Source organism: Alosa pseudoharengus, unplaced genomic scaffold, assembly GCF_046254945.1.
Source record: "Alosa pseudoharengus isolate Yale_2024_CS ecotype anadromous, Long Island Sound unplaced genomic scaffold, YU_APseudo_1.1 YU_APseudo_1.1_scf_9, whole genome shotgun sequence".
Lineage (NCBI taxonomy): Eukaryota > Metazoa > Chordata > Actinopteri > Clupeiformes > Clupeidae > Alosa > Alosa pseudoharengus.
This window is the reverse complement of record NW_027468881.1, coordinates 1,541,488-1,781,578: the sequence shown is the minus strand read 5'-3', so window position 1 is coordinate 1,781,578 and position 240,091 is coordinate 1,541,488. Positions and strand designations below refer to the sequence as shown.

Genomic DNA, 240,091 nt, shown 5'->3' with positions numbered 1-240,091 from the left:
TTAATGCCTATTGTAGGCTACTTTATTTTTTGCAAAAAGAAAGAAATCCTTGATAAAATAACAAGTCATTCACATTATAGGCTACTTTACACACTGTTATGTCAGGTTGACTGACAAGCCTGTTCTGAAGACTCCCATTCATTTTGAAAATCTTTTTCAGACAGACATTGCAATTCATTTTATAGCCTAGCAGGCCATCGGACAAATATGACGCCTCGATATTAAAGAAACTCCGACTCCATTCATTCTGAAAGTCCACTGCACAACAATGCAACGTGCATGTTCACATTTTTAGTAACAACCGCCAAACTTGCTTGCTTGCCTTACACATCTAAGTTTTCCGACTATTTTTCTTACCTTCTTTTTCCGCTGTGGATGTTAGTGAGTTTGTAGAAGTTTTAGCTCTTACGTTCTGAACATCTCGCACTGCCATCGCCCGATGTCATTTCTTAGTCATATCACTCTCTGTCTCTCTTTTAAATGCCTATTCCCTGAATGGTAGGCTACAATTATGTGTTTTATATATAGGCTAATATCTAAGCAAAATAACCCAGGCAGTCTCATCTAGGATATAACACAGGTTGAAGTTGGTTCTATTTAGGGAGGTGAACATCTGTAGATGACTCAGAAATGACATCGGAAGACAAGGAGTGAATATGGCAAGAGGCAAGCCGAAGTCTGCTGACAAGGGCCCGACGGTAATTGTAAAGCAATTTACAAAAGATTCACTGAACAAAAATGCTGATGTGGTACATGAAAATGTAGCTAAAAATGTGGAGAATGCAATGCAATCAAGCATTTTGGACGATATATTGTCACAAGCTGGCAGAATAGGCAACAGGCCGATGTGCGTTTTATTTGGAGACTGTTTTGCGCGACAGAGACTGAGTTTGCTGCTGATATTCTGGGGCCAATGTACGACTTTTGCCTTTTAATATATTTGCTGCATTAGATCAGTCTTTCTAGAACAGGCAAGGGCTTTCTAGCCTCACGTCAGCAGCGCTGCATCACCCATATAGCCTACATTAAAACAACCAGCGGATGGCGGGTGCAGTTTTGAAAATTGGTCAACAAACTTTAGTGCTGATGGATGGCTGATGGATGATAAGTTTTGCTATGCAGTTATGGTTGAAATAATAGCCCATCAGCGCATCTCTAGTGTGTGTGCCTCTCTCGCTCAGAGGGGAGGGAGAGGCTGAGGGTCGATCCAGCATGGATTCTAAACTCTGTGGTGGATAGGATCTACAATTAGGTGTTAATAATATTACCACGCTAGGTCGAAGTACTCCCAAGTGCTATTGCGCCACACATTGTAGTTCTCATGTTTATTCGCTTGGAAAATCGTCACGTTTCATGTTGTGTGCCCTAACATTTTTCATCAACTACTCGTGCAACTGTATTTAAGTAGGTAAAACGTGGAGGTGTTTGAATACTGCTATGTGCCTCTCTCTACGGCCACGGCAGAGCCCGCTAGCATAGCAACATGCTAACACATTCGCGCCGCGCGACAGAGCGTTTGAGTGCACCTACCGACGCGGGAGAGGTACGACTCAACTCGTGAAAGTTACGGTAAGAACATATATCACTACTGATTTTGGGTGGCGTGTTCCTTTAACAAATACTGTGTTTTAGGCAGAGGTGGAAAGTAACGAAATACATTTACTCACGTTACTGTATTGAGTAGTTTTTCTGTGTATTTTGTATTTTTTAAAGCGATGGTTCGGAGTAATTTTACCCTAGGGTTCTTTGCACCATGACCCCGAGCCAAACACCCTCCCAGAACCTTTTTTCCCTTGGTCGAGCCCTGGTCGAGTAGCGCCGTCAGAAACGAATGACGTTCTGCAGTCATGATGGAACCAACTTTTATCTCGTAAATTACCCCACTAATAATGCCCTGAATGGTACGAAACTTCTGCAGTAGTACAACTACGACATTTAGTCCAATAACGAGGCATTAGAAAGTTTGTAAGTGCACCAGGAGTTTATTTAAATAAGACTTCAGGGTGTCCGGGCGGGTGGTAAAAGGTAGTAAATAGAATCTACCAAAATTAAGGCCCTTGAAAGGTAGTAAAAGGTAATAAATGCAATTTGACTTGGTAGTAAATTTTTCATCACCACCTCAATATATAATGAGTTTACATTTTTTGCTTAATATTTGTGTCTACATGTTTTAACTTCATCTTGCCTAATTAAAAAATATATACGTGCTAACAGGACCTGAGTGAGTCGGAGTCGATAGCAGTGACATAGAAGTAAACTGTGTAGAGTTCCGTGGTTGACAGCCTATCAGCGACGCCAACAAACAACATTTTCGCCTTTTTCAGTTGTTTTACAGGGATACAAACAACGCGCTTTTCGGTGTCTCCTTCAAGTTGCTTTGGGCGACTTATATGAATCGTGCAGATCCGAAGAGTTTTTTAGGGGCCGGGGATGCAGGGATGCTTTTCGGGGACTCTCGCGTTTTCACGTCATCTAGGCCCTACTGCAGGCTACCAGAGCAGCGTTTATCATATGGGCCTGCTTGTTGTCCGGTGCTTCTGTCACTCATCTGATAATATTTGTTCATGTAGCAAAGGACCGGTAGATGTAGGCCTAGGCTAGCCTATCACTCTGATAGCAGCTAAGAAAATATAGGCTACACTCTCTCAGTTTACACTAGGCTACTTCAGCTGTTTTAACAACTGTGGACTTGACTATAGTGTAAGCTTTCGTTCAGCTGACGGTAGCGCTGCCATCTGACTGTGATCATCCAGAACCGTGCAATAAAATTCCACCTAGCCCATCAGTAACAAAGTTCGAACTAGTCACTGACATAGTAACCGACAACATTTTTTTAACGTAACCTAGACCTAGTATCTAATGTTACGGAATTGCAAGAAAACGAGTGAAAACAATTCCTTACTTTTAACCACGCAAGTGCGCGTGTCATTTATTAAAACGGTAGAAAACTGAATCAAAGACGGCACTGTCCATCAACAAAAACAGCATGCAGTTTAAAAGTCCCGTTATTTAAAGAGACAGCGATCACTCAAGACAGACCTACACAACTGAGCGATGAACGTGACATTCTTTGAATAGCCTATAAAACACTGCATTTAGATGACAACTGCGTGAAGAACCACGCTAATCTAGTTAATGGCGAATTAAGTTTATGGCATTCACATTTAAATCATGCAATAGCCTATGAAAACTTGATCAGTTAAATTGTTCTCTAAAAGGAACAGCAGGCCTACAAAATATTCCAAATAGGCTAGTTTTATTGCAGTGACAGAAAACTCTAACATATGAGTTTTAAAACCATGTTAAATTTGAAAGCATCTAGCTAGTGACAGGAGGGTTTAGGGGGGGAAAGAAACTCTGTAACCTACTTGATTCCACAGTCAATGTTCAGTATTTGGCCTATAATTTAGCCTATAATATTGGCATTTGAATCCATGAAAACTAGCCAAAATCTATAATTTCCTATCGACAACAGACCCCAGTAACGCATCGAATCGCATTGCTACACATTTTGAAGTATTGAAAAGAATCAAATCATTGGCTTAAAGAATCTATATTGTATCAAATTGTGATTAAACTTGATTTACACTCCTAAATGGCATCCTTACCTACCTACCTAACTGTTGTTTTGGGAAGTATTTATCATGCAAGCATCGTGCATCCATGCTGAGTAATGCAATGAAATCATAGTTTTCAATTTTGCATTAGTAAAGCAGTCCACTGATGTGCATGTTTTCACGGACTGCTTTAGTGTCAAATGTGCAACAACAATACCATACCAATAATAATGGCTTTATCCATAGAAATAGATTTCTGGGCCTATCCTTAGACTGGAGTTTTTTTTGGGGGGTGGTGTTTGTTCTTCATTTTTCACCACACATGTTTGGTGTTTTAGCGTAATTTGTGCCAAGGTTATCATTCTCGCTAAGGGCTGGTTAGGATAACTCAAGGGCTAGGGTTAAGGTAAGGACAACTGAAACCGAACTCGACACTACAAAAAAACATTGTCATTGACAATCACCATACTTAATGATCACAATCAGAAATGATTAGTGTACCTAATAATAGCATAAGTATATATGATTTATACCTTATAGCAAGTAGTAAGTCGTGCTTTGCATACCCCCCCCCCCCCCCCCCCCAAAAAAAAAAAAGGGCTGCTGCTTGATGTCGTGTTGGTAGTAAAAAATATTGTGGAGGTAGTAAAAAAGGTAGTAAATTCAACTCTATGATTCCTGCATATACCCTGGACTTGCCTGATTATCTGCTACTATACCGCTGAGTCAACGTTTCTTCCGTGATTTGGGAAAAGCCTGTAAAAGTCCTTAAAAGTTGGTTCCATCACGACTGCAGAACGTCATTAGTTTTTGATAGCGCTACTCGACCAGGGTTCGACCAAGGGAAAAAAGGTTCTGGGAGGGTGTTTGGCTCGGGGTCATGGTGCAAAGGACCCTAGGGTGAAATTACTCCGAACCATCGCTTTAAATAAATGCAAATGGTAGGCCTAGGCTAAACATAACCGTGCTTGACACTAATTTGTATAATTTCTATGTAGTCAAAAACTCCCAAATTGTCCTGCTTGCCTATGCAAAATGCATATGACCACAGAAGTTCGTTTTCAAATCATTTCAAAATCATTAGTCTATTTACAGGCTGCAGCCAACTTAAAACACGTCCAGATAAATCTAACCGTTGAACTTAATTTGTGCAATGATATGTTATAATGGAAAACAATTTGCTTGAGTTATAAATTAGCTGTAGTCCTATTATTTAGGCCTATACTCATCTACTGTAAATCCTCAAATTATGACGGGCTCTTTTATTTACTTATAGGCTGTGTAAGCACATGCTTTTATTTAATTAAGAATTATTTACTTTTTATTAAATTCGTAGGCTGCGTCGCGGCAACAATTGTGCAAATGTGTACGACTGCTTCAGCCTCTCGCAAGCTCAAAAGAGGGCAGCAAGCGACTGAGCTTGAGAGCAACATGAGACCCGTGGTGTAAATATTAACTTTCAGTGTTTTACGATGTCTTTGTAAATTAGGCCTACGTTTAATTAAAAAGTGTTTCTTGCGTGCGTTCATTATCTCATTCCCTCTCCAAAATGTTCCTGTTCTAGGTGCATGCACCCAGCATCAGTGCGCGCGTCACATGAATCTCAGTTGAGACAATAGATTGACCATATTGTACAACTGCAAAGCCTTATCAAAGACATGTTACATTCATGACATGAAAAGTGGAACTTATAGAACGAAAATGTCAAATTACGCAATCGGCTAAACGATAAATTGAAGCAACAGGACCATTGGACAATCCTACCACAAAACCTTTCCATATGCATGCAACGTTTATGACATAAAAAGTGGAATATGAACGCATTTCATCACACCTGACAATTAAACGGAGCTGTGGCTGTTCGCGATTTGACTGATTCTTGAGTTTCAGCGCAGTGTTGACTTGCGTGTCTTTTTAAGCGTAGTTTGAATTACAGGGGGTACTGGGGGGTACTATACCCCCCAAAGAGACAGAAATATCAGTTTTGGGGGGGGGTCAGATACGTTTTCTGATATTGTGAAAAAATATCATTACATTTGGCTACAATACAAGTCAACTCCTATTTTCACTAGGAACAATTTAATGTAAAGCAATTTCAGAAACCCCTATAATGGACTGTACCATTTATAACCACCGTGGCGCTAGAAGCACCGGAGATAGAGACTTATTTTACTGTCTATGGATAGAGAACGACTTCAACTTCTCAACCAAGTGTCAACTTTGAATGACAAAACGCTAGTTAGATTCCTCCAGTAGCCTAGCCTAAATTCGGTTTGCTGCTGACGTGCATGGGTAAAATGTAAGTTGCTAGCAGACGTCTAGCTTGTTGAAAATGTGCTATTTTACAACCTTCATGTATTAACGTGTTTTGTTCTTTCATAGCTCATGTCACGTCTTCATACATTTAATTACCGGCTGCTTACCTGCTACTTAGGCCTACCCACTGAGGCTAGTAAAGTGGACCTTGGTTAGTTACCAAGGTTAGTTAGCAAGAATTAAGCAAGAAGCAAGAATTACATTGTAGTGAGGTAAAATCGATTGTCATTTCCAAGGAGATGAACTCCAGTCCATAGCCTAGGTGTCCATTCTGATTTTATCTTGAATAAATTATTGTGCCCTTTTGAAATTAGTTTGGCACAGATCCTGTTTTGTTTTTATATTATGCACAAGAGGGTCTGATGTAGCTAAGCCTAAATAACATCAGTGAAACCTGTGGAAACATAAAAAGAGCCAAGTAGATTTACATTAAAGATTGCTCAGGTTTCACATATCTCTAGACAATTGTGTTGATTTGACACTGACTACCATAGACTATAATTGGTTTCTGTTTATACAGTAGGCCTAGAGAGGGTTGGATCTTACCTCCAGGTCTTATGAAATCTAAAAATTAACCAAATCAATGTCATGAAATAGGCAATAGACTTCTTGTAAGGTATTACTTTTACTAATTAGAATGGTATTTCAGTGCACTTAACTTCTAACTTTTGAGAGTTGATCAAAACAGTTCTCTTTTGGATATATAATAACAATGAGATATTCTGTAGCCTACTGATTATCAGTTTGTCGCATGTTTAGACCTTGTATGTGTGTTGCACAACACATGTTGCACTTGGCGGTCACGATGGGGATTGATATGGTAGTGGATGATGGTCATAGAAGAAGTGAAGGAGCAGTACACCCCAATTATGGTGGGGTAATTCGCACTCTGTTTTTAAGATGGTGAGCGTAGGCCCAGAGGTGGGCGAAGTAGGCTACTCAATTTCAGTACTTAAGTCAAAGTACAGATCTACAGAAACATCTGTAGATGACTCAGAAATGACATCGGAAGACAAGGAGTGAATAGTGGCAAGAGGCAAGCCGAAGGCTGCTGACAAGGGCCCGACGCTATTGTAAAGCAATTTACAAAATATTCACTGAACAAAAATGCTGATGTGGTACATGAAAATTTAGCTAAAAATGTGGAGAATCCAATGCAATCAAGCATTTTCGACGATATATTGTCACAAGCTGGCAGAATAGGCAACAGGCCGATGTGCGTTTTATTTGGAGACTGTTTTGCGAGACAGAGACTGAGTTTGCTGCTGATATTCTGGGGATAGGCTACAACATAGCCAATGTACGACTTTAGCCTTTTAATATATTTGCTGCATTAGATCAGTCTTTCTAGAACAGGCAAGGGCTTTCTAGCCTCACGTCAGCAGCGCTGCATCACCCATATAGCCTACATTAAAACAACCAGCGGATGGTGGGTGCGGTTTTGAAAATTGGTCAAAAAACTTTGGTGCTGATGGATGGCTGATGGATGATAAGTTTTGCTATGCAGTTATGGTTGAAATAATAGCCCATCAGCGCATCTCTAGTGTGTGTGCCTCTCTCTCGCTCAAAGGGGAGGGAGAGGCTGAGGGTCGATCCAGCATGGATTCTAAACTCTGTGGTGGATAGGATCTACAATTAGGTGTTAACAATACTACTACGCTAGGTCGAAGTACTCCCAAGTGCTATTGCACCACACATTGTAGTTCTCCGGTTTATTCGTTTGGAAAATCACCACGTTTCATGTTGCGTGGCCGTAGCATTTCTATCAACTACTCGTGCAACTGTATTTAAGTCGGGAAAACGTGGATGTTTTTAATTACTTCTACGCTTAGTCCCCGTCAAAGCCCGCTAGCATAGCAACATGCTAACACAGTCCAGCCGCGCACCAGAGCGTTTGAGTGCACGTACCGACACGGGAGAGGTATGACTCAACTCGAGAAAGTTAAGGTAAGAACATATATTACTACTGACATTAGGTGGCGTGTTCCTTTAACAGAAATGTAGTGAAGTTAAAAGTACGATTTTTGTCATTCAGATGTAGTGAAGTGAAAGTGAAAGTATTTTTAAAAAAATTAACTCAAGTGAAGTACAAATACTCAAAATCTGTACTTAAGTAAATGTACTTCGTTACTGCCCACCTCTGCGTAGGCCTAAACGAAGGAAAGCCCCTCTAATCGGATGGGCAAGACTGACAAGTAGACGGGCCTAGACCCGTCCAGGCCCACCCGAGGCTACGCGTAGGCCTATCTCAAACAGGTGCTTTCTCTTCGACCTCCACAAATTAAGCTACAGTTAATTCCTTAGCCGTTTAAATAAATTTGCGATTGACCTCGCGACTGACAACGTTGTGATAAATAGGCTATAATACTAACTTTGCAAAGTCAACTTGAATGCATCAATTTTGAACAAAGTTGTGTAGGCTACACAGTGCCAGTTGAAGTCTGCATGAAAAGTTATTGCACAAGCCATCGTTTTGATTTGCTTAGGGGAGATGCAGGCTGAACCCGTTTGAGGGAGAGAGGTGCAGGGAGAGAATGCGTGCTCTACACTACGGATATCTCTGAAATAATGTAGCCTAGGCTATCAAGGTTAATCCATATTTTAAATAAGCAATCATGGAGACAATAAGTTAATAGGCTAGACAGATATTGTGAGTAGCCTAGACCTAATGCTGGAATGGACGTTACAGTTATTCAGTAACTGTAACGAATTACTGAAATTTAAATTTACCTTTAGACTACTTCGTTTCCCAATAAAGTTGAACAAAACGAAATTACAGTAACGCATTATCTCAGACACTGGCTATAGGCCCATTGAACTTAGTTTTGGTGGATGATGGACAGATGTCAGTGCCCTAGCCTAATTTACACTCGGAAATAATTTGACATTGTCTTTATACAATATATTTAACTGGTCTAGACATGGTGTGGTCTATTGGGTTTCTCGTAATTTCAACATACAGCTTTACAGAACAAAATATTGTTAACATTTTAGGATCAGCGCCATAGGATTCCCACGGTAGCCAGCGTCTGTGACGACACCTGAGCTTACTAAAATGGCGCCCATAGAGTCATAGAACGTACTTCAACCAAAGATCCTTGATTACTAGCAAGATAGAGCAACGTAATTCGTTACTATGGGAGCAAAACGGGACAGTTCCGGTCTGCATAAGTGGGAGTGTCACCTTACGTCACTAAATAAACTTTCTCTCTAAATAAGCAATAAGAACAGATAAACATAATTGTGTTCACAGTATTATTGTCTATAATCATGTATGATACCAATGAATCATTCTTTAGGACATGATATGAATAATTTAATTAGTCATGTGAACCGAGCTAGCTATGTAAAATGCTATCCACCTTATTCCTGGGGCCGCTACCGTAGCAACGGAAAGGGGTGGAACTTCTGGTTCAGCTGTTAGCGTAAACAAACGCAGCAACTTTGCAGCAGTCTGTGTGCGTCCGATTTGGCGAAACTGCTCGAAACCCAGTGTTGTTTAAACTTGTTAAAACGTGAATGGCATTATGGAGCTCAGGAACAAGTTGTTCCGTTCGTGGCTGTACAAATAACCAAACGAAGCTGCGTTTCTGGCTCGATCAACAATGTTTTGATCATGCACCCAAAACGAAGAGGGACTGCAGCTGTCCTCCAAGATACTGTTTTCATCGATTGGCAAAAGACGACGAATCAAAAAGAAACTGGCTCAAGAACTTAAAATTGAAGAACCCACCCAAATCATTGTTTGTTTGTTCATGCCACTTTGTTGACAAAAAGCCAACAGAGGTTAACCCATATCCGACTTTATGGTTGGGCTACGATCGACCACCGGAGAAAAGACGTCGGATCCTCACCCGGATTGACAACACTTCAGGTAAGGCAATGGTAATTAGACCAATTCGTTTTATATAACACCAAAATACAACCTAACAGGTTGATTTTGGTTAAAGTAACGTGTTTGTATCTTGGGAAGACAGAAATGTAACTTTCAGAGGGACAGGGCAAGGCTAGGCTACTACAAGCTTATGCTACTCAGGACTCAGGAGTAGGCTAACGCATTACAGTAATGTTAGCTTCTCTTTAAAGAAACCACCGTTTCAGTTACACTGTTCTTTTTTGTGAGTCTAGATGAGGGTGGGGGATATACAACGAAGCGAAGTTACTGGCTAAGCAGATGACTTCAGGTATAAAGTGCTGATCTCCAAACAACATGAATTGACATTAGACGTGATGGCAGTCTGCGCAGCCCCCAACACATGTCCCCACCCCACCACACGCACACCATTTCCCTGACATTGCACAGTTCTCATCAAAAAGTCTAGTCGTCATTAAATTACTTTACATTCATTACAGCATTTATGTCTTCCTCAACATATGGCAACAGGAATCAGTGTACTTTTGCTGTAGTCATATTGCACAGACCCCTAAGACACAATACACAAAACAATCCTGCTGTATTGGTGTATTATTACACAGTTGCCCTATTAACATATTGCACCCCCCTCTAAATTGTACGCATCTTGCAAAAAATATATATAATTAAACACTCCACATTAACACACTGGCCACCCATAGGCGAAGGAACTGAAATTCATTGCATTCTTTACATTAGTAATCATATACATGTGACAAATAAACTTCTTTGTATTCCTTGTATATTGCTGTTAAATTATGCACTGTTTTTTCACCATTAGATAACTCCAATGACTGCATGGCTGAGCCATCAAATAGCACCAGTGATGCTCAAACCCAGTGGTCAGACCCTGCGCTGGAGGACCACACCTATTCAAAACCACCAGGGATGTGTGCAGTCAGTCAGTACACCATTACCTGAACTGACACCAACACCTGAACATCAATCAGTTGCAAGTAGCATTTTGAAGTCTGATGCCGATTCTCTGTTGTATACAGGGATTCCACTTTTAGAATTTCATACCCTTGTATCCTGCCTTCATCCATTTTGTTCTACATCATTATTGGTGCCTGTGGATCAGATTCTTATAACATTAATGAAATTAAGGCAAAACTTTGTTATGGCAGACTTAGCGCGACGATTTAAAATGTCACAAGGCCGAATAAGCAAAATCATCACAATGTGGATTGACATCATGGCAGAGCACACAAAAGACCTTGTTCCATGGTTACCCTGCGACACCATAAAGGCAACCTTGCCACAAGCTTTTAAAGACCACTTCCCAAACACAACTTGTGTAATTGACTGTTCAGAGACAATCTTACAGAAGCCAAAAAATCTAGACTGTAGAAGTGAGTCATACAGTCACTATTATGCCAACAACACTGTGAAATATTTGGTTGCCATTTCTCCCTCTGGAATTATTATGTTTATCTCAGATGCTTATGGTGGTAAACAGTGTTGGGAGTAATGCGTTACAAAAGTAATGTAATTACTGTAATGTATTGCTGTTTGCGGTAACGCGGTAATGTAAGGCATTACAAAAAAAAAATTGGGTAATATTTACTCGGTACAAACTTCAGTAATGCGCATTACAATGCATTTTAACCCAAAATTAAGCGCTTGTTTTGTTTTGATACATATTCGCAAACACCACCGCGAGAACAACAGACGAGAAAAAATCCGCGCAAAATAGTAGAACGTATCTCCTGATACTGGTTGAAGATGACTGTGGCTGCAGCAGACTCAAAGTCGGACTCTATTTGCGGGATGGACATAAGCCTACGCTCATTATTTTTAGCTTGTCAGAGACAAGGATATGAAGAACATAATAGTTAGTGCACTTTGTGTGCGAAACCAAAAGATCGATCTCACTATGCCTCGCGAAATAGCACAAGTCATTTAATGAAACATCTAAAGTGGTGCCACGCTAATCTTTTTTATTCTTGATAAAAAACAAACTATGTTCTTCTAGTGCATGACAGCTTTGAGCTGTGAACTTGAATTAAAGAGAATAAAGGGATAGAAATGCAGAAAAAGATTGTGTAGCCTGGCAGTGCCACCGCTCCCATCACGCGCATCACGCACTTTGCGTAGGGCACCAAAGGACAGAGGGGGCACCCAAATGTAACCAATGAATAGTAGCTTTACTGCAAACTGCGTTTCACTCTTCATCAATAACGTTTACAATGTCAGAACATGGTACATGGAAGTTTGATACTTTTTGGGTTCTCTCAATCTCCACCACGTAGTACTAGTAGAATGGAATTGGTGGGTCTTCAATAATTCGTTTCCCAAGCATTTAGGCTACATGAAGCACATGATATGCCAAGTCGACAAAAAATCCATTCAGATAGCTAGGTGGATACCAGGCTCATAATTCACTTTTATTTGCAAAACGAAATGTGAAGCAATGAAGGCTGCTTAAAACAACTTAACATTGTGCATATTATTGTTAATATTGTGCTATCAATGTAACTCAACAAACAAGGCTTGTAAACAAGAGCTGGCAAAAGGGCATTATGAGAACGTAAAGATCAATGCTCTTAAAGTGACCGTGCACCATTTATAAGAAAACAGCATTTCTTCAGAAATGAATGTTAAAAAACACACAGTAATGGTCTGTATAATAGGACTTTTATTTTACTTTAGGTGTTTGAGTTACCATTTAAATGTCACTCACTCAAAGCCACTCACTTAGGGCACCGAAATGGCCAGTAGGCCACCATCTTGACATGTCTTTATTAAGCTTTGATTTACAATAGGCTCTCTATTGAGCAGGCCTTAAAGTTACAGTATGTATATCACAATTTACCAGACTTTGACCTTTTGTCGGTTTTTAACAAAATTCTGACTATGATTGTTCCTTGTTTTGCATCATGAGCACTGCGCCTATTGCATTCTTACTGTATGTTGTTAGCCTTAAGCCTAGCTCAGTCATTATGCTATACCACATCTCCCTCCATTGGAAGAGCAATGAGCTGCATTGAGCGTAATAAACTGCATTTAGAATGGCAAATCCATATTTCTAGATATTTTGGTGAAAGTAACTTAAAAGTAATGCAATAGTAGTGTAATGCCTTACAATTCAGAGACAGTAATATTATAATGTAACAAATTACTTTGAAATGACATTAATAAGTAATGCATAGTACATTACGATTTTGAAGTAACTTGCCCAACACTGGTGGTAAATGTAGTGACCGCTTCATTACTCAGAATTCTGGGTTTTTAGACTACTTGCGTGCTGGGGATGAAGTGATGGGTGACCGAGGCTTCACAGTGAGAGACTTACTGGAGGAGCGTAGAGTGAACTTAACAATACCATCATTTACCCACAAGGGAAGCCAGCTCACCAATGAGCGGGTCACTCACACCCGGCGCATTGCTCATGCCCGCATACATGTAGAGCGAGCTATTAGGAGACTGAAGGTGTACAGGGTGCTCTCAAAAGGTTCCAATCAATTTGGCCCCAAAGCTAGACAAAATCCTAAAAATTTGTGCTGGCCTTGTAGTAGGCCTATTGTAAATACTGTCAATTTAATATCAAAATGTAATATTTACACTGTCAATGTTGTAAAGTAGGCTATGCAATTGTTTTTAAAAATAACTTTGTAAATACAAATATTTGCTGTAAATACAAACAAATAAGTAATTAAAAATGTAAATGTACATATGTATGATAAATATGTATAATAAATATTAAAAGCAATTTGCTTCTGTGTATAATTTCTTGGCACTAAAACATATTTGCTCCTTGTACATTTACAAGATCAACATAGCTTTTGCAGAGTTTCAATGTTTTTGTCAGAAAATCATCTGCTAATCTCGGGAGCATGTGCGTAAAGTAAAAGTTTTTGAGGTGGCACATTTGTGTCTTGGTGTACTCTTCATCATATGGGACCTCCAGCTCCAGGTGCTCAGTTGATGTCCAGATCACAAGCTTGCAGCTCTGCAGTCCTGTGCACATCATTGTCAGCTGAACCTAGAAAAGATATGTTAAAAGGTTTACTTTGCTGTGGAGGTACACACGTACAAGTTCACAATCATGTTCATTTAAATCTAGCCAAATCAAGTCAGGGTAACCCCCACCTGTAGATAGTATCCATTTTGCCCATTGGGGTGAATGCGGTATTGTCCATCGCTCATGCATTGAATGTCACAGTTAGGTCGACCAAGAAACTCTCTTATCGACATCTTTAGAGGACACTTAATTTCAAGGACCTGTGTGTTGTCTAAAATTCCATCCGGGCTGGCTCCAAACCATGGTTGGTCAGAACAGACAACCAAGCCCCTCCTCTCTACTCTGTATCCTTGAGCCTCCAAGTGCTGTATTGCTATTTCCTCATTATCTCTACTATGTTTCGTTGCTGTATTGCCTGTAAATGTTGGATACAAGTGACCAGCCAGAAATTTCTGAGGGTTTGTGGAGCTTCTTTTAGGCACTCTTTTAGCTATACTGGCTGTCAGGCGCAGCTTCCTTGCATCATGCCACAGCTGAGATTCCCCCTGTAACTTTGTCTCTTCTGTCAACCTGTCAATTTGTGCTGGGCTTAGTTTGACAAAGGAGTCATAAAAAGGACAACACTTCTGACATGTCAGTGTTGTGCCATGCTCTGTGTGTGGCATCTGGATCTGAGTATCATGATTGTCACTATTTTCTAAATGTAAATTGTAACAGCGCTGAAGAAGGCCATTTGACTGAAGCTGAAACAGCTGTGCCATCGGTGATGAACCGATGTAAGACTTGAATTCTGCGTGATTTTTGAAGATTTGGGGGGAACTTATTGCATGATCTGATATTGTTCTTGAGGAATCTGCACACATGATATTATCAGGTTTGTAGTGCTTGAAATGTATGTCCTTAATCCTCTTCTGCTCTATATTTCTCTTCGTGCCTGAATTCCACTTTCTCTGGACGTCTGTACATGCTACCCCTGTCTTGCCCTGTCTGACTGCATTCTCAACCTAAAAAAATCAGATATAGACTAGGTTATAGGCTTATGGCATGGCTAGCGTCTAGGTTATAAGCTAAATTGCACTGCTAGCGTCAATAGTCTTGATAACTTACCTTCCACAGTACCGCAGCTGCGTGACTGCAAGACCGCCCCGGTCCAGCGATACAGGAGCACCCGGCCGTTTGTATCTCTCCGGATGAAGCGGAAACCAAAACCCATGCCCGGTGATGTGGTGATTTGCAGCTCTGGCTGGGTTCAACGTCAGCTTTTAAATAAACCATACCATTTGCCACCTCCTTCAGGAGAACGGGTCCAGTCTTGTGACTATGTAGATATTGATATGCCTATGCCTCTGAGCTTTTGATGTTATTCATTGCTTCACCGTCCGTTGCAACGGACTGGATGACATATCTAAATATTTCGCCATACGTTATCCGAGGCCACTTTTTCATATCATCTTCCCAATCCGCAAGCATAGACGGCAGTGGTATGATAACGTTTTCCCTTGGCCCTTGTTCGCACATATTTAGGATCAGCTGAGCTTTGTTTTTGTTTTTAAAAATGCCGGCTCGGAGGCGTAACTAAGCGGAAGTCACACCCCTTTTTCGCGCAAGGTATCATGGGAGCTAGGAATAAGGTGGATAGCCTACAAGTGGATGGGAGTTGCTATGGCAATACAGCTATGCACTAACAAGTGACTAGTAGTTGAAGGACTTCGCTTAAACTTAATATACTGTTGCAAATTCACTTGAGTATAAACTATCCACTTTAACTAATGTCAGTAATGTTATTCAGCTAGTTGTCATTTCAAAGAAATTACACTTCTCCGTTTAAAATGTTACCTTAGCTAAGAGGCTAGCTAGCATGCTAACAACCGGACAGTAACTGGCAGCAGCATGGTCTGATATTAAGTTATTTTATTACAAATCCGAACGCTAAAAAATTACACTTTTAGGCTTGAAATGATCCCAAACACTTACAGATTATGACAACATTTTCCAAAAAACCCTCAACAAATCCAGAAAGACATAATGACCAATTTATTGGTAAAATTCCACAAGTCTCCATTGACATTAGTGCAGCGAGGGTTTACTCTGGTCTGCATAAAGGGGGATTTTCCCCCCTCCCCCTTGCAATAATCGAACGCGGAAATTGTCGAACGTTTGCGCCTCTCGCTCCGCTTTAACCCTCTCTGCTTCAACATATCCAATGTATTCTCCTGCCAGTAATCCATCTTGCTCTGTTCTAGAATCTTTGGTTCTGTCTGGCCTGCTAACTATCTAATATTTTTAAGTAGTTGGGTTTTATAACTGCAACTCAAAACAGTTGGGTGTCATGGATAATTGTCTGGCCACTCGCTGTAGAACTAAACCTATATTATAGGCTATATTCTCATTCTGAATGCAGTATGTGGCCATACCTTTGAACACCGTTGCCTTCTCGTTTTTGCGCTGTCCAAAGATGCTATTAAATCCACCAAGGAAGACACCAGGGTTAGCTAACTTATCTTCTAATTTCAACCTCTGAAATTTTTTTGTTTTTTTTTGTTTAACAGAAACTCAACACGGTTAACAGGTGCAACACTAGGCCTACTCACCATTTCTGCATCTTGAAATGAAATGATAGGCCTACTGGCGGAATAATTTGAGCAGTTCTAGAATATGACCATGGGGAAGACTACTTTACGGTCATACAGGCGTCTTTTAGCACGGATTGCAATCCTTATTTGTATTTGTTATTTTTTAAATGTATTTGTCATGTCTTGATGTCATGGGCACGCTGGCGACTACGCCGCTCCATCCGGCATCGTTTGTCTTGTTATGTGTCTTTGTTGGAGCGCTTTGGGTTGCACTATGTGCATGTTAAATGCGCTTTAAAAATAAAACTGACTTGACTTGACTTATTGAAGCCGCCAGGATTATGTGATAAATGAATGAGGAACGCGTGTTCCTCAGTGTTCACTGCAGTGTTCTTATTTTGTGACTGATCATAACTATGTTGGATGTACACAAGACACATTTAACGACTGCTATCAGCTCCTTTGTAACAAATCATACTTTCTAAGTTGCCTCAGAAATTACAGAAAGTGGTCCATTTTAATCAAACATTTCTTTATTGAATAATTGTATTTGTTTTAAAATCAAGGAACAACACAGAAGGCACATAGGCTATGGGTAAACAATAAATAATGTATCATTGTTATTATTATAATTACACAATAAATGTCCACTGCAGTTATCATAAGGACATACACACAGTTCATCATTCCAACTGTCTACTTCAATATTATTAATCTCCAGAAAGTTACAGATATTCCAATATTTTTCAAAATGAGTAAAGTTTTTTTTATATAATTTATCTTATCTAAAGCAAAATAAAAAGCAATTTCTCTCAACCATTGGATAGCCTACTCATGAAACAACTCAAGCCTTCATGAGTAGGCTATCCATTGTTTTCCAAACAGCAGATATTGAGCAAAGATCTTAAATTTTTAGAGGTCACTAACTTATCTACAATGTAAATATTCAAATATTTTAGGGTTAACACTTTGAATGCCGCGCTGTTTTCTGAAGCTTTGGCCCGGAGTGCCAGCAATCTAGATCATTGTTGACGATGTAGAGCCACAGCGTATTCTATGTTATAGCTATGGACACATACTATGGCTCATTTGAAAGGTGAGACTTTAAGCCGTCAGTGGGTACAACCCGTTTATTTCTACATGCCTCTGTTCCTGAGAAATCCCAAGCTAAACCGTGGCTAGTTTTAATCAAAATCCCTGTTTTTTTTTCTAGAAATGGAGATATAGCGTTCAACTTTTTCATTTCCCCCTTCAGCACCTGAGAAGTGTTGCCTGTAAAGTTTCCAGGAAGTGACCTGGCGAGACTGCTACCTAGTAGCCTGACAAGCCAGACCCACATTAAAATGTAGGGTCTGGGCACTCACCGTTCGCAGTGCTCAGTCCGAGGGGCGGGATAATCAGTTGTCTTTCAAATTCCCTCTGCACGCAATAGGACAGCGGCAGCGCTATGAGTCCCATGCCTTTCCCACCAGCGGAGCTAGTTGGCTAGTTTGCCAACTTAATAAAAGCTTAACTCGTGTCACACTGTTCGCCAACAGCAACATCCATCTTATTTGTTTTCAAGTGGCAGGGAATTCAAGCCAAACCGTTGCAACTCTGCCATCAATCATTATGTTAAGCCCACCTAACGACTCTATACATGATTTCATTGGCCTGATTAAGTTTCGATTTCTGGAGCTCACAAGCCAACGGAGAGTTGCTAGACTAGCCCTGGCGCTAGGGGCGCATCTAGATTTCTAGGCTAGCTACCTAGTGATAAACCCACAAAAATAAATGGCCTGGTTTTGACCTGACTTGCATGCGTCACTGATTCGACCCAAAATGGCAACCATCAAAGGCCGAGTTATGATAAAATGACGAGATTGTGCGTTTTCAAGAGTTTTCTATCGTCATCTATTTCAGTTCCATTTCATCATAGAGTTCCCAAAATCGCACATAAGGTGTGCTAGAGTGTCTATTTTCGTAATTTAAAAAAAAGCTAAAAACGCAATATTGCGTTTTGCCACTCCATGCATGGGAACAAAAAACAGAATATTGAGTTTTTGGCACTCAAAGTGTTAAGAGGCACATCTTTACTAATGATCTGACTGGGCATATTTAGCACTTTCTTCTAAAACGTGTTGGGAACAAACATGGCTTCATTTTACAGTACAGTTTCATGTTACCTAATCAGAAAATGGTCATGTTTAACTGTTAGTAATGTTGCAGAACATACCCTGTAAACGTTTGTATTGATTGCATGGGAAAATAAATTCTCTTAAAAATGATATGACAAAACCAAGGTAAAACCCATAGAAACAAAGATGTTTTTATTTTACAGTAGTTTCTGCATCTGCTTTTCATCAACACACCTGCGAGTGTGAAAGGCTCACACAGCATGATTGTCTAATGGAATAATGAGAATTGTGCTGACCTAAACAACAAAATAACCAAAAACATCATACACTTAAAGTGAACTATTTAATATAAAATTGACCAACCATATAACCAGTTTTGTTTGAACAACAGACAGTGTAATTTGAATATTGTGGAAACGTTTTTTTCCCATAATTTATTTCAAAAACTGAAACTTTCATATATTCCGGATTCAATGCGCATAAAGTGAAATAATCTTGATGATTGGCTCACAGCTCATGGAAAGGAAAAAATCCAGGATCTCAATATTACAATGAACAATTTATAATGCAGAAATATTGGTTTCCTGAGCCTTTAAAGGAGAACTCCATTTTTAACATACAGTAGAACCCTGCTTGAGGTCAGTGAGTACTGTCAGTAAGAAAAAAAATGAAAAGAATCTGTACTACCTAATGCGAGTAAGCCTGCTAGCGGACAGTGCAGCCAAGTGGCTAAAGCTATGGGGGAATCACTTAAACTGTGCCTTTATGCCTGTAAACAGACTCAAAATGTCATTACATGTGCTGTGTAACATAAACAGGGTCCTTACATGACAACACTAAGCATTTTCAACTAATTGTGAAGAAACAGTATAAATCCCTATGGCTTAAAATCCATACCAAAGTCGAACTCATACCTAGACCAAAACGTGAAGTTTGTTTACAATGATGATTGGGCATTTCAATGGTTATATATTGACTATGTAACAACATGGAAATGGTCCAAATGAGAGCTGCAGTTGGCACAGCACTAATGTTACTGAATGGAGGATGGAGGCCAAAGATGACTTTAGGATAAATTAATAAATGCAGAAATAAATTATAGTTTATAAATAAATAAATGGATCTATAGTTTTGTCTACAAAGAACATGGAATAATGAAAGCACCCACTGTGAAATTAGTGCAGTCTGAGCAACAAAGACTCTGGACTGCAATACTGTACCAAATGTTTTGCAGTGATACCATCTCTTTCTACACTGCAAAAAATAAAATCTAACCAAGTGTTATTCATCTTACTGTATATTAAGATCAAACAATCTATTTGGAATTGTTTTCAGTAGAGACTTACGTAGCATTCTGTCAAAAGATCATTTTGACCTAATTTAGTAAGACTTTGACTTATTTTAATGAGTTTTCTCAAGACAAATTTACTTAATGTGCTTGTTTTCAGGACAAATTTGCTTAACGCACTGCCAGGCAAATTTGCTTGTTTTCAAGATGAGACGTCTTGAAATAAGTCCAACTCTTCTTAAATTAAGTCAAATTATTTCATGAGAAAGCGCTAGGTAAGTCTCTTTATACCGAAAACAATATTAACTAGATTTTTTGATCTTGATATACGATTAATAACACTTGGTTAGATTTGATTAGATAAGCAGTTTTTTGCAGCATGTGACATAACATGCTATGTAAACTGAGTTCATATGATCAAAACTATATAAAAATGCAAAATAGACTGACATGGTCCTTTCCATTAATTGCAAACTGTGACACTGGTATGTCACATTGTATGAGTAAGGATATCCAAACATTTCAATCAACACTCTCTGTAAATATAGGTGTCAACAATAGTGATCCTGCTCCCCCTTCACACATATGTTCCTCTGTACATTCTGTATGTTCCTTACCCTTGTTTTTTTTCCCTGTGCTTTTGACTGGCATGTTTCTGATGATGCTGTGAACATCTTTACTGTCGAAGATTTCTTGTAGTTTTTTGTGTTGTCTGTGATTTTCTGTCACTAAATTCACCATCTCAGTTTGACCTTCAGTCTTCCAACTTGGGACCAACGTCCTTTTGTTGAGACTCCTGTCTTTAAGTTTTTCATCTGAATTATTTTTAGTCAGAAAAGGGCAATTGTGGTCACTGAAGTACTTCTGTCTTGTAAATCCTTTATTGCATGTAGAGCAACGGAAGCGGTAATTGTCATTGTGTGAACATTGGTGCTCAATCAGGTGGGCTCGGCGGCTGAAGGACTTCTGACAGAAATGACATTTAAAGGGCTTAATCCCTAGAAAAGATGAGATATTTGAATAAAAACCAAGGAACCTGAAGCTGTGAAATGACACTAGACTTTACAATAACATTACAATTCATTTTTGATTCTGGTACCTTAATGGTGGAATAAGATATGCAATTCCATCTTATCAGAAGAAACCGTTGCTTCAAAAAATGTATGGTAGAATAATCTACTAATAATTAGTATTCATTATACCACTAATAGGAATAATAATAATAAGAGAAGCGATGTGACTAAGCATATCAGCTGGGTGTAGTCATCCTGACTCCTGAGAATGTAATTGACCTGTCGCTAAGCCCCGCCCCCCATTGTTACCGTGTGAAAACTCGGACAAACAAACCAGACTTGAATAGAAATACATTGTGGACAATGGCAGCTGACAGTATATGAAAGCAGGCTTTGAGGACGTTTTGGTCGATAAACGGATTTACTTTCCTCCAGAAGCTATCAAAAGGAACAATTATGCTATGGAGGGGTGTTATCAAAACTTTAGAATACATAAAACTGTTAATGAAAATATACCCCGTTTTCTAGCCTCTCGGGGTACCGGCTATCAGTATTACACGTCCCCCATGCAAAACGTTTGACCATGGTTATCCGTCTGGGTTTTATGAGTTAATAAACTCCATAAATAACCATTAATTTGCCATTTTATGCCTGCTCCCTGTTGTTTCCTATGGAGTTGTCCGAGCTGATGTCCGAGTCCTGTTGAGGCTGGACTGTCATTGGCTCATCAGCGTTCTAAGGGTGGCGCTTAGCGACAGGTCAATAGAGTCCCGAAGTCTGACGTAGCGTTTCCATGACGGCAGAATCACTGGATCTAGACAAACTTTCGAAGTGGCATAAATAGCATTGAATGTAGACATGTGGCATCATTTCTAGCTAATAAAAATAAATATATCCATTTAAACGTGTTTTACCTGCTAGGCAGCAGCTTAGCCACATAACACGGATTCCCTGGCAGGTGTAATAGAAAGAAACAAAATGCCAGTGGATATTTCGTCTTCTCAAAGACTGGCAGCTGTTAAGAGTGACGTTTTTTGCTTAAAAAATAAAGCCAAAATACGTGAGTGAATTTAAGGATTTTAACCGCATGCTGTGAAGTTACATGGAGGTCTCTTTTACGGAGGAAACCCATGCTAAAATAAAACTCTGTAGTCACGAATTTGATCGTGTTGGTAGCCTATGAATATATGTTGTAGTATGTGATTATGTGAAAAAATATACTAACATCTTAGAAACGTTGTAAAATTATTGAAATAGATTAAGAAAGCCACCGCTAATGGTGATTTCAATGGTTAGATTGATTTGTTTAGATCCAGTGAAATTGCTGCCTTGGCAACGCTACGTCATGGCTTCGGTACTCTATTATGGTCACTGGAAGTTAATTAGTCATTACATGCTGAATTACATTACATTGGAATCTTTCAAAGATTCTGATTCTATATGTGACATTCTGAATTCTGGGCCAGTAGCTGTGGGCAATAAAATGTCATTGGCAGTGTTTCTTTACCAGAGTGAGACAATATATGAGCCTTCAGCTTGTCGGCTCTATTGAACTCTTTACTGCAGCCAACATGATTCCTGGCAGGGAACAAGATGAAAACAGGTTAAGCTCATTACAGGTTAATTCCTACCACAGCAAATCTGAATATAAAAGAAGGCAAGTACGTGTTACAATAATAAATCATTTCAATATCCACAATATACTCAACGTCCAAAATTATATCTAATGATGAGCAGCTGTCAGTAATTGGCAACAACTAAGATGTCAAGAGCTGTGCAGTCAACCTCAACAGAGATGGATCGAAGAGTAAGTATAAGAGTAAAAAAACAAAGAGATGCCAATTACCGTATTTTCCGGACTATAAGTCGCACTGTTTTTCATAGTTTGGCTGGTCCTGCGACTTATAGTCAGGTGCGACTTATATATGAAAAAAATTATATAATTGAACATGCATACTTAAATCCTCAAATTACTGCCGGGATTCTATTTATAGCTGGGCCTCAGATTCGGACAAATAAAAGCCAGTATAATTTTGTTTCAATTTAACTCATAAAATAGCTCTTCTTAATAATTTATATTGTTGGTTGGTTTAATATTGTTGCCAACAAAGTCATTGTCCTACACCATGAGTCTCCAACACATTGCTCTCAAGCTACCAGTAGCACGCAGCCCCAGGTTAACCTACATTTAAACACAATTGTTTCTGCCAGGCATCAGCCTACAAATTTTATAAAAAAGTAAATCATGCATAATTTAAAAAATCTTAGACCTCTTTGGCTATACGGAATAAGGTTTCCCTTGCAGCACAGCACACGTTCCATGAATGAATGAATGAATGAAAGCGGATGCCTTATCTCGCAATAAGCGGATGGACATCCCGACACTCTTTCATACATGAAACTTAATAGTGACCCAATGCCATTGATAGCCTACCGTTATGCTGCTCCAAACGAAAAGTATAGGCCTATGTCTCACAGTAAAACGCAAGAAATGAAGGCCTATAGCTGACTCGAATAGGCTACAAGCCATGGTCCAAATAAAGGTGCTGTGCTTTGCCCAGCCATAAATTCAGGATTCACGATAGTCTGTCCCCTAAACATTCCTCACCCGTTATCTGGACATGCATGAAAACATTTAAAAACAAAACTCACTGCCATGTAATATTTGATCGCTGTTTTGCTACTAGGCCTAATTATCTTTCACGTGAATACGCACAGAAAGTGAAAGTAGGCCTACTATGCGCTCCGTGTCTGTAGCTGTCTGTTCACGTCCGCAATCGATTATAACGTTCCTCAAATGGAGAACACATCCATGTTCTCTCGCGTTATATTATAGGCTGTCATGCTTCTGTGTTTGCGGTTCCTGATCGCTAAATGTTTGTTTTCCTTTCCTGTCGATAGCGGTTGATGTAGAAGCACGTAATAGGCTATAATAATTTGACTTTAGCGGTGACAAATCCTGCTGAGAGAGAGAGAGAGAGAGCAAAGAGAGAGAGGCACCCCCAAAGTGGTCCTGCGCGCGCGTGTGTGTGTCTCTGCATGGCGTTAAATTGAAGTCAGAGTTGGTCCGCTTTCAGGCCTCTCCATTATTAGATTAACATCAGACAGCGCTGTAAAATGTGTGGGAATTTATCGCATTATGATGGCTAGCGTTGCGGGACTTTTATTAGTAAGCTCAATACTTAGTAATAATTTATGCGCAATCCCGTGCTGAAATTTAGGCCCTGGTTTTAAATGCGCATCTTTTTTTCTCTCGCTCTCTCGGCGAGCATTTGTTCTGCTGCCAGCTTGTGCCAATACGCTATATCGTCCAAAATGCTTGATTGCATTGCATTCTCCACATTTTTAGCTAAAATTTCATGTACCACATTAGCATTTTTGTTCAGTGAATCTTTTGTAAATTGCTTTACAATAGCGTCGGGCACTTGTCAGCAGCCTTCGGCTTGCCTCTTGCCACTATTCACTCCTTCGTCTTCAAGATTCCCTGTAGAATTCTCAATATTTTTGGCCTCAATGTGTTCAGTTGCATAGTCTGTCTGTTCTTAGTCGTGGATTTTGTGAAATAAATTTCTAAATATCACCTGCTTGCTGCAGCTTCGGTCTGCACGTCCTTTTAAAACCGCATATTTTTCTCTCTCGAGCATTTAATCTGCTGCCGGCTTGTCTCTCCACATCGTCCAAAATGCTTGATTGCATTGCATTCTCCACATTTTTAGCTAAATTTTCATGTACCATATAAGCATTTTTGTTCAGTGATTCTTTTGTAAATTGCTTTACAATTACCGTCGGGCCTATATGCCTATTGCCTGGCTTGCCTCAGCTTCGGTCACGTCCTTTTCTCTATCGTGAGCATTTAATCTGCTGCCAGCTTGTGACTCCACATCGCCCAAAATGCTTGATTGCATTGCATTCTCCACATTTTTAGCAAAATTTTCATGTATCATATCAGCATTTTTGTTCAGTGAATCTTTTGTAAATTGCTTTACAATTACAGTCGGGCCTATAGGCCTATCGCCTGGCTTGCTTCAGTCACGTCTAAAACTGCATCTTTTTTTCTCTTGTGAGCATTTAATCTGCTGCCAGCCTGTGACTCCACATTGCCCAAAATGCTTGATTGCATTGTATTCTCCACATTTTAGATACATTTTGGTGTACCACATGGCATTTTCTTTCAGTGAATCTTTTGCTTTGCAATGACCTTCCTGCCCTCCTCTTGGCTGCCTTCACTCCTTCGTCTTCATTAACATTAATCTTTTTGGCCTCAATAATCCAGTTACATAGTCTCTGTTTTTGGTTTTGGATTTTGTGAAATAGGCCTACATTTCTAAATGAATGCGACTTATAGTCCGGTGCGACTTATATATGTTTTTTTCCTGTTCATGACGCATTTTTTGACAAATGCGACTTATACTCAGGAGTGACTTATAGTCTGGAAAATACGGTATATTACAACATGCATACGCTACCAGTCAGAAGTTTGGACACACCAAATTTATGTTTTTTTTCCTTTATCTTTATTTATCTGAGTAGGTGGTTATTATTATGAAATAGCCCACATGGATTAATTTTGTAAGCAAACTAAAAGTCTAAATAAAGCTACATTTTCAATATTTTTAATTCTTCAAGGTACAGACCTTTTGCTCAGTCTCTCAACCAACTTTATATAGCAGCTGGAATGGATTTCCAACAGCCTTGATGGATTTCACTGATTTTATTGAATAGAATGAAGTTGGCTTTAATAATATCAATTATCGGCAAAGTTGTCATAGAGGTAAACAGTGAAGAATATGAAATGTGGCGCATGGAAATAATATATTTCTAGAGATCTTTGTCTTCTGTCATACTTTGGATGTTGTAGGTATTGTTGTACAATGTAATAAAAAAATGAATAAAATAAAAAACTATGAATAAGTGTGTGTGTGTGTGTCCAAACTTTTGACTCGTAGTGTACATACAATGTCTGAATGTGTGCTTGTGTGTCTGACAGGGAAACAGAAATAGAGATTAGACTAACAAAGCATTACATCAAGGATAGCCTATGGATACATTATCTATGAATCACCTGAAGAGCATTAATAAGGACCTGCTATCTGACTTCACTATTTCCCACTTGCCTTTTCCTGAAATCTTTTGAATGCTCTTCTGTCTTCTCCCTCCTATTCTGACATGATATAAACTGCATGTTTCTTTCTCTCTAGTTTTGGCTGTTGAATTGTTAAAAGTCCATTGGTGTTATTTGATAACCTCCTTCCATCATATGGAGATATAGCTTATGATGTGAGCCAAAATAGTATAATTTCTCACATTTTTGCTCTTTGCAAAACTGCACAGATTGCGGTTGCAATGCGGTTGCAATGTGATCAATTGTACAATGACGTCAATAAAGAATTTCAATCAATCACCTATTTTAGGAATGTTACCAGGATACAACCAATGATAATTTTTGATACGCTGTTGGGTGGCTATTTATTTTTTGATTTTTTGATGGCTTGTGAGTGGTTAGATACTTATGAACCCTGCCGGAAATCCACTCATATTCCTGTCCATTATATGATATGCGGACACCTTGGTATCCTTAGTAATTTCTCTCTGAGAAATATAAAGCGTGGAGTGTGAACCTTTGAACTGGTTGAAATGTGTGTGTCTCATGCCCAATGCGTGAGACTTGAGAATCCTGCTAATTAACTAGTGAGCAGTTTTGCCTTGACTAGTTATCATTTAAGCTGTACACTGAAGACACTGACTGATCCCTAGCCCTGCCCATCGTACGCAAATAAGGGACTGTTAATTTTTTATTTAAGGGGCTACCGGAGGAGTTTTGGGACCTTTAATCAAAATAGACTTGACCCTCCTTCACCAGCAATAAATTATTCCATGACCCTCCAAAATAATTGGGAAAAGAGGCATGACCCTCCCCAACATTTTATTTATGCCTTCTGTACTGGTTTGTCTTTGGCAAAGATATTCAGATAACCACTGTTTTTCAATCATGACATACATGACTTAACCTCTGCTTTCTCATCTTACACATCACACTTCACCAAGATGGTAGCCATTTCAGTAGATTTACTCACTAACATTGTTGTGGAAACACAATAAGCATGGAAACTAAATGCACACTTCCTGCATTACTTCAAATACTAAGTTACTTCTCTATTCACATGAAATGAAACAATAAAACATTAAGACCATTCAACAAAGCACACTGGGTAATAACAAATTCAACACATGAACTGGTTGCTATGGACTCGTCACTAGGCTTCCTCAGTCATCATTGTGTATTTTAGCATATAGGTAAAGCTGCCAAAGCTGAACATTATCCAAAACTCCATTTCTCAGAGCGTCAATTTGGGAGCTTGCATTTTGGAAATTCTGACTGCTAAACAAACCATTTTAACAGTTTTTAGAGGAACAGAAATAGCAACAGAGAAAGCAGCACCCGTCTACTGTCTGACGGGAACATTGTGAACATTGTCTATCACTTCACTGATTGACACTAGCCTACCCCACATGGAGATATATAGCACGTTAAAGGAACACGCCACCCAATGTCAGTAGTAATATATGTTCTTACCTTAACTTTCACGAGTTGAGTCATACCTCTCCCGTGTCGGTACGTGCACTCTAACGCTCTGGTGCGCGGCTGGACTGAGTTAGCATGTTGCTATGCTAGCGGGCTTTGCCGTAACTAAGCGTAGAAGTAATCAAAAACATCCACGTTTTCCCGACTTAAATACAGTTGCACGAGTAGTTGATAGAAATGCTACGGCCACGCAACATGAAACGTGGCGATTTTCCAAGCGAATAAACAGGAGAACTACAATGTGTGGCGCAATAGCACTTGGAAGTACTTCGACCTAGCGTAGTAGTATTGTTAACACCTAATTGTAGATCCTATCCACCACAGAGTTTAGAATCCATGCTGGATCGACCCTCAGACTCTCCCTCCCCTCTGAGCGAGAGAGAGGCACACACACTAGAGATGCGCTGATGGGCTATTATTTCAACCATAACTGCATAGCAAAACTTATCATCCATCAGCCATCCATCAGCACCAAAGTTTTTTGACCAATTTTCAAAACCGCACCCGCCCACCATCCGCTGGTTGTTTTAATGTAGGCTATATGGGTGATGCAGCGCTGCTGACGTGAGGCTAGAAAGCCCTTGCCTGTTCTAGAAAGACTGATCCAATGCAGCAAATTTATTAAAAGGCTAAAGTCGTACATTGGCTATGTTGTAGCCTATCCCCAGAATATCAGCAGCAAACTCAATCTCTGTCTCGCAAAACAGTCTCCAAATAAAACGCACATCGGCCTGTTGCCTATTCTGCCAGCTTGTGACAATATATCGTCCAAAATGCTTGATTGCATTGCATTCTCCACATTTTTAGCTAAATTTTCATGTACCACATCAGCATTTTTGTTCAGTGAATCTTTTGTAAATTGCTTTAAAATGAATTGCGCTGTCTGTCTGAAAAAGACGCGCTCGTGCAGTCAAAATGAATGGGAGTCTTCAGAACAGGCTTGTCAGTCACCCTGACATAACAGTGTGTAAAGTAGTCTATAATGTGAATGACTTGTTATTTTATCAAGGATTTCTTTCTTTTTGCAAAAAATAAAGTACAATAGGCATTAATTAGTAGGCCAGGAGCATGTTGAAATTATGTGGCAAATTGCATTTTTTATTACAATGATAAAATTGTAAAAGGACGTGACCGAAGCTGAGGCAAGCCAGGCAATAGGCCTATAGGCCCGACGGTAATTGTAAAGCAATTTACAAAAGGGTCATTCCGTGTGAAATCACCCATTTCAGCACAATTTGGCAGGTGACCCTCTCCGAAAAAATCACAGGTGTTTGTAGACCAAATCCATGCATAGATCTTAAATAGTATATCTGGATAACTAATCGTTACAAAACTACAGCCCTTTGAAACTTCAAGTCATTTTAAGCATTGTGGTGAACAATCCTTTTTGTTCAACTTCCAGCATTATTGGCTCTTTTGGTATTTCACACACATTAGTGAAACTATGTGAATAGAAGTACATTTTCCTGTTGAATTAAAAAATCCAATCGGATCAGACGTATCTTGTGTACTTTCCCCTCTGCAAAGCTCTGAAAATGGCTATAAATTCATAATGTGAAAAGACATCATCACTTTTGAGGGCTTCTCATTCAGAAAGTATGTGACACAAATTCATCAGATTTTTTTCCTACACATATATGTATTATAAGGTCCTGTCCATGCATTAACTTTGGTTGTTATCATTTTCATATTTTCAGAGCATTTTTTTAAAATTGGGCCTGATTTTCAAAAAGCCTGTTTTCATCTTCTCATTTCACCACGTGGACAGTTAACAGGATTTTTTTTAAATTTACCATATATCATTCTGTATGTGAGGATCATCTGCCCAAAATTTGGGCTTGTTGCTGAGTTTCTTCATTGAGATAAGATTTTTTTTTAAATATTGTCTATAAATCCACTGAATTTGTACTGGATCTGCAGTACCACTTTACACCACATGTGGTGCTCTTTTAATACAATGGAAGTCAATGGAAGAGTAAGAGAGTCACTTGTTTGCTGCACATATCCAATCTAAACACACAGTTTATGGTTCATAATTGAATTGGTCCAAATAATTATTGCAACATGAACAACATATTACTCATACATAAATCTTATTTAGAGAAAATAAACTGATCAAGTAAATTATACACACATAAGACTGACTGGTCATCATACATGCAGCAAGAGGATTTAGCATAATTGCCATCTTTGTAATGAGTTTTCTACACCAGCTTTAACCTATCAGTGCCTATGTGAGTACTTTAATAATTACTAGCCAACTGGTTAGGCAAAGTCTATATCCATCGTCATATGCATGGGATGCAGTCCTCTGTGATACATAGACAAAGAGCATCAAGATGGAGATCAGTGCTTTGTCTCCATGTGATCTGGGAAAGAAGTTGGAAAATGAATGTCATAAAGGAACATATTCAAGAAACAATGGGTTTCTAAAATTCAGTTCATCAAGGTATTTCACTTGATGAAGATGACCATGTGTGTTTTCATCACAAGTATTCATAACAAAGTTTGAGGACTCGTGGATCCAAGAGGCATTTGTAAAAAGATGATAAATCGTTAGTATTGATTTTTATGCATCTGACAATGCACTGAATTTTAGAAACCCCTTTTTACTTGAACCATATGAACCATAAACTGTGTGTTTAGATTGGATATGTGCAGCAAACAAGTGACTCTCTTACTCTTCCATTGACTTCCATTGTATTAAAAGAGCACCACATGTGGTGCAAAGTGGTACTGCAGATAAAGTACAAATTCAGTGGATTTATAGACAATATTTGTAAAAAATCTTATCTCAATGAAGAAACTCAGCAACAAGCCCAAATTTTGGGCAGATGATCCTCACATACAGAATGATATATGGTAAAATTTAAAAAAATCCTGTTAACTGTCCACGTGGTGAAATGAGAAGATGAAAACAGGCTTTTTAATAAATCAAGCCCAATTTAATAAAAATGCTCTGACAATGTGATAATGTTAACAACCAAAGTTAATGCATGGACATGACCTTATAATCCATACATGAGTGGGAAAAAAATCTGATGAATTTGTGTCACATACTTTTTGAATGAGAAGCCCTCAAAGGTGGTGATGTTTTTTCACATAATGAATTTATAGCCATTTTCAGAGCTTTCCAGAGGGGGAATCACACAAGATACACCTGATTTGATTGGATTGTTAAATTCAACAGGAAAATGTACTTCTATTCACATAGTTTCACTAATGTGTGTGAAATACCAAAAGAGCCAATAATGTTGGAAGTTGAACAAAAAGGATTGTTCACCACGATGCTTAAAATGACTTGAAACTTCAAAGGGCTGTAGTTTTGGAACCAATAGTTATACAGATATACTATTTAAGATTTATGCATAGGTTTTGTCTACAAACACCTGTAAGTTTTTTCAGATTTTTTGGGAGAGGGTGACCTGCCAGCCACTGGGTGATTTGACACGGAATGACCCAAAAGATTCACTGAACAAAAATGCTGATGTGGTAGTGTAGTTAAGGTAAGAACATATATTACTACTGACATTGGGTGGCGTGTTCCTTTAAAGGTGCCCTGCCACACAAAAACGTTTTTACTTTTTTTTTAAATATGTTAGGTCCATATGTGTTTTTATGTTATGTTGTGAATGTGATAATGAACTGCTACCTCCTCTGTCAGCTCTAGCAACTGAAAATAAATAAGCGGAGAAATCAGGCCAATTACAAAAGCTGCGCAGTTTGATGTGTAATTGAATGAGGTCATTACTATTCATGAGCTCGCCCAGTTGAGACCGCGTCCACAGAATTCATCTAGCTCAGTGACAGTTTTCGTATGCAAGGATGGCTTAATGTCAACGGGCTTGTGCACTATGCACGAATAGAACTTCAACAATGCATGTTGCCCAAGAACCAAGAGTTGAGGATCAAATGGCTTCAGTTTATTTTTTGGAACAATGCTAAAGCTGGAGCAGTAGGCTACCATCATGGCAGTCTATGACTAAGGCTAAGGTTCATGCCATGAAGCTAAAATTAGTTTATAACAGCTGTCATGTTATTGACGAAACCGACTAGCTGTTGGCCAATCAGAGTCAAGCAGCTTAGCTTGTTGAATATTAATGAGAACTGGTGTAAATCGAGCTGAGTCTTCCTGCAGGCTTTCTACCACACTAGAATGGCTTGAAACAAGGTAACCAAGGCATTTTTTCCATGGTAGAACTTCAGACATTACCACAAAGTAATGAAATATGTGTGGCAGGGCACCTTTAACAATGGACAGAACCTTTCAGAAATTATTTATTGTGTGAATGGGTTAGCAAAACCATAGCTTTTGGTGAACGGAGATGCAGATCATCCCCCTAACAGCCCATGTTCTGCGTTCACTCCAGCGAGAGTGAAATTAAAACCTGTATCATCACCATATTTACGATCATGATACATCACAATATTTACCTTACAGGTTGTGACTTGCATCATAGCACCGAGGACAAAGAGTATAGAAGTAACAAGAGGCGAAACTCTGTTGCAGTTTTGACAACAATCGCTAGTTGGCGCTGCTGTCGCGCTTTCGCCATTTTGGACTGATCATGCCACTATGGCCGTTGACTTCAATCAGAACATGCCAACGTAAACCAGCAAGATTGGTCACTATATTGTGCTCAATTTCGAACCACTAGTTCACTTACTTAGAACACTACAGGTCATATGTATAAGAAAAAAAATATTTGAATATCACACCGCTCAAATTAAACGGCAATAATATTATGTAGGGCTACATACAATACATGGGCTACAGATCATGTATATTCACTGGGCAGATCTACAACAAGTTTGACAGAAAGACTTTACAATGGATTTTTAATCTACAACATAACAGAAAGTTTACTTTCCATCACTGTTCCCTCCGGACTGTAAGTCTACTTGAAAATACAGTAGGCCTATGTTTAAACTGGAAACAAAATAGACGGCCATCACTTAGCTCAAGCTACGTTAGCCAGCCTGTCAACTGGAATGACTAGAGAAGCTAACTAACTAGCATACATGGCTATCAGCAAGCGGCAAAACGATAATTCAATTATTTCACGACGAGGGACATAGGCTACGTTGGATGAAAAGGTCAATAGGCTAATTTTACATAGCCTACCAAATTCATTTCTCTTAGAAATCGATCCATTTTCTTAACAGTAGGCTACTTTACAATCAGTGCCCCTGATCAGCTTCGTAAATCAAAGCACCAATTACCACCCCTTTCGATCGAAAATAATTATATAATACCTCAAAATAACATTTGATAAATGAACCTTACATTTTTCAGTAGCCATAGGTGTGTAGATTTGAACCAAATCTGGTTTGGTTCTTACCGGGGCTTTTACTGCCTGAAATATCCGATTTTGTTTACCACGCTCGGAGTTTAGTGCTGGGCTGGTGGGTGCCTATTTCCATCTGTCAAATCTGTTGGAAGCTAAATTATTATGAATAAATTAGGGCTGTCAAAATAACTGATTAATTTCGATTAATTAATTTGAGAAAAAATAACTGATTAAAAAAAATAACTCAGATTAATCGATTCTGTATGACCTTTGACCCCGAGCTGTTGTAGTCAGTAACCATTAGACTGTAAAATGAAGGAGAGAGAAGAAAATGTGCTGCCTAGATCATTGATTGGAACATTTCATTTTCAAAAACGGCTTGATGGTATTGGTAAAAATAAAGTGTTGATTAAAATAAAGTCCTCTGCAATGTATGTGATAAAAAACCTTCTTCCCGAAGCACTTTTGAATTTATTTCTTCAGCATATTAGGTCATATTATGGCCATTATTAAAATAATAATAAAAGAGTTTTTGAACTTTAATGTCACTAATGCTGATTATTCAATGATTGATTTGAATTTAAATATTTAAAATACTTTCACAGCAAAAATCATATATGCGATTAATTTAGATTAATTAATCACAGAGTATGTAATTAATTAGATTAATTTTTTTAATCGATTGACAGCCCTAAAATAAATGTATAGCCTTACTCATCATATTTTGCATTTCTCAACACGATTTATGACAGTTGGGGAATTCAGGGTATGAGAAAAGGTTAGATTTTTTTTTTATATATACTGTAAGAAACGTTTTAATCTGGAACGATATCATTAAGTTCTATGACCGTTGTGTTGCGTTCAGTCCAAGATGGCGGAGCTGCAGCTCGGTTATGGGTGCGTTTGTTGCAATGGGACGTTCTATTAAGTTTCACCTCTTGTTACTTCTATACTCTTTGCCGAGGATGGCTGCTTTGTTTTGCGCTCCTCATCTATTTTGCTGATTTTTAATAGTTTTACTATTTACATACTTTACATACTTACATCTTTTATACCAAAAGTATCTGGTTATCTTCGGTATGACAGAGACACATTACTGGGCATAAAAGACTCACTGACCACTCGTGTAGAGCCAGAGTTTCTTCACTGGGATCCCTCGATATGCATCATGCACAGTGTTGCCATGGAGGAGACGCCGCCGGCGAAGAAGGGGTAGGAGAGCCGGTGTGCTAGTGAGATTGAGACGGCGTACTAACCGACCACAGCTTTCAACCATACTTGCCAACGTCCAATCTTTGGATAATAAGTTGTGCAAGTTACATGCAAGAATCTCCTTTCAGAGGGAAATGAGAGACTGTAACATCATCTCTCATGGAAACTTGGCTGTCGGAAGATACACCAGACCATGCCATCATACCCACTGGGTTCTCTGTGTTTCGGGCTGACAGATCAAAAGAATTATCGGGAAAAACCAAAGGAGGAGGCGTGTGCTTCATGATGAAGCTAAGTCTCGTTGGAAAGCCCCACTTCTCCTCTGTCACGCAATAAAGGTTTCATCTCGCTGCGATGAACAGTTGCGGAGCAATGTAACAGTGAAGAGAGGGTGTGTTTTTTGACGCACTTTGTGTCAATCTGGTTCTAAGGGTTAAAGAACAGAAATGCAAGATCCAAATCTCTCATCCTTCACTCCCAGAGGATATGAGCTAAATCACTTCTATTTCTGCTTTGAGGTTACCACTGACCCTCCAGAAAGAACCCCCTCCATTACTGTTCTCTCCCTTGATCCAGGCCTAATGGTCACACACCATTGTCACCAGTAAGCAAGCTCAGGAGTCTTGGTATACACACCAGTCTATGCAGCTGGACCCTGGACTTTGTCACGACGCCAGGTGGTGAGAATGGGCTCCATCTTTTTATCCTCCTTGACCATCAACACAGGTGCCCCCCAGGGTTGTGTCCTGAGCCCACTCCTTTACTTCCTGTATACTCATGACTGTGTGGCTATGCATAGTTCTAATATGGTTATTAAGTTTGCTGATGACACCACTGTAATTGGTCTGATCATGAACAACGATGAAACAGCCTACAGAGAGAAGTTAACAACTTAACACAGTGGTGTCAAGAGAACAACCTATCTCTCAATGTGGCGAAGACCAAAGAGCTAATTGTAAACTTCAGGAGGAAAGAAGATCAATTTAATGGCATTACCATCAACGGCGATGCTTTGGAAAGGGTCAAAAACTTCAAGTTGCTTGGTGTTAATATCACAGAAGACCTTACCTGGGATGGTCACACTGACCAGATTGTAAAAAAAGCCCAACAGCGTCTCTTCCACCTCAGACGAATAAGGAAGTTTGGTATGCAATCCAAGACCCTGAAGGCCTTTTACAGAGGCACTACAGAGAGCATCCTGACTGGAGGCATCAATGCATGGTTTGGAAGCTGCTCTGCAACCAAACGAAAAGAACTGCAAAGAGTTGTGCCTACAGCATCTGTGGATGTGATCTACCTTCCATCCAGGACTTATACAACAGGAGATGCATCAGAAAGGCCAAAAGAATCATTATGGACCCCAGCCATCCTAGTCATGGGCTGTTTCAGCTGCTACGTATTTGTTTGATGATGGTAAATGCCAGACATGGGGGACTCGAGTCACATGACTTGACTCGAGTCAGACTCGAGTAGCAAATTTTAGGACTTGGGACTTGCTTGATAAACATTCAAAAAAGACTCGACTTGACTTTGACTTGATAGTCATGACTTGAGACTTGACTTAGACTTGAGTCAAATGACTTGAAATGACTTGACTTTCTGTTTAATAAATATATAATTTCCCCCTCTGATATTGAATAGTAGCCTAGAAATCTAGGAAGGTGGCTATGGCGAACGAAGAGCGGTTGTTTGAATCGGCGTTGGCGTCAACTTTGGAGGAGTTGGACTTGTGCTTTTCTTTGAAAGTTGAGCAACACAATGCACTTAAGTCATTCCTTTCGAAGAAGGATGTATTTGCCGTTTTGCCGACCGGATACGGATATGGTCGTAGCGCTGGCCTATTGCATGCCTAGGCAGTTTGAAAGACAATTCTCTGCCCGCCCCTTGGATTAAGCGAGGTGAATGGCTCGATTCCAGACTACACATTTCAATGATATAGGATGGCCCCCCAGGCTAATTGAATAGTTAACTTAACGAATTTAGAAAATCCGTATAGCCTACAGATGAGAATCTGATTAGGTGATTGGGTGATGTTGCATGTGCGGGAAACCGTGATAATATTATCAAGTGACGCAGCAGACCTGCAGCCTTAACGAAACTGGCTAGTTTAGTCATCATGGATCCTTCCTCTACACCGAAAATAATAAAGTTTGGCTGTAAGGATTACACATCTGACCAGGCAAAGAAGAAACGAACGGCAGTTTGCAAGGAATGCAACAACCACCACCACGTCGAACTTCATTAGACACTTCAAATCCCACAAGGAAAGGTAGCTGCTAAGTTATGAAGTCAGCCTAATCCTTTTAGCTAACGCTACCACAGTGGCTGGTCAGAAGTCTGATAGAGACCTAACTTCAAGTTTGAGGAGTGTTAAGAATTGGCTTTGAATCGATTATACTTTTTAGTTAACAGGAAATTGCAACGTGAAACATGTTCCTGTCTAAGTATTATCCTGATTTCTATGCTAGCAAAAACGTTTTCAATGGCAACTGCAATGTAAAGTAAGCCGCTCTCTCTTTTTCCCTCCTTCCCTCTGAAACACGTACCTATCCCATAAGTTAGGCTACAGTAGTAGAAACAACGGTCAGTAAGTAAACTTTCAATACAGACAGGACATTTTTAGCTTCATATGAGACTAAAGTATACTTAGAATATTGCATTGAGAGTCCTAAAACCCTAATGTAGTAGCTCTAGTAGCTCTGGTATTCATGGGTTTCATCAGGTCCCTTTCCACAGGTGTATAAAATCAAGCACCTTAATTATCAATGCAGACTGCATGGTGCTTGATTAATACACCTGTGGAAAGGGACCTGATGAAACCCACGAATTCTGTCGTCGGGCATATCAAAATTTTGACTAGCCTTTTCTGATTGATTAGCCTTTTCAATTTGGGCTGGTATAGGGTTTGCCAACTCAGGCTGGGCTCAATTGAGATGACAGGTGGCTGTCTTTCACCCACCACATATTCACCATATAGGCTAGCATGTAGAGATGGCTCAATAGAAGAGGTACTAGGGTACCCACCTCAACATTTAGGGAGAGAAAATAATATGTGATGACATTAAACACAATTAAGTATCATTATCTGATTATTTGCATACTTACTTAAAATTGTGTAATTTCTCTATATTATCACTGCATTGGCCTACTGTATCTTAGTGTATTACTCAAGGTTATTGTGAGATTTACTAACTATCAAATGAGGCAAGGAATGATATAAACTGCCTTCCAGCACAGCTCTGGTGAGTGAAAGCTAGGCCTTAACATTACATTTCAAGTAATTTAGTTGACACTTATCCAAAGAGACTTACAACAATAAAGGTGGAGTGCTACTAAGATATTTTTAGTGCAAAAATAAATACTACTCACAGAATTGAATAACAGTTTGAAACTGTTAAATATCAAAATGTTTTATTTAAAATGACAACTATTTATTGCTAAACTATGCAATGAATGTATGGTCTGAATCTATTTGTGCTTCTCTTCCCTCTGTTTACTGTTTAGATATGAAATGTATGTCCACACCAAGGCAACTTTTGAAACAGATCAGCCTCCAATGTAAGACCCTGTAAGTCGACGAACGATTACCTCAAAACTAGACGATGTAGTGGAAGAAAGGCGGAGAAAGTTAAAAAGTGACTTGGCCAAGGTAGACAACATGTCAGTGACGGTAGACATACAGTATGGTCAGACCGTAGGATAAGAGGATTTCTAGGGGTCACAGCTCACTGGCTCAGTAGGGAAGATGACGGTCTGCAATTGAAATCCCAGTTGCTTGCGTGCAACCGCTTTAAAGGTTCCCATACAGGAGAGAGAATTTGTGAAGAGTTTGAGCAAATATGTGAAGACTTCCAGATCAAGAGAAAGGTTGAACACATAATCTGCGATAATGCAGCGAGCATGAAAAAAGCATTCAGTACATGTTTTCCAGGTCAAGAAGAGGTAGAAGATGACCTTGATGATTCTGACATTTGGAACGACCTGACAGTTGATGAGCAAGAGAGGGTTGAAGCATCACTCTGTTCCAAATCCCAGACAAGACTTTGCTTTGCACACACACTTCAATTGGTTGTAGGAGATGGCCTCAAAGAGACCAAAGTAGTTAGTGCAGCCCTTGCCAAAGCCTCCAGGTTGAGCACCCTGCTCCACACAAGCACCTCTTTCAAGGAGAACTTTGAGAATGAGTTTGGACAGCGTGGAATCCCTGCCTCTGTTACCACGCGCTGGAATTCTACACTGAGGCAACTGAAAGCGGCGCTTAGCTGTGACCACTTAGAACTTTCTACACTTCTTGCAAATGTGGGACACAAGGAGACAGTATTCACAGCTAGAGAGTGGAATCAGAACTTGTATATGTCCTTCAGCCTTTTGCAGAAAACACAGATCTCACACAAGGAGAAAGAAATGTGACCACAAGTGCTGTGGTGTGCTGTGGTGCCCTGTGTCCTTTCTTTAAATCACCACCTAGAGAATCAAAAACAGGAAGTGTGCTACTTAGCTGGCTTGATCTGTAGCTTGCAAAGGTCCCTTAAAAGAAGATTCAGAGGGATCTTTGTGAACGTGAGGATGGAAGATGGACAGGATGATGGGCCATTAGAGCCTTTCTCTGACCCTCTTTATCTAAAAGCTGCTCTGATGGATCCTTCATTTGGCAACATGTGGTTGACCCGTGACGTTTTGGTCCCTGAAGATATCAAGGAGTCTGTGTCTTTGATGATCAAAGGTATGTTATATTTTTGATAGTAAATACAATTTAGGCTAATGTCAACTAGGCTTAAAAAGAACATTTCAGTACATGATACAGATTGTCATTACATGTTTGCCTAACCTAGCTGTGTGTTATTATGACTGTTTTGTCTGTTACTCTACCTGCATGCTTTTTGTGATCACTGTTTTTGCTTGTGCATTTCAGACTTGATTCTCAAAGAGGCATACAAGGCCACCCCAACAACACACCCCCATGAGCAAGAGGACCCAATAACAATGGCAGACCCAGAGCATCAGTCCGGACTGTTCTCAGCATACCGCAAGAAACAGAAGAGAGCTTCGGGTTCCAGTCCCCATATTCAGCTGAACCACTATTTGGACGTTTGTGATGGACAGAACTCCCTTCAGTTTTGGGCCATAAATAAGCACACCCTCCCCTCTTTGTTCAAGGTGGTGGTAAGAGTTATGGCTATCCCTGCATCAAGTGCACCTGTTGAACGTGTATTCAGCCATGGCGGGGTGATAATGAGACCCCATCGCTCACAACTGAGTGACAAAGTTCTATCAAATTTAATTTTTTGCAAATGCAATGCACTGTAAGTAGTACAGCGGCTAAGCAGTAAAGTAGTGAAGTGGCTTTTGACCTTTCACCTTCTTTTCACCTTCACTGTTGTTTATAGTGAGAATTGTTACTAGCTTTCTGTTATTGGACTTACCTTGTGCATGGCTTGTTTATGCCTTGTTTACAGTGTCTAGTAATTGGCTTTCAAGTTTAATGTAAAAGGTTAAAGTGAGACACATAATCAAATAGATATGTGGGGATAGACATGCATGGATTCTCTCTCTCTCTCTCTTTCTCTCTGTCCTGTCTCTCTCTCTCTCACACACACACACACACACACACACATGCAGACGTAAGTATGTGAATAAAGCTAGGCACACACACACACACACGCAGACTTAAGTATGTTTGCGAATAAAACTATGCACACACATACATACACACACAACACAAACTGCACTCTCTGTCTCTCTCTCTCTCTCTCATACACACACACACGCGCAGACATAAGTATGTGAACCCGAAAGCTAGGCACACACACAACACACTCTGCACTCTCACATACACACATTCACTCACAAATATTAATAACTTTTCACTCACTCTCTCTCTCGCACACACACACATTCACTCACAAATACACTAACAAATATTAAAGGTCCAGTATGTAGGAAATAATGGAAAATAAACTGTAACCATTCCAAAAATGATCACCATATGTTGTCAGAGAGTAAGGAAACACAATGAATTGAAGTAATGGCTTATTTGACAACATTACTCTAACCTGTAAAACCCCGTAAAACCCATGAAAAAAAATGAGTTACGGGGCGGAATCTCTTGGAATTTTCGTTTATGTTTTGAACGATTAATTCTAGAATAGCATATTAATAATGGGCTAGCGCGTCCTCCTATTTGGGTTGCCAAATTAGCAAAGGCCAACTGTCAACAGCTGTCAGTTGTAGTCATGAACGCCTACGAGAGGCAGGCAAATTTCCAAAATTAAAACAAGAAACAAATTAAGTGGACATCGGAGGAGCTTCCTGAGATGGTGACGTCTTCGTCAAACGAAGAATATCAAGTCTGACGCAGAGCTGGCCATATTTCTCCACAACAGGTAGCCTAGGCTAAACTTCATCTGCATCGCTAACTTCAGCTAAATATGTTAAGTTGGTTAGAGAGGTATTTTTTGTTTTCACTGTTTCCGTAATGTGTAGCTGGGTCGTGGTTGGAGAAACGTTAAAGCAGATGCAGGTCAACTAACGTTAGCCAAGTCTTCATTACATCTGGCAACCCAGAAGAGGCTCGCGTCTGGTAGTCTTGAGAACGTTCACCAGTGTTTTGATTTTGGCCTACAGAACGTTCGGTAACAATCCTACAAATCGCACCTTTAACATAATATCCTTTCCATGTGATAAATACACTCCAATCCCTCCAAATCAAGCAAAGGGGGTGGGATTCAGCTACTCTTAAAGAATAAGTTTTTTTTTTCCTTTAATAGAAGGAAAGGTTAAAGGATGTGTTTCTGTCCCATAAAAGTGAGGCATGTTTGAAGAATATTATTTGACTTAGAAACCATTATACTTGAATTGATTCACGAATTTCATGATTTGATGTCAGGTTTGAGGCATATTGAACAAATATGTATGTTGATTTATTGTTGGCCTAATATAAGTTTTAGGCTGTGTTTTGTTTTATCTGTATAAATTTAAACTGTTCATATGGATGTGGCTTGGACACAATGTCTTTTGAATATTGAGTAGGAAAAAATGCAAATAAAACTCCAGCAGTTAATAACCACTGTCTTTAGCTTGTTTAAAAAATGGAAACTTTTGTATGACTTGACTTGACTTGCTTGACCCAAGCTATGACTTGACTTGACTTGCTTGATTGTCACAAAAAATGACTTGGACTTGCTTGAAACTTGAAGGTTAAGACTTGAGACTTGCTTGTGACTTGCCCATGTGTGACTTTGGACATCTCTGGTAAACGCACACCTTGTGAGGTGCTCACGATGGTAAATAAGACTTGAATTTAGAAGATGTTTCAGCTGCTACCATCTGGCAAGCGATATCAAAGTCTTAAGGCTCGGACCACCAGACTCCAAAACAGTTTTTTCCACCAAGCAATTAGGCTTATGAACATCGAAACAAAAACAGCCTGAGCCTGTGCTTGTCAGTCTTTGCACTACAACACTTTTCTGTTTTTTATTTTTCTCCCCGCACGTGCACACACACACACTATTTATTTATTATTTACTTTTTGAGGAGCAACAAAAACACAAGAATTTGACTCTCTTATACCCGTATAATGAGATGTAATAAAGACAATCTTGAATCTTGAATCTTATGCCCATTAAACTGTTAACTTAGGCTACAACAGCCTAATTTCGAGTAGGCTAGCCTAGGTGAGACGAGACCCATATCTGCATCACTGGGTTATTAATCCATGATAGGCCTACTCGCTATCTATTTTGTATGGAAATGTAAAAGACATAGTTTAGGCTAATGACAAAACGGTCATATGCTCAAATTTAAAATAAACTTTTGAAGCCTACCTCATAAAGCTTTTTTTTGCAAAGGTAATTGTGTTGCATAGGCTATACCAGGGGTTCCCAAAGTGGGGGGTCGCGGGACGGCGAGGGGTGGGTCGCGAAATGATTTCCATAAATCAAATAAATTTGGAAAAAATAAAATTCTGAAAAATTATGACTGGATAAGATCACCATTCACTGTAACCACCGCAAGTCATCTGTCAGCCGGCATGGAGGACGCACTGGTTGAGCTGTCATGTGACCGCACTTTAAAGACAGATTTTAATTCCAAGACGCTTGCTGAGTTCTGGATTTCAGTCGAGAGGGAATATCCACAGCTATCCAAGGCCGCGATGGACATACTGACGCCGTTCTTTGCACTGACATATATTAAAAACAAATACAGATCGCGTCTAAATGTGGAGGATGATCTCCGTGTGGCCGTCTCCACAATTAAACCAAGAATGGACTTGCTGTGTTCCGCGCATATCGCGCATCCATCTCATTAGATGAGATTAACGCTGAAACGTAGTTGCCAAAATGTAAATTTGCGCAGCAACAATGTACATATGTTTACAACAGTTTGTGGATATTACCCTGACTGAGATATTCTTCTGTTAAAGCAACACCAAAGAATTTTTGTACATTAAAATATTGTTTCCAAAATCATCAACTCGTAACAGGGTGAACGGCTCTTCTGCATTCTCTTCGCGACCCTCTATCGGCTATAACCGCACTATGCAAGTTTGCCAGATCGGGTAGCGGATCTGTAGTTCGATGGAATGAGACATAAGAAACTACAAATTTGACTTGCTTCTGATGTCGCAATACATTATACTTTCATAAAATCATGCAACGTACTCTACCTTGTCTGTAGACATCGTTATTTCCAAAGCCAGTGCTGGATAAACAAGCGTGCGTGCGACAGGAAAAGTGCTTTGGTGTTGCTTTAAAATGGAAATTAAAGTATGTTTCAAAGTTAAGTTTGCACATGACAGCAATAATGTGCACTCATGGATATTATTTTTTGACTAAGGTATTCTGCTTTTATCATATAGTAAAGTTCTATATGTAAAATCATATGCCTAGTGCGTACACTGCAAAAACTGCTTATCTAACAAAATCTCACCAAGTGTTATTAATCTTATATCAAGATAAAAAAACTAGTTGGTATTGTTTTCAGTATAAAGAGACTTACCTAGCGCTTCCTTGTGAAAACATTTGACTTAATTTAAAAAAAGTTTGACTTATTTTAAGACATCTCATCCTGAAAACAAGCAAATTTGGCTGCCAGTGCGTTGAGCAAATTTGTCTTGATAAGACTCCTTAAAATAAGTCAAATTCTTCTTAAATTAAGTCAAAATGTTCTTTTGAGAGGGCGCTAGGTAAGTCTTTTCATACTAAAAACAATACCAAATAGATTTTTTAATCTTAATATAAGATTAATAACACTTGGTTAGATTTCATTTTTTGCAGTGTATGGCCGGTGCGCACATTTTATTTTATTTTTTGAGTCACATCCAGGGATAGTGGGGGTCGCCAGTCTCTGGCACGGTTATTTTGGGGGTCGCGGGTTGAAAAGTTTGGGAACCCCTGGGCTATACCATCTTAACTACAAGGATTAAAGTTCTCCGTCATAGGACGGATTTCCGACAATTTGATTTTAGAAATGTCATATTTGAGATCGATGCAGATCCGATGAGAAAAAAAATAGGAGGGGGGGGGGACTGTCACCTTTGCTTTTCCTTTTTTTAAGGCAACTACAAATATTAGGTAAATGTTTAAAGACCTAATAGTGTTCTTGAGAACTTTCTGTGTCTCAATCAGTGACCGCTCAAGAAGATAGCCTAGCCTACGTCAGCCATGAGTTTCGCTTTGTTTATGTTGTAGCTACACACTTTTCTCGGGCGTTTGCTTAAAAAAAAGAACACGTATGGAGGACTATAACGGTCTAAAAGTTGGATTATAGTGACACAATCGAGACCGCTGATGAGGTTGGCCAATCCGTTTAACTTTTTTGGATATGATATTGTGAGCTCTATGTGCGAATTCGGAGAAGAAGAGGCTGTGTTCTTTCCGTGCATCAATGTAGACAATTTCTTACTATCGCGAACTCTTGTCAGGGGAGGTCATTCATTTTGGGTGTCACCTATGACTTGAACAGATAGCCTGCTATGCCACCCGATGTAGGCTACTATTATTGTTACAGTTTTTAATCAATGCAACTAACATTATGTGTAAAGCGACGCAATATAAACCGTAGCCTATGCAATTTATTATCCCGTCTGTTATGACATGTACAACAATGTTTTTCACAATTTGCGACGGAAGGTTACTGAGCGTGTCGAGTAAGGGGGTCAGTCGTGTTTGTGACGCACAGACAGCCTTGTAGCCTATTTTGCTTAGGCCTCACTTTTAAAGACAGTAGGTTGTGAGTGTATGTTGACAAAACATGGGCAGCTGTTGGAAACGGGGGAGAACTAACAAGCCATGGTGTAAAGAAATTAAAGTGCCAGGGGTTTGCTTTTGCGCGGTTCGCTGCAAGAAAATTGTTTATGGATGCAATAGGAAAACGTTTTAGCACGCCACCAATCAGAAGACCGCCATAAGGTTAACGTTTGTGCACTTCAGGACATCTTCCCTACCTGGTGCAACTAGCCACCACGGAAGAGGTAGGCTACGTTTATCTATGGCTGACCGTTTTTACGTTTAGAAAGTAGGCTACGCATGTTCTTTCATAGCGCAACACAACCTGTCCTTCACCATATCGCAACCTCTTGTCAACCTTATACAATCTGTTGCTGAAGTGAGACAAAAGCGCCAAATTGTCGTTATCAAATGCGCAGACCTCCTGCATGAGCACACACAGTATTGCTGCTCATTGGAAAACTGAGTTGTCTGTAAAACTCAAACTTACCATGTTTTCATTAAATGCGGATGAGGCAACAAATGGAAATATGAACAATATCTAGAATGTTCTGATTTGTTACTTTGATGAGGAAATGGGAAGTCTTGCAAACTTGATTTTATAGATTTTACTTGGTGTTGAATTGCATATTAACAAGAAAAAAAATCTCCCCTTTAAACACTTTTGGCCTGAAGTAATTAAATAAGAGTGTGTTAAAGCCTTTCTACAATATTGCTGCAGTAGAAAAGAACAGCAATGGCTAATCAGCAATGGTCAGGGATGGTACTAAAATATATTTTTGTTCATCAGGAAAACTCAATCTCAATCAAGAACACTCAATTCGCCTTATTCACATGGCGGCCATTGGCGGCTAAAACGAGGCTACAGGGTACACAAACCATAGGATTGTTATATTCTATGCATTCACCTGTAGGTGGCATTAATTATATAGTAAGTGTACCCTGTAGCCTCGTTTTGGTTTAAACAATGGCCGGCGTGTGAATAAGGCGAATACTCCCTTTTTCCTGTGCGGTTTGCATCTTTTTGTACATTAAAAACCAATAGGTCGCGACCGCAAAAGGGGTGCTATCTCTATAGGTAGATATGAACAACGTATGACTTATGGCCTGAAAAAAGTTCAGTCAAACGATTTCTTTTCACTTTAATCCCTGTAACTAGTGTCAATTCAAAGACCTGTTATTTCCATTTTTGGAATAGACTAGCCAGTCTCTGTTTTCATGGACAGCAAGAATTCGCTTTGTTCGTTGTTTTAAGTAGCCTAATGGCGTTTTACAAACGGAAGTTCGGGAGGAGCGTGACGGAATTTGCCACGCCTCCTTCTTCAATCAGTCAGGTTATTTATTCGCAGTCTACCTGCCGAAGTCTTTGTCAAAAGCTAAGCAGTCATGCCCTTGGTCAATTACTGGATGGGAGACCACATGAAGTCACGATAAAGAGAATCTTATTGCTGCCACTAGTGTTCTCTAAATCACTTTCTTCTTATAAAAACTCTCGATTTTTGACCATTCTGAGAGTTTAGTTGACTTCATCATTAACTGTGTGGTTAATGTTGAAGTAAGAAAACATACAGATACGATCTGAAACAATAGGCTACCTTACAAATCAAACGGGGATCGAACCACATTTAAGCAGCCTGGGCTACAGTGCAAAAAACACCCTCACTAACCACTACACCATCATGGTTATTGCTTAAGATAAGTCTACACTGTTAATTGAACACGCGGGCACGCCTGCCGACACCAGTGAAATGCACCGAGGTTCACTTAACTTTGGTCACATGACATGGGGATTTTGAACGATGTTTCGAAGCTGTGGTCACATGACATGGCGGTTTTGAACCACGTTTCGAAGCAGTGTTTCGAAACACTTGTTCGTCGAAGCCTCGACACTGATTCGAGACGTCGGTTTCGAAAGTCACACCCCTAGGAGGTAGTTCTTATCTTGTTGCTTTGTATTAGAGCTGTTTGTAAAGCCCACTCGTATGGCAAGCGATTTTAACATTTTCCCGCTAGACTGGATATGTATTGCAGATATCTGTAATTCAGTTTTGCCTAGTCAAAACGAACATTGTAGATATCCGCAATTGAATTCTTCCTATCCATAATTGTAATTTCAGATATCCACAAAGACATTCTTCCTAGGACAAATGACGCCACATTTGCCATTCATTTCTATGGGTTTATCATTACGGATATCTACAATTCAGTTGCAGATATCCACTATGTGAATTACGGATATCTGCAATTGAATTGTAGATATCTGTAATTCCAGTTAGAGATATCTACAATTTGATTCTGACTAGTCATAACTCCAGTTGAAGATATCTTTAATAAACCTCAATTCAAGATATCTACATGTTCCTTTTCAGATATCTTGAATTAAGTTTTGACTAGGCGAAATGACATTGTAGATATCTGTAAATGGAATTATGACTAGTCAAAATGACGTTGTAGATATCTATTAGCAAGTTATAGATATCTTGAATGAGTTTTGATTAGAGATATCTGAAATTGGAGATATCTATAACGTTCATTCTGCCTAGTCAAAATGTAATTATAGATATCTTGAATTAGAGTTTTGACTAGGCGAAATGACGTTAGAGATATCTATATTGCTATGCAAATTAGGCCCGCATCCCACTTTAGGCGGGAGCAGAGCGTGTTGTTGTTCAAATCATCAAATCACATAGCACCTGTTTGTAATTAGCACTATGTCAGAGCAGCCAGAGGGCGAGTTTTTAATTGTATTTTTAATGCTGCAGCCTATGCAAGACAGGAGCTGGCAGCAATAATTGATTATTCAATATTGCTTTGATTTTTTCGATTACAGCCAACACCATTATGATGTATGGAGTTTCCTGTAGATGGTGCTGGTGCATTTAGTAGCCTAGCCTAGCCTAGGCCTACTAATTTATGTAGGCTACGAAACAGAGATCAAGCCAGTTGATAACGTGAGAGTCTAATAAACCACACGGTGTCCCTGAGTTTTAGTTATTTTAGATGTCAACAAGACATTACAGCCATGACTGCTTCTTCTTCTTCCATTCATAGAAATAAGGAAATAAGCCCACTTCTTCTTCGATTAGCCTATGTTGGGGAGGGGAAATTAGCCTACGGCCAGAGAATGTCTAATAAGTAGACGGGCTCTGCTACGGATCTAAAGAGCAACGTCTTGCACAATAATTTGCACTAGTCATAATGACGTTTGAGATATCTTCACCTTTCATTCTGCCTAGTCAAAACTGAATTAAAGATATCTGCAATTGCCATTTAAGATGTGTGACGAGTTGAATGTTGTTTTCAATGACATGATGACAGATATCTGTAATTCAGTTTTGCCTAGTCAAAACTAAATTACAGATATCTCTATCTGACGTTTCGACTAGTCACAATTACGTTACAGATATCTTGAATGACAATTCCAACTATCCAAAATGTAATTGCGACTAGTCAGAAAGACGTTGTTGATATCTACAATGTTAATTCCAGATAGTCAAACTTAGCAGGTAAATGATAAAATCGCTTGCCATACACTCGTTCCTGCTGAATGTTGAGATACATGTCACAAACATGTATAGCCTACTAGATGAAGGCACTTGTTTTGCTATTTGCCTGTTTTTAGCTAACAACTTTTCGGTCACATTGGCTGTGTTAATAGTTACAGGCTCACGGAGTAGCCACTACTGCTTGTCTGGAGGCATAGGGTGAACTGAAGTCAGTGTAGGCTAAATATCCCGTGAATCACACTTGAACATTGCAAGCGGCCATGTTATATAGACGTGACATTTCTGATAAATCAGGCTTCCAGTCCTTCGTGGTTCTTTGGTAAAGTTTGCTTGGAATTGTGTTAACCAACGTGTTGTCTATCCTAAGTTGTTTGTCACTCAAACTTGTTTCAGTAGCCAATGTGCCTTTATTCCGTGATTTGCGTGGGTCCCAGCTTGTAACTTCTAACATGTTACAAAGTGTTGGCCTTTATTTGAAATTGTTTAAGAATGTATGTTTCATTTTAGCCAACACCTATCAAGCAATTCAAAATGAGCAAATTACATTTAGCCACAAAGTACAATGGAGACAATAGTAGTCTAGTAGTTGTAGGCTGTTGCTTACAACATGCTTTGATGATACAGGCCTAACACCCCAGGATAGTGCACACATGCTTTGTCAACCCAGCAAGTTATGGGTGCCCGTGTGCAGCCCTCTACCTTGCCTTCCACTACTGCGGTCTCTTTTCTCTATTCCAGCTAATCAAGCCTCTTCTCTTTGCAGACCCAGGGTGCTGTGCAACCTCCTCCCCCTCCCCTGTAGCGACCGCGTCGCTACCTTTTCCCTTTCCCCATCATCTCCCACCAGCGTGAACCGCGTTCGTGCCCGTGTCTCTTCCCCAGCCAGGGACCGCGTACCTGGTTCTCCCTCACCCCTCTTTCCCTGGATTGGTGCCACCACCCATGGGGTCACCCAGTGTTTCCCATACATTGACTTATTTGTAGCGGCCTACCACAATATCAACATTGACCACCACACAATGATTTTCCAGGTTGTATTAAATTGTGCTTAAATCTGGTTAGCATCATAACCACGCTGTGCTAATTTGATAAAAACTGTTCCATTCAAGTTAATTCTGCAAACCAACCACCACAATTGGAATTCAATTCTGTGGGAAACACTGGTCACCGCATCCTTCTAACAATGTTTTCCAGATCACACCCAGGTCAATCTTCTCTTTCCGCTCTTCGTGTTTTGCTCTTTACAAACCCTTTTGCTTCATTTTTTAAGGTGCCTTAGTTGCCCTCATCTTTGGGCTGTATACACGGATCCTGCTGACTCCTGCCTGCACAGTGACTCCTGCACGATCCCCCCAGAGCAATTTAGACTCTGCCAAGCATGGGTTTCTTAACATCCATTGGTAACGCTTTAGAATAACATGTGCTTATTAGGTATTAACAGTGCATAATAAGCAGTTAACAATTCATTACTAACAGTTAGTTAACTGTTGTTATCCTTTAATAACATTAACTAACTGTTAACATGCAGCTTGTAAGTGTTAATAAGCAGCCTTATAAGTTACTTACAAGCATATTTGTTAACAGTTGTAAGTGTTAACAAGCAGCTTGTTAATGGTGTATAAGACAAAGAGGTGGATAACTAATACGCTTATAAGACCTTTCTTACCTATTTGTAGTAAATTTTGCAGCCCCCCAATCTAAAGCGAGGACCATGTAGCCTATAGTTCCACAAGCCCAACCTTCTATCTCTCTATATACTGTATCTCTCCATCTAGCTTGGTTTAGCTGTGAGAAATGCACCTTCAAAATTGTTGCTGTGAGCAGGAATCGAACCCCGGTCTCCTGCATCAGAGAGTGCATCGCTACTTCTTGAGCTACACTACTTTTCTTATACAGCTGATGAAATTGTTTATGTTGATTCTATATTCCGAAGTGCTATGCTTTTTACAAATATGTTTCTGATGGAAAAGTGGTGTTTAATTAATGCAGAAACAGACCACGAATGTTCGTCTCTGTTCAAGGCAAACTGAAACATGTTTCAAATCGATCACGAACGTTCGCCTATGTTTGCAACTTTGAACCAGAGCTTTGAATGCACCCACTTATCGTCTTTAAGCCTCGGTTGCTAGGTAACCAAACTATATACAAAGCTGGCATATCTTTAGACTGCTGACAAACTGACAAACTGTTTTATGTGTTCACTGAACAAAGATTAAGGAAATGAAACACCACTTTTCCATCAGAAACATATTTGTAAAAAGCATAGCTAGTATGATATAGAACATCGGAATATAGAATCAAAATAAACATTTTCATCAGCCAATTAGGAACAATAGTGTAGCTCAAGAAGTAGCGATGCACTCTCTGATGCAGGAGACCGGGGTTCGATTCCTGCTCACAGCAACAATTTTGAAGGTGCATTTCTCACAGCTAAACCAAGCTAGATAGATAGATACATTATATAGAGAGATAGGAGGTTGGGCTTGTGGAACTATAGGCTACATGGTCCTCGCTTTAGATTGGGGGGCTGCAAAATGTACTACAAATAGGTAAGAAAGGTCTTATAAGTTTATTAGTTATCCACCTCTTTGTCTTATAAACCATTAACAAGCATTAACAAGATGCTTGTTAACACTTAACAAATATGCTTGTAAGTAACTTAAAAGGCTGCTTATTAACACTTACAAGCTGCATGTTAACAGTTAGTTAATGTTATTAAAGGATAACAACAGTTAACTAACTGTTAGTAATGAATTGTTAACTGCTTATTATGCACTGTTAATACCTAATAAGCACATGTTATTCTAAAGCGTTACCCATCCATTAATCAGTTTTAGCTTCAAGATGGCTCTTCAGGCTCTTCACTTGTACTAATCTTCATGTCAATGCCTAACCTACTCCAGCCTAGCCCCTTGCTTTCATTCTCTAAATTCCTTCTCATGCTCTTGAATGCAAACTGCCTCTATTAAAGTGTTTGCTACAGGTTCATATTTATTCTCTAGATCGGCTACCATAATGCTAGGTAGCTCAGTGTTCTCTACAAACTTAATACAGCAAAGTAGAAACCTGTAACACCCATTTATCACCTTTCAGTAACTATCCTTATATTCAGACCATGTGTACGCTATATAATGTCTAAGTTCCCCTTATAGCATATATTTGACATTTTTTGCACATGTAACCCTCATTGGTTTTAAGGGCAACTCGGATATCTACCAACACATATTGGTATTGGCACAGACCGTTTAGGTTTCATTCAGGCAAATAACGGTCTACCACTTGCTCAAATACTCCAGGGGCCTTAGATACCTTTCATGTCACCTTATCTATAGCCTACATGGTCCTAGCCAGGGTCTTTTCAATTGGGTTGCATTTTTTGGGGTGATCACATGGATCCTGCTTGATTACTGCCAGTGCAGTACACTCCTGCAAGATCCCTGCAAAGCACTCCATGACCCTGGCTAGGGATCTTGCCAAACAGCAGAATTGTAGATCGTGATTTGGAATGTTAACTTTATGAATCACTCATATCTTCAAATCACATGCCATGAGCATCAGCAACTACATCAGTCCTCTATTCCCACTGCACTGATCCCAAGCTCTGCTACTGCAAGCTCTACTCCCCTGCACTGATCCCAAGCTCTGCAACTGCAAGCTGTCCTCCCCTACACTGACCCCGAGCTCTGCAACTGCAAGCTGTACTCCCCTGCACTGACCCCGAGCTCTGCAACGGCAAGCTGTACTCCCCTGCACTGACCCCGAGCTCTGCAACTGCAAGCTCATTGCCCTGCATGTCATGATAAGTGCATGTTATGTGTGCAAGTGCATGCATGTTAAGTTAGCTCTCAAGCTTCCCATTATTTCAGGATTGGTACAGCCCAGAGTTTCCGCTAGAAAAAAATGGTGCCGGTCAAAGTGACCGGCAGAGGTTTCGTTTTCCGGACATTTTGATGATATGCCCGTCAAATATATTATCACTTCTTAATTAGTCAAATTGAGGAAAACTGGAGACAGGCTATGTAGCTTAAAGAATGACATAATCAAACTGTATAGAATGCAACATGTTCATTAGCCTAACCTAAATATGCCCTAACAAGATCTAGCCAGTATCTTTTCATGGACAGCAATAGTCCGCTTCGTTTGTTGTTTTAAAAAGGCTACGTTGTTTGTTGCTGCTGCCCACGTTATCTCCAGTGGTGACTGTTTAACTTACACAGATGCGCAAACACAAGAATGAGCGCTCACACCACTACCCCCTAATGCTATACCTCTTTATTTGATAACAATAAATTAAGAAATGTTTCCTATTCTGGGAAATGTTTAGTTTGTTTTTCTTTCGGCCGCGGTTCAATGATACCGTTTAATTGTGTCAGAAATTATCCGCGGACCAGTAATCTCCTCGTCGAGGAGGCCCTAACCCTTCAGATCATAGACAGAGAACGCAAAGGCCTACTGTATGCTTTGGGTAAAGAACACTTTGCATGTCCAGTGTACACGGAGAATGACAGTGTCTTGGATCGGCCGCATCCCCCGCAACTCCACTTCCAATGTCACTGATTCCGACAGATATGCCCGACACTTCTGCTTTTTATCTGGTGGTGGTGGAGTTGACCGGACATCTGAGGCTTCAGACGTTACCAATTTATCATCATCCATCGCGTCTGGCCTCTGAAAAAACTTTTAAGGCTAGTCTGCCTGGGCCTGGCCATGTTTGAACTGCCTCACTCATTTGTTCGTTGTTTAACATGGACGTTTTAAGCGTGCGCTTCCTATTTGAAATGCAGCATAGGCTATGCGTGTTGTTTAATAGCTTACTTTTCAAACTGTAGAGCCTGTTCATTTAAAAACATAGCCAGAGGACGTATAATATAGGCTTACGTATTAAGGCTTATTCTCAAATTCAGATTGCGTTAGGGGACAGGATTATTAGCCAATTTCAATCGGACAATTTGACCGGAGAGATTTAATTTTGTCGGACATTTCATTTTTTTTCCGGCCAATGGCCGGTAATTACCGGACAACGGAAACCCTGGTACAGCCACCACCGCGGCTGGTGGTCTGACCAATCTGCTAAGCACTTCTTCACCCTAGTTAGGGATCTTGCCAAACAAGTTTGCTGTTTTGAATGTCAACTCATAGATTGGCATTTGCATCATCATTAGATCTTAATTCAAGTCGTTCCTCTATCGCATCCCCATTAGATCCCCCCCTTTGCTACAGACGACGGACGCTCCGTCACTTGCTTCTGGTTTCAAATGCAGCTCAAAGCTGTTCTAACGTAAGTCGGAATCCCAGCAGACCTTTACTCAACTCATTCTTTTAGGATTGGTGCGGCCACCACTGCGGCAAATAACGGTCTGTCCGATCAAGCCCTCATAACTCTCGGCAGGTGGTCCTCCGACGCCTATCACTCATATATCAGATCAAATCTCTGATCTGAGGAAAGCGCACCTCGCGATTTGCAATTTTTGGGGTGTATGGCGGAATCCTGCCCGACTCCTGCCTGCGCAGTCGACTCCGGCACGATTCCGCGAAGCCCTTCAGGACCATGGCCAGAGACCTCGCCAAACATGCTTTTCTATTATGCTTTTATGTATTATGCTTTTATGTCTTTATGCAAATTCAGGAATGTGAACTAGTGAAATGGCGTTTTACAAATGGAAGTTCGGGAGGAGCGTGACGGAATTTGCCATGCCTCCTTCTTCAATCAGTCAGGTTATTTATTCGCAGTCTACCTGCCGAAGTTGCAGCATCGGTGTTACTCCGCTCGCAACCCACCACCTCCGCTTACGCCTCCCGCCTTCCATAGTTAAAGAATAAGGGGGTGTATGGCGGAATCCTGCCCGACTCCTGCCTGTGCAGTCGACTCCGGCACGAATCCGCGAAGCCCTTCGGGACCATGGCCAGAGACCTCGCCAAACATGCTTTTCTATTATGCTTTTATGTATTATGCTTTTTATGCCTTTATGCAAATTCAGGAATGTGAACTAGTGAACTGTTGTTTGTTGCTTCTACCGACATTATCTCCAGTGGTTCAACAGTTTCACTTGCGCAGATGAGCACACACATTGAATGAGCACTCACACCACTACCCCCTAATGCTATGCCTCTTTATTTGCTAAAAGCAGAAATATTCTAATCTGGAGAATGTTTATTTTATTTTTCTTTTGATCTGCAGCCTACCATTCAATTGTGCGGCAAATTATCTGCAGACCAAAAAACTTCTCGCTAAGGAGGCCCTAACCCTGCAGATCATAGACAGAGAAAGCATGCTCTTGGAACAGAACACAGTTGCATGTCCAGTGTAGCCATGAGTCTGTCTACGTGGAAAATGACAAGTGTCTTGGTGTGGTGCGGTACAGTTCGGCACTGAAGATGTCGGAATACATGCTCAATCGGCTTGCCATACACAAGGCAAATCTAGAGTGCACTAACTAGATTCCAAAAACATAACTGGCCCAAGTTGTAGAGCACCAATATTCTCTATCACAACACCAACAGAAATAAAGAACCTGTTGCAGATTTGAGATAAAGGATTTTAAATTACATAATAAATTGCAAAAACTTTAGGTGTGATCTGCTTTGCAGGTGAAAGGTTAATATAAGCAAACTTTACTGAATATTCTAATTGGACCTCTACTATTTATATCTAAAAATTACAAAAATAAATCACACACAATAAATACTCACACATTAAACTGTACCCTTGCCATTTTCTTGAGTACCATCTATTGTTGAACATCTACATAAATCTAAATTACATATTAAAATTGCATAATACCTTACAACATACAAAGTAGGCCATATAAAACATGTATTCATATGTTTCTGTATAAGGGGCTGTTATTTCTGCTATATAAAAAGGAAATTAACATAACTTTAACTTTTCCCACAGGAAACAAACTCACCTGAATGGGCATTTGTATTTCTTATGGGGCTCGTGAATGAGCATGTGCCTCTTCACTTTGTCCTTCCTGTTAAAGGTGGCCTCACAGACTGAACATTTATATGGTTTTTCTCCTGTTGGGAAATTGACAGTCACACTCATTTACTTGCATTCAGAGAACATGCAGTTTGATGTTTGAGTTGATCCCATCAAGCACTATCAAAGCACTGAATGTATCTACATTTACATTTACATTTAGTCATGCAGCTGACGCTTTAACTCATTGAGTGCCAAAAACATAATATTACGTTTTTCCTTCCCATGCGTTGAGTGCCAAAAACGTAATATTACGTTTTTAGCTTTTTTTTTAATTACGAAGCTAGACACTCTTAACACACCTTATATGTGATTTTGGGAACTCTGTGATGAATGGAAATGAAATATATGACGATCGAAAACTCATGAAAACGCAAGATCTGAACATTTTATCTGGACGTTTGATCTTAACTCGGCTTTTGTTGGTTGCCGCTTTGTTTCGAATCAGTCACCGATTAGCCTATCAGTGACATGCACGCCAGGTCAAAATCAGGTCATTTATTTTCGTGGGTTTATCACTAGGTGGCAGGTCTCGTTAGATCTCTTCCCAGAAACTTTGCAGGCAACACTTCTCAGGTGCTAAAGGGAGAAATGAAAAAGTCGAAGAAAAAGATTTTGAACAGGGAACAGGGATTTTGATGAAAACTAGCCACTGTTTAGCTTGGGATTTCTCAGGAACAGAGGTGTGTAGAAATACATGGTTTGTACCCACTGAGAGCTTGAAAGTCTCACCTTTCAAACGAGCCATTGTATGTGTTCATAGCTATAACACAGAATATGCTGTGGCTGTACAAAAATCATCAACAATGGTCTAGATTGCTGGCACTCTAGGACAAAGCTTCCGAAAACAGCTTGGCATTCAATGAGTTAATCCACGTACGAAATAGGGAAATATCAAGGTACAGGGCATTATAGGGCATGTTAGTGCAGCAATAAGTACTATACACATTTAATAGAATGACAGTTCAAGCAAAGTTAAGAAGAGGGATAGTCAAGACAGAAAAGAAGGTTGTGGTCAGTGAGATAAAACAAGTCCAGTTGTTAGTAGTGCTAGGAGAGGAGGTACTCTTTGAAAAGTTGGGTCTTCAGGAGGTTTTTAGAGAGAGAAGGGCAAAGTGCTTAGCAGTTAACTAGTTAAAGCTGTTTCTGACCTCACCAGTTAACTAGTGAAGCACATGTTCACTAGTGAAGACAGAAATGCACACTAGTTAAACACTTTTTGTGCCTTGGTAGATAACTAGTGATGTACAAAATTGTTTATTAGCTGACTAGTCAAGTCAAATCAAATCCCTATTATTTATATAGCGCATTTTTCTATAGAGTGCAACCCATAGCTCTGTGAATGTGAATGCCAAATACCCACTACTTAGCTAGCTGGAGTCTGAGCAATTCCATCGAAAAGAATCAAACCAAATTAGGTAGAAAAATGGTTAATTATACAAAATTACACTGAAAAAAACAGTTAATGAAAAAATGCAATATCAGACCAGTGACAGTGTAAGTGACAATGATAGGATAGGATATGTTTTTGTTCAAAACATCTTGTAATTGTGTTTACAAGATACATTACATTGACACATTATATATAGAGAGAAAGAAAGTAAAGAAAAATATTGCAAAATTTGCAACTCTACCTGAGTGAATTAGAGAGTGTAGTTTGAGGTAGTGTTCTGTTCTGAAGTATTTTCTACAGGTTTTACACTTGAACGTCCCACCAATTCCATGCGTAGAAAGATGCCTTCGGAAGTACCTTTCAGAGGGGAACACCTACAGTAATAAAATTAGGTTGAGTTTTACTGGCATTTGGACATTTTGATGAATTTGACATGTGATCGCCCACCAGTAATATAAAAAATATCTATACATGTAGTAATAACACACATACTATATATGATCTTATAGCTAAACAGTCACCAGCCTAAGGTTCTTTTCAGCACTTTAAAATCCTTAATCAGTCCCAAGGAAACTGCAAACACTGCTCCTTCTTTGAACTGTGGTAATTTCCTTGATTTCTTTGTTAACAAAATGTATAATATACGTGACCAAGTATCTACGTTTGATGCATATGTATATCTAGAAACTCCTCCAGTGCTCACGGCCTCCTTACTTAGCTTTGTACCCATTTCCTTGTCACACCTGAAACAAGTTGTATTTAATCTAAAACCCTCCTCTTATCCACGGTGAAAGAGGCATTTGAGAGTGTGGGTCCCTCCATCCTCTCTATTATCCATTCATCACTTATCTCTGGCGAAGTACCAACTCATTTTAAACATGCAATAGTGCAGCCCCTGCTTAAAAAGCCAGAGCTTGATGACACTGACCTAAACAATTATAGACCCATCTCAAAATTGCCCGTTCTTTCTAAAATCCTAGAAAAGGTTGTCTTTCAACAACTCCAATCCTTTCTATCAGAGAATGAGATGTTAGACATCTTCCAGTCTGGATTCCGACCTAAACACAGCACGGAATCTGCTTTAATTAAAGTCACTAACGACTTGTTACTATCTGTGGGTGCAAAGAACTGTGCATTACTTATGCTGCTAGATCTTAGCTTAGACATTGTAGATCACTGCATTCTTTTAGAGCGCCTTGAGCACTGGGTTGGAATTTCAGGTACTGCACTGAAATGGTTTGCCTCCTTCTTAGAGGGAAGAACCTTTTCAGTTTCTTTCAATGATACTTCATCTTCATCTGCCCCCTTATCTTATGGTGTTCCACAGGGATCAGTGCTTAGTTGTAATTTTATTCTTACTGTACATGTTGCCACTCAGTCAAATTATGAAAAAGCATGGTATATCCTATCATTGCTATGCGGATGATACACAACTGTATCTCCCATTTAAATGTGGTTCCTCTGGTGCTCTAAACCCATTGCTTGATTGCCTAAAAGAGATTAAACAATGGATGTCGACCAATTTTTTTAAACGGAATGAATCCAAAAAAGAAATTCTATTTTTTGGTTCACATGAAGCTGCAAATAATGCAATTAGTGAACTAGGGTCTTTTGCCAGATATGTAAAACATTATGCAAGAAATCCTGGCTTTCTACTTGACCCTGATTTTAAATTTGAGAAACAGATTAATGCTGTTGTCAAGTAATCTTTTTACCACCTTAGAATCTTAAGTAAAGCCAAAACTATGTTTTCTTTCAAAGAATTTGAGATATTGATTCATGCCTTTATTTCATCCCGCCTGGACTACTTTAACTCCCTTTATTTTGGTGTCACTCAGTCCACTCTATCCCGACTTCAGATGGTGCAAAATGCAGCTGCAAGGCTGCTCACCAAGTCTAAAAAGACAACATATTTCTCCAGTTTTGAAATCTCTGCAATGGTTACCAGTGAAATTTAGAGTAGATTACAAAATTCTTCTTTTTGTCTTTAAAGCTTTAAATGGACAAGCTCCCCAATACCTAAGTGAGCTTGTACACTTTCACTGCCCTCCCAGAACTTTGAGGTCATCAGATAAACTACTGCTCAGAGTCGTCTAAAAAATAAAGGTGACCGTGCTTTTTCAGTACACTGCAAAAAATGAAATCTAACCAAGTGTTAATAATCTTCTATTAAGATCAAAGAATTGTTTTTGGTATTGTTTTTAGTATGAAAATACTTACCTAGTGCTCTCCCGTAAGATCATTTTGACTTAATTTAAGAAGACCTTGACGTATTTTAAGGAGTCTTATCAAGACAAATTTACTTGCACTGGCAGACAAATTTGCTTGTTTTTAGGACAAATTTGCTTAACGCACTGGCAGACAAATTTGCTTGTTTTCAGTATGAGATGTCTTAAAATAAGTCAAACTTTTCTTAAATTAAGTAAAATGATTTCATGAGAAAGCGCTAGGTAAGTCTCTTTATACTGAAAACAATACCAACTAGTTTTTTTTTATCTTGATATAAGATTAATAACACTTGGTTAGATTGTGTTAGATAAGCAGTTTTTGCAGTATAGCTGCACTGCAAAAACTGACTTATTTTAAGACATCTCATTCTGAAAACAAGCAAATTTGTCTGCCACTTAAATTAAGTCAAAATGATCTTACGGGAGAGCACTAGGTAAGTATTTTCATACTAAAAACAATGCCAAATAGATTCTTTGATCTTAATAGAAGATTATTAACACTTGGTTAGATTTCATTTTTTGCAGTGTGGGCCCAAGTTGTGGAACAACCTGCCTTTTCACATTAGATCTACATCAACTATTGGTGCTTTTAAAGCCAAGTTAAAAGAACATATGCTATTAATGGCTTTTAAATGAATTGTGGAATGTAATTTTATAGGCTATATATATATGAACATATTATTTTAGTTTTATTTTCCTGTTGTGCTTTTTTTGTGTCTTTATTCATTTTGTCTTCTATTATCTATTTATTTATTTTTGAGCACTTTGGTCAACCACAGGTTGTTTTAAATTGTGCTATATAAATAAACTTGACTATGACTATGTTGCATCAATGAGCAAACATAGTACCATCCCAACAAACACGGGCCCGGACTTTAAGTGGACATTGACGACGTCCCGATTAGTCCCCAACATCGCGTTCTCTAGTGGATGTCACGTAAAGTTATTGGGATCTGGAGCAAGTTCCTCTTTTGGTCCTTGTGTGATGTCCGGTATCGGGGGACGTCCCCGTTAAATCCATCGGTTTCGTCCACATTTGGTCATTTCACAAACATCCCAAGGACGTCCTTGTGTGGGCCCGACAATAACGTTATACCGGGGACATTAAGGGGACTTTTGTTTGCTAAGTGCACCTGAGTTCAGCTACAGCACTTGGAAAAAGTACACCACAGGTGACCACCGATGTAAGTAACATGTCTGGCTGTGTATGTAGCCGATAAAGTTTTCAATAACTGAATGAAACGTTGTGGGTTTAAGTACTATACGTAGTCGGAAACAGGTAATGTTAATTAAAACTAACTTGCATTTTTCATGGTTGAAGTTGTCAAATGTTAATGTATAACATAACAGTCAAACTATGCTAGCTCACCTTGATTGCAACAACTAGTAATGTTAGAACAACTACAACACCACACCAGATCGAGCTAGACCGGAAACTAAACAATACACACTGACGAATGGAATGGAACGTTGTATGTGCTGCACATACACGCTACACACCCCTTTTAGGGGAAAGGTGCTGTTTGGATAGGAAACCTATGCTGCATCGAAGTGGGCAAGCTTAACTTTACATGTCATAACATCTATGGAGTTACATTTGTTCCACTTTTATGAGCGAGAAAAGAAGGAACATTGGAGCATGCCACACGAAATACATCTTTGGTAAGTATTTATCGGGTATTGTTGGATTTACAACACGGTTACAACGTCGACTTAAAGGGAAACTTGGCAGGATTTCCCCCTCTGCTGGAGAAATTGTGCATTATGCTATTTCAAACTGTGGGAAAAGGTAACGATAAAGCACATGGATTTGTTTACAAGCTAGCGAACGGTTAGCATAAGTTTGGTAGAACTATGTGGATGTTACAAGGTAAGAAACACGATTTAAAACATGTTTTTAAAACTTCTCTTTCTGGGACGGTAGTCTCAATGTTGCAAGGTTGGTTTTCCGCTTGGGGACGCTAGGCGCAGCAGGGAAAGTCACCATTTTCACCGGAACAGGTCATTTAACCATCCAAATGATTTCTAAACGGGTTTATTACGTTGAAATAGTTGCCAAGTTCCCCTTTAACTTTATGCGTTGAAACTAAGACCAGCATTATTAACCTTGCCCGATTCCCACTGACACTAGTAAATGATGCTAGGCGTTGTGGACTTCATCAGCCAATGAGAATTGGACTTCAGACCCTGAATTTTCTGATTGGTTGATGAATTGTGGAACAAACGTAACGTTGTCAACAGTTTTGAGCGAGCACACAGACGAAGTTGAGCGAGCGCGACAGAGATCTCCTAAGCTAGCGGAGGAACAGTTTATGTGAGCACGTACACTGCAAAAAATGAATTCTAACCAAGTGTTATTGATCTTATATTAAGATTAAAAAATCTAATTTTAAATCTAAAATCTAGTTTTTAGTATGAAAAGACTTACCTAGAGCCCTCTCAAAAGATCATTTTGACTTAATTTAAGAAGACTTTAACTTATTTTAAGGAGTCTTATCAAGACAAATTTGCTCAACGCACTGGCAGACAAATTTGCTTGTTTTTAGGACAAATTTGCTTAACGCACTGGCAGACAAATTTGCTTGTTTTCAAGATAAGATGTCTTAAAATAAGTTAATTATTTTTTAAATTAAGTCAAATGATTTCACAAGAAAGCGCTGGGTAAGTCTTATACTGAAAACAATACCAACTAGTTTTTCTTATCTTGATATAAGATTAATAACACTTGGTTAGATTTTGTTAGATAAGCAGTTTTTGCAGTGTACAGTGAAACTGAAAGAAAGGGGGCTGATGTTGCACATACATATTGATATTAGCAAACAGCTACAGCTTGGTGAGATAATTGGCTATGTTATACTGAAGTTCCACAGTTAGCTAGCTAGCAAGCTAACCGTTTTACATGGAATATTATGGTAAATGTAGCTACGTGCTAAATTTGTCCTCAACATTGCAAACGAATTAGGTTGGTAATGCACATAGTTTCGACATGAGTAAGTTACATACACATAATTCTTCATAACTGCCATGTTAGTAAAATGATTGAATGTCCTGTGAATCAATAACTAGATGTAACTTCAAGGTGTGACTACTAGCTGTCTTTCCCATTGGAATCAATGCTATAATGTTAACTTGTTTTCAGCTAAAATGGGGCGTGATGCAGATTAAGGGTGTGTTCGAAACGGGAGACAGCTGCCTACTGCCTCCCTCCCTACATAGAGAGCTGTCTCACTAGACATGACTTTGGATTAAATGCATCTTTTAAAAATGAGCGTAGCACTCTAGAATCTTTGGTTAACACTACGGTATGACGTTAGCAAAGGCCTGACGTTAAACTAAATTAGCTTACGTAAGCTAGCAGGCTAACGGTATAAATTAGTTTTACCAGATATATCAGACCAGACGCTATTAATGGTTACAACAATGGCATAATCAGATAGTAAGTTGTTTATTTTTCATCTCTTATCTACAAATCTAAGCAAAATAAGGTCACACAAATGACATTTTAAACAGATTCAGCAGCCATTACCGATGTCATCCGCCATGTTTGTTTACCTTTCACAGCTGTTTCAGACGTTGCCGCAAGGGATTATGGGTAGGAGGGAGCATGAAGTGTGCATCGATGCTGCCTTCAAAAATGACCGTTATTTGGGAATTCTAAGATATCTTAAAAGGCAGCAGAATTAGTTTTTTCGGTTTCGAACCGCACTTGCTGCCTTGCTCCCCAGTTAGATATCTTAAAAGGCAGCAACTTTACCCGTTTCGAACACACCCTAAATGTATCCTTATGATGATGCGCCGTAAATAGGCTACGTAAAGGCATGCTGCACACACCTGTTTGGGCTTACGAACCGGCCAAAGAGCAGTAGCCTAGGCTGACGCATTAATCGTGTGCCGCCAAAGATTTTTTCACCGTCACTTGTTCTGTTATCAACAATCCTGTTTGGCTGCTACTATTTTGACTCTTTGACTTTGATGCACCGTGTCACTCCCCGATGTGAGTGTAAATCACGATTCAGTTATATTTGATCGACGCCGCTCCATAAAATCCATTGTTCATCCAGTGTTTGCCTGTTAAAAACTTCGCCGCTGATGTGTGTGGCAAGTGACAGTGCACCATAGACTGTAGGCCTATAAAATGGCAGCACTCATCTCGAAAAGTTCCTTATTTTCAACTGAACTCAAAGATAATGAATATAGTATTATATATATAGTATTCTGTTTGTTATGCCCTTTATAATGTGTGTAGGCCTACATTTTGTGCATGCACTTCTGCGGTAGCATTTATTTCAGTTTAGGCTATATCAGCTATATTTCTGAAGAATATATTGTGTTGCCTCAGGTCTGCTGCACATCTTTTGAAATTTGATTTGAAATAATCAAATAGACCTACGTCTTAAAGTTAAGTTAATAAAGTAACTTGCTTTGCTTTCATTTTAATCCCAATCAAGATACACAATAATTGCTTTATATTGTTAATATGGACTCCTGGAAAGTTCAGAAATGCAAAATAATAGAATTTTAATCATGTGATAAAATATGTGATTAATCGTAATTAACTATAGGAATTCAGTGATTAATCGTGATTAAAAATGTTAATCGTTTGACAGCACTAAAATAAATGTAACCACCTTCAACTGGCTCTTAAATTCCAATTCAATTCTTGAATTTCTCTTGCATTTCAATTGAGGTAGCAAACAGGAAGCAGAATTGCAATTCGAATTGTGCACAACCCTGATGTTAAGCAAATGATTCATTGTACATATCAATTCATAAGAGGGCTAACTATGGAAAAAACATTTCTATAGAACTCCATAGAGTAACTATCAGGTTCTGGGGATTGTCCACACTGAATTGAGGCAATAGCAGTACTGAATTATTCTATAGACTATAGAGGTTGTTCCAATTTACAGCCCCCTCATTCATCATTGTAGAGAGGTGTAGTAGTCCTTAAAATGATTGTCAATTTGTTTCAGGTCTGTTATCATGCCTAGAGGAGTGGAAATTAACCTGACAGGGTGGAGATTTTGTGCACACACCTATGTGCAAAATACATTGATCCACCCTGTCATCAAGATATTATTTTCAATTCAATCATACTATGAAATATCTGTATGTAAAATCGAATGGGGGGGCGGGATGTATGAACACATACTGTACAGTTCATGTGTGTGAACTGTATGAGTTTCTTATAAACACACGGTTTATGTAAAATGTTTAATTTACTTAAAGTTAAAGCAAATATATAATCCTTTTTTAGAAAGGGACTACATATCTTTCAAAATAATTTTCACCTTCCTATTCAATGACAACATATATTTACGGTAATGTATGTCCATGACAGGGTGGACGTAATTATGCCATATCCTCTGAATGTCCCATTATTATCTGAAAATAGGTGTGGGAGCTCAGCTAATCAATATTTCTACAACTTGAGGATCTGCTATTTATGATAATACATAAAAAGAATAGAAAATTGCGACCAAAATGTCTGGTAATTGTGAGGTGATATTCACCCACAATGTATAATACAGAGTGTAATATTCACATTCATACTATATTATTATGAAAATAGTTAATTCTTGCTATATTACTATCTGCTTGCCAAAAAAGATGTTAACAGAAAAATACACAATAATTGAATTTTAACAGTTTCATTTCATTGACTTGAGGTTGCTTTCTAATGAAAAAAGTATTTAAGTCTTAGCCCTTTAATGCAGTTTCAAACCTACCTTATGGCAATGTGGACAGGGGAAATTATGGCAGGCCGTTAAAAGATGCTGCTCCAGTGACTCCTGTGTTGAATATTTACTCTGGCATTTAATACACCTATTACACACAAACCAAAAAAAGCAAGTAGGTTAGGTTTAGGTATACTGCAGTGTTAATTTTGACAGCAAATTCTGATTTAGTCTTAGCCTTTTGAATAACACAACATTTAGTTTTAGTCATCTGAAATCTTATAGTCTTAGTCTAGTTTTAGTCGACTAAATATCATAAGAGTTTTAGTCTTAGTCTAGTCTTAAGTCTTTTATATTAGCAGATTTTAGTCGACTAAATCTACACTGGACTTAGTTGACTAAATGTTTCTCCAGAATTTCTGGTCATTGGAAGTATCCATCAGTCTGTTATGGAGTGGTATTACGGTTTTAATATGCAATACAGACACAGATTTAACGGTTGTACTACAAAACATGTATTTTATTTTATTTTTAATGTCAAAAACACTGACCGTGGCTTTTTCACAAAATAATCTAACACAAAATAAGCATAAGGCCTGCTCTCCCTGAAAAATATACATTCTCCCTGAAAAGGATATACATTCTCCCTGAATGATATGCAATGCATATGACATTCTTTCAAGATGAAGTGCATTATTATTGAATTTAGGGCTGTCACACTCTAAGAAAAAAAGGTTCCACATGGAACCTAAAAAGGTTCCATCCTTTGATACAAATAAGGCACCCTAAATGGTTCCAAATGGAACCTTTTAAAAAGGTTCTATAAGATGAACCATCAGGGATGCCATTATGTAAGGCATAATGGACGACACGGTGGTCTGTTCACAGAAGTTAATGCACGGTCGAGGTTGTAAAACGGCCCCGACGCGAAGCGGAGTGCATTAACTTCTGTGAACAGACCACCGTGGAGTCCATTATCCCGCTTATTCCACTGTTGCCCCTTGCGTTGTGTTCATTTCCTGTTACAATTTAAACGTTTTAATCGCTAAAACTGTTTTGTTTGTAGAACTAATTTCTTCCGACACATATCAACTAATTTCTCAACTCACAGGACAAACTGCCGTTACTAGTTCTAAATGGATGGTTGCTACGGCCAAAGGCCAGTCGTTAGTTCTATCTCTCCCGTTGTCAAGCGGGCATATCCCAAGATTCTGATGAACTTTAGCTTTGAAACATCGCTATTTTACTTAGCCTGCTGTCATCCATCTAGCTAAAAGCCACCTCCGTCATATGCTACAATGTTGCAATGTTCTGAACGTCTGCATTTTACAGCTCGGATGCAACGTGACCGTTCATTTAAACTTCACAACGAGTTCGGCGAATTAATATACAAGTGTGATACGGCCAAAAAAATGGATCTACTTCATAGGTGTGCAGATAACATACGGTTAATGGTTGTTCTAAATTACGTAGGACAATGGGAAATTCAACCAAGCAGTGGAATAATTTACATTCTAATGGTTCTAAATGGAACCATAACTACCAGGTGTGTTTTATTACTACTAGGCCTACTACTACTTATTATTACTATTATTATTATTATTATTATTAGTAGTAGTAGTAGTAGTATTACTTTTATTAATTCATTATTATTCATATTCATTCATTGTGCTAATTAATGAGAAGTAGCGTATAATGTGTACGAAATGTTAAATACAAATAGACAACATCAATCAAAAATATCAGTCAAATATCATTCAAATACTGTATTCAGTATTTCTACATTCATTTACATATTCATTGCTTTAGCATATCTTTTATATTACTCGCAAAAAAATGTGTCATAAGACACTCAAAACAAAAAGAGATACATATTTACATGAATTTACATATTCATTGCTTTAACATATCTTCTATATTACTTTGTGTCATAAATACGCTCAAAACAGCAATAGTTACATTTTTACAAATTAATAAATTTCAAATGATTATAAAACACACTTTCTGATAACATTTTTTCGCAACACTGGAGTGGGGGGCTTAGACATAGACAGGTTAAGGCGTCTTTCAAAGAATAGTAATGTGTGGTGGGCCTCTTTTGGGTACTGAACATCAAAAAGAAAATATAAACAAAAAATACAGACAAGGCCTAAGGAGGCATCAATGTCAGTGGAGGGGCCAATGACAAATTCGCATTAGAGGGCATGTGGCACATCCATCTCTCCACTTGCTATTGTGATGCCATCCATCTTTATGGATGCTCTCCTGGCAAGGAGGGGAGTATCGCCACCCTGGAAGATGATGGTTGGAAACACGCTCAGTGGTTCCTATGCAAATGAGAAATGTACAAGGTAAGAGTCTATGATGTGAATTGACAACATAAAGCAATGTTAATTGTAATGTTAAAAACATCAAATACCTCGTCTAAACAATACAGAAACTTGGCATCCTCCTTAAAAAGGGCAGGCAAAATTAGGACAGCAGGCACTTTTTTGAAGGTCTGAAATGTCAAAAGAAACAAAGAATGATTTCATTAAAACATGGTTTAATGATATTTTTATTATTAAATAATTGAAGGGTGCAAGGGAAAAGAAGAAGCTGGTGACTTACCATCTGTGTTAGTATTTCGTAGGCTTGACAGCCTCTCCCTCAGACTCCCACTGTCAGCCACTCTGATGACGTTAGGGGTCAATATACTGAGGGTGTTATGCAGGCTTAGCTTTAAGTCCAGTCCAAACCGCAACTTCATTTCATGATGCATCTACAAATGAACAAACAAAACAAAACAGAGGAAATTGTAGTTACCAATAAATGGTTATAGAACTTACTACTGAACAGCACTGAACTCACATTATAGTAATACTACTATAAGACTGCTACTCACCAGCTCTGGCACCCAAAGAAATTGGAACATCTCCATCACCTCCTCAGTTGCTTTCCCATTTGCTCTACCCTCTTATAGACAGTTTGCCTCATCCTGTCCATTATATGACTAATATCTGGCTGACGACGGCACAACTAATTGTTTATGGTGTTTATATGCTCTTGAAAGCTGTGGTAGTCCTCCCCAACTGCTTCAAGGTCCAACATAATCTAAAAAAAAAAGACATGCAGAGAATGCAAAACGTATGTGAGCAATGATAATATACATTTTCTCAAGACAGATAGTCTTTCATTCAATCAGAAATAAATAAATAATGTAGCCGGACCTAACTGCTGTATGATTCAACATTTCATTCACAAACATATTACAAACCTCTTGTGTTGGCTCGTAATCAATAGACATCTGGACCCCCACTCTGTACTTATTTGCTCTCTGAAATTAGCATATAGAAATGTGTAATATTAAGATATCTGTACTGACAAACAGTGGCTACTGTGACTAGCTAGCATATAGACATACAGACAAGAAAAAAACGGGCTAAAGACAAGCAAGAATGTAAAAATGGCACCTGATGTCCAGGTGGGTCCTCCAGAGGCACATGGTCCACAATTCTTTGTCTTCTGACACCAAACTTTCTCTTAATCTCCTGCACCGTCGTCAGGTTTATCAAAGGAGACCTTTCCTTTTTGAACTTATTCCTAAAACATTCCAGCAGGGTCTCCTTTGAGTAAAGACATGAATTATGAGACTCAGACAGAGTCAGAGTAGTATAGGAATTCAATTGAGGAATGATGTTTTCCATAACAAAATGTAAAAAAATAACATACATAACCAGATTAGCTGTGGTCATTAAGAAATGGATATCTAGTGATCAGACACCACAGGACATCAGTGTATTTTTTATGGTTTGGGTAGCTGAAAGAACAATCATTGGAATTAGAATTTTCCTACTCGTGGTTTTAGTAGCAGAGGAGATGCTGAGCGTTATTAAACAATAGGCAGGAAAAAAATAACAAAAGTCTATAGGCAGAAAAAAAATAACATATGGTCCTAAAAAACATATGGTCCTAAAAAAATCTCTTTACCAAATCGCTTTACCAGGAGAAATTAATGAAGTATACTCACTGAACCAACGATGATTTGCATAACTTTTCCACCTCTCAAAAACAAGACTGGGTAACACTTTATTTTAATGTGTCGCTGTTACAGTGTACCTACCTAATTAGGTACAGTGGTACAACCTGTGTAACAACATGTACTATCAGGTACTATCATTGTACTTGCATTATGTATTTGTGGGTACCTACATATAGTTGTTACCAGGGCCTGAAGTTAACTTTTTTGGCCACCAGCCACTGTGGCAGGTGAATTTTGAAATCCACATGCCACAGTGTTTTTTTACCAGCCAAAATTATTTTGTGCCCAAAATAAAGGTGAACGACTCAGAAAATGCATAAGAATGGTTCTTGAACTTGTACAGAATACACATTACAGTACTCAAGTAAAAGTAAAAAAGTACTTTGTTAATAAATTACTCAAGTAGGTCTAACAAGTTACTTTGTTGTAGGCCTACATTTTTATATTTTTGATGGACCTTTAAAGGGATACAAAAGTATCCTTTATGCCTATTTGCTTTTCTCCTCTGTAGGCTAATCATCAAACATATTTTAAAAGCCCAATTCAAATATATTTTATGTAATACTTTGTCATAGCCAGAATAAGCATTACGTGGCTATGGATTGAAAAGCAGTCTTCCAATACATTGCAGCTGATTCTTCTGCTTTGCATTGCTAGAAGTCTGTTATAACTCCACCATACAGACAATGTAACATAAAAAACAATGGCTATATTATGGGTAGACCTATATTTAGGCTATAATAGCCTAGGCATATCCACTCCGGCAGAGCGACAGAGCAGGCTATCTGTTTTCTCAGCCACCGTCTCATGTCATGTCCTGCAACATAAATGAATGCTAGGCTTTTTCTAACTTGTATGCTCGATTTCCAGTGCATTTGATTTGCTTGTAAATTAAGTTGTAGGCCTACTTTCCTTTGATTGTTGAACGATGCTGGCCAGAAATGAATATACGTGAAAGTTTCCGTGTCATGTCATAGCCTACCTCTAGTCTCGTTGCTACTCTGGCAGCCTCGCCAGAAGATGCAGCAACTGTACGTCATTGTGTTAACTGAGCTGTTAGCTAGGCCAGGCATTACTTTTATAATCGTGGGCTAACGCATTCTGAAGCCCTGTTTCTTTTCTCCTGGGAGAGGTGCGCTTTTCCCTCTTCGAGATACTTTCTCCAATAATAAACTTGTACTCGTAATGTAAGGCAATTGAAATGTAGCGGAGTAAAAGAGTAGATTATTGGCTCAAAAATGTACTTGAGTAAGAGTAGAAGTAGGCTACCGTTTTGAAAAAGGAAAGTAATTTGCCGTTCCTCGAAAAAAAAATGTAACGCGTTAGGCTACTACCCACCCCTGCAAATGGGTTTGATCTCGCTTTCTCCGAGCCTACAAACGGCAATCTGGACAGTGCATCTCCTTCCTCAGTGTTGTGTTGTCATTGGCTACCCGCCAACGTGGCAGGTACATTGACAGTTTCACCCGCCAATCACAAAAGTTACCCGCATTTGGCGTGTGGGCGGGTGCCAATTTCATGCCCTGGTTGTTACATTGTAATACTGAGTGCTTTTACAAAACTTTGCCAATTTGCCTAAATTTTCATCAGAGGCAAAGAGCTGACCTGAGACCTGCTGGATGGGGTAAATAGGCCTCATTGTCTTCAGTGTACATGTAACAGCTGTGCTGCTACAACCTTGTTACTCTTTGATACAGTGGAATAAACCTATTAAGTGTACCAGTTAATTACTTACATGTACATATGACATGCATGTTGTGTCTTCGATGTCTTGGAACAGGTCTACTAATTCACATGTACTGTGTGGTGTAACAGCAGACACGTTTCAACCAAGGGAGCAGGCGAGTTCCCGGAAGTAGAAGAATCGACGTAGGCTGGAGGGACCACCTCTCTGCTAACTCCCATAGAAGCCCATTCATTCTAGGATTTTTTTGAAATACCATAACTTCATATAACATATATCCTGTGCCGATATTGTAGCTTCTGTGTAATCCACATAAACACTACAAAGGCAAAACAGACTCCACTACCTCGTCCGTAACGTTGGTTACCCGTAAGAAGCTTGGTTAGCTTGTTCGGTTGGAGGGAAGCTAGCTTTGACGTAATCTCTCTTTCGCGCCGTAGGGAGATAACCGTATTGTTTGGATAAGAAGCTCAGTCCACCTTACTGTCTATGACGGTAACTCATAAGCAAAACCTAGCATACACGACCGTATGTTAAGGTAAAGCATTACACAGAGGCAACCAGAGGTGGAAAAAGTACGAAAATATTGTACTCAAGTAAAAGTACCAATACGTTGATGAAATATTACTCAAGTACAAGTTAAAATACCGATCTGAAAATGTACTCAAGTAAAAGTAAAAAGTAGTTAATTTAAAATGTACTTTAAGTAAAAGTTACTTAGTTACTTTTTTTTTTTGGGGGGGCGGGGGGGGGGGCAAAACAACCAGTTTTACCACAGACTTTCTAATGAGGAGATACAGCACTCAAAAAATCCTCCATAGTAATGCATGGGGTTAGTTTGTAACGCCAATATGGCAGTTGTCTACACATATCACAACCCTTCCGCGGCAAAACATCGACATGTGAATACATTGAGCCAATCATGTGGTGTGTTGTGAAAACATCGTGCCAATCATCTGTTGTGATCTCGCTGCTGGAGCAAGATTGGTGTCATGAAGCCTTACGCACGCATTTCTGCAGAAATAGATGCTCGATAAGTGCCCAAAAAGCATTGCAATATGGCCGCCGAGTGGAGGTACTTGCCTAAAAGGACTTTGGTCCTAGCTCGAGTTGCTGCAGCCAGCAGCTAAGGCAGCCATGTTCATGCTCCCAGTGTGTAGCGCTGTAGCTGCAGCAACTCGAGCTAGGTAAAACCGATTGTTTCAGTTTTGTTCATACTGACAATAGGCTACTTGGTGACGTTGAGAAATGTCAAAAATGTGAAAAATCTCCGGAGTTCTCCTTTCTCAAGTTTGAGCAGTAGTTGATTTTCAAAGTTAGTTGCACTCATCCTTGGTCGCTTTGCATTGAACGGTAATCCAGCACAACTGAAAAGCCCCTCACAGGCAGCTGAGGCAGGCAGGCCAATGTTGAGTTGCAGAGAGTTTTTTTTATATTTGGAAACGATCAGAAGGTTCAGCAGATTAAAGGTAATCGAACTGGGGGGGGGAGTGGGAAGTATAGGGCCCCAATGGAGGAGAGGGCCCTTGAAAAGTGGAATACGGGGGGCACAACATTTTTTTACCAGGCATTAGTAATAACGCAGGTCAGTGGCGTAACGAGCCAACACCGGGCCCATATGCAGGATTATCAAGGCGGGCCCCCCTTCTACACCACGTGATAACGCAATGTCCATGAGTAGGCTACCATGAATAGGACAGGATAGGATCCTTGAGACACAGCATATAAGAGATGAGATGACTGACAAAATCAGGAGTACGTGCACCACAAAAACAAAAATACTGGTGAAGGCGCACAACACATGAAAAAACACTGCTGGTGACGGCGCACTATAGCCTAACACATGAAAAAACACTGCTGGTTAGGCTACTTTATGAAATTGCATTAATGATAAGTCATTATGTTATGCTAAATCGTTCATTTAGCCACAAACATAGCACTAATGCATAATAGAACTGCCCGTCTGCCCTCTTTGACTGAGCTGCCCCCCTTACAAAAAAAAAAATAAAAATATATATATAACGTAATTTTGATATTCTTAGAAAGCGAAAGTAGGCTATGTGTGAGCGCAGATAGGTGCGTCCGATGTATCAGCTGGAATAGTGATGTGAGTCGCCGAGCAGAGGTGATGGATGTCACAGAGCTACATGAAACTTTGAGAATTCAAATTCAAATTATGTTGGAAAAAACGGTGAGTATCCTAGTGTAGCAAGAAGCATATTTTTTCAATGTCATTAACGTGAACAATAGCCTATTAGACAGCGTATGTTGCATTTTTGCACGCGGAAATGTATAACGAGTCTATTTGATGGAGAATACTTTAAACCATTAAGATGGGCAATAGGTGAATAGGCAGACATCATTAGTCTATTAACCTAAAGGCTAATGAATAACTTTAGACAAGGTGCATTGCTCCTAAACTCAAACAAGTTTATTTATTACCTGGTTTGGTCCAACAAAGATAATCTTAACATGGACTATGCTGGGCTGTGTTAATCTCTGAACAATGTCCGTTTTACAGTGAAAGGCCCGGTCGCGAGTGACGATTATTGCGATAGGGGGCCCGGCCGTCAATCATGTATTTCCAGTGTGATGCGGGCCCCTGATTGGTCCGGGCCCGTAAGCAACCGCGTACCCTGCTTACCGATAGTTACGCCCCTGACGCAGGTAATCTACACATAAAAAATCCAAACAACTCCATAAGTAGAATAATGAAGTGGAATAACACAGGGAAAAAGTATTGAACACGCTAAGAAAAAGCACTAAGGCAAGGAAAGGGAAGGAACGAGCTGGAATCTGTAAGGAGTTAGACAGTAGTTTTCCTTTCTATCTGTGCAAATTAATATAAGCTTGGTTATTAGCCTACATATTGATGGGCTATAAAAAGGTTTTTCATTACCAAGGTGTCACACAAGAGACATTTCATGATGGAGCCATTATCTGCAAGTGGAAGGAATCATCAACCGGCCATATTTCTGACCAGGGAGTCAGAAGGATAGTCAATTCCAAGAGCCAAGGACCACTTGGAAAAAGCTCCAGAAAGACTTGAAGGCAGCCAATTCAATTAAATTCAATTAAACAGTTCTGGAAGTAACTAAGGATCAGGATTCACAAGAGGGACCCCTGGAATCTGTTTAGAACAATGGGCCAAAATCACACCTGATACTGTGACTAATAAGTTTTGTCATACAGGAAATGTCTTGAAGCTGTCATTACAAACAAAGGCTTTTCCACAAAGTATTGAAGAAATTTCAGTAGGCACGTTCAATACTTTTTTCCTGTGTCATTCCACTTTATTACACATAACTCTTATGTTTGGATTTTTTATATGTGTGTTAATATACGTGAACATTTTGAATAGACTCACTGGAAGTTAAGGCTAATTACTGAAAAAACATTTAAGCATTCAATACTTATTTACACCATATATTTATTTTACCTGAATATTTTAACTTCCTTCCTTACTTTCAATGTCAAAATGAATGTCAGACGAAATTTAAAGTTTGACTGACTGTGATTTTGTACCTATACAACATAGTAAAAACGGTCTCACTCTCCCTCGCTAAAGAGCTAAATGGTTTAGTCCGCCTGCACGATTCATAAGTCTATCTTTTGTTTATTTAGTTGAGCATCGCTAGTAGGCCTAGTGGACCGCTAATTGTTGTGCTGCTGGTGCCCATGTAATCTGCATCTTGTGATCCAGCTCCATCTCCATCACTTTCAGAAAGATTGCATGGCGCCAGCTTGATTGATGTCCTGTTGTAGGCTAGCCTACATGCCATTATCACTAGGCTAGTGGTTTCAGTGTTGCCAACTATTTCAAATGAAAAGTAGCTAAAGCCAGCTCCAAAAGTCGCTAAATGTCGCTAGATGACGTCACGCGCTAATTTGCATATTATTTACGTCAGCACGCCCCCCCCCCCCCCCCAAAAAAAAAAAAAAAAACGGTGATGGCCCTTTAATTCCCTTTTACTCCTGTTTGCTTTTCTCCTACCCATATAGGCAACTTTAAGAGCCTAGTTTAAATATATTTGATTTAGTATACTTGTATATTTATTGATAGGCTACACTTCACTTTCTGTATCGTCTAGACTACACTAGAGCAGGTGGCTGAAAAGCAGTCATTTCCAACCTATTTACTGCTGCATCTGCTTTGCACTGCTTGAAGTCTGATTATAACGTGACCATAGGGTAGCCTACACGCAATGTACCCTTACGGCATGGCTATATTTTGGATATATTTAGGCTACATAATAGGCAATAGGCTTAAATGTCACTCGGACAGACCGATAGAATTCTTTTTTTTTTCCTCAGCCGACAGTCCTTCATCCACTTGCATTGACAACATTGAAGCTAGGCCTACATAGCCTAAACGAATGCTATAGGTTTTTTCTAACATGTATGTTCGATTAACTATCTGCTTTGCTTGTGAATGAAGTTGTAGCCTACTTCCTTTGTTCAACTGTTGAACGATGCTGGCAAGCGTGTCCCTGTTTCCCTGTCATCATGTCATTGCTCTCGTCTCGTTGACTCTCTTGTTGTAATTTCACCCGAAGTTGCTGCACCTTCCAATGAGCGTTGTCTGAGCTTAGATCTACAGAACATCTACTTCCTTGTAATAAAATGGGCTGATACTATAGGCCAGTCATTCCTTTTATAATCATGGGGCAACGCTTTGGGCAAATTCGCGATGTAATTCACTAACGAAACAGGCATGAGAGGGGAGATTTTCTGACGTTTCAACAACGAAACAGAGTTTGCCATCTTTGCGAGAAGATTTTTCTCACGCTTTGAGCTGCTGCTGCAGTCAGCCTGGGCAAATCGAAGGATAACGCAAAGAGAAAACAAAAGTCGCCAGACACACGAAAAAGTCGCCAGATTTGTTGTCAGTCGCTAGATACACTTTTCAGTCGCCAGAGACGTCCAAAAGTCGCTAAATCTAGCGACAAAGTCGCTAAATTGGCAACACTGAGTGGTTTAGGGCGCGATTTTTTTCTCTCCCTTTCTGTTTTCGTTAGTCTTAACTTTTTTTTTTACTCAAGTAACGGATGGGATTTTTGATGTAGCGAAGTACAATACTTCACTCAAAATGTAATCAAGTAAAATTTAAAATACCGATTTTATAACCTACTTAAAATACAAAATACACAGAAAAACTACTCAATACAGTAATATAAGTAAATGTATTTCGTTACTTTCTACCTCTGGAGGCAACCTAATAATAATAAAAAAGTAAACCTAATTTTTAAAAAAAAACGGCACTAATCATTTCAGAGGTTTTCGATGGATTGACCGTAGGTCGGAAAAGTGGAAAGAAGATTAGCTTCAAGGCTATAACTTTTTTGTTTTGTTTTAGCATGACTGTTTTTGAAGATGATCATGTATGGTAGCTTGAACATTAACACGACTTGGTGAGGATGATATTAATAATAATACATAAATAAATGTTTAACTTTGATGACTTTGAAGGCGAAGGAAGTGTGAGAAGAATTTCTGTGTATCTATCATATGAGTTACAAGATTCAGTTCGATTGGCTAACGTCACAAAGTTAAGTGTGAGTCTGCGCAGTACTGGGGGGACCAACTGAAAAATCGTTCTATTTGACTCAGAGTCTGTTCGTCCATTTCTTTTACTGTCTATGGTTTCAACACATCAATTACAGGATCCATGACATCATTGACAGGATGTATATAATATGTACATGTAAGTACTTAACTGGTACACTTTATTTAATGGGTTTATTCAACTTGGTACACTTAATAGGTTTATTCCACTGTATCAAAGAGTAACAAGGTTGTAGCAGCACAGCTGTTACATGTACACTGAAGACAATGAGGCCTTGACTGGAGATAAGAATGGTTTGTATATCAAATCTATCATGACCAGATTTACCCCATCCAGCAGGTCTCAGGTCAGCTCTTTGCCTCTGATGAAAATTTAGGCAAATTGACAAAGTTTTGTAAAAGCACTCAGTATTACAATGTAACAACTATATGTAGGTACCCACGAATACATAATGCAAGTACAATGATAGTACATGATAGTACATGTTGTTACACAGGTTGTACCACTGTACCTAATTAGGTAGGTACACTGTAACAGTGACACATTAAAATAAAGTGTTACCCAAGACTGTGTTTCATCAGAGGAAACAGTTGTTCAACCATCCTCTCTGTCAACCCCAGCAGTCTCCCCATCAATTTGCTGTTCTGTTAATGCAAGTATGACAATAGATTTTCATTACATTAAATATAATGCAAACAATGCAGAAATCAGGAAGATGCTGATGAAGTAGCTGTAGATGTTGCAAATATTTGGGAAGGTAAAACTTTACATCACAAATTGGACACTTAACCCTCTAACCGCCCATGTCGCAATATTGCGACAAGCGTCATTACTGAATAAAACAGACGATAGACGCGAGTACAGTGTAAAATCTCATTTGTACTCTTGACCACTAGTTGGCAGACACCCAGAGCTTCGATTCAAGCTCAACCTTTTTTTTCAAAGTTTTCAGGAAGCATGCGAAAACACGCGAGAAACACACGAAGAAGACGTCCATTTCCTCCATAACGCGGAAGCGATGCGGGCCATAGTTTTGCACAAATTGAAGCAGAAATACACCAAAAATTCACGTGTGATGAAGTCTTGGATCTGTTATTCACCTATTATGATTCTGAAGGAGAATATCTGCCTTTTGGAGAATATGATCGATCGTCTATTGACTGATAGTCACGGTGCGTCTGTGAATGGAGGTACGTCTTTGCGACAGTGTCCACTAAGCATACCATGCTTATTTCGACCGATTTCGACCCTCTGCCCAACATAGCTGGAGGTGCCAGTGGCAATAGTGATGATAGTGTCCGTAATGGACGTGGTATAGACAGCAGGGGTTGTAAAAATAGGGCTCTGAAGAACTACAAAGTCACCCGCGATATGGAACTGATTTGACCAGGCTACTTTATTGTATAGTAGCATAGGGTTTGTGATGATAGTAATAGTTAACTATTGTTGGTTTACATGTGACTGTATTCCTGTTCATTTGTTATGTCGGTGAAATTACAAAAAAAGAAAGAAAAACTGCTCAAATATGTTCAACATCTAGTATTTACTGAAATGTACATAATTCACGGTGGTTACCATCCAGTGACGTCATAATATGCAAATTAGATGAGTAAATTTACCCCCTTCATAAACTTCTGTTCATACTAAATGATTTTCACATTTACAGTAGGACTTTATCTCTGACCACTTGCAAGCCATGGCCTTTTGAAATTTTTATGTACAAATCCAATTTATTCTTTTTAAACCCTGGTGGCTAAAGGGTTAAAGATAGTCAGAGGTAATGGATACTATCTTTTTACCATCAATTAAATTGATGGACTGAAGCCATTGACAGACATCTTCATCTAAAATGAAAAATAAGACATAGAGACATTAAGTACATATTGTAGTGAGTTAGTGAGTTCCATCCTCTTTTAGATGCCTGTATTGTCTTACAGACACCAGAGCCGTAGTGTTAGCCAGAGCCGTATATAGAGAGAGTTCCGACAACTGTGTTTAGAACGTGTTTTATGGACACCATGTTTAAGACATAACCAGGCTCTGGACACAACATTAATCAATTAGTCTTCATTATCGTTATCAACAAGTCAAGTGCGACAACTTACAAGAGAGGAATATATATCTTTGATTTCATTACTTTTCGAAAGAAAATACCGTGTTGTGCTGCCTATGGTTGCTCTGTACAGCCCGGACGTGGTTTGCATTATATCCCTCGGGACCCTACTAGGAGGAAATTGTGGGAACAGAGGGTAGAAGGATGAAAGCCGAATAATTTTTCCTTGTCGTGTGAGGTAAGAACATTTCTATCATGGACTTTTGTAAAGAAAACACATTTGGAAAATATTGTTGTACCCCTTGTTTTGTTGTTCTACACACACACACATGAGGACCTTGACTCAGACTGCATTACTGTAGGCCTGCCACTCTTCCATGTCACCTCTGAAGTAGTAACAAGAATGTATTCAGAATGTATTATACCAGTATGCTATAAGAGTGTCTTATACAAATTGAAAAAAAAAAAAAAAACTTTTACCATAATATTCGGAATCTGTTTTAATTGCTCTTCCCTGATTTCACTGTTGTAATTTGAATATGATTTTTCCTGTTGGAGGATCTTCCAGAGAGTCTGTTGTTTAAATGTTGTACAAATGATTGTGTTATGCTAGGATTTGAATGCAAACATTCATAATGTATATGCTATAGTGTAAGAAGTAACCAAAGATATTAATAGATTGTTTAATACAACATATACTTTTACCTCATATTCAAGATCCAGATTATTGCTTTCACTTGCACATTTGCATATTATTTAATTAAGTTATTTTTATATTGCTATTGTCTGATTTGTTTTTATGAAAGAGAAAACAACTTTTGAATTGATAAACAAAATCTGTGTGTCTTTTTTCCCTTGGGCATACTGTTCAGTGACAATTAAGTCTTGAATCATTAGCCTCATCAGTCAGACATTTAACAATAGACACAGTCTTATCATGACACCAAGTAGCTACGAGAAGGGTTAATTTGATATTTAGGAGAAATATTAGATTAAAACAACCAAGAAGTTGTAATTTTTATTTGTAGCCAATGTCTCAATAAGTAGCCTAATCGTAGGCTACGGTGACAGCTATCGGAAAAGGTAAGGTAGGCTAAACGCGGCTCCACTGATTAGGCGATGTAGGCATACTTTTCTGTCTTGAAACGTTAAACTTCACATTTGTAAAAGTGTGTATATTTTAGCAATATACAAGAAACCTTTTAACATTCACAAACAGTTTATGATAATCAGCGATTTGTTGCAACACCTCAATTCGGTCCATTGGCAGACGTAATAGAACGCTGTGCAGTGATCTGACTTATGTCTTAAAGATGGCGCCCATGATTTCAGTTGTCAGAACTCTCTATATACGGCTCTGGTGTTAGCTATACAGATGTACTAAATACAAAGATTGTTAAGGCGGAGCAAGATATTTCATCAGGAGCCACTTCTGGGAACCCGGATCGCACGAGGGGGGGTCATAATCCCCCTTTATGCAGAGCAGAGGCAGCGACTGCTCCATTGAAGTCTATGGACATAGCTCAGAATTTTACCACATATGCTAAGGTCTTGGTTCTATAGAGTTAGGAATGTGAATTTCGGGCACGTTTTCATGATCCTCAAACCCTTCTGAACATTTCAGGTACATTTTTAGCATTTTTGAGCATTCCAGTCTGGAGAAAATCGACTTTATATCAGGTGTGCGCGGGTTATTTATGCCGCTGCTGTTGGCCGGATGCAACGTACGCTCATCAAAACGTCATAGACACGCCTCTTTATGCAGACAGGATTCCCCATTTCGCGCCCATTGACATGAACTATAACGAAGTATCTTGCTCCGCCTTAACAATCTTTGCTAAATACATTGTAATTTGCAATGAGCCCAGCATGATACATGAATGAGGTTCAACTGGTAGTTAGCTATCTGTATGTGTTTCAGAAGTCTGTTATAGCACTATTGGCTACTGTTAGCTATCCTAACTTGTTGGCTGGGTTCCCTGTAATTTAACTAAACAGTCTGCTAATGAAGTATTAGTTATTGCCAAATCATTTGCATCGTATGTTAGCTGACGTTAGTAGCTGATTACTCTGCTTTGCTTCTATGTTCACCAGCTAGCGCTAGCAGGCTAGCAGCTAGCTGTAGATAGCTTTAACTTAATCGGGGAGAGGGAGGATATTGAACAGTAGTGTCGTTCTACACAAGCTCGAAATCATATAATCGATAGATGATTTTATTGCCAGGCTGACAAGAAAGTACAAAACTTATCTTAATGATGGATCCAGTAACGTTAGGGTGAATCAATGTCTATGATAGCTAGAAGCTAGCTGCTGCTAACATTATTCAACGAACCTCTAACGTTACAATTTACTACTTCTGACAGCTGACCGTCATGTGTTAACGCCCACCGACGTTTACGGGAAAACGCCCCTTGCTTTTGCTTAAAGAAGTATCACTTAATGTTTCGATTTGCAGGCCGCACGGGCAATGATTATGAATGGGGAAAAAGCAGAAAAAACTTTGTGCCACTTACCGTTAAATTCACTGCAGCAGAGTGAGCTTCTCCGGGAAAGGGTTCCATAAACGGTCGTTTAAGTTCAAATAATCCTCGCGAGTAAGAAATAGCACCCTTTTCAGGCAAAAGGTTCTATTTCCTTGGCAAAGAACCCCCATGGTTCTATTTAGCACCCACAAGAACCCTTTTTTCTAAGAGTGCAATCGCTTAAAAAAAAAAATCTAATTAATTATATACACTGATTAATTATGCATGCATCCATTTTTGCTATGAACATCTTAAAAACAGGCAGATAAATGAATCAATGAAGAGCCAAACCAACATTACAGACTAAAGTTCAACGTCTCTCCCTTTTATTATAATTTTCCCTTTGGCTCAGGCATCAACATAGTGCCTGATGTCAGATTTTTAGCATGATAAATGAAAATGACTGAAGTTACCAGTAGGTTCAGAAGTTAGGGTAGGCTCAGCAAAACGTTAGCAAAGTTAACTTTGACAAGGCTGGCGGCTAGCATTATTATCATCAATAGGGGTGTGCTAACTCCTATGAAAGTTGAAAAAAATAAAAAGTAACTAACTTCAGGAGCTTGAATTGACAGGTGTTTCAAATGCTACAAGACTAAAATTTGAAAACGATACAGATAAGATACTAAGGGAGAACATTAAGACATGGACCCCCATATGATGACTTTGACCCCATGACCTTGGGTACCTAATAGCTGATGTTCAATGGTTATGGAAATTATGGTGGGTAGTTTGCTATGTTACAGTTGATTCCACTGTTGCAAAGTCTGCTTCTTGTCCGTTTAATCATCGTTTACATTTATATGGGACGCTGATTACATTTTTTTTTTACCAGATCTACTTATAGGAGCCTCAGTGTACAGAATTAATAGCTTAACAGTAATAATAATTATTATTAATAATTAAGTATACTTCATTAGAGTGCATGAAAATGCACTCTACTGTTCTTCCTAGGCTTCTTCTTCTTCTTATTATTATTATTATTCTTCTTCTTCTAACGCAGTTAATGCAGCTTCAACCGTTTAACGTAAACGAAACTTCATTCAAACTGCGTTGCGTAGGTCTTACTTATGACATGTGGGCTTTGTATTTTTCATCTTTGTAACTTTTATACTTTTTAAACTATTAATTAAAAACTGCTCAAAATTCCCCCATAGACTTAACATGGGCTGATGACATCACAATGGACTAATTAACTTGATTTGCACCTGGTATCATCTTCCAGCTGCTCATCTAGGCCCCATCAAAGAATCAGTTCAACTGATTGCACCTGTATCAACTGCTTTCTACTGAACTAGACCAACTCTCTCTGTCTCTCCATTCTACAAGGATATAAGACACATTTCCTCCAACTTTCTATCCATTCATCCTCTTCAAACCATTCACTCATCCACCCATTAAACTATCCATCAACATCCATTAAACAATCTGCCTATCAACATCCATTCAACTTTCTGTCTATCAACATCCATTACACTATCTACATTTAACTTTTAAACTATATACTCTGTCTCAGGCTTTAAGCATACAATATGGCTCTATTAAGACTGCCGTTAAGCAATTAGAATCCTATGGCAGGTGTTCGGGCCAGCTGCATCAACTGCCAGTCTCAGGCTTTAAGCATACAAACTGGCCCTATTAAGACTACACATCCTGTCCTACTACTTCCTCTGCCAAAAACTGTTTCAAAATAAAAGTCCTCACTACAATATTTCACTGTTAAACAATTTAACCCTTTAAACTACTGAACTTTTTAACTGTTCAGCCATTGTAACTGTTACTTGCCATCAACTATGACTTCTACCCACTGTAGCTAGTTAGCATGGTTAGCATAGTTAGCATGTTAGCATGTTAACATGCTAGTTAGCATTTTTTGTAAAACTGCTAAAAATGATTAGCTAAGTCACATGGTTAGCATAGTTAGCATGCTAACATGTTAGCATGCTAGTTAGCATTTTTTGTAAAACTACTAAAAATGATTAGCTAAGTCACATGGTTAGCATAGTTAGCATGCTAACATGTTAGCATGCTAGTTAGCATTTTTTGTAAAACTGCTAAACATGATTAGCTAAGTTAGCTAAGTCACATGGTTAACATAGTTAGCATGCTAGCATGTTAACATGCTAATTAGCAAAACTGCTAAAAATGATTAGCTAGGTTAGCTAAGTCACATGGTTAACATAGTTAGCATGTTAGCATTGCTAACATGCTAGTTAGCATAACTACTAAAAATGAAAACATTAGCTAAGTTAACTAAGTTAAGTATTATCCACCTATTTAACTGTTTAATCATTCCAACTATATTAAACCTTATCTACCAAGCAAATCATTTAACCATATAAACTATCCACCTATTTAACTGTTCAGTCACTCCAACTATATTAAACCTCATCTACCTAGCAACCAATATAGTTTGTTTTTACTCTGTATGATATTTTACATAATATTTTTTGCATTTTCATGCACTGTATTTCCTTCAGGAAATGCTTTTCTAGTTCTTATTATTCGTCTTCTTCTAACGCAGTTAATGCAGCTTCAACCGTTTAACGTAGAAACTTCATTCAAACTATGTTGCGTAGGTCTTACTTAGGACATGTGGGCTATGTATTTTTCAGCTTTGTAACTTTTATACTTTTTAAACTATTAATTAAAAACTACTCAAAATTTCCCCATAGACTTAACATGGGCTGATGACATCACAATGGACTAATTAACTTGATTTGCACCTGGTATCATCTTCCAGCTGCTCATCTAGGCCCCATCAAAGAATCAGTTCAACTGATTGCACCTGTATCAACTGCTTTCTACTGAACTAGACCAACTCTCTCTGTGTGTCTCCATTCTACAAGGATATAAGACACATTTCATCCAACTTTCTATCCATTCATCCTCTTCAAACCATTCACTCATCCACCCATTGAACTATCCATCAACATCCATTAAACAATCTGCCTATCAACATCCATTCAACTTTCTGTCTATCAACATCCATTACACTATCTACATTTAACTTTTAAACTATATACTCTGTCTCAGGCTTTAAGCATACAATATGGCTCTATTAAGACTGCCGTTAAGCAATTAGAATCCTATGGCAGGTGTTCGGGCCAGCTGCATCAACTGCCAGTCTCAGGCTTTAAGCATACAAACTGGCCCTATTAAGACTACACATCCTGTCCAACTACTTCCTCTGCCAAAAACTGTTTCAAAATAAAAGTCCTCACTACAATATTTCACTGTTAAACAATTTAACCCTTTAAACGACTGAACTTTTTAACTGTTTAGCCATTGTAACTGTTACTTGTCATCAACTATGACTTCTACCTACTGTAGCTAGTTAGCATGGTTAGCATAGTTAGCATGTTAGCATGCTAACATGTTAGCATGCTAGTTAGCATTTTTTATAAAACTGCTAAAAATGATTAGCTAAGTTAGCTAAGTCACATGGTTAGCATAGTTAGCATGCTAACATGTTAGCATGCTAGTTAGCATTTTTACCAAAACTGCTAAAAATGATTAGCTAAGTAAGCTAAGTCACATGGTTAGCATAGTTAGCATGCTAGCATGTTAACATGCTAGTTAGCATTTTTTGCAAAACTGCTAAAAATGATTAGCTAAGTTAGCTAAGTCACATGGTTTACATAGTTAGCATGCTAGCATGTTAACATGTTAGTTAGCATAGTTAGCATAATTGCTAAAAATAATTAGCTAAGTTAGCTAAGTAAAATGGTTAGCATAGTTAGCATGCTAGTTAGCATAGTTAGCAAAACTGCTAAAAATGATTAGCTAGGTTAGCTAAGTCACATGGTTAACATAGTTAGCATGTTAGCATTGCTAACATGCTAGTTAGCATAACTACTAAAAATGAAAACATTAGCTAAGTTAACTAAGTTAAGTATTATCCACCTATTTAACCGTTCAATCATTCCAACTATATTAAACCTTATCTACCAAGCAAATCATTTAACCATATAAACTATCCACCTATTTAACTGTTCAGTCACTCCAACTATATTAAACCTCATCTACCTAGCAACCAATATAGTTTGTTTTTATACTGTATGATATTTTACATCATATTTTTTGCATTTTCATGCACTGTATTTCCTTCAGGAAATGCTTTTCTAGTTACAGTGCATGAAAATGCACTGTACTGTTCCTCCTAGGCTTCTTCTTCTTCTTCTTCTTCTTCTTCTTCTTATTATTTTTCTTCTTCTAACGCAGTTAATGCAGCTTCATCCGTTTAACGTAGAAACTTCATTCAAACTGCGTTGCGTAGGTCTTACTTATGACATGTGGGCTATGTATTTTTCATCTTTGTAACTTTTATACTTTTTAAACTATTAATTAAAAACTACTCAAAATTTCCCCATAGACTTAACATGGGCTGATGACATCACAATGGACTAATTAACTTGATTTGCACCTGGTATCATCTTCCAGCTGCTCATCTAGGCCCCATCAAAGAATCAGTTCAACTGATTGCACCTGTATCAACTGCTTTCTACTGAACTAGGCCAACTCTCTCTGTCTCTCCATTCTACAAGGATATAAGACACATTTCCTCCAACTTTCTATCCATTCATCCTCTTCAAACCATTCACTCATCCACCCATTAAACTATCCATCAACATCCATTAAACAATCTGCCTATCAACATCCATTCAACTTTCTGTCTATCAACATCCATTACACTATCTACATTTAACTTTTAAACTATATACTCTGTCTCAGGCTTTAAGCATACAATATGGCTCTATTAAGACTGCCGTTAAGCAATTAGAATCCTATGGCAGGTGTTCGGGCCAGCTGCATCAACTGCCAGTCTCAGGCTTTAAGCATACAAACTGGCCCTATTAAGACTACACATCCTGTCCAACTGCTTCCTCTGCCAAAAACTGTTTCAAAATAAAAGTCCTCACTACAATATTTCACTGTTAAACAATTTAACCCTTTAAACTACTGAACTTTTTAACTGTTCAGCCATTGTAACTGTTACTTGTCATCAACTATGACTCCTACCCACTGTAGCTAGTTAGCTAAGTTAGCTAAGTAACTTGGTTAGCATAGCTAGCATGCTAGCATGTTAACATGCTTATGTGGGTTATATGCATTTAATTTAATTCCATTAAAAACGTTTATTTGCTTATGTGCGCTGTTTTTATGCCGCCTGCTGCATCTCCTGTCGTCTCTCATGAAACAGGCGACTTGCCTAGCAACTTGCCGTAACTAATGTGTAGGCTACAAATATTATTCTTTTGGATGACGTGTAAATGATTAGCTGAACATTGCTATATGCTAGTTATCGATGCAAAATGTCGTTGTCAAAAGCCTTGAAAAGAAAAATTGATTCAGAATGCAGGACCTACAAAGAAGAATGGAAGCAGAGGTATGTGTTGAGCCTGCCTGCATTTCTTAATGCCAAGCCTATTAATTTAACGAAACATAGGCTATTTTTGACCTTGCCCACTGGAAGAGGGAGACAGGACACTTGTTTTTTTTTTGCACAAGATTACGCGCACTCGCGTGCCAATACCGTTCCGACCTGTGCGTCATGGATAACTGCAAGGATGTTCCACCTGTTTTGTCACTTTAGTAGGACTATCATCTATACCTCAATAAATGTTTTGAAATTGATGGGATTGCTGTAGGCCTTTTTTTCTTTTTAAAAACATGGGGTTAAAAAAAAAATTCATTCAACAGCAAATTAACGTCATCTCGCGGGCCAGATAGAATCAATGGCGGGCCAAAATTGGCCCGCGGGCCACTATTTGCCGACCCCTGTTTTACACTATCCACCTATTTGACTGTTCAGTCAGTCCAACTATATTAAACCTCATCTACCTAGTTCAGTCATTCCAACTATATTAAACCTCATCTACCTAGCAAATAATTTAACCTTTTACAATATCCACCTATTTAACCGTTCAGTCATTCCAACTATATTAAACCTCATCTACCTAGTTCAGTCATTCCAACTCTATTAAACCTCATCTACCTAGTTGTCATTCCAACTATATTAAACCTCATCTACCTAACAAATAATTTAACCATTTGAATCCTATGGCAGGTATTCAGGCCACCTGGATCTCAACTGCCAGTCTCAGGCTTTAAGCATACAAACTGGCCCTATTAAGACTACACATCCTGTTGAACTGCTTCCTCTGCCAAAAACTGTTTCAAAATAAAAGTCCTCACTACAATATTTCACTGTTAAACAATTTAACCCTTTAAAGTACTGAACTTTTTAACTGTTTAGCCATTGTAACTGTTACTTGTCATCAACTATGACTCCTACCCACTGTAGCTAGTTAGCATGGTTAGCATAGTTAGCATGCTAGCATGTTAGCATGCTAGTTAGTATTTTTAGCAAAATTGCTAAAAATGATTAGCTAAGTTAGCTAAGTCACATGGTTAGCATAGTTAGCATGCTAGCATGTTAGCATGCTAGTTAGCATTTTTAACAAAATTGCTAAAAATGATTAGCTAAGTTAGCTAAGTCACATGGTTAACATAGTTAGCATGCTAACATGCTAGTTAGCATTTTAAAAAACCTCCTAAAAATGATTAGCTAAGTTAGCTAAGTTAGCTAAGTCACGTGGTTAGCATAATTAGCATGTTAACATGTTCATTAGCATAGTTAGCATAACTAATAAAAATGATTAGCTAGGTTAGCTAAGTCATATGGTTAGCATAGTTAACATTTTAACATTGTTAGCATGCTAGTTAGCATAGTTACTTGGTTAACATTATTATCTTTGTTAACATAGTTAGCATAACTACTAGCAAACATTGGAGCCATTCCAACTGTTAGTTATCGTCAACTATCTGCCTAAAAATTTAACCATTTCAATTATCAACCTATTTAACTGTTCAGTCATTCCAACTATAGTAAACCTTATCTAGCAAGCAAATAATTTAACCATATGAACTCATCATATTTTTGCATTTTCATGCACTGTATTTCCTTCAGGAAATGCTTTTCTAGTTATTATATTTAATAGTATTTCTTGTCTCTTCGGGATACATTTTCAATAATATGCCTTCTAGTGTCTTTTAAGTTGGTATACCATGATTATTGTGTGGGTATTTTTGTACTTTCAAATTACTAATTGCTTGTACAGTATTTTATTATGTTACATTTTATGAGCCAGTATTTGTAGTTTGTAACAAAATAGTTTTTGATGTATTTGTGACCACCTCTGGCTGCAGGTGACCTAGCCATGATGAAGTTGCTACAGCTTACAATCAGCTGTTGCTGTGTGCTCTGTGCTCCAGATTCATTGATAATAAAGAAGGGAAAACCCCTCAGCTTGTCAGACATTGTTAATGCTCCAAAAAATAATTAATATTGATTATTAATTAAGAATTGAGTAATCTAAAATACTATGTGTGTGTGGACAACAGGCCCATACACAAAGAAAAGTGTGTATTTTAAACACCCTGGTACATGTATATAGGGTCTAACACAACTAATATGACTAACCTCACACATCTAAATACTGTGTTCGTAGTCACAGGCTATGATTTAGCAAAGAGGGGGGATCTTGCAATTTGCAGTTAGATTCCTTTTGAAATGATTTTCCATCAAACATTAGATATCAACAGAACTCACCTGTATAAAGTCAGTTCTTTGCGTTGGTTCCTCTGAGGGCAGAGGTTATGAGAGTACTGGTGCACTCCCAGTTCAAACAATGTGGAAAACACCTTACTACAAAGGTGGCAACGGTAAGTGAGGTGATCCTGGTGTGTGCGAATATGTTCCAGAAACAAGTCAAGCTTCTGAAACGTCTGAGAGCAAACTTTTACCACACATTTGTATACCTACATTGACAAAATCAGAGGAGAAAGGTTTGTCAGAATACTTGCTGCCAGCGTGGAGTGGACACCAGACTACAGGAAAACCATTCTGTGCATGTGATATAAACTAGTATGTACTGTACTATGACATATGTAGTTCTATGGCAGGATAAGCTTACCTGTTCATTTTTGTGTTGAGTCATATGGGACTTCAGGCGAAAGTAAGTGCTGAACTTCCCCATGCAGAACTGGCACTGGTAAGAGCTGTCAATGACAATGATCTGTTTGTTCCTAACCTGGGGTTCTGGTTTATGTCCACCCCCAGGATCCACTTCAAGATGCCCTTCACAGTGGGTCTTAGCAGTCTCAACAAAACATTCTGATTGTCCTACAACCAAACCAAGCAAACTATGATTGACCACACTCAAGAGGTGCATTCACATGAGACAATTCTCTCAATCCATACTCTTCACATGAACAATAAAACCTTGATTAGATAGAGATACTATCATCGATCCTGAGGGAAATCCACTGCAAATGCAATTTCCCATTGCCAACCAACTAAGTTGCTAACAGGTTAGCAACTATGGTTTTGAGAAACGCACCCGTCTATCAACATTCAACAACTATTTGTCTATCTACATCCATTAACCCTTAGAACCCTAAGCTGTTTTTAGGGCATTTCAGGAGAGTCTAGGCTATTCAGATCTGCCATCATTTCATGTATTAATACTAGCATTGATTTTATTTTGATTTTTAAAGAATTAAAATATAAAAAGTGTATTATAAAAAGTCTTATATTTCGACATGTATCTCCACACAGCAAGCTCACAGCTCTACATGCATTTCATGTGTGTGTAGGGCAGACTGTCCTGAATCGGGCAATATAATTGCCATGTTGGAGGGATACTCTGGGGCTGAGCAATTTACAGAAATATTTGCTGTGTGATTTACGGAAATAAATGCCATTTTTTATTTAGTGATGAAAAATGACCTTTCTGCGCTCCATATCTGTGACACGAACTGATCTGACCTGACTTGACCTGAGGTTGCGTGTTAGCCTGCGTGCCTGTGTGTATGCAGTCATAATAATTCTCAACTTTTTACTGCATTGCCATGAACAAAGTAAAGGCAAAAAAGGTGTTTATTTGTTGAACAAATTGGGATGCAATGTGAGCCTTGAATTGGATGCCATGCAGGAATTTGCTAGGATCTCAAAACCGGAATATGAACATGCTTTGCCATAGAGAAACACATGATAGCATTGGATTATAAACATGCTTTGCCACAAGAACAGACAAAAACGTGGGGTAAGTCCAGCTATATGAAGTTATTATTTTGCTGTCACTTCGTCTGTTTTATAACCCAGAAGGATGTACTTGGTATCAAATGATAGCTCCGAGCCTCCTCTTTCATCTGACATGCGTGGCATATCTATGTGATCACGGGTCCGCGAGTAATTGAAACGAGAGTAATGAGTGTGCAGCGTTGGTTTGTGTACATGACGTTATTATTTTGCAGTCACTTCGTCTGGTTTTATAAGCCAGAAGGGTCGATAAACATGATACCAATGGATAGCCCTGTGCCTCCTCTTTCATCTGATATACTTGCCATATCGATGCGATCACGGGTTCGCGAGTAATTCAAACAAAAGTAATGTGTGTGCAGGTGAACGCAGAGAAGTATAGACTGTAAATATGATGCAATTTGATTTAATTTCATGATTATTTTTTATTTTCATACTTGATCGTACAGACAAGTGTGTAGTCTCGTTGGAAAGCCCCACTTCTGCTCTGTCGTGCAATAAAGGTTTCATCTCGCTGCGATGAACCGCTCTGGAGCAATGTAACATAGAAGAAAGGGTGTGTTTTTTGACGCACTTTGCGTCAATCAGGTTCTAAGGGTTAACTATCTGTCTACTTTTAAACAACTTTTAAACTATCTACAGTACATTCAACTTTTAAACTGTCTACTTTTACACTATCAACTTTCATTAAACTATGCAACCACCATGCCTATCCTACCAACACCTTAGTAACCATCTCTACATTATCTGTTTTACAGTAACTATACATGATATTTTACATCACAATTTTTGCATTTTCATGCACTGGTAATTCCTTGGAATTCCTAGTAATTGCATTTCTAGTTTATTTTATTATCTACTGGCATTGTGAAATACTGTTCTAATTAGACCCTGTCATTGGTTTAGGGTGTAAGTGTCTCCATTTTGTATCCTGTGTTATGTAATAATGTATGGTTGCATCTGATTGTATGGTTTCCGTGTATATGTTTCTGACCTCTACTGCACACTAAATTTCCTTTTTTAGGATAAATGAAGTTGATCTAATGTCATTATACACTTTTTGAAGGGTTACTATTATTGATGTTTTTTATTGATGACATTAACTGTGACAATCAACAGAGTACATGCTTTCCTGGTGTTTGCTCCCGGGCATTGCTGGCAATAAATAAAAAATAATGTAGGCTACTGCTTTGGGAACAATTCTTTATGTAAGCATTCATATTTTCATATCATCTGTTATGAAATGCATGCATGCATGCAGGGTTCACAGCAACGCTGTTATGTCATTCAGTCACTTGACTAGGGTTGCCAACCATTCTGTAAAATACGTAATCGTTCCATGTTTGAAAGGTAAAACACACGTTCCGTATTGAAAAGTTAGACTATGAACAAAGACTGCCCGATTTCTATTAGATAAAGGAAAACCCTGCTGCTGTCATTCATCCCTCTCGGTATTTCTGTCATCACTATCCCACCAGAGAATGCGCTTTTCATTTGAGCCATTGTGAGTCTCATATCGTAGCAGCTCTGATAGCAGCATGAGATTTAAATTAAATGTCTTGCTCAGAGTTTTTCAATGCAGCTGTGCAGGATAAACAATTAAGCTACTTGCTGCTGTAAAATATAAAGAACACATACAAATGTACACATACAGAAAATAGGCCTTTACCAATTTCAGAGCTGCATGTGCTTCTGGAGCTGCTTGTGATGCTAATGTTTTTTTGTGATATTTGCCAGTTTAGTGTTACATACCTATCAGTGGCGATTGCTGCTCTTTGGAACAGGGGAAGCTTTGATAAAAATGGTAAATTATTAAACTAGAAAAGCATTTCCTGAAGGAAATACAGTGCATGAAAATGCAAAAAAAATATGATGTAAAATATCATACATAGTAAAAACAAACTATATTGGTTGCTAGGTAGATGAGGTTTAATATAGTTAGAATGACTGAACAGTTAAATAGGTAGATAGTTTAAATGGTTAAATTATTTGCTAGGTAGATGAGGTTTAATATAGTTGGAATGACTAACCAGTTAAATAGGTGGATAGTTTAAATGGTTAAATTATTTAGGTAGATAGTTGACGATAACTAACAGTTGAAATGGCTCTGTTTCCTAGCAGTTATGCTAACTATTTTAACAAAGATAATAATGTTAACCAAGTTACTTAACTTAGTTAACTTCCACTGGATTTTTTTTATTTTTGGTGCCGTTTAGTAGTCTATAGTATACTACTTAAACGGCACCGACAATCAAAAAATCCAGTGGAAACTAGATGACAGAAGTGTGTAGGCCAATCTGCCCACCAGCTTTTTCAACTTCGCTACCTACAGATGTTTTACCGGTATGATATTTCGAAACGCCATGTTATTTCCCATAGACAATCCACGCCCGGAAGTTGGATGGATACGGAAGTTACGGAGGCGGGACTTATTCTGGAGAGGTCAATTGTTCTTTGAGGGCAAAAAGTATACCAAACAGTAGGCTATAGAGTTGGCATGGCAGACATGGCATGTAGACTACCTAATTTAGCCTAAATACACAACTGGAACAAAAGCAAGTCACAAACTCTGTAACTCCACATTACGGTTTTATTTACAGTAGGCTATGGTATTTACAAAGACAAATAGAAACCGACTGTATTGCTCCCAAATTATGAGAATTTGAGCTGTAACTTGCCTTGTCTCTCGACTTCACCTGCCAACACTAACGTTAACGCATCCCTGCCTTGAACTTGAACCACTTCCTGTCAGATCGCGACATATGCTGTCAATCAAAAAGAGTCCAGCCTCTATGATGGTTCCTCCAATCATCATACAGAAGCTCGGCGTCCGGGCCATCCCACTGTCCCATTCACTCCCAGAGACGCCGGGCTTCCCTGGAAATGACGATTTTGTGGCGCTTGTCCAATAAACGTGTAGCTTTTCTGCACTGAGATCAGCCCACTCTGTAGTGCCATTGAAAGTCCAGTGAAGCCGAGCGTCTATGGGTTTTTTGCATGTTTTTTTGATAGATCGTGTTGTTACAGCAATGTATTACGGGTGCGAAATCACAATAAATGACCGGCAAAACCTTATTGCTGAACAAACTAGCCATGAAGTTGAACATTTTTTCAGCATGTTCTAGTTGGAATAGTAGGCTAGAAGCTAATGTAATAGTGTTATTTGATGCGATTTTCAGTGATATTTTAGAGAAGGCTGAGCTTCCCCTGTAGTCTTAGAGCAATCGCCTCTGATACCTATAGGCCTATACATTTCAGAGTTGTTTTGTTTGAATGCAATATAGGCTACAAGCAGTCTTTAGAGTTTTGGCATTGAAACTATTCTTGTATTGAACTGGAAAGAAAATGAATAGAAGATTAATTCTAGGCCTACGGATAATGCCGTTTTAAAGTTATAGTTTTAAAGTAAATTGCCCCTGTGTTTTGAATTAAACTTAGGGTCTATGTCAGTTTATATTGTGCTGAATCAGAGACTTTACAGAGGAGGAGACAAAAAACTGAGTGATTGTTTTTTGACTCGTTTTCTCATCTGATGATCATAAGCAGTAAGATTGCGCGGCCCCTTGCCACTTCTGCGCACCACCGTTTCAGTCAGAGCACATTGAACAGGGGGAGAGTGTGTTGAAATGAAACAAAGCAATAGAGCTGCACAGTCCCGCCCACAGCCAAAATGCAGTTAGGTGCCGGATGTAAGATTCCCATTCATTTGTCCCATTGACGTTTGGAAAAATCTAAAGAGTTTTAGAGCATGTCTTAGGCTAACCAGCTACGGCATAACTCATAAGCATACAACATATCATTTCGAGTGAAAAAACAAAGAGAAAATCCAAAAAAAGTCAAAGGTACAAGACTGTGTACATATTTTCATTTCCGAGCGAAGGAACTACTCATCCCATAAACCACCGCGCCTCACTGAATAATATAGGCAAAATCGGCGCGATTTATTTTGCCATTTCCAACCGGCAACAGCACGCGAACCCTTTCCTCCAAACAGTGATTTTTATATAGTGAATGTGCAGTTAATAGCAGTTATTTCATGAGTAATCGTGTAAATAATAGTGTTTTGATATTGAATTTTATATTTATCATCGTGTATTTTATATCGTGTGTGTGTGAACGCGGTTAACGTTAACAGCAGTGCTTCGTAACGTTACCTGACTATGCTCATCACTGCTCAGTCGGGCTGATGCATGGACTGATGCATGGTCTTCTCTTGGACCACCATATTCAGTTTATTAATTTGCCGTGAATTATTACACAAAATGTTCATTAAATGCACGAAGTATTCCTAGGTTAATGATTGATATGAATCATACAGTATGAAGGCTACAGTAGCCTAGCTAATGTTAACTAGCACTGCTAGAAGCAGAGCTGGACAGTAACGGAGTACATTTACTTGAGTACAGTACTTGAGTACAATTCTGAGGAATCTGTACTTTACTCGAGTATCATTTTTGGGGAGTACTCATGACTTTACTCAAGTACATTTGAGAGGCAAATATTGTACTCTTTACTCCACTACATTTATATCCATAACCGTGAGTACCCGTTACTTCTTCTTCTAAAAAAAGGGAAAAAAAAGAAAAATCTCGGAAACCTTCAATTTGTTGTTTCCCTCTCAAACGTGATTGGATTGTGCAGGCGCCACTGATTGGCCTATCAGCAATCACCTTCAGCTTTCCGCCAAAGTCAACTCCATGGTCAGATTTAGATAAGAGACGAAACCATGGACGAAACAATGGATGAAGACGCAGCAGGTCCATCCCGGGAATGTGCCAACCTGTGGCCCCACCTCGCCAGACTATTTCAATTTTCTGAACAAGTTAATGATAGTTTTCGCTTCAAGTGTTTCAATTACAAAATAGTATTTTGTATTTCAAATACGTATTTTAAATACATGTATTAGAAATACTGCCCATCCCTGGCAACATGGTAAAAAGATGAAAATGATTGATTTTACTTTCAATTCCTTTTACATTCTCCAAGGTATTAACATTAAAATTTTTCATAACTCCATGTAGGACGATTATGTACATAAATGTAAGCACTGTGGCAGTAGTAATGCAATATTTAGAAAATGTACTCTTGTACTCTTGATACTCAAGTACTTTTAAAAACAAGTACTTCAGTACTTTTACTTAAGTAGACATCTGACTGTTGTACTTTTACTTGTACTTGAGTAAAATTTAGCAAAGGGTATCTGTACTTTTACTCAAGTAATGAAGCTGCGTACTCTGTCCGCCTCTGGCATTAACGTTACCAACCTCCCTGCTTAACTCACCACAACTTTGTAGCTCTTGTCCCTCATGCTGGCCCTTACAAAACCCACAAACTGACTCTCGGACACACAACAGTCAATAATGTGACCCGATTTAAAGTGGCTTTCACCCCTTTGGACACTCACTAAAACATAATATATTTCATACCTGTGTTGCAGCATGTAGGCTAATGTTAGCTGCATTATGTAATGACATACAATGTCGGAAATGCTAAAGGTTAGCCTGTCGGCTACCTGGAAAGTTGGCCCTAACTAAGTTTGTGTGATGTATAAACCCCAATCCTTGTTGAGACAAGTACCAATATTTGTCAAGAAAGTTTTTAATCACATTAAGATTTTCGCCATAGGCAGTAAAAGACTCCGCCATCTTTGTCAATATTTTTCGCTGAGAAAGTTTCAAACTATGACCATAACGGCCTTTCCACCAATCAGAGGCATCACTGTGGGATTGTGGGATTGTTCAGGATTGTGGGTAATGAAGTACCCAAGAGATCCAAGAGATCGCGAATAAAAGGCATTTATCTCAAACCAAGGTTAGTGCCCCATGAACTCTTGGTGTCTATAGGAGCATATACAATCGCTTAGTACAGCCGTAGCTGGTTTTAAGTCTACCACGTGCAATTAAGTTTTTATGACTTATACCGCAATTGTCAATTAGGGGTTTGCACGGCGTGTCATCAGATCTGGACATCGCCATATTGGAGATACTCGCCTCATTAGAAAGCATTAGGCACTGAAGTAAATCCCTAACATCGTCAAGGAAAATGGTTAATTATTGCCGTGTGTTAGGTTGTACCAATAAGTCAGACTGAGAAAAACATCTGGTGTAGGTATCGACTTCCAAAAGTTATTAAAAAACCAGGGAAAAGGGACAATAATGCCAGAAGTTATCAGAGGAAGGGGGGCGCTTGTGGTTGAACTTGGTACTTCGTCTCCCTCACCCAACTCATATGGATCTGCGCTGCCAATAATCCGTAATTTCTCGAAATATCGCGTCTTTTCTTGTGGTCCAAGTCCTGCCCTATATGCCTTTGCATCTTTGACGCATTTTGATGAGCTTTTCTGTTGTTTAGACACAGCTACAATCACGTAAGATATCCAAAGTGCATAATACTCCATTGTACTTCATTCACTGAGTATCGCCAATATGGCCGCGCGTGCTGGGTTACCATAGTTACCGGCCAGAACGTGACGTCGGTGCAAACCCCTAATGGAGAAATTGCATTGAATTTTTACATCCGGCATCGGCTGTGGGCGGGACTGTGCAGCTCTATTAACCCTTACAAGCCCGACCGTTCTAATTTCGTAAAAATTTTAACGATGACCAATCATCTAATATCTCAGCTGTCCAATGACTGATTTTATTTCTGAAATCTTCCCCGTAATGCTGACAACATAAGCTTCAATTTGATATGATTGGTTAAGGGGTTTATGGCGCGAAATGTTTTGGATACTTGAAGATGAGTCGTGAAAAAAACTTTTCACTTCAGTCGTACATTTTGACATGGACCGCCAGATGCCACCTGCACTTCGTTGGAGTTTACCTCAACTGGAAACCACACAGCTGGATAAACTGAGGTAATATATGTTTTTACATCGTTTCTAGTTATGGTTAATCTTAATTTGTAGTCATAAAATCATGTTATTTGACAGTAATATGCTTTCTCATCAGTGTCAACATTATGGCATAGCGGGGCCTAAGTGCATCATCATGTAACTTTAGCTAGCTGCATTACTCTGAACTGCTTGCAGTATTTTCGTTTGCTTTTGATATCAGTTATTTTCATTTGACAATATCATTTAAAAACCTGTTAGTATATAACCTGCAAGTAAGTTTGTTTTCTAGTACCAATTTGCTTGTTAGGTAAGCATTATATTGGCAAGTCAGTATAGCATACCAAAGCTGAATAAATCAATGGGCGCCGCGTTTCTAAGTTGCGTTCTCTTACATGAAATAAGTTGAGCGATATTTTTACTCCTCTCAATATGTAGAAAACAAGACGTGAAATCACGGATTCTGTCAGAAATGTAGTGCTAATTAACTTATAGCCTCTCCTCGGGTTGTTACCTCGCTAAGCAGTTTGTAGTGAACTGTTTTACTTTGCTAACTTCTAAATTACAAACATCAGACCTGCTTGTCTCAACATTTTCTAAGATGGCATGACTTGATATTCTACTCTTCTCAATATGTAGTTATAGAAAACATGATGTGAAATCACATATTATGTCAGAAATGTCATTATTGCATTTCAGCAGTTAGTTACTAGGTGAAATGTAATCTGTCTTTATCTTAATGCCAGCCAGGCAATCAGATTTAGGGTAGCTAAACCCATGTGTAATAAAATGACTTTTCATACTTCTAAATATTTTTGAGTTACTCAGAATGCTTCAATAGTTTAGGCTACCTCTTCTTGTGTATGTATGTGCACACATGCACGCATCTGTAGTTTTGTGATTTTATTTTTTTAATTAATAAAGGTATTACATTTGTATGATTTTACTGTTGTTTCAAATGGAGGATGACAAGACCTACACAGACCTCCTTGCAGGCCTGAAGAGGTAGCTGACTGCTGATGAGCTTGCGCTCACAATGTTGAAGACCATGTGAGGATGGAGGAAGAAGGTATAGATTTAGGTGGCGTGCGTAGGGTGGTGTAGACTGCCACTAAAACACTGTGAAATAGACTTGTTATGTTGTTTTTTATATGTTGTTGTCCCAGGCATATGTGGTTTTACCAACCGGAACGGGTGGGAGGTTGTGCTTAGTAGGCCGTCGTATGCAAACACACAGTGCAGGAGCATGGGACGAAGAGATCCCAGAAGAGTTTCACAGTTTTCTTAGATTGATCATTGACATGGGACTTCACTTCCCTCCCTAATATCCATTGCTACTGGGGAACCAAGTCTCTGAAGGGATCAGGGAGTGTTGACCAAATGAGAAATACATATTGTGTACACTTTTTCTCCATTGACATCGCCGTTGTCAGTAGTTTCTTATTATTTCAAGTAGGGCTGCACGATATATCTAAAATCTGTCGTTATCGCGATATCAACATTTGCGATGGACATACCGCAAAGATTACTTCATTTTCGATAAATTTCTATACATTTTCTGTCCCGTGCGCATTCCATACAGTCTATGGTGTATTCACATTCTGAATGTCAACATATTTTACCAAACCGATGCCGTCATGCTGCCCTAGAAGCCCGTCCCCTACCAGTTTAGGTGTGTGGTGTTTTAGGTGTTGAGGCAGGAGCTAATGTCGTGATGGCTGAAGATAGTGAGTCGAGCGAGGTAGGTTACACTTGGGTGAAGAGGAATTGGTGACTAAAAGGAAAAGCATGTCTGTTCTATGGAAATATTTTGGTTTTATTAAGGATGACGTGTTACAAACACAGCGCCAAATGCGTCCTTAACTGTGTTAAAATAAACAATTTCTTTCGTTATCGTTATAGGATCAGAAGATATCTGTCTTTCACTGTAAGGCTTGTATTTCATGATTTGCATTTAGCAAAAGCCCCAGACAGCAGCAGAGAGGTAATCAGGATTCGTTATTTGTAAAAGTTGTTTAGCCTACTTCGTTGGACTGTGCGATCGCAACCCCTTACTTTCACTTTCCGCTGCACTCGGCATGCCGGTAGCCTAATAACGTGGGATGCGCAGCGTATGAGGTTGGAGAAAAACATTAAATATTTAAATATTGCAAGTTATATCGTTATCGCAGTACTCAATAATGTTATCGCATATCGCATGTTTTCCTAATATCGTGCAGCCCTTATTTCAAGTTTGGCAATGCAGAATCTGGTGTTGAACCTAGGTTTGGTTCTACAGCCAGAAAGACTTTGGAGAAAATCTATCACAACAGCTGGCAGGCATTTCCGTCAAAATTTCAGCCTCGCCTTCAGCTTCTCCAACTACTACTCTGTCGTCTTTTCATCAAGTACATATTCCTGTACAGCAGGAGCCAAAGAAAAATTGTTGGCTTTGTTATAAAAACAATACATAATAACACTAAAGTAGCTTGTATGGCCTGGAGTTTAGCGGTAGGTGACTTTGTTTTTTTGGTAAACAAAATTCCTGTCAGATTTGGCATTCTACAGAAGGGGATGCGTTTCGTTATGAGTCATAGGTCTTGTGTGTTTAACCTTCAGGTTCCCCACCCCACCTTTCCTTATCCTCCTCTGTGTGTGTGTGTGTGTGAGAGTTTGTGTGTATATATGTGTATGTGTTTATTCTCAACAGGCTTGTTCTATGTAATCCACTTTCAAATGTTAAGAACACATAGATTTTTGAAGTTGATTGTATTCCTAGCTTTTCATAAATAATACATTTTATAGATGTATATAATTTTCATATTACACTAATTTATATAAGGAAGTTGTATCTATGTATGTATAAAATGTATTTTATGTCTCTATTCAGAATTGATCTTCAATAAATATACAGTATACTTACTTCCTGTATTACTGGTAAGGTACATGTTTTTCTTTTATATATCATTATTATTGACTGTAGCATTTGCATATACAAATAAATGGTTTATTCTTATGGACCAAATAAATCTAAACCATTGTGTCTGACTTCATTATTAGTTTTTATGCATACTTTTATGTTTTTGGTGAGAAAGAGAATGTTTATTGTAGTGAGGACTTTTATTTTGAAACAGTTTTGGGCAGAGGAAACAGTTGAATAGGATGTGTAGTCTTAATTGACCCAGATTGTATGCTTAAAGCCTGAGGCTGCAGGTGGCCTGAACACCTGCCATAGGATTCTAATTGCTTAACGGCCGTATTATGGTGTCACAATCGGCAATGTTAAGTCTATGGGGATTTTAAAAAAGTTTTTCTTTAATAGTTTAAAAAGTATAAAAGTTTCAAAGTTGAAAAGTCATACCAACCCGATCTGTTTGAAGACCTACGTTACAAAGTTTGAATGAAGTTTCTAAGTTAAACTGTTCAAGAGAAATAGCGTACGGAAAAAGTGGTAAGTGGAATAATAATAACTAGAAATGCAATTCCAAGGAATTACCAGTGTATGAAAATGCTAAAGTTGTGATGTAAAATATCATGTATAGTTAAAACAGATAATAAAGAGATGGTTACTACGGTGATGCTAGGATAGACATGGTTGTTGCATAGCTTAATAAAAGTTGATAGTTTAAAAGTAGACTGTTTAAAAGTTGAATGTAGATAGTTTAAAAGTTGTTGATAGACAGTAGATAGTTTAAAAGTTGTTGATAGACAGCTAGTTTAATAGATAGTTTAATGATAGTTTAAAAGTAGACCGTTTAAAAGTTGAAGGTAAATAGTTTAAAAGTTGTTGACAGACTGGAAGTTGAATGAATGTTGATATTCAAATAGTTTAATGGCTGTGCATAGGTAGATATTTCACGATAACTGAAAGTTGGAATGGCTCTAATGTTCGCTAGCAGTTATGCTAAGATTTTTAACTATGCTAACCATGCTACTTAGCTAATGTTTTATAGCAGTGTTAGCAATGCTAACCTGCTAACCATGCTACTTAGCTAACGTTTTCTAGCAGTTTAATAAATGTTGATATTCAAATAGTTTAATGGCTGTGCATAGGTAGATATTTGACGATAACTGAAAGTTTGAATGGCTCTAATGTTTGCTAGCAGTTATGCTAAGATTTTTAATTCTGTTAACCATGCTACTTAGCTAATGTTTTATAGCAGTGCTAGCATGCTAGCCATGTTACTTAGCTAACTTAACTAACATTTTTTAGCAGTTTTACTAAACATGCTAACTATGCTAACAATGTTAGCATGCTAACTATGTTAACCATGTTACTTAGCTAACTTAGCTAATAATTTTAGTAGTTATGCTAACTATGCTAACTAGCATGTTAGCTATGCTAACCATGTTACTTAGTTAACCTAGCTAATCATTTTTAGCAATTTTGCTAAAAATGCTAACTTGTATGCTAACATGTTAGCATGCTAACTATGCTAACCATGTTACTTAGCTAACTTAGCTAATCATTTTTAGCAGTTTTACTAAAAATGTTAACTAGTATGCTAACATGCTAGCATGCTAACTATGCTAACCATGTGACTTAGCTAACTTAGCTAATCATTTTTAGTAATTTTGCTAAAAATGTTAACTAGCATGATGACATGCTAGCATGCTAACTTGCTAGCATGCTAACTATGTTAACCATGTGACTTAGCTAATCATTTTTAGCAGTTTTGCTAAAAATGCTAACTAGCATGCTAGCATGCTAACTATGCTAACCATGTGACTTAGCTAACTTAGCTAATCATTTTTAGTATTTTTGCTAAAAATGCTAACTAGCATGCTAACATGCTAGCATGCTAACTTGCTAGCATGCTAACTATGTTAACCATGCTAACTAGCTACAGTGGGTAGGAGTCATAGTTATGACAAGTAACAGTTACAATGGCTAAACAGTTAAAAAGTTCAGTAGTTTAAAGGGTTAAATTGTTTAACAGTGAAATATTGTAGTGAGGACTTTTATTTTAAAACAGTTTTTGGCAGAGGAAGCAGTTTAACAGGATGTGTAGTCTTAATAGGGCCAGTTTGTATGCTTAAAGCCTGAGACTGGCAGTTGAGATCCAGGTGGCCTGAACACCTGCCATAGGATTCTAATTGCTTAATGGCCGTATTATGATGTCATAATCGGCAATGTTAAGTCTATGGGGATTTTTAAAAAGTTTTTCTTTAATAGTTTAAAAAGTATAAAAGTTTCAAAGTTGAAAAGAGATAGCAACCCGATCTGTTTGAAGACCTACGTTACAAAGTTTGAATGAAGTTTCTAAGTTAAACTGTTCAAGAGAAATTGCGTCTAGAAAAAGTGGTAAGCGGAATAATAAGAAGAAGAAGAAGTTGCCTAGGAAGAACAGTACAGTGCATTTTCATGCACTGTAATAAGTTGCCTAGGAAGAACAGTACAGTGCATTTTCATGCACTGTAATAAGAAGTTGCCTAGGAAGAACAGTACAGTGCATTTTCATGCACTGTAATAATAAGTTGTTGTTGCCTAGGAAGAACAGTACAGTGCATTTTCATGCACTGTAATTAGAAGTTGTTGCCTAGGAAGAACAGTACAGTGCATTTTCATGCACTGTAAAAAACATAAACAAAAACATAAATATACAAATCATAACTCGTGTAAGCTGATCAGATGACCCCCCCTTACCCTCTTGAAAGATCTAAAACTATCACAGAAATGCAGAACACTAGGCAACTCATGGCATCAAATGCACTGACTGTCTGCAGGGAATGTGTCTGACCAATCATAGTAGGTGTGAGCCGCCTGGGCCAAAAATGCCAGGGCCGATGTTTTGTCCGAGTCCAGCCCTGACGATGTTTTGTCCGAGTCCAGCCTTGCCTCGGGTATTGTATAAAAGCAAGCATGCTGTTGTACAGACTCTGATCAAAAAAACTAGCGTGGACATCTCAACTACAGGCCTATCTCTAAACTCCCATTTATGTCAGAGATATTGGAGAAACTTGTGTTAAACAGCTGCAGTCCTTTTTAGACATACATGGAATCCTTGAGCCACTCCAATCTAGTTTCAAAGCCTTTAACAGCACTTAATCAAAACCACTACATTTTTTGAATGATCAGTGATTAGCCACTGACTCTGGGGAGTCGGCATTCTGATCCTCCTTAATCTAACAGCTGCATTTGACACAGTTGTATATTAATCTCTTAATATACAACTGTGTGGGTATTAAATGTACCACTCTGAAGTGGCTCAGAAGTTTTTCTGTCAGCCTGGATTAATCTGTATCCTCCTCAGCACCCCCTCCACCCCCCTTACCCCCTTGTGGAGTCCCCCTGGGGTCTATTCCTGGGCTCAATCCTAAAAAAATACATCATCTCTTTTTAAAAAGCAAATATAAAAAATATAACATCTCTTTTCTCATTGTTATGCTGACAATACCCAAACCTACATACCACTAAAACAAAAATATTCTCACTCCCACTTGTAAATGTCTCTTGGACTGTCTTGAAGACATCAAAGCTTGGATGGCCCTAAACTTTTACATTTTAATGAGAACAAAACAGGAGTCCTAGTTCATGTCAGTGGTGTTGCCATCTTAGACTCACAGGACTTACCAGCTATGCTCACCTGAACCATGCATCAAATATTCTGCAAAAAATCCAGATGTATTTTTATTTCAATTTTAGAAATAGAGAAACAAACAAACAAACATAGAAAAAAGTAAAATCCAGCTTCTTCCATTTAAGGCTCAAGGGGGAAAAGCCCTTTTTATCTTTAGTGCAGGCATTAGCGGTTCTTCCCTCTCCTCTCTTCAGTTAGTCCAACATGTTGTAGCCTGCCTTCTGAGAAAAACAAAGAAGCAAGAGCACCTGACCCCTATGCTTGCAATCCAATACTGACTCCCTGTTTGTTATTAATTTCAGGTCCTGTGTGGACATCTGAGTCAAATACCAAAACACTGCAAAATCTAAACAGACAAAAATACATTTTTAATATTGTTTTACAAAACAGTCACGTACAGGGCTGGAATTTCACGGCGGCCACATACTGTATCTGACCCTATCAAAGACACTAATTGAGTAAATGAAAGAATGAATGAATGAATGGATTAATTCATCTACATTGAGGTGTTTGAATGAAAAGAGAAAAGGCTATGTGAAGCAGAAAACAAATAAAATATGATGGAGCTGATGGATGTCATAGTCTGGGGCTGCTTTGGCACTGGTAAAGTATGTGATTTATATGGAGTAAAGTGATTGAAAGTGATGAAGTTATGGTAGCGCAGTAATATAGAATGAAATGCGGTCAAGGTGTATGTTTATGCTGCATTTTACAACGGCATCGAATGCGATTCAGCCAATCACAATCAAGGACCGGAACTATCAGTTTTAGAAAACTGCATTCTACCACAACTCCATCACCGCGCTACACCCAGTGAATGCCATTTGACTGGAACCATTCCATCCAATAAAAAGACTTTGATTCAAGGCATTCCTCCAAATATTTAGGAAACAGGCTGCCAAGGTGTGAGGTGGCAAAGTTTGTCTCAGGTGACATGAATGACTAGGCACAGTTGCTCATCTGTCCATCATATAAAGCCCGTCCGGACGATTTGATTGGTGTGTCCAACTCTCATTTGGGCATAGAGGCATCTCAATGGACAAAGCCCAGACTGAATTTCCCAACCTGAATTTTGTGGGTTAGTTTAAATTTGGGCTGGCTTTTAGGCTAGATAATTAACTTTCATCAAAGAATCCATCATTTGCAGCAATTACTATTGTGCAAGATATCGACAGCGCATAAACAAACCCAAAAAACAGTGATTAAAGCATTTCGTTTGTCGAGAAGAAGGATGTTTTGTCTGTTCTCCCTACCGGACTCACATATTTAATTGCTCTGATTGGTTAAGTCTATTCAGTTGTGGCAGAAGTATTTCCCCCCTGTTCCCCATGCCCCATAATCATGTCCCAATTGTACAGTATCAGACTTCACTATATAGTATTCTATCTATTCTCATTTTTTGGATCTCGGGGTGATTCTCAATATTTGAATGTAGTGTAGGTACAAATCTGTACTTACCAGTTTGTTCATCATCCTCTTGCTCAGACTGTTCTTGGTTTTGGTTGCCGCAAAGGGGTACCACCTTAATGGCAATTGGAAGCCGGGAGCCTGTGCTACCTGTGCCACTGGGCCAAACCTTATGTGTTTGCATATGCTTCTTCACATTGGACTTCTGTGCAAATGCACGGCCACAAACAATACACTGAAAGGGCTTCTCACCTGTATGACTATAGAGAGAATAGACTTGTTCAGACTTTTAAGGTGAATGTGATGGAATTACAATGCTCTCATCTATGGATCTATATAATCTTGCATTCATCCACTCAAAGGCAGTGTTAGTTTGTTTTGCATTGTTTACCTTCGAATGTGTTGCTGGAGATCAAAATTTTTAGTGAAGACTTTTTCACAGAAATCACATTTCAGCCTCTGAATCTTCCCCTTTACTTGTTCTGTTGCAATAAATATATCATGCTTAATTTGTCAATGTATTGTCTCTCATCTTCAGGTTGTCAAATGTTTTGTCTGCACTGAGTAAACATGATATCTAATCAATGACACTTCCCAAGTACTACCTTGCTGGTCTTTCTTGGTCCTTCTAGATCGTTTGGGGATAATGACTTTCTCATATTTACACAAATCAGTCAAGTTTGTACTGATGCATGTTTTTGACGCCTGTTTCCCAAAACTGTAAACTGGAGGTGATGTAAAGCCTTGACTCTCCACACACTGGCTTGGGACCTAGGACACATGAACTCAGTTATTACAAAGTAACGTAATTGCAGTTTTTGCACTTTCCAGAGGAGTAAACCTGAGCAAAATTCTAACAACTACTGAACCTCAAAAAAAATTTTTTACATTGAAATTATGGACTACCTGAAATATATCAATGTAATTAAGTTTGCGTTTCTTCAGCAGGTATACCTGAGTGGGAGGGAAAGACTGTTGTCCCATGGCATGAGCTTCACCACCGCTTCCCCCTACTACTGGTGACAAGGCACTGTACACCTGGACAACTGAGTTGCCATTGTTACATGGCATCTGGGAAGATGCTGTCTGGGTTTGGTTGGAAGGAAGCAAATTTGTTGGCTGCTGTTGGTGCTGAAGGTATGATCCACCTGCATGCATATTTAGAGTGTTCTGTGCAGATACAAAAATGGAGCTCACAGTTAATATCGTAACATGTACTCTTACGGCTCCCACACACAGTTGCGTTCCGTCAATGCATGCCAGTGGGTGTTCCCGACGGTAGCTATGCCAATGATTTGAAGTATAACCGTAATTTGATTGGCTGGTGCCGTCTGTTGTTGTCCGTCGGTGCAGCAAAAGTTGAACTTCTCAATGCGACGCAACGGACCCACAATTCAGTTCGCAACGGATGACGTAAGCCCATGTAAAGTGGACGGGATGCGTCTCCAGCAGTGCACCGCACGCAGCTGTGTGTGGGAGCCGTTACAAACACATACAATGCATACAAAACCATGCAAACACCAACCCAGCACAGCTTGCTATATGTAGATATCTGAAGGACCTTGATTGTGTAAATTACAATGATTTGTAGTTTGTAGTTACAGGTGCATCAAGGAAAACATTATTATGAATAGACTACTATATTCCGTTTCTATATAAATCCTTCATACAGCCTGTAGACCATATTTGACTATATTTGTTAGACCATAGGGTAGCTGTGATATAAATGCTGTAACGAAATTCGAAGTGTAAATATACAAACTTTATGTTGAAAGTGTAAGAACCTTTTCCCATTGGAATGAATGGGAAACAGTCTCCATAACCTCTCAAATTCAGAATTTTTTTTATTAAAATGTAGGCTAATTGACATCTGTCCGATGTTAGAATAGGCCTATGTATGTGATATTATTTGGCTTTATTAGACATGATTCTGGTGATTTATAACATGTCCAAAGACGTAGTACTAACGTTAGTTACTGTGGTAAACACAGGGAAAGTGTCTTAAGTGGCACCGTGCCTGAATTCAGGCGTGACCTAGTATGCTTAAGATTTGAAAATAGTAGGGATTTGCTTGTCTCGGTTCGGCGCATGTACGGCCCTTGCAGTCCATACTCGCAGAATGAGCGGCTAGGACTCACTGAGGTGAAGTGGTGATGGGGTGAAAACACAGCAAACAAACGTGGATTTTGGTGGAGAGTGCAGATTTATTTACAGTGCGAAAACAGTGCAAACAAATAGCAAACAAAAAGACATGACAATACAAAAACCAACAGGTTTCTTAACTCAATAGCACAATTCACAATGTAAACAATACTCCGTACTCAACCTCACAGCAAGCTGGCACTTGAATAGGCCAGCCAATTACCCCAATCAATGACTTGGGCTAAACCATGTTAGAGGGGAGATGGTCCGTACCAATATCCCCACACAGTTAAAATCAACAGCTTAGTACACACGACATAAGGTTTCCTTTTCACACTGTTACACTTAAATTGCCATAGTTTCCCAGCTTCCTTGATGCCACTTTTCTGGCTGTCAAAATTAACATTGTTCAGCAGGACTTACGTCACTGTGGCAAGGTCAGAAATGTTTTTGGACGTATTATGCACCTCTATGTCGTAAACTCTAGGGGTTAGGCCTCTAAAATTAGCATATACATTAGCCGTGATATTTAAATTCCGCTTGTTTTCTAGCTGCCACATTTACCAACATATTCATTCTTACACTATAATTGGAGTGATCCAAACATTTCATGAATCACACGTGAGCCCCATCGTAAGATGATTCCTGCGCTTAGATCTGCGCTTGTTTCTAAGCTCGGTTGACAAATGAGGGCCATTGTTGATTGTTGCTGGCTAGGTGGGACAAAGTTACTGATTGGCAAGTAACAAGTAAGTCCCAAGTCAAAACGATGAAGTCAAGTCCCAGGTAAAAGATAGAGAATAAAATTTTAGACCGTATTTAAGTTCATGTTTGTGCGTCTTAACAGACACGAAGCCCTATTTTAAAGATCTAAAACACACCATCTGAAGTGGATGGTTAATTATATTTAAGGCATGTCCAGTCCAAAATCGCTATCTTGACGGCATAATAAGTTCGTCAGACACCAGGCATATTGTTAAAAAAAAGGGTTGTTCTTGTGTTTCTTAATTAGTCGTGGGTGTGTTTTGGGCGAAACACCCTTTAAACGGATGAGAGTGATATCTGTCATTCCCTTTAAAAGCAAGCAGTGCAACATCAAACAGCATTGGTATTTTGACGAGTCAGTGCATCTGAAGGATTCTGCTTGTACGAGAGACCGTAAGTATAAGTATAAGTATAAGTATACTCTTTTGATCCCGTGAGGGAAATTTGATTTGGTCTCTGCATTTATCCCAATCCGTGAATTAGTGAAACACACAGTGAGGTGAAGCACACACTCATCCCGGCACAGTGAGCTGCCTGCAACAACAGCGGCGCTCGGGGAGCAGTGTGGGGTTAGGTGCCTTGCTCAAGGGCACTTCAGCCGTGCCTACTGGTCGGGGTTCGAACCGGCAACCCTCCGGTTACAAGTCCGAAGCGCTAACCAGTAGGCCACGGCTGGCTGCCTGTGTATGCAACACCAGGATTCCGCTAAATCTTGCATTACTAAAACGTGTGTGTGACTAGCAGAGTATAGCCTACATGCATCTGCTATTATTTGAACTTATAAGCAACTGAAACTAACTTCACCGTGGTCTCTCATTGGCTTACACTTAACACTTAGTTATTTACTTTCACTATTACTTCATTGTGTCATGTAACATACAGTCGACAGGCATGGATTGACATAGGTTTTTTGAACAACGAACTATTGGACAACTTTTTTCCGGAAGTTTCTGAAATGCGGGGCGCAACTTCAAAAGAAAGCGAGTTGGAGTCCGGAACAGGCTCAGAGCAAAGGCCCACCACACTCCACAGCCGAGTGTCCTGCTGGCTAATGTCCAATCTTTGGAAAACAAGCTAGATGACATGAGGGCTAGACTGAAATATCAGAGAGACGTGCCTGTCTAACTGAGACATGGCTAACTCCGTCAGTGCCAGATCGTGCAATTCAACCTGCTGAATCTCTTTCTGTTTACTGGATGGACAGAACGCCTGATTCTGGTAAAACTAGAGGAGGGGGTGTGTGCATCATGGTGAACAATAAGTGTTGTGATAGTAGAAATGTAACCGCACTGTTCACCTGACCTGGAATACATCACAGTCAAATGCAGACCCTTTTATCTACCACGGGAGTTTACATCCGTCATCGTGACCGCAGTTTATATTCCACCTCAAGCGGACACTGACAAAGCACTGATGGAGCTTTATCTCAACAAACATCAGAGTGACAACGTGGATACAGCGTTGATAGTGGCAGGGGATTTCAACAAGGCCAGCCTCAAAAAAGTTTTGCCTAATTTTTACCAGCAAGTCAGATCATGCTGCTGTATTCGTTATGCCCAGAAACAGGCAGAAATGAAAACGTGAGCCTCCAGCCAGGCAGGAGATTTAGCTCTGGTCAGAGCAGTCTGAGTCCCTTCTCCAGGATGCTCTGGACTCTGTGGACTGGGATATGTTCAGACGTAGCTCTGATAACAGTATCGACGAGTTTACAGAAACAGTGTTGGCGTTTATTGGGAAGCTTGTGGATGATGTTGTCCCCAAAGTCACCATCAGGACATGCCCAAACCAAAAGCCATGGGTAAATCATTCCATCCGCGAGGCCCTGAACAGTCGCACTGCTGCTTACAACTCGGGGCTTGTATCTAGGAACATGGAGGAGTACAAAACTGCTGGGTACAATCTAATGCAGATGGTCAAAGACGCCAAACGAAAGTATGGAGCAAAGATCCAGTCCCAGTTTGAACAGTCTGACACCAGATGCAAGGACTAAGGGCGATGACAGACAAAGCGTCTGCTTCCACCATCGTAAGCCCTGACGCCTCGCTGGCAGACGAACTCAACGCGTTCTACATGCGTTTTGACACAAACATTGCTGATAACATCCAGGCACATGAGGTGCATGCACCGGGAGTCCTGCCGATAGAGGAGACCGCGGTCACCCTTTCAGAGCATTCCGAAGCGTAAACACCAGGAAGGCAGCAGGTCCAGACGGCATTCCTGGACAAGTATTCAAAACCTGCACAGATCAACTTGCTCCAGTGTTCACAGAGATATCCAATCTTTCGGTTACACTTTACTCGACAGTATCGACATAAGAGTGACATGACACTGTCATGAACGTGTCATAAACAAGTCATAAACGTTTATGACAACGCTTCTGTTATTAAGTGTCATTCGTTTTTTGTCATAAATTAGGGTTAGGATTAGGGTGAGGGTTAGGTTTAGGGTTAAGTTAAGTTTAGGGTTAGAGTTAGGGTTAAGGTTCATGTGACATGACCGTGTCATGTGTTCATGACAGTGTCATGTAACTCTTATGTCGATACTGTCAAGTAAAGTGTTACCAATCTTTTTTTAGCCCTGTCAACTGTACCAACATGTTTTAAAATATCAACAATTGTTCCTGTTCCAAAGAATTCACATCGTGCCGGCCTGAATGACTACCACCCTGTTGCACTGACATCTATAGCTATGAAGTGCTTTGAGAGGTTAGTCAAAAACTACATCTGCTCCTCATTGCCCCAAAATCTTGATCCCCTGCCTATTGGTCTGATAGATCTGTTGATGATGCCATTCATTTTATACTGCACACTGCATTAGCCCAACTTCATAACAGGGGAGGGAATAATGTGTGAATGCTGTTTATAGATTTCAGCTCGGCATTTAATACAATCAAACCTGTTACACTCATCACTAAGCTGGAAGATCTTGCATTTATCTCTGTGTAAATGGATTTTCAATTTCTTGACCACACAATTAATAATATTGAGGACGCTATCACAGACAATTTGTGCATTTATAAAGTGGTACCCCTTTCTGTTCACATAGTCAGGTTTGTGGTCAACAGGTGTTTTGATCCTGAAGTGTGTGCCATCCACACATCCTAAGACATCAGGAAAACCGTTAGTCTGAAAGAACCTCTGACGAGTTGTGTTTTGTTGTACAGGTAGCAAGGGGAAGTGCACTTAAGTGTCAATATGCCGAAACAGAGACACTGCCACTGCTCTCACTGCTCTGCATACGGTGGACTTGTGGACAAGCACCGAGTCACCCACAAGACTCTGAAAAGAGCCGGTGGCAAAGTACCTAAGCGCCAGGCACACTTGTAGAGACGGACTGAGGGCACCGCTTCTGTCCATATCATGTTGCAGATCATTCGCAAGTAGATCGGTAATTTTTTGTAATTCCGTACGGCGAAAACGAAAGCATGTATATAAATCTATGTCATCATACTTATCGTAGGGATGAAATCGGTCACGAATTACTCGTTCACGACGCAAACCGCGCTTAATTTCTTCTTCCCAGCATTCAAAACGGAGAGCCATTATCACCACTTTTTAACGTTTTTTTTACGATGGACCTTACACCTAACGTCTGGGAGGTGTACATTTTAAGTTCTAACTTAGTGTTACGTTGAAACTATCTGTGTGGTGCAACCCGTTATTTTTTAGTAGTTCGTGAACTCGGCCGTAGGGGCAATTTACGTCCACCTTAGGCTAAGATGGAACTTACATTTGACTGGTGCAACCAGCTGCTGGTGCGTGTAGCCTAGGCCAAAGTTCCTGGGCTGATGGCCCACAGTATAAACAGGGTTAATAATGAGGAGCAGAATTTAATTGGACAGGAAAATAATGAAGCTTTATGAGCACAGGTGTATGGCTTGTTGATATAGAGTGCAATGATCCTTCCTGCAGAGTTTTTAATTGATTGGAGCTGGTGGACAAGGTTATTTGGAATGCAAGACAGGATGGAATTGCCATAGTCAATGCAGGATGCAACATTAGCGTTTACATTGTGGATGTAGATTTGAGTGATCCAAGTGAATATTGCACCAATTTTGTTCAAAGTAAAAATTTGATCTGATTCCCATTTGAGGGGACACTTAATGTAATGTAGGACCATGACTTCTAGTTTTGGTCAAATAACAAAGATGACTTAAGATGTAATTGACAAGCTGAGCTCACCTGTGTGGGGTTCTGTGTCGTGGACATGGGTGGATCCATTGATGTAAAGGCTGATATAGCCGATAAAAGAACTTCATCACTCACTAGAACATTCCCTTGGACGAAAGTGTGTGTAATAGGGGACTGAGGAACAGTTATGTATGTAGAGACCTAATGCAGATAGGTGAAGAGAAAAACAAAAATGATCTCATAATAAATACTTAAGTGTGCTTTATACATTTTTTACACAAGAACACAATATATTCAAGACGTACTGTATTTCACAAGATGTACAACCCTTGGCAAAAAATATGAAAATCACCACTGTTCATTCAGCCATTTTATTTTTTAGAAATTACAAACAAGACAAATCACACAAGTCAAAACTATTTTTATTTAACAGATGAACATTCTAGCTTTGTGAAACATAGCTCAAACAAATGAACAGAAATTGTTGTAATTAAAGGAAATTCATTTTAGGAAAATAGGAAATTCATTTTAGGAAGATAGGGAAAAAAATATGGAATCACAAAAAAAAAACAATGGAATTACAAACCTAAAAATAAATCATAATTAGCACTTTGTTGCACTTCTTTTGACTTTTATGACTGCTTGAATTCACTTAGGCATAGAGTTTACTAATGCAAAACAGTACTTTTTGTCAATCAAGTTCCTCAATCAGCTTTGCAGGAATGAGCCTTGTCATGCACAGTTTTCTTAAATTTTCACCATAAATTCTCAATGGGATTGAGATCTGGACAGTTTGCTTGCCATGTCATTGAGTTAATGAGTCTTTCCTGAAAAAAGGTTTTCACATTCTTTGCTATGGCAAGATGCATAATCATCCTGGAAATAGGACTGGGACAACGCGTCGACGTCATCAATGACGTTGACACAAAAAATACGTCGACGCAAAATATGAGCGTCGATTCGTCAAGCATAACGTGTGCTGTTAAATATTTTTAATTTTCACGATTGTTGAAGGATTGTTGTTGCCACGTAGAAACACTGCATAGAACACTGTGGGCTAAATTGCTATTAAATCCGCTTAGCATCGTGACCATGCTGCGCAAATTTGTTCAAAACTGCTGCATTAAAGTTAGAGTTAAAGTAAACTCTGCTAAGGTATTATCACAACATAGTACATTGAGGAGACTAGCCTAAACTAAGTTAAGTTACAGTATGCAATCAAAGCTAACGTTAGAATACTGTTTGGATGTCAAGTTTAGCATGCTTACTTGCAGCTGCTTGTATTTGTTACTCATGCAGGGCTCATTTTATTGACTCTGAATGTTTGCAAAATCCCAATGTATCCCAAAGTGTTTTCCAAGACTCAAAAGTGCTTGTCCAAAGGAGAAGTACGAACCATTATTTGAACTAACCACGTTGTGAATTGCATCCACACATCAGCAGCCTTTTAACAGTGTTAATGTTAATTGCAAGGATTCCCACACCAACGTCTTAAAATGACAGGCACTGAATTAGACATACACTAGGCTACTAACCTTTATTGAATGCTACCTCTGACTAAGAATGCATTACTTTGCACTTGTATAGTCTTTTATTTTGGAATCTTTAGAGCAATAAACATATATTGCAATGTTAAAGAATTCATGTTTTTTCATTCAGATATGTAAATAAACATTTATAAGTTGCTATTAGTGAACTAATGGGGAGATAATCGATAATCGAATCGGACTGAAAAAATTAATCGTTAGATTAATCGATGCATCGGAAAAAAAATCGCTAGATTAATCGTTTAAAAAATAATCGTTTATCCCAGCCCTACCTGGAAAACTTCCCCATCACCAAAACTCCTTTCAGTTAATGGAATAAGAAAGGTGTCCAAAATGTCAATGTACTGTACACTTGGGCATTTACTGTGGATGTCGTCTCCCCTGGTCCTTTATCTAATATGCAACCCCATACCATCAGTGAGTGTGGAGATTTGCTTGTTTTCTTCAGGCAGTCATCTTTATATTTTTCATTGAAACGACACCAAAAAGGTTCCAGCATCATCTCCTTGTCCAATGCAGATTTGTGATTCATCACTGATAATGACTCTCATCCAATTATCCACAGTCCATTATTGTGTATCTTTAGCCCACTGTAACCTAGTTTTCTTCTGTTTAGGTGTTAATGATGATTTACGTTTGGCTTTTCTGTTCTAAATCCCATTTCCTTCAGGCGCTTTCTTACTGTTCAGTCACAAAGATTTACTCCTGTTTCTACCCATTTGTTCTTTCTTTCGTTTCTATTTTCTAGGCATACTGCTTTGAGTTTACGTCCTGACGCTTTAATATCTTCCTTGGTCTACCTGTATGTTTCCCTTTTACAACCTGCCCATTTGATTTGTACTTGCTCCCAATTTTAGACACAACTGACTGGGAACAACCAACATATTTTGCCCCACTCCAAATTACCTTCTGGAAGAAGTTTTATAATCCTATCTATTGTTTCAAGTGACAGGTCTCTTGTTGGGGCCATGTTCTTGTTGGGGCCAGTGACAGGTCTGTTTCACAAAGCCAAAATGTTCATCTGTTAAATAAAAATAGTTTTGAAGTGTGTGTGAGTGTGATTTGTCTTTTTTTCTAAAAAATAAAACAGCTGAATGAACAGTGGTGATTCCATAATTTTGCCAGGGATTGTATAACCTCCGTTCTCTGAAGCTGAATACAAGATTGGATTAGATTAGATTCAACTTTATTATCATTGTTCAGAGTACAAGTACAAAGACAACGAAATGCAGTTTGCATCTAACCAAAAGTGCAAAAAAGTGAGATAGGACAAGAAAAATAGTGCAGTGTAGACAGTAGTATACAGTTGGTTTACAGAAGGTGGTTTAGAGTAATATAAATTAAATATAAATATATGCAGTGTATTAGTAGTTACCTTGTAACTATGTATGTAATATGAACAATGTATGAACAACAGATATGTGCAATGTAGTAGCAGTAACATTATAATAGTAGTAATACAGTTATCAGTGTTTCCCACAGAATTTGATTCAATTTGTGGTGGCTGACTTGGGCAACGGTGGTGGGAGGTGGGGGGGTAATACATTGTAGGTGTGTAGTAGGTTTAAATTGAGTTACTGTCACTTTAAAATTGTCTTAGGTAGGACTAGTTGAGTGTCAGGTCTTGTAGATCTAATTGAGTGCCAGGGTAGAGGTGTTGTGGGTCCAAGATGGCAATCAATGGGAAGTCATTCCCTATGAACCATTCTCCAATCACCCATCTTGGGTCATTTTTCGTGGGCCTTACACTATAAGGGCACATCACAATAAATAAGTCTTATTTTAAACAGTCTGCAGTGACCAATTGGTAAGGTTTAAGGAGTCAGTAGGTGGGTTTATGTGGACAGTTTTTTTGTCGTTTTGATCAAACTTTTTTTAATGAAAAATGCGTACCATCTGTTTACATGGGGTGTGTTCTAGTCCAATAGGTGCTCTCAAGTGCTCTAGAATCTTTGATCGGAATAGCCATTGCTGCTTTTCTTTTGCTTGAGAAGCTACAGCGGGCAACCTGGTATGCGTGGGATCTCTGAGCTGTGGTCATCCTGCGCAGGGTCACTGGTGTCTGCGAAGCAGGAGTTCTGCAGGAAAGCAGCGACTGTACAGCCAAAACATCCTGTATCTCTCCCGAGTGCTGAAATCCCTCTGCTGAAGAGACTATCAGCTGCCACTGGAGCATCGAGGAGGGGGAGCGGCTCCCTCTCTGGGAAGTCCAATAGCGTTAGCCACAGATGCTGAGACTAGGCTTGTAGGACGCCAGAAATCCAGTGGCATCCTCAGCTCGGTGAGCTCGGCTGAGTTCACCAAGGCATCTGAGCAGTGGAGGATCTCACCAGTGTACATCTGCAGGATGGCCATGGTGTTAAAGGCTGGCTTCTATGACTTCTACGCCAGGGAAGTTGTGGCGCGACAGGGCTTCGTTGGCAGTGTGGTCCTACCAGCAGTCGATGGGGCCTGTGGGGTGAGGTAGGCACTACCACCTCTTCCCACTGACGTCTGTGCTAAATAGAGGTGGTCCCGGAAGGCTGGTAATGAGCAATCCTACTTGGCAGGATGAACCCCAAAAAAGCAGCTATCCATTTTTGTCTGAAGACATCACTTCATCGGTAAGGTTGAATGGATCTGCTGGTAACCTGGTTTGCTGGTAGCTGGTAAGGCTCCAGCCAAGTGCATGGGTGGAGAGGTGGAGAATGCCTCGCTTTGAGCAGCAGCACAAACCAGAGAGTAAGCCCACCTCTGGCGGATTCACAAAACAAGAAAAATGTAACATCTGGGGCTCCATCACAGCGAAGGTGGCTGCTGAAGGCAGGACAGAAGGCAGAGTGCCGTCTGGGCATGTTCCAGGCCCTGGCATGCCATGCATTGATCATGCCCATCTGTTGCAGGGATAGTACGCCTGCATTGTGGAGTGCAGCTGCGGAACTCGTCCAGTTTATCCTAGTGTGCCCTTATAAAGTGTAAGGCCCATAAAAAAATTCCGTAAGATGAGATTGGTTCAGATCAATGTCGTCATATACGGATGACTTCCTATTGGTTAATATTGAGGGAACTCGACTGAGAGAAAACAACTAACTGTATTTTCCGGACTATAAGTCACACTTTTTTTCATAGTTTGACTGGTCCTGCAACGTATAGTCAGGTGCGACTTATATATGAAAAATATATATAATTGAACATGTTTTTAAATGTTAATTCATATTAACTGACATGAACCCTACATAAAACATTACCGTCTACAGCCGCGAGAAAGCGCTCTCAAATGCACAAGTTCTGTGCACTTTCAGTCAGAGATTAGTGCTTGCACTATGCTTGAAACACACGTGCATACCTAAATCCTCAAATTATGGCCGGGATTCTATTTATAGCTGGTCCTCAAATTCGGACAAATAAAGGCCATTAATAATTTAGTTTCCATTTAACTCATAAAAGGGCTCTTCTTAAAGGCACAATGTGTCTTTTTTGTGAACTTTTGAAGTGTAATGCATTCAAAAATCAACTATACATATCAATAGAATGTGAAGAAATAACACTACTGACATTTTCTAATCGAAGAATATGCATAGCATTGCAGAGATCTGCTCCAGAATTAGCGTGCTAACCGACTAGCCCCGGGTCATCCAGTCTTGCAATACCAGTTTATGTCTGAGGTGGCGACAGGGAGTAACATACCGGCCAAACCGTCTTCAGTGCAGCCCAGAGCAGTCGAGAAAGAGACAACGCAATTACGCACTCTCTGCTCCCACCCCCTCCTGCTTCTCCCCTCCCCCACGGAGTTCAAGTTCTACAGTGGAGTGTACTGCGAGAATGGCCGAAAGTTCTAGGAAGAGACCTCCATCGCCTCCAGCTAAAAAAAAACTCGATCTGAGGCGAAAAGAATAGGCTATCAAATGGGAAGCAAGCAAATACACGTTAATCTAGGGAGTGCTTTCCACCGATGGAGACAGCTTGGATAGCAAGGAGATGCAGTTCGATTCTGAACTTGCGACATTTCTTCTTGACTGGTAAGTAAACATCTGTTAAACATAATTCATGATTTTGATTAAGCAAAGGAGATATTGTAGAATTAGCTCTCGAGCCACTAGGTAATGTTTGTCAGCTGTAGATCGCGGTAAATTGACTTTGTTCGACCGCCATTGCTAACGTTACCAACCTAGCGATAGCGTCCTTGCTGCATTTGCTAAGCAGTTTGCCAAATACTATTATTTGTACGTGACAAGTTTTGTGTCCTACACAATACATAGAGTGTAATGTTCCAATATGCAATAAATACATTTTGATATTGGTGAATGTTCACTGGCTTGTGGTCTCGCTAACGAATGATGTTGGCAGCATAAGATACTAAAATTACAACTAATGCTAGCTCTACACGATTAGGATAACTTTCAGATACGTTAGAATACTATCCTCTATCTCCGGTAACGTTATAAGTTGCTTAGATTGTGTCAGGCCTGTTGCAAAATAGCATCACCATTTTCCTTTGAAGCTCTTCAAACATGTCTTTATCACAATATACCCATGTGTGTGTTTGTATCTGTTTTCACAGGATCAGAATTCCAGTCCAGTCCTCCCCTATGAAGGTGTAACGATTACATTGCTGTTGCCCAACAGGTAGGAAAATGTAATATCATTTAATTTCAGTAATGCGGCAAAATGCTTAGCTAATGCCCAGTTAGTAATTTGTTTCCTGCTGCAGAGGTTCCTAAAAAGTTGGTCAAGCAAACCCTGCTCCCCAGACAGATGCCAGTCTTGCTGTTTCATAAGCTGTTTGTAATATTTAGAGGAATCTAGTTATCTTTGTAAGTAGGCTTTAAAAAAAAGTAGAAACAGTGATTAGTGACACAGTAGCTTTATGTTTAAGAACTAATTCCAGCAGTTTTCAATCACAATGGGGTCCCAACCCCCAGATTAAGAGGTCCTGTCCTGCTCTGATTTGTTCATGTTCTTTCATTCAGATTGGTGTGTCAACAGGTGGAATTTCCTGCTGCACATCACCTCTTCATTTCCTGTGGCTCATCAACATGAAGCCTGACTCGTTAGCCCAACTTCTTGCTGTTGAAGACTGCTAAGGACTATCCATGTGCCCAGCTGCTTCCCTCCTGCCTCATATAGTCCAAAAGTTACATTTCTATTCATGTTGTTGCACTTGGTATATGTAAAGTTTATTCCTGTCTTGTAGTTTTATAATAAATACCAATAATCAGGATTGGTGAAACATTGGTTGTGCCTGAAAGTGTTCTTTGATCAAGATTGGTATACTAACATCATGCTTTTATCTCCTGTTCCTGACTTCTTAGAATCTATTTATTGTTAAAGAGTTGTTTAAACTAATGTAATTTCAAGTGGTAGCTTTGGCTCTTGACATTTGTGCCCTTAGTTTTAAATATGAACTCATAGCCTAAAGGTGCAAAGGAAAAGATGAACATACCATTTTAGTCATAATTCAGGTTTTCCTTATGTTACATGAAATGTAGCCATGTGCTCTTAGAATGGTAAGTTTTATTGTTAGTTGTAGAGGATGATTGTGTAAGGAATAACGTTCTGTAAGGCGGTCATTATAGTGGCATATCTCCCAACAGTAATGCAGCGCTGGCCGTGGCCTGCCGAGTTTCACTTTCCTTGACATTCTCTGGTTATACTTAGCAACGGTCCGGTATTAAAAATTATCAGACCGTAGGACGTTGGGAAGTCCCATCGTAGTGCAATGGAGCATTCTACAGCATTATAAAGAGCCGTGTAATAAATGGTAATAATAATGACCTCTAACAGTAAACAGAACGATTGTCTGTAACCACTGACTACATGGAGCATTTTAGTTACTGGCTACGTAGCAAGAACACCTGTGTTGCTGCCAGACTCTCATGGGGACGATTCTCCAAACGCTGCTGGTCAGCTCGCTCTCTGGCTGCTCTGATAGCTCGAGCCGTCCCTGTAGCCTACTGTTCTCTCCAGGTCTGGGACTGACACTAGACACCCAGGCCTTTACTTCTTTGCCTGGCCCTTACGTTTGCCCACTCTTGTCTGACTCGATGCAGGGGGGATGTAATCTTCGTCGTCAGTCTCCACCCGAAAAAAATACCTTATTACTATTTTCAGTTTTATCCATCCATACAATCGCTACTACACGCAGGCTAGGCCTAGCCTTTGCTAAGACTAGCTTGCCAAATGCCGCTAGCAAATTTGTATTTATTTCTCAAATGTCTCATTACCAACAATACCAGTGTGAAAAGCAAAACGTTAATAAAAACTGTTATATGTAGTGATCGGGTAAGGGTGAGCCGCTTGAAGAAGACATTTTCCGGATTTAGGAGTTTTTTTTTATTTTTTTCTTTTCTGATAGACACATAGGGATAGACAGTAGCGAAAACGGAGACGGGGGAGGGAGGAGGAGAGGAGGGCATGGGCAATGTGCGTTTCGTCGTTTCTACCACTAGTAAATCATTGTGACAAATCATTGTTTTCCTACATGCTGCCCCCAACTGGATTGGCGTGTGGAGTGTGAATTAAATAAAACGAAATCCTGACGGATTGTGCCTTTAATATTTTTATATTGTTGGTTGGTTTAAAGGTTGTATCAGCGATAGCGGGGATACGTCACTTCTGTTGATGTTCAAACAAAACCGAGAGCTAGCTCGCTACTCCCTCCCCCTCCCTCCTGTGCAATCAAAACTCTCCTAAACGCGCATCTTGATTTTTTTGAGCAGTTTATAGGTAGGCCTATATGAGCGATGTCCGCCGTGTTACTCTAGGCCTACTGTTTTCTCCCTTTCATTTCAAACCGTGACCACAGTCTCCAGAACGCATACAAAATAATAATAAAAAACGTGCCATGAATTGTTTTTAAATGCCGTAAATTCCTCAAATTATGACCGGGTTCTATTATTTACTTAGGCTGCACAAAGCACAGCTTTATTTGGGGCAGCGTTAATTGAGGCAGGTCTTTATTTCTACGTTTTATTATGAGGCATGCGTTTCGTTTGGAGCGGCATACCAGCGGTAGGCTATCAAAAGCATACGATTTTCGGTTTGGTTTGGGATTTAATTTACTTTTTTGGACTGTTTGATTATATTGCTACATGTTGGGACTGATAAGCACTGAAATCTGGGGGGTATTTGATGGTTCACTATTTTAAGTTTCATGTAGGCTGAAAGAATGTTGTCGGGAATTCCAACCGCTGTGTTTATTGCGAGACAGACAGTCCTTTAATTAATTAATTGAACGTGCACTGCGCTGTGCTGTAATGGAAACCTTATTGCATAGCCAAGTAGGCCTACGGTAGCCTAAATTGAGTTATTTTTTTAATTATGCATGATTTAGCCTACTTTTTTTATCTGATTAAATTCGTAGGCTGGAATGCATCACGACAACAATTGTGTTTAAATGTAGTGGCTTTAGCCCAGGGGCGGAGTGGGGCACTAAAATCCACCGGGAAAATTTGGACGGCACCGGCCCCATCCAAACACCGCCCCCCCTCTCCCCCAACACGCACACACATCAATAGCACAAACAAAATGTCAATTTAAAATACTAATAGGCTACATATAGGCTATTGGAGAAAGGAACTATGGATAGTGCTAATGCAATACAACAAGCCAATCAACCACAAACCAGGCACTTTCAATAAATGTGTAAGGAACTAGATATTTAAGTGCAGTATAAAAACAGCTTTGTGGGTGGATGGAAATTTCCAGCATCATGCAAGGACATGTTACCCTGGAAATCCAGAGTTCTCGCGAGAGCACAATTTAAATTGTGCCCGCAAGATACTCTGGCCACGAGCAATGATCCAAATTTCTTCACCTCTCGAGCGAGAGGGACCAATCAAATCGGTGTAGGCGGGACAAAGGCGAGCTGCATTGATGACGACGGTGCTGCGACGTCAGGAATCATCTAGAAAACATTGCAAGATAGCTACCGATGAACACCAGTTGTTTGAAACGGCTTTGGCCGCTACAATAAAGGATTTAGATTTGCCTTTTCAACTAAAAGAGGAGCAGAAAATCGCCCTCAAATCGTTCCTTTGCAAGAACTGGATACGTCACACCGTGAATTGTTGTGATTGGTCGTAGCGTTATCCAACTGCGTGCAGTGAGAGTTTCAAATGCATGCTTGGTGCCGCCCCTCGAATTGGGCCATTTTCATTACTCGTGACCAGACCCTTAATCTGAAAGATTCCAGGGTCTGGTTTACCAGGCTAAGGACATGTATCTGGATATCATAGAACTCCAATAGTTGCCTGTATACATTTAAAAAAGGCCTAGCCTACAGACAAGCATTAATGCCAACCTAATAACACAGGTAATTAAATAATTGGAAAACCAGGCACTTTGAATAGGTTTGTATAGAAAACGATTAAAGTAGGCCTATATAGGCTTACATATAGACAGTTCCAACGAGTTCCACAAACCATTTATCAGTCTGAGTGGCCCACTTAGTCATTAGACTAGGCCTACATATCAAACTAAGACTAGCTTGTGCTAGTTTCCGCCTAGCAATAAGGTCTAACCTTTCTCTCTGCCTTCCATCCATGTGTAAAACAGCAAGCAACCACGCAAATCCGTCGACTGTCAAAAATCCTCAAACTTGATCGCTTGTAGGGTCATTCCATTAGACCAGTGGTTCTTAAACTTTTTGTCTGGCGACCCCACAAAAAAAGTATGGCTAGGTCTGGCGACCCCACTTTCCCCAAACCCATTCTAATTCTTTACTCAAATACCCCCCTCAAACGTTAACAACTAAATCAAGCAAAAACTAGAAAGTAATTTGTTTCTATTTACTCCATATGAACAAGAACCGAGAAAACCAAACAATCACGATTAAACAAGTGTAGGCTGCCGCCATATCAGATTAGAGCGCTATGTGCGTAGCGCGCGCACACACAAGCACGCACACACATAGCCTACACATGCAGCATTAGGCCTACAGCGTTAGGCCTACATTAATTATATTTATGGCGATAACAATAACAATATTTTTTTATTTCCCCTTTTCTGGTTTACTATCTTTAACAATTTCAATGGGAAGGGTGGGCATGCTTCCGTGAACATAGCAAGTTAATTCTAGGAGGAATAGCCTACTACATACGGCGACACGGATATTTTCCTCCACGGTGCTGAGCCGACATCTGTATTTTGAGATGTCGTTTCATTTTGACAGGTTTTAAGCTCTCATTCGCCAGAACATCGCCGCAAATCACACATTGTGGGTGGTCGAGGTTATCTTGGCAAGTGAATCCATATTTCAGAAATTCTTTCTGATAAAGCCGACGCGCCGTTTGTTCTTTTTTATTCTCACCGGCCTGTAGACTGTCCCATCTGAGGGTCACGGAGGAGTAGACGCACTGGTAGATGGCACTTCCGAGCTTTTGTTAAATTTTTTAAGCAGCCACCTGTCCATTTTGGCTAGGCTAGCTATGTCTTTTGTTTTGTTTTACTTAAAATAGCGGGAACAATTGCGTAGTGGAGCAGATAGTTACATTGTTTCTATCAGCGGTTATATAGGCTGAACCAGATCTCGTTGAAAGACGAGAACATTTCTCTCTTCTCTTAACTGCGTGTAAATAAGAAAAAGGCAGAAAAGGCCAATATTATTTTCCTTTGTTTCATCTAATAATAATTTCAGACTGAATACAGAAAATAATTGGCGACCCCACGGAAGTTTTTGGCGACCCCATTTGGGGTCGCGACCCCTAGTTTAAGAATCACTGCATTAGACGAGAAGCCGCTCATTTATCCCCCTCCATTTCTGTAAATAGACTTGACCTGCAATCGGTTCATTGGATAAACCAGAAACACATTCCCAGGAGGCTTTGCTCCATTCTAGCCGACGCCTACGTTAATTTATGAACAAACAAACAAATTAAATTGTCATTTTTTTTATTTGTGACCATGAACGTTCTGTAATGCTAGCCTGGGTTTTCCCATGCTGCCTTACGCGCACGATTTTATTCACGCTGCTAGGCAGCCTGGATACCATGGAGCAAATTTTCCCCTCAGTTAGGGGACCAATCACAGAACGGAGGGAGGGCAGCAAGACGATGATGACACACCGAGGCCAATATGAGCTACGTACAGACTTATTTGATACACATTCGTAGCGCCCAATAAACGGCTCTGGGCATTCGTAAACCACGTTTCAAATACGAGAAAATGAATGCCTAGTTCCCAGACCCCATCTCAATGAGATGAGGTCTGACGTTAGCCAGACTACTGTAATGCCTGAATAAGACAAAAATCAATTAAGATTAAACAAATAAGGCTAGCCTACACAAAAATAAGCATGGGAGAGATGAATGTGCAGGGTAACCATGAATGACATTGAGGGCTGTATTTTCGGTCACCAGCGCATGGCGTAAAGTTCGTTATTCACTGGCGCGAAGTTGAATTCGTTATTTTGCACCTTTATTTTTTAAGCATTGCGCCCAGGGGTGTGGCAATTAACAACCTAGGGAGGGACCTGGCGCATTGTCTAAAAATCGCTATCATACACCACCTAAACCTGGTCAGAAGTCAATGGCGAGTTGTTCATATGCTATTTTAAGAGCGCATGTCAACAGTCATATTGGCAGGTGCACGCACCATCCTTCTATCATTCATGAACGCACACCAGCGCACGTCCATGCAAAGCATTACAAATTGCACGATTACAATGGTAAACATAATTAGAATAAAGATATTACGAAATACTGTACATCTCATGATGAGTAGTTATTCACCATCATTTGCAAATTGGTAATGACGGTTAAAAGTGATTAGGGGAGAGGCGAGAGACACGTATGGAGCACAGCTGAAGACGCACTGTCACGAGATATAAGCAACTCCTCTGCAGGATAAATGTTGTTTTATTCAGTCATTTGAGCAACATTAGGGTAAGTGTTGCTTTTTCCAGCCTATGTTTTCGATGGTAACCCATTGTCAGTCAATAGTGAAAGTAACTGCATATAACTGTCTTGTCGTTGACTGACTCCTTGGTGAAGTTAGTTTCACTTTGCCAATGAGTTCAAATAATAGACGAGTGCAAATGCGTGAAGGCTATGCTAGGTTTTAGTAAAGCATGGTTTAAGAATGACTATTCCATACGGTCTCGCAAGCAGCCTCCTTCAAATGCGCCGTTGAATGCCAAAATACCGATGCATTTATTTGACATATCGCGCGTTGCGCCGTTAAAGGGAATGGCAGATGTCATTCTCATTGGTTTAAAATGATGTTACGCCCCAAACACACCCATATGACTGATTAAAAGACCTAGGAACACCTTGTTACGCCATGCGCTCCACTTTTGAGAACGAAAACCCTCCCAATGTGAACTGAACATCCTACTAAATTTGAATAGACTTTTGACGAGTGACGATGCACTTTAGAATGTCATGATAGGGCCCATAGACAGTGAGCGAGTGGTATAAATATTGGTTGGACTTCCAAGTTCTCTAAAGTGTAGATCTCAGAGATTTTCGTGGAAAATTCTTAATGCGTCTATCACGTCGATGGCCGCGTACGCCTCACGGCCCATACTCCTCGGCCGGCCGACCGTGAAAACTCCCGATTGTCCCGATTGCCACTCCGCCTCTGCTTTAGCCTCTGGCAAGCTCAGAAGGCAAGCGACTAGCTTGAGAGTGACGTGTTGAGACCCATTAGGATGACTTTTCATTGGCAACAGTATTAAACCAACCAACAATATAAAATATTAAGAAGAGCTCTTTAATTTTATTGAGTTAAATCGAAACAATGTCTTTTAGTGCTCGTGGACTGATAGCCATAGGCTACTGGCAATTATCATCCCGGCCATAATTTGAGGATTTACGGGTAGGATATGCCTCCGAATCGTGTGATGCATCCAAACAGCAGCATCTGCTGGTTGAATGTCATCACGCTGTCTGTCATTGTTCGCCAAACATTCTAATCAAAATTGTAAATCTTACACAAAATAATCTAAACTTCATTCATACTCCGTGTATAGATCAAGACAGACTTGCGGAACAGGCTGCAGGGCAACAGCCTATAGCTTGTTAAAATTGCACACATTAATTTACTGTTCTTGTTTCCCACCCTACCACCTTGACACATTTGCTGTGGGAAACCCTGAGCTGCCTGGCTACTCTAGCTGTTGGCTGCAGCAAGAGATCAGATGTGAAAAATGGCTGGAATTGTCCTTTAAGGCCTACTAGTGCAGTGCCCGTTCAAACATGCTATTCCTGTAGCCCAATTAGTTAGGCCTGCTTTAAAAATAGGATGATAGGGAAAAACATAATTCCAGGTAAGCATTCAATAATGAATAGGCCTACAGATAATATAATAATATAATAAATGTGAAGTGAGCAGAATTTAAGCATGGCTGCATGTGACATTTTTTACAAATCAAAATGACATAATCCTAACAGCTGTTTTGAGTCAAGGCTATATGCTTAGCCTATTGAATAACTTGATGATAGAGAAAACAAACCATTTTGTGGAATGATGCATATGGAATTTGCAACGGTGTGACTCAAAAACAGTCTCTGGTGGCCTATAAGTGACATCACACTCTGTCTGCCACTTGTTGCTTGTCGCTGGTTATGCTTTGCATACATAATTCTTTAATTCGGGACTGTTATCGCTCGTTTCAATTTAGGACCTTGCAGTTGGAATTGTCGTTTGTTTATTCAAAGGCTAAAGACAGTCCAAAGTAACCTGGGCTATTCATAAGTGACATCACACTGTCTGCCACTCGTTGCTTGTCGCTGGTTATGCTTTGCATGTGTGGCATTCTGGGACGTTCTTTGATTCGGGACCATTATCGCTCGTTTCAATTTAGGACCTTGCAGTTTGAATTGTCATGTGCTTATTCAAAGTCTAAAGACAGTCCAAAGTAGCCTGGGCTATTCGAAGTGTCCGCTTATTGCACATCATTTTTTACGTCATTTTGAAGAGCCACTGCATGTGTTGGCCTACCTGTGTGTGTTGGCATGTTGTCGTGTTGTTGCAAAATCCGTGGAGTTATCTTGCACTCGCTTAAGTTTTTACCCGTGTAACCTACACTGATCCAATTCTGCCAAAGCCCTGCTTCTATCCTCACTGGTAGCTTACAGTCCTACAGTGCTGTGTGGGAGGGGGAGTGGCTAGCGGCGAAAGCCAATGCGTGCTTCTTTTACCGATATAGGCTATTTAACGATATCTTTTGCATTTCTTATTCAAACAACGTCAAATTCGGCAGTGCACTTACTCATGCCTGTAGCAAGACACCTGCCAAGTTTGTAATCAGTCTGACAAACGGTCAGCGAGATATGCGTGCCACAGACACACACACACACAGACACACACACACACACACACAGACACACAGACGCTTCTTGCTTTATAGATAGATGGCAATTCCAGATGCATCAGCTGCTTTCTGGCACACAGATAACATGATAACATGTTTCAGTATGATTACCACATAAATATCAAGCATGACTGAAAAAGAGCCCAAAAATCACACAAGCGACTCTAATGAACACTGCCTGTTCAACAGATTGTAGTACAGTGCATTTTAATAAAGTCAAAATACAACTAATTCATGTTTCAACTAATTTCATTACTTTGGTAACATAAGCAGCACTATTGTTTAATCCTCACAAAACTGTCCCATAGTGATATTGACATCAACCTCTGGAATTTCCTACTTTGGTCTTCACTGTTTATATTCATCCAAGCACAAACACTAAATCTGCAGCCAAGATAGCAGCCCGGAGTGCTAATCACATGTTCAACAAATATCCAGACATTCCGGTTTTCATTCTGGGAGACTTTAACAACTGCAGGCTTGACACTGTCCTTCCATCTTTCCGACAATATGTCGATATCCCGATCAGGGGCGCAACTACCCATTTTTGAGGGGTATGCAACAACAATATTGGCGCCCCCCCCCCCCCCCAAAAAAAAAAAAAAACACACAAACTAAAGCAAAACAAAAGACCAATAATTTACACTATTACTGTGTATTAGTGTCTATTGAATATGTTTTTAAAGAAATGCTGCCAATTTGATGTTTAACTTGATGTTATACTTGATAAGTAGGCTATTGATAAATGGTGCATTGCCACTTTAAGAGAGTCTAAACGTCCTTTTGCCAGCTAAGGCATAAAAAAAAAATTTCTTGGGTTCCGGTTTCCGACCGACCCTGTCAATTTATGTGCGACCCAAATTTATTTTATGAGCTTGGGGAAGAAATAAGACTAAATATATTAAATAAATCCACAAATAAAAGGCGAACTATAATTACATTAATTACCCCTTGCGTTATAGGGATGAGCGTATTCTCTCTTTTACAAAGTAGCCTATGCACAGCTGTTCACGAAGACGATTGTTTTCGTCACTTACCAAGGCACTCGCAATTTTGTCCAAACACCGCAACTTTTTCGCAAATTTGACCAATCATCGTAGTTTCACCGTGAAATTTCACCTACCACAACAGTCCCTCGCGCAGAATATTGAGCCAGATGGCACACTTACTTCTGCACCTTTTGCATATGACACCAAAGTGCCCTAACGTGTTCGTTCCTCTACAGTTTTGATGACAATAAATAGAAGGCTAACGTTAATGATCTGCTTACTTGCATCTCTCAACCTGGTGTTGCTAACCTACCTAGGCTATGAAAGTAAGTTAATTAAGGCCTACTTGGTTTACTGATTGTTGAGTAGGCTATGCAACCCATTGGCAAACGTTTACCTGGATATGTCCTTTTAGCTTATGTCATGTTTGCTAGCTTGTGGGCTTAGTTTGAGTAGTGCTACCAAAATCATAGAAATTAATAAAATTGCAAGACATTTACCTCTTCTATGATCCAATAATGATTTCATTCGAGTGGTTTTTTTTACATTTATTTTAACTAATGACATAGAAGACATTCCCAATTGCATCCACATATCGTAATGCACTATGCAAAAAGTGATTTACACTCGTAGCCGAACACAGTGAGATGCAAGCCTTCCAATCCACTCAGAAATGTACTTAGGCTACTCTCACGTCCTTAAAGGGGCAGGCAGTCAATTAGACGTACACCACCAATGTAATGACATTAAACAGAAGTGTAGTCAAATAGTTTAAATCAATATGAAATTACTAGATACTTACTTGGCTATTAGTAATTATGCAGGCCACAGACTATGATTTATTAAAAAGATATGAACTTAATATGAATTACAAAATATATGAATGTATTGAAACATGACATGATGCCATCTCTTTAGGTGACTGTCTTTTTTGGACAGTTCTACTATAATGCTTTGTGAATGACCTCAGTCAAAGCATTTTCACAAATAAAGTAGGCCTACTTTGATTTTCTGTAATCCTTACTGTTTACCTTTGATTATCCTTTTTAATAAGCATCAAGATTATCAGTGTGATTTTGGTCTTACTAACTTTAATTGCCCTAAATTTAAACTATTTTTGCAATTTTCACTTCCTCCCGCAATTTCTCCACAAGAAACAGCTAAAATCACCGCAACTTCCATCCAGGCATTTTAGGTCGCAACAGTCTCAAAAAAACCTCGCGAAATCCTGGTGGGATTGATTTTCTACCTACTGTATCCCTTACTGCCACAGGGAAAAAAAAAAAAAAAAAAAAAAAAATTCCCTACCGACCCATGGCCTCAACTGACAACCAACAGGAACCAAACCTTTTTTTTTTTTATGCCTAATGCTCACAATGGATAAGGCTGATAGGCACTCTAGCCTTGTTTGTTTGCACCACATTGACAACACAATATTGAGTTATTACAAGGAGCCTTCATTGTTAGGATATGGAAAAATGTAATGAGTTACTGCTAGCATGACATTTCTGTTTGCAGTTGGCCATTAAAAGTGCAGTATGAGCATGGTAGCCACCTAGCTATCTGAATGGAATAGGCTATGTTTCAATCGGCATTATGTTTAACAAACGCTAGTTAGTCTGTTAACATTCATATTTGCAAGCCTCCAAGTACAGACGTCATCACTTTAAATCCTACCTGTTGCCTTTCATCGTCCACTTATTTAACTGCTGTTGAATCCCTTGACATGCCATCTCCTTTTCCCTCTTTCTTTTTCTATTTTTAGTCGTCAACAGCTTTTTTTTTGCTGTATCCATCTTTTTTCCATAGACGGCAACTCACTACTCGTAGGCCTATCTGCTCGCCCAGCACTCACGGCGCCCCCACTCCCTCTTCTATGTCAAAATTCTATAATGGAATCTTATGAGATAGGGCGCCTACTCTAGCCTGTTAGTCCTCTAAAATGTTATAGAACATTGAGAAAAAGTTGAAATGATTTAGAAACGGACAGCAGTAGCTACATATAGAAAATACCATATATATATATATATATATATATATATATATATTTTTTTTTTTTTTTTTTTTTTTTTTTTTTTTTTACCATCGCTTTGGCGCCCCCATGGAGCTGCGCCCCTATGCGCGCATATAGCGCATACCCACTTTTTGCGCCACTGATCCCGATTAGGGAAGTTATGGGAAAATTAGTAACGCTAAGCGCAGCCACAGTCATTTAGATTTATTGCTCGCCATTGCAGCCATTTTGTCACCACTTAAACTTAAACAACTCGCTGTACTCGCACGTGTTTGGTGCGCATGCGTGTATAGCAGAAAACCGGCAGGCAGAAAGGTAGCGCTCTGCAGCAGGCAAACAGAATGTTGCAGCAGGCAAATTAATTTAATTGTTAAAATTCCGATTATTAACTTATCTGCATCAAGCATTGAATCGTTCTAAAGAGAATCGCGATGCATCTAAGAATTTCAGTGTTTCCCACAGAATTGAATTCTATTTGTGGTGGTAGGTTTGCAGAATTAACTCGAATGCAACAGTTATGAACAAATTAGTGCAGCGCGGTTATGATTCTAACCAGATTCAAGCACAATTTAGTACAATCATTGTGTGGTGGTCAATGTTGATATTGTGGTGGGCTGCCACAAATAAGTCAATGTATGGGAAACACTGAATTTATTATTTTTCCCACCCATAATACACAAAAGCCCTGAAACGTCACAAACCAAAAATCTACAGCGTTAACCACTGGTCGGAGGCGACTGCAAATCTTGGAGTGTACTGGAGTGTTTTTGAACTTGGACTGGACTACATCAAGTTTTGCATGGCTAATTCCATCCCAGCCATAACAGTAAAATGTACCCCATTTCAAGACCATGGATGACAGTAACAAAGCTAAAGCTCAAAGAAAAGCATCAGGCTTTTCAATGCAAAGACTGGATCACAATCAAAGACTCAATTAAGAAACTTGCAAATAAGGACAAATTAGAGCAAGACTTCAGCAGCCTGAACACTCAGCAGGCCTTTCAGAAGGTGAAACCACTCATTGGCTCCATCCCAAAAACCTGCACATCACCCATGGATCCCATTTCGTTCACCACAGATCTGAACAACTTCTTTGCCAGGTTTGACACCACCAACTTTTCCGCTGAATGTGAGAGGCAGCTCAGAGATCTTCCAGCGCCTGAGCAGTCATAACCTATGCCCTTCATAGAATCAGAAATCATACAGGAATGTATACCACCAATTCAGAAGCTTTAAACCTGGCAAAGCGCCCGGACCGGATGGGATCACAGGAAGGCTACTCAAGACCTGTACTCTGGAACCTGTCCTTTTCTCCCTCTACTGTGAATCATTCCTGTTTGACATTCCCAATCTCTGGAGAACATCTGTAATTATCCCCATTCCCAAGAAACCCCGCCCCTCGGAACTGAAGACCAGTTGCACTGCATCCTCTCAGTTGTCAGTCCACATCTGGACCCATATCCGTTTGCATACAAGGCTAGGGGGGGGAACATGCCTCCTCCACACTCTCCTCCAACACCTGGATACTCCTGGCCACTATGCCAGGGTGAACTTCATTGACTTCATTTCAGCTTTTAACGTCTCCACATCCACTTCATACACAGCTTCCTCAGTAAAAGACCTCAGGCTGTCAGGTCAGGGACCAACACATCCCCTTAAATCTCTATAAACACTGGAGCCCCGCAAGGCTGTGTTCTGAGTCCATTCATATACACACTCTACACCAATGACGGTCTCAGCCCATCTCCCATCACAAGGTATTTCAAATATTCTGATGACACTGTCATACTCGCACTTCTATCAGACAGGAACTCCGTCACAGCCTACCAACAAACTGTTACTCATTTCTCACAGTGGTGTACAGACAACCACCTCCTCCAAAATGCAACAAAAACAAAAAGAACTCAAATTTAACCCCCGCCGCAAAACCGCTCCAAAGGATCACATTAATAAAGGAGCATTTCACCGCTGGGAAGATTAATGTGTATTTAAATTGGGTCATTTATGTTGTAGAAATGTGGAGTCATCATTGAAGTCAGTGCCTTCTTGACCAAGAAAAAGCCAAAAATGTATTTTTCATCATATGGATAAAAGCAACAACTCCCAAAATTCCCTGCCCTTCACTGCCCTACCAAGCCACCCCTCCAGGAAGTAGCCCACAGCACACAGAGGGACTCATTAATGTAACATGTTGGCATTAATAAGGATTCTAAATTGAAAATGATCATTGTTTTATGTTGCACTCAATCTTGTGGCCATATATCGAAGGTCCTGTTCTTCATATGGAGCTATTTTGCAAACATTACCAGTACATCATTATTGCCTGTTTGCACCAAAATCACGCATTTTAGGCTACATATTTCCATGTCAGATGCCCCGTCAATTGACAGCATAGGTTAACATATCCGACATTTAACTAATGTGCTAGGCCTATTAATTGTGTTAGTTGTACCCGCTCCAGGGAGAAAGGGATCCCACGGCCACCCCTATGGTATAAAATTCTCGCCAAAAGTTTTCTGTACCTGTACCAAAGTTTTGTGCTTGTAAGAATATTTTGTGCTCGTAAAAATGATTTGTGTACATGTAAAAATAATTTGTATCTGTAAAAATATTTTGTGCATGTAAAAATGGTTTGTACATCTTCAAATCCGTTTTTTTTTGTGAATTTGCTAACGATATTTGCACGCACGGATTTTCCATTTGCAAGTGCGCATCTGTTTTCTACAGACATGAAACAGATCTACGTGTACGAAACGAATGTACAAGTACAAAACTTTTTTACAAATTTTCCCAAAACAGCCAATCACAGCACTGCTTACTGAACGGCCAGTCAGCCGATCAGCTCGCTTCTTTAATTCTGAAACGCTGAACGCTGCAGCTCTTGGTACATCCATGTAAACACCACAGTTCAGAAGAGGTGAAACACTTAAAAAAGAAGAGCTATCTTAGCTAACAAGCAAACAGCTCAACTTAACTCTATTCCTTCCCTACTATGAATCTAATATCATTAACTAGAACTAATAAAATTCGGATCATTAGTATTATTATTAATGATATAATTGTTCTGTATAGTTATTGTGTTAGTGTTTTCCGACTAGTCATTCCTCCCTTTGTATTTCCCACGTTAATGTGCGGTGCTTTCACGTAACGTTAGCAGAGACGGTTGATAGTATCTTTGACGTTAGCTTAGCCCAGCCAATACTAGCCCAGTTAGCTGCCATTACCTATTGTTACCTACTAATTACCTATCCAGTGCTCGCGTTTTAAACTATACTGTTTATTAGTTCTAGTTAATGATATTAGATTCATAGTAGGGAAGGAATAGAGTTAAGTTGAGCTGTTTGCTTGTTAGCTAAGCTAGCTAGAACATAACAGTTACTGCTACCAAAAAAGTTCAGGGTGGCTTTAGGCTCCCTTCCCTCCTTTTGTATTTCCCATGTTATATGTGCGGTGCTTTCACGTAACGTTAGCAGAGACAGTTGATAAAAGCAGTATCTTTGACGTTAGCTTAGCCCAGCCAATACTTGTTTCACCTCTTCTGACTGTAGTGTTTACATGGATGTACCCAGAGATGTCCAGCGTTTCAGAATTAAAGAAGTGAGCTGATCGGCTGACTGGCCGTTCAGTAAGCAGTGCTGTGATTGGCTGTTTTGGGAAAATTTGTAAAAAAGTTTTGTACTTGTAAATTCGTTTCGTACCCGTAGATCTGTTTCATGTCTGTAGAAAACAGATGAGCACTTGCAAATGGAAAATCCGTGCGTGCAAAAATCGTTCGCAAATTCACAAACATTTTTTCTACACAGTGACAAAACGGATTTGAAGATGTACAAACCATTTTTGCATGCACAAAATATTTTTACAGATACAAATTATTTTTACATGTACACAAATATTTTTTACGAGCACAAAATATTCTTACAAGCACAAAACTTTGGTACAGGTACAGAAAACTTTTGGCGAGAATTTTATACCATACACCCCACCTCATTCCACTTCTCATCCTCTGTATGTGAGACCTTCTCAGCAATAAGCACAGGCGCCTGCAAAGTAGTCTTTACTATATATATATATACGAATAACCACCCCTGATTTAGGATGTTGTAAAATATCGAAGTTGTAGGACGTTTACATAGGTTAAACTTATGTTTAGCTTAAACTTTAGCCTTTGTATATAGTGGGTGCTATTTCGTAATCGTCGTTTCACTCACGCTCCGCGTCTTTCACGCAGCTGCATGAAATGGATTACAACCGTCGCCACTAGGTGGCAGCTTAAGTCCGCTGCGGACAGAGCCGTATATGGAGCCGTATATACGGCTGGCTGTGGCATCGCTGGTGTGGTTCGGCGATCCATTTGGCAGGAGCAATGAACTGTCAATGCATTTAATTAATCATACCTCACTTGTTGAAGCTCGGCAGATCAACCTCTGTGCAGCTCTAAGCACCTTATAATTATATATATAATAATAATAATCAGAGGCATTGCTAGAAGTTAAAAACAATCGTGGCTTTAGCCTAGAAGTAAAACCACATACATAAGCAGGGGTTCGGGGAACATTTTAAAAGTTGGTTTCTTAAACATGCAACTTGAACGTAGTTTGAGATGATTTGATTTGTTATTTTCTGTTACTGTTTATTATTTTATATTTATTTTTAACAGCCAAACAAATGTTGCACGAGTCGCATTTCAGATGTCGGGTAGCATAGCGCGTGAATCTGAGAAGAAAGAATGTGATGAGAGGAAGGCTAGATTATAATATTGAATAAATAACACTGCAGTTTTTTAATTTAAGATGAACAATATCAGCATAATCCATGTGTCTCTTTACAAATGATCAATATGTTATCAAATCATTCCGCCTTGACTCAATTCAGTTTTATTGCGATGTCGAACTTAACTTCCAGGCCACTGTCAATTTTTTCAATTTTTCAATTTTCTAGGCCTGACATCTTTCAACATTATTACCCTCAAAGTTAAATAAGAAACCTTTGCAACTCGGCTATTTAATTAGGGCGCAGGCTACTTGTTGGGCATATGGTGTGTTTTCTTTTTTTGAGAGAGAGAGAGAGAGAGAGAGAGAGAGAGAGAGAGAGAGAGAGAGAGAGACCCACACTTCGCGTAATGTCTTTTTAAATGTAGGCTATTTGTTACCGTTTTCATTGGCTTATGCCGAGGAACAAACTTCGCCAAACACACTGAACTTGAATCCAACATTCTTTAGAATGCATCTGAACAACTGTTTCTAGATGTGAATCTCAAGCACGAAATCTGTTGCCATTGACAGCGGTCAAGATACCATACCATCCCCCCTCATCTGACTTTCGTGCTTCAGGTGCTAATAGGCCTACACCACCCGCCCCCTCCCCTTAATCCACTGAATAGACATCTTATTTCCATCACAAAAGCCAGCAGAGAAAGGCCAACACATCAGATCAGCTTGCTTACTTGCATGAAACAGCAATGTGCAGGCAGTAGACATTTGATTATCAAGCTAGCAGTTCAAATTATTAGTGGTTCGATACCAACGTGGAGTTAATTTATGCTATTTAGGTGTTTGTTTTTTGGGTGGCATATTCATGGTTCAGTGCATGTACTAGGCCTATAGACAATTTTGACATTTAAACATGTCATGCATATTTGTGTTCTTCTCTAGTTTATAGGCCTATCACAAAGTGACAAATCTGCAAGCAGCCACATCTGTAAAAGACTCGTCATCAATTGTGAAACGTCATCAACGCAGCCAGTTAATATGGGAGCCAGTTGCCATGTAACACCGGTCCCCCAATACAAGACGGGGTAATAATTCAAGTTCAACCAGTAGGGCTATCAGTCCACCAGCAAGACATTGTTTCGATTTAACTCAATGAAATAAGACCTCTTCTTAATATTTTATTATATTGTTGGTTGGATTAATACTGTTGGCAAAGAAAAGTCGTTTTCCTAGACCATGGGTCTCCAACACTCGCTCTCAAACTCATTCGCTTGCCGCCCCCTTCGAGATTAGGCTGAAGCAGGCTACATTTAAACACAATTGTTGGTGCGACTCAAGGCATTCCAGCCTACGAATTTAATAAAAAGTAAATCATGCATAATTAAACAATAATTCAATGTAGGCTAGGCCTACTTGGCTAGGCAAAAGGGTTTCCATTACAGCACAGCCCCTGTTCAATGAACGGCTACCTTGTCTCATAATAAACAGCGGTGGAAATCCCGACACTTTTTCAACTGCATTAAAACATAATAGTGAGCCATCAAATACTCCCCAGATTTCAGTGCCCATCAGTCCCAACATTTAGCAATATAATCAAACAGTCCAAAAGTACATTAAATCCCAAACCAAACCGAAAATGTTTTTGATAGCCTACCGGTATGCCACTCCAAACGAAAGGCATATCTAAACACAGGTTATACATTTAAAAAAGCCTGCATCGAATACCAGCCTGCCCCAAATAAAGGTCCTGTGGTTTGTGCAGTCTAAGTAAATAAAAAACCCCAGCCATAATTTGAGGATTTACGCTAAGCAAGTAGCCTGGATTATTTTATGATGGTTGGTAGACAAACTGGCTTCAGATATCCAACCGAGTGAATAGGAGATTGTGCAGTCTTAGATGGCTGTGGTGTAGTGATGTGATGCTGATGGAGAGTTTTACATAGCTAGCGTAAACCTATAGGTTATTATTTATTTAGCATACCTATAAGGCTTTTTTTCTTATCAAAAGTGAGGGGGACGACGGCCGTCTCTTCAGCACTGCGGGGGACATATCCCCCACGTCCCCCGTGCCGCCGGCGCGCCTGCTTGGCCTTAACACCCAATAGACAGAGGCAAAATTCCCAACACTTAGTTCAGACTTAGCGTCTTTTTCTGACAAAAGAAGTTATGCAGACCGCTTTTTCAGTTTGAAAAAAAAATCTGCCAGCGTTCTTGTTCCAAAAAGCAGCCGGAAGTGTCTTTTTGCGATAGACAAAGTGACTAACGTTACGTGTGGGTACAAAATGTCGCGGAAGAGAAAACTCACGTTGGCTATTGCTTTTGGTATGTTATGGTAAAGTTATGAAGTCATGTCAAACAATTCCCTATGCTCAAACACTAAAATGAGTCTCGACCGGTGTTCTGTCACCTTCTCAATTTTTTACTTGGTTGTCATGGGAAACCACAGGTCTCGGTAATCTGCTTGTGATTGGTCATCCGTAAAAAAGACAGCATGACGTATGGCGTTTTTCCGCTAGAAGTTGAACATTTCTCAACTTCTGAGCTGTAGAAAAAGGCGGTTGCAGTCACGTTTTAAAAGAAGCCGACGACTTTTTTGAAAACACGGTCTACTCCATAGGGTTATAATGTAAAACGGATGCCGGCAGCTGAGAAAAAGACACTTAGTCTGAACGTACCCTTATTCAACAATGAAAATCTTGCGCGGCCTGCTCAAAACCCAAACGCGCGGCCTGCTCACTCCATTGTAGAAAATAAACTTCCAAAAATACAAAAATATTTATTTTTCTTTCAGTTAATTTAAAAGTTTCCAAAAAGTTCAAAACAGATCATATCCTTTCCAAGAACAAAATGATCTTCTGGTTTCATACTGTAGGCTACATAAGGCTGTGATTCCACTCACTCAATGGTTTGGCCAGGTCGGCATTAACTTCAAAAAATTAAAGATCACAGTTCATTAACGAAAAATCCATCAAAAAAGTGGTATCTTCAAGCATACCTCCGTTGAAGTGTATCAAGTTCACCACGGCAACATTCCTCTCTCCAGTTTGTGTATTTGGGACAACAATCGGGACCTTAAATTGCTTGCACAAAACTCTTGATCAGTACTCAGCATTTGTTTACTGTTGTTGTTTATTTAAACCAGTAGGGCCTAGCAGATAGAGTGAGGGGCAGCGAGAGAGAGAGCAAAAAAGAGAGCAAATGAGCCAGCGAGTTTATTTACTTATTTGTGTGTAGGTAATATGTTTTCAAATATGTTTAAACTTAAACTACTTATAGAAGTAGTTATGTCTTGTTGTATTAGTTTGTCCTGTTATTAACGTAATGCGCGTCATTGACATAGGCTAATGTGCAAATATAGATAGTTAGAATAGTTTGAATATATATTGTCCACAGAGGATGCAATCTGCTCTGCCCTCCACCCTGCCCTCACCCACCTGGAAAAAAGAGACTCATATGTGAGATTGCTGTTCATAGACTTCAGTTCTGCATTCAACACCATAATACCACAACAACTCATCTGCAAACTTGACAAACTGGGACTCAGTACCTACCTCTGCAACTGGCTACTGGACTTCCTCTGTCAGAGGCCTCAAGTAGTACGTGTTGGCAACAATATCTGAAGCAGCATCACACTGAGCACGGGGGCCCCCCAAGGCTGCGTGCTCAGTCCGCTGCTCTTCACCCTGCTGACGCATGACTGCACTGCAACCTACAGCAACAATCACATAGTGAAATTTGCTGACGACACAACTCTGGTGGGTCTCATCACCAAGGGCGACGAGACTCAATACAGGTTGGAGGTCGACCTTCTGACCATGTGGTGCAGGGACAACAACCTCCTGCTGAACGTCAGCAAGACCAAGGAGATTGTTGTTGACTTCCGGAGAGGTCACACCCAACACCTGCCACTGACCATCGACGGTGCTGTGGTGGAGAGAGTGAGCAGCACCAAATTCCTGGGGGTGCACATCAGTGAAGACCTCTCCTGGACCACCAACACTGCATCACTGGCGAAGAAAGCTCAGCGCCGCCTGTACTTCCTGCGGAAACTCAGGCGAGCAAGTGCTCCACCAGCCATCATGACCACATTCTACCGAGGCACCATTGAGAGCATCCTCTCCAGCTGTATCGCTGTGTGGGGCGGAAGCTGCACTGAATACAACAGGAAAGCCCTGCAGCGCATAGTGAACACAGCTGGAAGGATTATTGGTGCTTCACTCCCCTCCCTGAAGGGCATTTACACCTCCCACCTCACCCGCAAGGCGACCACAATTGTGAGTGATGCAAGTCACCCCGCTCACAATTTGTTTGATCTACTGCCCTCTGGGAAGAGGTACAGAAGCCTGCGCTCCCGCACCACCAGACTCACCAACAGCTTCATACACCAGGCTGTTAGGATGCTGAACTCTCTCCCCCCTCCACCCTCAGCTACATAACATCCTGGACTTTGGACCCACAATGGCTGCCTTGCACTACTCCACTTGTACACTTGCACACTTTGCAACTTGTTGTTGTTGTCCTGTTGTCCTGAAAACACAACACACTTCTGCTGCTCTTACATAACTTGCACCACTATGCCACTTGCTTACTTAGGTCAAACAGAACTACCTCAGCCATTTATTGGCCTGACTTTGCACTACTATATTGACTGTCTGTGCACAATTGCACAATTTCAACCCAATTTTGCTGCTCTTATTTATTCATTGTATGTGCCTTCTTATTTACTTTTTAATTGTTTACTTGAATATTATGTTTGTCTGTGGACTTAATTGGTAAAATTATGTCTTGTCTCCACCGTGGGATAGTGAGAAACGTAATTTCGATCTCAATCTCAGTCTCAATCAGACTTTGACTTTGATATTGTTTTTAGAGGGAATATACGAACGTCATTTTTGAGCAATTTTGACAGCCCTATAGCCTATGCTTGACAGCTCTATAGCCTATTTTTTTATTTTTTTAAAAAATGCATGCCATGCCTGTTCGCCCACAGATAATTTCGGATTCGGAAAGTTTCCCAGTTTCTTATAGTAGCCTATGTGGCCGAACTAGAGTATTTTCTGATCAAATAACACCTAGGCTATTAGGCCTAGCTTTGCACCCTGCCCAAGCATCTTCTTTAGCTCATATGTGAGAGCGCAAAGTAGGCCTATATTCAACAGATGGTGTTGAAGGTAATACAAATTAATGGTGCATCGGAAAAGGAGACATTTTATTTATTTATTTTTTTCCCGAAAAGTGGGATGGCCACTGGCCTTGTGGCCTCATGAGCTAAACCATTAATGAAAGCAAATCAACCAGATGCGTCTTCATAAAATAACAAAGACACCTTCATAAACAATAACAAGTTAAAGTTGTATCGTGAGACTGTGTGTCGTTTGGAGCAGCGTAGGCTTTATTAACTGACGTTCCTAACCCTGCTCACACGTGCCACCTGGTGGTTGTTTGGGTCATTGCAGCTTCACTGGGGAAATATAAATAAATGACGCGTGATTCAAGCGTGAGGTCCCGTGAGAATCACGCGTGAAACCATTCAATTCGAAGTAACACCCACTGTATTTTGTCACCTTTGCCTGTTTCATTCATCCAGACCATGAGGGAGGAATTAACCCTCTAACCGCCCATGTCGCAATATTGCGACAAGCGTCATTACTGAATAAAACAGACGATAGACGCGAGTACAGTGTAAAATCTCATTTGTACTCTTGACCACTAGTTAGCAGACACCCAGAGGTTCGATTCAAGCTCAACCTTTTTTTTCAAAGTTTTCAGAAAGCTCGCGAAAACACGCGAGAAACACACGAAGATAACGTGCATTTCCTCCATTACGCGGAAGCGATGCGGGCCTTAGTTTTGCACAAATTGAAGCAGAAATACACCAAATGTTGAAAAAAAAATTCACGTGTGATGAAGTCTTGGATCTGTTATTCACCTATTCTGATTCTGAAAGAGAATATCTGCCTTTTGGAGAATATGATCGATCGATCGTCTATTGACTGATAGTCACGGTGCGTCTGTGAATGGAGGTACGTCTTTGCGACAGTGTCCACTAAGCATACCATGCTTATTTCGACCCTTTGCCCAACATAGCTGGAGGTGCCAGTGGCAATAGTGATGATAGTGTCCGTAATGGAGGTGGTATAGACAGCAGGGGTTGTAAAAATAGGGCTCTGAAGAACTACAAAGTCACCCACGATATGGAACTGATTTGACCAGGCTACTTTATTGTATAGTAGCATAGGGTTTGTGATTATAGTAATAGTTTACTATTGTTGGTTTACTGTACATGTGACTGTATTCCTGTTCATTTGTTATGTTGGTGAAATGACAAAAAAAGAAAGTATAACTGCTCAAATATGTTCAACATCTAGTATTTACTGAAATGTACATAATTCACGGTGGTTACCATCCAGTGACGTCATAATATGCAAATTAGATGAGTAAATTTACCCCCTTCATAAACTTCTGTTCATACTAAATTATTTTCACATTTACAGTAGGACTTTATCTCTGACAACTTGCAAGCCATGGCCTTTTGAAATTTTGATGTACAAATCCAATGTATTCTTTTTAAACCCTGGCGGCTAAAGGGTTAAACATTATCATCAACCTTTTTTCCCAATTAGATTCACTATTTCTCTAGTAGGCTACTCTAATGGAGAAACAGGGATAAGAAAGGATAAGAAAATAAACCACATCCAACATGAATTTGAATTTTTAATTAAAAAGAAATATATGAACCATGGCAAACTTATTATAGCTTATCCTGAGCATGAACAGTTTATTGATAGCCGCAGTAACATTACCGCACAGCTACCGTCCGTCGGGAACCCTGAATCGGCTGATATTCCGAACACAGGCAGGCAAAACAAGACAATTGCCTTTCCCCAGTCTTTCACGTTCGGGAACCTTCTGGAATGTACCGTATCCAGGTTCATGTGTGCCGCAAAGCTATGGTGCTTTACAAAGCCTACTGCTGTTTCCTCAACCGATTTTGCAAGAGAATTGACATCACCACCAGTCCACCCCAGCTTGAGCCGGCCTGGGCTCTTCCTATTAACTAACGGCAGGTCTTGCTGCAGGCCTCCTGCTCCTCAATCATCCTCAACTGTTCCTTGCTGTATTGCGCCTCGTACAGGTCTTCACCAGATCTTCAAAATCCCCTTTTGCCATATCAGTTTTAAAATTACCATCCGCCATCGTCATTACTTTCTCAGCTTTCTCTGCAGAGCAAGAGCCTACCCTGTTAGCTTAGCTTAAAAGAAAGATGGCGGACACTATTACTTAATTCTGTGAGTGTGGTCACGTGGTAAAATATAATATAGATGAGTTGTTTGCAATATTGAACCAACTTGTATGTAAATCCAAACAGTTCTGCAACACTGTCTATGTAAGATATGCCAGTTTAAATCATATGAATCCTCTGACACAATAAGCAAAGTGCAAAGACAATAAGCAAGGTGGTTCAGTGAGAAGGCCTATTGTGTAGGCTAATATACTGTTGAAGTAGGTCTAATCGTTTTTGTTTTTAGCTAGGTGGTCCGTGCGTTTCTTTTTTATTGGTTAGTTACTGTAAGTGGTCCTTCTTCTGAAAAAGTTTGAGAAACACTGCCATAGACAGTAAAAGAAAGCCCACCTCTTGTGGGCGGGTTGAAACCATGCGGATCTAGCGATGTAGTCTCCAGCCTCTGGCCAAAAAGTCCTCCAATGATGCAAGGTGACGATTTTTGCGCCATCAGAGGATTTTTTCCAGACAAAAAATACAGATCTCGTCTCAGGAGGACATGAGGGAGGGAAGCGTGGCCATTTGAAAATACTATCGGGTTTCTACTGATACAAAGCTTAATGCTAATCGGTAAAGTGTGCCTTTAACAACCAACCAGTAGAGATAGTGGATAGCTTTCAATACCTTGGCATCACTATTGGCAACAAGCTCACCTTCAACCAACACACCACAGACATCCACACACGCTGTCAACAGAGACTCTATGTCATCCGCATACTCAGGTGCCCTCTCTGTTCAACCCGGCCTTCTGCTCCTTCTGTATCGTAGTATCATTGAATCACTTCTCATGTGCTGCGCCCTCTGCCACTTCACCATGCTGCCCAGTAACGATAGAAACAAGCTCATGAAAATCACTGTCACATGCTCAAAAATAATTAGCCTCCCCACTCCCAATCTACCAGCCCTTGTTGACACTGCCATCACTCGCAAAACACAGACCATTAGTACATGATCCCTTTCACCCCATATACCAATGCTTCACACTCCTCCCCTCTGGTATCAGATATAGGCAAATAACCCACAAGAAAACATGCTTTAGTAAAAGTTTTATCCCATCTGACATCACCACTCTCAATAATCTGGCAAGGAGGTAGAAATGTCTGTCTGTTTGGTGAAGGTTTTTTGTCTGTGCAATGTGTACATTTGTCTTGTTATTTGTTAAATGTATGTACAGACTGTGACAACAAATTTCCCCCTGGGGACAATAAAGTATGAATCTGAATCTGAAGTAGGGTAGGTGAGTTAGCATACAATGGCCCAGCAGTGTTTTTCCCCTTTAAAAATTAACTTGAATCTTTGACTGTACACAGGTTGCCCAGTGAGGACTCCATCTGGTGAGCTTACTTGTCTGTTGGCTGCAATATGTGGGACAGAGCTGACAGATGAGACAGCTGCATAGGAGATGGTGGAAGCCAGTGATACAGAGGCCAGTGATGAAGCACTGGATTGGCACTGTTCTCGCTTATGGATCATGAAGGTTGGTAGAGAGTTGAACTGCTTCTTACATTTTCCACAAAGGAAGACATCATCATCATCTGTGAAAAGCACAGGTTCTTTGAAAATTATTTAGATTAAGTGATTCACAGCAAAGCAAAAAAGCCAAGTTTAAAACTCACCCATTGTTTGGATGGAGGTAGTACTTGGTGCACTTTGGGTGTTTGGATCTGCAATGCCACCTTGGCCATCCAACAAAGACTGAACTGCCAAAACAGTTTGGCTGTCCATTCCTTCATGACAAAAAAATGCATGTACAAATTACGGGGAATGGTTGAATTAAGTCAAAATGATCTTTTGAGAGAGTGAGTCTCTTCATCTAAAAACAATAGCAAATAGATGTTTTTATTTTAATAACACTTGGTTAGAGCTTATTTTTTGCAGTGTACTGAGGAGATAAGTTAGTTAGCCACAGCGTTAACATTTAGCTAATGCCTTGGTTTGCAGGTGGAAGTATGATGCATCCTTAAAAACACTGGACTGAGACAGTTCTGTTTGCTAAAACTGTTTATCTGCTGTTGACTCGTTTACCAACACTGTCACATCTCTCAGACTGTCCTTGGTGGTCCTATCAGTGAGTGTAAACTGTTACATTAAGCTCACAAAGGCTGCACATGAAATACATGTGAGCATAGTTGATATCTCACTAAGTGTTATAATCTAGGGCTGCACGATATATCTAAAACCTATCGTTATCGCGATATCAACACTTGCGATGGACATACCGCAAAGATTACTTAATTTTCGATAAATTCGATACATTTTCTGTGCCGTGCGCATTCCATACCCAGACAGCAAAATATATTTGGGCCAGATTTGGTCCAGATCTTCATTAGCATTTGGCGCAGATCCTCTAAACGGACCTGCCCCGGGGTCATTTCTTCCAACGGGCCAATACCGGAACAGGTTGGAATTACGGATCAGAGACAGATCTGGGCCAGAACTGGCCCAGTACAGTTAATATTGCCATGGCATTTGGTGCGGATCTGGCCCAGACTCATATTCTACATCTGGGGCTCATCTGGTCCTGGTCTGTGATTCATATTTAAGCTATCAGACAATTAAGACCCACACAATTTGTAATTTTCTAAATAGTTTTTTATTTTAAAAAGGCAAAAGAGAACACTGTGTCCGCTAGCCTGAGCTTAGGCCTAGGCTTACAACATAACAGAAACCAATATGTAAAATATAAGGCTTAAGCTATGTTGATAAACAAACTCCGCTAAACGCACTGAAAGAAAATGTCATGTTAACATAGTCCGTTGCATCTAACCGGCTGATGTCCCGATGATGATGACGACGGCGCTCAGCTGTGTCGGAGGAAGATTACTGGCAGTCTGGGGAGCACTGAAAGCACAGAACAGTTGGGCGATCCTGCAGATCAGCAGGTCGGTGGACTTTGACAGCGACAGTTTGTTGTTTCGTGAGAGTTCTTCGACGTTAGCTAGGCTACTCAATCCAGACTGCAGGGCAGGCTGCTATCATGGCAGCTCGCAGGTCAGCAGCAGTTCCTTGGTCGCGGCAGCGGCAGATCTCTCGCAGAGGCTAGTAGCTGTCCTGAGAAATATTTTCGAGCAGACGGTGAATAGCAGCGCCGTTCACGGATGGATGTCAGAGGACCAAGGCAAAAACTAGCCCAATGGACTAACGTTAAAGTTAGGCATCAACCTGCGATTCTTCCTCATTGCTCCTGTGAGACGTACAAAAAGCACACAAAGCAAAGAAACAAAGAGTAAATATTAGATTCAACATCCAAAGATTATTTATTTTATAACAGTAACGTTATAGTATGCCAACAACGCATTGCATCCCAAACCGGATAAACTGGAGGACAGCGACAATTCTTGTGGACCTTCGATAAAAGGCTTTACAGCCAAGTTTTTCCAATCTAAATCCATTTTAAACAGGCTTAAAAAACGCTGGCCGTCTAAAGCTACCTGCAGTGCTACTAGCAGCAAGGCTAGCGACAGACAAATGGCTACGAATTTGCAGCTAACACACAATGGACACGATATTAAGCGATTTTGGTGAATAATAAGCAAAGCTCACCAATTTAGCCTTAAAGCTCATGTTCACATAGTTGTGGATGCATGTTTAAAAGAACCTAGACTACAAGCTAACCGTAGCTACTACCCAGCTTGTCTGGCACGTTTCAGGTTGTCAGAATTTCAGAGTAAACTAAGTTTGTAAACTTTCATGTTTAATACAGAACAGGCCTAAATATTTAGCAGACTAAAATGACATGAACACCAGTTTACATTTAAAATGATACTTGTATAATGTACTTACCAATAATCACAAAGACGGTGCAGCCTGTCTTCCACTCTGCATAATCACATAACGTAGTTGCAGTTGCAGGTTTATGTGGGGGAAAAGTGTTCCGTTAGTTGTGGCGCGTCAGGTCTGCGCAGCTCCTGAGGATCTGGCCCACACCCGCCGGGCGGACTCAATTCAGTTGTGGCGCGTCTGGTCTGCGAAGCTGCCCCGGATAGGCGCCGCACCCGCTGGATGGACTGTCACAGTCAGAAGCTACAGACAAGTCTGGCGCAAAGATGGTGCAGATCTGCATAGTGAGTGCGACTGCTGCGCGAATCTGCCGATTCAAAAACGGATCTGGCACAGATGTAAATGCTGTCTGGGTACAGTCTATGGTGTATTCACATTCTGAATGTCAACATATTTTACCAAACTGATGCGGTCATGCAGCCCAAGAAGCCCGTCCCCTACCAGTTTAGGTGTGTGGTGTTTTAGGTGTTAAAGCGGGAGCTAAGTCGTGATGGCTGAAAATAGTGAGTCGAGCGAGGTAGGCTACACTTGGGTGAAGAGGAATTAGTGACTAAAAGGAAAAGCACGTCTGTTATATGGGAATATTTTGGTTTTATGAAGGATGCCGTGTTACAAACACAGCGCAAATGCGTCCTTCTCCACCGTGTTAAAATAAACAATTTCTTTCGTTATCGTTATATCAGAAGTTGTCTTTCACTGTCTGTAAGACTTGTATTTCATGATTTGCATTTAGCAAAAGCCCCAGACAGCAGCACAGAGGTAATCAGGATTCGTTATTTGTAAAAGTTGTTTAACCTACTTCTGGACTGTGCGATTGCAGCCCAATTACTTTCACTTTCCGCTGCCCTCGTAGTCGGCATGCCGGTAGCCTAATAACGTGGGATGCGCAGCGTACTGTATGAGGTTACAGACTGAGATGATTGCCGCGATATAGCTTAAGTAGGCCTAGCTTCTTTGCTAGGCCCATCGAAGGCTGGCAATGTGGAATATTCCGCTGGTTGGTGCACAAGTGTTCAGATTGGCTGTCCACCCGTCTTTTATGAGGATTAGGAGCAGATCTTCCACAAAACTTCGATAGCCTAGTCAGTAGGTCTCTTAGCTGTCCACTTTCATCAGGCCATATAGGCTACATGATATTTTATATTATTTAAAAATTATACATTTATTTCTGTAATTATACATTTACCCCCCCCCCCCCCCCCCCAACCCTACAGTGTATGTTTGCAGCAAGCAGAATGAAAAAAAAAACATTAAATATACTGCTCAAAAAAATTAAGGGAACACTTCAATCATACACTGAATCACTCTGTCACTGTTTGGTTCTGAGCACAAGTAAAACTTTTGAGGCGAGTGTTTTATTTTGCAAGAACTGTCAGACATTCTGTGAATGTAGTTTGAGAAAAGAGAAAAGGGTGGAAGGTTTCAAAATATGTGTGGAAAACCTTTATTGAGCAGTATATTTAAATATCGCAAATTATATCGTTATCGCAGTACTCAATAATGGTATCGCATATCGCATGTTTTCCTAATATCGTGCAGCCCTATTATAATCGCATATTAAGATACAAAATCTAGTTAGTATTGTTTTTAGTATAAAGATACTTACTTTGAGCTTTCTTGTAAGATTATTTGACTTAAAATAAGTCAAAATCTTCTTAAATTAAGACATAAAAAACAAGCAAATTTATCTGCCAATGGGTTAAGAAAATACATCTTAAAATTAAAGATTTAAGGCGAGACACTACAGGTAAATAGGGTAACATTTTTAACAAGCAGATACATAAATATAAGAATTTTCTGTAATTTATTATTTTTAATAATTTATTAATTTATTATTTTATTTATTATCTAATTAATTATGCACTAATTTGCATAGATTTTAAAACACAAAAACTGAGCATTGGATACAGCCAGGTTCAAAATTATGTTTTCATTGTGTTCAGATATTGGATGGGGGGAAAATTACAGAGGGATTTATGGATATCTACTTTTGCTATCCTGTAAACCAGAATATGCTGTCAATAGCCTTAAAAAAATGTTTTGCCCTGTTTTTAAACAAAATGTCATGTAAGTCAGGCCCCCAAGGATCACGATGGCATGGACATGGGACATGGATGGGTAGTTTCTGGATGAAGAGGAAGACAATGATGTGCTAGAGGAGGAGAGTAATCTCCCATCATCCTCAGGTGGGTAAGCATGTTTGTGTGTGTGTGTGTTCGCCCAACTGGGCGTATGCACATTTCTGGTTGTGATAAGATAAAGACAGGGATTATAGTGATAATAGTTTGGTTAGATTTGTAATTCAATTTCTAATTTTCTTATCTGACAATTTCTTTATTTTGAGCTTAGAAAGCATAGGTAGAAAGCATACACTTTGCCTATCCTTCTAACACAGACAGGGACACCAACTCCAGTAGCATTTACACCTCATCGTCTGCTAGGCTTAGATGGACACACACACACACACACACACGCCACAGCTGTGACAACACACACACCACGGATCTGGTGTGAATGCGGTGTTAGTGTATCACCTTACCGGAGGGTTGCCGGTTCGAGCCCCGACCAGTGGGCCACGGCTGAAGTGCCCTTGAGCAAGGCACCTAACCCCTCACTGCTCCCCGAGCGCCGCTGTTGTTGCAGGCAGCTCACTGCGCCGGGATTAGTGTGTGCTTCACCTCACTGTGTGTTCACTGTGTGCTGAGTGTGTTTCACTAATTCACGGATTGGGTTAAATGCAGAGACCAAATTTCCCTCACGGGATCAAAAGAGTATATATACTTATACTTGTTTTGATGGTAAAACACCTTATATTTGTTACATGACCATTATATCTGTGTACTTTTGGTCAGATGTCAAACTAGGAAAGGAAAACATCCTACTCTTTAAAAATTCTACTTGTTACTGCGACTTGCAGTTATGAGTAAATTAATCATAACTTCTGAACCAAAGTTGATAAATTGATTCTGTTTCGTTCACTGAGGAGAACACATCACTGTCTATCTTTCACACACTATATTTACAATAGACATTAGGTGAAAAGTAAGATTCATCTTGACAAATTGATATTTTTTTGTTTTTTGATGTTGAATTTTGAAGGTATTGTTTAAAAACAATGTGTGTTACCATTTTAAAGGGCTAGTTCTCCTGATTACAATGGTGGGTATATCTTATCTGCCATGTAGCATGGCCACACAATAAGCCTTTTTGTCTCACAAGGGCATCAAGTATGAAAAAAAGGAATGTTTCGTGCCATCTGCAAAGGTCTAATAAATGTATCATAACTTTTGAACAAAAGGTGATACATTGATTCTAAAACAAAATTGTGAATCTCCCATACACTCTCTATCTACAACAGAAATTGGGGGGAAAATGAGATTAATCTTGACAAACTGATAGTTTTGTGTTTTTTGGGGTTGAATTTTAAAGATATTTATAAAAAATGATGTGTGTTCTCCTCAAAATTATTAATTATATTTTATACCATTTGAAAGGGCTATTTCTCCCGGAATGTTCGGCGTGGCCTGCAAAGGGTTAATCTTATATCAAGATCAAAAAATCTAGTTGGTATTGTTTTCAGTATAAAGAAACTTACCTAGTGCTTTCTCGTAAAACCGTTGACTTAACTTAAAAAGAGTTTGACTTATTTTGACGTCTCATCCTGAAAACAAGCAAATTTGTCTGCCAGTGCGTTGATTAAATTTGTCTTATTAAGACTCCTTAAAATAAGTCAAAGTCTTATAAAAATTAAGTCAAAATTATCTTTCTAGAGAGCGCTAGGTACGTCTCTTCATACTAAAAACAATACCAAATAGATTCTTTGATTTCCTAAATTAACTTAACTACTGTTATGGAAGATTTGACACGACAGGCTGCAAGGACTGCAAAAACATATCCAAAACCCCTCCGTGTGGGTGTGTGTGTATGTGTGTGTGTGTGTGTAAATACATTTTACACTGTTGTGCACGAACCCCATGCTTTTCTTTTTTTTTTTAAGTCTATTTTTTTGGCCTTTTATGCCTTTAATCAGATAGGATAGTGGAGAATGACAGGAAGTGAGTGGGAGAGAGAATCGGGGTGCGATCCAGAAAGGACCACAGGGCGGGAATCGAACCCGGGTCGCCGGTGTACGTTGCAGGAGGCTATCTGCTGTGCTATGGTGATCACCAAGAGAAAAGGCTTCTCCCTTATGAAACCACTGATTATGTGAACTCTCACCTCTGATGTAGGCCTAAGCTTATCATATCATTCCACAGCATAATGAAGCCCCTTTAAACAGCTTTTAGACTAAATCCTGTCCTCTTGTCTTTAATAGGTGACCACCCTAATGTACAGGTGTAATGCTATTTGAACATTAGCAGTGATTAACTATGTTATCTATCTACAAATAAAAGCTTTATTGTTTCCTGCAAGTGACAAGCATATTGCTGACTTACAATAAGTATCATTGTTTAGCTTATTTACACAGAGTTGACGGTGTGCCTTAATTCACAGATGTTGTGGCGATCTGTTTTGTTGTGGTTTGCATACAAGATGAAACCCTTTGCTTAGAATAGGGGAGAACCACAAGGAAAGAATTAAATAAAACATAACACAATTTACAAAGAGATCATACAAGATTGAAAGCCAATATTCTGTGTATCAATGTTGCATTAATCCCATACACATTGTTTGGCCATCCTTTTCAACTCACATCACTATTATCCCGTAATCCCGTAAAACCAGACACAAATCACAGTTTCTAACTCATGTCTATGGAGCTGTGAGCTGAAGTTGCCGGAGTGTGGGCCTGTGCGGCTGGTGTTAAACTCATTTGCGTTCAATGGCCGGGACTTAGTGAATGGTTAATTGTGATATGTTAGATTTTAATATAGTACAGCACAAATATTTATTTTGACAGCATAGACATGCATGATACCAACTATTTTGAATTGGATGTTAATGGGGTGCTGGTAGGCTACATCACTTGTCAACTAAATAATGCTTTATAACAATGCTGCACAAATGTTTATTTTGACTTAAATGTGCACAAACGATACCAACTATTAATGGTATTAATGTATAACTTTAAGACTTTTTGAGTATGTTTTTGTTTGTTTGTTTGTTTTTTTTGCCTGCACAAACGAGACAAAATATTTCTATTCAAAATACTTGTTTTTTCATCATACGGAGTGCAAACTTTACGTAGGTGCAAAAGAGTACTCTAGAGCATGTGGATCCGCCCAGATAAAAGCTGCAATTAAGAATGCTGCTAGAATGTCGCCAACACGTTTTCTGGTTACTGCAACGTCACCTTGACATCAGACAGGCAACATCGTAAAGTTATGTTGTTGCCGCAACGTCCAAATGTAGCTTACCTTGTGGCAACATATGTTTGGCAATTTAGTTACGTTGCTGTCATGTTTGGGAGGTGGTTGCACGCATACAGCTAACGTTACTTTTGAGTAGCCCAGGTTTGGTTATCTGCAATTGTGCAATAGGCCTTTAGGAACGCGTCCGCAGCCTCGGATAAAGAATTCCCCACGCCTCTTAAACGCTATCCCCTTATACTGTGTTTAGCCAAATAGACAGACAGATATACTTACTACGATTTTGCTATACTACGATAACAATAGATTGTATTTCAAAATGTTCTTGCACAATATAGCCTGTAGCTGAAAGCGGTAAGCCTAAACAAGTTTGAACAGGAATTGCCAATATACAACTGTACCTTCCAAGACTTCGAACACAGCCTGCGCCATCTTCTCATCTTCCTCTTCTTTTTGTGTATTTTCCGCCAGCCAGCATCCTTATTGTTGCGTTGCTGCCATCTTCTGCATCAATCCACTACTACATTATACAATTATTCTAGAATTGCTCTGCTGGGCTACTAGTAGAGGTCCTGGGTAAGATTTGTATGCACTTCATTTAGCGGAGAATATCTCAACTGTTAGGCTATAATATGACCCCATTGAACAACGTGGGATGTGTGCCAAAATTTCTACTCTGGACGAAAGTCCTGAAAATGACCGCAATAGGTGGTAGGCTACTATTATCACACTACAGGTGAATGGTACTTTTTCCCCCTTTAGAAATATCCTCATACATTTCTACCAGTTTAATCTTCATATTAAGATAAATACTTTTTGTATTACAATTTGCCTAAAAAATAAAATAAAATATGCAAAAGAGGCAATAGGCCTACATATATTATTCCTCACAAAGAACAGATAAGTTGGTACATACCAATTATTCATTTGAAACCTTATTTTACAAAATTCCAAAAGATCTGGAGAGATGAGAGAACGACTCAGTTTTTCCCATACATTGACTTATTTGTGGCGTCCCTCTACAATATCAACACTGACCAAAACACAATGATTTTCTATGTTGTACTATTTAAATTGGATGGAATTAGTTTATCTGCACCTTTGCACAGCCTCTCCTTGTGTCTCAACAAACCTACATGCACGTTTAAAGAAAACATTAACAATCCTGCAATTGTTGCCATAAAAGTCGACTGGCTAAATTGTGCTTAAATCTCCATCATAACCACGCTGCACTAATTTGTTAAAAACTGTTGCATTCAAGTTAATTCTGCAAACCTACCACCACAAATAGAAGTCCATTCCCATTGCAAAATGTGGTTTCAAAATAAAAGCCCCCCGAAACAGAAATGGCCAAAACATTAATAACATATAAGGAATGCATAAATAGTAATATTTAAAAAAAAGATTGAAAATCTAATCGAATCGTGACTTTAAAATCGAAAATTAAATCGAATCAAGGATTTGGAGAATCGTGACACCTGTAGGATTGCAATAAACGAAGTGGAGAAAGAGTCTCACGTTGACAACGCAGCGGTGTGTCGTTTATTCAATCATACTAAAACGATAAAAAACAAAACATGGCGCCCGTGATAACATCAAACCAGCAGCGTGTCCTTAAAGAGACAGCGTCCCTAAAGCAGAACGAGATAATGCAGTAAGCACAGAACGAAATAATACAGTATGGTGAATTATGTCCATAGTGTCCACTACATATGTCCCCCCAGAATTCACCAGAACAGAGAAACAATACAGTGGGTATAAGTTAAGTTTGGACAGTTTCCTGCATGAATCACGCATGAATCGCACACGAATCACGCACCATTATTCTCGGCAGAAATGGCACAAACTGCAGTTAACCCAAACAACCACAAGGTGGCACTTGGGAGTTCTGCCACTACTATTTTTGATGCGACTTGACTTACTGCTTCCATGACGCATTTAGTTTCCAAGTCAGTCCAGGTCAGTAGAACAATCAGAGACAGTTGAGCCATTACCAAACATATATGATAATACAATAGCGTGAGTTTATATATGTTATACCCTATTTGTCACGCTGCTGCCTGTTTCGGTTTTAATTTGGGTAGGAAGAAAAGTCTCTCTCTTTTTATCACAGTTGACGCTGGCTCTTTGGTGTAGGCTAGGCTGTGCAGAGTGCAAAAAGCCTGCCCTCATTCATACGGTCATTCTGACTGAATCCGATATGATCTGACACTGATTACCTGATTAATCTTTATTTTAACCCTTTTAATCTTTGTGTTTCAAGTGTCCCATCTATCCCATCCAGACCTTCCACACAGGATCCCTCAAAGTAAGACATATTTTAGTGTATGATGTGTTTTATGTGTCTATACTTTTCACTCTGTGTTATGGTAGGCTAGAGGCTGAGACAGAGTAGTCACTAGAGTAGCTGGCTGCCTGTTTCGGTTTTAATAGAAAGTCTCTCTCTCTCTCACACACACACACACACACAGTTTTATTAAGTTATATAGGTCAAAGATTTCCCAGATCAGCTCCTGCTGGATGCACAGGTATTTTGGACAGGTTCTCTCTGCTGTTGTCAGTACACTACTGTATTATGACTGCATTATAAAGCTGTTTTTTTGTATAATTTTGTATATTTTCTTCCTGTACTTTCCCCAGCTGTTAAAAGGCTCCTTTTGGAGCAGGTCGGACAACTGCGAGACCAAGCGGCAACATTCTAATCTGATCAATGAAGCCTACCCGGAAGTTCGAAAAACTGCAATACATCGAAAATCCGCTAGGGACTGGTCCCAAAGGCGAGCAAATGTCCATAGACATGTTAAAATGTCCGTTTTCACAGCGTAAATACATGTTTTTAAAGCCTGGTCCCATGGACTTTTATTGTACTTTTCGGTAGTTTCCCAGTGCCTGACAACTGTGAGGGGGGTGATTTTTTTTCTAACTAATTTCTTTAGATCACTATTTAAGATAAAAAAGTCAAATTATCATAAAAATAAATACACATATAAAAAGGCTCAAGTGTTTTCTCATGGATCATAAAACTATTTTATTTTGAATGTTTTTAAAATGATGAAAAAATCAACATTTTACATTTGTCCCCATGTTGTCGTCAACCCTGTTACTTTTGGATAAAACCCCCTTGGAGAAAATGAACTGTGCCAAAAGTTACATCATTTTCAGGAAGTTATATCACCTGCCTTCCAGGAAGATGAAAAGACCAGAAAAATGCTGTTCTCTTATAATGACTTTTATTATGGTTTTGCTCTGTCTGACAGAAGGGGACAAGCTAGTTTTGTCAACCCTGTTACCACAAAATCATGTTTTAAAAAGTAATTTGATAATGGCGCCAATAACAATATTTCATCAACCCTGTTACTGTCAACCCTGTTACTGTCAATCCTAAAAACGAATAATTCATGTGTTCAACACCAGAATTATTTATGTAACACATACTTATTTGTATAATATTCATGAATAGTTACAAGAACACATTATTATTTTATCATAATATATGAATTTGTTGGTAACAGTAGCATACATACCTCCATCGACTAATAAATAAATACATAAGATAGCCTGAGATGGCTCCGCATGTTTTTTGAGAGGTAAGAATCTACTTCATCCAAATAGGTGCTTTTTAAAGATTTTAAAAACAGTACTTTGAAAATTAGATATTTTGAATGCAAAATGGCACATTTTCGTAGAATGACCCGGTGGGATCCTACTAGAGCGGTGAAAAGCATTCAGATGCCTTGGTCCCTTTGACTTAACCCTTTAGGCGCCAGAGGTTTTTTTTCGAAACGTTCGATTTTGACATCTTCATTTCAAAAGGCTATATCTTAAAAGTGATAAGAGATAGAGACTTTCTGTAAATTAGAGAAATATTAAGGATGACGCAAAGTTTATGTAGGGATTAAATGTTTATATCTAATTTGCATATCATGACGTCATATGGTGGCGGCCATCTTGGATTATAGAATTTTCATGAAAAGTCGCATGTTTGAATGATAAAATGCACCACTTCTTTCCCCCCAAAATTTCCCTCACCTTCTGTATGCTATATTGCACAATACTGAATGCTCAGGTAAATACTAAGTAGTAAACAAACTATATAAATCATTACTAATAAATGGCAGAAACAAACCAAATGCATGTAGCGGTAGGCGCCTTTTGCTGTAGAGATTTTCCATTTACTACATACAGTAGGCACTCTGATTCCATGTATGGGGCACATATATATTATTCAGATGACACACAAACACAAGTAGACGAGACCTGTTTAGTTCAAAAGCTCACTTGCCACGGCAAGGCACAGATCAGGAGTGAGAGGACGAGACAAGACAAGAGACAATGTTAGTATTTGTTTTCTTTTTGTTGTTTTTGTTGATGTTTTTTTTGTTGTTTTTTTCTTAGCTGACAAAGACACACACATCACAAGGACATGAACACACAAAAATGAACACATATATGTCCTAAATGGTCAGGGAAATAGATAATCAACAGTGTAAATCATTACTAATAAATGGCTGACATTTTTTTTTTTATGTAGCAGGCCTTTTGCTGTAGAGATAATGACTATCCATATCCATATCCTATCCATACAGGGCCGGCATTCCCATCATCTTGTGATAGACTATGCATGGCCTAATGGCTCTCCTGCCCTGTGTCACCACCTCTGCTCCTGTTGCGAGCAGCATGGCCAGATCTGCCTCGCGCTCGCGTCGAGTGGAGAGAATTTGCGCAGCTCGGATTAGGCCTACTGTCATTCTCATTGCGACTCCCCACACTGCCTCTACGTTCCCCCCTAACTGTCCTATGAGCACTTCAACCTCGTCTAACATACCCAGTGGCATTAGACAAAGGCTCCACCACGTTACTGTCGCCGCGATTGCGGAGAGGCACATGTTCAGAAGACAGAAGCTAGCGCTACATGGACACTAGGCTACCTCCAGCCTCGTTCGCCACACCACTAACACCCTGCTAACTTCCCGATGAACACTCCGAACCCGTGAAACATTATTCCCACCAGTGACATTGGGCAAACGATTCAACGTTTGTGCTTGGTGTAAGCTAAACTATGGAGTAAACTCTCACTTTGTCCAGCTGCATCATTGCAAGGCAGGGACGCATCTGAAGCCTCACTAAACGAATCACCGTCATTTTCTGAAGGCAGATATTCCCCTTCAGAATCAGGGTCCGCGAATAGAAGACCCTACACTTCATTTCGGGTAAACTTTTTTGATGCCATTAGACGATAATCTAATGCAAATACTTGCTGACGTTGACAATATCGCTCTGACAAAGTGGCTCACACGCACACTAGCTCCGGTATTTCACGCACTGATTCAATGCGCTGTAGCTAGAAGGTTTTGTTTAAAGCATGCCATTTTTTCGACTCGGGGATGACGTATGACATGTCTGCCATCTAGTGGAGTGGAGGTCGAACGAAATATGACACCCTATTTGACTAAATCGGCCGTTTTATTCAGTACCGCATCTTGTCGACAGTGGCGCCTAGAGGGTTAACTTTGGAAGGGCTGATTTTCAAGCAGCTGAAAATCAGCTGTTCCAGTGTTAAGTCAATGGGAGAGCGAGGTGACCGAATGCTTTCCTTGCTGTAGTGGGATCGTGCCGCATAGGTCATAATAATTATTTTGGGTTTACGTTGGCTCACGGTCGGCGATCATTTGGTTTACGTTGGCTCACGGTCGGCGATAATTCTAATGCCGCCATCTTCCCGATTAGCTACCAATCTCCATAAGACATCTCACCGAGGCACTTTATGTCGGGCAGGCACACGCGTCCCGACGTCGGCAAGACCTAATTTGTTGTCTGGATTTGCATAACGTCCAACCGACTAAGATCTAAGCTAATATAAGCCGCACCATTTGTTCACGGTTGCTAATAACTGTGCTGCTAGTAGACAGTGTTTATGCAAACCAGCTCGCTTCGAAATCCCACAAAATCACTGCGTTGTCCCACGAAGATGAGCCAACGCTGAAGAAGAATTCCAAGATCACGGCACCATTGTAACCTCATACTTGTCTGCATTGTGTCTTAATGAAAGGCAGGAGACGTGGAACCAGTTCGTCAGTTTAGACAGAAAAGACAATACGTTGGATTCCGTAGCAAGGAGGCATGGATCAACACAGAATGTGTAGCTCTTATCCTTTTGAACTGGGCTCGCTATTTTTATAAGTTCAATAAAAATACAACAAGAATATCCAAATGAAATACATAACATGTACCTGACACAAAAGACAATATGTTGGATTCCATAGCAAGGTGGCATGGATCAACACAGAATGCTAATATGAAAAGGAGATGAAATATTAGCTATTCACACATGCTATTATAAACTTTGATAAAAAAATTGCTTTCATGTGCAAAGTCATACAGAAAGCTTGCAAGTGGAAGAAACCAAATCATCACTGTACGTGCAGATGAGATAAATCGCGAGAGCAAGATGTTGGCACAGTGTCATATTCAAATATAAATACAATTATCCCCAACATTATGTAAGGGATAATGTATAGAACGCCGGTCATTGTCGGGAGATAGGTCCCGACGGGGCGAACCGGACCCCGACGCGCAGCGGAGGGGTCTTGTTCCGCCCTGAAGGGACCTATCTCCCGACAATGACCGGCGTTCTATACATTATCCCGCTTATTACACGGCTACTTACCAAAACTACACAATAAACTCCCCACGATATGACTCTTTAGCCTACATAGCCTAGGCTATAACCTATTTGTTACAGTTTCATTATGGCTTTTGCTGAGAAACAAATAGTTCGCAACAACACACGCTGAACTTGAATCAAACATTCTTTAGAACACAGCTGATCAACCGTCTGCTTTCACTTTTGAATGAAGTTCCAATCCTTGCGTAGTGATATGAAAGAATTGACTTAGAAGCACAAAGCCCATGTTCCTTGACAGCGGTCTGTTATACTTAGCAACGGTCTGTTATTCAGAATTAGCAGACCGCCGAACGTTGGGAAGGCCCATTCAAATAAATGGAGCATTCTGCAGCACTATGAAGAGCCGTGTAATAATATACATTTATAACATTGCATCACACACTTTTCATTCTTTCATTTCATTCTTTAAAAAGCAAGCAACACCCTAGCGCCGCCCTTGGGGACACATCCCCACTGTCCTCCCAAATTACCTTTAACAGTCATATATTCTGACTTTTTTATTCATTATAAATCCAAACACAAATAATTGGTTTTGATTTTGATAAACTGATATGGGGTGGTAGTACTTTATCCAGGGCCGTGGGAAGTGAGTTTTGGTTGGGGGTGCTGTAGTCGCGGGGGGGTGGGGGTAGTTTGCCAGGAAAAATAGACTTTATTGAAATGGTAAAAAAGTTATTGTATTTTATTTAAACGCCATACAACAGCATACTGGCATTGCATGACACACAGCACAGGCATACATCACTGTCAAGAGCATTATGGCTACACTACAGAAAAAATGCGACAAAATGTCGCAAACCACAGATTGATACTATGCAAATGTAACAAGGTGATACATAGGAAGGGCCAATGGGCCAATCACAGTAGCCTGACTACGCCACCCTAAAGCCTAATGCGTCAGGGAATCTTTACGAGATTGTACCGCTTTCAGGTTCGTAACTACACAGTGGAGACACGAATTCCAGGAAAACAATATTTATTAAGACAAAAGGTTGGGCAGTGGGGATCTGAGGGTGGCAACTATGGATGTCCACACCAATATTTTACATGCAAGCATCAAGAAAGGCTCACCTGTTACACAGCAAAGGCACACCGCAAAGCGATAAGCAATACACAAAACCACACCACACGTGTGCTTAGACTAGCCCCCCTCAGAGCCACCTCCCTACTAAATAAACATAAAAGTTACAAACAAAAGGACAAGACAGGCAACACAAAAACCAAACACAAAATAACCAAAGCAAAGAAAAGACAAGACAAGACAGCAGCACGACCCATGTTCCCCATCAGCATGACCGTGCTGCCTAAAAGAACAGAACACAGAAGATTAAACAATGAACACCACAATATACATAACATAAAAAAACAAATGTTTATGGGGAGACAGCATACCTGACGGTAGCACAGACAGGGGGTACACCAGTGGAGTCTACATTACTACTGCCCCTCTTAAGTAGCACTCCACTGGTGCCAGATTGATTATATGCCCCGCCCCCTTCATTAGCACTTGCAGGTGCTATGGTAAATAGCAGGCAGAGAAGGTCTACCTGCTACACAAACAAAGTAACCGTCTGCTATCTGACGCTACACTAGTAAGGTAACAAAGTTGCTGTAGCCTTGCACCGAAATCGACGGTGAACACGTGAAATATAAAACTGTTGAACACCAACATTAATAAAACGTAATAATTATTGACGCTTCTGACATGGGTGTCAAAACAGGCTAAAGACCCTATCGCACAGCATATTAGACAGAACACATTGACTCAAAACATATGCATAACATAGGCCTACACAACGCAATATTCATAGGCTAGCCTACATTAAATTAATCCACATATCACAAATATAGCCTACAACAAATGCTAACATCATAAACGCAGAGTGTAGCCTTTAACCTAGCCTACACTTTCAAAAAGAAGAGAAAGAACGCTCTGAGGAGGCCACTGAAACAGGCACGCAGACACAGATGAATAAGTTCATCTACCTAGCTGAAGAGAGCTCTTGTTTGTGGATGTAGCTTACTCAATATCCATGCCACCTTTCACCGTGGTGCACCAAGACTCCCCGATAACACTATGCATCATTTTAAGCTGAAGATTGAGACGGCCGTGTTCAGCTCCTTGGGAAACTCACGGTAATATTCAGCTGGCATATTGTCGTACCATAAAGCTAGCGTCATAGGATATCTCCCTCAGGTTTGTTTTGTTAATTTATTTAGTTTTTGTTTAGATCTCCCAGGTCTAATGTAACATTTTTAGTGCATAATAGAATAATAGACAGGGGGACGGAGAGCTTCTTTTTTTCTGATCGTGAGTGGTATGACACATAAATACGCGTGCTTTCCTGCAGGGGGTGCGGCATCCACGGCTATGATTTTATCCGTAAACCGGAAAGGATTTTACATTCTTACACTCTTCTACCATTACTACTGTAGTAGGCAAGGCAGGTTTTCCCTTTCTGACAGCATCTATCCTATTGATTGTGTCGAGTGTCAACTTTTAATTTGAAACCATTACCAAATGTAGCCCCAAATGTTAACATCCTGTTTCTACCTCACACAATTCTGACCTTAAGATGTCCAATCATGGTGTAAGAATGTAACACACGTGTCAGTTTCGCGGCAAAATGGATTTGGCGCGTAAACTACAGCGTCAGATCAACAGAGTCAACATAACAATGTGGAAATGTAATAGTTAACGTTAGGCTAGCTTACAGCGAATTTCGAAAGTTAACGGGGAAGGCTATTTTCTATTTGCTGTATTCATTGAATGCACCCTCGGAAGCTGCACGCAGATCAACAGTCGTATTTTTTTTTACTAAACAATTGGAGTTTGTCTTATGGATTGTAGGCTACATTAGTGCCGTCCAAATTTAGCCTACGATTGTCACGGATGCCAGAAGTTGTAGCTTATGTAGGCTGTTTGTGGACTTTGTGGAACGTAGCCTAACGTTAGATGTAGAGGATGTATGGAATAGATGTATGGAATTTGGTTAAGTCTGCCCAAGTAGCCTACTTACTGTACTGTAACTGTTAAATAATTTTAGTGAAGTGACCTGTGGGGGCACATGAGTGATGCATTCGTAACTATAACTTCCAGTACGGTTCAGCGTTGTCATGGTGGTAATAGTATTGGAATAATTTAGCCTATGTAACTCTTGTTGCAGAGTAAAGTTGTGCCGCTCCACCGCCGGGAAAAGATAGCTCGCGATATAAACCACTGAACTATGATGCGTTTCTTGCCTTTATCAAATTAGACAGCAGGTAGGCTGGAACGTAAGAAATAAAGGCCTACTGATTGTGCTGTGGAATAAACATGTAGGCCTAACTCGTTAGTTTTGTTATTGAAAAAGCAATTACTAAAAAACTTTTAAGCCATGTCTGACACACTTTTATCGGGGAGGAACTCGGAGGATTTACTAGCAGATTTCGAGTCACTAGTAAAGTCTGGAGCGTTTGACTTGAGCGACCAGCCAGTTGTGATCATTTCGACTCCAAGTAATGTCGCCTTTCCCACAGTTTGTCCAGGAGACCTATACTTTGTTGCCACGCCCCAAACTTCGACTACAGATGATGAGCGCCTCCGAACATGTTTGGGTCGACCACCGGTGCGTATAGCCTTATCTTATATTATTCTATTTTTTTACCTAGGTAAGACTTCCTATTGTAAATTGCATAGTAAGGTATTTGTAACTCACATTTTTTTCAATCCATTTCTATTTATTATGCTAGGCCTATATATTGCTCAAGACAACTAAAGTTTCATAGGCCTATTGTGCAAACCTCCTTACCATGCATAATTTTGGGTTATTTGCAGGTGAAAAGAAAGTTAGATCTGGACAGTGACCATCTGTATAACATCAGTCCAACACCTAAGGTCTTAAATCAAGCTTCTTCAAGCTCCACAGCACTACCAAGAGGTATGGACTTTTTATGAATTGATAGTAAGTGTATGTTCTTCCTAGGCTTCTTATTATGCAGTGCATGAAAATGAATATAGAGTGTATGACATGTTCAGCAAGTTGTGCACTGTACTGTTATCACTGGGCTTCTTATCTATTATTATTACAGTGCATGAAAATGCACTGTGCTGTTCTTCCTAGGCTTCTTATTATTACAGTGCATGAAAATGCACTGTACTGTTCTTCCTAGGCTTCTTATTAGGGCCCGAGCACCGAAGGGCGCAAGGCCCTATTGTTTTTGTAAGGATTCTTATTATTATTAGGGCCCGAGCACCGAAGGGCGCAAGGCCCTATTGTCCTATTGTTTTTGTAAGGATTATTATTTGGGGCCAAGCAGCGAAGCTGCGAGGCAACCCATAGTGATTCTACCTATTCCTATTATTATGCAACTTTCTTCCGCAATGAGAGTCTATGGCAGCCCATAGAACCGTACAGTAAAAAGTTGTAAAATTTGGCACATTGATTCAGGACAGTATAATAATTAATTTGACCAAGTTTTATGCCTGAACCACAGACAGTCTAGCGCCACCAATGGGTCAAAGTTGACATTGCATCCATGCAATTAACTTTTGAACCGTATGCCCGATTTTGAATATCGCAACATATTTGGAAGCCTTGGATGAGGCTGAACTCAACGCACTCAATTACGTCAATTTCCGCCATGTTGGATCTTCCGCCATATTGGATTTCATCAAAAACATTTAAAAGGCATCAAAGGTCACAAAGTTTCTCCGATTTTCATGAAACTTGACGCAGATGATCGTCAGACCATGACTCATAAACGCATTGCTTTTTGGAGACATATTCAAAACCGGTTGCCTGTGACGACCAATCAAGTTTGGCGGCGAAGCCGCCAAACAGGAAGTGAAGTGATATCTCAGCAAGGCTTTTAGCGTATCAACACCAAACTCAGTACAGGGTCTCAGTACCCAATTAGGAGGAGGCTCAATAAATTTGATGACTTTTGACCTATAGGTGGCGCTATAATTAGCAAAATTATGTTTTAGCCTGTAACGGGTCATGTGTTTGGAATTAAAGCATATTAGTGATATCTGTTAATACCTTGAGAGGTCCTTAGGCCGAAACATGCCAACATGTGACGTCAACATAATTAATTCGACCGCCATATTGGATGTCATCAAAAACACTTAAAAGGCATCAAAGGTCAGAAAGTTTCTCCGATTTTCACGAAACTTGACGCAGATGATCGTCAGACCATGACTCATAAACGCATTGCTTTTTGGAGACATATTCAAAACCGGTTGCCTGTGACGACCAATCAAGTTTGGCGGCGAAGCCGCCAAACAGGAAGCGAAGTAATATCTCAGTAAAGCTTTAACGTATCAAAACCAAACTCAGTACATGGGGTCAGGACCCAATAAGGAGAAGGCTCAATAAATTTGATGACTTTTGACCTATAGGTGGCGCTATAATAAGCAAAATTACATTTTGGCCTGTAACGGGTGATGTGTTTGGAATTAAAACTTACTATTGGTGTCTGTTAATGTTAATGTTAATATACTAGTGATGTCTCTGGGAGGTCCTAAGGCTGACAGATGTGATTTTGTGATGTCAACATAATTGATCTGGCCGCCATATTGGATTTAATCAAAATCACTTAAAAGGCATCAAAGGTCACAAAGTTCATCCGATTTTCATGAAACTTGGTTCAGATGATCGATCGTCAGACCATGACTCATAAACGCATTGCTTTTTGGAGACATATTCAAAACCGGTTGCCCGTGACAACCAATCACGTTTGGCGGCGAAGCCGCCAAACAGGAAGTGAAGTGATCTCAGCAAGGCTTTCGCATATCAACACCAGACTCAGTACAGGGTCTCAGGACCCAATTAGGAGGAGGCTCAATAAATGTGATGACTTTTGACCTATAGGTGGCGCAATAATCACAAGAAGTGGGCTCATATTTCAGCAATGCTTTCACATATTGAAACCAAACTTAGTATATGGACTTGGGACCTCATCCTGAGGACAGACAATAATTTTAGCAACCTTTGACCACTAGGGTTGCTATAATTTGCAACACTTTCTCGTATCAACACCAAACTTGGTATATGGACTCGTGACTACAACCTGAGGACGCACAATAAATTTGGTGACTTTTGACCACTAGGGGTGCTATAATTATCAACACTTTCTCGTATCGACAACAAACTTGGTATGTGGACTCGTGACTACAACCTGACTATGCACAATACATTTGGTGATGTTTGAGGTATGCATATGTGTGGGGGGTTATTGGGGTGTGTGGGAGAGGAAGTTTATCTGTGTATGTGTGTGTGGGACGGGTGGTTAATTGGGTGTGTGTATAATGTAGCAACATTGGGTTGCCATGACAACTCCTGCTCAACTGCTTGGCCCCCACATTGCTGCTTGCAGCTATATTTGGGGGCCAAGCAGCGAAGCTGCGAGGCAACCCATAGTGATTCTACGTATTCTTATTATTAGGGGTCCGAGCAGCGTAGCTGCAGGAACCCTATTGTTTCTGTACCGTTCATTTTTTGGCCAAAATTCTGTAAAAGTCATACTGCAGCCTAAACCGTAACTCCAAAACTCTTGAAATTTTCAGGTATGGTTACCAGTACCCCCCTCTACCCATAACCCAAAATTTGGGGTACTGCACCCAAAGGTGGCGCTATTGAAAAAAAAAGTTAATTATGCTTATTTCTCCTTACCAGATTCACCTAGACTCAAAATTCTTTCAGAATATTAATCTCTAAACTCAGATGCATCTTTTTGGCCCTGGTCTTATGGTCTACAAATGTTTACTTTTTCCACAATTTCATGGAAAAGCCAAACATTATAAAAAGTTTCACACTCTTCAAAAATAATCGAATCTTCACCAAAATTATCACAGACAATGTTTAGACCAAGCCTCACAAAAGTTATCGCTCAGAATTTTGATATTTTGTTCCATTTCAGATATATAGGCCAATAAAGTTAGACCACTTAGGCCTTTTTTCCTAGATCACCTATATTCCTATAAACCGTAAGTCCTAGAAACTTGACATTTTCAAGTATTGTTACCAGTACCCCCCACTACCCATAACCCAAATTTGGGGTACTGCACCCAAAGGTGGCGCTCTTGTCAAAAACGCTTATTTCTCCTTACCAGATTCACCTAGACTCAAAATTCTTTCATCATATTAATCTCTACATTCAGATGCATCTTTTTCACCCTGGTCTTATGCTCTAAAAATGTTTACTTTTGCCACAATTTCAGAGAAAAGCCAAACATCATAAAAAGTTTCACAGGCTTCAAAAATTATCAAATCTTCACCAAAATTCTCACAGACAATGTTTAGACAAAGCCTCACAAAAGTTAGCAAAAGAATTTGGATACGTTGTTCCATTTCAGAGATATAGGCCAATAAAGTTCGACCACTCAGCCCATTTCTCCTATATCACCTATATTCCTATATGAGTAATTTTTTTTCTTGGATAACAACCATACAACCATCATTAGGTGGATACCATTAACAGTGCACATTTTCAGATATGTACTCTTTTTTATAAAGCCCTTAATTTAATTGTCAAATGTATGCTAGGAATTTTCTTGATGTTGTGTGTTTGCCAACACACATTTTCACCATTTGAATGTGACTGCTCAATGTGTATGATTGTCAGTGGCTGAGTGGGATAATGCCTAGTGCTGGTGTTTGTTAGGTTGAGAGTTCGAATCCTGCTAGAGCTTTAGGCTCAAGATGCACATGCTATTGGTTATTGAAGATTCACACTATTGAACAGCACCTGAATGACATCAGACAATTAACATTCACACTCATTAGTTGCCAAGAATCAGAATGCCGACACACTCTATGACATATAGGGGAACTTCTTTGTTTACTATTTTTCCTTCATCATTAAGTCTATCATATTTATATTTCATCCATTACTGTTCTTCTCTATAAATGTCTAATTGCCCCAGAATATCCAAAAGTTTTCAGGTGTACTCTTTCAGGAAAGCCCTTCATTTTATTGTCAAATGTATACTTGGAGTTTTTCTTGTGTGTTTACCAACACACATTTTCACCATGTGAATGTGACTACCCAATATGTAGGATTGTCAGTGGCTCAGTGGGATAATGCCTAGTGCTGGTGTTTGTTAGGTTGAGGGTTCGAATCCCCGGTAGTGCTTTAGGCTCAAGATGCACATGCTATTGGTTATTGAAGATTCACACTATTGAACAGCACCTGAATGACATCAGACAATTAACATTCACACTCATTAGTTGCCAAGAATCAGAATGCCGACACACTCTATGACATATAGGGGAACTTCTTTGTTTACTATTTTTCCTTCATCATTAAGTCTATCATATTTATATTTCATCCATTACTGTTCTTCTCTATAAATGTCTAATTGCCCCAGAATATCCAAAAGTTTTCAGGTGTACTCTTTCAGGAAAGCCCTTCATTTTATTGTCAAATGTATACTTGGAGTTTTTCTTGTGTGTTTACCAACACACATTTTCACCATGTGAATGTGACTACCCAATATGTAGGATTGTCAGTGGCTCAGTGGGATAATGCCTAGTGCTGGTGTTTGTTAGGTTGAGGGTTCGAATCCCCGGTAGTGCTTTAGGCTCTAGCTCGAATACTATTGGTTATTGAAGATTCACACCATTGAACAGCACCTGAATGACATCAGGCAATCAACATTCACACTCATCAGTTGCCAAGAATCAGAATGCCGAGACACTCTATGACATTCAGGGGAACTTCTTTGTTTACTATTTTTCCTTCATCATTAAGTCTATCATATTTATATTTAATCTATTAGTGTTCATCTCTACAAATGTCTAATCGCCCCTCCATGCTTGGAGTTTTTCTTGTGTGTTTACCAATACACATTTTCACCCTGTGAATGTGACTGGCCAACATGTAGGATTGACAGTGGCTCAGTGGGATAATGCCTTGTACTGCTGATCCTTAGATTGAGAATTCAAATCCCACTTGAAGCATTAGTGAGTTGTGGATGTTAGCATACTACAATAGAATGCTGTTGGGTTGTGGAGGATAACACACTATAAACATTACAGCTACTTGTCAATATGGACTTGTAGTGCAAGGCAAGTATTACTGTATAATTATAAGCTGTAGCCTATAATTATTTGTTATTCTTATAATATTTGTCATTTCTTATACATATTTAGTCGGCTCTTCCACTTGACAGAACAACTCTATATCGGTTAAGGATGTCACGCATGAAACAATGCTGCAGAAACATGAAAATACGACTTTGAGTTTAGTAGGCTATAATTTTCAGTTCCTGTTTATCTATTGCACAATGGGTAATAATTTAAAGGAATCATGTTGCAGTCTTGTAAATAGTGACCCTGCAAGATCCCTAGTCATTGCAAAATCATAGTCTGTGACTTAAAACTCTACTACTTGTCTTTAGATGTGAGAGGGTCTAAGACTGTAGTCTTTCAAAAATCTTTTCCAAATCTTTGCAAATCTTTCCAAAGTTTACCCGCTGGGAAACCCTGTAGCTCCGGAGCAGGGGCTCAGACCAGGATAAATTGTTTGCTCGCCCTCAGTTCGCTCTTTTGTTCATCTCAACCCAGCACTCCAGTGTGTCCTGCTCTGTGTGCGTCTTTGAGTTAACGTAAGTCATCACTTTAATCACCCTCACTATGACTTTTGTGATGTTTATCAGTTTGTAGAGTTAGCTCTGCCATCATGTGTAAAGTTAAGGTCTTTGTTTGTTGGTTTGGTGTGTTGGAGTCCCATGTGAGAGATGATTAGGTGATGTTGGTTGACTTGGGATGTCAAGTATTGTTTAGTTGTACCTTATATAGCCATATGATTTCAGTTTATTGTTCAAATGTCAATTGGTTTGTTTGTGAGTTGGGATCTGTACTGATTTACCCCATTTCACTGATTACTCCATTTTCTGTTTGTTTCCTCTTTGATGCAGCACACATACAAGTAAAGAACAAAAGAACAGATGAATTGAAACTCAAATAAAGTTAACTTGTGTTGCACCGAAACCTGCCATCTCCGTGTCATCACTCCATACCATTGAGCCTTCTGAGTCACACCATTGAACAGCACCTGAATGACATCAGGCAATTAACATTCACACTCATTACACACTGCTGGTGTTTGTTAGGTTGAGAGTTCGAATCCTGCTAGAGCTTTAGGCTCAAGATGCACATGCTATTGGTTATTGAAGAGTCACACCATTGAACAGCACCTGAATGACATCAGGCAATCAACATTCACACTCATTAGTTGCCAAGAATCAGAATGCCGACACACTCGAAGACATATAGGGGAACTTCTTTGTTTACTATTTTTCCTTCATCATTAAGTCTATCATATTTATATTTCATCCATTACTGTTCTTCTCTACAAATGTCTAATTGTCCCAGAATTTCCAAACGTTTTCAGGTGTTCTCTTTCAGGAAAGCCCTTCATTTTATTGTCAAATGTATACTTGGAGTTTTTCTTGTGTGTTTACCAATACACATTTTCACCATGTGAATGTGACTGGCAAAGATGTAGGATTGACAGTGGCTTAGTGGGATAATGCCTTGTACTGGTCATCCTTATGTTGAGTGTTCAAATCCCACCTGAAGCATTAGTGTTAAAATACTGTTGGGTTGTGGAGGTTAGCATACTAGAATAGAATGCTGTTGGGTTGTGGAGGTTAGCACACTATAACATTACAGCATTACAGCTACTTGTCAATATGGACTTGTAGTGCAAGGCAAGTATAACTGTATAATTATACGCTGTTTATCTTATTGACTCCGACACAGAACCCACCACCACAAATACAATTCAATTCTGTGGGAAACACTGCCTTCCATTATCAAACCCTTCATCTTATCCACAACAAATAAATAGTCCTGTAGAATCAAGTATTGTTAGAATACTGTTGGGTTGTGGAGGTTAGCACACTATAATGTTACAGCACAGGGTAATCCTAATTTTATGCATAAAATTTATTCCAATCCAACTCAAAAGTTTTGAACGACACAAAGTGAAGGTTTTATCCAGATCAAAACCAAGAATAGATTATGTGATCTAATCCAATTTCAGGATCCTTGTTTCCCTTTGAACAACCCATTTTCAAGATTTGATCCAATCCGATAGCTGAAATCCGGTAACTGAAATCCGATAACCGAAATCCGATCACGTTTCTTTTGAACAATTGTGCCCAAACAATCAAAGCATATGTAAAACTAAAAAGCTATGCCATCATGTTCGTTTTGCTCGGACCCCGTAAATCACCGCTTGCGGTTATATTTAGGGGTCCGAGCAGCGTAGCTGCAGGAACCCTATTGTTTCTGTACCGTTCATTTTTTGGCCAAAATTCTGTAAAAGTCATACTGCAGCCTAAACCGTAACTCCAAAACTCTTGAAATTTTCAGGTATGGTTACCAGTACCCCCCTCTACCCATAACCCAAAATTTGGGGTACTGCACCCAAAGGTGGCGCTATTGAAAAAAAAAGTTAATTATGCTTATTTCTCCTTACCAGATTCACCTAGACTCAAAATTCTTTCAGAATATTAATCTCTAAACTCAGATGCATATTTTTGGCCCTGGTCTTATGGTCTACAAATGTTTACTTTTTCCACAATTTCATGGAAAAGCCAAACATTATAAAAAGTTTCACACTCTTCAAAAATAATCGAATCTTCACCAAAATTCTCACAGACAATGTTTAGACCAAGCCTCACAAAAGTTATCGCTCAGAATTTTGATATTTTGTTTCATTTCAGAGATATAGGCCAATAAAGTTAGACCACTTAGGCCTTTTTTCCTAGATCACCTATATTCCTATAAACCGTAAGTCCTAGAAACTTGACATTTTCAAGTATTGTTACCAGTACCCCCCACTACCCATAACCCAAATTTGGGGTACTGCACCCAAAGGTGGCGCTCTTGTCAAAAACGCTTATTTCTCCTTACCAGATTCACCTAGACTCAAAATTCTTTCATCATATTAATCTCTACATTCAGATGCATCTTTTTCACCCTGGTCTTATGCTCTAAAAATGTTTACTTTTGCCACAATTTCAGAGAAAAGCCAAACATCATAAAAAGTTTCACAGGCTTCAAAAATTATCAAATCTTCACCAAAATTCTCACAGACAATGTTTAGACAAAGCCTCACAAAAGTTATCAAAAGAATTTGGATACGTTGTTCCATTTCAGAGATATAGGCCAATAAAGTTCGACCACTCAGCCCATTTCTCCTATATCACCTATATTCCTATATGAGTAATTTTTTTTCTTGGATAACAACCATACAACCATCATTAGGTGGATACCATTAACAGTGCACATTTTCAGATATGTACTCTTTTTTATAAAGCCCTTAATTCTATTGTCAAATGTATGCTAGGAATTTTCTTGATGTTGTGTGTTTGCCAACACACATTTTCACCATTTGAATGTGACTGCTCAATGTGTATGATTGTCAGTGGCAGAGTGGGATAATGTCTAGTGCTGGTGTTTGTTAGGTTGAGAGTTCGAATCCTGCTAGAGCTTTAGGCTCAAGATGCACATGCTATTGGTTATTGAAGATTCACACTATTGAACAGCACCTGAATGACATCAGACAATTAACATTCACACTCATTAGTTGCCAAGAATCAGAATGCCGACACACTCTATGACATATAGGGGAACTTCTTTGTTTACTATTTTTCCTTCATCATTAAGTCTATCATATTTATATTTCATCCATTACTGTTCTTCTCTATAAATGTCTAATTGCCCCAGAATATCCAAAAGTTTTCAGGTGTACTCTTTCAGGAAAGCCCTTCATTTTATTGTCAAATGTATACTTGGAGTTTTTCTTGTGTGTTTACCAACACACATTTTCACCATTTGAATGTGACTGCTGAATGTGTATGATTGTCAGTGGCAGAGTGGGATAATGTCTAGTGCTGGTGTTTGTTAGGTTGAGAGTTCGAATCCTGCTAGAGCTTTAGGCTCAAGATGCACATGCTATTGGTTATTGAAGATTCACACTATTGAACAGCACCTGAATGACATCAGACAATTAACATTCACACTCATTAGTTGCCAAGAATCAGAATGCCGACACACTCTATGACATATAGGGGAACTTCTTTGTTTACTATTTTTCCTTCATCATTAAGTCTATCATATTTATATTTCATCCATTACTGTTCTTCTCTATAAATGTCTAATTGCCCCAGAATATCCAAAAGTTTTCAGGTGTATTTTTTCAGGAAAGCCCTTCATTTTATTGTCAAATATATACTTGGAGTTTTTCTTGTGTGTTTACCAACACACATTTTCACCATGTGAATGTGACTACCCAATATGTAGGATTGTCAGTGGCTCAGTGGGATAATGCCTAGTGCTGGTGTTTGTTAGGTTGAGGGTTCGAATCCCCGGTAGTGCTTTAGGCTCTAGCTCGAATACTATTGGTTATTGAAGATTCACACCATTGAACAGCACCTGAATGACATCAGGCAATCAACATTCACACTCATCAGTTGCCAAGAATCAGAATGCCGAGACACTCTATGACATTCAGGGGAACTTCTTTGTTTACTATTTTTCCTTCATCATTAAGTCTATCATATTTATATTTAATCTATTAGTGTTCATCTCTACAAATGTCTAATCGCCCCTCCATGCTTGGAGTTTTTCTTGTGTGTTTACCAATACACATTTTCACCATGTGAATGTGACTGGCCAACATGTAGGATTGACAGTGGCTCAGTGGGATAATGCCTTGTACTGGTGATCCTTAGGTTGAGAGTTCAAATCCCACTTGAAGCATTAGTGAGTTGTGGATGTTAGCATACTACAATAGAATGCTGTTGGGTTGTGGAGGATAACACACTATAACATTTCAGCTACTTGTCAATATGGACTTGTAGTGCAAGGCAAGTATTACTGTATCAGCTGTAGCCTATAATTATTTGTTATTCTTATAATATTTGTCATTTCTTATACATATTTAGTCGGCTCTTCCACTTGACAGAACAACTCTATATCGGTTAAGGATGTCACGCATGAAACAATGCTGCAGAAACATGAAAATACGACTTTGAGTTTAGTAGGCTATAATTTTCAGTTCCTGTTTATCTATTGCACAATGGGTAATAATTTAAAGGAATCATGTTGCAGTCTTGTAAATAGTGACCCTGCAAGATCCCTAGTCATTGCAAAATCATAGTCTGTGACTTAAAACTCTACTACTTGTCTTTAGATGTGAGAGGGTCTGAGACTGTAGTCTTTCAAAAATCTTTTCCAAATCTTTGCAAATCTTTCCAAAGTTTACCCGCTGGGAAACCCTGTAGCTCCGGAGCAGGGGCTCAGACCAGGATAAATTGTTTGCTCGCCCTCAGTTCGCTCTTTTGTTCATCTCAACCCAGCACTCCAGTGTGTCCTGCTCTGTGTGCGTCTTTGAGTTAACGTAAGTCATCACTTTAATCACCCTCACTATGACTTTTGTGATGTTTATCAGTTTGTAGAGTAGCTCTGCCATCATGTGTAAAGTTAAGGTCTTTGTTTGTTGGTTTGGTGTGTTGGAGTCCCATGTGAGAGATGATTAGGTGATGTTGGTTGACTTGGGATGTCAAGTATTGTTTAGTTGTACCTTATATAGCCATATGATTTCAGTTTATTGTTCAAATGTCAATTGGTTTGTTTCTGAGTTGGGATCTGTACTGATTTACCCCATTTCACTGATTACTCCATTTTCTGTTTGTTTCCTCTTTGATGCAGCACACATACAAGTAAAGAACAAAAGAACAGATGAATTGAAACTCAAATAAAGTTAACTTGTGTTGCACCGAAACCTGCCATCTCCGTGTCATCTCTCCATACCATTGAGCCTTCTGAGTCACACCATTGAACAGCACCTGAATGACATCAGGCAATTAACATTCACACTCATTACACACTGCTGGTGTTTGTTAGGTTGAGAGTTCGAATCCTGCTAGAGCTTGAAGCTCAAGATGCACATGCTATTGGTTATTGAAGATTGACACCATTGAACAGCACCTGAATGACATCAGGCAATTAACATTCACACTCATTAGTTGCCAAGAATCAGAATGCCGACACACTCTATGACATATAGGGGAACTTCTTTGTTTACTATTTTTCCTTCATCATTAAGTCTATCATATTTATATTTCATCCATTACTGTTCTTCTCTACAAATGTCTAATTGTCCCAGAATTTCCAAACGTTTTCAGGTGTTCTCTTTCAGGAAAGCCCTTCATTTTATTGTCAAATGTATACTTGGAGTTTTTCTTGTGTGTTTACCAATACACATTTTCACCATGTGAATGTGACTGGCAAAGATGTAGGATTGACAGTGGCTTAGTGGGATAATGCCTTGTACTGGTCATCCTTATGTTGAGTGTTCAAATCCCACCTGAAGCATTAGTGTTAAAATACTGTTGGGTTGTGGAGGTTAGCATACTAGAATAGAATGCTGTTGGGTTGTGGAGGTTAGCACACTATAACATTACAGCATTACAGCTACTTGTCAATATGGACTTGTAGTGCAAGGCAAGTATAACTGTATAATTATACGCTGTTTATCTTATTGACTCCGACACAGAACCCACCACCACAAATACAATTCAATTCTGTGGGAAACACTGCCTTCCATTATCAAACCCTTCATCTTATCCACAACAAATAAATAGTCCTGTAGAATCAAGTATTGTTAGAATACTGTTGGGTTGTGGAGGTTAGCACACTATAATGTTACAGCACAGGGTAATCCTAATTTTATGCATCAAATTTATTCCAATCCAACTCAAAAGTTTTGAACGACACAAAGTGAAGGTTTTATCCAGATCAAAACCAAGAATAGATTATGTGATCTAATCCAATTTCAGGATCCTTGTTTCCCTTTGAACAACCCATTTTCAAGATTTGATCCAATCCGATAGCTGAAATCCGGTAACTGAAATCCGATAACCGAAATCCGATCACGTTTCTTTTGAACAATTGTGCCCAAACAATCAAAGCATATGTAAAACTAAAAAGCTATGCCATCATGTTCGTTTTGCTCGGACCCCGTAAATCACCGCTTGCGGTTATATTTATTATTATTATTATAACGAAACGCTAATTTGCCATTAAACCATACAGTAAAAAGTTGGGATATTCGGCACATTGATTCGGTTCAGTCATATCTTTAATTTATCAAAGTTTCAAGTCTGCATTTTGAGTGCTCTAGCGCCACCAACATTTCAAATTTTTTATTACATCTATGCACATAACGTTTGAACGGTACACCACATTTTGAACATTAAGGTATATTTGGAATCCTTGGATGAGACCGAACTCAACGCAGATGTGAATTTATGAGGTAAACGTAATTGATCAGGCTGCCATATTGGATTTAATCAAAAACACCTAAAAGGCATCAAAGTTCGCAAAGTTTGTCCGATTTTCACGAAACTTGACGCAGATGATCTTCAGACCATGACTCATAAATGCATTGCTTTTTGGAGCCATATTCAAAACCCGTCGCCCGTGGTGACCAATCAAGTTTGGCGGCGAAGCCGCCAAACAGGAAGTGAAGTAATCTCAGCAAGGCTTTCGCGTATCAACACCAAACTCAGTACAGGGTCTCAGGACCCAATTAGGAGGAGGCTAAATAAATTTGATGACTTTTGACCTATAGGTGGCGCTATAATTAGCAAAATTACGTTTTAGCCTGTAACGGGTCATGTGTTTGGAATTAAAGCATATTAGTGATATCTGTTAATACCTTGAGAGGTCCTTAGGCCGACACATGCCAACATGTGACGTCAACATAATTGATTCGACCGCCATATTTGATTTCATCAAAAACACTTAAAAGGCATCAAAGGTCATAAAGTTTGTCCGATTTTCACGAAACTTGACGCAGATGATCGTCAGACCATGACTCATAAACGCATTGCTTTTTGGAGACATATTCCAAACCACTTGCCTGTGACGACCAATCACGTTTGGCGGCAAAGCCGCCAAACAGGAAATGAAGTGATCTCAGCAAGGCTTTTGCGTATCAACACCAAACTCAGTAGAGGGCCTCAGGACCCAATTAGGAGGGGGCTCAATACATTTGATGACTTTTGACCTATAGGTGGCGCTATAATCACATGAAGTGGGCTCATATTTCAGCAATGCTTTCACATATTGAAACCAAACTTAGTATATGGACTTGGGACCTCATCCTGAGGACAGACAATACTTTTAGCAACCTTTGACCACTAGGGGTGCTATAATTTGCAACACTTTCTCGTATCAACACCAAACTTGGTATATGGACTCGTGACTACAACCTGAGGACGCATAATAAATTTGGTGACTTTTGACCACTAGGGGTGCTATAATTATCAACACTTTCTCGTATCGACACCAAACTTGGTATATGGACTCGTGACTACAACCTGACTATGCACAATACATTTGGTGATGTTTGAGGTGTGCATATGTGTGGGGGGCTATTGGGGTGTGTGGGAGAGGAGGTTTATCTGTGTATATGTGTATGTGTGCGACGGGGGGTTAATTGGGTGTGTGTATAATGTAACAACATTGGGTTGCCATGACAACTCCTGCTCAACTGCTTGGCCCCCACATTGCTGCTTGCAGCTATATTTAGGGGTCCGAGCAGCGTAGCTGCAGGAACCCTATTGTTTCTGTACCGTTCATTTTTTGGCCAAAATTCTGTAAAAGTCATACTGCAGCCTAAACCGTAACTCCAAAACTCTTGAAATTTTCAGGTATGGTTACCAGTACCCCCCTCTACCCATAACCCAAAATTTGGGGTACTGCACCCAAAGGTGGCGCTATTGAAAAAAAAAGTTAATTATGCTTATTTCTCCTTACCAGATTCACCTAGACTCAAAATTCTTTCAGAATATTAATCTCTAAACTCAGATGCATCTTTTTGGCCCTGGTCTTATGGTCTACAAATGTTTACTTTTTCCACAATTTCATGGAAAAGCCAAACATTATAAAAAGTTTCACACTCTTCAAAAATAATCGAATCTTCACCAAAATTCTCACAGACAATGTTTAGACCAAGCCTCACAAAAGTTATCGCTCAGAATTTTGATATTTTGTTCCATTTCAGAGATATAGGCCAATAAAGTTAGACCACTTAGGCCTTTTTTCCTAGATCACCTATATTCCTATAAACCCTAAGTCCTAGAAACTTGACATTTTCAAGTATTGTTACCAGTACCCCCCACTACCCATAACCCAAATTTGGGGTACTGCACCCAAAGGTGGCGCTCTTGTCAAAAACGCTTATTTCTCCTTACCAGATTCACCTAGACTCAAAATTCTTTCATCATATTAATCTCTACATTCAGATGCATCTTTTTCACCCTGGTCTTATGCTCTAAAAATGTTTACTTTTGCCACAATTTCAGAGAAAAGCCAAACATCATAAAAAGTTTCACAGGCTTCAAAAATTATCAAATCTTCACCAAAATTCTCACAGACAATGTTTAGACAAAGCCTCACAAAAGTTATCAAAAGAATTTGGATACGTTGTTCCATTTCAGAGATATAGGCCAATAAAGTTCGACCACTCAGCCCATTTCTCCTATATCACCTATATTCCTATATGAGTAATTTTTTTTTCTTGGATAACAACCATACAACCATCATTAGGTGGATACCATTAACAGTGCACATTTTCAGATATGTACTCTTTTTTATAAAGCCCTTAATTCTATTGTCAAATGTATGCTAGGAATTTTCTTGATGTTGTGTGTTTGCCAACACAGATTTTCACCATTTGAATGTGACTGCTCAATGTGTATGATTGTCAGTGGCTGAGTGGGATAATGCCTAGTGCTGGTGTTTGTTAGGTTGAGAGTTCGAATCCTGCTAGAGCTTTAGGCTCAAGATGCACATGCTATTGGTTATTGAAGATTCACACTATTGAACAGCACCTGAATGACATCAGACAATTAACATTCACACTCATTAGTTGCCAAGAATCAGAATGCCGACACACTCTATATAGGGCAACTTCTTTGTTTACTATTTTTCCTTCATCATTAAGTCTATCATATTTATATTTCATCCATTACTGTTCTTCTCTACAAATGTCTAATCGCCCCTCCATGCTTGGAGTTTTTCTTGTGTGTTTACCAATACACATTTTCACCATGTGAATGTGACTGGCCAACATGTAGGATTGACAGTGGCTCAGTGGGATAATGCCTTGTACTGGTGATCCTTAGGTTGAGAGTTCAAATCCCACTTGAAGCATTAGTGAGTTGTGGATGTTAGCATACTACAATAGAATGCTGTTGGGTTGTGGAGGATAACACACTATAACATTACAGCTACTTGTCAATATGGACTTGTAGTGCAAGGCAAGTATTACTGTATAATTATAAGCTGTAGCCTATAATTATTTGTTATTCTTATAATATTTGTCATTTCTTATACATATTTAGTCGGCTCTTCCACTTGACAGAACAACTCTATATCGGTTAAGGATGTCACGCATGAAACAATGCTGCAGAAACACGAAAATATGACTTTGAGTTTAGTAGGCTATAATTTTCAGTTCCTGTGTATCTATTGCACAATGGGTAATAATTTAAAGGAATCATGTTGCAGTCTTGTAAATAGTGACCCTGCAAGATCCCTAGTCATTGCAAAATCATAGTCTGTGACTTAAAACTCTACTACTTGTCTTTAGATGTGAGAGGGTCTGAGACTGTAGTCTTTCAAAAATCTTTTCCAAATCTTTGCAAATCTTTCCAAAGTTTACCCGCTGGGAAACCCTGTAGCTCCGGAGCAGGGGCTCAGACCAGGATAAATTGTTTGCTCGCCCTCAGTTCGCTCTTTTGTTCATCTCAACCCAGCACTCCAGTGTGTCCTGCTCTGTGTGCGTCTTTGAGTTAACGTAAGTCATCACTTTAATCACCCTCACTATGACTTTTGTGATGTTTATCAGTTTGTAGAGTAGCTCTGCCATCATGTGTAAAGTTAAGGTCTTTGTTTGTTGGTTTGGTGTGTTGGAGTCCCATGTGAGAGATGATTAGGTGATGTTGGTTGACTTGGGATGTCAAGTATTGTTTAGTTTCACCTTATATAGCCATATGATTTCAGTTTATTGTTCAAATGTCATTTGGTTTGTTTGTGAGTTGGGATCTGTACTGATTTACCCCATTTCACTGATTACTCCATTTTCTGTTTGTTTCCTCTTTGATGCAGCACACATACAAGTAAAAAACAAAAGAACAGATGAATTGAAACTCAAATAAAGTTAACTTGTGTTGCACCGAAACCTGCCATCTCCGTGTCATCACTCCATACCATTGAGCCTTCTGAGTCACACCATTGAACAGCACCTGAATGACATCAGGCAATTAACATTCACACTCATTACACACTGCTGGTGTTTGTTAGGTTGAGAGTTCGAATCCTGCTAGAGCTTGAAGCTCAAGATGCACATGCTATTGGTTATTGAAGATTGACACCATTGAACAGCACCTGAATGACATCAGGCAATTAACATTCACACTCATTAGTTGCCAAGAATCAGAATGCCGACACACTCTATGACATATAGGGGAACTTCTTTGTTTACTATTTTTCCTTCATCAAGTCTATCATATTTATATTTCATCCATTACTGTTCTTCTCTATAAATGTCTAATTGCCCCAGAATATCCAAAAGTTTTCAGGTGAACTCTTTCAGGAAAGCCCTTCATTTTATTGTCAAATGTATACTTGGAGTTTTACTTGTGTGTTTACCAACACACATTTTCACCATGTGAATGTGACTGCCTAATATGTCGGATTGTTAGTGGCTCAGAGGGATAATGCCTAGTGCTGGTGTTTGTTAGGTTGAGAGTTCGAATCCTGCTAGAGCTTTAGGCTCAAGATGCACATGCTATTGGTTATTGAAGAGTCACACCATTGAACAGCACCTGAATGACATCAGGCAATCAACATTCACACTCATTAGTTGCCAAGAATCAGAATGCCGACACACTCGGAAGACATATAGGGGAACTTCTTTGTTTACTATTTTTCCTTCATCATTAAGTCTATCATATTTATATTTCATCCATTACTGTTCTTCTCTACAAATGTCTAATTGTCCCAGAATTTCCAAACGTTTTCAGGTGTTCTCTTTCAGGAAAGCCCTTCATTTTATTGTCAAATGTATACTTGGAGTTTTTCTTGTGTGTTTACCAATACACATTTTCACCATGTGAATGTGACTGGCAAAGATGTAGGATTGACAGTGGCTTAGTGGGATAATGCCTTGTACTGGTCATCCTTATGTTGAGTGTTCAAATCCCACCTGAAGCATTAGTGTTAATACTGTTGGGTTGTGGAGGTTAGCATACTAGAATAGAATGCTGTTGGGTTGTGGAGGTTAGCACACTATAACATTACAGCATTACAGCTACTTGTCAATATGGACTTGTAGTGCAAGGCAAGTATAACTGTATAATTATACGCTGTTTATCTTATTGACTCCGACACAGAACCCACCACCACAAATACAATTCAATTCTGTGGGAAACACTGCCTTCCATTATCAAACCCTTCATCTTATCCACAACAAATAAATAGTCCTGTAGAATCAAGTATTGTTAGAATACTGTTGGGTTGTGGAGGTTAGCACACTATAATGTTACAGCACAGGGTAATCCTAATTTTATGCATAAAATTTATTCCAATCCAACTCAAAAGTTTTGAACGACACAAAGTGAAGGTTTTATCCAGATCAAAACCAAGAATAGATTATGTGATCTAATCCAATTTCAGGATCCTTGTTTCCCTTTGAACAACCCATTTTCAAGATTTGATCCAATCCGATAGCTGAAATCCGGTAACTGAAATCCGATAACCGAAATCCGATCACGTTTCTTTTGAACAATTGTGCCCAAACAATCAAAGCATATGTAAAACTAAAAAGCTATGCCATCATGTTCGTTTTGCTCGGACCCCGTAAATCACCGCTTGCGGTTATATTTATTATTATTATTGTTATTCCACTTTTTTGCTTTCCTGTTTTTGAGGTGGTTAACATGGTCGAAAACTCTTGAAATTTGGCACACACATCAGGTGTCACGCATCGCAGTTAGGTACAAGAACTTGACCCCGGGCGTGGCCCAGGGACTCGCTAGCGCCCCCTTAGGTGACTGATCCCGTGGTTGGCAAATATTTTGAGGTGGTTAACATAATCGAAAAGTCTTGAAATTTGGCACACACATCAAGTGTCACACAAAGCAGCTAGGTAAAAAAGCTTGGCCCCGGGTATGGCCCAGAGACTCGCTAGCGCCCCCTTACGCCCACTTAGATGACTGATCCCGTGGTGGGCATATACTTTCAGCTACACACACCAAATTTGGTAGGTGTCTGTATCTCCCCAAGATGAACAACTTTCGTATGTACAATGCATTAGCCACGCCCAACAGGAAGTGAGGTATTTGGGATTTTGTGCAGACTAATATGTGATGAAATATGTGATGAATCATGATGCCAAAAGAGGTGCTTCCCATGGGTAAAAACGCATGAAATTTGGCACACACATCAAGTGATACAGTGAATAGACAGGGATAAAAGCTTGGCACCGGGCGTTGCCCAGGAACTCCATAGCGCCCCCTTATGTCACTGTGAATTGTGGTTGGCATATAGTTTTAGATACACACACCAAATTTGGTGGGTGTATGTAACTCCCAAAAACAAACAACTTTTGTATTAACATGTCATTAGCCACGCCCACAGGAAGTGAGGTAATTGAGAATTTGTGCGTTGTGGACATGATCAATTTTAACATACTCCTCCTAGACGGTTGATCCGCTTCATGTCAAAGTTAGTATACATGACGCCGAGATGTTCCTGATTATAAATTGTGAAGCCTTTTTTTGATATGTTGTAATTTGACGAAATGGCGAAATTATTAATTTTAATACCCTTCCACATGAACAATTAATGTGTCATAATTCACCATGCATGGCTTGAAATGTTTTAAATTTCACAGGTCATTAAAGACCATGTTAATGATAATATTCACATGCCCATAATGCATGTTTGGCATAGCGCCACCAACTGGCAACAGAAAGAATGGCAATTATGCTGATTTCACATGATCGATCAATTTGAACATACTCCTCCTAGACGGTTTGTCAGATTCATTTGAAATTTGGCAAACATTATGCCAAGATGTCGCTGATGTTAAATTGTGAATGGATTTTTGAATGTTGTAATATATTTGATATGATTTTAATATCTCACCACATAAACAGGAAATGTGTCATAAATCACAGTGCATTGAATGAATGGTCTGAAACTTCTCAGGTTAATAGATATCATGATTATGATGATATCCAGACACCCAATGGGCCTGCCTGGCATAGCGCCACCACCTGGCCAAGCAGGAAATGTGCCAGAAATGGACAATGCCTTAAGTGATTGATCTGAAACTTTATAAAATATTGGATATCATTATTGTGATGATATTCACATGCGTAATTCACAGGCCTAGCATAGCACCACCTTCTGGCCAAGCAGGAAATGTGCCAGAAATGCTCTATGCTTTGAATAAATGGTCTGAAACTTTTCAGGTTAATAGATATTATGATTATGATGATATCCAGACACCCAATGGGCCTGCCTGGCATAGCGCCACCACCTGGTCAAGCAGTAAATGTGCCAGAAATGGACAATGCCTTAAGTGATTGATCTGAAAGTTTACAAACATTTTGGATATCATTATTGTTATGATATTCACATGTGTAATTTTCATGCCTAACATAGCGCCACCATCTGGCCAACCAAAAAGTGTATCAGAAATGTTCTTTGCTTAAAATGAATGATCTGAAATTTCTCAGGTTAATATATATTATGATTATGATGACACCCAATGGGCCTGCCTTGCATTACGCCCCCACCTGGCCAAGCGAGTAAATGTGGCAGAAAATAAAATACAAAAACAACTAGCACACGCATTAAATATGTACATTTCACAAACGCACCATGTCGGTGCTTTGTTGGATTCCGACATGTCACGGGTTGCGGCCCGCAGGTGCTCGGGCCCGCCATTGCCGCTTGCGGCTATATTTATTGAGTATTATTGTTATTCTACTTTTTTGCTTTCCTGTTTTTGAGGTGGTTAACATGGTCGAAAACTCTTGAAATTTGGCACACACGTCAGGTGTCACACATCGCAGTTAGGTACAAGAGCTTGACCCCGGGCATGGCCCAGGGACTCGCTAGCGCCCCCTTAGGTGACTGATCCCGTTGTTGGCAAATATTTTGAGGTGGTTAACATGGTTGAAAAGTCTTGAAATTTGACACACACATCAGGTGTCACACAAAGCAGCTAGGTAAAAAAGCTTGGCCCCGGGTATGGCCCAGAGACTCGCTAGCGCCCCCTTATGTCACTGTGACTTGTGTTTGGCATATAGTTTTAGATACACACACCAAATTTGGGGGGTGTATGTAACTCCCAAAAACAAACAACTTTTGTATTAACATGCCATTAGCCACGCCCACAGGAAGTGAGGTAATTAAGAATTTGTGCGTTGTGGACATGATCAATTTTAACGTACTCCTCCTAGACGGTTGATCTGATTCATGTCAAAGTTGGTATACATGACGCCGAGATGTTCCTGATTCTAAATTGTGAAGGCTTTTTTTGATATGTTGTAATTTGACAAAATGGCGAAATTTTTAATTTTAATACCTTTCCAGACAAACAATAAATGTGTCATAATTCACCATGCATGGCTTGAAATGTTTTAAATTTCACAGGTCATTAAAGACCATGTTAATGATGATATTCACATGCCCATAATGCATGTTTGGCATAGCGCCACCAACTGGCAACAGAAAGAATGACAATTATACTGATGGCACATGATCAATTTGAACATACTTCTCCTAGACGGTTTGTCACATTCATTTGAAATTTGGCAAACATTATGCCAAGATGTTGCTGATGTTAAATTGTGAAGGGATTTTTGATATGTTGTAATATATTATGGTTTAAATATCTCACCATATAAACAGGGAATGGGTCATAAAGTCACAGTGCATTGAATGAATAGTCTGAATTTTCTCAGGGTAATAGATATTATGATTATGATGACATCTAGACACCAAATGGGCCTGTCTGGCATAGCGCCACCACCTGGCCAAGCAGGAAATGTGCCAGAAATGGATGATGCCTTAACTGATTCATCTAAAACTTTATAAAATATTGGATATTATTGTGATGCTATTCACATGTGTAATTCACATGCCTAGCATAGCGCCACCATCTGGCCAAGCAGGAAATGTGCCAGAAATGGTCTATGCTTTGAATGAATGGTCTGAAACTTCTCAGGTTAATAGATATTATGATTATGAAGATATCCAGACACCCAATGGGCCTGCCTGGCATAGCACCACCACCTGGTCAAGCAGGAAATGTGCCAGAAATGGACAATGCCTTAAGTGATTGATCTGAAAGTGTACAAACATTTTGGATATCATTATTGTGATGATATTCACATGTGTAATTTCAATGCCTAACAAAGCACTGGTAGTTTACTTACAAGACGATTTATACAGACAGTATCTTCACGAAGTTTAGCGTTTGCAGCCATCTTGAATTTAGTCACGATAAGTCGAGCGACGAGTAAGAATGAACAGCTATGATAAGGGATCAGATTCCAAAAATAATTCTGTGGAAATGCATGGATTACAGTTTCTTCCAGTAGCAGCAACTGGAATCCATGAATTTCCACTGAATTATTTTTGGAATCTGATCCCTTATCATACCTGTTCATTCTTACTCGTCGCTCGACTTATCGTGACTAAATTCAAGATGGCTGCAAACGCTAAACTTCGAGAATATACTGTCTGTATAAATCGTCTTGTAAGTAAACTACCAGTGGTTTTTCAAAGTTCTCAATGTCTCGTTTTAAATGTCAGGGCCCTTGGAAGTCTACCAATGAAGTGTGGAGATACATTGAGCCTCGTAAATGGTGTAAAACAGTGATTTATTTGCATGGCTATGCCGATGCCGAGGCACCACCATTGACCGCCTTGTTGGTAGCATCGGCTAACTAGCGCCAGATTTCGGAGTGCAGGGGACAAGCCGAGATGGGCTATGAGACATACGTTCACACTCGGTATCATGTTTCAAAACACTTTAGGTCAAAATCACACCGGAATTCTCCTTTAAGATGCATCAGAAAACACTGAAAATGGTTAAAGCTAACACAATCAATAACAAATTCAACATTTCTAAGGGGGTTTGGTGTGTGTGTGAGATTTGGGAGGGGGGAGGGGGTCGTGTAGACCATCCATATTATCCATATTATCGATATCCATGTTCCATACCAATTTTTGGATGAAACTTGCAGTTATGTTCTAGTTTCACCCCATTTCTCTGCAGTCACTAAACAAAGGCAAAAGGCCCTAATATACCATATTTTCCGGACTATAAGTCGCACTTTTTTTCATAGTTTGGCTGGCCCTGCGATGTTCAGCAAGTTGTGGGCTATTTAACAAAAAAGACTGTATTGGAATATCATTAACCTTTCAAAAGTTATGATAATTTTAGTGATCAGTGTAAAAAAATGCAGGAAACGGGATTTAGAATGTTGACAGAATTCACATTCACTTTCTCACCAACAACATAAAAGTATGCATAAAAACTAATAATCAAGTCAGAAACAATGGTTTATATGTATTTGGTCTATAAGAATAAACCATTTATTTGTATATAAGCAAATGCTACAGTCAATAAGAATGACATTAAAAAAAAAACATACTGTACCTTACCAGTAATACAGGAAGCAAGTATACTGTATTCATTGAAGACCATTTCGGAAAAGACATAAAATAAATTTGATTCAACAAATACAACTTCCTTATATAAATCAGAATAATATGAAAATTATATACATATATAAAATGTATTATTATTCATGAAAAGCTAGGAATACAATCAACATCACTCAAAACTCAATGTGTTCTAAACATTTGAAAGTGGATTACATACTTAGAACAAGCCTGTGGAGAATAAACACATACACACATATACACACAAACTTATACCCACACTAGTGTTGTCACGATACCAAAAGTATGACTTTGATACGATACCTGCCATAAATATCACGATGCTCGATACTGAAATGATACTACGGCGAAATCCTAAGATATCTGGAAAAGAAAGGACTCATACCTCCTCCAAGTGTATTGAGTCATTTGTGTTGAATTCGGTGCACTTTTGTAGTGTGCAGGTCAATTCTGGGTTCTAACCTTCTAAACTTCTACATAATTATTATTTTTTATAGTCAGTAAAATAGTAGGCCTACTTTGTGTGATTAAGTCCTTGTTATAGTTCATGTGTTGTGTTTTGGCAATAACGTAGCATTAAATAGCCAAACTAGGCTAGATCAAGGTCAGTGTTGAAATTACTGCATGCAAATCACTGAATGCTATGCAGAGGTGCTATCCTCTAATGCTATCTTTAGGCCATCTGATGTACAGTATAGGCTACCCTAGGCCTTCCCGTGTTCATGTGATTTCTTTGACAGTTGCAAAGGGAAAAATGTGAGGATAGTCTTCTTTGCGCCCAGTGTACAAGTACGACGTTCCAACCACTCAGGTCTTCGTCAGATAGGCTTACACCATACCTGTTGCAATATATCTGTGTGCATTACATTACGTCTATTTCTTTGATAACATGATTTGCTACCACGTAACAATAAGCCGCTATTATTATTAGGACTCAACACGCTTTGATGGTATGCTGGGCTTTAATTAGCGCCTTTCGGGTAGCCTATCCTACATCTGGGCAATAATTATTGAACAAATTGCAGTCTACATGCCATGACAAATATTACCAGTAGTACTGACCGAACATAAAATATTTTGTTTGGTAGGGTTGGTAATGTTATTCTGGCGTGAACATTGCGCTTTCATCACGTTAGCACCCTATGATTAGGCTACAGCTCGTTATGTCTCGTCAAAATGAATACAGCTCGTTATGTCTCGTCAAAATTCATTGATGAAGGAAGGTTCGCTTTACTCGTTTCACTTTCACAAAACAGAAAAGAAGAACTTGGCACTAACCATGTAGTTGTGTTTTCTATAGCATATTTGTTAACCTGTCGTTCTTTGAACTTTGAATGTTGGGATATGTCTGAGGTGTTTAGCCAAGTTCCATGCGTAGCATACTGCTTTTAAATGACTTTGAAACATATTTTACAAACGGGCCTCTGTGTACCTGATGGCTTGCCTTCACTATTCGCGATGTATCCGAAATAGTTCCAGATTTCACATCACCTTTTGTTTTATCCACAAGGCCGAGGACTGTCAGCAAAGAACTATGTTGACGTTGCTGCGCACTCACTCACTCAGAGCTGCCTGCTTGAAACGCCTCTTGCCTAGATGCGTGTGCGTGCAAGGAGCAGTGAGAGCAGCAGTTCACACAGACCGTTATTATTTTAATAAAGTATCGATTCTAAAAACGTCGGAAATTGTATCGTTTTTTGCGTGAAGGCATCGTGATACCTTTTTAGTATCGATACACCGTGCAACACTAACCCACACACACACACACTTACAGAGGAGGATAGGGAAAGGTGGGGTCGGGAACCTGAAGGTTGAACACAGAAGAGCTATGACTCATTACTAAACGCATCCCCTTTTGCAGAATGCCAAATCTGACAGCAATGTGTTTATCAATAAAACAAATTCGCCTACCGTTACACTCCAGGGCCATACAAGCTACTTTAGTTTTATTATGTACGTTTTTTATAACAAGCTCCTGCTGTACAGGAATATGTACTTGATAGAAAGACGACAGAGTAGTAGTTGGAGCAGCTGAAGGTGAGGCTGAAATTTCAACGGAAATGGCTACCAGCTGTTGTGATAGATTTCCTCCAAATTCTTTCTGGTTGTAGCTACCAAACCTAGGTTCAACACCAGATTCTGCATTGCATTGTCAAACTTGAAATAACAAGAAGCTACTGACAACGGCAATGTCAATGGAGAAAAAGTGCTTTCTGGTATTCTGCGTTTTTTGGAGTACACAATATGTATTCATCATTTGGTCAATGTCCCCTGATCCCTGCCAATACTTGTTTTTTTCCAGTAGCAATGGATATTAGGGAGGGAAGTGAACCCCATGTAAATGATCAATCCCAGAAACCTGTGAAACTCTTCTGGGGTCTTTGTCCCATGCCCCTGCACTGTTTGCATACGACGGCCTACTAAGCACAAGCTCCCATTCCTTCCGGTTGGTAAAACCACATATGCCTGGGACAACAATGTGAGTAAAAAAGAACATAAGTCTATTTCACACAGTGTTTTAGTCTGCACCATCCTACGCACGGCACATAAATTTATACCTTCTTCCTCCATCCCCTCATGGTCTTCAGCATTGTGAGTGCAAGCTCATGAGCAGTGAGCTACCTCTTCAGGCTTGCGAGAAGGTCTGTGTAGGTCTTGTCATCCTCCATCTGAAACGAGAGCGAAATCATACAAATACCTTTATTAATGTAAAAAATAAAATCACAAAACTATAGATTTGTGCATGTATGCACACAAAAGAAGAGGTAGCCTAAACTATTGAAGCATCCTCAGAATATACTCGAAATATTTCTAAGTAGGCCTATGAAAAGTCATTGTTTTACACATGGGTTTAGCTACCCTAAATCTGATTGCCTGGCTGGCATCAAGATACAGACAGATTACATTTCACCTAGTAACAAACTGCTGAAATGCAATAATGACATTTCTGACAGAATATGTGATTTCACATCATGTTTTCTATAACTAAATATTGAGGAGTTGTGCTTCATCTATTTCAAGTCATGCCATCTTAGAAAATGTTGAGACAAGCACGTCTGATGTTTGTCATTTAGAAGTTAGCAAGCTAAAATAGTTCACTATACAGACTGCACTACAGATAACAACCGGAGGAAAGGCAATAAGTTAATTACATTTCTGACAGAATATGTGATTTCACATCTTATTTTCTACAACTACATATTGAGAGGAGTAAAAATATCGCTCAACTTATTTCATGTCAGAACGTAACGCAACTTGAAACGCGGCACCCATTGATTTATTCAGCTTTTGTTTGCTATACTGTCTTGCCAATATAATGCTTACCTAACAAGCAAATTGGTACTAGAAAACAAACTTACCTACAGGTTATATACTAACAGGTTTTTAAATGAAACTGTCAAATGAAAATAACTGACATCAAAAGCAAACGATAATGTTGCAAGCAGTTCAGAATTATACAGTTAGCTAAAGTTACGTGACGATGCACTAGCCCCCCGCTAAGCCATAATGTTGACGCTGATGAGAAAGCATATTACTGTCAAATAACATGATTTAAGGACTTCAAATTAAGATAAACCATAACTAGAACCGATGTAAAAACAATATTACCTCAGTTTATCCAGCTGTGTGGTTTCCAGTTGAGGTAAACTAAGTGCAGGTGGCATCCGGCTGTCCACGTCAAATGCACCGACTCAAGTGAAAATATTTTTTCAAGACTCATCTTCAAGTATACAAAACATTTCGCGCCATAAACCCCTTAACCAATCATATCAAATTAAAGCTTATGTTGTCAGCATTACGGGGAAGATTTCAGAAATAAAATCAGTCATTGGACAGCTGAGATATTAGACGATTGGCCATCGTTACTTTTGTAACGAAATTAGAACGGTCGGGCTCGTAATGGTTAACTCATAAAATAGCTCTTCTTAATATTTAAGTGTTCTTGCAAAGCAGCACACTTATTGTTCTTCTTAAGTTTTATTATTGGGGGCCAAGCAGCGAAGCTGCGCGGCAACCCACAGTGATTCTACCTTTTCTTATTGTTATTGGGGGCCAAGCAGCGAAGCTGCGAAGGCACCCATTGTGTTTCTTAGTTTTCTTATTATTATAAATCCTCTGCCATTGAAGTCTATGGCAGCCCATAGAACCGTCTGGTGAAAAGTTGTGAAATTTGGCACACTAATTAGGCAGTACTCCATGATTAATTTCACCAAGTTTCAAGTCCGCACCCCGAGCGCTCTAGCGCCACCAACAGGCCAAAGTTGGACATGCTTTCACGCACGTAACTTCTGACCCGTTGCCTCGATTTTGAAAAATGACCTATCCTTGGAATCCTTGGACCAAGCCGAGTTCAACGCACCCTATGACGTCATTTTCCGCCATGATGGATTTTCCGCCATATTGGATTTTAGTGAAAGTGAAACTAATCTTTCACAGGTCACAAATTTTGTCCGATCGTCACCAAACTTGACACACATGATCTTCAGGCCATGCCCCATTAATGCATTGCTTTTTGTCTTCGGAACTAAAACCGTTCGCGCGTAACAGCCAATCGAAAATTGCGGCGAAGCCGCCAAACAGGAAGTGAGCTCATATCTCAGCAACCCATAAATCTATCATAACCAAACTTAGTACAAGGACTCAGGACCAAATCAGGGGGACGCTCAAGAAATCTGGTGACCTTTGACCTCTAGGGGGCGCTGTAATTAAAAAACATGCCTTTTGGCCTGTAGCTGCAGTTGTGCTTAGAATTAAAACGCACTAGTGGTATCTGGTAATGCTGTTGGAGGCCCTTAGGCCGACCCAAGCCAACTTGTGATGTCATCGTAATTGATTCGGCCGCCATATTGGATTTAATCAAAAACACGTACAAGTTTTCGCAGGTCACAAATTTCAACGGATCCTCACCAAAACTGGCAGAGACCATCTTGAGACCATGCCTTATCAGTGCATTGCTTTCTGGAGCAATTGACAGAAGCATTCGGCTGTAACAGCCAATCGAAATTTACGGCGAAGCCGCCAAACAGGAAGTGAGCTCATATCTCAGCAACGCTTTCATGTATCAAAACCAAATTTAGTACATGTACCTCAGACCCCATCGGGAGGACGCTCAAGAAATTTGGTGACATTTGACCTCTAGGGGGCACCGTAATTGACAAAAATGCATTTTGGCCAGTAGTTGATGATGCGCATTATTTTGCAATGGAAGTCAATGGCAGCCCATAGAACCGTCTGGTAAAAAGTTATACAATTTTGCACACTAATTGGGGACAGTCCAATGATTCATGTCACCAAGTTTCATGTCGGCACCTCCCGCGCTCTAGCGCCACCATCAGGCCAAAGTTGGAGTTGCGTTCACGCACGTAACTTCTGACCCGTTGACCCAATTGTCAAAAATGAGGTATCGTTGGAATCCTTGGACCAAGCCGAGTTCAACGCACCCTATGACGTCATTTTCCGCCATGATGGATTTTCCGCCATTTTGGATTTCATCAAAAACACTTAAAAATCTTCACAGGTCACAAATTTTGTCTGATTGACACCAAACCTGACACACTTGATCTTCACATCAAGCCGCACAAAAGTTATTCCTTTTCGTCTTCGGAACTCAAACCGTTTGCCCGTAACAGCCAATCGAAATATGCGGCGAAGCCGCCAAACAGGAAGTGAGCTCATATCTCAGCAACCCTTGCATGTATAAAAGCCAAACTTGGTGCATGGACTCAGGATCCAATCAGGGGGACGCTCAAGAAATCTGGTGACCTTTGACCTCTAGGGGGCGCTGTAATTAAGAAACATGCCTTTTGGCCTGTAGCTGCAGTTGTGGTTAGAATTAAAACGCACTAGTGGTGTCTGGTAATACTGTTGGAGGTCCTTAGGCCGACCCAAGACAGCTTATGATGTCATCGTAATTGATTCGGCCGCCATATTGGATTTAATCAAAAACACGTACAAGTTTTCGCAGGTCACAAATTTCAGCGGATCCTCACCAAAATTGGCACAGACCATCTGCAGACCATATCCTATCAATATATTGCTTTCTGGAACAATTGACAAAAGCATTTTTCCGTAACAGCCAATCAAAAATGATGGCGAAGCCGCCAAACAGGAAGTGAGCTCATATCTCAGCAACCCTGCCATGTATCATAACCAAACTTACTACATAGATTCATGACCCCATTAGGAGGACGCACAAAACATTTGGTGACCTTTGACCTGTAGAGGTTGCTGCAATTTGCAATATTGCATTTTGATCTGTAGTTGCTGATGTGTTTCATCGATCCTTTATTTTTTGATGTAAAACTGATGAAAACATGTTCCATCCAGTTCATTCTAATGCGTACGTGCAAGGGCGGGGCGGGGCAGGACGGGGTGGGACGGGCAGGGGTGATTAGGTGGGGGGCTGGCTGGCGGAGGCGGTGGCAATTCACAGCCCTGTTTCAGCCCTACAAAATCAGTTATGTTTTGATGTTACACTAGTTGAAAGTGTTGATCACGGATGTCTGCTGAGTTCTATCTTGTCGCCATGGCTACTCCGGCCTATTCTGCTTGGCCCCCTCATTGCTGCTTGCAGCTATATTTACACATCTTTCCGCTGCCATTGAAGTCTATGGCAGCCCATAGAACCGTACAGTAAAAAGTTGTGAAATTTGGCACATTCATTCCATACATTCCCATATTCTATTTCACAAATTTTCAAGTCTGAACCCCAAGCAGTCTAGCGCCACCAATGGCGTTGCATCCATGCACTTAACTTTTGAACCGCATGTCCAATTTTGAACATCGATATACAGTTGGAACCCCTAGACGGACCTGAGTTCAATAACTCCTATTACGGTACTTTCCGCCATATTGGACCTCCGCCATATTGTATTTCATCAAAAACGCTTAAAAGTTTTCACAGGTCACAAATTTCATCCAATTTTCACGAAACTTGGCACAGATGATCTTCAGACCATGTCTCATAATTGCCTTGCCTTTGACACCCATACTTACAACTGGTCACCAGTCACGACCAATCAAAATTGGCGGCGTAGCCGCCAAACAGGAAGTGAACTCAGATCTCAGCAAGGCTTTCACATATCAAAACCAAACTCACTACATGGGCTCAGGACCCAATTAGGAGGAGGCTCAATAAATTTCATGACTATTGACCTACAGGTGGCGCTATAATTAACAAAACTACGTTTTGGCCTGTATGGGGTGATATGTTTGAAATTAAAACATATTAGTTATCTCTATTCATACTTTGGGAGGTCCTTAGGCTGTCACATATCAACTTTTTACATTAACATAATAGATTGGACCACCATATTGGATTTCATCAAAAACACTTAAAAGTTATCACAGGTCACAAACTTCATCCAATTTTCACGAAACTTGGCACAGATGATCTTCAGACCATGCCTCATAATTGCATTGCCTTTGACACCCATACTCACAACTGGTCGCCAGTCACTACCAATCAAAATTGGCGGCGAAGCCGCCAAACAGGAAGTGAACTCAGATCTCAGCAAGGCTTTCACATATCAAAACCAAACTCACTACATGGGCTCAGGACCCAATTAGGAGGAGGCTCAATAAATGTCATGACTATTGACCTACAGGTGGCGCTATAATTAACAAAACTACGTTTTGGCCTCTATGGGGTGATGTGTTTGAAATTAAAACATATTAGTGATCTCTGTTAATACTTTGGGAGGTCCTTAGGCTGACACATATCAACTTTTGACATTAACATAATTGATTGGACCGCCATATTGGATTTCATCAAAAACACTTATACGTTTTCACAGGTCACAAATTTCATCCATTTTTCATGAAACTTGGCACCGATGATTTTCAGACCATGCCTCACAAACGCATTGCTTTTTTGACCTTTATTCAAAAGAGGTCGGCCGTGACGACCAATCAAAATTGGCGGCGAAGCCGCCAAACAGGAAGTGAACTGTTATCTCAGCCAAGATTTCACGTATCAAAACCAAACTCGGTACATGGGCTCAGGACCCAATTAGGAGAAGGCTCAATAAATTTGGCGACTTTTGACCACTATGGGGGCTCTATAATCACAGGAAGTAGGCTCATATCTCAGCAACACTTTCACATATCAAAACCAAACTTGCTATATGGACTTGGAACCCCTACCTGAGGACACACAATCAATTTGGTGACCTTCGACCACTAGGGGGGGCGCTAGAGTTACAGGAAGTTAGCTCCTATCTCAGCAACGCTTTCATGTATCAAAACCAAACTTGGTACATGGATTTGGGACCCCATCCTGAGGACACACAATACATTTGTACTTTGACCACTAGGGGCACTATAATTAGCAATACTTTCTCGTATCAACCTCAAACTTGGTACATGGACTCGTGGCCACAGCCTGAGGACACACAAAGCATTTGGTGACTTTTGTCCACTAGGGGTGCTATAATTAGCAAGACTTTCTCGTATCAACACCAAACTTGGTACGTGGACTCATGAACACATCCTGAATAGCTACAATACATTTGTTGTCTTTTGACCACAAGGGAAAACTATGACATGAATTAGGCTCATATCTTACTAACGCTTTCATGGATTGAAACCAAACTTTGTACATGGACTCAAGACCCAATCCCAATCCAATTCAATCCAATCCAATCAACAATCACATGAAGTAGGCTCATATCTCAGCAATCCCAATCCAATCCAGTCCTGTCCAATTCAGTCCAGTCCAATCCAATCCAGTCCATTCCAATCCAATCCAATCCAGTCCTCTCCAATTCAGTCTAGTCCAGTCCAATCCCAATCCAATCCAATCCAGTCCAATTCAATCCAATCCAATCCAATCCAATCAACAATCACATGAAGTAAGCTCATATCTCAGAAATCCCAATCCAGTCCAATCAAATCCAATCCAATCCAGTACAGTCCAATCCAGTCCAATCCAATCCAATCCAGTCCAGTACAATCCAATCCAATCCAATCCAGTCCAATTCAATCCAATCCAATCCAATCAACAATCACATGAAGTAGGCTCATATCTCATCAATCCCAATCCAGTCCAATCAAATCCAATCCAGTCCAGTCCAGTCCAGTCCAATCCAATCCAATCCTGTCCAATTCAGTCCAGTCCAATCCCAATCCAATCCAGTCCAATTCAATCCAATCCAATCAACAATCACATGAAGTAGGCTCATATCTCATCAATCCCAATCCAGTCCAATCAAATGGTAATCGCTCATTGAAGAGGGAACTATGATAAAAAGATTGTTTTCCTAAAAGCATGGAGTTGACGAAAGAATAAACAAGCAATGTCACGTTAATGTTAAATAGCCTACCTATCTGAACGCTAGGTGGCAGCGTTGTATTACATTTCACTAGTGTAGCCTACTTGAAATACGGTGTGAGATTCACAAGTAAGGAAGGTGCAAATATTATGTAATTAATCATGGGAAATTATTGGAAATGTTATTTCTTGTTTATTCTAATTGCAAACCACACATATCCATTCGGAATCACATGTACACTTTAATACTGGAAGACTGTCATTTCGTTTATTTGCTTAGCAACGGGGACAGACTTCAGAGCAAAGATTCTAGAACAGAGCTTCAGAGAGACATGTTTTGAGTTCGTGGCCAAGTAGGCTACCTAAAATATCGGTTTCCATGTGTATGTGCTGGATGGTGTGCTTCCTTTATGAAAGTAAGTGTTTTATACAGTTAACGTTACAGACATAATGAGTCATGTTGTAGTGGTCCACATAAATGTGCCCCTTCTGTTATTAGAACGCTAAGCGGAGATTTTAACATCATTCATTTCTTGTGTGGCTAGAAGCTAGCTAGCTAGGTCATAGGGAGGAGATGTTGCTGTAACGTTATGAGATTTATGTTGCTTAGCGTAATGCCATGGTCATTTGATATGAGATGCTTGTACTCGTAACTTCGTCACTCGTAACTTTAGGACTCCTATTTTTTTTACTAAGAGTAATTCAGGAAGCATTTTAGCCCTAAAAGTAGCGCCTGAGTCTGTGACAGCTTAAGCGAGGACTCCTAATAAGACCGATTCACAAACAATGTTTTGTGGTGGCATTTCACGTCGCGACGTTTTGAAATGCGTCTAACAATCAGGAGGGAACAATTTTTATATAGGAATCACTGTATGGAAGTAGGCTAAGTAAAATAGAGATGTTTAAAATAAGATAAAGTTAGGATATGCCCGCTTGACAACGGCAGAGATAACTGGCCTTTGGCCATAGCAACCATCCATTTAGAACGACTGGCCTTCATAGCAACCAAGGATCTTAGCCAGAGAGGGTTAAAGCGGAGCTAGTAATCAAGGATCCTTGTCTTAGCTGTGATTCATGTAGCTACAGTATGCATACAATGTGATGCAAAGTATAGAAAGGTGATGAAATATACAGAGACAGGTCAAGAAATATAGTGCAATGTAGACAGTAGTATACAGTTGATTTACAGAAGGTGGTTTAGAGTAATATGAATTAAATATAAATATGTGCAGTGTATTAGCAGTTATCTCATACAATAAGTAGAATAATGTATGTAGATGTAGCAGTAACAGTATAATAGTAGAAATAATAATATAGATATATGCAGTGTATTAACAGAATATAATAAAACAGAATAATTATGGATATTCAATATGACAAATATATAACAGATATGTACATAACATACAGCTATGTGCAGTGTGGAAACAGTGTCATTGTAGTGCAGAAACAACATCATAAGAGTAGTAAGAATAAGTCTATGTGCAGGATGAATAGTATGAAGATCAGTAGAATAGCTATGTATAAATGTAATTACAGTAGGCCTATGTACATTTGTAAATTAATAGAAAACTATGGGTGAGAGGGATAAATTAATTTTATTTAATCGTAAAAGTAAATTGCATTGAAATTAAATTGCAATTAAAAATCTTTCCAGTAGGCTTTAATGTCACGCAAAAAGTACAACCAAAGCTGAGCTTGATCAACTACAACGTCTAAAGAACCAGAACTTCAGTGTCGTTTTTTGCTGGGTCCCAGGCCATGTTGGTCTGAGGGGAAATGAGAAAGCGGACAGTGCTGCTAAGCAAGCCCTCAATGAAGAAATCACAGAATGTCAAATCCGTGCCCCAGACCTTAAACCTATACTGAACTCTTACATCACAGATAAGAGGCAATCTGAATGGGATTAATGTACCAACATCAAGCAAGGAATGTGAATTTTGGCACGTTTTCATGATCCACTGGGTCGTTATGGGCCACACAAGATACGGTGTTGCTAAAATTACTCCTATTGTGGCTATTAGAGACATGCGTTCATGAGTATTCAGCTACATTTAATGAGTTAAGTAAAATACATTCACACACAAAAAAAAAACATCACTAATGTTGTGGACATTGAACAGAAAGTGAAAGTAGGCCTACTATGCGCTCCGTGTCTGTATCTGTCTGTTCACGTCCGCAATCGATTATAACGTTCCTCAAATGGAGAACACATCCATGTTCCACGGTTCCTGATCGCTAAACGTTTGTTTTCCTTTCCTGTCGATCACGGTTGATGTAGAAGCACCTTCTAGGCTATAATTTGACTTCAGCGATGAGAGAGGGAGAGAGAGAGGTAGTGATGGGCAAATGAAGCTTTGGTGAACCACTAAACCACAGCAGTGTGAAGCTAGCAACACTAATAAAAAAATCCAATATGGCTGCCACATGTAGATTTTTCAACATAAAAGTCCTTACCCAAACCAGTATATGTAACCAAAAATATTTGTTTGCTAAGGACTTTTATGTTGAAAAATGTATGTGTGGCGGCCATCTTTTTGCTTTTCAGCTAGTGTCGCTAGGTTCACAATACTGTGGTTCAGTGGTTCACCAAAGCTTCATTTGCCCATCACTAGAGAGAGGCACCCGCAAAGTGGTCCATGCGCGCGTGTGTGTCTCTGCATGGGGTTCAATTGAAGTCAGAGTTGGTCCGTCCAGTCAATAGTCCCGCATTCAGGCTGCTCCATTATTAGATTAACGTTATCAGACAGCACTGTAACATGTGTGGGAATTTCTCTCATTATGATGGAGTTGTGGGACTTTTATTATTATGCTCAATACTTAATAACTTATGCGCAATACCCGCAATGAAATTTAGGCCCTGGTTTTAAATGCGCATATTTTTTTCTCTTGCTCTCTCGGACGTGGCCAGCCGAGCAATTGTTCTGCTGCCAGCTTGTGCCAATATATCGTCCAAAATGCTTGATTGCATTGCATTCTCCACATTTGTAGCTACATTTTCATGTACCACATCAGCATTTTTGTTCAGTGAATCTTTTGTAAATTGCTTCACAATTAGCGCGGGCACTCGTCAGCAGCCTTCGGCTTGCCTCTTGCCACTGTGCACTCCTTCGTCTTCATTAACATTCCCTGTAGAATTCTCAATATTTTTGGCCTCTATGTGTCCAGTTACATCTGTCTGTTCTTGGTCTTGGATTTTGTGAAATAAATTTCTAAATATCACCTGCTTGCTGCAGCTTTGGTCTGCACGTCCTATTAAAACCATTCTGTGCACGTCTTTTTAAAACGCATCTTTTTCTCTCTCATGGGCATTTAATCTGCTGCCGGCTTGTCACTCAACATCGCCCAAAATGCTTGATTGCATTGCATTCTCCACATTTTTAGCTACATTTTCATGTACCACATCAACATTTTTGTTCAGTGAATCTTTTGTAAATTGCTTTACAATTACTGTCGGGCCTATAGGCCGATCGCCTGGCTTGCTTCGGTCACGTCTTTTTAAAACCATCTTTTTCTCTCTCGTGAGCATTTAATCTGCTGCCAGCTTGTGACTCTACATTGGCCAAAATGCTTGATTGCATTGTGTTCTCCACATTTTAGCAAAATTTTGGTGTACCACATGGCATTTTCTTTCAGTGAATCTTTTACCTTACAATTAGGCCTATCCGGCCCTCTTCTTGGCTGCCTTCACTCCTTCTTCGTCTTCATTAACATTAATCTTTTTGGCCTCAATAGTCCAGTTACATATTCTCTGTTTTTTGGTTTTGGATTTTGTGAAATACATTTCTAAATAAATGCGACTTATAGTCCAGTGCGACTTATATATGTTTTTTCCTGTTCATGACGCATTTTTTGACTAATGCGACTTATACTCTGGAGCGACTTATAGTCCGGAAAATACGGTAGTAATAATAATAATAAATATGAGGTAGAAATTAATATAAATTTTGGAATAAATAAAACAAAAAGTGGTCAAGTAAGTTAATTATAATTAATTAATTCCAATTATAATTCCAGTATTTAGCACTTTGAGTCCCTTTTCTGGTTTGTTTTGGATGAACTAGAGTGGTGGACACCGAAATTTTGACGATGGGTCCTGTCTCGAATTGCTGACTTGTTTTGAATCGCCTTTGACTGCTTCAGAGTGGCTGGCTAAGTGCATGCACAAACATGTCCTTAAAACAACCCTTAACGTTCGTTTTCAAAACTGTGCAACTCACCGAGTGGTTAGTGATGTTCGTTGATGTTACAAAACAAGTAGCGTAGCGAAATTCAGTTTCTGTCGTGTTTTATTTGGGATTTTGTAAAATCCCATTGATTTCTGTTGGAAGTCTCATTGCTCGTTGATATTACTGCGCTACCGGAAACGGAAAGGGGGGCTGTTTACATTTGGTTGTAGTCTTTCTGCGAGACCTTCTTTTACTGTCTGTTTCAGACTCAAATATTGAGCGGAAGTTTATACGCGGTTGTGAGGTATCTGAAAAAATAGTTCCACAATAGCAAATAACACGGATTGAAATCATACATTGCGCCAATATATTTGTTTTTAATAATGAATGAACACCACTAACCACTGGGACCACCGAACCGTGTAATCGGCGGATAAGCTACCACCGACGACAACGGAAGACCGACGTCGGGGCGGTGTGTCAGTGTCTTTAGATTCAAATACTATAGAGATTGCAAGAACAGTGCAAAATGTTCTGATAAAAACTCCTATTAGTTTGAAATACCGTAAAACTCCAAATAATAGCCCGGGCTTTTATTTTCCCAAATCGCCAAACTGCACTGGCTAGTATTAGAGACAGGCGTCTATATGAGAGAGGCCTTTAATTCCCTTTACACAAAACTTTTCCTCTGCAAAGATGGGAAATATTATCGAATTAATTATTTCAAACACACTGAATGTCTACCTATATGACTAGGCTATCTGATGACAATTACGGATCATCATTCATTTAGTGTTGAGATGTTCATTGAGTGATACAGTAAGATCCAAATAGCGGGGATAGCCAGAACAGATGAACCACGTTTTAATTAAACGTAATCTACAAAGAGATCGTATCACACTGAAAGCTCATATTTTGTCACTAGCAAATAGCCTATATCGGTCTTTTGTCAAATACAGTTGCATTATCAGCCCTGACCAAAACCGTTCAGGAATTATTTATGCAAAAGTGGAACGTGCTTAATGTTTCATTCTCCCTCCTTTTCGGCATGAATGAAACGGCATGAGAGAGCATGAACCATATTGTTTCTCCCGTTTTGTATTTGTCTACATTCAAATCATAGCCTACTTCCAGGCGTGCGGGAACATATTTTTGACCAGGGGTGCTGAATAACAAAATAATCATGGATGTCCGACGATTTCTCCCCCAGCATATGATTCGAATTTAGACAGCTAAATACGCCATTTCACCGCCGTGTATGAGTAGGTCTAAGAGTGAGAAGTTTTATAATGCCCTGGGCAGCCACATTCCACTGCAACTATGCGCAGCACTTGCCACTCTGACTCATCAATAAAAACTGCGCGCGCACACACCAGTCCCTAGAAGCGCACTTGACTTTACATCATAAACCTATTTCAGTAGGTTATATAGCCAGAGAATGTCCGTAGACGGGCTCTGATATAGCCTAGTCTAAGGTAAATTCCTTTTCTGACTTCTTTCTCTTTATCGCCATGGCATTTAGAATAAAGAATAACGTTCGCGAACCGTTCTGGTTTTGTTGACAGCATAAAAACAAGCTTACCATCGGCCTATCAGCAAAATTTAACACAAGGGATGAATTGAACGATGACGAAGTCGGACATATAGGCATAGTTCATATTGGGAAAAAAGTTATACAATTTGTAACTCTAGCTTTTCCCCACCGCAGTCTTTTAATGCCATCTAATCATAACGTGCGCAGTCTGCGCCATACTTAAGCCCAAATCACACCCAAGATTCGCAACGAGATGAGCAGCAACTTGATGCAACATTCTAAAACCTTGCAACTGTGACCAGACATGTGAATGCTTTGCGACGGCTTGTAACGACGTGCAACATCTAATTCACACTGCTGTAACCTCCTTTCTGTAACAGTTTTGTGTCATTGCAAATCTTTAAACAGACGATCTGACGGGTTTTAGAAGATTAAATACAACCCGAAACTAAAAAACAGACCAGGCCTCTACTGGAGACCGGCCTTTAACCCAAACCTGTAGCCACGCCAGGCGTTTAAAAGAGACAGGCGTCTCTTAGGGACTCGGCGATTATTTGAAGTTTTTACGGTAGTATAGAATATATTCAAGATTGCAAGAACAGTTCTGATAAAAACTCTGATATAAAACACGCATTAAGAACCTGACACACCGCCCTGACATCGGACGCCGGGTGTTGTCGGCGGTAGCTTTTGCACCGATTCAACATGTAATCGGCGGAAAAGCTACCACCGACCACAACGGAAGACCGGCGTCGGGGCGGTGTATCAGTTTCTTTAGATTCAAACAGTATAGAGTAAAATCAATAAAACAATACAACACTGAAGGCACTCATTCATCCTCAAGGTCATTGTCACCAGCACTTGATAGGATATTGTCATAGAAGTCCTGCACAGCTCTCGGCACTCCCAACTCACCCAGCAGCTTCAAGACATCAGTCTTCTTGGCCTCCTTGACCCAGTTGACGTCAGGAAGAGGAGCCGGCTTGAAATGAGACCACTTCTTGCCTCGCTTCAGGACAGAGTGCTGACAAAATGCACCAGCATACGAACGCTTTTAATCCAAGTTTGTCACCACAGATATTCAGCACTCTTGCCTCACTAATTTTGAAGGATCTCTGTGATGCCGTAAATTTGGCTGCTTCTCTTTTGAAATCATAACACTCCCAATCCTTTCGATATTGATGGACAGTGCCATGCTTGCGCAGAATGCTGATGTATTCCTCAGGCAACAGAATAGTTGGCTGCTTTCTGATGTCCTGCTCCACTCTTCCAAAGACCCGGTCCGCTGGAAGAAAACTGTGCCCTCTTACTGGAAAAAAGTAAGTAATATCAAACTGAGGATAAAGCTGGGATCTTAGCGCAAACAGCATCGAAAGAACATTGATATTTTTGTTCTGACCATAGAAGAAAATGGCCTAGATCTGGTTGGGCCACTATATGCGATATGCCACAATATGCGATATGATGATTTTTTTACGAGCAAGATGTTATTGTTTTTTTTGTCTGCATGTTCTTAAATAACAATGAAATATCATCAGTAATAACAATGAAATATCATCAGTAATATTCAACTATTATTTTGTGATTTGGGATATTGGGAGATTGGGATATTTTCATTAAGCACAGAGAATTGCATGTCAGTCCCCTCATATTTAAGTCTTCGTTGCTATTGATGACGTCATTACTCATGCACGAGCTTGACTGAAGTGACCACCTTGATTGGCTGATGATTGTAACGCGGGAATGATTCCAAACACCTCCATTATGATGATGAGTGACAGGTGACAGGTCTGAGAATGCGTGCGCTACACAAGGACGGAAGATGATGAATAACTGAATAAAAAGGCCTAGCCTAAATGAATCAAGAGTAAGGCAAAACAAATAGCCTAGTAGCCTAATGAAACATATGGATTGATGCAGTATCTTTGTAACATTATTAAATTAATCTGTCATCATAGCCTATGCCTATGCATATGTTTGCAAAGAGGAGAACATTTTAATTTCATTCACAATGAAACGTTACATTTATTTACATGTAGCCTAGTTTTGGTTGTTGTTGGTGGCGTTATTGCATCAACTAGTTATGCCTACAATGCAAAATTGCTTCCTCGCGATGGGAAGCTCATGTAGCGCATAGGATTTCAAAACATCGCAACGTGAAATGCCACAAAAAGCGGTTTGTGAATAGGTCTTAGTGAGTTAGGAGTCCTCTCGACTTCTTTTAAGCTGTCCCAGACTTAGGTGCTACTTTTAGGTCTAAAATGCTTTGTGAATTACTTTTAGTGAAAATTAGGAGTCCTAAAGTTAGGAGTGACACGCCCATTATTTTTAGGAGTTGCTCCTAAATTCGCCAGTTAGGAGCTACTTTTAGCCTTAAAATTCTTTGTGAATACGGCCACTGAGGTGGAAAGGTGCGATTTGTTGGGGGCAGGGCCGGATTAACAATTCATAGACCCCTGGGCACAAATGTCTGATGGGCCCCCCTGCCCCCCAGCCAACGTGAATCGGGCGGTCAGTTAATAGGCCTATAATGTGAAAATTTTTCTTGCCATCTAAGGCACGAGCACATCTGTGAGGCCAAGCCTCACCAAGTAGCCCGTTTGTTTACAACGAAAATTACATTTAATTAAACTGCTTGTATGCCGAAATAGTTTTCAACATTTTGAATATCAGTGCCGGGTGAATTAGGAAATGTTCTCAAAGTAGCGTTATGGCTGAAAGCTGCTTGGGATCCCCCCCTGTCAAGCAATATAACCATACAAATGCACGGCCTGCTCAGTCATTGTTTCAAAAGGAGCAATTTCGGCTTTGTCGGAACTGGCCATTGTAGGCTACGTAAAAATAAACTTCCAAAACTAATGAAAAATATTGATCTTCTTTCAGTTAATTCAAAAGTTTCCAAAAAGTTAAAAACAGATGACGTGATGCGCGTCATTGACATAATGCGCAAATATAGCCTAGATATTCGAATACATGTGTTTATGTTAGAGGGAAAATACAAACGTCATTGTTGAGCAATTGACAGCCCTAGTCCACTGTAGGCTATTAAAACACCTTCCACCTAGCACCGTGAGTGGGGGTCGCTATAATGCGTGTAAAATAGCACCATTGAGTAGCCTATGCGAATAGCCTTAAAATCGTTCCACTCTCTTGACAGGTTATGGACAACAGGCTGGTTGAAACATTAGCAAAGTATGCATATGTTGCACAGAAAACCACATTTATTAATTATACTTGATGCATTTTTTAAGAGACCCACACAGGGTTAGGGAGCTTTAGTTATTTAGATATTTACGCTACTCGCAAAGGAAGCATTATAGCATTCGCATAACCGGCGTATTGTCCTACAGAATCGACACTAGAAAATTCAAAATTGACTGAGGTTGACCGAGGTCCTCCGAAGTCGTCATTGTGACATAGTAAAAGGGGACGGGGCTTGGGATCGGTCAATGGATTATCAAGTGGATTGTACAGTATGTGACTTGTCTGTTCTGAAAACCTACCCTTGGCTTATTTTAAGGAGCTCCAAATAAACTAACGAAATCAGCTGAAGAGGTGCCGTCACTTGTCTGAAAGTAGTATTGCCAATTTTTTGCCAAGCCCAATTGGGGAGGGGGGGGGGGGCAGCCAGACCTGCTTCATTCATTGTTTTAAATAACGTTTGTTGCTTACACACGCCATCTCCAGTGGTTCACTTTTACTTGTGCAGCAGACGTGCAGATTGGATGAGCGCTGACACCACTACCCCCTAATTGCATGTCTCTTCATTTGAGAACACTAAATTAAGAAACATTTTCTAATCAGGAAAATGTTTAGTTTATTTTTCTTTCGGTCCACGGTTCCATATAGGCTACCATTCAATTGCTGCATATTATCCGCAGACTAGCAATCTCCTCGTGGAGGAGGCCCTATAAGCCTGCAGATCATAGACAGAGAAAGCATGCTCTGGGAACAGAGCACAGTTGCCTGTCTAGTGTAACCATGGGTATGCCTACAAGGAAAATGTCTTAGTGCGCTTCGGGGGTGGCCGCACCACCACTTCCAACGTCACTGGCTGCCTGATAGGTGAAGAGAACAAGAAAGGGAGAAAAATCAACGCAATGCCTAGGCCTAATGTTATTAGGTCGGATTTTGTAGTTAGACTACTGCAAATGTAACACCCTCGTTTCTATGAAACTGGAAACAATTGAACCAGAAGACTTTGTCACAAGACAAAACAGATTTGGTTAGACTAGGCTAGCTAACTGACACAACGTAACTTAATGCTCTGAATTCGCGGTTAACATGAAATCCAAAACGTTTTGGTCACCAAGTTGAAATTTCCAGGTCAATCACAAATAATTCCGATTCTTTTTAATATCATCCAATAACTAATTCAATGTTGATTTAGGCCTAAAGGGCCTAACTCGGCCTACTTAGCAAAACCATTGAACACCACTTAAAACTTCAACAAAGAGTTGCCATTGCTGCTGCTGTGCTGAAGAGATGTGGACGGCACGGCAGGGCACGCCCAAAGAAAAATAAATTAACGCAATACAACACAGACCCCGCTTCTCTCGCGCCAGTCACTGAAATGAACACAACACAGAACCCGCTTCTCTCGCGTCAGTCACTGACAGTAGAATAAATGCATGGGGAAAAACACTTTGATGATAAGCGCAGCGCAGCAGCAGTTTGTGACGTTGTTTGGCCATGTCCTGAAGTAGCCAAAAGCATGTAGGCTAATGATTCCTAAAACATACCAAATTCAGTCCATTGTGGCTATTGAAATTTGGGTACTATCGTGTTAACTGTAACCCACCCCCTGAAGCCTTTCGTGACACATAGAAAATACTTTTTAATAAACCTGACGTGTTCTTCATTCTCTGATTCTAAAAATGTCATTTTTGAGCCATTAAAACTTATGGTGGTTTTGAACCATTTTAAATCGCTGAGCTGCAGCTTCGCACACGTTCGTAGACTGTGCGCTCCTCCTCCGTCTACTGACAGCCAGGGCGTATACATTTCTTCTACGGCTGCAAACGGGATTCACTCGCAGTTAACCAAATATTTCTTTATTAGGGCAGAGCAGGCATATTTCTGGCTATTAAATTATTTCTAAACCAGTCTGCTAAAGTCTGTAGTGAAGTCTGTGTAGGGTTTTCCAGCCGCTGTTCATTTTGCGAGCCAATAGCCGCTTCATTCCTTCATTGAACGCCTTAATGCGTAGCCAAGCCTTATGCCATAGCCAAATAGCCTAAATTGAAACAATGCCTTCTAGTAGGCCTACTCATGAACTGATACTGTAGCTCTATTGGGAAGGACACAGCTCCATTTGCTGTTGGCGTCAATGTTATAGCAGCGCACTTTTGAGGCTACAAGGTATTGTCGCGACAGAGCCCTCCACTATATCTGGTTATTTTCGCCTTACAACGACAAGAACTAAGGGGACGACAACGTTTTTTTTGGCCGTTAGCTGTCACAAGGACAGGTTCGTCCATTTCATCAAAATCCATGACTGACTTATGATCTTCTTTTTCTTTTTCTTCGTCTGTGGACTGACTTATGATCTCTGAAAAGCTGTCAAAAAAACCGGCTCCTTAGCGCGCCGCCATGTTCAAACAGAGTGAAGTCACATGATTCCATATTGCGTTTTGATTGGTTCTCGGAATGTAGAGGCTTTTGCTGACAGGGAAGTGGCATTTAGAGGTTTTTCCCTACAAATCGAGATTTCAGACCAGGAAAAGAGTTGTGTTTAGCGGGTTTTGACGTGAAATGATTTGATTAACGTATACTACGTGCGGAGAGCAGTTACTCAATATGTTTCTCAATCTCATTTTTGACGGAGGTGGCGTTTAGAGGCTTTTGCATCTAGGGCCCTATCATGACATTCTAAAGTGCATCGTCACTCGTCAAAAGTCTATTCAAATTTAATAGGATGTCCAGTACATTGGGAGGGGGCTCAAAAGTGGAGCGCATGGCGTAACAAGGTGTTCCTAGGTCTTTTAATCAGTCATATGGGTGTGTTTGGGGCGTAACATCGTTTTAAACCAATGAGAATGACATCTGTCATTCCCTTTAACGGCGCAACGCGCGATATGTCAAATAAATGCATCGGTATTTTGGCATTCAACGTCGCATTTGAAGGAGGCTGCTTGCGAGACTGTATGGAATTCTACTAAACCATGCTTTACTAAAACCTAGCATAGCCTTCACGCATTTGCACTCGTATATTATTTGAACTCATTGGCAAAGTGAAACTAACTTCACCAAGGAGTCAGTCAACGACAAGACCGTTATATGCAGTTACTTTCATTATTGACTGACAATGGGTTACCACCGAAAACATAGGCTGGAAAAAGCAACACTTACCGTACCCTAATGTTGTTCAAATGACTGAATAAAACAACATTTATCCTGCAGAGGAGTTGCTTATATCTCGTGACAGTGCGTCTTCAGCTGTGCTCCATACGTGTCTCTCGCCTCTCCCCTAATCACTTTTAACCGTCATTACCAGTTTGCAAATGATGGTGAATAACTACTCATCATGAGATGTACAGTATTTCGTAATCTTTATTCTAATTATGTTTCCCATTGTAATCGTGCAATTTGTAATGCTTTGCATGGAAGTGCGCTGGTGTGCGTTCATGAATGATAGAAGGATGGTGCGTGCACCTGCCAATGACTGTTGACATGCGCTCTTAAAATAGCATATGAACAACTCGCCATTGACTTCTGACCAGGTTTAGGTGGTGTATGATAGCGATTTTTAGACAACGCGCCAGGCCCCTCCCTAGGTTGTTAATTGCCACACCCCTGGGCGCAATGCTTAAAAAATAAACGTGCAAAATACCAAATTACGCCATGCGCTGGTGCCCAAAATACAGCCCTTAAACTCTTCATTTCAAGTCATGCCATCTTAGAAAATGTTGAGACAAGCACGTCTGATGTTTGTCATTTAGAAGTTAGCAAGCTAAAATAGTTTACTACATACTGCACTTGAATCCCCTGGGGATCAATAAAGTATCTATCTATCTATCTATCTGCACTAAATAATAATAATAATAATAATAATAATAATACATTTTATTTGTTACATAGCGCCTTTCAAAGCACCCAAGATCGCTTTACACACTAAACATTTACGCGTAAGACAGTCGCCAGCGTTCCCGTGACATCAAGACAAACAAACAAATTTACAAAACAACAATTGACGCACAAGACAAAAGATGCCTGATGGAGCGGCATAATCGCCAGCGTACCCGAGACACCTAGCGGTAGACATACAAGACAGACAACAAACAAAAATTAACAAGTAATAAAATAAATAAAGAAGAAATTAAAATAAAGAAGAATCCGTGTTAACTTAGTCCAACTCAGTCCAATGGCAATTATATGGCTTAGCTACAGCTGTGTCTTCAGACCAACCCGGAGGATTTAACGTTAACAAGCCTTCAGTAACTTCAGTGACGTTAGGCCCCTACTTGTAACAGTTAGACTGCAGTCTAGATCACTGGAAGCATAAGATCCTTGATGCTCCGCTTTAACCCTCTTCTGTCTGAAGTCGTGGGCGATCCTGCAGATCAGCAACTCAGTGGACTTATGACAGCGACAGTTTACTCCGAGAGATTGCAGTTCTTCAACGTAGTTTCAAACGTTAGCAGCTAGAAGCTAGTCTGCACAATCCAGACTCCAGGCAAGGCAGATGGCAGCTCGCAGGTCTGCAGCAGCTCGGCGGCCGCGGTAGATCAGAGTAGCATCTAGGTCCAGCTGTCCTGAGAAATCTCCTTGACCAGACAGTGAAGTGCAGCACCGCTCACGGATGGATGGAAGGATGTCAGTCCAGGGCAAAAGCTAACGTTAGCCAAAGCAAGCTCCCAATGGACCAACGTTAACGACATCAGCTGACTTGGAAGCAGTAACGTTAAAAGGGACTAAGAATAACGCGAAAACTATCAAGAATAACGTAAATAAAGAGAAAATACATTTAACTACACAAATCAATACAAAAAATGAACATGACATTACATAAAATTACGAACATTACATAAAAACAAACAAAAACATGATGCCAGATGGAGCGGCGTGTCTCGCCAGTGTCCCCGTAACCTAGCAACACTACAGGTAACAACCCGAGGAAAGGCAATAAGTTAATTACATTTCTGACAGAATCTGTGATTTCACATCTTGTTTTCTACAACTACATATTAAGAGGAGTAAACATATCGCTCAACTTTTTTTCATGTCAGAACGTAACGCAACTTAGAAACACGGCACCCATTGATTTATTCAGCTTTGGTATGCTTTACTGTCTTGCCAATGTAATGCTTACCTAACAAGCAAATTGGTACTAGAAAACAAACTTGCCTACAGGTTATATACTAACAGGTTTTTAAATGAAATTGTCAAATGAAAATAACTGACATCAAAAGCAAACGTGAATATTGCAAGCAGTTCAGAGTATTGCAGCTAGCTCAAGTTATGTGATGATGCACTAGCCCCCCGCTATGCCATAATGTTGACGCTGATGAGAAAGCATATTACTGTCAAATAACATGATTTAAGGACTTCAAATTAAGATAAACCATAACTAGAACCGATGTAAAAACAATATTACCTCAGTTTATCCAGCTGTGTGGTTTCCAGTTGAGGTAAACTAAGTGCAGCTGGCATCCGGCTGTCCACGTCAAATGCACCGACTGAAGTGAAAATATTTTTTCAAGACTCCTCTTCAAGTATCCAAAACATTTCGCGCCATAAACCCCTTAACCAATCATATCAAATTGAAGCTTATGTTGTCAGCATTACAGGGAAAATTTCAGAAATAAAATCAGTCGGTGCAGACTGCCACTAAAACACTGTGTGAAATAGATTAGACGGGTGGGAGGCTATGCTTAGTAGGCCGTCGTATGCAAACACACAGTGCAGGGCATGGGACGAAGAGACCCCAGAAGAGTTTCAGTTTTCTGGGATTGATCATTGACATGGGGCTTCACTTCCCTACCTAATATCCTTTGCTAATGGGGAACCAAGTCTCTGCAGGGATCAGGGAGCGTTGACCAAATGATAAATCATATTGTGTACACTTTTTCTCCATTGACATTGCCATTGTCAGTAGTTTCTTATTAGTTCAAGTTTTGCAATGCAGAATCTGGTGTTGAATCTAGGTTTGGTAGCTACAGCCAGAAAGACTTTGGAGAAAATATATCACAACAGCTGGCAGGCATTTCTGTCAATTTCTTTTTATCAAGTACATATTCCTGTACAGCAGGAGCCAAAGAAAAATTGTTGGCTTTGTTATAAAAAAATTACATAACACTAAAGTAGCTTGTATGGCCCGGGGTGTAGCGGTCGGTGATGTTTTTTTGGTAAACAAAATGCTGTCAGATTTGGCATTCTGCAGAAGGGGATGCATTTCGTAATGAGTCATAGCTCTTCTGTGTTCAACCTTCAGGCTCCCCACCCCACCTCACCTTTCCCTATCCTCCTCTGTGTGTGTGGGTGTGAGTTTGTGTGTATATGTGTGTGTATGTGTTTATTCTCAACAGGCTTGTTCTAATGTTTAGAACACATTGATTTTTGAGTGATGTTGAAGTTGATTGTATTCCTAGCTTTTCATAAATATTAATATAACTTTTGAAAGTTTTATGATGTTCCAATTCAGCCTTTTTTGTTAAATAGCCCACAACGTGCTGAACATGTCATACACTATATATTTTTCTCTATCTTGTAGAGAAATATGATGAAAATTCATTTTTATGTGAATCAAAATTAAATTTGAACGAATTTCGGTATGTATTTGGAGAGGATTTTCAAAGACTTTTCATTACTATATCAACATTACCATATCTATTTTACATAATTTTATAGAACTGATCCTTCTGATTACAATGGTATGTGTATCAAATTGATGGTATGTATTATACTCAAGAAATACGTTTTTTTGTGTAAGGTCATCCAGCACCAAAAATGGAATGTTTGGCACGGGCACGAAAGGGTTAAAGCCAGTCCAAGCTAATCCATGTGTATACAGGTCATGTACATGGTCTACAGCAGATCTACAAAGATTTGTTTGACATGGATTGCCTTCAAAAATATATATTTTTTACATGACCTGAAGCTGATAATGAAACTAAAATGAGATTGAGTGATGCCAGCTCCTATCCCTGTGTTTCGCTAAATAGAAAAATATGCCATGTAGGAGCTTGTGATGGGCAAATGAAGCTTTGGTGAACCACTAAACCACAGCAGTGTGAAGCTAGCAACACTAATAAAAAAATCCAATATGGCTGCCACATGTAGATTTTTCAACATAAAAGTCCTTACCCAAACCAGTATATGTAACCAAAAATATTTGTTTGCTAAGGACTTTTATGTTGAAAAATGTATGTGTGGCGGCCATCTTTTTGCTTTTCAGCTAGTGTCGCTAGGTTCACAATGCTGTGGTTCAGTGGTTCACCAAAGCTTCATTTGCCCATCACTAGTAGGAGCTACTTTTAACATGTGCATATAAGCTCAGGAGATTTTTTTTTATAAAGTTAATTCTAGGTGTTGTTTCTTTTTTTCAGTTTATAAGAATTCCACAGAGAAGTCACGCTACGATACTTCCCTGAACCTCACCACAAAACGCTTCCTAGACCTGCTATCCCAATCACCTGATGGAGTTGTGGACCTCAACTGGGCCTCACAGACTCTAGATGTACAAAAACGGCGCATCTATGACATCACCAATGTTCTAGAGGGTATACAGCTTGTCACCAAGAAGTCAAAGAATCACATCCAGTGGCTGTGAGTGGTGTCAGTCTCTTTGCAAACATTTATCCCATAATATCAAACATTTTGATTTCAGTTACATTTTGACATTGTCTTGAAGTGCTTTCTAAAGCCAAGGTATAGATCTCCTAGAGCAAGCACAAAGGTAACTGTGGTAAGGAAAAATATATAAAAATATTTCTAGGGGCTTTCTGCCTTTATTGTGTACGATAGTGAGGAGACATACAGGAAGCAAGTGGGAGAGATGGGGTGGGATTTGGAAATGACCCGGGTCGGACTCAAACCGGGTCGCTGTGGGCACTGTGGGCACCTTGTGATACAGGCGCCCCCTGGGAAAATCCCTTTTCATAGGAAGAAATCTTGAGCAGATGAAACAGAACTGCTAAATATAGCCGCAAGCATCGATGACTGGCCTGAGCACCTACGGTTCCACTACTCGTGACATTTCATAATCCAACAATACTCTCACATATGGTGTGTGTATTAAAATTACATATCTGACGTGTGTCAATTCCTCTACACCAAACCTGAAACGAATCTGATGAAACCGCTAGGAATGGTAGGGCTAAGACCAGTGAAATAGTCATGCTTTTTATGTGCGCTATGCTAGATATGTATTTTGGGCAAGTTAATATTATCATTACCTGTAAAGTTTGAGCTATGTATGACTCATTTCACGTGGCAATATATTTGAATTGAAACGATATGGGCATTAAATTGAAATTATATGGCCATTACAGCATATCAAACAAAATCTCTGCAATTTAAAATCAGCATCTTGACATCATGTACTGTATATCAAACTTAACATGAATTGCATTTATAAAAATCAGGCTTGTGCAAAATTCAGAATTGAATTGAGAAAGACTCCAACATTTTTGAATTTAAGTTAAGGATTTTGCAGGATAGTGGACAAAAGTGACAGGAAGCAAGTTGGAGAGAGCAGGGTTCGTGAGGTCTTAAAAAGTCTAAATTCTAAAAACTTCAAATTTAAGGCCTTAAAACGTCAGATTTTCATCTGAGTTCTTAAATTTCATTTAGTCAAGTCTAAAAAAGGAGCTCTAACAAAACCAGCAGAACGCTGCCCTCAGAACGTTGGTTTGGTGTGTTGTAGTTCTTTCTGGGGGATGTTGGTGTTGGTACGTATGCAGTGATAAAAGTACAAATCCTGTGATATATGCAATACCTGCCCGCGAAATATGTCCGCGTCTCCCCTCGAGTTTGTTCAACTTCGGCTAAGTGTGGAAAATGGGAAAGTGTACTTTCAACGAGACATGGCTAGATCACAGCGATTTCCGCTTTTGGTTACAAGCGGTAGCCAGCTCCAGGTACGAGGCTCGCTGCAAATTTTGCAAAACAAACTATTCAATTAGGGACTAAGGTGTGAAGGTGCTGGTCACACGCCAGAGTGGAAAAACATAGCCACAAAACAGCTAGCCACAAACTGCCTTCAGCGGACTCGGCCAATTAGCCAGTTTTGTGCCTCACCCCTGCCGTCGTCCTCCTTAATGACTGGTCCCTCCGGTCTCCAGCTCAATATCATCGCACCTCCGTCGAACGACAGCGGTGACTAAACACCACTCATTTAATAGCAATAGTGAGATTAGCGATCTCTTAAGTGATGTTCCCTGATTCAGTAATTGCAAAGACGTCCTTCTCTGTTTTGTAATGTAAATAAATATGAGATGAAATCTATTCTATTTGAGGGCAAGTTTGTTTTAGCCTATTTTCATTGTGGTCCTAAGGTTTTGGGCATTCAGCACATGACACGGATGTTTTTCCTTGAGTATACTACAAGTGAGCAATGTCAAAATCAATTGGGTTGTCGACGTTGTTGAATGTGGAAGGTTCCTAATGTGGTTGCTTTATCAGTAAATTGAATTAATGCTTTTTTCAGTGACTGAATTCATTGAAATAAAATGATTTTTTTTCAGAATTTCTTTGATTTAAATATTTCTTTGGTAATGTGTCGTGTAGGTCTTAAATTTGAATCTTTATGGTTTTAAAATTTCTTAAAAAGGTCTTAAATTTGACTTACTGAAACCTGCAAGAACCCTGAGAGAGAGATGGATGACCCAGGCCACATGGACCACTTGCTCCACAGTATTTCATATGATAATGCATCAATCCACCAAAAAGTTATTCAATAGTAGGGTTGGGTATCGTTTGGGTTTTATCCGATACCGGTGCCTAATCAATACTTTTAAAACAGTGCCGGTGGCAAAATGGTGCCTGAACCGGTACTTTGTTTTTACAATAAAATGGTCTGAAGCATGAATTGCTTTTTTTATTGATAAGACAAATTTGAACGTGAAATCAAACTGTTATATTCAATTTACTATCAATATCTCATTCATTGCTTCTACACATAATACATTTAAATGTTAAAACAGCTTGCCATGGATGCACACACAATGGTAAACTCTGCTTTCAAGTTTATCCAGTGTAGGCGGCTTGCCATAAGGTACTGTATGTTAAAACCACTTGCCATGGAACTGCCAGGTCATGGACAACGGCATTTGCTTATATATCTAGTGTTAATGTTAGCTAACTGTATCTGGATGTGGTGCTATCAGAGCAAGATGTTAGAGATGGCGCATGACGTGCAGTGATGCCTCGTATTTAAAAAAAAAAACGCTAGATTTAAGTGGCACCGAAATGCGTCGGCACAGGTGCCATATTCAGGGCTCTACACTAACATTTTTTTTCAGGAGCACTTGTGTGCCCAAGTTAACAAATTTAGGAGCACAGACAAAAATTTGGGCGCACAGTCAGTTCTGTACTTAATTTACACATAATCTAACATTATACTGCAGCTAACAGTTAAACATGCCAGTGCACCAATTGCAAATATTAAGAATGACTGACAACATTTAGGCTACAGGAAACAGGATTTTAAAGATCAGTGCCTACTTTATTTTCAGTCTGTTCTATTTTCCTACATTTTGTTAATGTAAAATAATATAATACATTGCCATATTTGCATTTAGCCTGTATATCAAGTATCCTGCCAAATGTAGGCTAATTTATTTATTTGTGAATCCATCTATAGCTAATCCAAATATGCCCATGGTGACCTATCTGACTGCATACTGTCTAATACTACTACTAAAACAGTCAATTTCCTCTTCCACAAAACCCAACATAGGCTAATCAAGGATATATGTTTTATACTTTTAGTTTTTATTTGAAATATCTGCATTGATGGGGGCAGTAGGCAAACGTTAGGCCTACTTTAGTTTTGCACTTCAGCTTGTATTCGGTGTAAACAAACAAGCATGCGTGGAAGCCTGGAGTTGTCAGTAGCGTTCTACCTTTGAATAAAATGGGAGTATTACGGGAGGCTACTTTTGTACCGGTTCGCTACAGCTATATTTTGCATATTGCAGCCAATACGTCAACTGGGCTAAAAGGCATGTTAGGTTACCTTTCCTTCTCTCACTGCATTCTCAGAATCTCATCCTGTTCCTCCTATATCCAATGCATTCGGTGGATAGAAGAACTAATTTCTTCAATCTTTGCATCTTGGCTGGCTAGTCTAACTTTCTGCTTTTTCTGCGCGCTCTTGGATTTGATAGAAGCGACTACTAGTAGGGATGGGAAGTCTGACACCGAGGCACCGAAGCTCGTATCACTTCCGCGAAGCAATCTGCTTCGGCACAATGTATCGGAGCGCGTATCAAAGTTGTAAGGTCACGTGACTGATGACGTACAAAGCTTCGGACGTCACTGAAAAGTTTAAATGGGACATTTGACACAGGGGCACCGGTGCTTGTATCAAATCCCTAAAGCGTTACGGGTTCGATAAACCTTTAAAGTCCCCAACACATATGTTTTGTTGCACAAGCACCCTTCTAAAATTGTAGCCCTACACAAGCACTTCACAATCCCCACTGTACACAATGCCCCATGTTTTCACAACCCCCACTGTTCACAATGCCCTTTATATGTTTTTTGTTATCTGACACTGCTGTGGTCATCTGCAGCAATTAGCCTACGTTATTTTGCAAAACATCAAATGAAGTCTTAAACACAACCACTATAGAGAAGCATGCAATATCAAATAATGGTAACACATGGCAATTATGAACATGGTGGGATTTGAACCCCGGGCGCGCGTGCGGTATACGAACACGCTACCACCCTCCCAAGGCCATTTTGAGATTTTCACGGAAACATAGCATTATTTAAAACCAAACACATTACATTTTCAATTCAAATCATTAGAAGCATATCAAAACTATAATGTTTATTTCAATGACTGTAGGCCTCATAGTTTTTACTTAAAAGGGAACAGAACACGTTTTCTCTCCGCTCTGTTTTACCAGTTCGTCTGTGATTGTTTAATCGCTAATGAGAGCCGCCGTTATGTCTGCTAACCACCAGATGTCACTGTTTTGTATTCGATGCTTTGACACTTCGAAACACTTACGATACAATCAGGAAGAACCTTCCAAAGCCTCGTGGGGCTTCATTCGCCCAACCCTAACTACTAGCGAGTCACAACGCGAAACTGCTAACGTTGATGGGAGGTGTAGTTTTTATGCTGCATTCGCGACATGATTCTATGGTAACCAGTAATGTTTCTCGATGTTGCGGTGTATTTTGTAGACAAACATTGACATGGTTAGAAGTCATTCGCACTAGTGCGCCTAAATATTTTTTTGCACTCGCACGGCATCATTTTTACTCGCATGTGCGAGTGAAATGGGCGCACTGTAGAGCCCTGCATATTAGAACCGTGTTTCGGTGCCCAACCCTATTCAATAGACTAAACGTATAGCCGTAACTAAAAGCTTTATGCTACATACAACGAGTGACCGACAGAGTGTGATGTCACTTATAGGCTACCAGAGATTGTTTTTGAGTCACATGGTTGCAGATGTCATGATGATGCATCATTCCACAAAATTATGTTTCTTCTCTATCATCAAGTTATTCAATAGGCAAAACATATGGCCTTAACTCAAAACAGCTGGTTTATGTCATTTTGATCTGTAAAATGCAGCCATGCTTAAATTCATGCTTAAATAGCATGTTTGAAAGTGAACTGCACTAGTCAGGTCAATGAACCAAAACACATGTCCAGATCAAAACAATAAATGATCTACTGAAAACAAATTCAAGCTTTTGCAAATGCCATATCATGCCCCTATTTCAAACTCATAGAAAATAGTGGTGAGAGTCAAAGAGGAGAATGCACAAGTGAGGATCTAGGCAGTCTGGAGAGATTTTGTAAAGAAGAATGTGCTCAAATCCCTTTATTTGTAAGATAATATTATACGTTGTTTTATTGGCAAATGGAGGCTTAACAAGGTATTACAGGCAGGGGTGCCAAAATTATTATTTTTTTTTCCTTAATGAGGTATTTCCTTAGCCTAGAAATCTAGACGCACCCTAGCGGCGGCAAATTAATTTGCTCAGCTTGTACGTCTAGTATCGAACCATAGGAATTTCTATTGGCTTAACACCGTGGATGACGGCCAATCACAGCGCTCTATTTCGTTAGAGAGTCTTAAGGCGGGCTTAACAGGATAACGACATCCTGCGACGGTGAACAACAAGGAAGGTGGCTATGGCAAACGAAGAGCGGTTGTTTGAATCGGCGTTGGCGTCAACTTTGGAGGAGTTGGACTTTGCTTTGGAAGTGCTTTTCTTTGAAAGTAGATCAACACAATGCACTTAAGTCATTCCTTTCGAAGAAGGATGTATTTGCCGTTTTGCCGACCGGATACGGATATGGTCGTAGCGCTGGCCTATTGCATGCCTAGGCAGTTTGAAAGATTCTCTGCCCGCCCCTTGGATTAAGCGAGGTGAATGATTCAATGCCAGACTATACATGTCAATGATATAGGATGGCCCGCCAGGCTAGTATTTCCTCAGAGTAAATTTGCTTCACTTCAAGGTTGGATTTTCCTCATTGTTTTCGTTGTGCGATTACAATAAATCATTTAAAGATGATTTTTTTTACACCTGTTTTTAGTCAAATTCACCAGGGGTGGCAATAATTCTGGAAGTTTCTACACAGTTACAGCACATGAAGACAGAAACACTTGTACAGCGGGGTTGTGCACAATTCTGCAATTCTGCTTCCTGTTTGCTACCTCAATTGAAATGCAAGAGAAATTCAAGAATTGAATTGGAATTTAAGAGCCAGTTTCAATTCATTTCTGGAATTTTGCACAAGCCTGGTGCTGCAAGTGTTGGTGAAGTACTATTTTGAATCTGAAAATAAAATATAATAGCGTGGCTGTTTATGTAGTTCTGGTAAGTCAGGGCGTTTAAAATCACAGCATCATCAGCGTACAGTAAGCATTTTGAATATTTACACACTTGACGGACATCATTGATCCATAAAAGATAAAGTAAGGGTCCAAGAATGCTGCCCATATCACAGACTAAAGGTTAGGATGTTGCATGATTAATTTTGACAACTTGTGACCTGTTCGTCAGGTAGGAAGAAAGGATGTTTCCTCTAGATTTTTTTTTATCAGTGGGGGCGGGGCAGGCCAGTCCACCCCCCCAATAAAAAAAAATATTGCATTAACAAGAAGTAGAACATCTTTCTTAACCTCTATTTACACACCTATAGTACAGCGGCTAAGCACCGCAATCGTTCAGTTTTTGCAGAAAGCATGAAACTTGGCACAGTTATAGTACTACCCCTAGTGATCAAAAATTTAAATGGACTCCAACACATAGCGCCCCCTAGAGGCGGCCATCTTAAATTCGAATACGGCTACCATTCTTAATAGAATTGTTGATACAACTTCAAAATTAAACAAGATAAAAATAAGTCTTTTAAGTTCTAACACTCAATTTTTAGGGTCAAGGAAGCTATTGACATGATTTCCAAACAAACTTGATGTTGGCCATTTTGAAATCCAATATGGCGGATACCAAATGTGAAAATATAGAACAACTCTATTGTTATTCAAGTAGGGGGGATTATCAACAAAAAAGGGCCTAATCGTTACGCGGTGGATAGAAGCACCAAAATTGGTACAGACACTCTTTATGATGTATCTCATCATTTGAGAAGGGGTGCCCAAAAATTTTGGTTCATTTAGGTCATTTTTTAAGGGAAAATCCAAGATGGCCGCCTAAAACGACCCAAGGATAATAAAACATTACATAGTTGGGCATCATGGTTTATTCTGCTACTTTATTATTTTACATTTGATATATATAGAGATGGTTAACAAATAATATGTGCAAGATAACCCATGAAAATAATCTTACATGCCTTTAATACAGCTTTAAAGGGGGGAAAACAGGCTTAAAATGGTCAGAATGACATGACTCCCCAAATGAATCCTCATCTGAGAAGTTAATTATTTATGTATGCATAACATAAATATTTTTTAAAACTTTTGGAAGAATCACTTAATAATTTTCAAAAGACAGATTATTGCTAAAATGTCCACATGAGCAGAGATCAAGCCCTAAATAGGGACACAACTCATTGACCACATGTTATGCCAGTGTTAGCGTTAGCATTAGCCAATGTAGAACCACTAGCTGGGTTCCAATTATCAAGCTAAATCTAGGCAAACAAAGGCATCCCTAGGCTAATTGTGTCCCCATGATCTCCTGGGGTGCGTATTTGTGAATCTGTGGGGCTTCCTGGGGGGATTGTACTGTTATTTCGGGAATAACATTAGAAGCTACGAAATTTTGATTTGTACTGCAGTAACGGTAGCCAGGTGGTATTTATCTGTGCAGTATGTACATTGAGTAAACCTCCCTCATGATACCTTGACGTGCTAGTGAGAGAACTAGCAGCCTGAGCTTTTAGCTCAATTACTAGCACGCTCGCCTCCCGATCCAAGGAGCTAGAGAGCAAATATACATTCACCAGCTCAAAAAGCACAAAAATATATGCTCTGTTTTCCAGAGAAGTATACACTACAATTCCATCTTTTACTTGTCAAACAAAGGCCATCTTAGTGCAAAAAGTTAACCAAACCAATACCTGTGGTGAACTTAGCATGGGCAATAACAGAGGAGGAAAAGTGGGGTAAGCATGCAATCAAACTGATGCTTCACTTCAGCCAGAACTGTCTGACCCACCTGCTATGAACTCACTCTTTCCTCTCTTTCATGAAAAAGCTGCCAGCTTTGCCATGGTCAGACATGGTATGAATGTTGTAAAACAATTGACAACAAAAAAGGCCACCTAAATTCTGGCCAGGTCCCAGTTATGGCATTTGACCAACCACTTTACATTTTGGGCAGCCGTGGCCCACTGGTTAGTACTCCGGACCTGTAACCGGAGGGTTGCCGGTTCGAGCCCCGACCAGTGGGAACGGCTGAAGTGCCCTTGAGCAAGGCACCTAACTCACTTTCTGTTTGAGATATTTTTGGGGCACCCCTTCTAGGATGTCTTAGGATCATCCAAGGAACAAACATACCAAATTTCAAGCTTTTAAGAGGTTGTTTAGGTGGTGTTTGAATCAGCTACCAATTTTGTGGCGGGGAGCACAACATTTTTCAATTTCTTTACAAACTCACTTCCTGTTTGAGATATTTTGGGCACCCCTTCTAGGATGTCTTCGGATCACCAAAGGAACATACATACCAAATTTCAAGCTTTTAAGAGGTTGTTTAGGTAGTGTTTGAATCAGCTGCCAATTTTGTGGCGGGGAGTGCGGCATTTTTCAATTTCTTTAAAAACTCACTTCCTGTTTGAGATATTTTTGGGCACCCCTTCTAGGATGCCTTAGGATCATCCAAGGAACATGTATACCAAATTTCAAGCTTTTAGGAGGTTGTGAAGGTGGCTTTTGAATCAGCTGTCATTTGTATGGGTGGCCATTTTTAGTTTCTTCAAAATCTCACTTCCTGTTTGAGATATTTTTGGGCACCCCTTCTAGGATGTCTTAGGATCACCCAAGGAACATATCTACCAAATTTCATGCTTCTATCCACCGCGTAACGATTTTTCACATAATCTCCCCTACTATGATAGAAATATCATTCAAAAACAATTTCAAAGTTTGAACAGTCATTTTATCACATGACAACCTCAATAATATATGATGAGGCATCAAGTATAATCTGGTAAGATTCCAATATGGCCACTATGTGTAAGAAAATAAGCCAATTATTCTTCATCTTGGTTAATTGAAGTAACTACCTAGCCTGGCGGGGCCATCCTATATCATTGACATGTATAGTCTGGCATCGAATCATTCACCTCGCTTAATCCAAGGGGCGGGCAGAGAATTGTCTTTCAAACTGCCTAGGCATGCAATAGGTCAGCGCTACGACCATATCCGTATCCGGTCGGCAAAACGGCAAATACATCCTTCTTCGAAAGGAATGACTTAAGTGCATTGTGTTGATCTACTTTCAAAGAAAAGCACAAGTCCAACTCCTCCAAAGTTGACACCAACGCCGATTCAAACAACCGCTCTTCGTTTGCCATAGCCACCTTCCTTGTTGTTCACCGTCGCAGGATGTCGTTATCCTGTTAAGCCCGCCTTAAGACTCTCTAACGAAATAGAGCGCTGTGATTGGCCGTCATCCACGGTGTTAAGCCAATAGAAATTCCTATGGTTCGATACTAGACGTACAAGCTGAGCAAATTAATTTGCCGCCGCTAGGGTGCGTCTAGATTTCTAGGCTAGTAACTACCTACATCATCAATAAATGCTTATTCTATCTTCTTCTCTTTCTGAGCAAACCTTAACTCTTACTATACACTGCTCAAAAAATTATACACTTTAAAAAATAAAACAACAGATCTCAATGGGGAAAAAACAACATGCTGGATATCTACTTTACATTACATTTGGCTGACGCATTTTTAGCCAAAGCGACTTACAACCTGGTTAATAGTTTAATGCTTTTAAAACAATTCTCTCAACAATTCTAGAACAATTTAAAACAATTCAAATAGATAGTGTACAATAGGGAAAACTGCATCAGTGAGTGCTGTTTTTATACAGTCAAGTCAGGTGGTAAGTGCTAGAATTAGCTAGTTGTAAGTAGTTCTACTTAGGAGATATTCTCTGAAGAGCTGGGTCTTCAGGAGTTTTTTGAAGATGGAGAGGGATGCCCCTGCTCTAGTAGGAACTGGTAGCGCGTTCTACCAACGAGGAACGACAGATAAAAAAAGTTTGGATTGACCTGAGAGTACCGGTGGCTAGACAATGTTTGTCTGAAGAGCCCTACGGTCGGGGGGTAGTATATATGCCTGTATGATGGCATTCGAGTAGGTGGGAGCAGTAGGTTTAGCTGGGAGCAGTTTGGTTTTTGAGAGGTTTAGCTGGAGGTGGTGTGCCTTCATCCATGTAGATATGTCTGAGAGGCAATCCGAGGTCCGTGCCGAGACCAAGGGGTCATCAGGTGGAAAGAACAGATAAAGCTGTTTGTCATTTGCATAGCAGTGGTATGAGAAGTTGTGTGAATGGATAATTTGTCCCAAAGAAGTGGTGTGCCCTGGGGGACCTCTGTGGTGGGATGGTGAGGTGTGGACAACTGTCCAAGCCATGATACGTTAAACGAGCATCCTGTGGTAGGATTCAAACTGATATGGACTGGGTAATATATTAGGAACAAAAGGATGCCACTTCGTTATTTGGGAATGAAAATGATCAATCCACAGAGGACTGAATTCAAAGACCCCACGAAAATCTAAGTGGAAAAAATGACGCCGCAAGCTAGTCCATTTTGCTTGAATTTCAGCGCAGCAACTCATGATGGTACTCAGTAGTTCGTATGGCCCCGACATGCTTGATGGCATCGGGGCATGCTTCTAATGAAACGGTGGATGTTGTCCTGGGGGATCTGCTCCCAGATGTGGTCATGGCCATCATTGAGCTCTTTGACAGTCGGTGGTGCTTGCAATGACTGAAGCAGGGTCTGAGCCTGTGGTCCTCTGTGCATAAGGTAAGGTAAGGTGCTCTTTGTGAATGAGTGGCATGGTGATGGTGCAAATGAGTAAGTCAAACAGTGCAAGAATAAAGTCTATATATTTACAGACCTATCTCCCTTCTTCCTTTCTTGTCAAAGTTTTTGGAGAAAGTGGTCTTCAAGCAAGTCTTGGACTTAATATATCAGAACAACCTGCTAGACCCTATGCAGTCTGTTTTCAAGAGTCATTCTACTGAAACTGCTTTTCTGTCTGTGACCGAAGCATTGAGAGTAGCTAAGTCCTCATCTAAGTTGCTAAGTCATTAGTATTCATTCTACTAGACTTATCTGCAGCCTTCGATGCTGTTAACCATGACATTCTCCTTTCTACACTATCTGAATTGGGATGTCTAGGAAAGCCCTTGACTGGTTTAAATCCTACCTTAAAGGGCACATGACCTCACCACAGGTGTGCCTCAGGGATCGGTATTAGGGCCCCTACTTTTCTCTATTTACACACTTCCTTGGGTGAGACCATTCGCTCCCATTAATTTGATTATTACTGCTATGTGGACGATACTCAACTTCACCTGTCTTGAGCTTTTGGTGTTTCCACCACAAAGCACACCCAAGGACTGGGCGCTGAACGCACTAGCAAGTGTCCTAAAAGTGCTGGTTCACTGACTAGCATGAACCCTAATGTGTCAGGAGGGAGCTAAACTCATAAGGTATTACGTATTTAAATTAGCTTCATTGACAGGCATAATCATTTTATGGGATGCAAAATGTTAAACTACAATAAAACAAAATGGACCTTTTCAAACAATCACTATAAGCCTTAAAAGAAACTTTAGCATATGCTAATTGACCCTCCCACCTCAATTGAATTAGGCTAACAGTAGGATGTGTTGGACTGGGTTATGTACTAATTTATCTAACTATGACTGGGTGTATGTACTAATTTATATAACTCTAGGATAGAAGACAAAATAGCTAATTTCCCAAAAGGCAGCATGTTTCTTTAAGAGACTTGACAGACGCTAGCATCCATGGGTTTTAGCCTCCTTGCTAGCATGCAAGCCTCTAGGGGGCAAATTAGAAGGATTGAGCCCAGGCAGGTGCAGGGTGTAGTCACACAGTCGAAACTTCACACATAGCCTAAACGCAGCCCAGTTTTTAACTCAGTGTCAGAATGTATGGCTACTTCCTTAAAATCCAACATGTCTGCCATTTTAATTATGCATGATTGTCTCATTATGTATTTTATAATGCTGAAAGATGGCTATAGACACGTCATATTATGTGTTAAAAGCAGCATAGCATTATAAATGTAGAAAAAAGGGCATATTTTGGTGACCATATTTGAAGTCAAGATAGGGGCCACTAGGGGGCGCTATGTGTTGGGGTCCATTTCAATTTTTGATCACTAGGGGTAGTACTATACCTGTACCAAGTTTCGTGCTTTCTTCAAAAACTGAACGATTCAGGTAAAAATCTGTACTATTACAATGTCTCTGACTAATTACTGTATTTACACCTTTTTTAAACTAAGACTCATAAAACCTAGGTATAGCATATGGCTTAATTTGGACCAATAGCCTAATAATAATAATAATAATAACACGGGGGTCCGGGGTGTGTCTCCCATGGGATTTTTTTTTTTAAATTCTGGTTGCTAATCACATAATTGTAACATGATTTGAGAAGGACAGCATTCAGGAATAGGCTACTAAAGATAGTCCCATATCTTTTGTCTGACTCACGTCGCGTTGCCCCATGCATTAACCACATGTCACTGCTAAGTGAAAAACATACTGAACATGGACATTGTCATAGTTCACGTTGACAGTGGAGAAAACGCGTAGCCTACGTTTTGTGCCAACATGTTGTAGAAACAGACCACAGCCTTTATTTGTTGCAAATCATCTCTATTACCTTCTTTGGTTATAAGTCCGTGATTCATTCACATTAACTGTTCACAGGTCAAGTTCACAAGTTCATATTAAACGTTTTTGCCCAAGTTGTGTGCCGTCGCCACATTTGCCAAATTGCTATAATCCCATTTACCTTTGTTACTAACCTACCAGTCGATAAAAAAGTAATTACCTGCATCGAAACACGATTGAGTGTGCATCTAATGTCTCGCTGTCGTTGCGAGCTAATATGCTACTATATGAGAAATACTTTGAAGTTATCTTTGAGTCAGATCAGCTCCAAAAAATAATGGGTTTTCCTTAGCCTGTGCTACACCTTTCCAAAAAGTTGTGCGAATATTGTACCCAAAGTTTTTGCGATGTCGACAGACTGCAGTAGCCTATGGCGTAGTAAATGGAAGCTCTTGATAAAAATAATATATTTATGGAATAAAACTAGACAGGTACCTCTGATTAGCATTGCTGTTTATTATTAAACTGCGATGATATGAGCACCAGCCAGTGGAGGGCACTTATAGCCTACCATGCACCCGGACAATATTGTGCGCCTGGCCTAATTCTGAAACCGTGGCCACCGCTACGAAATGAAGAGGAAACACTAGGAAGAAAGTTAAAGCTACATCAACACAACATGTGCAGTGAAACTGGATGGGCCCCAACAACCTGACTAGTTCTACTTATTGTTAAATTGCAATGTGAGCGGCTGCCAGCGGGGGAAGATATGTCTGCAGGATCATTTTGAACTACATTGTGCGTCTGCCCTAATTATGATAACTTTGCAGCTTTAATTTTGCAAATATTACAAATAAACAATATGTAAGAGATTATTGTAACACCAGGTTTAAACACCAGTAAGTTGTTAACGCCAAAGAAGAACAATGATAAGAGGGTTAATAGAGGGTTTATTAAAGCGTACACATTGAGACAAAAGGGAGGTTGGAGGGGTAGCTATTCACCTACAGGGTAACACTGCACACACAGGGAACACCGCAATACTGTAAACCACTACAAATGCACACAATAAATCGGTGTGGAAAGGTAACAGGCACTACAAATTCATCAGGTTAAAACCATCACTACAAACACATGCAATAAGCCTGTGGTGAACAACTACTCCTCACTACAGCCAGTGGCCCGCAATGCACAAAGCTTAAAACATTCGTAATCAAACAGATTAAATAGTTTTACAGTTACAAGTCAATTACCTTTATTAAATTTACCAAACAATATCTAGAAGCATAGAATCAACACACTTTACCAGATCCAACTGATATCTATGCGGGGCCGCTGGCTGAAGTAATTGGTGGCGTACAGGTTGGCCACCCTGTCTGAGACAAACAAAACCAAATTAAGTAACCACACACACAAACATACACCAATCACACGTTATAACTGCACTCACACATGCACCCACACAACCATCAATGAAACCCAGCTACAGAAGATCAGGTAAGTTACACAGGTAAGTTAACCAGATAGTTAAACAACGCATACACACACTCAATATCTAGCACACCTCACACAGACACGCAAAAGAAACTAAACCTGTACGCCACCAACCTTACCCTCTGCACAAAGGAGACCAAAGAGGCAGTAGGAGTTAAGTCTTATAGAGACGAATGACCCATTAGACCAGCCTCAGACGAGTCCAGGAAGTGACGTCAATTCCAGAAATAAGTACCTAATTTACTTTACTCTTTATGGAGAATACAGTGGGAAAAACGTGTTTTCTTTTACAGTTCATGGAAAAAATAGTCACATTAGGTAGAATCTTTTTATTATTATTCGTAATTCACATGTATTTATTAAATAATCGATCGCGACTGACTGTCCACGTGATCTGCCAGTCAGCTGGGAGGAGCTCGTGACTCACGCATAGGGACTCACGGCAGATATTGCGCGAAATGTTGGTTTATTTAAATGTTAGTATCGTTTAGATGTACTTCCTATTCATTAACATGAACATGATGACTGACTAAATAAATGACTACGATGTTTAATAAACCATTGTAGGCATGCAAGTTATATCACATCAATTAGTTTTCTGTAGGCTAGGCTAGTATCACATGCTTTACACTAGGCTACAGCATAAAAATAGGCTCAACAATAGGCTATCAACACGTTTGCAGTATCACTGTTGCAGAAATCACATACAAGAAAGCATCCTCTTGATTGTTTGTACATTTTTGCATATTCCAACATAAGGAAGCAGCATGAGGAAACTTGTCGTTTTTCTGCCTTATTTTCTAACTACTTTTACGAGTCTGCAGTATCACCGAGTACAGCTGTTACAAGAGGGTCTGGCGTCCCTTTGTTAAGACGCAACTTCCTGCGACGGTCATTCGTCGGAAAATGACTTAACTCCCTCTCCAAAGAGGCCCGGCACCTCCAACTTCCTGTTTTTAAAGGGAAGCCATCATTTCAAACCGGGCACTTCCTGTCGCTCAGCGCCACAGCTCCCCTATTGTCCCGGCCCAGTCATTGCACCCACCCACAATACAGTCCATTCTGTTACATTATTGCTGTGTAGGCCTACTTAACATCTGCAGTATTAAAGTGAAGAAATGTACAGTGGGCAGTGCTTCGACTTGGCCAGCTTCACTCGCGGTCCGCGCGTGGGATCACGCGGTATCACGCGGTATCACGCAACTTTAATTTGTATTTTCCCAACTTTAATTTGTATTTGACGCTGCAACAACCCAAACAACCGGTAGATGGCTCAAGTGAGCGGGGTGTCTCATAAAAAGAAATGGAGCCTGGAAAACCCTACACAGACTTCACTACAGACTTTAGCAGACTGGTTTAGAAATAATTTAATAGCCAGAAATATGCCTGCCCTGCCCTAATAAAGAAATATTTGGTTAACTGCGAGTGAATCCCGTTTGCAGCCGTAGAAGAAACGCAGGACAAATGAAACATTCTGGTTTTCTCCGAGTGCAACGATGATAGACAGACATCGTTTGGACATAATATAGAGCATATTAACCTCCGTTGCTCAGCCAAATGCCTTCCTGTTACGTCCTGTTATCACGGAGTTACAGGCGATAAACGATTTTTGATGGTCACAAGTTTACTTCATTAGCGGTTTATTTTTTTGATTATTAAAGAGTGTTTTTCATTTAAATGTTTGACTTTGTGCTTATTCAGTAGAGCATTTAGTGCTCTTCCCAATCCCAGACGTTCACATTGCATGTTTGTTTGTAATGAATGCAACCGCAAGATACGCCTGTCATAGGCGCCGATACCGTGGGTGCTCCGTCTCTCGGGCACCCACTGAAAACATTGAGCACCCACGTGTGCCAGCTTACAGTCCCGGCTAAATTTACATTCATTTAAAATCAAACATCGCAGTTTATGTTAAATTCAGCATCTCTCATAATGTGATTGGATATGTTGCTGTCAATTCCCTACTTCATATACTAACCACCAATGAGAGCGTCTCTGAAAATTCCTGACACTTCCCACCTGAAGAATTAACGCAAGGCTTTGTCGGGTCTTCAGCCCCGAATGTTTAAAATGTATATAGCCCTGAATATAATTTTAAAAGTAGTCTGACAAAGCTTATTGTTTTGTGACACAGCTAAACACTGGTACCTCATAGAACGTCTATAACATAGCCGGTCGCAACTCACAAAAGTAAAGCAGATAGAAAGAACTCACGCAAATCTAGCCTACAACACGCAGACAGCTTTATGCGCAGGGGAGAGAGCGCGCGCGCGCACTGTGCTTTATGATTGTTGCCTTCTGATGGTATCTTGCTAATTCACTGAACTGCATTAGGTGACACAAATGGTATTGCCTTTATCTTATAACTCCTTGTCTGAGCGACTACCAGGCCTATGGTTTTTAAAAGTCAGACGACTGTAGCAGCCCAAGGTAACCAGTTGTTGTAGATGAGAGGCAACCCCTTGTTTCAGATAGCCTGGACAACATGTTACCTAGGTGTTGCCTACGTTATTAATTAATGGTAGCCTACAATAGTTAATTGATTCGCGTAACATATTAGTTGGCTCAAAGAGTAGGGAATCAGGATGGAGAGAGTCACGTGCGTGTTGCTTTTGCGGGATCGAATCCAGTTTAATGCTAGTTTTCAAAACATATATTTTTTACATGTCTTTTGTCCGAGTGGCTGTAATGTAGCCGAGCGCTCATGGCGTATGAAAAGCGACTTCAAACCGCCTAAAACAACTTGTTTGTGAACAAGGGCATAGATTTGGTCTGAGCTTTCGTGGGGACACTACCCACTGACATCCCCCCCCGAAAAACAAGCCACTCAAGTCTTTCACCAGCCATAGATATATAAAATGATTAAAATGTGCTACTGTCCAACTATCCATGATTAAAATGTGCTACTGTCCAACTTGATCTAACTATACTGTGTAGCCCACATAATCTGATTTTAATATGTACAGATATGTAGGCTATATTTAACATTTAACATTTATTTTCTATTTGGTCTGTTATGAAATCATGCATTGACCCATTTAAGCACAGCTCAGTTTTAAGAAACTTAAATACATGCATGCTTAGCATTTTGTGAAAAGAAATCATGGTAACACTTTATTTTAATGTGTCGCTGTTACAGTGTACCTACCTAATTAGGTACAGTGGTACAACCTCTGTAACAACATGTACTATCAGGTACTATCATTGTACTTGCATTTGTATTTGTGGGTACCTACATATAGTTGTTACATTGTAATACTGAGTGCTTTTACAAAACTTTGCCAATTTGCCTAAATTTTCATCAGAGGCAAAGAGCTGACCTGAGACCTGCTGGATGGGGTAAATCTGGTCATGATAGATTTGATATACAAAGCATTCTTAGCTTCAGTCCAGCCTCATTGTCTTCAGTACATGTAACAGCTGTGCTGCTACAACCTTGTTACTCTTTGATACAGTGGAATAAACCTATTAAAGGAACACGCCACCCAAAATCAGTAGTGATATATGTTCTTACCGTAACTTTCACGAGTTGAGTCGTACCTCTCCCGCGTCGGTAGGTGCACTCAAACGCTCTGTCGCGCGGCGCGAATGTGTTAGCATGTTGCTATGCTAGCGGGCTCTGCCGTGGCCGTAGAGAGAGGCACATAGCAGTATTCAAACACCTCCACGTTTTACCTACTTAAATACAGTTGCACGAGTAGTTGATGAAAAATGTTAGGGCACACAACATGAAACGTGACGATTTTCCAAGCGAATAAACATGAGAACTACAATGTGTGGCGCAATAGCACTTGGGAGTACTTCGACCTAGCGTGGTAATATTATTAACACCTAATTGTAGATCCTATCCACCACAGAGTTTAGAATCCATGCTGGATCGACCCTCAGCCTCTCCCTCCCCTTTGAGCGAGAGAGAGGCACACACACTAGAGATGCGCTGATGGGCTATTATTTCAACCATAACTGCATAGCAAAACTTATCATCCATCAGCCATCCATCAGCACTAAAGTTTGTTGACCAATTTTCAAAACTGCACCCGCCATCCGCTGGTTGTTTTAATGTAGGCTATATGGGTGATGCAGCGCTACTGACGTGAGGCTAGAAAGCCCTTGCCTGTTCTAGAAAGACTGATCTAATGCAGCAAATATATTAAAAAGCAAAAGTCGTACATTGGCCCCAGAATATCAGCAGCAAACTCAGTCTCTGTCGCGCAAAACAGTCTCCAAATAAAACGCACATCGGCCTGTTGCCTATTCTGCCAGCTTGTGACAATATATCGTCCAAAATGCTTGATTGCATTGCATTCTCCACATTTTTAGCTACATTTTCATGTACCACATCAGCATTTTTGTTCAGTGAATCTTTTGTAAATTGCTTTACAATTACCGTCGGGCCTATAGGCCTATTGCCTGGCTTGCCTCAGCTTCGGTCACGTCCTTTTACAATTTTATCATTGTAATAAAAAACGCAATTTGCCACATAATTTCAGCATGCTCCTGGCCTACTAATTAATGCCTATTGTAGGCTACTTTATTTTTTGCAAAAAGAAAGAAATCCTTGATAAAATAACAAGTCATTCACATTATAGGCTACTTTACACACTGTTATGTCAGGTTGACTGACAAGCCTGTTCTGAAGACTCCCATTCATTTTGACTGCACGAGCGCATCTTTTTCAGACAGACATTGCAATTCATTTTATAGCCTAGCAGGCCATCGGACAAATATGACGCCTCGATATTAAAGAAACTCCGACTCCATTCATTCTGAAAGTCCACTGCACAACAATGCAACGTGCATGTTCACATTTTTAGTAACAACCGCCAAACTTGCTTGCTTGCCTTACACATCTAAGTTTTCCGACTATTTTTCTTACCTTCTTTTTCCGCTGTGGATGTTAGTGAGTTTGTAGAAGTTTTAGCTCTTACGTTCTGAACATCTCGCACTGCCATCGCCCGATGTCATTTCTTAGTCATATCACTCTCTGTCTCTCTTTTAAATGCCTATTCCCTGAATGGTAGGCTACAATTATGTGTTTTATATATAGGCTAATATCTAAGCAAAATAACCCAGGCAGTCTCATCTAGGATATAACACAGGTTGAAGTTGGTTCTATTTAGGGAGGTGAACATCTGTAGATGACTCAGAAATGACATCGGAAGACAAGGAGTGAATATGGCAAGAGGCAAGCCGAAGTCTGCTGACAAGGGCCCGACGGTAATTGTAAAGCAATTTACAAAAGATTCACTGAACAAAAATGCTGATGTGGTACATGAAAATGTAGCTAAAAATGTGGAGAATGCAATGCAATCAAGCATTTTGGACGATATTTTGTCACAAGCTGGCAGAATAGGCAACAGGCCGATGTGCGTTTTATTTGGAGACTGTTTTGCGCGACAGAGACTGAGTTTGCTGCTGATATTCTGGGGCCAATGTACGACTTTTGCCTTTTAATATATTTGCTGCATTAGATCAGTCTTTCTAGAACAGGCAAGGGCTTTCTAGCCTCACGTCAGCAGCGCTGCATCACCCATATAGCCTACATTAAAACAACCAGCGGATGGTGGGCAGGTGTAGTTTTGAAAATTGGTCAACAAACTTTGGTGCTGATGGATGATAAGTTTTGCTATGCAGTTATGGTTGAAATAATAGCCCATCAGCGCATCTCTAGTGTGTGTGCCTCTCTCGCTCAGAGGGGAGGGAGAGGCTGAGGGTCGATCCAGCATGGATTCTAAACTCTGTGGTGGATAGGATCTACAATTAGGTGTTAATAATATTACCACGCTAGGTCAAAGTACTCCCAAGTGCTATTGCGCCACACATTGTAGTTCTCATGTTTATTCACTTGGAAATTCGTCACGTTTCATGTTGTGTGCCCTAACATTTTTCATCAACTACTCGTGCAACTGTATTTAAGTAGGTAAAACGTGGAGGTGTTTGAATACTGCTATGTGCCTCTCTCTACGGCCACGGCAGAGCCCGCTAGCATAGCAACATGCTAACACATTCGCGCCGCGCGACAGAGCGTTTGAGTGCACCTACCGACGCGGGAGAGGTACGACTCAACTCGTGAAAGTTACGGTAAGAACATATATCACTACTGATTTTGGGTGGCGTGTTCCTTTAAGTGTACCAGTTAATTACTTACATGTGACATGTATGTTGTGTCTTCGATGTCTTGGAACAGGTCTACTAATTCACTACATAGTACATATATCAACTGTGTTGGTACACACTTATTGCTCTTTGATACAGTGGCATAAACCCATTAAAATGAAGTGTACCAGTTAAGTACTTACAGTTACATATTACATGTACAGTATGTTGTGTCATTGGTGTCTTGGAACATGTCTGCCATTACCCTACATACTGTAGTACATGTATCAACTGTGTTGGTACACATTTATTACTCTTTTGATACAGTGGAATAAACCCATTAAAATAAAGTGTACCAGTTAAGTACTTACATCTACATATATACATCCTGTCAATGATGTTATGCATCCTGTAATTGATGTGTTGAAACGTGTCTGCTGTTACACCACACAGTACATGTGAATTAGTAGACCTGTTCCAAGACAAGACCTGTTCCAGTTTATTCCACTGTATCAAAGAGTAACAAGGTTGTAGCAGCACAGCTGTAACATGTACACTGAAGACGATGAGGCCTTGACTGGAGCTAAGCATGCTTTGTATATCAAATCTATCATGACCCGATTTACCCCATCCAGCAGGTCTCAGGTCAGCTCTTTGCCTCTGATGAAAATTTAGGCAAATTGGCAAAGTTTTGTAAAAGCACTCAGTATTACAATGTAACAACTATATGTAGGTACCCACAAATACATTATGCAAGTACAATGATAGTACCTGATAGTACATGTTGTTACACAGGTTGTACCACTGTACCTAATTAGGTAAGTACACTGTAACAGCGACACATTAAAATAAAGTGTTACCGAAATCATTAAGGCTACATTGACAGACTCTTAACCGTGAGCTGCCTGTATATTCTCTGATTCTAATATTTACAGATATCTAGGCGATGTAAGCACAGCTCAGTTTTAAGAAATGCTTAAAGACGAAAGACCATGTTGAATTGTGCTACAATTTATTTCAAAACCGGATTACTCTGGAACATCTAACTATACACGGGAATGCATTACACCTTTGTGTTCGGTAAAGTCTGCTGTTTATTCTGATATATGATTTGTCATGTGTTGCGTGAATTGTGTGTATTCCACCGAGACGAATGGATGTGGAGATGGGCGCAGAGAATAATTATTCAATCTCTTGAAGTTTATTTTTCTCGCGAACTGTTTATCACAGCAAATAGTGGCTAGCTAGCACCGTTTAAAAGCTGAGAAAAGGCTCTTTCATGTGACTCATGTGTGATGAGTAGCCTACTTCTCGAGGAGTTCAACAGAGAAGAATGGGTGAATTTGGACGCACTTCATATGCCGAAGTGAAGCTGAAGCGCTGCGCAATGCTGCGCAGGAGACTGCGGCTCACTGGTAGTTATTATAGGTAGGCCTAACTTCAAATCAGCGCGATTTACCCTTATAGGCTACTGCACATTACAAGATCTGTACGAGATGATCCGCAGCACTGAAGTGAGAAATGATTTAACTCTTTGTGTAGCGCATGTCAGCACTTTCCCCCCCATTTCAACCTGAATATTGGTGGGGACATTTCAGTCGTAATTTGACATTGGTGTGGACACGTCCTTTGGTCCCCACGCAAATCTACGCCCATGTTTGTGAATGTCTGACAACTGCTGCAGCGCATGCACGCGCAAGGAAACCAGTAGGTGGAGAAACCAGAAGGCACACAACACCGGAACGATTTTAAGGCTATTTCGCATAGGCTACTCAATGGTGATATATCACACGCATTATAGCGACCCCCACTCACCGGGGTTAGTGGAAGGTGTTAATAGACGATTGGCGTAGCCTACAGTGGACTAGGGCTGTCAAAATTGCTCAAAAATGACGTTCGAATATCCCCTCTAAAATAAACACATGTATTCGAATATATTGGAATATCTAAGCTATATTATTTGCGCATTATGTCAGTGATGCGCATCATGTCATCTGTTTTTAACTTTTTGTATGGTTATTGCTTGACAGGGGGGATCCCAAGCAGCTTTCAGCCATAAGGCATTTCCTAATTCACCTGACACTGATATTCAAAATGTTGAAACTATTTCGGCATAGCCTATAAGCAGTTTAATTAAATGTAATGTTAGTTGTAAACAAACGGGCTACTTGGTGAGGCTTGGCCTCACAGATGCGCTCGTGCCTTAAATGGCAATACAAATCTTCACGATAGGCCTATTAACTGACCGCCCTATTCACGTTGGCTGGGGGGCAGGGGGGGCCATCAGACATTTGTTCCCAAGGGTCTATGAATTGTTAACACGGCCCTGCCCCCAACGAACGCAACATTCCACCTCTGAGACAGCTGAAAAGAAGTCTAGAGGACTCCTAACTCACTAGACCTACTTACTAGGCTGCGCAAACCACAAGCCTGCATTCGAGGCAGGCCTTCTGTTGAAGAATTTTATATAAATCCTGCGCTAACAGTAATCCTCCTACCCCCGCTACCACAGCTGTGGATAGTGTGGCATGCTCACGCTTTATGTCTCCTTCTTGCAAACTAGGCATATAGCCCAACCATTTACGTCTTCAAAAAATAACAACTTGCCAGATATGCCTTCATATCTTTGGGCTTCATTCAGCATTTTGTTCTTCCACTGGAAATGACTCTTCTACATTTGCTGCCTGCTGCATCCTTTCTGTTTGTATTGTTTAGAAAATGTTTGACGTCTTGAGTTAATGCATTAAACATTGTTTGCTGGTAACCAGCCACAAATAGCCTACAGATTCTTGCGTGCGTTCTCTCCAAAATGTGCCCGTTCTATAGGCTGGCCAAGTGCGTAATTCTGCGGCATAAAGCAGATGTATTTGTGTATTGTACAGAAAAATAAAAATAACCTGTCAAGTAGTCAATTGACTACATTGCAGTCAATAAGTAGTGCAAATTACGAAACCAAAACGTGGGTCATAGTTGTCTAAGCCTCTGCTGTGAGGCCCATGAACAAAGACGCATTGATATCTGCAATAGTTTTTTTTTTTGCCGAAACAAGCTCACAGCCGAACAAGTCATAGCACTGAATGCAGAGGCAACTGGCATGTGATCTCACCACGGGCCAATGGATGTACAAGTTTTCTCCTGTGCCTACGATATTTAATCCAGTGTTTTGTCAAGTTGCAAAATGCTATTCGTTTTAACGAATTTTTATGATAGTACCCTATACAAAAAGTACTTCATACTATCTTAATTGCTTTATACTCAATACTTGACCAATGGCTATTGCATTGAAAGTGAGAATGTGGCATGTGATCTACTGTGTAGGCTTCATAAAATAAAATAAACAGATTGCTAATGGCCTACAAGCTGATCTGGGTTGCGTTTCCCGTACAACTACGGAGGTTAACTTTTTACTAACAGGATGCATCGTTCAACTAACCAACATGTTCCCAAAACTGTCGTACTTACATAGTACTGTAAGTTTGGACCATGATAGTTTCCAAACTTCAGTAGTCTGGACTAAGGTGGTTAATGACATTTAGTAACACGTGAACGGGCACCTGGACATACTTCTGTGGCGCATTGCGTTAAGGCCGGCAGATGACAGCCGCCGTTGCACAGCAGCTACCAGTCCCCTGTCCAAGAGTTCGAATCTGGGTTAAGACGTTGACAACAATATTGACATCGTTGTTTACCCAAGTTTATCTTTTGTGCAGATCATATTATCAAAATCAGAATCAGCCTTCTTGGCTTGGTTTGCGTAAACTAACAAGGACACCCCCCTCCATGAAAATCAAAGGCTACATATTCTCAGCTGACTCGTCAAAAAGTGCGCACCACCTTATTATTATCTGCAGGTGTGTGACTTTTACTTACGTGCACATGGCTGCAAATTGACTTTTAATTGATGTATTTTCTGCCTTGGGCATTTTAAAATATGGATGTATGGTGGTTAGAAGTGTAAATATCAATTAGAAACCTAAATATATTTATAATTATTAATTTGCAAACAAATAACTGGCGTCAGAATGTAATTCTGCGGCATAAAGCAGATGTATTTGTTTATTGTACAGAAAAATAAAAATGACATGTCAAGCAGTCAATTGACTACATTGCAGTCAAGAAGTTGGGCAAATTAATTTACGAAACCAAAACGTGGGTCATAGTTGTCTAGCGTAGCCTGTTAAAAACATTGCAGAAGCCTACCCAAGGCTACAGATGAATTCTGAACAGTTATTTCTCTACTGACTCAATTATCACACCACTGTTTTGATTTGCGTAGTTACGTTAACCCTGACAATAATGTAGACAGCAAATTTCGATTTCCGTTACCACCGTGTAGTCAAGCCTTAAGCCATACCCAAGTAGCCTAAATCGAGGTAAATCGAGCTTTTTCAGAATGGGCGGCAGGCAGAGCGATGTACAGTGGCAGAGCGACGCACAGTGGCTGAAAGTGGTACTAAAGCTTCACGCAGCTTCACGCCTCGTAATGCGTGACTGAAGTGGCCATTTGAAAGCGATGCCCACTGTAAATGTAGCCAAACAGATTAATGCTAAATGTTTTAAGTGCAAGTGGCATTTTGTCTTGTTGGCATCCAATTTAATGAAGTGAACTGAACTGATTTTTTTGGCATTTATTACACTACATGAAAAAACAATACACCTCTCCAGACAACACACCCCTTTGTATACAATGTGTCCATGCTTTTTTTCCTATGGCAAAATAACGCAGATTTTGGATAATCACGCCTGCCAAACTGTTGATAATATAGAGGTCTGAAATGCAGTCAGACGTTTTGCCCTAGACACATTTGTCATCTGACATGTTTCTGACGTGTTTTTTGTGTTAAAAGAGTTAAGTTTGGTTTTGCTATGGGAACCAAAACAAACTCCTCAGCACCATAGACAGAAGAGTTTACCCACAATTAGCAACTTTAGCATGACAATGAAGCTGCCACGAAACAGAGCATGATGTCTGGATTAAGCCACACTGTCAACTCTATGTGGAGAAGAGATATTTGTTATAATGCAAGCAAGCATTGTGCATAATGCTTGCCACTTGATGGGAAACCTTAAAGGATAATTCCGGTATTTAGCACTTTGAGTCCCTTTTCTGGTTTGTTTTGGATGAACTAGAGTGGTGGACACCGACATTTTGACGATGGGTCTACTGTATCTCGACTTTCAGACTCGTTTTGAATGCCTTTGACTGTTTCAGAGTGGCTGGCTATGGGCATGCACAGGAATTATCCTTTAAACTTTTAAATAGCTAGCATAATTATCTAATCAATGCTAATCGGTGGCCAGCTGGAGACAAAAGGACACAATTTCACCCAGTAACCATTCATCGTGTTGTGGATGATGTCGTAGCTATCATGATTGGAGATGAGCAGGGACAGATCATGGCTTGTGCCAAGTGTGCACGTGCACAGGGGCCCTGAGCCAATAAAAAAAAAAAAAAAAAGAAATTGCCATGAATTTAGGCTAGATTATGCCCGGTGCTTCTGTCTGTTAATTTGCGGCACAACTGAATGGTGTTATGGAACCGCGGACCGAAAGAAAAATAAACTAAATGTTTTCCTGATCAATATACTTCTTAATTCATAAAATATAGAGGCATAACATTAGGTGGAAGTGGTAACTATGAGTGCTCATTCAATGTGTATGCGTGTTTGCGAAAGTGAAACTGACAAACTGAACCACTCGTGGGTAGGTGAATAAAGTGGATTCCTGCAATGTTCATGAAAACAGCATAGCGATTGGATAGCCTAATAAATCACGACTTGTAGGCCTAACAGTATCTTATATCGTAGCAAATAGCCTATGGCGATGCCGACGACAGATTTAAAATCGCCTCGCTGGAGTGAGCGCATAATGTGGGCTGTTGCGCAAAGAAATTAATTAGGGAGATGATATGCATCTCCATTTACCAAACGCTATGGTTTTGCTAACATCTCCACTGTTAAAGGGAAACTTGGCAGGATTTCCCCCTCTGCTGGAGGAATTGTGCATTATGCTATTTCAAACTATGGGAAAAGGTAACGATAAAGCACATGGATTTGTTTACAAGCTAGCGAACGGTTAGCATAAGTTTGGCAGAACTATGTGGATGTTACAAGGTAAGAAACACGATTTAAAACGAGTTTCTTGTTTCTCACTTCTCTTTCCGGGACGGTAAGTCTCAATGTTGCAAGGTTGATTTTCCGCCTGGGGACGCTAGGCGCAGCGGGGAAAGTCACCATTTTCACCGGAACAGGTCATTTAACCATCCGAATGATTTCTAAACGGGTTTATTACGTTGAAATAGTTGCCAAGTCCCCCTTTAACGTGAAATATGTCTCCATGCAAGGTAGTGTCAAGCAGCAGTGAAGTGAAAACCTTATCATGCAGGTAGCCAATGTTCACGTCACCTGAGTCAGACAGAAAACGGGCCCTGCTTGCTCTGTTAAAGTTTGTATGCCCCTTCCAAACTGCGTTAAAAGGGTGTATTTAACAGCCAGAATTTCGACACCCCCGAATCCCCTGTAATATGATCAGCACCACTTCTCACAAAATACGATCAACGTCCCTGCTACCGGTCCGTCAGAAATATGACAACTGTTGTCCGGTCCGTTTAATGAAAAAGGTTGGGAACCCCTGCTGTAGACTGTTTGGAGAGCAAAGAGAGATTAAACAGCTGCTGGAATTCATTTCTGTGTGGACCTGAGTTATAATATGACATAATGGGGGGGGGGGGGGGTTGATATTGTGCACAGGGGGCAATATCTGTTTAATCCGTCTCTGGAGATGAGAGAGAGTTCTCAAAAACAAAGGGGAGAGAGAAGCCTTGGCAGCCTATCTCTTGGCAGTGGCACCGCCAGCCGTAATCCAGTACGCACTGTGTACAATTTTTCAACAGCTTTATTCATGAAATCATTCAATATTACAACAATATAAATAGCTTGTGTCCTGTCTTAATTTAAACATGCTTCGCGTACAAATGATGGCCTATATTTAGGTCAAATAGAATGGACATCTCAACATAAGGATACATTAGAAGATGATTGGTGTAAACTTTGTCACGACATGATAAGCAGTTCTGGCGCTTAAAAACGTGCGTTCCATTCAGTCATAAATCATTCAAGCGTAGTGCTCGTCATGAAAAGAAAACAGCAGCTTGGGGCAGTCGTGGCCTACTGGTTAGCACTAAGGACTTGTAACCGGAGGGTTGCCGGTTTGAACCCCGACCAATTTGTCCAGGCGGCCTCGGCTCCATACCTGCCAGATATGGGGCAGGTAGCAAGGGAGATGATTGTAGACAGAAGCAGGGATTCTGACAGCATGCAGGCTCACCGTGAGTCTAGGACTTATCAATTGTTTGTTTGTTGTCCATGTAAGAACACTGCAAAAACTGCTTATCTAACAAAATCTCACCAAGTGTTATTCATCTTATATCAAGATAAAAAAAACTAGTTGGTATTGTTTTCAGTATAAAGAGACTTACCTAGCGCTTCCTTGTGAAAACATTTGACTTAATTTTAAAAAAGTTTGACTTATTTTAGGACATCTCATCCCGAAAACAAGCAAATTTGGCTGCCAGTGCGTTAAGCAAATGTGTCCTAAAAACAAGCAAATTTGGCTGCCAGTGCATTGAGCAAATTTGTCTTGATAAGACTCCTTAAAATAAGTCAAAATCTTCTTAAATTAAGTCAAAATGTTCTTTTGAGAGGGCGCTAGGTAAGTCTTTTCATACTAAAAACAATACCAAATAGATTTTTTAATCTTACTATAAGATTAATAACACTTGGTTAGATTTCATTTTTTGCAGTGAAGGCTTTTGCGGCCAGCCACACAGCACAATTCACAGCCACCTGCGATGTCAATCATTTCCGCCATCGTTATATTATACAGCACTACAATGTTTTGCACATATTTAGTCCATCCATTTGATGAGCTACTTTTATTGAGTTCCGTCCCTGAAGTGTAAAACTATAGATCTCAGCAATGATACCAACAATGGCAAATAATTAATAACACATTTTTGTGTCACTTACTTGCAGCATACTGAAAGATATATATCAGGGCAGTGGTAGTGTAGTGGTTAAGGAGCTGGGCTAGCGTGCAGTAGCCAGAAAGTTGTCGGTTCAGTTCCCGGCTTCCACCGTTGTGCCCTTGAGCAAGGCACTTAACCTCAAGTTGCTCCGGGGACAATGTGATCCCTTGTAATATAGCTGACATATGTAAGTCACTTTGGTCAAGAAGTGTCTGCTAAATGTAATGTAATGTAATGTAATGTAATGTAATGTAATATCAGTGAGTGGATTTAGTCTTTGCCTGCCTACTATATGTTCACATGTCATATCTAACTCAGACCTTTGCATTGCAGTGGAAACTGCATTGATGGGCAGTCCATGATGCGATATCGGCACCTGCAGAGAGATATATTACAGCTGACAGAGGTGGAAGGGAAATTGGATGAGCTCATTTGCCAATGTGACTTACAGCTTCAGCTTCTTACAGAAGACCCACAGAACAAGAAATATCCTTTTGAATACATTTTCCTCTTGCATATTTTAACACTAAAATGTCTCCAATTGTTTCATGGCAAGTATACCCTGCTGAGTTATTTGGCCTCCTCATCGCTGCTTGCACTTGTCTGGCACTAACATTTCAAACAATGAAATACAAAATGGTGGAGCCGGAGCACGCAAGGTGTAGACATGATGCTTAGTGAAAAGATAGTGCACTTCCCCAGTAAGTGTGCCAAATTTCAGTGAATATGTTTCTAAAGCCATAGAATTCAAATGGCAGAACACATAATATGCATAATAATAATTATTAAAACTAACCCTAACCTTAACCCTAACCCTTGCCTAACCCTAGTGCCTTCCATGCAGCGCTGCTTGGAAGACGACGTTGGGGGCTTAAAACACCAAACACCACACAGCGGTGATCCTCAATCCAAACCCATTTTATCTGCCCAAGGTGCTGACCTCAGTATAATCAAGCTACCTGCTTTCTGCCCCAACATGGATTGGCCACATAATTTGTGCCCGGTTAGGGTACTGCAACTGCGCTTTCTACGCATAGGCTCTCCCACTGGCTAGTGCCATCACTCTTGCGTACAAAGCGTCAGTGTGTCTCCCCCCAAATGCTTAAGAGCACACTCCACCAGGAGCGTAGCTGCCTCCTGGACAGCATGGTATCTATGGAACAGATATATTTAAGTGTGAGCTGGGCTTCAGGAAATATCTTCACCTGCTTTTACAATCTGGACATCACTAGATCATATGTGACCCTGCGGCGAAACCAGTGCTATTTTGAAAAAATCCACGATAAACAAACGTACGGGTTAAAATGTCCAATTTCACGTTTTCACATAATTCGACAGTATACAGTCTACACTTTCATATTGTGAACAAATCTCACGGATAAACATACGTTTTGACTGTTAAACCCTGACTTTATTTAGGTGAAGATTAAACACATTAGCAGTCATTCCCTTTGTCCACGCCGCTATAAGGTTTTACGGTAGAGCTAAAATTGACTCATTACTCGTTACTCAATGTGTCAGCTCTCTATCGTTCTTGGCAGATACCGAATATGAATGTGAAAGACTTGCCTTTCACTTTTAGAAATATCCTGGCGTCATTTTACGGACCAGGAGAAGTTTTCCATTTAAAAGTAGGCCTATACACAAGCTGTGACCACAGAACTTCCTCTCCCCTTACTTCCCCCGAAATACATTAATTATATTCTATAGCAGTGTTTCCCAAACTTTTTTTCTGGCGACCCACTTTTTAAAAATGACAGACCATCGCGACCCATTTCACTTCAAATCTACCCTGCAACCACCAATATTGTTTTAGGCCACAGGTTCTCCAACTTTTCTATGCCTCCCCCAACCATACATTGCTATAGGATCGATCCCTGCTTTGAACACGGTTGTGTTGCATTTTGAGCACCATCAGCATGAAAAGTTGGAAATGACTACTGAAAAGATAGGTTTTAATGCGCATCCGAGAGTAGGGGAAATTTTTGCATGTTGTGCAGTCGTCATTCGTCAGCATAGTAAGCTGTTCCTGTATTTCTAAAAAAAAATGTTGTAGGCTACGTTGCGTTGCAGACAAATGGGTCCATAACACTGTGGACGTCAATTCCAATGTAAACAGCAAATAACTCAAGTCGTTATATGGTATTGTTGTATTATATTATATTGTATAGTCGTTATATCAGAACAAGAGGCGTTTGCGCAATAGCCGGAAGAATGCGAGTTAGCGAGGTAGAAAACGAGAGGAATTTTAAAATGCCCATTTAAATTGTAGACTATAATGTTGTGCATTTTAAATCAGAAATAAGAATGTGAGGAGGTTGCTATTAACTTTAAAGATTGCATCTGCAATCGAAACTGTATGCAAATTGAATGGCCTTATGTCCGGTCTATGGATGTCTGTTTTAGTTGACAGCGCGGTCACTAGATTTGAATCGGTAAAGTTGAGGAGCTGGTATCTATTAATGTTCGTGCAAATAGGCGGATTCATGTCCCTTGCCGTTTGCAACTGCGAGGTACATGGCAGGCGCCCCACAGAACGGTTTCATTTTGAGAGGTAGATATCCATGCTGGCATCCCTCTGCGATGCGTTCGTCCCCCAGTTTCATGCGCCAGTTTCATGAGCTTTTATGACAAAACCGTGACTGTGGTAGTTAACAATCTACATCCTATTAGAAAACTGTTAGCTTTCCTGGTATCAAATGACAAATAGTATCAGTTAGGCCTATAACACAACATAAATTGTGCTGGCGACCCAAATAAAATCTCCTGCGACGCACCCGTGGTTAATGGCCGTTCATGTGAGCACAATAACTTAATTTTGTACATTTTACCAAAGCGACTGGTTTCGCCTTGCAGGGTCACATATGTAGTCTGCTCTGTGCTTTCAGCCTCTCTCGCATGTGAGAATTCTCCTGCGCCAGCTGATCTGCCACTACTTGCTAAAGATTGACTAGTGTGATGTGCCATTGTCTATGTACTGCATGTGTAA

The 240,091-nt window shown here is 39.8% G+C and overlaps 2 protein-coding genes and 1 long non-coding RNA gene across 7 annotated transcripts; 2 read left to right on the top strand and 1 right to left on the bottom strand.

Moving 5' to 3' along the window:
* Nucleotides 1–18,610: 18,610 nt before the first annotated feature.
* Nucleotides 18,611–150,006, bottom strand: znf341 (zinc finger protein 341). 5 transcript variants are annotated; one of them, XM_076277443.1, is made up of 15 exons: nt 149,951–150,006; nt 142,077–142,187; nt 141,805–142,013; nt 110,677–110,826; nt 104,543–104,758; nt 104,194–104,359; nt 103,980–104,070; nt 103,640–103,848; nt 87,663–87,871; nt 87,299–87,507; nt 63,892–63,988; nt 56,176–56,308; nt 54,468–54,579; nt 22,249–22,319; nt 18,611–20,726 (listed from the first exon to the last, which is right to left on the bottom strand). In XM_076277443.1, the coding sequence occupies exons 1-15, from the start codon at nt 149,979–149,981 to the stop codon at nt 20,251–20,253; spliced, it is 2,490 nt and encodes an 829-aa protein (XP_076133558.1). In that variant the 5' UTR covers nt 149,982–150,006; the 3' UTR covers nt 18,611–20,250. The 5 variants fall into 5 exon arrangements, with proteins under 5 accessions (XP_076133558.1, XP_076133560.1, XP_076133561.1 ...); XM_076277445.1 differs by having other exon boundaries at nt 141,805–141,995; XM_076277446.1 differs by lacking the exon at nt 110,677–110,826.
* LOC143114496 (uncharacterized) lies at nt 116,082–117,459 on the top strand. The gene is made up of 3 exons (XR_012984929.1): nt 116,082–116,170; nt 116,713–116,777; nt 117,122–117,459. It is a non-coding gene; the product is annotated as an uncharacterized LOC143114496 (long non-coding RNA).
* Nucleotides 150,007–158,879: 8,873 nt separating the features above from the next.
* Nucleotides 158,880–238,893, top strand: e2f1 (E2F transcription factor 1). Its single transcript, XM_076277450.1, has 4 exons — nt 158,880–159,842; nt 160,052–160,154; nt 208,536–208,755; nt 237,436–238,893. Exons 1-4 carry the CDS (start codon nt 159,612–159,614, stop codon nt 237,713–237,715), a joined length of 834 nt encoding a protein of 277 aa, XP_076133565.1. The 5' UTR covers nt 158,880–159,611; the 3' UTR covers nt 237,716–238,893.
* Nucleotides 238,894–240,091: the final 1,198 nt, after the last annotated feature.

Excerpts from the sequence above, each read along its gene's own strand:
- e2f1 (XM_076277450.1), top strand. The coding sequence starts at position 159,612 with ATGTCTGACACACTTTTATCGGGGAGGAACTCGGAGGATTTACTAGCA. Across the intron at positions 159,843-160,051 it reads CATGTTTGGGTCGACCACCG|GTGAAAAGAAAGTTAGATCT; the intron begins GTGCGTATAGCC and ends GGTTATTTGCAG. Across the intron at positions 208,756-237,435 it reads AAGAATCACATCCAGTGGCT|TGGAAACTGCATTGATGGGC; the intron begins GTGAGTGGTGTC and ends TTTGCATTGCAG.
- znf341 (XM_076277443.1), bottom strand. The coding sequence starts at position 149,981 with ATGGCGCAGGCTGTGTTCGAAGTCTTGGAAG. Across the intron at positions 104,360-104,542 it reads AGTCTTTCCCTCCCACTCAG|GTCCCAAGCCAGTGTGTGGA; the intron begins GTATACCTGCTG and ends CATGTGTCCTAG. Across the intron at positions 22,320-54,467 it reads AAATACAAATGCCCATTCAG|GAATCATGTTGGCTGCAGTA; the intron begins GTGAGTTTGTTT and ends GTTCCCTGCCAG.